The sequence below is a fragment of the Phodopus roborovskii genome, unplaced genomic scaffold, assembly GCF_943737965.1.
Source record: "Phodopus roborovskii unplaced genomic scaffold, PHOROB, whole genome shotgun sequence".
NCBI lineage: Eukaryota > Metazoa > Chordata > Mammalia > Rodentia > Cricetidae > Phodopus > Phodopus roborovskii.
The window spans coordinates 14,980,147-15,268,504 of NW_026125281.1; the positions used below are offsets into that span (position 1 = coordinate 14,980,147).

Sequence of the window (288,358 nt, forward strand, 5' to 3'; positions counted from 1 at the left end):
TTTTCTGTTCAGTGAGATTCTTGATCTGTGCTCTTATAAAATGTGAAGTGTAGGATTTATTGATTTAAAATCTGTCTTAAAACTTAACAGCTGATAAACACAAACTACTCAGTTCAGATTATATGCAGTCCTAAAATTAGTTTTAAAAAATACATATCAGATAAAATTAAATGAGGATATTCAAGCAATAGAAGTTCTGGATTGTTTAAGGTCAATGAAAATAAACAAATATATAGAGATGGCAGGGAATGTAGCTAAGGAGGTGAAATGTTTGCATAGCATTTCTGAACCTCAGGGTTGTTCCCACCACTGCCTAGTGGGGTACAATTCTAATGTCAGAATGCGAAAGGTATGAGGGTCAGAAGGCCCAGGTCATTTTCAGTCACATAGACACCAAATTGGACTATAGCAAAGGCAAGTCGCCTAATCATCAAATCAATAAATTATATGAATGGACACATCAAAGTAAAAATTACATATATATATCTTGTACACAAACACAAATACCCAATTTTTGAGGACTAGATGACCCCAGGCTTTCCCTGAGACTCTGCAGTATGGTGAAGGAATGAGTTTCTACTCTAAACCAGGAATATGCTGTCAGAGCCTGTAAGATCCCAGGGCCAAGGCCTGGGGGAGCAGTGCTTTGGATTCTGAGAATCTAGTTTTTCCCACCCTAAGGGGCTATGGCTATCAGTCCAAAAGGCTGCTGTGTGTTTGGACTGCAATGCTTTCCCCACAGCATGTGCTCCCTTTGTGCAGCATTGTTTGATGGCCGTTGCTGACACAGAGTTAGCAACTGCCACTGTCTCATTTCTCCTGAAAACTCCATGTGAGATGCTATACTTCTTCATACACTTGCTTACTCGAACCATCAGTTTTGTAAGACTGCATGGTCCTGAACTTGCCTACCTCTTTGTTATCTTCTTATACCCTACTCATCATCCCCTTCAAATACTTCTCACTGAAAAGCAACCTGCTGGTCCAAGTCTTTCAATATCATTAGCCATTATGGATAAACAAGTCATAATGAAAATGAGGTACCATTTTAATGAGGTTTGAATGGATATTTTATACACACACACTCCACACACACACACACACATAGATACACACACATACATACACACACACCACACATACACCATGTACACACACACACACACACACACACACACACTGGAGTATTATTCATCGATATAGGTAAACACTGAGGGAAAATGAGTGAAACTAGAGAACATCATGTTAAGACACAGAAAGACAAATAGTACATGTTTTTTTGTCATATAAGGAAATTGAGATTTTAAACAAGATGACTTTAAAACAGTAAAGGGATGAATACAGACTAGAAAGGATAAGGAAAGGGGAGGGGAAGGGAAAGGAAGGGAGAGAGAGAGAGAGAGAGGTTGGAAGAAATGTGGACAGAGATGATCAGAGCTTGATGTATGCATATGTGGAAATTCCATAGTCAATCTGTTTCTATACATAAAGGATATGCTAATAATTATAATAACAATAGCTAAACAGTTTTAGAAGGATGGGTCATTGATTCTTCTTTTCTTAGGTTGAGGATAAGAATAATGGCTCCTCAGGTCACTCCACGTCACACAAAAAACTGAAAGGATTTAGTATCTGTAAGTGAAACTATCTTTAAAGTTATTACAGCTCGTCATACATACAGTGTGGAAGCTAAAATCACAAAGGACAATTATAATTAGTTACTCGGAGCAATAGTCTTCTGAGCACGTACTAGTTCAGCCATATTTTCCTGTCCTCTTCATAGAAACAGTTTGCAAAGTGAATTGAAAGGCACTTGAGTACTTTTGCCCCCTCTTTTCTATTGCAACCAATGACCTTGGATGGATTGAGCACACAGGTACATGAATGGTCAGCTGGGTGAACTGAGCACACGGACAGTCTGCTGGGTGAACATATGGGTGTGGGGATGGGTACAGTCCTCCTTGCCAGGGAGGCATGGTAGCGGAAGCCTAAGGCCTGGCAGTGAGGAAGCAGAAAGATCACATTTTATCCACACACAGGGATGGATAGATAGTTAGATAGATAGATAGATAGATAGATAGATAGATAGATAGATAGATACATGGATAGATGGATGGATGGATAGATACATAGATACATAAATGGATGGATGGATGAATGGATGGATGGATGGATGGATGGATGGATGGATGGATGGATGGATGGATAGATAGACATATAAAATATCCGGTTGTAAAATCAAACTCCTAAAGGTTCCGTTAGCTCTCACACAGCACTAACTGGGGACCAAGTGTAAAAATGAGAACCTTACAGGGAGATTTCTCAGTCAAACCACTACAATGACTTGAACTTCTGATCTTCCTGGCTCTACCTCCCAAATGGTGGGATTATAGGTAAGCCTCTACATATAGTGCTGGGATTGAATCAGAGACGAATGCCTGCCAGGAAAGTCCCCTGTTAATTGAACTACATTCCCAGCCTTTCAAACCATGGAAGTATTTGGCTGCTGATTGTTAACAGAGTTGTGTAGAGGCTTGCCGAGCTTCCCAGAAATCAGTGGAGCCACATGGAGGCTAACCTTTGCAAGATAGTGCAGCGTTAAGTGGGGATGAGGATTTTAAATGTAGGCAAAATTCAGAAACTTTCATTTTATTCATTTGACCTTTTCATTTGGAAAATATTCAGAAGATATAACTATGAAATGACATTTTCGGTTGAAAACAAAACAAAACAAAACAAAACTGGTTTGGTGCATAACCTGTTGGCTGTGTTCTTGTTCTGATGAGTCTGTGTAATAAGAGCAAATGTCTCCTAGGCACTGGGGTGATCGTCACAAATGGATTACATTATTCAATTCTTGGCCAGTTTTACGGCATAGAAACCATTGTAGATAAGAACCTGAGGCTTGGGGAGGGGGTGTGTCTGGCCACACAATCCCACAATAGAAGGAGCGCTCTGCACAGGACAATGCAGTCTAGTCTTAGGCTTTTGCATCAGTGAGGCAGGCTATTTTAGACCATGAATTACCATGTTTGTGGTAAGAACAAAAAAAGTAACAAAATATACTTTTTTTTCCAAGCTAGAAGTAAGCTGATATTTTTAAATTATCATTTGAATAATTGAACTAGTTTTTCATCATTTTCTGCTTCATTTTTTGTTTTATTCCCCAACAGTGTAAAGCATATTTCTATTTAACTCTAAGGACCATATCAAAGCATCTTGTTGGTTTACCTTCTTTTTTAACAACAAATGGGTGATTCTTAGCTAAAATCTGTGGAGTGTTTAACAGTTCCAGCCTTGATTCATAAGGACATGTGGAGTTCGGCAGACATTGTACTGGCTGGTTTTATGTCAACTTGACATAAGCTAGAGTCATCAGAGAGGAAGGAGCCCTATTGAGAAAATGCCTGCATAAGATCTGGCTATCATGCATATTTTTAAATTGGTGATCAATGGAGGAGGTCCCAGCCCATGGTGCAGGAGGTAATCCCTGGGCTGGTGGTCCTGGGTTATATAGGAAAGTAGGTTGAGCAAGGTATGGGGAGCAAGCCAGCAAGCAGCATCCCTCCATGGCCTGCCTCCAGGCTCCTGCCCTCACTGTTTTTGATGATGAGCTGTTATATATGGAACTGTGTGTGAAATAAACCCTCTCCTTCCCAAGTTGCTTTTTGGTCATGGTGTTTCATCACAGCAATAGAAACCCTAAGACACAATCCTCTGGGATTTCTACCAAGGAGCCCGGTCTGCAGTGAGTTCTTGTCTCCTTAGCAACAGAATATGACGGAATAGTCTCTTGAGAACAGGCCAGTAGAGTTTTTTTTTTTTTTTTTACAGGTAAGAGTCTGTGTTTTTTACAGACTTATTAGAGTCAGCATCACTTTTCACTGACTGGAAAATACAAACTACTGTGAAGTAGGAGTCAGGGTTGGCGAAGCCAAACCTTCAGAGAACTGTGTTAGTTCCTTTTGTTTTCTCTGACCATAGTACCTGGCAGAACCTTGAGGAATGACATCACAGAGGGCCCCACAAAGCACCTAGGGCAGCCAGAGTCAGGAAACAGGTTATCCCTTCGAAAGGCCCATTCCTAGTGAACCACTTTTATTAGTTAGGCTCCACCTTCACAGCTTCCAAAAATTGCGCCACAAACAAACTGGAAAGGACATTTCAGATTCAAATCACTGGGAACAGAAAACAGCTTCCAGCAAGAAACCAGAGTCCGTTCCCTGAAACACCCAGGAAAGTGGATTCTGCCCACAACCTAAGGCAGCTTAGAAACACACATTTTAGAAGCCTCTGATGAGCACACAGCCCATCAACACTTGCATTGCATCCTGGGGACCTGGGAACACAGAACCTCAAAGGGAGATTCTCAGACTCCTGCCACCAAACTCAACCCCTTTCTTACGCTGTCATTTTTCCCCCAAGTGTGCATCACTGCCATCTGCTTAAGTAGTAGGTTTGGTGATGACTCACAAGAGATGCCCACTCCTCATGTCAGGAGCCTTGCTATCTTACTAGGAAAAAATGCCTTAGATGAGATTACACCAAGGCTTTGGAGATGGAGAAATAGCCTTGGACCTCCACAATGGGCTCCAGATGCAGATATGCGTTTCCTTGTAGGAGAGCAGTGGAGGGGTAATGGAGCCTCCAAGAAGTAGAGGCTGCGGGACTGATGGAGTGTTTGAGGCTAGTAATGTAGGCATGAGTAAAGGAACCCTGCCAGCTGCCAACCACTGGAGGAAACAAGACACCCATATTCCCTACAGTTTCTCCATGGGGACACAATGCTGATTAGAGACTTGTGGGTTCCACAACTTTTGAGAAAATAGATTTCTCTTGGTTTTGGCCACTCAGCATTTGGTAAATTTCTGCACAAGTCACACATTCACAAAGTTGCTGTCATTTCTTTCAGCATAGGAGGAATCTGTCTTAGCCTTTCTTTCTCCTAATGATCCCTCCTTAGAATAAAGTTCCCACAATAGTCCCAGGTACTTACAGGCTCCAGTGTGCATCTCTCATCCCCTGGAATCCCAAAGAGTCTGCTTCACCACACAAACTGCAGCTGGGCTGTCTAGTTCCTGGATGGCTGCTCATAGATACATCCCGTCAGTGGGAGACATAGCCCTGGTTTGGAGGCTCTTCACTGATGTCCTGTGCTGGTCCCACGCACCCCCACCACCCAAGGATAAGAGTTCCAGCTGTTTCTCTCACTCTTACTGTGGAATTTCACCTGGCTTCAAGCTTTAGTGAAGTGTGCATTCAAATCCTTCAAATTTCTGTGTATGACCCTAATCTTTCCCTTGCATTTTGACTTTGTCTATGTACCTGCTGGCTCAAACCTGTCCCCCAAGGAGCTGTCTGAAATGTCACAAATCCAGAACCAACTATGCACTTTCACCCTGAGTCTGCTCTTTAACCCAGTCAGCAACAGTGAAGGGTGGGGTCTTGGCGGTCTCCTGATGTCTTACTTCCAGGCCATCAGCCAATCCTATCACTTTTGTCTTCAGAGCACCCAAGAATCCAGTCATTTCCCACCACATTTGTCACCGGCACCTTGGGTCACACCACCTTCATTTTGTTCCATGATTACTGCTGTGACTTCTTAGATGATGTCTCTTACCCCTTTCCGACATCTTCGTTATACCATCCACAGCACAACAGACAGCATGTCCTGTTATACCCCGAGTAAGTCACTCCATGGTTCTGTGAGGGTGTCCCTAGCACATGAGCTTTTCATGACCTGGGTCACCTCTTTCTTGTCCTCTACTCTGTCTCTGTCCTATTCTCTCCACTATTGCTGCCATGATGCCCCCACGCTCCCTGACATTAATGCATTCCACTCCCCAAGCATCCTTCCAGCCTCTCAAGTTTCTTCCCCTATTGCTTCATGCTCACTCCTTCACTTCTTTACATCCTAAACGTCACATTCCTCAGCATTTGGTCTACATAACTACTTCTCCTTCCTCATAGTTGCAAAGCACCCTCCTTGCTTGGCCCTTTCCTTTGGCATTTAAAATAATTGGATAGCTTCCTTTTATGTACTCAATAGTATCCTGATTAGAATGTAAGCCTCTAAATGACAGGGAATTTTTATCAGGTAAGCACCTAATCCGGGATGGACCTCACCTGTTAAATATGAGCATATTACATGGTGCATTGTAAATAGCAGAAAGTATAAGCAACTAAATGCATTGCAAATAAATAAACAAGTAATTATTGAAAAGACTGATAAAGCTAAACCATCAGCGCCATGCATCAAGTTAAACTGGGCTCTACTTTAAAGAACTATTTTTATAACACCTTGTATAAAACCTTTGGAGCTATTATTATTTTGTGTGCTTTTAAAACATTTCTGGAGAGGCGGAACAGGACTTTTTTTTAATCTCATTTATTTAATTGTTGCAACCGCTTAGAACATTACTTATATCATTCACTTGTAGTACTGATGCTTATGTTCTAGAGTCAGGACCAGCAGATTCTGGATAAGGAAGGAAGTGCCCTCACCTGGGACCTATCTAACCCTTAGAACCCATTGAACAGAAAGAGACTCCAGTGCCATTGAGCAGAAAGAGATTCCAGTGTCCATGTTTGGGCATTTTCTGCAGCACAGGTTTGGCCTGAAATTAAATCCTTACTGATCTCCTTTCTTTGTAGCATGCCATAACGGTCCCAGAACATCTTATCATCTGCATCCAGCCCAGCTGTGCTGACTCCAGTACACAGTAATCAAAGATGATTAATGTAACTATAGAGGAAAGAGTTGCCTATAAGGCCCGGCACAGTGAAATTTTGGGCAAAGATAGCAGTAGGTTTGGTTGTCTGCAACACAGAAACTTTTGCCAGGCCAGCTGTCCCTCTGTGCTGACAGCAAATCGGTGGCATTTCTTTATCGACAGAAACTACATTCTGCTGTCATTAAACTAAGGTCAAAGTCAGAATGTGGCAGCAAAACTAATAGGATGTGTCTAATAGGATGTGTATATGGATGGATATTCTTGCACATTGACAGTATCACCTGACTTGTCAATAAAGAAAAGGTTAAGGCAATACAAAATCATGAGTGCATGTTCCTACTAGCTTCCTGTACCACGTGGCTGCAGTCAGAGAACAGGAGAGCAGCCACCACAAGGCTTCTTTAAAGTCCAGTTCAGATAAATCTAGTTTCATGCTTAATCCTACAAACCGCTATGTTTTCCCATTGCAAGAACGTAGACACTGAAGTAAAATACAGACCTTTATATGCCAAAACATTTTATAAGAAGACATATCTTCCTAGAATTACATTTCTATTTGTGATTATAAACCAGTTTATTATGCTTTTGTCTTACTTATCACTTATTTATTTTTGAGTCTGACTAATTAATATATATCATACTGTGGATATAAAAGAATATTGACAGAACTGCCCACTTCTGTTACATATATTTGCTCACATTTTTAGGGCATATAAACAAATTTTCTGTCTATTATATTAATCATCTTTATTATGCATTAGAATAAATAAACTTGGATTGGATGTTTAAGATGCAATGTTCTAGGACAATTGTGGCACGTTACAAGGAAAACAGATGAGTGAGAGCTAAAATCATACATTCCTTAAGGGCAAGAAATTAATTTAAATTTGTGTTAGTTTCTTCAAGGTCTACAGAGTACAAAGTAAACCTTAACTTTTTCTTTTCAGTAAAAACTTAAATTTGGTTCCCTGAATTGAACAGATAGAGGATAAAGCCTTGGAGGGAAACAGTGTGGGGAGGAAGCAATGTGGGGAGGTGTTACAAGTAAGGTTTTCCCGCAGGTCTGGGCCCAGAGCCGCGGCGCCAGCCCCAATTAACACACAGAGACACTGTATTAGATATAATGCTGTTGGCCAGGTACTAGTTTCTTATCGACTAGCTCTGTCTTAATTATTAACCCATTTCTATTAATCTAAGTATTTCCACGTGGTCTCATCTTACCAGAGAGAGGGCCTGGACCTCTGCTTTCTCCAGTCTCTACATGCTGACTCCTCCCTACTACTTCTGGAATCCTCCTTGTCTCCTAGTCCCACCTATCTTGCTTTCCTATTGGCCAACAGTGATTTATTCATTAACCAGTATGAAAATATATTTACAGAATGACATCTCCCATCAGGGAGGGATGCAGTGTGGGGAGGAAATACACCGGAGAAGACAAGCTCAGGTTCAGACCCATCCATCTGCACTCTGAACTTCACAAACACTTTGAAGCTTTGACTTAATGGAATTTCATTGTCACTTGAGGGCAAGGAGGACACCAGGTCCTGAGCTGTAAAGTTGGAATCATAAGATAAAGAAGTTTGAAATTCTTGTGGTTAAATTTCCATGGGTATTGACAATCTTTTTTAGTTTGATCACTATCATCATTGAACAAAAATAACCTTTTCTTTACATTATCAAGCCAACCAATATTACCTTTTATTACCTTTAAGAAAATTAACAGCTCTTGCCCTAGTATTTTAATTATAAAAGGTGCTTCTTTTTTTGGAGTTAATAAATCTTTACCTTTCAGGTGGTTTAGCAATTATATCAAGGACACTCCTAACCAAGCTACCCATTATCTTAAAGGGATGCCCATAATTTCCCAGCATGGGTTAACCCTGACTCAGTGGGATTGCCCTTGCCAAGGCACTCCTAGGTGAAGACCTCAGATGCTCCCTGTATCCTGATGCTGTATCTGAGCTGGCAAGCCTGTTCCTTTTAGCCTTTGTACAACACATTTCTCTACTGCAGAGAGCTTTAATTCTACAAGACTTTATCTTTGAGAAGAAAAGAGTAATGTCTGAACTAGAAATATTTATAAGGGTAGGCTAATTACTATACAAACAACTCCACATTTCTTTGTCTCAATGAATGAATTTTATTTCACACTCAATTTATAATCCCAGTGGGACTGGAGATATAGGCCGTTTTTTGCCAAGTCTGGACCGGAGAGGCCTCATGTTTCATCAGGCAATATCCCAGGGCTCACCTCGCTGTAGGGTGAGCCAGATGTGTGCCCAAGTTGAGTATCCAGGAAAGGGTTCAACACCGACTTAGAAGGAGATTTATATTTCCAAGCATGATGACATAGGCCTTGTACTGAAATCTATCATGTTATTAGGCAATCCTGTGATGAAACCCTCAAATGGAACATAAGTTACTGTCTTAGTGTTTCTATTGCTATAAAAAGACACCATGACCATGGCAATTCTTACAAAGAAAAAAACTTTTAACTGAGTGGCTTACATTTTTAGAGGTTCAGTCCATTACCATCATGGCAGCATGTAGGCAGACATGGCCCTATATCTTGGCTTGAGGGCAACATGAAAGGGATCTCCATGTCACACTGAGGGAAGCTTGGGCAAAGAGACCCCAAAGCCAGCCCCCACAGTGACACACTTCCTCCACAAAGTCACACCCACTCCAACAAGGCCACTTCTCCTAGGATTGCTACTCCCTTTGGGGGCCATTTTCTTTCAAAACACCACAGTTGCTTCGAGTTGAAGACAAAGGAGACTTTGTGTTGCCTTTGCCAATGGATACTAGAGAGAAGGCAGAATAGATACCTTCTGAGTGATGAGTTCAGAATCCGTCAAAGCTCCTCTCTCTGCTGTGCTTTCCCTAACAAAATGTGGCTGTCTTCCTTTCCCCCTCACTATAAGCTTACTGAGTCTGACTTCTCCATCCTAGAAAATTTCAAGGTGAGAAATGATTCTAAAGAAAATGAAAGGAAGCTTTGATCCTTATTATTTATGATTATTTTGAGATCTTCCCTATACAGTTTAAAACTGTTCTGGGGAAAAAACCTGAAAGAGTAATTGAACATTTTCTCAAGAAATATGAAGATGTTAGATTTTTTTTTAAAAAAAGGAGACTTCTAGAATTTTCATAACCACCAAATAGTTTCTTACCTGCATGCTTGTATCACAGACATGACACACTGTTATTCTGAATATTGTTGAAACAGAACAGTCAGCATATTGATTCTGCCTAAAGAATATATTTGCTTAACATATTTAAGACATAAATTTACAGCTAATTTTCTGTGCAAAGAATTACTTTGGTTTATTTAATTATTAATGTGCAGTTGAAAAAATCATTTTGTTCCCTCTAGCAACATTTCCTGTAAATACTCTCTAATTATCGGGTTACCTGACTCCTTACATTTCTGGGAGTTTAAACATGAATATTACTTCTAGGAAGATGTACAATTGGCCTATGTGTTATATGTGAAGTTCGTGTGCCAAAATTTCAAAAGCTTAATCAACAATCTGCTATTCTCTATAATCAGCAGCCACAGAAAACAGACTGTGTGCTTTGGAACTGAGCTGACTAAGGACTGTAAACCGGAGGGAATCACTTTGTCAGCATCAAATTAGCATCCTTGGAATCAGGCGCTAGATCCATGCCACAACCACAGTGCTTAACCCAGCTGCATTTTCCAGGCAGTGAATCCCTTGATACAATCTCCCTTGCCCTAAGAGGGAAGTTGAGAGAGAGCATGGCCATAGCAACACTCTCACTGTTTGCAATGATCACCACTGCATCTAAAAGCTAAGGTAAGAAACATTTCAAATAAAATAGTTCCTCTATATTGAGCTACACTATTCTGAGGTTTATTCATTAGCCATAAATATTCAAATTTAAAATCAGTAAGAATTGTGTTGCTGGAGGGGAGAAAGCAGTGTCATAGTATTTGTTGACTCTTTTGTTAAAATCTTTGTCAGCAACATTGATCAGTCAGGGAAAGGGTGACTGAGCGGATGTCTCATGCTAGGAGCACAAAGCAGTGTAAATATGACAGAAAGCTCCAAATATGAAAGGAAGCTTCTCCAGTGTGGCTTCCACCCATATCCTCTGCTTCTATTGGTTTGCTGCTCTTTGCTCTCAGCTTGGCTCCCAGTTAAGACCCGCCATGAAGCTCTGACCCAGGATGGGCATCCCGGACACCTGTGTCTTAAGGAAACCTAGGTTTGTAGGATAATGAAAATGCCCCCTCCAAGTTGTCAGAGAGGTCTGTGTTTCTCATTAGGAATCAAGCAGTACTCCGTTTTCACAGTGTTACTTGCTAAAATTCCTTTCTAAGCAAAGCACTTTTTCACAGAGCAGCTTGCAGTGTCCAGGCCTCTCAAGGATCAAAGCACTGGGTATGTCATTAAGGAAGCCTTTGCTACTGGCTATTTTCAACACTGTCATGACCCATCTGAGAGAAACAAGGGACATGAGATTATTCTGGCTCAGGGTTTCAGAGGGTTGTGGTTCGTCATGCTGGGGGAGGCTGAGCCATTCAGTTCACAGTGGTGGGGGCATGTGGCAGAGGTGGTTGAAGTATCATGCACCAGGAAATAGACAACAAGGCTGGAACCATGGTCCAGATGTAACTTTCAAAGGCCAGCCCTCAGGTACCAGTTCTCCCAGGAAGGGAGTCTCAGTTCCTGAAGTAGTTTACAGCAGCTGAGGAGAAGCATTCAAAACACGATGCTACGAGAGGCATTTCAGATCCAAACTGTAACAGCCACTAAAAGCATCATTTACATCAGCAGAAGATGAGGGGAGTCTAAAACTCAGAGGAGAAGTCACAGGTATCAGTTGACGCAGTGGCCAGAACCAGTGTACAAGCCAAGGTCGGTGCAGCTGATTGCCCTCCTTCACAGACATTCAAGATCTCCCCAATGTCCCAAGGGAGCTGCACCATCTCCAGACGCTATGAAACAGTGAGACTAGTGATGTAAGGCAGAAGCTGCAGGAGACATGGAGAGACGATGTCTGTACCACTTGGAAAGCTCCTCGGGTCCAACCCCTGCAGGGCTGTCTGAGTTGCAGAAGGGCGTTTTCTAAGGCATGCCTATCCAAGGACTGATGGAAGCAGGGATGCATTTACTGCACGGCCTCTTGGATGAGCCAAGGCTTTGCTGCGCCTGCCTGGTTATTTTGCTTCTTCTCCCCAGGTCCACTTCTTTATATCTTGTTTCCAGCCTCTGATTCTTTGAATGGCCAGCATAGCAGCCCACACAGCAGCCCACACCCTGGCCCACACCCTGGTATCTTCTGGATAACTCATCGTAGCCCAGCCCCTGAGTTCATTGGTTGTGTTGAGCCAACCCAAAGTGGCTCTGCTGGTGCGGATCCTGATGTCATCGCTTGCACCTCCACTACACACTGTAAATTCCTGTTTAATGGCTATGGATGCAGGAAAGGAGGAGAATACACAGAATGGCCAAACTCTTGCTGTGCTGGGTGGCGTCAAAGACCACAAAGCAGATGGAACGGGGTTAAATATTAGGTTGGGAGCACTAGAAGCTTTCTGCGGCTTCTTGGTAAAATATGGAAAATGCCATAGGTAGAAACAGCACTAGTAAAAGCTGATTACTGAGTGCCTGGCAGTGTTGGCTCAAATACCTTGGGGATTTAGTGAATGTTCCTAAAATCATTCACAGATGCTTTTTGTTTCCATAAAACTGAAGCTCATTTAAGGAGCTACAGATCTTTGCTTGAATACTGCTTGCAATAGGAATTTGAGCATTTTTATGTGATGTTTTCCAACATCAGATGTTTTTACAGTCCAATACGTGTAGGCAAATACCTACTAGATAATGATCTTCACTGGGCATTTTCTATCTTTTTTTACTGGACTGTAACTTAACAACATTTGTGTATGGTATTGCTCTAGGCAGGACATTTAGACTCTCAGTATCTTAATTTTCTCAGCTATAAAATAGATATGGTAATAGAGTAAGTGATATGTGCAAAGAGCTGAAGATAAAGTGTGCTCCTAAGCTGTTCCAGGTTGTACCATTGTGGCTTGTTATGCTCTTCTGCTTAATACAACAATCCAACAAAAACAATCCATACCTTAAATGTGGTTTGGAGAAAACAAGATTATTAACATTATAATATGATTAACAATAATGATATAAATAAAATCTCATTAGAGATGTTCTTGATTTTAATCACATATATTTTTTTCTTCTGAAAGGTTTGGTTTATATAACCTATAGGGTAATTTGTAAATAAAATGGAGGTTTCTAAAGAAGCTAGGATTATCCAGCAACATAGAAAAAGAAATTGGTAGTAAATGGAAGGTAGTGAGACCACTGTAGACAGCTATACAGAAAGTGAACCAATATCCTTGCAAGGGCCACTAATTATAATATTGGGTCAGGACCACACCTGAAAACCATGAGATCATCCTTTGGCTGCCACCTAGATGAACTCTAAATGACATAGGATATATGGCTTTGAATTCCTTATACACTTATTATTGATCTTCCTCTAAGCATTAGCCAAAATTAAATTCTAGTTACACCCATGGTGGGTGTCATTTCTCTAGGACAGTTTTCACTGGCCTCAGTGACAGATCCGCCATCCTCCGGTGTTCCCAGTAGATGTCCTAGTACATGAAGCATCAGATAAGGTTGAGATTTTTCAGGAATGTTCTGGCACCAAGAACTTTGAGTGCTAAGAGCCACCGGAGGGCCAGAGCCTGGCGGACCCCATTCCTAACTCTCATCAAGGCTCTCAGAGCAGCTTGATGTTTTCTGAAGAACGTACCTATTTTGTGAGATTTTTGTTTACTTTGCAATGAAATTTCACTGGATAGCCCAGCTGGGCCAGGAACCCACAGTTCTCCTACCTCAGATTTCCAAATATTATAATTACAAGCCTGCATCTATATTTTGTATATTTTGAAAATGCATGAACTCTGAACCTACTCTTTTACATTTCAGAATGTGGGGTGCCCTGTATGCAGTATGCCATGTGTGCATGTGGCTATGTGTATCTATGAAGGTGTGTGTACAGTGTGTGCCTGGGCACATGCTCAGCTAACACATGCTCAGCTGTCAGAGGACAGCACGCAGCAGTGGGTTTCTCCTTCTACCTTGTGGGTCCTGACAATCAGACTCGGATCCTCAGGGTTGGCAGTGAGCACTTTTAGCTGCCGAGCCCTTTCACTGGCTCAAACCCCATAGACGCTGAATACTCAAACTTGCTCCCAAACCCTTGTCCAAGATGACACCTACACATTTAATAATAAGACAAACTGCACGGAACATTAACATGTGTATTTCAGAAAGTCCTCTGTTTTTAGAACATGACTTTGTTTTGGTATGCTACGACTTGGAGTACTCTCTATAGCCAACTTTGCAACCATAAAACTTGGCAATCAAATTAGCTAGTAACAACCACTTGGATTTGGGTGAATGAAGTTGCCCTCTTCAGTTTTTTTCTTGAGGTCTGCTTCACGAGCTTCATGGATTCAGCTCCTCTTAATTCCCCCACAGTTTGTCACAAAGGTAGCCCCGGCCTGACAGAGGACTCCTGCAGCAGCTCCACACCAGAGGCACCAGACAGTTGGGCATGGTTACAATCTCTTTGTGATGAGGTAACATGGTCCTGCCCGGTGCCATGACAGACTGTGAGGGGCAAGAAGACCCGCATATGGGCCTTGGGCTGTATCCCTGGGCTCTGAGGAGAAACACGGACCACCTGACACATTGCGGTTCTGGTCAGATGGGCATTACTATGATGAGCAAATGTATGGTTCATGCTCTGTGGACAGAGGCAGATCTGAAGAGGCAAAAGTGGTGAGGAGTGGGCTGAGATGGCACCCAGGGCCACGGTGATGTCTGGGCCTTGGCTGCTGCAGGGGCCCATGTCTGGGTTCATGGCAGAGGTCTCTGTTGTTATCCCTGACACCTGTTACCACCAGAGGCTGAGAGGATGAGATGCAACACTTGTGCCTTGCAGTAGCGAACACCCTGTTTGCACGGGCCCAGGTGAGCTGGCACTAAGGGCGTGAGAATGAGACAGAGGTTGAGCTCCTCTAGCATGCCATGCGATGGCATGAGTGAAGGAAAGATGTCCTCCTCCTCTTCCCCCTCTCCACCTGCAGCAGGAACCTGACCCATCGCTCACCAGCTGCCGCACTCAGGAGAGCGGGCCCTACTCCTTGCTGGGCAGCACAGTACAGCTGACCCCGTTGGCAGAGGCACAAGGTAAGCTGGTGCTGATGGTGCGAGGATGGGATAGTTGGCCACACCCACCTTGTCAGCCATGTGGTGGAGAGGATAAGAGAAAGATGCCCTCTTCCCCTTGCCCCTGCCGCCTACGGTGGGCAAAGGAGCAGACCCTCCCCTTTACAGCTGCAGCACTAGGGAAAGGGGACCCTGCGCCTCACCTGGACGGCACAGTAGACCTGGCCCTGTTGACAGGTGTACAGGTGAACCAGCCAAGAATGTAAGCGTGGGAGGTCTGGCCTCGCCACTCATCTGCTATATGGTGGTGTGGGCAGGAGAGAGATGCTTCCCCTGCCTTCGACACCTGTGATGGGTGGGAGAGCTGACCCTGAGTCATAAGAGCAGGAGATGTGTTCCTGCCCCTCACCAGCTGTAGCGTTCGGGAGAGTGGTCCCTGAACCCCACTTAGGTAACCCAGTAGAGCCGACCCTGATAAACCAGGAGTGCGGCCCCTGAGGATGTGAAAGCAAGACAACTCCTTGCTCATTACTGCAAGGGGTGAACTAGTAATTCTGGAGAGCTCACCGTGGTGGTGGTAACAGAGGAGAGTAGGCAAGCTGACCAACCCTGCAACTACCCAGGCCCAGAACAAGGGTTATGAGCTGGTCCACCCCAGCATCCCCCCATCTACGATCTGCAGAAGCACACAAAGGGAAGGGTCCTACAGACCCAAAGCTGTTGGATCTCCATGACACAGTGCAGCGAGAGGATATCTAAGAGGACTCCCAGCATCAATAGTGCAGCAGAAACCAGAGGCTTCAAATCAGAACAAATGACTCTTTGCAATGAACTTTTGCAAGTAAAATTATATAGACCAAAGGGCTTACTGTCACACTCCAGCTTCCAGGATGAGATATTTTTCCTTTTCTTTTTCTTCTGAATTTTATTTTATTCCGGGGGATTGCAAGGGCAGAGGGTGGATGCAGAGGGAAATAAACAGGATCGAGATGCATGATGTGAAAGACACAAAGAATAAATAAAAAGAAAGGTTAAACAAAGAAAGGAAAAGAGCATCTCTTCATTCCCCAAACCACACCCTGTCTTGAAAGCAGGCAGGAGAAAATAATTCCAACACTGAACATTTATGCTTAGAGGCTGTTTTTACAAAGAACTGAGAACCAAATGGCGGCGAAGGACCCAGACTTCCTGCTCTGCTGTTCTGTGCAAGCAATGGAGAGGGTGCAGTTTCTTGATAACAGTGAGGAGAGATATGAGGTAGCCTTGCTACGCTGATTTAAATGCAGGCAGAGTGCTTTTCAAGATCAGAAAACACAGACCTGCAGTTTGAAAAGTGATGAAATGCCCTTGCCCAGGACAAGGCTGTCGATTAATTGACTATCCTGTCCATGCTCAGCACTTTGCTGCAGAGAGTGCAGAGAAGCAAAGGTTTCTCTTATCCGCCCTAGACAGAGTGATTCTCCTCATTCCTGGGTTGGCAACTGACTCCTTTATGTCAGGCCAGATGTAAGCTTTAGATGATTCCCCACCCATGTTAGCTCAATCCGGGGATGCAAACAGTGCTTAGGTCTCAGTAACTGTCTCTCCTCCTCCTGTCAAATGAGATACTATAATGTAGTGTCCCCTATTATATGAATGAGCCCTAAACTTCTTGGCTGGGTTGCTAATACTGGTCAAGACAGGGATTCCCTTGGTTTGGGCTGAGTGACTGCTTAGCAAGAGTTATCATCTCTTCTGCTCAACCCAGTAGAATGACTTTAGAGGTTCAGGATGCGTTTCTCTAGCTGTAGAGCAGTCAGAACCAGAAAGGACACTTTAGTTGCTGCCAACCTGCTCAGACTACTGTGGGGGACAGTGGGGCTTTCATTCTTTGCTGTAGAGCTGGCAAAAAGCTAAAGAGAAAGGATGCTTTCATCTTCAGGGGATCTGGCTTCATGCTTCCACACACAGGAGCATGAAGTATCTAGAGAGGAGACTGACATAGTTAATGTTACTAGGAGGTTTGAGGGCTCATGTCTATAAACTTGTCCCCATGCCACTGACTGAATCCTCCACTAGGGCTCTGTCCTTGTCACTGGAAAGATACAACTTGCTTTATCCGTGTCTTCTTGATCACTCAAAAGCTAATGATCATGCAGAAGGCAGTGAGGAAGCCCTTCAGTGTGCTATGCGGGTTGTAAATTCCCTAAGGTCAGAGGTGACTGGAGAGTTTGTAGTAGCAAGTTGTGTTCAGAGGATCAGAAAACGTCTCTGTCAATATTATTGTTATTATGTTCCCTTGAGACTAGTGGTATCTGTTAGGGACCAAGAGCAAGCTAGGGCAATAAATTCTTCCCTAATTTTAAATGTTGGTTCTGTAGTCCTGGACAGAGTAATTGAGTAAATGATATCAAAGGACTTAGGGAATTCATTCACTTTGAGTCCAGACTCTCCTAAAGTGTCCCTCAGCAATGTGGAAGGGGTTAATTTGCTTCCATATTAAGGGGATATAGTGATTAGATGGCAAAAACTCAAAAGTTCTCAAGGTCAAGTTCAGAAAAGCCCAGTCTCAAAGATATAGCCACATGCTGCCTGGGAACAGGGACTCATTTTTAAAGTGTGAGGTGAGTTTGCCTTGTGGGAGCAGTACAGAGTGCATTTATACAAACCTAGGTAGCATTTGTCTGTCACTCAACAGGTTCTGATCCTGTCAAAACATTGTCAACACAAGAGGGTGAGGCTGCTGCTGGCTTCGCGTGACAAACATTTTTACAGCAGCCTTCCTTGCTTTTGTAAGTATAAGGACTACATCCTAAGCTAAGTGGGATAGTGGGAAGAAATGAACCAGAGATATACAGGCTTCAGTTACAAAGAATTGTTCACTGTATGTATTGTGGGGCCTCTATTCCCATACAAATAACAGCATGGCAAGTTTTCTAACCACCCATACCCCTCACCCACCTTACCCCTGTCACCAAAAGTAGGGATTAGAATGTGTACAAAGTAAGTAGGTGGCAATTTTTCTACTGGATTATAGTCTTGTAGGACTGTTGTAATATGTGCAGATCACCACCAGTTAAAATGTTATGTGATGGAGGACTGCATACACCTAAAAGTTAAAGTGGAAGGTCACACCTCAACATCCAAATGTTGCCCTGGGTGGTAATAGCACCATCTAGCTGAGGTCTTGTGCATGCCATAATTTTATCATAAATGTAGCATCCTGTGCTGTTGATGTGAGAATTACATGGCCAAATGGAACTTGGATTGGGGAGCTCGAAATGAGAAATTAGCTGGGTCAGTTTGGAATGTGCTGCAAGTATAAAAGACACCAGATTTCAAAGACTTGGTGTGACAAGAAATAATATAGAATATCACAGTGATGTTATTTGTTATTTATGTGAAATAAATAATACTTTGGAATTATTAGTATAACTAAAACATACTGTTAAAAATTAATTTTACTTTTTTGGAATTTTGAATTGAAGATACCAGGAAAATAAAAACACACACATACCTCATATTGTATTTTCACAGAGAACTATGCTGATCTGTGTTACATTCCAAAACATCTTCAACTTTTGTAAATAAACAGACCTGAGAAATTCATTTTCCCACCTTCTTTTAAAAGCCTGTAGTTAAAAATTAAAAAAGAAAGTGACAGACGACTTTTATGAGATCACTGTTTAGAAAGCAAGAATGGAGCATGCTATTGCCAAATTCTATCATTGTTTCCCTTTGTGTTTGTTTGGGTAGCGCGTGCTTAGGAGTGAAGGGGAGTGGTACCCAAGAGCTTTCCTAATTCATCCAAAGGTTTAAAAGATACACACACAGAACTGAGGGTGGAACTCAGTGACAGATAGGTGGGCTAGACCTTGTGTGAAGACCTTGCTCATTATCTAGTACATCTAACAACAACAACAACACACACGCACACACACACACAGCAACAACCAAAACAAACACAGATGATGCACCCACACACAGACAGTGGAAGCTCCTTGTAAATGGTTGCCAAAGAGACAGCTACCACAGTTTATCAGATACTTACCTTTGCAGAATATGGTGTTCAGAATTTTATAATGTTCTTAACACATCCCACACTTGCATGTCTCCTGTAAACACCACAGGTGTAATTGGAATAGAGTTCCCGAATTAGATCACATGCTGATCCTCAAAGTTCCTCAAGTCTTTTCCCCACGATTGCCTTTACAGCAGCCAGCTGAGGTACTGTGTCTCCATCTGTACCAGTTTCAAATCAGGGAGATCAGAGAGTTCAAAAGCACAGCAGTTTTTGGAGATGAAACACCCCACTTAATTCAGTAAGATGTCACCTATGCCCTTAAGATACAGGAAAGCGGCCAGTGGGACATAATCTATTGAGTACTGAGTTGGTCATTTTGTTTTCAGAAACAGTTTCACCTCATTCTTCCAGAAGATACCTTGGGGCTGAGGCACTGACAGACTTGGCCACTAATGCCAGCCAGTGCCTTTCTCTGTAGCCAATGCCTTATCTTATTTTTGAAGTACCATTGACTGTATTACCATATTTTTCTCAATTGAATTTGTTTATAATATACTTTCTTCCTTTTCTTTTTCTACTTTTATTTAAACTAGAAACAAGCTTGCTTTACTTGTCAATCCCATTTCTCTCTCCCTCCCCTCCTTCCTTGTCCCCACTACCAAATCCCCCCCGTCCCATCTCCTTTCTGCTCCCCAGGAGGGTGAGGTCTTCCATAGAGGATCTTTAAAGTCTGTCATATCATCTGGAGTAGGGCTCAGGCCCTCCCCCATATGTCTAGGCTGATAGAATACCCATTTATGTGGAATGGGCTCCCGAAGTCCATTTTTATACTAGGAATAAATACTGATCCACACTACCAGAGGCCCCATAGACTGCCCAGGCCTCCTATCTGACACCCACATTTAGGTCAGTCCTATGCTGGTTTCCCAGCTATCAGACTTGTATAACAAGAATTTAGAGTCTTTCAAGAAAGAAATTTAAGAAGATACCAGAAAATAGAATGATCTCCCATGCTCTTGGGTAGGTAGGGTCAACTTAGTAAAAATGGCAATCTTGCCAAAAGCAATCTACAGATTCAATGCAATCCTCATCAAAATACCAGCACAGTTCTTCATAGACTGAAAGGATAATACTCAACTTTATATGGAAAAACAAAAGACCGAGGATAGTCAAAACATCCCTGTAAAATAAAGGAACTTCTGGAGATCTCACCATCCCTGACTTCAAGCTGTATTATAGAGCTAGTATCCTGAAATATTCTTGTTATTGGCACTTAAAATAGACAGGCACATAAATGGAATAAAATTGAAAACCCTGATATTAACCCACACACCTACAAACACCTGATTTTTGACATGGAAGCTAAAATGATACAATGGAAAAAAAGAAAGCATCTTCAATAAATGGTGCTTACATAACTGGATGCTGGTGTGTAGAAGACTGCAGATAGATCCACATCTATCGCCATGCACAAAGCTTAAGTCCAAATGAATCAAAGACCTCAACATAAATTCAGCCACACTGAACCTCTTAGAAGAGAAAGTGTGAGGTACCCATGAATGAATTGGTACAGGAGAAAGCTTCCTGAATGTAACACCAGTAGCACAGACACTGAGATTGACAATTAATAAATGGGGCCTTCTGAAACTGAGAAGCTTCTATAAGGCAAAGGACACAGTCAACAAGACAAAATGTCAGCCTACAGAATGGGGAAAGATCTTCACCAACCCCCACGTCTGAAAGAGGGCTGATCTCCAAAATATACAAAGAATTCAAGAAGCTAGTCACCAAAACACCAAATAATCCAACGAAAAAGTAGGGTACAGAACTGAGTAGAGAATTCTCAGTAGAGGAATCTATAATGGCTGAAAGACACTTAAGAAAGTGGGGGTGGGTTGGGGGAGAGGGTGGGGAGAGGGAGTCAGGAGAAAGAGAAGGGGAGCAAAGGAGGGGAGAGTATTAACACTTTTTAAAGGAAGGTTTCAATATAGGTTTCAGCACAGGTATCAGGAGAGGTAGACTAGTAAAAAGTATTACAGGCCTTAGAGCAAGCAGCAGCTGGCTGCTTGGATGTGAGAGCAAATGGGGTTTCTTTAATCTTATGATAGGGTTTCTCATATACTAGTTATTGTTGATCATTTCATCTTGCTCCAAATACAGTCATAGACTCTGAGTCTCACCCTTATATGACACTGAATTCTCTGTGCTCCACAATTTATATTCTGTTCTTTCCTCACACGTAATGTGGGTGAGGCATCCATGCTTGTTTCTGCAAACTAGACAAAACAGATGCATCACCATGAGTTTGTGTAAAGGACTGAATCGATAGGTGACTCTCAATATCTCCTGTAATAGTCATTTTGCTGATAATCAGGAACAGTGCACGGCAATCCGTTTAGGTAAGACTTTGCTGAGACATTGTACTTAGTACTTCCCTCCCTTACACATACCCCTTTCGTTACTGGTGTTCTACTGCTCAGAAAAGTTTTCATAAGCAAGTTGCAGTTATTATGGACCACTTGTTCTTATGTAAGCCAATTCTTCTCAAAGGGAGAATAGAGATACAATATTTTCTTGTATGTAACAAATATAACCACCCCTTTGCTGCCCACATATGCCAAGGAATACTGTTTTCTGTTTCCTTTGTCTACTAATCCAGAGGAAAGATTGTAGCTGAGCAGCCTTTTCTGTCTGAATTTGACAGGATGCCTTTACGCATCACCTAAGAAAATGTCCTTTTTATACATGGATGCTTTCAAATATTTTAATCTTTCAAACTGGCAACCTGTCTGATTTGATAGCATATTGTTTTGTTTTGTTTTTCTTTTTTCTATTTTAAGAATCAAAGCAAAATACTTCCCTGGAGTTCTCTAGTGCACACACTTCCTGGGAGGATTTGAAACACTATTACCATGAGAATATGATTATCAAAGAAATATGGCATAGTGTGTTGTAATGGTACAGGTGTGATGGAGCACCTACCTAGACAGGAGGGTTTAAAAGATGCCACGACTTACGAAAATCAGGAGCACCCTGGAGATGAAGTTGCTCACGTGAATGACTGTGGGTCTTCTCACGTTGTGGATTTAGTGCCAAGACCTACAAGTCCACACACCTTCTGCCTTTGATGAGCCCCATCTAGGGGGACTCACTGAGGAGTCTGACCTCACTAGGAAGCACCGTAAGAATGGCCATAATGTACACTCAACTGAGGGATCAGAGGATTTCCTGTGAACTAAGGAGGGCAGCTGCAGCTTCTCTTTGCTCTTTCTAGTCTCTTCATTTGGCACTGAGATAATTTGGGATGAAGATAGAGTTACGGAAATTAATTGTGTGCTATCAGCATTATAATACGAAGAACCATTGAAATTTTTCATCAAAAATGCATAAAATACCAAAGTTTATTGCAGTAAACAAGCATTAACCATAAAATCTCATGCTCTTAGTTCATAGCATGTATATACATATGCACGAGTGTGAGTATATTAAAATGATTCTGTGTGAATGCACTGGTTGTCACACTTGATTAATTTCTCCTCAAATACCAAAGTTAATGAATATATAATTTTTAACTTTAAAAGCAAAATAAGATAAAAACAATTTTTGTGACTATAAGTTCATATTTATATAACCTAGCAACTTTATTTGAAAACTGAACTATAATTTTTTTCCATAGAAATAACAACATTTTGCTATGGAAAATTAGCAGTAAAGGGACATTTTCAAGGGCATATGATTAATAGTCTAGCTCCATATTGCTGTGGCCAGACCTCCTTCTGCTGGCTTACACGCATGTAACCTTGTCATGTTTCAGCCTTCTCATTTTAAAATGATAATAGTAACAGTGATTACCTTATAAGATTGTCTTGAAGATCATCTGAATTGACATATACAAGTTCAAAAGCATATGTGGTAGATATTTGCATAGCCTTTGTGTGTGTGTGTGTGTGTTTGTGTGTGTATGTGTGTGTGTTAGTGTGTGTGTGCATGTTTGTGTGTGTGTGTATGTGTGTGTGTGTGTGTGTGTGTGTGTTTGGTGACAGTCCATCTGTTAAAATTAGATACAAATGCCACCCGGCATCACTGTCTTCTTTTATTCTATCAAAAAGTGCTAACCAAATATGCCGGCAGTAACTAAGATCCAGAGGCATACGAAGTCTACGTTGGATACAAATGTGTTTGTGTAAAAAAAAAAACAAGCCATGAGTCGGAATTAGCCTACAGTACCTTTCACTAATTCAACCTGGGTTTATAGAGATTATTCAAGCAAGAGTGACACCCTATGAGTATCCGTGATCTATGATATTTAGAAAATTATCTTTTTCCTGGAAAGTCTTCTACATTTGTATCTGGTGAGACACAGAGAGAGCAGTTTTGCCCATGATCTAACATTTGAAAGTAGAAGACAAACATGCTCGTGGATTAGTTTAGACAACAAGTAATAATCTGGAGGTAATTAAAGTAAAATTATGAAAGTTCCCCATTAAGCAATACTAGAACGAGTCTCTAAATCCCACTGTAATTTTTCCTGTTGTGTAGATTATCCCACTGCAATAAAAGAAATGTTCCTAGTCTCTGCTTTTGTGTGTAAATTATATGTTCTTCTCCGTGATTCAAATGTTATCAGTAAAATCCCCAACCAGTTAAAATGATATTTCCTGAGTAAATGCAAGGGTGTCTTAGATACAACAGAACTTGATATTTAAAATAAAGTATCCTAATGTAACAATTAACACAAGAATAATTTATCATACTTTCTTAACAAAGCTGGGTGCCTTATAAGGAAAGAAATCATCTATTATAAAAAGCTCATTGCCTGAGTGAGATAGGCATTAAGGAAAATCTTAATCATAAACAGCTAAACACCTTATAGGCAATTATTATTTGCAATAATCTCCAGGATTCAGTATGAGAAGTGTTTAGAATTGTCCTTTTGTCTATAGCAAAGGAGGATAACACAGAAATGTATTTCTAACACTGCCTGAATAATGAATGTTGTTGGGTGAGGGGATGAAAGTCTTTCCCTTCTTAGCTATCCCCCTGCAGTCCTTATCACTGGATAACCCACTGTTCATACCTACTGGTTGTCTGTGGTCTTGCAGGGCACAGCATCCCTACCTACCAAATCCCAGTTTCACAGTGATTAAACACTTCCTAGGTGACATTTCAGACAAACATTGATGAATAGTTCATTCCGCACTATTTAATATTTCTTTTACATCTCTCTATCCCAGTTCTTGATTTTCTCTGTATTTCTGTGAGACACCTGAGTGTGCCACAGGCCTCATCTTTGTTGAAATTCTTTTACTGTTTCCTGCATTCTACTGGTCTCTGTATTTCAGGAAATGCTCTTATTAGATCCCCTTTATTCCATCCTAAGTCGCCCAATGGCAAACCAAATCTTAATGTCCTAACCATACTATTGATCCTACTTTTTCTCATCTCCTTCTAGACTTTCTCAACAACCCTATCTGTAACCCTAACTCCTAACCCCTAACCCTGCAACAGCATCATCCTGTAGCCTGACCTGAGCTGGTCCCCACTGTGGGCCCTCTGTAGAGAGCATTGCATTTGTCTATTCTGGGGCAAGAAACCCTCAAGGAGAAGGAAATGTGTCAGCTGTGAGGATGTGCCATCTTCTAGAGCTTTCTAAGTCACACTCATTACCAGAGGCTCTAGAATCACCGAGTCATACCCATTCTCAGGGTCTACCTTGACCTCTTCTTTGAGGTTGTGTTTCAGAGGGTGGAGATAGCCCGAACCTGGGGCAAGCTGAGTGGATGTGGTTTAGTGGAGGTTGTGAACCACTGGGTCTGAGGCATCAAGAATCACATGAGAGGAGGCAAGGGGAGGAAGGCGCAGGCTGGTGCTCAGTGCTCCCTCAGGTGTATGTCCCAATGCAGAAATCGACTTGGCTTTCCGAGATATTTTGAAGGATTTCACATATTCCTTATCCAGATGTAGATAATGTTTAAAATATGTAAGCATGTGACATCTGGTCCTGCTGCATTCTGCAGTCTGTGGTGAGTTGTTTTCACTTTTACTTGTACTCTGTCTTTTAATTTCTTCCCTCTGCCCTTCTTTGTGCTCACTCAGGATAGCCGGATAACTACCAATGCTTCCCTTTCACATTCTTCTCTTCCGGCACTGTTCCCCTTCCATGATGCATCTGTGTTACCTGGTAAACCTGCATTGCTGAGCCAGCTAGTTCATATAACCTGACTAACGCAGGCTCGAACAAAAGGATCGCCCTTTTCACAGTCCCCCAGACTTCTGATGATTTGTCCTTCCTTCTGTTGTCCTCTGCATCCAAATCACTGATGGTCAGAATATGAAGCTAAACAATGATACCATATTATTTTTTTTATTAGGAAAGGACAACACCATAGTTGTTGGGTTTTTTATATCTTTAATTTTACATATGTCTGTGGGTCTGTGTGTAGGTTTGTGCATATGAGTGCTAGTTCCTGCAGAGGCCAGAGGTGTCAGAATCCCATAGGGCCAGAGGTACAGACAGTTGTGACCCACTCATTGTGAATGCTGGGAACTCTGATGTTCTGCAAGAGCTATATGCACTGGTAAACTCTGAGCCATCTCTTCAGGCCTGTACATAACAACTGGTTATACTGCAACCAAACATGACAACTGTTAACACTGCAACCAAACATGGCAATTGTTAACACTGCAACCAAACCTAATAACTATTAACATAGAAACCAATCATAACTGTTAACACTGCAACCAAACATAATAACTGTTGACACTGCAACTAAACATAACAACTATTAACACTGTAACTAAAGACACAGGAAGATAAACTGCTCTGTTACTGTATAAATGCTTTTCTTTTGTTTAAGATGTCTTTGCATAATTTAATTTTGTAATTTGCATTTCAATTCTTTGTCACTCCCCTTTAGTATGGGAAAAAATATATTTTAAAAACCACTCTTTACCATTACTTTCTGTAATGTAAAGAAGATTGTCTTTCACTTTCCTTGGTACAGTTATCATTGGATCCTTAATGTAGCCAGTTTTGCCTATCTTCCCAAGAATATCATGGATCCCATATATTCAAATGTGATGTGTAATTAGTTGAGGAGTATTTAAATTCTCATCAAATCATTTTTGAGTGTGCAAGTCTCCTTCTAAGATATTAACTCCAGTGCTGTTGCTTCCAATGGTACTGCTATGCCATAAGATAGAATCTTCTCTGTGCTTTGTTGACATTATGGCATCACCGGCATCATGGTAAGCAGATAATAGTACTGTTGAGTTAATAAGAAAATTACAACCCAGGCTTACAGATAAGTCCTCATTTAACAGCCCATAGTCCATTTATAGGATGCCCTCCCTCAAGATTAAGGAGAAGCCATTATCACTTCTACCTCACCTCTGATGAGGTGTTTGTCTTCAATCCTCTTTGTACCTTTTTAAAAACTATTGCTTAACCATTTATCTCAATGCCTTAGGGTTCCAGGAGTCTTTCTGTGTGCCTGACATCATCTTACTGGTGAAATGACTGACTCTCCTCAACAGACACTTGAAAAGGGACATTTGGTTCTAAAACAAGTTGTCATCAACCACCCTGGGTGAAAAGGAAAGAGAACTTTAACCATTCTAAACAAAAGTGTTAGTGTCCTCTAAAGAAATAAAACCATCAGGGTGTATGGTGTATAAACGTTTAAAAATAGATTTACTGGGGGGATTGGCTGTGGTGATTATGGTGGCTGAGAAGTGTCACTATTGGCCTTCTGCAAGGTAGAGAATCGTGGGAAACTGGTGCTTCAACTCAGACTGAATCTACAGACTTGTCCACTAGGAGAACCAATGGCTTAATTCTCCATCTAAAGTCAAAGTCCTATGACATCAGGAGTTACAGATCCTGGAATCTAAAATCACAATGCTCTGCATGGCCAGTGGACAAAAGCAGACAAAAATAGACATTCTGTCTGTAGACAACAGGGCACGTCTGCCTTCTCCTTTTCTCTGAGTCCTCAGCAGGTTATCTGGAGCCCATCTACACTGATGGAGGAACATTATTCTTACTCATTCCATAAACACAAATGTTAATCTCTTCCAGAAACACCACACAGAGGCACCTACAAATACCGTTTTATCAACTACGTCAATATCTCTTAGGCCAGGCAAGATGACACATAAGATTAGCTATCACATTGACTGAGAACAACATATATTTGGCTCAGAACATTTAAGAGAGAAGTCCAAAACTATTTTAATGTTAGTAAAATTCAAGTCCCCAGAAAGCAGCTGCACCTTCACACTGCATCTTGTGCAAGTTGATCAACTAATCCAAACGTCGGTGATGCAGAGAGGTGGTACAGGGTCAGAGCTTATCTTGAGCTGTCTCTAGCCCCTTAAGTAGCCATTCCTTGCCCTATCCTGTGTGAGGCCTAACACCTTGTGACTATCAGATTAAAACTATTTAGAGTGTATTAACAAATCTCTATATCCCACCACCAAAAGGCTAAGAATGATACCAGATAGCATCTGAGGACTGTAGCTGAGACTGTTTGTTTGTTTGTTTGCGTTGGTAGTAACCCACTTCTCTGATGTTTCCATCAATGTATTTGAACAGTATCTAGTTTATGACCTTTTCTTCTTCTTATTAATCTGTTACTATAAAGAACTTCATAAAATGACTTCCATGGTATACCATGGAATTTGGAGTCACCTAAATCTGTATTCCTGGGCCATAGTCACTCATATTTGTCTCCAGAATAAAATCTCTGTGGTAGTTTGAAAGAAAATGCCCCTCAAAGGAAGTGTCACTGATGGGATGTGTGGCCTTGTTGGAGTAGGTATGGTTTTGTTGGAGGAAGTGTGTCACTATGGAGGTAGACTTTGAGGTCTCATATATGCCCAATACATATCCAGTAAGACATTCTACTTCCTGTTTATTTCCTATCAAAATGTAGCCAGTAATATGTCTGCCTGCATGCCATTATGTTGCACTATGATGATAATGGACTAAACCTCTGAAACTGTAAAACACCCCAATTAAATGTTTTTTCCCCTTTATAAGGGTTGTGATCACAGTGTCTCTTTATGATAATATAAACCTTAACCAAGACCATCTCTTTTCCCATTTGAGTTGTTTTTGCATTGACATTTATGGCACCCAACATGGGGCTCCAAGCATAATCCATTCTTCATTGGAGGAGTCATTTGGATAGAAAAAAGATAACAGCAAGAATCCATGGAATCCAACCCATCTGGCACTATCTCCTTATCACTTTAGGTGGATTATAGTGAGTTCTTTCTGGGAATCTCTTGGACCTCTCTTGGCTTAGTTGACAGGCCATTTTTTTTTATTACTATTCTGATCTGGTTATTTAAGTATATTATTTGGTTGATACCATTTTTGGTTTTGTTTTACTTTAAAAAGTATTTGATTTAAGATTCTAGTTTTGCCTGGGCAGTGGTGGCATACGCTGCTGCAGAGCTTCTCTTTCTTGTCCCACCAGGTCCCTCCACTTCAGCCCCAAATGAACATACAGAAGCTATATTAGTTATAAAGTGGTTGGCTGTTGACTAGGGCTTCTTGTTGGCTAGCTCTGTCTTAATTATTAACCATTTCTATTAAATGGTTATTTCCATGTGGTCTTGGCTTACCGGAGGATGTTCAGACATTCTACTCCTTTGTCTACGACATGGTGACTGTGTTTGGTGGGCCCTCTTTGCCTGCCTTTCCCAGAATTCTCCTCATCCTAGTCCTGCATATCTTCCTGCCTCGTTGGCCAGACAATGATTTATTCATCAACCAATAAGTGAAGCATATATACAGAAGGGCATCCCCCATCAACACACCTTCAATTCCAGCACTTGGGAGGCAGAGGCAGGAATATTTCTGTGAGTTCAAGGCCAGCCTGATCTAAAAAGCTACAACAAACAACAACAGAAAAACAAAGCAAACAAACAAAAGATATATTTTGTCCATATGCTTTGGAAGCTATCTTAGTTACTTTTCTACTGCCATTACAAAACAAACAAACGAAAAACCATGATCAATAAAATTATAGAAGAGTTTGTTTTTAACTAATGGTTGCACACAGGGTTATAGTCCGTGATGGTGGAACAGAGGCAGCATACAGACATGGTAGCTGGAGTAGTGGCTCAGAGCTCACATCATAAACCTTAAGCAGGAGGTAGAGCAAGCTAACTTGAAATGGTGTGGCTCTTTTGAAACCCCAAAGCCTGCTCACAGTGACATACTTCCTCCAGGAAGACCATACCTGTTGATCCTCCCCAAACAGTTACCAACTGAGGACCAAGGACTGAATGCCTGGGAGTTCTCTGGGATATCTCATTCCCACATCTTAGTCTAGATGCCTGGTTTGTCTATTTGCTCAATTTTCCATCTCAGAAGACATTTAAGATTCTGACTTTGACTTATTTGCAGCTTTTCTTTAAAAAGTCTTGATATCTGTATTGCTTTGCCTTTGGAATGTTTTGCTTTGTTATCACTTGATCTGTCTCTTGACATTCCTCCTCAAATACCTAATTATGCATTTTTCTATAACTTCTCCTGCTCATTGACACCTTACAGGCCTTTAGGTTGGGAATTATATGGCCATTCAGTAATGAACACTCAAGAAGGAACAGTTCCCTCCAGCTTAACGGGGTAGGACTATGAAGCAGAACTCCCACACCTGCAATGTCTTGTATGGCAACCCAAAAAATTACTCTGTTGCTCTATCAGAAATAACTTTATTGGCTCATCCAAGATGATACATACAAGGGTTTGATCATCCTGTTTCTTGAGCATCCCATGTTGCCATAAATGGGCAGGATAACCCTAAGAACCAGCAGAAGATGGCTTCAGGGTGAAAGCTAAATAAGTTAATGACCTAAACAATACATAAATCTGATCTAAAACACACATCCATGGCTTGCATGAAGAAGCTTGCAATCTTCTAGGAGGAAGAAAAAAAAAAAAAACAGAAATCAAGGTCTCTAAACAGGAAAAAGTATTTGAAGATAAATTACCATCAGAGGCTCCAACTAGCTTTATGCATGGTAATTATGAACCTTCAATTTTTAAGTATACAGAAAAATAAGATCTATTCACCAATGACTTGGCTTTACGATTCTTTCAAATGAGAACATTTGATGTTTCAAAATTGGTATTTTTTGTGTGCAAAACTAGAAGATCTAAGCAATAAAACGAAGATAATAAGTGGGCGGCTTTTTTCAATTGAAGTGTAAGAATTATCTTAAAAGGGGAAAGAACAAGGAAATTATAAAATCACTAAAATTAAAAAACTATTATGAGCTTTTAAAAGTTCATGTGAGTTAAAATAGATGTTAAAAGGCAATAAAATTAAAGAATGTTACAGGTTCTTGAGATCAGTTGTGACAATAAGCCCCGACTCTAATTTCTTTCTTTGGCCTTACCTCTTCAGTCCTTAACTCCTAACAGAGAGTTCTATGTCAAAGGAAAACATTATGACCTGAGGACTGAAGTCCCTCAAGCTTAGGGGGACCCTGCAGGCTGGGAAGAATGACTATGTGGTGCTGAGTTTCCCCCTTGCATTGTTAGCACTTCACCAACTGAAGCATTGCTGGTGATATTTCCCTGCCTGGCCCTGAATTGATCTACCCTGATAAACATCACTGAATGTTATCTTGGGTCCTTTTACTTTTGTTTCTCTGGCCAGAGACCCATTTTGTTTTTGTTCAATACCATTGGCACCAAAACATAAATCCTCTAGGCTCATCCATATTCTGCTCCTGGGTCTAACAGACCAGTGCATGGCTTTTCTGGATGATGTCACAGGAGCTGATTCTCTGCATGTCCTAAGTGTGCCTCCTAAAGCTGCTTCTCTTCTTACCTTAACTTGGTGTTAAAGATACTCTCCACTTCCTGCCTCTCTTCTCTGCTTTCTGTAAACTGAGTAGTTTAGAAAGAGAAACTCTGCCAGCTTCCCTCCTTATGATGTTCATCAGAAGAGCCTGACTTCCATAACTTTTAAAATCAAAATAGGTAAATTTAAATTCCATATGGTCTCATTTTATGAGAGGTTAAAAAACAAACTAGCTACTCACGCATTAGCAATGAACAAGTGCTGGGTAAATGGCATGTGCAAAGGCCAGAGTGGCCAGATCTTTGAAGGAAAATGACACTGAATCTGGCTGAACTATGTTCCTAGTTGCCTTGTCCAAAAGCATACTTCTTCTCTTTCCTTTTCCTTTTAGTTCTAAAAGTAAGCATAGGATGTTTAATTTCACCTCACTATAAGTCAAGAGAAAAAAGGAGAACAAAGCAACTTTTGCCTAAAGTAACATTAAAAAAATTAAAAAAGCGTTTTCATTAGGAAAAGCATTCACCTCTCAGCTGCTTTGAGTGTATATGACAGACACCTTGTAACCTTCTAAGCTTTCTTACACCTTAAAGAGACACACACACACACACACACACACACACACACACATATATATATATATATATATATATATGTAAATTTTAAGAGACAATTCATTCCCCAGGGTAAGTTTTTTTTAAATAATAATTGTCCTTCTATAAGATGCTGAACTCTATTCCAAGCATTAAAAGGAAGGCTTACCTCTTCCTTTTATCTATGTTTTGTATGTATATGTACATATATATATATACATATATATATAAACATGTAGGGTTTTGATAATATTTTTTATCAGCACTGTGTCTTTAAAATAAACAAATAATCAAATGGGTTTTTCAAGATCCAGACTTCAACCTGCTCTGAATGCTCAAAACTGATGAAAAGTGAATGCTTTTTAAAAACAATTTCAAAGTGTCTGCTATAGTGACTTAAATCGTTAACAAATAATTTAAAATGGCTTTAAAAATAAGACTATTAATGTGCTTTGCATTTATAACTGTTAGATATTTGATACCACATATATATGTATATGTCTGCGTTGTCTGTGTTTCACGTATCTTTCTGAATTCTCACTAAAATTATCTTATCAAAAGACTTTATAAGCTACACAATAATAATAATATAATCTGACACATCAAGTATTACAAAATGAGATAAAGGCTATAGGCATGAGACAGGTTTTTGGTAAAGAAGATTAAAGAAAAGAAAATTGTTTTTGGATGAACAAGGATTTTGGTAAAATAAAGGTTGTTCCAAACTGGAAATGAGTAAAAATAATGTCAGAAGATTAAAGTATATTACAGAAAGATTGTAGAAATTGAAATTTAATAAGTTCATACTACAGTTATAACTATGTTGATTATAATATAAAGGTTATTAAAATTTTAAGGTCAAAATTCAATACCCTGATACAATTAATGATCGATTCTTTTGACAGTGGTAAAGTTTTCTTAAGTTTAGAAATGTATACAAAAATAGCTTTAAAAACCAACTTTTCAATATGACAACTAAAATTCAAAGTTACAAGAGTGTTCCTTGAGGATAAAGGAAATCAGGAGATCTCATGTGCTGAAGGGTAGAAAGGCCTCCATCACACTGTTCTGACAGGAAGAAGAGACTTCAGTTGGGTTCCTCTGACCCTTGGCTGCAGTACAGACCCCAAGAAGACAAACTGTTAGATTAACATTTCATGTCAAGCAGATGCCCACTTCACCTGAAAACACATCTGTGTAGCCCACAAAAGTGTTGGCCATGCTCATCTTCTGGTCCATTGATATTTGTTTTCCAAGAAACTGAATTCTCACACTCTGTGTTTCTTAAACACTTAAACAAACTTTTATAGTCAAATATCTTTAAATTGTTTGTTAATATTCTACTTGGTACACCTTTAAGTGATAAAATAAGGCTAATCTTGTTTTGATGATGCTACAAGAAAGAATATTATGTCCTTTCATTGATCACATTTTCCTGTTTGTTTGGTTACCCAAAATCATTTCCTTACTAAAATCTAGTCTCATGTACAAAATATTCAAGTGTTTTCATTGACTTTATAAGAAAAAACATTTTCTTACTATTCAGTATAATTTGGATTTTAGTTTAAACCTTTCAAAGTGGTTCTCAGCCTCCCTGTGGCCCTTTAACACAGTGCTCACAACATTAGGTAGGCTAAAGACCATTATGTTAAAGGGTCTCAGCTGAGGATGGCTTCCCTGTAACATGCAAAGATGCTTAATAGAAATGTTTTAATTCATTGAGTTCCAGGGCAGGCTTCACAGCAATACAGAGGAACCCTGTCTCGAAAAACCCAAATAAATAAATAAAAATGAAAATGAAAAGTAATCTTTAGTTATGCCTACAAGGACTATAAAGTTCTAATGTATGTCTTGATTTTATCACTGTTGTTAATAATTAGAATATTAAAAGGCACTATTGTTAAAAGAACATTTAAAGGAATATTACATTGTTTCCTAATTTCTTTTGTAATATGGCTTTCTCTTTACTTTTTCAACCTAAGTCTGGTATAATACCAGTGAAATAAAACAGACCAAGTGCATAGCAAAACATAAAAGCTCAGATTAACTTGAATATTGAATATTAATCTTTCCTAGCATTATAGCCAACAACCTCACACGAGGCTATAACTGCTATGCTCAAACGAGACAAAAGAAAAGGTAAAACTCAAGATGATAGATTTGTATAAATTTTCCAAATGTTCATAGTGTTCAAGTAACAATCTATATGTAGGGAGGTATATGGCCAATCCATTTTTTAAAATTTTATTTAAAGTTTGGCTGTGCAACGTGCATATTTTTATGTTTTGTCCCTTCTATTAGGCCAAACAGTATTCTTAATTATTTTAATTTTAAGTATAACGTTATCTTATTATATACCACATATGAATGATATGCCAGATGGTCAAACGCAGGTCGTGGTGGGTAACAGTTTTGAAATGACCCAGGGAGTCTTCTGGTGTCTTTACCAGCTATTCCTCTCTCCTAAAGACTGCCTTGCCTCCTCCTTAGCATCATCTATATCAGACCTGGGGATGAACCTTCTTAGCTAGGAAAGACACTACAATATTTAACAATATTAATAAGCATGTGGCATGAACAAAATGTGATACTTGGTCAGCAGGGCAAAGGTGACCAGAAGTTTCTGGAAACAGCTGCACCTTCTGCACAGCCTTCTAGAAGTCCGGTGTTCTTATGTGGAGCTCTCATGCCAGAAGTGTTTTTACCAATCAATTGGTCAGGGTTTTATTTGCTCTGACTTTTGCTATTTGCTTTGGGCAGTCACAATATCCAACTGCCTTTGACTGTTTTCAGCAAGTATCTATCTATTAGGAAAAGATGATTTGTGCTGGGGGAGTTCAGGGTCAAGTCAAACGCAGGCCCTTTCTGGTGGAAAATTCCAAGGAACTATGGTGAAGATGAGACAATTATCTAGGATTTGGGCTCGGGAGCCCCAGTAGCCCCTTTGCTATTCCAGCTCCGTCTCCTGGGTGTGACGCACCTTTTGGCTTTCCGTAGGATTTCTGGCTGTTATAGTTTTAAGAATGCTTCAGGGCTCAGCGGCAAGAGTTCTGGCAGGGAAGTTTGGAGCCACAGAGGAGCTGTTCTGGCTAAGACTTACTTGAATAAATGCTCTCCAGGTTGCTGTGAAGTTTGGTTAATTTCCAGGGTTCTGACCATGTTTGCAAGTTTTTATAGCTTCCAGAAGAAGGAACTGGGGGCGAGAGTCATCTTTACCTGGCTGTTTCCGTGCTTGTCCTCAACTCTTTCAATTCTGGTTGAAATATCATCTGATATGACCTTTCCTGGTTAGCTTATCAGGTAAAACTCTGCCTCAAGTTTCTCTGCGTCCATTTTGCCTCCTTTCAGGGGTCTTTTAAATGTCTCCCGAAAATGACCTTTTCTCCCACTCCATTTTCTCTCTGTTAGGAGGAACAGGAGCCAGGAACACTGCCCAAGGCAGGTGCCCTTCTGACACCCAATCAGCACCAGCCTCAGCTTTGCATCTACCTCCTCAGCCTCTGTCGCCCTTGGGGTTCTGGCTCAGTTCCTTGCTGGACTTGTCCATGTCTAGGCAGGAAGTCGTCTCTGACTGCATCTCTCCACAGTCCCTTTGGTCCTCACAGACTGTCTCAGCAGTACCTCTGGTCCTCTACTGGTCCTCGGAGGTTTTACGCTTTATGTCATGCCCCCTTTCCCTCATTTATATGGGTTGCTTTTCACAGACAAAGGCTTTGAGGCTGGAGCCCAGAGCACTTAGGATAGAGTGTGGGGACAGAAGCTGCAGGGGTGAAGCTACACAGCTCAGCCACTGACTAGACCTGCTGGGCGGTTATCCTTTATTGCCTCTCCCAGTAAGACGTTTTAATAAAGTGCTCCTTGATAGAAGGAGAATTTTGAAAATTATCTCTACAAAAAAGAAAAAATAAAACATGTCCTTAAAACCTCCATTGTTGCCAAAGGGAGAAAGGTAGAATAGGGAGTGTAATGAAGGAGAGGGCAGCTCCCTGTTAGACTATCACCATCCCATGCAGTCAGTTTAAAGCTGCAGGGTTCCCTGCAAGAACCCCAAGAGACAAACCTTTTATATAGCTAAGGAAACTACAACCCAGAGAACTACATATCCAATGTCAACTAATGGTATGTCTGGGATACAAGGCTGTGTTAGTGAGCACTGGAGGCCTTTCCTGTTTGAGAAAAGCACAGTTCTTGGCCATAGTAGTGCTTAATACAGCACATAGTCCATGTCTGTTGAACATTATAGTATAACAGAATAGCTTACAAGGGAAGGAGGTTTTATGTGGACTCCAGGGTTCAGCCTAAGATTAAAGGCTACACTAGATGATTTTATGTCAACACGGCACAACCTGAAGTCATCTGGCAAGAAGGAACCTTAATTAAGAAAATGCTTTCACAAAAATGGATGGAACGAGAAAAAAAATCATTGTGAGTGAGGTAACCCAGACCAAGAAAGACAAACATGGTATGTACTCACTCATAAGTGGATGTTAGATGTAAAGCAAAGGATAACCAGGCTACAATCCACAGACCCAGAGAGACTGGGTAATAAAGAGGGTTCATGGGCGGGGGGGGGGGGGGGGAGGGGACACCAGGGTCTTGCTGGGAAGGGGAAATAGAGAGACAGTGTGAGTAGATGGAGGGCAGGTGGAAATGGGAAAATGAGTAGGCTAGAGCAGGTTGGAGGAGGGAGGAGAGTAGGGAAAGAGACTACCAGGAATGGGGAGGCAGTTCAGGGTCGGGTAAAAACCTGGCACAAGGGAATCACCTAGAGATTTACAAGGAAGACCCCAGCTTAGACTCCTAGCAATTACGGACATGTAGCCTGAACTGGCCATCTCCTGTGACCACATTGGTGCCTCATCAGAGAGGCTTCATCCAGCAACGGATGGAAACAGATACAGACCCACAGCCAAACCTTAGGTGGAGCTTGAAGAATCCTGGAGAAGATAGGGAGGAAGGAATTGTGGGAGCCAAAGGAACCAGGGACACTATAAGGAAACCCGCAGAATCAAATAACCTGGGCGCATAGGGGCTCAAAGAGACTGAACCAACAAACAGAGAGCTTGCATGGGACTGACCTATGTCCTTTGCACATAAGTTATAGTTGTGTTGCTTCATCTTGTGGGCTAGTGGGAGCAGAGGGTGTCTCTGACTTTTTTTTTTAGCTGCTTTTGGGACCCTTCCCTCCTATTGGGTTGTCTTATCCAAAATTAACAGGAAAGGGGATGCTTAGTTTGATATGTATGCACGGGTGGCTGACGTACACGGGAGGCCTGCCCTTTTCTGATGAGAAAGAAGTGGAGGTTTGGGGGAGGGCCTGGAAGGACAGGAGGAAAGGGAAGCTGGGCTGGAAATTTTTAATTAATTAATTAATTAAGTTAAGAAATGTCCTTCATACAATCGGACTATAGGCAAGCATGTAGTTGTTTTCTTAATTAGTGACTGATGGGGGAAGGATCCAGCCCATCGTGGGTGGTGTCACCTCTGGGCTGGTGGTCCATAAGCTGGCCAAAACATGCTGGCATCTGTCTGGCTTGCTCATTTCCTTTCTCTTCATGTCTGAAGCCACAAAGATAACTCATTTTCCTTAAGTTGCACACACTGTGGATGTGGTGATATTTTGTTTATGATATAACAAATAAAGCTTGCCTGAAGATCAGAGTGCAAAGCTAGCCATAGCCATAGAGGCCAGGCAGTGGTGGCACACACCTTTAATCCCAGCACTAGAGAGGCACAGGCATATGGATCTCTGTTAGTTCAAGGATACCCTGGTTTACATGAAAGTGATCCAGTCTAAAAGAGGAATAGAGCGCACACAAGGTGATCTCAGCACTTGGGATCCCACACCTTTAATCCCAGCACTAGAGAGGCACAGGCATATGGATCTCTGTTAGTTCAAGGATACCCTGGTTTACATGAAACTGATCCAGTCTAAAAGAGGAATAGAGCGCACACAAGGTGATCTCAGCACTTGGGATCCCACACCTTTAATCCCAGCACTAGAGAGGAATAAAAGTGGGGAGGAGACAGGAGCTCGGTGCAGTCTGAGGAGCAGTGCTGCCAGGAGCAAGCAGTCTGAGGTTTGGTGGAGACAGACACAGTCTGGGAACAGGATCGCCCCTTTCAGTCTGAGCATTGGTAGAGGTTAGAGCACCAGTGGCTGGTTGCTCTGCTTCTCTGATCTTTAGCTTTAACCCCAATATCTGTCTCTGGGTTTTTTTTTATTAATTATGCTCCATGATAAGCAACGCCAATGATGAGGACTGCCAGGAACACACCTTTAAATCCAGCAGCCAGAAGCTAGGAGGTGGTGGTACATACCTTTAGTCCTAGGGCTGGGATTAAGAGGTAGACGGATCTCTCTGAGTTCAAGGCCACTCAGGGAACACACGAGAATAAATCAGTCTAAAAGAGTAACAGACCACACGCCTTTAATCCCAGCACTAGAGGGGTATTAAAGATAGAAGCACTAGAGGGGTATTAAAGATAGAAGCAGCGTCTTCAGTAGTCAGTAGAGGCATTCATTCTCCAGCCACATTGAGGAGAGGCAGCAGTTTGAGACTTGGTGTAGAGCTTGTGTATCAGCCCTTTCAGCCTGAGCTTGAGGTAAGAGCTAGTGCGGAGCTGCTTTGCTTCCCTGATCTTCAGTTTAAACCCCAGTAGCTGTCCCTGGATCATTTATTTATTTATTTATTTGTGTGTTACAAGCTCATGCACGCGAGATAGTCCAGGTCCTACTGCCAGGGCCTCCTCTGGTAGCCAAAGCTTCACAACTGTCTCCCACATACATAGGGCCTAGTTCGGTCCCATGGAGATTCCACAGATGTCAGTCTCGAGTTCTTGAGTTTCCATGAGCTTGGTTCAACCATCTCTGTAGATTTCTCCATCATGATCTTGACCTCCCTTTCTCGTGTATTCCCAAGAGGTTCCCGAAGCATCGAGGGTGTTGACCTTGCTCTTGGCCAGCCATCACAAATAGATGGTACAGCCCTATTACTGAAGACACCATCCATTTTTGCTGAGCACACAGATAAAACAAGTGGAATATATGCTGAAAGCCTCCACCCTGCTGGCTAGCAGTCAGCCCTCAAATGTGCTATGCAGGCTACTACTGAAAGAGAAAAAGCATCAATGCCATAGATTCATCTACCAGCTATGGACTTGGTGCATAATACTGGCCTGTTAGGCAATATGGCCTCCCTTTCTTGGAGGCAATAAACCAGTTTTGACTGGATTGAGCCCCACTCCATGGCAATAAATGTATACCTAGTAAGTAAACCAGGGGGAAAACCCTATCCCTGGATATATCTCTCAGGCCCTAAGGTTGAACGTATTAGTAATATTAAGCTTAAATATGCATGCAGCAAACTGCCTTCTAAATATTTTATTTATATCCATAGGTAAGCATTGCCATCCACCTTGGCCAGAGGAGCTTCTTTTTGCAGTGGCTATCAGTTAATACTGAGACTCATAACTGCCCAGAATGCTGATCATGACTGGCTATTGAATGTCCAGCTCTAAATAGAAGTATTAGTCAGGGTTCTCTAGAGTAAAGGGAGTTATAGAATGAATTTCTCTCTGTGTATGTGTATGTATGTATGTATGTATGTATGTATGTATGTATGTATGCATGCATGTATGTATGTTGTAAGTATCCTTTAATGCCAGTGAAGGTATGGACTTGCTAATGAGGGTGAGAGTAAGCAAGCAAAGAAAGCAACTTCCTTCTTCCTTCTTCCAGGTCCTTTATATAGGCTTCCAGAAGAAGTTGTGACCCAGATTAAAGGCAGATATTCCCACCTCAAAGATCCGGATTAGAAGTGGGCCTTCCCACTTCAATTGATCCAATTAACTAAATATCCCTCACAGGTGTGCCCAGCTCTTTTAGGGTTTTAGAAGTTGTTTAGATGTAGTTAAGTTGATAACCGACAACAGCTATCCCAAGTGTTGTTGTATTTCAGACTATTAAGTCACCTTTTAACTGGCACTTGGCCTCATAGTTCTGATTCGTGAACAATATTGCTGTTTCTATACTGTGTCAGAACAGCTGCCATAAACACAACAGGAAATGGACTACAGTTCTGTTATTATCCAACAGGAAATGAAATGTGTTTATAACTTCCCTGTGGAAATCAGATTTCTCTTGCTGTTGAGGTTGACAGGGTGATGGTATGACTTTTCTCTCTGCATTGAGGTAATGTCGAAATAATGGAAATGAAGAGTTAAATAAACAGGAACATACTTCCATATCAACCAAAGTAGAGACAAAGCTTACTTCTATTGTTGGTTGCATGAATTTCATATTAATTAGTCAAAGCATTTCATTTCTTTTCTTTGCTGCAAAATCTAAGAGTAAAGATGCTGGGCTATAATTTTAATATGTAACTCCATTGGAAGAGTTGTAGTCTTATAAATGTCCCTTTCTTTATTGTTAAAAGGTATACAAGAAAGAAGTGATATGATGCTTATATTTGTCTTAAAATGTGACCTTGAATCCGTTTAGGCAAAATCTATTCCTTCAACATAGTTCCCAGACTCAGAAACTTCTTTCTTTCATTTGCAGAGGCAGCTTTATATTAGCTGTGCTCAGAGGCATATTTTGTTGCTTTTCCATTTGGAAAATATACTCTAGATAACTAATGACCCAATCCACATTTCCCTTTGGCAACATAAACTGAACTTAACAACAGAAGGGGCCGATCTAATAACAGCATCCCCTTCAGTGGATCTTGCTGTCTCCATATGTGCTGTGTTTAAGACACTTACAGGAAGCATTTATAAAAACAGTGCCTAATGGCTGCATTTAGTACCATCTTCAATCATATCATTTTTCATAAAGAACACTAGATTATAAATACTAAACAACTGGCAAATCAATTTTTTCCTTTTGCTCTTTTGAATATTGACCATGAGCTATTTGTGAAGTTATCAGTTAAAATATTCCAATAACTGCATGAACTTCTTACTGCTGGTAGAAGAAAGAGAACATTGGCATAGTCTTTTCCAGCTCTTGCTAGAATATCAGAACCAATGAAGGCATCTTAGTGAAACCTACAGGAACAAAGAAACCCTGTAAATTTAGGGCTCAATCAGCCTATAACAATTCCTTGAGGTTGAAGGAATGTGACTAGAGCTGGCTTTGCTCTCCTGGGGCCAATGTTACCAGGGCCACTGCTATTCAGATGTGGCCCACATCCATGCATTAGAAAAACTGAATAAGAAATTTAATTCTGGCACATGTACATGTCATGGAGAAACAGCTCTGGTTGGAAACTCACCAGAGTATTGGAGAAACAAGGCTTCTCTGTAGGCATTTTTTGCTTTTGTTTGTTTTGTTTTGCTTTGTTTTGTTTTCATCAGAAAAAAAAAACTCAGCAAAATGGCAAAGCAGGAAGCTTAAGTGTAAAAATGAAATATAAGTTGTTACAAGGGCCACATTAGTCTGTGGGGCATAATTAATTTTGTAAAATACAAGTTCCCCCAAAATTGAAATGTTATTGCCCAGCATTCAGGAATAAAGAATAAACAGTGTACCTATTAAAACATAATAGTGTCTGCGCCTGCGCTAAGATTTCTTTTTCAACTCTGAATGTGTAATTGCTAAAAGGAACTTTTCTTGAGGAATATTGACTTTAAAATGCTCACATTCCCAAAGGCGAAAGCAGGGGATTAAAAACAAATGTTTTCAGTTCGGTGGATGGCCAGGCAGTTCTTTGTTTTTCACAGTGAAAACTAACATGGAACCATCACTCTCAAGATCTCATTTTTAACAAGGGGCTCCATATAAAAATTTAAGAATGTGCCTGCTACCATCATTATAAAATTTGAATATAAAGTGTGTTGCAGTTCCAATCGGAATACTCCTATCATGTGTTTAAATGCTTAGTTGTAGGCTGGTTGTGTTGTTGTGGTAGGCTTTAGAATTTTTGTGACTATGGCCTAGCCACAGAGGTGAATGAATCACTGAGAGGTGGTGCTTGCAGAGGACCATCAACTTCTGATGCTGGTTTCTTCTTTACTTCCTTCCGTGATGCAGCCATCTGCAAGCCATGTGGGCTGCAAACATCCTCCCCATGAACATGGCTGTTCTTCCTTGAAGTGAGATTGTCAGCTGTGAACCCTGAGTCAAAATAACTCTTTCTTCCCATAGCTTCTTCCTGTCAGATGTTTGCTGAGTGAGACACAATGGGAGAGTAGCCAATAGTGATAGAACTAACTAAATAAGGATAGCCACAATTTTGGTGTAAATAGTCATCATAGCCCATTTCAAACTCAACCTGAGGGGACAGATTGCTGAGAACAGCCACATGGATGCAAGTGAAGGCAAAGCACCTCTCCAGTATAGATCATGTACAGTACATAAACTACCATAGAGCTATTGGGAAATACCGAGTTTAAGAACTCACACCTTTTTATATATTACCATAATGCTATGTGATATTGTGTAATTATATCATACATAATTTTGAATAATGTCTATTTTTTTACACCTTAAAAATTCTGAAAGTTGATTAACAATTAGCAGTTGATGTTTGTGAATTTACAACGTCCAACTACAGCAGTTTGTGGTAAAGACCTTCCAAACTAATTGGCACATTCCTGAAGGAAATATTTCATTTCTTAAGCATGGAGAGTTGAAAGGCCTTTAGTTGTATAGACTGTTGTGTCTGCATACTGCTTTCTAGAAATAGCCATGATCCAATCCATTCAGCACTTCGTTTATGGGTCTTAGCACATACCTTTGGCAAATGAAAGACACGGAGGAAACATAGTGCCTTGGATACATACTTTCTTTTCCTCCTTCGTTTCTTTGCATTGGTATGCAAGACAATGAGCTTTGGTTGACATTTTCATATATTCCATTTTTTCTTTATCATAGTGACCCCGAATACCCTCTGCTGTCACCTTTTCCTTCCTCTCGTCCCCATTTCCATCCAATTGATCCCCTCTGCCTTCATGAAGCGTTCCATTGTGTTTCGTATTTGTGAATATTTAATATCCAGATTCTGTATTTCAGAGTAATGTTGTTGGTTGTTTTATTACTCTTTAATCTTGGGGGTCACGCCACCCAGTTCCCAAACAAATACATACAGAGGCTTATTCTTACTTATGAATGTCCGGCCTTACCTTGGCTTATTTCTAGCCAGCTTTTCTTAACCTAAATCATCCCATCTATCTTTTGCCTCTGGGCTTTTTCCTTTTCTTACGTTTGCAGTCTTACCTTTACTTACTCTGGGGCTGGCTCTCTCAGATCCCTCTTTTTCTCCTTCTGTTTATCCTCTCTGCCTGCCAGCCCACCAGTCCTTTCTCCTGCCTTGCTATTGGCTGTTCAGTTCTTTATTTAGTCTATATTAGACCAATCAGGTGTTTTAGACAGGCAAAGTAACACAGCTTCACAGAGTTAAACCAATGCAAGATGGAAGAAGTCAACACATCTTTGCATCATTAAACAAATAGTCCACTGCGTAAACAAATGTAACACACCTTAAAATAACATTTGACAGCAGAGAAGCTGTGATATCATTGGGAGATTATCTTATTTCAATTAACGTGATGGCCTCTAGTTCCTTTATGTTCTTGTAAATTGTGCAATTCTATCCTTTTGTTACTGCTACGCATTAGCGTAGTTCCTCCCTTATTGGTTGTGTTTGCTCTTTGCCATACACACACACTCACACACACACATACTGATGCACCAAGGTCCTCTGACTAAGGCTGCACCTACCTCCAACCTCTTAGTTGACATAAAAAGAAAATTATAGAGGCATGCTACTGCTCTATTTCTCTTTCTGCCTGGTGTGTGTGTGTGTGTGTGTGTGTGTGTGTGTGTGTGTGTGTGTGTATGTGTGCGTAAATAAGTACCAAATAAAAAGATAAAGGGGAGAATTTTTCTCTGAACTCCCAGAGCTTCTTAATCCATCTTTGAAAAGCTTCCCAGCATATACTGCAACACAGTGTCTGCTTATTGACAAATTAATGACCTGCTCTTTGGACAGTTGTGGCCATTCCTTCTCTGCTTCTTGCCCTCCTCACACTGTCTTACTAACCCACACAGTATCACTGGACTGCTAGAAAGAACAATACAAGAAAGGTCTTGTATTGCCAGCATTTAGGATGCATTTGGTATACTGTAACAGCTTGATGAATACTTTTCAGATGATAAAACATGCAATTATCCATTAGAGCGATCTTCCTAAGCCAGTTGTTGTTTATGCTAAAAGCCCATTTGAGAATATTTTAATGGTCTTTCTCTATAGGGCAAAGGTCATCTTCATTAAACTGAACTGAGTTTGGCCTAAGACACAACTGGACTTGAGTGATAAAATGTGGCTCTAAGTGGCCTCTGTTCAAACCTACTCTAATCTACCCCAAGGCTGTACCCTTGTAGCTAAGCACCTGAGCCTCAGACAAGTCCATGCCAGAGGTTAGCAAATTATGCTCAATAAAACAAATACCAGACTATACCAAGCAGTTAAACTTTGTACGCCATCCCCTATCTTCCCAACAATTGAAAGAGATAGGTCACTATTTTAAGAGGAGGTATAATCTGAACCGTCTTTGGTAACTAACCTCAGCCTTAGCAAGGATAGTTAGGTTTGACTACATTTGGTGCTTCTTTGAACATTCAGCATTCAGAAGCCTCTGCCCTGGCATCATGTCTTCCTGGACCATCAGATCTCCTGGGCATGCTCAGTGCACAGCCTCCCTACAGTGTGTCTTGTCCTCTTCAGCCTTCACACTGCTGTCTTGGCAGCACCTCGGCACTGATCCTCTTCTTCTTTCTCAGCCTCCTTACCTCACCTTCCAAGACTTCCATCAATAGACAAATGAGAAGAATGACTATTGCAGAACCATAGAAAAGGAGACAACGCTTTCACAATGCTAAATACTGATGGAAGTCATTGTTCACTCATGAGGGTTGCTAAAAAGCATGTTTTCTATTGTTTCCATATGATTCAATTGGCTTTGTAGGTAGACGGTATTTTTTTTTATTTTTGCAAATAATATACCTCCTGTTTCTAAAATAAGGTGAGGCTGAAAATATGATAGCCCAAATGTAGCTTATTAACTGAGAACAGCTCACTCTGCAGTAGCTTTTAGTCTTAAGACTGCTATGAAGCACTTAGCATTATGCATATAACTTCTCTATCTTTTAGGACTCCACTACAACCCTTCTTTCCCTAAGCTTCACAGTGGATTCTGTTTTATAAAGCCACTTCCCAAACATAAGTATTCAAGAATAAGTCTTAATAGTAAAAGACAGTAAAATACTCAGGAAGTCCTTTGGGCCCGACTTTTGAAAGAGAAGCCTACGGGAAAAGTGATGAGCAAACCTAAATTATTTTTAAAATAATGAAAAATAGTAGACGTGGAATTGTGTTTGCTTGTTTCCTTCATTCATATCTTCTCAGCATTGTTGTAGAACATAATTAACAGACTACGGGAAACACACATGATACTTGTTGCTGTTTTCCTGTTCCAGCAACAGGAACTAAAGTCTTCTGAGATAGGCAAATGCTTCACCCTAGCCAGAGTCTCACTAAACTTCCTAAGTTGGCCTGGAACTCACTTTGTAGCTCAGGCAAGCCTTGAATTTGCTGTTCTCCTGCCTCTGCCTCCGGGGTAGCTGGAATAATAGGCTTATGCCAACCAACTTTCTTAGGAAATAATTCTTATTCCAAATAATTTTCCACTGCAATTTCCTTTCTGAAAATTGGGATTTATTAATTTGTGTAGTAAGTCTAAACCTGAACTTAGAAGGGGTCAGCTGTGGTTCAGGGTTATGAAGATCAAATGAGCTTGGACTAACACATGGGCTTCTCCCATCTTTTTTGTAGAATAATACCTCACAGAAAATAGAAACAGCTGTGCAAATGAAATTTCAAATTATATACTCATAACAGCTACTAGCCCCAAAGACTCTAATCACAAATCCACCTTTCCTTCTGTTGCTGAAAGCTACCCCTGAATCTCACAAGTACTGCAAGCTAGAATACCTCCAATAATGAACAAACATCCATCTGTCAGAAAAATTCCCTGCAAGAGCTACAATATACTAGAAAAAAATAAGACTATGTAGCATGAAAAATAAAAGATTCAGAGACTGACATTGGGGTTCAAGCTGAAGATCAGAGAAGCAAAGTGGCCAAGTCAGTAGACCTCACCTCTACTCAACTGAAATGGCAATCCTGTCTCCACAACTCTTCAGAGGCAAAAGGCTCTGAATTCCTTTCTCCTCCTCCTTTTACTCCTTTCTCCACCCAGCCGTATTACTCCTGTCTTTGCTTCCCTAATGCTGGGATTAAAGGCTTGTGATCCCAAGTGTGGGATCAAAGGCATGAACTCTGTTAGTCTTCAGTCTTGTGTATAGGTCAGAGTGGCTTTGAACTCAGAGAGATGCATCTGCCTGTCTCCTGAGTCCTGCGATTAAAGGTGTGGGTCACCATTATCTAGTTTCTATAGCTAACTAGTGTGGCTGGCTTTGCAAACTGATCTCCAGTGGCTTTATTAGATCACAAACAATATATCACTACAACTGTAAACATAACATATATATGTTTACATGTATATATACTTACACACATATGTACATATATTTGTAGATGAACAGTGAAGGATGAGTGTATCACCACATAAACTGTATCTTGTGAAACATAACTTCTTGAGAACAAACACAAAAATTCTGTGTATACCAACATACTCAGGATATGTGTAGGATATGTCAATATTTATTTTGTGTTTTCATGGAGTGAGTGCAGAAGGTCAGAGAATATCACATATTCTCCTGTATTGTTATATTGTTTTCCACCTTGTTTTTGAAGGAGGATCTCTAGTTGAATGTGATTCCAACTGTCTCACCTAGGCTGTCTGTGTATGACCTCCTGGGACCCACCCTTCTCTCTCTAAACCCTGGAATTACAATCCCACGTGGTCATGTGCAGCTTTTACATACGTGCTGGAGGGTTTAAACTTTTGTCCTCTTGCTGTCACAGCAGGAGCTCCCCAAAATGACCCTAGCCTGTGTCACACTGAGAAAAGACTAGACAGTATTTTTCTATATTTACAGATAGGTACCTTATCCACTCATCATCAGAGAGGCTTCCTTTGGCAGCGGATGGGAGGAGGTGCAGAGACCCACAGCCAGATATTATGTGGAGAGAGTCTAAATGGGAGATCTCCATCAGGTCCCTCCTCTTGGAGCTCAGGGAATGCCAAGGAAGAGAGGGAGGAAAAACTGTAGGAGTCAGAGGGGATGAAGGACAGCAGGAGAACGTAGTCCACTGAATCACCTAAGCAGGTCTCCCAGCAGTGGCAAGCCTGGGACCTGCGTGGGTCTGTACTAGATCCTTTGTGTATATGTTATGGCTGATAGTGTGGTGTTTTGTATGACTCCTAACAGTGGGAGTGGGTATCTCTCTCATTCTTTTGCCTGCTCTCAAGACTTCCTCCTCTTGGATTGCCTTGTCCAGCCTTGATATGAGTGCTCTGGTCTCCTCTTATTGTATCTTATATTGTCATGTTTGGCTGTCAACTCTTGGAGGCCTACCTACTCCTTTCTGAAGGAAATTGAGGGGGAATGGATCTGGGGGAAAGAGGAGTTGAGGGAAGGCTGCATGGCAGCACATGCCACACAGATCTGCATGGCCCTGGAAGCAATATGGCTCTTGGACACCAACATGGCTACAGGTGGTGGCCCATACCCTGGGCATTCATGGTAACAATACAGGGCATGGAAATCAACACAGACCTGGTTGTGGTAGGGCCATGGACAGTAGCCTGGACCCAGATGTCAGCGTGGCCCCAGGTGGCAGAACAGGCCACCTACATCAACCTCCTCCTTTGTTTCTTCAGCTTCGTCTCTTTCTCCCATTTCTCTCCCATACAGTTGCTCATCATAGTGGTACCTGCCCACTTATCACCTGTGGGTGTTTTTACCCAGCCCGGGGCCTTGAGGCTCCAGGCAGTCCTGTGAGTGTCTTCCATCCATCCAGGATAAGCAGGGCTGTGTGGGCCTCAAGAGTTTCAGTGTGTAAATGCTTCTGTGAGGCCCTGTTCTGTGGTTGCTGGGCACTGAAGATGCCGATGCCAGTGGGAAATTGTTCTAAGATCATCTTCACTGCTTTGAGTGTTTAAGTGCAGACCTTTTCATTCACATCTCCCATTAAATCCCAAACTGATTTCTGAATATAATGGAATTTTAGGAATGTGGCTAACTTTCTTGGGTTGAAGTTTTCCTTCCAGTACTTTTTGTAGCATGGATTTGTGGATATGTATTGTTTAAATCTGGTTTTGTCGCGTAATATCTTGTTTTCTCCATCTATAATGACTGAAAGCTTTGCTCAGTATAGTACTCTTGGCTGGCATTGGTGGGCTCTTAGTGTTTGGAGAATATCCAGAACCTTCTGGCTTTCATGGTTTCCATTGAGAAGTCTGCCTTTATATGTTACTTGGCCCTTTTCCTTCGCAGCTCTTAATATTTTTTTCTTTATTCTGTATGTTTGGTATTTTGATTATTATGTGGTGATGGGGACAGATTTTTTGTGGGGGGGGAACCAGTTTATTTGATGTTTTGTAAACATCTTGTATACTTTCATAGGCATGTCCTTCTTTAGGTTGGGAAAGTTTTCTTCTATGATATTGTTGAATATGTTTTCTGCACCTTTAAGTTGAGTTTCTTCTCCTTATTCTATACCTAATATTCTTAGGTTGGGCCTTTTTATGGTGTCCCATATTTCCTGGGTATTTTGTGTTAAGGATTTGATGGACTTAACATCTTCTTTGGTCAATGAATCTAGCTCCTCTAATGTTATCTTCAACACTTGAGATCCTCTCTTCCATCTCTTGTATTCTGTTGGTTATGATTGCATCTGTAGTTTCTGATCATTTACCCAGATTTTCTATGTCCAGCATTCCCTCAGTTTGTGTTTTCTTTATTCCCTCTATTTCAGTTTCACACTCTTAAACTGTCTGAATTATCCCCTTCACCTCTTTGGTTGTTTTTTTCTTGACTTTCCTTGCTTTCTTTAAGATATTTGTTGATTTCTTGTGTTTTGTTTTGTTTTTGTTTGACATTTCCTCTATTTCTTCCATTTTTTTTTGTGTGTGTGTGTGTCTTTTCTTCCATTTCTTTAAGGGAGTTTCTAATTTCCCCATTAAGGGCCTCTATCATCTTCATAAAGTTATTTTTAAGGTAATTTTGTTTTTGCTTCATCTATGTTGGGATGTTTAGGTTTTGCTGGTGTAGAGCCCCTAGACTCTGGTGGTGACAGTTTACTCTTCATGTTGTTGGGTGTGTTCTTATACTACTATGTGCCCATCTCTTCCTCCAGTGGGTGCGGGTGCGGCCTGTGATTCAGGGAATCTCTTTTCCTCCAATTGGTGGGCCTGTGACTTAGGTGGTTGATCTTCATCTCCCAGTGGGATCAGGGCCAAAGCTCCAATGGTGGGAGATGCAGTACTGGATGGTTTGTGGATATTCCCAGGTTTCTGGTTGATTTGGTGGGTAGGACAGGACAAGATGTTCCAGTCAAGGGCCTCCAACGAGGGGGAGAAGCAGGGCAGGAGAAAGCCTGGTACTCATCTCTCCAGGTGGTGTCTGGGCCAAGGCTCCAATGGAGGCAGATGTGGCCCTGGATGGTTTAGGGCTGCCCCCAGGTATCTCTGAATATAATGGAATTTTAGTCAAAAGTTCCTTAGGGAACTTTTGGAAACGGGCAAAAATTCTCAGATCTATCCACAAATACATATGTGCAATAGATGGAGAATATTTACATAATGAAACAAAAGGTAGGATCCTAGTTGATCATATGCTAAAATATTATAATTACCAATCACTGTTTATTGAATACCTACTATGGTCACCTTGATGTTCCCATAGCAACAGTAGTTGTTATGAGTTTCAGTGAAAAGTGTGTGTGTGTGTTCATGTTACTATTAACTATCATTTAGTCTGTAGGATTCAGATTAAAAGACATAAATAAGACTAACAAACAAGGTCAAGTTTGGGATATGGCAAGGGCTTGCATGGTTTCCTTGAATTAACTGTGTGATATTTTATTTGTAAATAAAGTGATTTTATCTAAAAATTTTAGGTAAAAGAAGAATAATGACATAATTTTGACATCGTGGACAATGATGGCTAAAGCAATTAATGACAATATAAGTTGATGTTTTTGAAGTGATGAGCAGATTTTCAATTGTAAGGTTAACTGCTTTCCATGTGTGTGAAAGAGACAGATAGACAGACAGAAAGACAGATGCCTGCAGGGGGTGTGGTAAACTGTAGTAGAAACTAGTAATTTAGATCAGGTAACATCCATACATCTATGAGGATTATGTTTGTGATATTCCTTTTCTATGCCCACCTACTCAGCTTCACTTACACGAAGGCTGGATAGCTGCTGTCAGTTAAGGCACATGCACAGATCACAGGCCTTATCAGTTATGTATGAAATTTAAAGTTAGTGATGGGAACCAAATCCAGTTTCCTGATCAGCCATGTGACTGTTAAAGATGTTGCTGTAGGGTTCAATCCCATAGTCTCATTTTAGGCACTATGTTTGGCCTAGGTGCCACAATTCCCCCCACCACAGAGACACACACTCCTGTATAAGTTTGTGTGATACTACAATGCCCTATGAGTACATTTTATTCCTGCTAATTCCAACTAGAGTTAATGTCTTGTAAACTAGAACAAGAATTAATACACATGTAGGCACAATTAAAAATAATTATTAAAACTGGAAAATTAGTTTAAAAGTTCTATGCAATCCAGTTATAAGGAGTAAGGGAAGAACATTTACACAAAAAGATAAACTCACAAAAAGTCTACATCTTGTGGGACTAAGTAGTTTTATTCCTCCTCTTCTCTTTATACCATCATCTTACCTTTATTTCTTCCTTGAGTTATTCCTTCTTGTAAGAAAAGTCATTCTCTGATGTCCCTTTTATGTAAATAGAATAAAACACCTCAATCACTAGGCAAATATGAAGCAATGGGAAAGCCTCCCTGTTGGAACTTGTCGCGTTAGGGCTAGAAGACTATCAATCGTTCAAACTGTTAGGTGTGTGTCAGGTATTGTTCTAGGTATTGGCAAAAGAAGAATGAATGAAATCTTGAATTATTATGAAAAGTTAGTGAAACCAACAGAAATAGGCGTGCATTTGGCACAGTCATAGAACAGAAGACCTATGAGCCTAGAACACTGGGGTACGTGCGTAATGCACTATAAAAATGCTATCAGATGTGTACTAGAGCATTTCAGTATTATATGCTATGGCTTAAAAAATAACTAAAAATAGAATATTTGTGGCCTTTTGGACACTTCTATCTGTGGGACAGTGTTATATATGATGAACATGAAGCAGATGATGCCTGGTTTTGACCTGCATAGGAATCCTTAGGGGCTCATTAAAACATAGATGGCTGGTCCCTGAATGCAGGGTTTCCGACATAGTATTTCAGTATTTTTATTTCTACTAATTTTCCAGGAAAGATGGATGCTGAAGGTCCAGGGACCATCCTTGAGAACCATTGCTCCTGTGCAAGGCAAGTGACTGTGAGAAATGAAGGTACATTTAAAAAAAATTGACATGGTGATACGAAATGCAGCTAGTGAAAAGACCAGCATGGTTAACTCTTAAACTCAGACCTGTGCTTCCATCAAGAGACATGCTTATTTCATCCACTAAGAAGCCATGACATATAATACAATACCATCTGTATTTGTGTCACTCAAAGTGGGAAGCTGTCAGAATAAATTAATAATTTAAAAGATAGGTGACAAGGAGACATATTATTCATTAAGTGGGGTAGACTAAGTTAAGTTTCATACATTTCTAGTGATTTTTGGAAGCACCAGGTAAATTTGCTTTAATGTACAATAGTGGCATGGAGGAAAATAAGGGTCCTCTATTGTGTTATATATACATATGCATATATATATGTATACATATATACATATACATATATATATATATATATATATATATATAAAATCATGGTAGAGAGGGTGGCATAATTTGTTTCAAATTTGTTCATCATAAGGAAGAATTTTATTTGTTTAAAAAGGTGCTACCATGTTTTGTTTTCAAACTTTTTCATGATTTGTGATTTTATTAGTTAAATGGAACAAAATTTAAACATCTTATCAAAGTAGTAAAAAGGGTGCACTTTAATTTCAAACATTACTCAATTTGGTATTCAGGACAAAGCAAATAGCCTGGGATTCAGACATTTTAATAAGTTCCATGTTTTTATACCATTAGCCATCTGCCTGCAGCAGACAGATTGAAACTCCGGCAATATGTGTACATCAAATATTCATGGAAACCAAATAAAAGCCATTCCTTAGAAAAAAATACCAGTGCCTCCAGAGAAGTGGCAACATGTTTTGTTCTCAGGTTATGTCTGGTGGGGGTCCATCCATGCTGTTTACTTTGTTGTGTATACTGACTGTTTTTGATTGATGGGTTCAAAATATCACCTGCCCTCTCTCTATAGGAAGTTGCTAAGAGCAAGGGGGCACATTTACAGTTAAACCAATTTTTATCACGAACTGACTGAGTCTTTCTTATCCCTTTGCTTTAGATCTTTCTTTGTGGCAGGTACAAAGGTTCAGTTCTGATGAGCTGATGAGTGTGAAAAACCTGTGGTGTGTACTTCAACCTCTTGGATGTGTAATAGTCCACACAGAATTGTTTTGAGGATAACTTTCTTGGAAACTTGTTGGTTCCTCAAGGTCATTCTATATTGGCGATCCGATCCTGGGAACATTCTCCGTCTATTTTGTCCTTTCTGCTTTGCACTATGATAGCAAAGGGGAGATGAAGGTGTTAAACACACACCTAAATTTTCAAAGAGATTGAAAACTACGTTTGCATGCTGATTTTTAATGGCTATCTGAGGTCAAGTGATACCTGCTGCTATTTTTGATTTGAGACATTGAAGTGTTTGCATTTTGATAATTTTGGCATTAAAACCTTAATCCTTATAATTAGAAATTATACATTGGCTTGTATTGGTCTGTTTTGTTGTTGTTTGTTTGCTTGTCAAGCATTCAGCTGGGTAGTGTCAATTGCTTATTTGGTCTTCGGAATGGGATTAAGCATTGGCTGGGTACTTATTCCTGGAAAACTGGTATGATTAACTCAAGAACTATCTCTGTAGACTCTTCCAGCCATCCTCTATGTGGGGTACCATCTCTATATCTCCATAGCGCTACAGTAATTGTTCAATACATGTTTACATAACATCTAGTACTGCAGCACAGCCAGAAAATACAACTGTAACCCTTCAAATGCCACACACATCAAATTCCCAGTCTCCTGCCAGTATTTGATGGAGTGTTGACCTAGGTAAGTCTTGCTGAGCTTGATTCGGGTTTGTTCATACGCATCTCAACTTCCTTGGTGTCCAGGGTTCTTGTTACTGCATGAGCAGATGCACACAGGGCAAGCTGAGCCACGAGTTGCACTAAAGGTCTGCTCTGGAAAATCAGCTCTGCCGCTCTCATCTTATTGGACAAACAGGTTGGTCACGTGGGCCACGTTGACCATCAGTAGAATGGCTGTTCACTTTCTCCTCTTGAGGGGAAAGTCATCTGTAAATCTGTCATCTGTTTTTTTCACAAACTTGGATTTTGTAGGCTGCACTTGGATTTTGTAGGCTGCTGAGGAGACAGTGCTTCCCAGTAGATATGTCTTCAGTTTTCTCCCCCACTAAGCCACAGAGTGCACCGTGCTCACTAAAGGCAGTGTAATGATAGGTAACAGCTTTTTGAAACTGGGTAATCAATGAATCTCCTTTCCCATTTACTAACTTCATGATCTTTAAATACAGCTTTATTTTTCTTAAGCCAAGGTCCAGCCTGCTTTTGAATTAAGAGGGCACTCTCTCCTAGAAGCTATTGCAATGGTCTCCATGGGCTGCTTGCCCCTATCTACCTAGACTGTGAGTTCAAGTCTCCTCAGCTGAAGGCACATGGCCTTCACTCAAAGTGTTTTCAGGATAAATACTGAGACCCTGTCCCTCTCCTACCCTGCAGTGCTGCTATTAAACTGGCTGTGTGGAATGGGTCCTGTTTTTTGTTTTTGTTTTGCTTTGTCTTGTTTTCATTTAAAAGTCTGTTGCTGACTAACATTTTTATATATCTACTCTGTTCAATTAAGCCAACAAACTTGAATATCAACTTGGCATAAAAGTTGACATTTACTCATTGATTTGTGCTTATGTTTTGGTGTTGTTTGGTTGGTTTTGATGAGGAAAATTCCAACATCTAAGCAGGCACCATATCTGAGAGTTCCCAGGTACTTCCAGAAAAGGGGAAAGTATCATTTATTTTGTGAATGGTATTTATTTTGTGAACTGGAAACATTTGTTTCCAGTTTTCTTGCCATAACTTGGGGATTCCTGTGAGAACACAGTAGATATTCAGGTATAGGAACATCAGTCTTGAGTTGTAGCAACTTTAAAGAAATGCTGGACTCTTTGTAAGATAGTCTCTATTTCTGCCCTTGTTCTTGCTTATAGGGAATCTAATGAACCTCTACAATCAGAGTCCATTTATCCTTTATCCTACATGATCCCGGTACCACAAGAAGCTTTATTGACATCTCAGAGCATAATGTCTCCAAAATAGTTGGTATCTTAGATTTCACCACAGTGAAGTTAGCTAGAAAAGCCTTCCTTTTTAGGATCTTTACGGTAGTGCTTTGCTGTTTAGTTTATCCAATAAAGAATTAGGTTTCTAACACTGAGAGGCTTTTTATATAATGAAAGCTTTAAATAGAAATGTGACCTAGAAACTTATGGTTCAAAGAAATGATTGAAAGACTGAATGGTAGGTTTTGAGAGAGAGAGAGAGAGAGAGAGAGAGAGAGAGAGAGTGTTGCATTAGGCTGGAACAGTGCGAGTTTTACCTCACTTTCTGTTATAGCAGAAGAAGTTGTTGAATGGGCTATAATCTCACATCTCTTTGTTCTTGTCTCGGATCTTAGATATCACATTTCAGTAAAACCTCAGATTTTAATAGATATTGCTTCTCTTCACACTTTCTTAGCAACTTGTAAGCTCATACTATGGATCAATAGCAGCCAGGTGTTTGGCTTGAACCTCCCCATAGAAAGCTTGCCCTCTGCGATCATAGAACTAGCAGCAAGTTTAGAGAAATGGATCCATCTTCAATCGCTTGATGCCCGGGAACTATGGCTGTAAGCATCCCTGCTCTGTGTTCATATCTCATGCTAGTTAGGCTCCAGTCCTTTCTGGTTTATGTTTTGGCCAAGTCATCTCTAACTTTCCCAGGTCCTCACTTACAATTTAAAAAAGAGTCCCTCCTGTATCACAAGTGTCCTTTGTCACTGGGCTTGTGACAGGAGCCAAGTAAAATTTCTTCGTCTCTTGTACCTCACATTCCTGTTTCTTATAGTCTCTGTGAAGGCAAGTTTCTTTCCTTTTTGGAGCTTCTCAAGATATTCTTAACATTAGTTTGCTCCAGCACTGCTGGTGTTAGTTTTCTCTACCATGAACTTAATATGTAGTAATGCGTGTGTGCATGAGAAGGTACTGTCTGAGACTGTAACTCCTCATCAATACACTTTACTACATTGTCTAAATCTACTACAAGTGTGTTGGTAGCAAAACAGTTAATTTTTTCCTCTTTTGTTTTTAAATTTAAATTTGAAACAAGCTTGTTTTACATGTCAATCTCAGTTGCCTTTCCCTCCCCTCCTCCCCTGCCCCCCACCAATCTCCTTTCTGCTCCCCAGGGAGGGTGAGGCCTTCTTCAAAGTCTGTCACATCATTTGGAGCAGGGGCTAGCCCTCTCCCATGTGTCTAGGCTGAGAGAGTATCCCTCTATGTGGAATGGGCTCCCAAAGTCCATTCCTATACTAAGGATAACTACTGATCCACTACTAGAGGCCCTATAGACTGCCCAGTCCTCCTAACTGACATTCACATTCAGGGAATCTGGGTCGGTCCTATGCTGGTTTCCCAGCTATCAGCCTGGGGTGCATGAGCTCCACCTTGTTCAGGACAATTGTTTCTGTGGGTTTCTCCAGCCTGGTCTTGACCCCTTTGCTCATCACTCCTCCCTCTCTACAACTGGATTCCAGGAGTTCTGCTCAGTGTTTAGCTGTGTCTGCTGCTGCTTCCATCAGCTACTGGATGAGGGCTCTAGGATGGCATATAAAGTAGTCATCAATCTCATTATCGGGGAAGGGCATTTAAGGTAGCCTCTTCTCTATTGCTTAGATTGTAGTTGGGGTCATTCTTGTAGATCTCAGGACATTTCCCTAGTGCCAATTTCTCTTTAAACCTATAATGGCTCCCTCTATTGTGGTATCTTTTTTCCTGCTCTCCTCTAGTCTTTCTCGACTCAATCTTCCTGCTCCCTCAAGTCTTCCTCTCCCCTCAGCTTCCCTTTTCTTTCTCCTTACTCCCTCTCCCCTCCTGCCCCTGCTCCCAATTTGCTCGGTAGATCTTGTCCCTTTCCCCTTCTCCAGGGAACCATGTATTTTTTTTCCCTAGCTTCTCTGGGGTGTGGATTGTAGGTTGGTAATCCTTTGCTCTATGTCTAAAATCCATATATGAGGGAGTACATACCTTGTTTGTCTTTTTGTGCCTGGGTTACCTCACTCAGGAACGTCTACTTACATCCTTTTGCCTGAGAATTTCAAGATTTCATTGACTTTTTCAGCTATGTAAATGTACCACATTTTCTTTATCCTTTCTTCAGTTGAGGGGCATCTAGGTTGATTCCAGGTTTTGGCTATTACAAATAATGCTGCTATGAACATAGTTGAACAGATGTCCTTGTATGAATGTGCATCTCTTGGGTATATGCCTAAGAGTGGAATTGCTGGACCTTGAGGTAGACTGATTCCCATTTTCTGAGGAACTGCCATACTGATCTCCAAAGTGGCTGTACAAGGTCGCACTTCCACCAGCAGTGCAGTCGTGTATGCCTTTCTCCACATCCTTTCCAGAAAAAACTGTAGTTGGTGTTTTTTATTTTAGCCGTTCTGATAGGAGTAAGATGGTATCTCAGAGTTACAAAACAATTCATTTTTAACTCTGTGTTTTCTATACACTAAGTTGTCTAAATTAGACTCTGACGATATAAGTGGATGAGATAGAGGCTTTATGTCTGGTTCCATTGATCAACATATTTGTCTTTATTCCAATACCATGCTGTTTTTGTTACTATAGCTCTGTGGTGCAGCTTGAAATCTGGTATGGTGAGACCTCTAGTGGTTCTTCTATCCAGGATGGTTTTAACTATCCTGATTTTTTAGTGTTTCCATATGAAGTGAAGACTTCTGGAAAGAGGTGGTATTAGAAATGTGACGGGGATTACATTAAATAATTAGCTTGCTTCTTGTAGGATGGCTATTTTCACAATATTATTCCTATCAATCCACGAGCATGAGAGAGCTTTCCATCTTCTGATATGGTCTTCAACTTCTTTCTTCAATGTCTTATAGTTTTTAATCATACAACTCCTTCCCTTGCTTGGTTAGAGGTACCTCAAGGGATTTTCTTGTTTATTTGTTTGTTTTTGATGCTCTTATGAAAAGTATTGTTTCCGTGATTTTTTTTCTCAGTCTGTTTGCCTTTGTATATAGGAAGGCTACTGATTTTTCTGTGTTAATTTTCTATCTTGGTACATAGCAAAAAGTGTTTATCAGCTGTGGAAATTTCCTGATGTGTCTGTTAAATATATACACAATCATATCATCTACAAATAAAGATACTTTGACTTCTTCCTTTTCTAGTTATATCATTTTTATTGTCTTACTGTTCTAGTTAAGACTTCAAGAAAATTATCTTGGAGGTATTGTAGAGAGTGGACTTCCTTGTCTTGTTCCTTATTTTAGTGGAAATGCTTTGAGTTTCTCTTTGTTTAGGTTGATGTTAGCTGTGAGCTTGCTGTAAATTGTTTATTACCTTGAGGTATGTCCCTTGTATCTCCAACTACTCTAGCACTTCTATCATGAAGAGATGCTGAGTTCGTCAAAAGCCTTTTATTGCATCTAATTATATGATCATGTGGTTTTTGTTTTCAATCTGTGTATGTGGTAGATTACATTTATCAGCTTACATATATTGAACTATCCCTGCATATCTGGTATGAAGGCAGATTATCTGGTCGATAATTTTTTGATGTGTTCTTGGATTCAGTTTGCAGTTATTTTATTGAGATTTTTTTTCATCTACATTCTGTAAGGGATACTGGACTATAATTTCCTTTTTTATTGTTGCGTCTTTGTGTGGTTTTGGTGTTAGGGTAATAGTGGCCTCATAAAATGAATGTTCCTTCAGTCTCTATTTTGTGGAAAAATTTGAGGAGTACCGGCATTAACTTTTCTTTGAAGGTCTGGTAGAATTCTGTGCTGAATCCATCTGGCTCTGGGCTTTGTTCAGTTGGGACACTTTACATTTCTGCTTCTATTTCAGTAGAGGTTATGGACTATTTAAATTTCCTATTTAATCTTCATTTAACTTTGGTGGGTCATATATACCAAGTAGTTTGTCCATTTTATTTAGGTTTTCCTCTTTGGTAGAGTACAGGTTTTTGAAATGTCTTTATGATTCTCTGGATTTTCTTGATGTCTGTTACGCTGCTTTTCTTTTCATCTCTTATATTATCCACTTGGATCTTCTCTCTTTTATTAATTTTAGTTAATTATGCTAAGAGTTTGTCAATCTTACTGATTTTCTCAAAGAACCAACTCTTCGTTTCACTGATTCTTTGCTTTGCTTTTGTTTCTATTTCATTTATTCCAACCCTGCATTTAATCATTTCCTTCAACTTTGGGTGCTATTTCTTTTCGTTGTTCTAGAACTTGAAAACGTACTTCTAATGTACTAACTTGAGTTCTCTCCATTTTTTATTATTTAGTTAGGCACTTAGTGCTATGAACTTGCCTTGTAGAACTGCATTGTGTCCCTTCGTGTGCTGATGAATTTTATGACAACTTGGTACAAGCTACAGTTACCTGAACCTCTATTGAGAAGATGCCTCCTCCATAAGACACAGCTATAGGCCCAGCCCCCTGTTGCGTAGTGACATTCTTAGTTTGGGGGTCTGGGTTCTATAAGAAAGCAGGCTGAGCAAACCAGAAGGAGCAAGCCAATAAGCAGCATCCTCCATGGCCTTTGTGTCAGCTCTAGCCTCCAGGTTCCTGTCCTGTCAGTTCCTGCCCTGACTTCCCTCACTGATGGATGGCTACCTGGAAGTTCAGCTTCTTCCTTATATTTGAGGAGGTAAAACATCCTTTCTCCCTCAAGTGGCTTTGGTCATGGTGTTTCATCATGGTAATAGTAACTCTAATCAGGACACATAATTTGGGGTATGTTGTGTTTCATTTTCATTTAATTCTCAAAGGTTTTTACTTTCCTTCTTGATTAATGTATTGACCCATTTTTAATTCAGTAATGAGTTGTTCAGTTTCCATGCATTTATATATTTTGTGTTGTTCACAGGCAGCTTTAGTTCATGGTGATCAGCTAGGATGCAGGGTATTATTTCAATTTTCTTATCAGTTAATTATCATTTTAAAAGGTTGACAAATCAGCGGTGGTACATACCTGTGAGCTTTTAATTCCAGCACTTGAAAGGCAGAGGCAGGAGGATAGTTCAGATCTACATAGAGAGTTCCAGGACAGCCAGGGCTATTCACAGAAATGCTGTCTTGAAACACCAAAGAAGTTTTTTAAAAATAATAAAGACTGACAAATATAAAGACGGAAGAGCATGTGTCTTCCTTACTGCTAGCATTTATTGTTTTCTTGTGTATTTTATGAAGGGAGACCTTTGAAATTTGTAGTTTGTAGTACCTTATCACCTGTTACTGTTCAAGCAAGGGAATGGATGTATCCCAGGTATGTTCTGGCAATGCTCTTACAGACAGTAAACCTGCAAGGCAGTAACAGAAATATCCAATGTAAGCAGTACTTTACATATTCCTAAATTGAGGTGATAATGTTTTTTTTTTTTTTTTAAACTTACTAAAGTTGTATGGCTCTACCATAGGAACATATGTTTTTCAGCACACTTGCTGAGACTCATGCATTCAATGAGGCTTACCGTGGAGTAGCTCCTATGGGGGGGTAGCGCAGTCATTTCCTCCAAAGGTGTCATTTCTTAAAACAGTTGGGAGCTCTGTTTTCAGAATGGTGTCGGGATAGCAGCCTGAGAACTATCAATGCCTCACTTGCTCTATAATTGTATCTCACTCTAAAATAAACTATGCCTCAGCCATTCATATATTCTCATTCTGTTTAATCTAGTTTTCAATGTGGATCTCAAGAGGTCCAGCTTTTAAATATGAAGTGCTCTGTAGAGACTGTGATGTAGCCTCCTTGATGTGCAGACCATAACAGAGTTCAAGTTAGTCAAGTTCAATTCCCATGTAAAGGACACTCTGACATGGAGACCAGGGCTCACTGAAAGTCGATACTTTGGTAAAGATGGCTAGAAGGAAGGAGTGTCAAGCAGCTCAGAGAAGCACAGCCTCCTCACCAGGTGGATCACACGCAGTGGTTATTGAAGTGGAAAAGCCTACTAAGTCTGGGAGTTGACTCCAGAGCCAACTGCTGCTTGGAATCCCACATGAGCTTCTCTGAGGCACCATGAGATGACCTTAAGGCAGGGCACCTATAGGTTTCTGGCATCCCGAGTTCCAGGCATTATCTCTAGCTGTCAGTAGCCGCCTTTGCCTCTTGGTGCTTTGTATATTTGGTTTTTCATTGAGACTTGGGCATAGTGTGCCATTTAACTGTTCATGTATTTATTATTTTGATGTGCTATTGTTTGCGTTATTGATTGCGGTTATAAAAGCGAAGAAGACAGATCCCTGTCTGTGAGTTTAAAGGGGAATAGGAAGGGCCACTGCTCCGCCCTTCATGAGTGATGGGAATTAAGGCGAAATCCTGTTTTCAATCTCTTCTTTTTTCAGCTTTCTATAAACATTGTGCATTACTCACATACTAAAAACAAATGAATCTATGACCCGAAGTTCCCATAACTTGTATGGGGCAGTTTGCCCCTATGGAAGGAGACTCTTGAGTGGGCTGAGTGGTGGTCTGTAAGGAGTAAGGGTTTTCCTCCCGCCACCAGTCTTGTCCTGCTGCTGTGCCAGCTCCAATTAACACACCTAGACTCTGTATTGGATATAATGCTGTTGGCCCGTTACTTGTTTCTTATCAGCTAGCTCTGTCTTAAGTATTAACCGGTTTCTGTTAAATATAAGTACTTCCACGTGCTCTAATCTTACCGGGGAATGGGACAGGCGTCTGGTCTCCCCAGTCTCTCCATCTTGATTCCTCCTTACTCCTTCCTCTTTCCTCCTTGTCTCCTAGTCCTGCCTATCTTGCTTTCCTATTGGCCAACAGAGCTTTATTCAGGAACCAGTATGAGAAACATATTTACAGAATGACATCTCCCATCAGTGGTCCTTGACCGAACAGTTCTTAACCATTCTGTTGATCTTTTCCTTGGGCCCTGCTGAGCGTGCAAATGAAATTTTCATTTGAAAACAATTTCCAAAGGGAACAGGAGTCTGAGGAACTGACCCCGATCTACATAGTTATTCACTGTCTTTAAACTAGCACCTTTAAACAGCATTACATGTAGTACTGCAGTTGGAGTTCTCCATCCTGCTTGCCAGGTCCCAAATAACCTTACAGAGACTTACTATTAATTGTGAATGCTTGACTGATAGCTCAGGCTTGTTACAGCTAACTTTCACATTTTACTTAACCCATATTTCTTATCTGTGCCCTTCCATGTGGCAGTATCATCTTTTAGCACAGCACAGTTCACCCTGCTTCTTTCCTTGTCCTCTCGAACCTCCTCAGGCTCTTTCTTCCCAGCATTCCTCTGCCTCAAAACTCCTGCCTAGATATCAGCAAGTCAGCTCTTTATTAACCAACGAGAGTAATGTATGTTCATATCTTACAAAAAGATTGTTCCACAGCATAGTACCATAGGCGGCACTCTGCTAAAAGCAGTAGAACAATTGGAACTGACTGACCAAAACAGGCTAAGGCATTTGTTTGCTTGTTTGGTTGGTTTTTTTTTTGTTGTTTTTCTTTTAAAATCTCCTTAGAACTGAAAACTGGACAGGTGACCATTACTCGATCCCAGTCCTGTGTCCTGGATCAGCTTCATTCTTCTGGGAGGTCTCAGCAGGCTAATAATTACCTCCCCCACCAGAGTGCAGCCTCCCCTGGTACTGAAGAGGGGGGCGGAGACCTTCTGTGTGGTCTGGAGCACGGGACATTCTCTAAGTGGTTTGCCCTGAGTCACAGGCATACCATCAGCTGATGGGGAGCTGGATGGAATGAGAGGAAGTGGTCAGGTCACCTTAGGAACACCAGGAAATTAATGGTAATGTCTCTCTGCAGAAGAGAGGGGGACAGCTTTGCAAGGAAAACGAACAGTGTCCACAGACAAAACTTTTGAGGACACCGAGGCTTATGTGAAATGAGTCTGCTTGGAAACAAACAACTTGTGATTTCTTCATGGAAAACAGGATAGAAGCATGGAATAAGAAATGGACAATGGCACAGGGGTCGCTTTGGATCTCCCTTATGTGACAGCCCATGGACACAGAGCCCAGAGTCTTTTGCAACTGCCCTTATCTGATATGGCAGTGCCCTTTAGTGTTAGCACACTCAGAGTACTAAGTTCTAAATAGCAACATCCCTACTTGACAACATGTTTAGGCATTTGCCTTGAGAACAAGGAATAGTCCTCAGAGAGGAAGATGTTCTGAGCACCTGTGAATCAAAACAGAAACTAAATCCCGCTGTAAGTGAAGATGCATCTGGGACTCCCTGTGTTCAGATGTGTGCACACCCTTCTCTGCTCGGTCTGTTCCCCTACCCCTATCTCTAGGGAGATGGTTTGTTCACACGCCTTAGAAAAAAATCTTTCCCTTTTGGGCAGCAGTACTGACTGGTGTGTGTGTGTGTGTGTGTGTGTGTGTGTGTGTGTGTGTGTGTGTGTGTGTGGCCCAGCTCCCATTACTCTCTCACTCACCTCTAGCAAACAAACAAACTGTGTCCATTGTCATTGTTTCTTCTGCGTAACATGACCCATGACCAGGGCTGACAAAATACCTTTGTCCACAGTTCAGGGGACTATGTAAAAGAGAACCACTCCTTTGTGGAAGAAGGAAGATCACCAAACTGGTATCCAGCATTCCCTCTTGTCCTCAGTATGCTTGTGCTCTTCTGGGTTCTAGAGTAGAAAGGAGGCAGAAACTTTTTAGTGGTACACATTACATGTATGCGTATGCGCATATGTGTGTGTTCATGTGTATGCGTGTGTTCGAGGAAGCCAGGGATTGGCATTCGGTGTCTCCCTTTATTGTATTCCTTCTTATTTTTCAACCAGGGTCTTTCCCTGAACCCGGATCTCACAATTTGGTTGCACTGGCTCACTGGCTGTCCGAACGCTCTCCCCTCCCCTCCCCCATTGCACTCCACTTGTCCTTCTGTCTCCCAGTGTTGTGATTACAGGCATATGCCATCATGTCCTCCTTATGGGATGAGGGCTGGAGATCCAAACTCATGTTCTCATGCTTGGCACAGCAAGCACTTAATTGACTAAGCTATGTCCCTGGCACACCAGTATGTATACTCACTGGCTGGCCAAGCCAGACTTGGATGGAAACATTTCTTTGCTCTGTTCTCTATCTAGGGTGAATAGATGTTTATGTTTCACATGGTGGCTATGCCACATAGAGACAGGAATCTGAATAACTTACGTAGGCCATTTTGAGGACGGCAAGAGTAGGAGCAGTCCAGTGAGCTGGGGTGCCTCCCCTTAAAAAAGGTATGAAGGGTAAAAAACTTCCTGTCCTGTGAGTAATTTGTGTTCCTAGTAGGAAAGATAAGTAAAATAACAATAAAATTCCAACCAACCCAATTTACCATTTTGAAAGTATCTATGATGGAGTATAGACATACTTAAAATAGTGAGACTCATGGCCTGGTCTACACATGTTCACACTGTGGGAAGTTACAGAGCAACCAGTCTGTTAGCCCACTCTCAGTCCTGGGGATGGGCTCCTCTGTCTCTGCAGACACAGAATGAATTGGGGCGCTCTTTCCACACATTTATTCCATCCAGCTCCCATTCTGTCTTCTATGCTTTTGTTCTCACTTTTAATGAATCGATACTTTGACTATTGCTGTTCTGTACTTTCCTCAACTCTCGGTCCCAGACACAAAGAACTCAGGCACCACATCAATAAGGCCTCTGAGCCCCCTCTGATAACTGTGCTTGATGGAGAGACCAGACAGACCAGTGCCTTTTCTGGCTTATGATCAGCTTGGTGAGTAGGCAATAGACCCTCTGCAGGAGCCATAATCCTTGTGTATAATGTCCATTTTGTCTGTAAGGTGTCTGATGAAAATTTCATCAGTGTTCTTACAATGCCAGCCCAGAAGGACAAGTGAAAACTAACATAGCAGGTTACTATCTCCTCTATTTATGCTTTCAATTCCCTGAATGCTACAGCAAAGTTTCTCTTATATTACAAAAGTAGGAGCACAAGCACATATGTGCACACACATTTGTATAGATACATTCCATATCCCTACCCCCTCAACACTCCGGGTATCAATACTTTTATATTTCCCACAGGTTCACTTTCCAAGGAGCTCTAGAGTACCAGATGATATGCTTGAATGACCCTGAATCCTCTTAGTATTTTTGGGCCAGGTCATTCATTCAAATGGTAGTCATTCAAATGGCCATGGGTTTGCTTGTGGGTACAGATTTAACTCAATGTTCACTGTTATACAGAAAACTGGTTGCCATGGGCTGAATGTTTGTGTTCCCTCAGAATTCATATGTTGAAGCCTTAATGCCAGCATGATGGTATTAGAGGATTGGGGTAGGGTCTTTGGGAAGCACTAAGAGTTTGATGAAATTACCAAGGTGAGGCTCTTGTGATGGGATTTCGGAGGGAAGAAAGGGAAGTGGGAAATAATGTAATTATATTAACAATCTCAAAAAATTCATCCTTTTTTTTTTTTTAAAAAAAAAGAAGAAATAATACCAGAGACATTTCAGGATGAGGCCAAAGGCAATTGCCTCAAAGCAAAGAAGAGACTCGCAAATACCACCTTGCCAGCACCCTAATCTTGGATTTCCTGCCTACAGAACTATAGGAAAGGATGTCTGTAGTTTAGGCTGTCATGTCTGGTACTTTGTAAAGCCCACACTGCTAAGACACTGCCTTTCCTGTGTTTCAGGCTGGGTACCATAAAACAACTCTCTACTACTGTGTCCTAAATTACCATCAACAGGTATGAAATATTAGTGTCAATTACCTACTGGGTATAAACCAAAATAATGCCCATGAAAAGTTGTAATAAATACATGTTTTATTTCGTCAATACAAACTCAAAAGTATACATTTGTCCTCAGTACACATGGGAAACTGGTCATAGGATTCCATGCTGATACTAAAATTTATGGCTGCTTCTGTAAAACAGGGTACACACACACACACACACACACACACACACACACACACACACACCCATAGACTTTAAGTTACTTCTACAATACAGACTAAATGTTATGGGGAAATATATTATTACTGTTTAGGGAATAATAGAAAGACACAGAATCTGTCCATGTTCAGTATAAGCACATTAAAATACTTTCTGTCCAAGCTTCACTGTTTCTGCAGATGAGGAATCTGTGGATATAGAGGACTGTGCAGTATGCAGGGGCATTCGCCTTGTCTTCCTGCCCCCACTTCTTCAATTTTCTAACATCCTAATTCCTGTAAGAAGGAAAGGCAAGAAGCATCATGGAGACCTCATTGCTTTGTTTCTTGTCTACGGGTATCTGAAAGATGTGCAACCTAGGTCCAGGGAGGCTGCCTAAGACTTTAATTAATGACACATGTGCACGTGTTTCTACACTCCATTGCAACCAAAACACTGTTAGAGCTATAGTTAGTCTGTGTGCATTACTGACAGAACAAGTGAAGGTACTACAGAGTAGCAGAGAAGGGGATGTTCCCCAGATGAACCACGGTCCTGATGTTCGCATGGGCGGGTTTTTCACTGACTAGCCCGTGGGAAATTTAAGTAAGTAACTCTAGATTTAAACAACGATGTCTGACAGCAATGGAAGACATGCCACTCGGCTGCACACAATTATTTTGAAATGTTCTCTGCCAGGAATGACTGCTGTCTGTGTATAAAGTTCACTGTCTGTGGACTGTAGTAACAGTATATCTGGAAAGAAGGTGGTTTGATCTAGGTCTCGGCAGACTTTACCTGGAATTGGAAGAGAAGAAGGAACAAGGAGCTCTAGGTGGTCAGATGACCCTGGGATTCTGTTTTCTCCCCCTGCTACCCTGGCCTCTCATGCTTCAGAGAGCCCAGGGCACTGGCGGGAAGGAGGGATTCTTTATTTCGGTGAGTAAGGGATCCTGAGGCCATCTTTTCCTACAACTGGTGCTCCCACCATAGAGGCCACACATTGCATCCTTCTGAGCAATTGCAACGCCCCCAGGAAGAGTCTAGCAAGGAGGATGGAGAAGTAAAGCCCCTCTGTGGATGGAAGTTGAACCCTCAAGAAAGGACTAAAGGCTCCATTAACCCCCACATAAGGACAGCCCACAGCCAGAACAAATGATAGCTCTGTCTCATCCAAGACAAACGGGAGTACCAAGGAATCAGGAATCGCAGGAAAGCTTGAAGGCTCTTAGGTGCAATTGGTGGTTGAATCCTCTAGTCCCCAAATCAGCTCTTATCTTCTCAGTTGGGAGATGTGGGAAAGGGTATTAACACTTTCCAGGAGCTGAGAGGATTGAGCAGTGACCATTGGCTGTGAGCTGCTGTCCCTGGCTGGGTTGCTGAGTCTTACCTTTTCTCAGAAATTCTACAACCACAGTTGGCTCCATCAAGGTTCTGGGTTTTTACTGGCTCTAAGAGACACCACTTTGCTCTTATTTACTGATCTCCAATGCTTGTTTATTCTTATGGTGCTGCCTGCTGGTATTCTCTCCGTCTTGCCACAGAAACACTCAGCTCTGAGATTGAGTGGATTTTCCAGGGACAAGCCAGAGCACAACTGTAACCATGTTCCTGTGAGCAGCTACATGTGTGAATATGTAGTATGTGCTACATGTGGTATGTGTACTCTATTACTTTTAAAGATATGAAAATTGGGTTAATTTCAAATCATTCCTTATTATTCATTATCTTAAAACCATCCTGCATTATTCATTTCCCATTAACTCTGTGGTATTAATTAGACAAACTAAAAGATAATAAACAGTGGCAATGGCAGCCAATAACAGTAGATGAACTGGATGGTGACGTCATGGGACTCTTTAATGCTCTTCTTTCTCTTTTCTGGTACTTGAATGAGGTGAACTTCATTAGGATGGTCTTGGGACCTCGCTTATGACGGGTATTGGCCAGCACTTCCAATTCCTCCCCAGTCTCTCAACTTCTGTGGTTCTGATAGAGCTGGATTATCTAAAGAGCCTCAGGCAAAAGGAGGCAGAGACACACTAAATTCCCAAATGAAAACCCAGAGGATAGGCTTCGATGCATTTCACCTAGATTTCTGCCTTAGTGACTTTTGATGACAGAACACTGATTTGCCCTTCACATGGACATTTATTATTAAACAGCCAGTGGAGCTGAGCCCTCATCATCCTGCTGCCCCCCACCCCCGAAATTGGCCAGAGACTGAATGGCTTTTCTGGATTTTTCCTCAGGGTACTTCCTTCATTCACTTTTTTCTGGGATCCCTAAGTTCAATTCCTATTTTTTCCTGTTATCCTAAGAACTTATTGCCATCAAATACCCTGTACATCTGACTATCTTAGTTTACTTCATTTCCTCTATGTCTCTATTGGAAACTAAAGTTCCTACAAAACAAGCCACATACCTGTTAACAATTGTACAAGACTTCATGATCACCATGAACAGAATGTTTTTGATTCAGAACCAAATTATCTTCAGCTGTGTTTACTCTGCCCAGTAGCACTTTGTTGGCCTGCTCTGTGTTTGACTTGGATCTTTGGGACTGTCATGTAGAAGTTTTCAGACTATAGTAATAGACCACTGGTTAGTACAGTAATAGACCACTGGTTAGTAACAGTAATAGACCACTGGTTAATATAGTAATAAACCATTAGTATAGTAATAGGCCAGTGGTTAGTAATAATAATAGACCACCAGTTAGTATAGTAATAGACCACTAGCTGGTATAGTAAAAGACCACTGTTTTCCACCAACCCAAAGCTAACTGATATCAGGCAGCATTGGAAACAGCAGAGATTTTCCTGACTTGCTATGACCTGCCTCTGGAGGTTTCAACTAATGCAAATGAAAAATTCTCTATCTATAAAACATTGAGGTGTATTTCGTGTTAACACCATCAAGGCTCCTGTGGAGAGGGTGTCTAGTGGGCTCATTGCTATATCCATAAGCCCCCAAAGCCAGGTCTGGAACTCAGTAGCAACAACAGAAAGGGAAATGAGATGGAGAGGTGTGATTGTATGGGGCAGTGGGTGGTGGTGGGAGTGGGAACCATTGTGTGTGTTAATGGGAAGCCGTTCCACAAACATTTTCCTGTTTCTTGCCCAGCTTATGAAGTCTACAATGATCCTGGGTTCTCTTTACCCGACACTTATTCACCTCACATCTACCTCCAACACGTGACAGGTGTTTCTCTAGGATGGGATTACAGTAGTAGGGCAACAGTGCCTATCTCCATGGAGGGTCTTTGGGTGCGCACATGTGTATGTACAGAAAGGAAGTAAGGCGCAGTATTGTACTGTCTTCTCACTAGGCAACATGCTTGATGGACATGAGTTTCTTTTCTTTCTTTCCTCCAAACTTGTGTGGAAAAAAAGCAACTCACTCATCAGCAGAAAGGGTTAAGAGCAAATGCAGAGAGCTTAAGGGACTACATACTGTATGTTCATTCCCTGTTCCATTTAAAATCAACTTTCCTCTTACTGGTCAATTTTTTGGATTTTAATTTCTGAAGTGTAGTGTAATATGACCTGAAGCACATTTGTCTGAAGCAAATTCCTGAAGACTCTAACATGTGTATGCGTACGAATATTTAACCATTTAAGCAAAGAAAATACAAAAAAAAAAAACCCTTGCCAGCTATTAAACTTGCTTTAACAGGCATCAGGTGGTATGTTAAATGTGGAGATCAACTGAGAATGTGAAACACTACCCAGATCTCAATTCACAGATTCTTCACACCCAAGAATCTCAACAGATGGAAGCAGCCTATAAAACTAGAGCAAGGGTCTTCAGGGAAGCCAGCCGGTGGGCACTACAGCAGATGCCTGAGCACCGAGCTGCCCGGAGAAATCTGACACACTGGGCCTTTGTCCAGAGCAAGCAGAGCAGCAAATCCAGCCCCTCTCCCCCAGGCAGACAGGAGCCCAGGCCTCATGCAGCTGTCAGCACCCCAGGGGTGAATAAGAGCTTCCAGTGAAATAGCTACAGGCCCAGGATGTTACCAAGGAGTGTGTTTCAGCATTGTCCTCCAAAATAAAATGTGCAGCAGCTCAAGTGATGGCCTTGAACTTGCCAGCAAAGAGGGCAAGGACTAGATCATCCTCCAGCGTGGGCTGGAGATGCCCTCCGCTCACACGGAACTCCTGAACTGATGAACTCACAAGGCTGATATGATAACCAGAAAGAAGAAAACACTAGAAATAATTATTTGAATCTACCAATACTTGAAAATTTGCCTTGAGAAGGCAAACCATGCTAACCCATCTCCTGCCTCTACCAGTAGAACTTCCCAATTTTGTCAAGATTTTTATCAATTGGAAGCCACTAGTGCAGCTGTATGCCACCAAGGGAATGATTGCATTCAAACATGGCTTGCTCCTCTCTCCTCAGCCCAGCTGAGGACAGGAGGGTGAACCTATGGCTGACAGGTCTGTATGCAACCAGTGAAAGGGTGAATGGGAAGTTTCTGAGTCAGCTTCTGGGACAATCCGCTGGGAGATCTTCAGTGGTTAGCATTCCGTATCTCATTGTGGAAGTCATTCCACAAACCGTCTATCTTTCCCCCAGATTAGGAATCCCAGGCTCTCTTTATCTCACATCTGTTTACCTCACAACCTGAGGCACATACCAGGCAGTCTGCTGGGCCTGGCCCATACCATAATGAGAACCAGTGCCTTCTTCAGGGAAGGAGCTTTGGGAGAAATGAGGCCCGTCAATACCTTGGCAGCAGCTGTGGGTGAAGAGCAAAGACATGAGGATACAGTAGGCAAGAGATGCCTGGCGTCTAGCAGACAGAGAAATCAGGCCTGAAAAATGACTCCTGGACCAGTAAGCATCTGTGGATGAAGTATTTTACAGAAACAAGGGTTAATTTCCTCAGATTTCTTAGAGTGTTTTCTTTGTGAAATTTTATGACAGCAAGGGTTAAACAATAGTTAACTCATCCTAATAAAAAAATTCTGAATCAAAGTATCTGATATAGTTTTTGAGACAAGAAGCACAGATACTCCAGGCTTACTATGACTGACATTACAAGCCCAAGTGAAAATATAAGAGTATGTATCATACACCAAATTACCAACAATCGTGTCTCAGCAACCCAGAGACCTCAGAGCCTGACCCCAAAGCCTAGACTCTAGAGAGGGCACGGACGCAATCTATTGCTAGCCTTTGGAAGAATCAAAATTCAAACCATTTCTACCAGATGTTTAGGTTATTGCTGTGTCACTACTGTAAGATTGAAAAACTGGACATGAAGGATCACAAATAGGTACAGAAATAAGTTTTTAGTGTCTGAGAAAATTCCGCAATGCAACTTAACTGTTGAGGATCAAAACCGGTTTCTGCCAGACTAGACTCCCAGATTCATTTTCATACATACAAATGAGTCTTAGGATGTTTGTTATTAACCTTGGTTTGTTTCCTTTTTCCTAGCGATTGGATGTGTGCCCTTGAGAAAAAGCTTAATTCTCAGATACTCTGTCAGCCAGGTGGATTCTTATTTAATCCAGAAGTTCTTGAGAATGTGATCATGTGACTGACACTGGTCGTTATTCCACAACTGTGAGATGAACGGAGTGTTCAGCTAGTGAAAGACGCATTTTCATCCCCCAAAAGCACTGACTTAGTGAGTGCCTGGCTGCATCCCATCTGTCAGCTTCTGTCAATCAGAACAGCTAATGAGTCTGCCTGGAGGTCCCTTCCATTCAAGAAGAATCCTTTGATAGACCTTATTTCCCTTTTCACCCAACACTTGATGGCAGCTGGGGCATGAAATGGCACTCATTGCAGTGTCTGACTCCGATTGGGCCTCATCTGTCCCCTATTAACCAACACAGTATAAAACCAGGATTTTCATATGTGTTTTAATGCTTTGAGTCTTATACTGTCAAGGAACAGTCATCAGATGACCCTGTCCAATGAACGGTGAGGGAATGGAAGTCACATGTTAAGCAGATGGCTGTCAGATAGTGGAGGGAGGGGATGCAAAGACTGAGCCCATCTTCCCTGACATCCCTTCTACAGGGTTTTGGATGCAGCAATGGAGTGCATCCTTATGAAGGCAACTTATGCAGCCCCAATGCAGGGGGCCTTACAGTGTGGTGTGTGTCAGGCAGCCTTGCAGCAATGGCAGACCTCCCAGCTGTTTTCTGAGGTGATAAGTGGATGAGTTAGGTGAGATCAGTCCTTTTTAGTGAGTTCAGAACCAGTTCAGCTTTAACCGGGACATTCTTGACCTCTTTAATCATTACCCAGTGTATCTGTCTGTTGGCCAGAACAGCACCCATCCTCAAGGTTAGGAGAACAGAAGGATGCTGGCTCCTCAAACAATCCATTGTGTTTCCTGACTGTAGATTTGTGGCTATCTGTCTCTGCTGTTTAGCCTTCCAAACGTGCTTGATCCAAAAAAGACAGGATGCCACTTAAAAATGTGGCAAGGAAGAATGCCTCCCCAATGGCCTTGTCTCTCTGAACTCCGTGGCTGTGTGCTACTCATATTGGAGCAGCTGAAGTCTTTTTCTGGATTTATGAGCTCCCATTTAGGTGAGAATGGAATTGCTGGAATCTGAGGCACATTTAACATGTTTACACACCCTAGCAGATTCAATGGTCGAATGAGCTGAAGATCCCTTCTGTCTTGTCTATCTTCCCTAGTTTTGAAAAGTGCTCACAGACAAGTGGGGTTGGGATTGCTGTGTTGAGTTCAAGTCCATCCCAGCACTTGCTTTGCTGAACACCTTACTCTTCCTGGGGCTGAAGTTCTTTGCCTCTAAAGTGGGCTAAACCTTGGTGCCCCCTGGGGTTCTAATGTAGGCTGTAAGTTAAACATGATGCAAGGGGAATAGAACTAATTCAAAATCAGAAATGCTCTGGAATTAGAGAGCAACTTGATGCTCAAAGTTTCCTATTTTGGGGCATTTAAGATTGCAGGTTTTTACATTATGACCCTCAACTAGTAAAGTCTATACAAAAATCTCCAAAGCTAAAAATTCTAAGCACTCTGAGCCCAAGCATTTTTTTTTTTGATAAAGGATCCTCAAATGAAGAAAAGCACCCCATCACTGCCCACTGCTGCTGCAAAACAAACCCACCACAACCAGCAAACACATGTTAAGCATCCATTCTATTTCCTGGGTTCTGTGTTCCACACTGTGAAATCGAGGCTGTCACCCAAGATCCCTGTGTTTGTTGGGGTAGTCTTTTTCCTCTCTCATAAGGAATAGAGCTACCAGGAAGGTATACTTTATAAAGGCGTTGTTTAGGCTTGCACAGGCTGGGTTTGTGGCCATGATAAAAAAAATTACAAGCTGGTAGGGTGATTGCCTAGAGACTACTAAAATATTATTGAATGTAGTGTTGTCTTCAAAGAGCAAGTATCAAAGAGCAAGGGGAGAGGGAACATGCCTCACTAAATGACCGACTACTTAGCCTCAGTAGCACACAGTTTAAAATCATGGCCACAAATTCTTGGGCATTCTTGTTAGCATTGGTCCTTGTAGGAGATACAGCTCAGTGGTAAAGCTTTTGTTTAGCACGTACACGGCTATGTGTTCAAGTCCTGGAACCATCAAATTAAAACAAAATGAAATAAAAAAAAAATCCAAACCCAAAGCTTCATCCACAAAGCATACCCTCACTCTCCTCCTTATGTGGGCTGAGGGATCCATATCTTCTAATGCTCTGGTCGAGGCAGAGATGTAGGACTCAGGACAGGGCTATCTCTCCTTGAATCACTCTTTAGTCATTTCCATTGCAGAAGTCAGATACATCATTAAAGACTCCCAGGAAACCCTAAGGAGATGGATTGGCTATTCTTGATTGATAACTTGACAGCACGTGGGCTGGGCATACCTGTAAGGGATTTTCCCCCCTTAATTAAATTGTTTGAAATGGAAAGACCCACTTCTAATCTGGATCTTTCAGTTGGGAAGATCCACCTTTAATCCAGATCTTTTAGGGTGGGACAATGCAATTTTAATATGAGAAACACTTTTTGCTGTCAGTTTATGTACATGGAAGAAAGAAGCTTTCTCTCTTTGCCTGTTCAATTTCACTAGCAAGTCCATTCTTTCACTAGTATTAGAACCTACATTCTTGCCTTGATCCCAGTGTATAAGAAAAAGCAGCGGAGACATCCAGCCCTTGTGAACTGAACAACGAGTGGATTTTGGGGCTTTCTGTTGGTACATAGCCATTGTTGTAAGAGCTTGACCATTGCCTGCAAGGTATTCTAATAAATCCAACGTGTGCCTCTGTGTGTGGTGTGTGTGTGTGTGTGTGTGTGTGTGTGTGTGTGTACACATATTCATTCTATATGTTTTGTTCTTCTGGAGAATCCCAACTAATGCAGGAGAGCATTTTCTTGTGAGGAATGGAGACCACTTGCCATGGAAACCATATTAGATGGTACCCCTCTAGCCTGTGGATGCTGATGCAACTTCAGCCACCATTTTGGCAACGGCTTCATGAAACATCCTGTCAGGAACCATTTGGCTGAGCCAGTCCAGACAGCTCTTATTGTATTAAGTTGTTGATTTCTGGGGCAATTTATTACACTATGCATCATAAGTTCAGCAGAAAAATGTTCCTAATGACAACTAACTTGTCATCAGGAGACTGTTTGTTTCATAGAGGTGTGACAGTCCGATGGGTGGGGCTGTCTGGGAGGCTCCCATCTAGGAAGTATTAGAAACAATACTTCAGGTGAGATGGGGAAAGCCCAAACTAAGGCAACAGCACTGTGATGGATACTTTAGAACTGTCTGTAAGATTCGGGTGCAATCACCTTATATCACGAGTGCATGCCTACATAAAACTTCCAGGAGCTGGAAGAAGGCAGACTTTGTAGAAATGTCTCCTGGGATTTCATATTAAACTTCTGAAACAGTGTTTTATAGGCAGGATGCATTACAGAAAAGGAGCTCTTCCGTTTCATAGGAGCAGAAAGCCTCCCTTTGTCCTTTATAAAATGAGGCCAGGAGACTGCACTGATTTTTAGGGGTAAGTAGATACTGGAGGTTGCAAGGACAATCTACAACTAAACTAGCATTGAGAAGTGATATGCTCAACTCCCCAAGGATGGCTTCCTTAGGAAAATAAATCGCATTTATTTCCAGTATTTTAGTAGTTCTCAAAATGGATATGTAAATGGCAAGGCACCTACATCTTAAAAAGTCACATTTCTAAATAAGTTGTAAGGAAACTTTTATTTATTTATTTATTTATTTTTGCTTAGACAATTTCTTACTCTATTAATGTGAATGTGTATCTTCACCTTTCACAGCTACATTCCCAAATGTGTCTTCTGGAAAACCAGGATTCTAGTTGCAGGCCACATCAAGAGAGAAGTAGGAAGAATCAAAGAACCAAATTTGCCTTTCAGGAGGAAAATATTTGTCAAAAAATAGTTTGATAATCATTATTGTTTTTGAAAATTAAATTTTTATAACGCTTCCATAAATTTTCATTTTAAGTGTAGCCTTAACCTTAGAAGACATTTTCTCCAAATGGCTTGATTCAATAAATACTCATTGAATACTTAGCATTCAAGTAACAGGAGGAAGGGCACAGCCCCTGAGGAGTAGTACTTCTAAGTCCTCTGAGGCAGAGGCTGATGACCATGGTGGTCCACGGTTGGCCACTTTGAAAGATGAGTAAGAGGGCAAATATGTGGCCACCCAGAGTGGTATCAATGTTGAGCCTGAACAAATGAAAATAGTGCTTGTCATTTCAAAGATATGACTCTGCAGCAAGAACTCAAATATTTCACCCGAAGAGTCTTCTGGAAAATGTGAAAAGTCCTGATGTTTAAGGAAAGGCAAAAATAAAAAGTGTGACTAAGATAAAGTGAAGTGACAGCATATTTTAGGGGCCTCACGGCAATTATTTTAGCAAACTCACATCAAAGCAGCTACAATTAATACTAGTGCTGCTCAGAATCACTGAGATAGGGTGGCAGCAATTTAATGTTTCTTGTAAGACTATAAGAAATGAGCTTGTGGCCCACAGCCCAAAGTGAGCTATTTGTGAAGAAAAAAGGACAAAGCGGAATCACCACAGGTAGAGCCTACATCAGAGCTATTTATTAGCATATCTTTTCTTCTTAGATTCCAGAACAGCTGAAGTATGTACAAAGTCTTACAGCATTCACACCACTTAAAGGCTCCCAGTAGCTGATGAAGACTAAACTGAGGTGGTTCTGCCAGAGCCTGTGGGTTGCCAGAGCACTCAAGCAGACCACTGCCTTCCTCGGCTTCCATTGCCAGAGCTTTGGCAGCTGGCTCCCAGCTCCTAAAATAACCTGGAGGGAAGGTTATTGGGGAAGAGGCAACAAGAAACAACAAGGTGGAAAGCTACAGTGTTTCTACAGTTTTCTAGAGCTGTAACAATTACCCACAGCCCGAGAGAAGAGTATAAACGAGATGACAGAATCACACTGTTGAGTTTGACCCTGCTTCCACACAGACCACTGCCGGATGGGAGACTGTACTGATGGATGGTGATCTTACTTCCCTTCATGTCTTCAGTGCAAACCTGCAGAGGCACAAGCAACCCGCCCTAAATAGGACAACTACAAAGGGAGCAAGGGAGAGAAACAACATGTGGTGTGCTAAAAGTTCTTGGCCCAAAGCACAACAAAAACAAATAAGATCCCACAAAGTAACTTCATTAAGTCCAGTATCAGCTTTAATCAGCTTTAGGTGGTTCTGCCTGTCAGATTAATACTAGATATTTTTTTCTGGATTATCCTAGTTTGAACAGCATTGACTGCTTCCCCACCCTCCTCCCAATATCAACCTCCTACATTTGCTCATCATGGGTTTTATCTGATTGTCTTTCCTGGGGTCAGTACTACAAAAATACCACCAACATATACACTGAATTGGACACAGGGCAGCACTGTGGCAAGTGGATGGCACCGTGTGAATGAACACAAGGGCAAGGCCCGCCACTTGATTCCACATGAAAAACTCTAGCCTGGCCCTGTCCTGTCAGTCATTTTCTGGTAGCGAGTCCCACACATTTCCCCAGTGTTATGATCTCCCGTGTAGGCAAAGTGGCTTTTTATTTCAAAAAGATTCTGTGTTCAACTTAAAAGCCAGTTGATAAAACTTTTAATTAAGACACAACAGCGCAGGGTATAAAAACACAAGAACCACATAAATATTGAAGAAATTGAAAACTTTTTTTTTTTTTTCTCTTTTTCTTTCTCCTGTAAACAGTTTTGATTCAGAGCAAAGCCCTAGTCAGTCAGATTCTGGCTGGAAACTTTTGGCAGATGAAGTGTTCAGCAAGACTCTGCAGAGCTGTGAGAAGGAAGCCAGGCCAGGTGCCATGTTGACAGGCATGCAACTTGAGAACAGTGCACAACAAGCAACACAAAGAGTGGAGAAGGTCACAACACTTCAAGGAGACCTCACAACCTTCACAACTGTGTATGCACAGACAGACCCGCCCCTCCCGCCTTTCCAGCACCGCGCCTCTTACACGTGGGACACCTTCTGTGATTCTCTAGCCTGTTTGATGCTATATAGCCACTTGATGATTCTAGCATTTCTTTCGATGGCAGAAATGCCATATGGCACCCGGTCATTGGCACTGTCATCGTTTCTAAGGTCACTGTTACTGTCCTGAGACTGTTCACAGTCTGAGCTGATCATGCTTGCGCTGCGGAAGTTGAGGGATATGATGTCAGAATTGGCCCTTGCAAAGTTCTCCATGCCAAGGTTTTCCAGCTCTTCCGGGTCGAGTCCGCAGTAGTTGAAGAACCTCTCCACGTCTGCATCTACTCGGAAATACCTGTCACTCAAGTCTGACTTGGATCTCTGGAGGGAAGGTCTCCGGCTGACCCCACAGGCCGGTTCCACTTGGTCAGCCTCGGGGGACTTCATGGCAGTCACCTTGGGCTTGGGAGGCAGGGGAGGGGCCGAACTGCTGCAGGGGATGGCTTTAAGGGGCTTCACACTGGTCACTTTGCGGATGTCCGAGGAGCTGTGTGAGACGTGCAGGAAGGACTCCGCAGACTGCTCCAGCAGTCTCCTGCTCACATGGGAGCTACTCTCCTGGGGGCTGCCTCGCCCTGGCGTAGGGTACACCTTCAGAGACTCGGCAAAGGAGTGTCGGTGCAGGTCAGTGGTGTCCCTGTGAGGAGGCCAGTTTCGGGAGCTGTGCTTGTGGCCAGAGCCAGAGCTGGAGCCCTCGGAGCTGTTGATGATGTTCTTGAGGATCTCGAGTTTGAGGGTCTCACGCTGCACACCGCTCTCAGTCTTGGCATGGTTGCCAAACACCTTGAGAGTGGGGCTGCCCAGTGTGCGCTTGGCTCCTGGGCACACCGGGGGCTTGGCCAGCACGGCCGGCTTTACCGGCTCCTGCTTGGCATTGATCACCTCCTGGCTCTTGACATACTTGGCCTTGTCAGCCTCTAGCCTCTCCACTGCACTGAGTCTCTTGGGGTTGGGCTCAGCCTGCCTGCGGAAGTAGTCGGGTCCTTTGTTCAGGATGCGGAGGGGTACCGCCGATGTGAAGGTGCCCGCGGGGCTGACCGGCTTCACCATGCTACCTGTCTGTAGCGTCTCCGTGGGCATGGTGGGCGGTCTTTCCCCGGCAGCCGTGGTGGATGCTCTTCTGGGCGCCTCTGGCCGGCCTGAACAGACACATGTACACGAAGCACAAAGGGCAGACGAAGGATCCTGGAAGCAGTGTCAGCCGCAGCTGCTCCTCATCTCACAGCTCATTAGCCGCCGCTGTGGCTTCAGCACACTTTTCTCCCCTTCCAGGCTGCCCCTGCACAAAAGGGCCACAAGCCACAAGTTCCTTTTAATGGGCTTGGCTGCCTCCTTTCTTCTCTCTCAAGGCGGTGGGAGTCTCCTTCAGGTCTTTGTGCTCAACTGCAGGCAGAGCTGAAACACAAAACAACCAACCGCGGGTTAGGAGGGGCGGGTGACATCACGGCTCTAGCAACAGAAGAAATCCCGCAGTGCTCCCACCTCCGAGGCACCCCCGCACGCCGACAGCCCCCCCCCCCCCAGGTCAGCGAAGCCTGCAGCTGGCAATTCCCGGTTAACCGCGCAAGGAGGGCAACCGGGACCTCTCCTGGGGCCTGCGCCCTCTCAGGCAGCAGTCAAATGTGAGCGTTCGCCAGAAAGAAAGGGACTGAGGCTTCCCAAGGAACTCTTCCAGCTGCCTCCCCATTGGTGAGAACCGCCTTCTGAACACGCCTGGCTGGCATCACTTAGAGCGAGACCCAGGAAATACTCGTGAATGGAGAACGGAGAGGGTTCAGCCAAACCCTGTTCCGTTCTGTGTAGCTCGTTACTAAGTGCTAGGGGCTTCCCAGGACCTCCATCTGCTTTAGCGGCGACTTGGGCAATTTGCGCTGCTGAGTCCCTTTTGCAGTGAAGTAAAACTTGTGACTGCTTATGACCAATCTGTCAGTAAGACTGGAAGCAATTATTAATGATTCAAAAACTCGAAAGGTAGTGTGAAACGGGAATGGCAAGAAACAAACAAGCAAATGCTACAAACTGATTCAGTTTGTTTTCGGCAGGCAGTAGTTCTAAGCACTGTTCTGGAAACTAATAATGCACGTGAAGTTTACCTCATTAAAATGCATTTCTTTTTTGAGTTAAAAAAATAACTATTATAGAAATACTTGGATGGGAACCATAGGAGTGAAAAGTTAATAATGAAATGCTCCATAATGTCTCATACTTGACAAGTGTGAAACATCTTGTTTCCTTTTGCTAGTAGGAGAGCCTACTTTACCAACCATCAGCATTCCAAAACAGCCAGAGAATGACCTCATCAGCATTCTCACTATAATTAGGATTATTAAGAGTGCAATACATCTAACTGACATATTGAGTTACAAATGTGCACAATATACAGGGTGATGTTACTGAATTTTTTTTTCTCTCATGTGAGAACATGATGACAGGAAGGAAATAACTGGTATTTCTCTTGATAATCTTCCCAAACACTTCATCTCTAAATAAAATCCATCCTACTTTATTGGAGCCAATTTTGGTAATCTGCAGAGGGATTTGTTCTAATAAAAATGCGTTCCTATGCAATATTTGAGAAACCCCAAGGCGACGACTACATAATGATTTTCTTTAATTGTGCAGTTCTATTCTGATACCTCAATTTGGAGAAAAATAAAATAAAATAAAACACAATAACCAACCTCCTCCCATGAAAATTAAATGAGATTCCTTCTTTGAATGTAATTTGAATGAAATCGCTTGAAGGAACTCCTTGAGTCTCTATGTTGGCCAATCTCCTACTCAGGGTCCATCTCACTAGGCAGAAGACCCACGGACTGTCTTGGAGAAAAGACAGTATCTCATTCCTCCATTGAGTGGACCCTGGAGCAACTGCAAGACAGGGCTGGGAGGCAACCTCACAGTGACCAATATAGGACATGAGAGAGAGGGATGGATGGCCCCAGACTGCCTCAATAGGCTGTCACTGCAGGCCTTACAAATACTTTTCTCTGTAACTCCCTTCTCTCTATCGTTTACTGCTTATCTAAAGAAGCCAGACACCCACTTCTGCCCCCAACCAATGATAGAACCCACAACCCACTTCCCCGGAAGGAGTCACAAAATCTCAAAAATCTAACTCTGAGAAGGGTGGGCCATAATAAAGTTCTCTATCTACCCTGCTTGACTGTAGGTGGTAATCCTCATTCCAGAAGGGGGCGCTCACAGCCAGGAGGAAGGATATGACTAGAGGCATGCTGGACTTCCCTCAGTGTGCCCTTAGGACACACTCCTTTAGTTCCATCATACATTTTAATGACTCTCAGCACATCATCCAGTCTAAGCATCAAAAAGCTAGTTCACCTTGTCTCCGACTTTTTAATCCAAAGGTTCTCACATAATGTAAACCTATGATCAAATATCAGGCCTTCCGTTTGCCACCTATATCCATGTGTGGTGAACAAGAAAGGATTCTTCCCTTTAGTGCCACCACCATTGGTTACATTTAACACTTAAATGCCACTGTGTAGGTGACAAATGCCAGAAAGCTGGGGAAGAATGAAGAGGGCCTCAGAGCTATGCCTAAGGATCAAAGTGATGCTGCCAAGGCACCCAGAGATGCCTTTCAGGGGACTGAGTTAGCTGGATACAATTCCTACAACCCATTTCTGCTCTAAAACCACAGGATGGCAGACTATTGGCTCCTGCCTTTTCTGTACTTAGGAAATTTTTTCTCCGAGTAAGAGAAGGGGTGATCAGGTAACATTAACCCTCTTGCTGGACTATGCTTTTCTTTGCTATCATCTCTTCCAGTTTCACTCTGTTATGAATAAAGGTACACAATGTTAACATCATGGCCTAGCCTTTCTGCATACTGGACTAGCTGTGAAAGCAGACTTCCGTCTCCTCTGAAATGCCAAATAAACATGCTCTGAATTCACAAGACTAGGGAATACCAATGCATCTTCTAGGAGCTTTCCCTAGGAAAAAAAATCTCCCTGCTGCTTTTATTATTGCTTTCTTCACTCACTCCTGAGACTGACACCCGTCCTAGACACTGCTAGACATTTATAAAGTCAGCAGGAAAGGATTACGTTCAAACTTTGTAACTGCTTCGTATTCCCTTTTCTTTCCATTTCCACTTTGTCCCTTTCTCCTTGGCCATTCCCAATTTCTGTAACAGTTTTTAAATAGTAATGGGAGGAAACCAAAACAATCCAAAGGTCTTGTGGGAAGACTCCAGGCAAGGGGGAAACCAACAAAAGCTTTTGGTATTCTAGGATAATAATAGGCACACTTGATGGCTGCTACCTGTGCTAGCCAACAGCTGGAAGTAATGTGGTGGTTGCTCTCACTAAATCATTAGCATCTGCTCCCAGACTTTACGAGGGGAGTTGCTGTCAGGGGCACAGCTGTACAGCTCTGGAGAGAGAGGCTGAACTTTACAGTGTAGACCAGTCACTTGGAGATGACGCAGCAGATACCCTGGGTCTGCATCTCAGTGTCACGGGCAGAGTAACCACAGAATCCATCGGGGAACATGGTGGTGTGCAAGACCCTGCCATCTGGCATGTGGTCTCTAGTGTGCTGGGGATTAATCACAGCAGTGAAGGTAACTACTGGGCTGGGAGTGGTAAACTTCATGTTTTTTTTTTTTTTGGTGAAAGGAAAATTTGATCTCAGTCTCATAATGTTCCATAAATAAAAGTAACTATGTAGTCTTGCTTTGTTTCCCCCCTGTGGTGGTGGGGATAGAATCCCAGGCTTGTGCACGCAGAAGCACATCCTTTATCACTGGCTACAGCCCCAACCGCTGTGTCCTTCAGACTCTGGCATATGGCTGAGGGTGCAGATCCCAAACCCGACAAAGGGAGACACTTCTACGTAAGAACATGTTGTCTGCATTCTATCCCAGGGGATATGCTTTGAGCCACCTGAAGGGTAAAGAGACCAGGATAAAGAAACATGGTCGAGTTACACAGCACAAAGGCTGGCTACATCACGACAGGCGTGAGCTCCAAAGCTACTGTGGGTGGAGTATGATGGAATCTAGTCTGGGTGGGAGGCCTCTGTTGCCTCTGTGCTGGAGGAGACTGATGATGAGAAGGAATGAGATTCCTGGTTGCTGGCTCTGTACCAGTCTCGCGATAGTGCAGGAGGATGCCGGGTGTGAGTCAGGAGATGCTATTGTCGCAGAGTAGCAAGGAGGGAGCTGAGGAGGCCCACATCCAGTCCCATGCGTGTTCCAGAACTCACACGCCTCCATCACAGCAAATGGGCAAAGCCACCCTGGGTTTTCAAAGCAAGCACTCTGAATCCTTCTAATTTCACTTTGCCAGCAGCTGGCAGGGCTAGTTAGGTAAAGCCCTGGACCCTCAGCCGATGTGAAGTATCTGGGAACGTTTACAACCAGGGGGGTTAGGGCCAGAAAATAACCTCCATGCACACGGTTCATCTGAAGACACACTAAAGTCAATACGCCTGTAAGCCAGGCAAGACATGCCTCTGTTCCCGGGAGGCCAAGCTGCTGAGGTGAAAGTGCCTGGTCCTAACAAGGAGCCCCAGTTCAGGGGAACATGGCTCTCTGTTGCTTAGGAGCAAATCCAGAATTTTGCATAGCATTCTGTCCCGTGAAGCACTGTAAGCCAAGCCCGCTCAGCTCAGTGGTTTCTTCTCCTTTATTTGGTACTTCTGGTAAATAAAAGAGAAATACCCTCTAAATTGTGAGTAGGAAAGAAAGCCACCAGAGTTAAAGCACAGCCCGTGGGAACTGAACACACCCACAGAGGGTTCCAAGTGTGAAAGTGGGTCACTCCTCCTGGGCCCTATGGCAGGGGCTGGGGGGAGGGGCTTTAGAGAGTAGGCCTGGCTATTCCACTCAGAACCTGCCTAGCAGCTCAGTCTTGACTTGTCTATGTGTGGAAGCAAACATATTGCACTAGTGAGATGGAAATGTCCGGTTCAATCAAGAGAGCACATGGCAAAAGCAGCTGCCGGGCCTCTGAATTGTTGATTGTAGACCTGATACTCTCAGACTTGTCCAGTGCAGGTGTGACTGCATCCGCCAATCACACACTGTCCAGTGCATGACCTCTGGGCTGGTATCTCTGCCTTTACTTCACATGTTGATTCTGGCAAAGTTTCTTTTCCCTAAACTTTTTTGTTTAAATTTTGACTGAGTAGAAAATTCCAACATTACTAGGGGAGCACTGCCCATATCTACATCCTGGAATGTCGTCATTTGAAAACACAGCCAGCCACATCAATTTTGTGTGACAGTATGACCTTCTGAATTCTTTTCCAAAGGAAGGAATGCACTCAAAGCGTGAGTACTCACTGAAGTGTGCGCTGTGTTCAACCAAATGACTCTTGTCTGTTGACTGAGCAGTTATGTGGAAGACATCATGCAGAAAAGCCACCAAGTAGGAAGAATCAGACCCATCCTATGGAGACTAGTTATATGATGCGGTGGAAACGTCATCAGGCCCATTCACGAAGCTTGAAAGACTGATGACCTATGAGGGTAACAGGGTGACAGGGGACGGGGGAAGGGACTGCTGGTAGGAGAAATGGGAGGGCATTAGGCTTTATAGAATGAGAGGTCACTGAAAAGACGTGAAGCTGTAAAAACAGTCAGGTTTGTTTGTTTGGCCACTATGTGGACAGGTTGAGAACTTATCCGGTACAACTGCAGAAGACACAGAACTGTGGGGCTTGGAGAGTTTCCAGAGTGGCACTGGCTTGAATGCTTAGTAAGAGCTGAGTGACCTTTAGCTTTCTGGGTTTCAGCCTTCCCATCTGGAAAATGGAAAATCTCCATATCTGTTGATTTTAAACCCCGAGATCCATCTGCCTGCTGAGGGAAACATCCATTTCAACTTTCACAAAGCTCCCCAGACTACACTTGGAATGTTGTCCATGGTTAGCACCCTGCTGAAGCAATTGTGCTGAAGTAATTCAGCCTCTGTCACAAGTTGTCCTGTGTCTGCTGTCTCATGCAGGTGATTCTACCAAGGATGTGAACAAAATGTTCGGACCAGCTTTCTGGTCCTCCCCACCACCACCTCCCCACCTCCCCACCCCGGACAGAGCGTAGCTACATATACATAGTTTACCTTCTATTTGTCTGTATGCGTTCCTGTGACTGTGACAAAATACTTGACAGAAACAAATGAAGAGAGAAAAGGTGCATTTTGCCTCACAATTTCTGATTCACTGAGGGGTAGCAATGCAGAACAGCTCAATTTGGGATGGTACAAGCATATGGCAGAGGTGTTCACGTGGCAACAGCCAAAAAGCAGAAAAGATGCTAGAACCAGGGGATGGAAACAACTTTCCAAGGCCTGTCCCTAGTGTTTTACTTCTGTTAGCCAGGCCTCCCACCCTCTTCAAGGTCCCACAGCTTCCCCAAGTAGTATTACTAGCTGAAGAACACATGTTTAAAACCCAACCCTGCGTGGGGCATGTGAAATTCCAAACATAACAGAGGTATTCTGCACAAGTGAGGGATGATTTACCTCTGCCCAATCTGTGGCCAGCAAGGTGCATGTACCCAACGGTAGCTATCTATATAGCTCAATACAAAAGCATAAACTTAAAACATATTAAGTTGTTTGCGATATTTGCGTACCTTGTAGACAATAACATTGTGCCACAAAGTCAAGCTAGACATGCCTGACAGGAGGGTGAGTATAAATTTTATGCAAGCAATTCTTCCATCTTATGTCAGTGACTTGAACACCTGTACATTTTGCTATGTGAGGGGCATCCCAGAATAGCTCCCCCATAGAAGCCTAAAGAGGGGAGAAAAGGGAAGGGGAGGGAGGAAGGGAATGGCTAGATGGGTGGATGGATGACAGACAGACCAGTGGATGGATGGGTGGATAGACGGATGGATGGATAGATATCTGGGTTTTTTTTTTTTTTTAATAGGATTTATAAGAGCACACTGGCATGTTCTGTTGCAGTTAGATCGAGAATGAGAAGCTGACAGTGTTCAAAGGTGTTTGTGATGCACACTAGAAGGAACCTCAATGCAGATGAACAGGCTGTGGATTCCGGGCTGGTTTCTAAGAAACACCCACAGTACACTTTAACCCTATCTAGCTACTTGCTCTGTATAGCAGGCTTGTTTCACACCATCCTGACAGCCTATGCTTGTTCACACATTTGCTCTCCACCCCTAACAGGCTTATAACCAAGTTATCTTTGCACACATATCACAGTTAACAATGATGTGGTTATCACAACGGCAGTGAAAGCGTACTCAGAAATCTAGCTTCCTATGTGGGGGTTTAAGGAGGCAGTGACATCACTTGTGAAAAGCACTTATTTATTCATTTCATTGCATGCAATCAGCCATGTTTTTCACATCTTCCTTTTTTCTTTCCCTTCCTAGTCTAAATGTACTTTTATCTTGTGGCAGTAACTTTTAAGGAATGCAAATATAAGACGGGTGTGGTGATACATGCTTGAAATTCCAGCACTTGGAGGGTGGAGGACTTGGGACTAAAGAAGATCAGGCTTCTTTGTGCCTAGCTCCACAGTAGGTTCAAGGCTGCCTCGAGATGGGAGCACAGAAAAAAAGGATGCAAAAGGCAAAGAGCAGCAAATGGAGAAGCAAACAGGAACCAAAGGTATGTATCTATCAAAAACGACCGAATTTGTTCACTATAAAGTGGGCAGAAGGGAAACTTTTCAAACCAGGTGCAGAAGTTAAGTCAAAGGAACCTTCATGACCTGCACTTTTTCCACCAGTGAAGGATGTGTTTGCTCCTTTCTTACTACAGTGAAATCCCTGTCATCTATAGTTCCAAAAGCTTTCTTTCCTGGTGTTGCCATCAGCAATCAGCTTCAAGCTCCACATAAATTAAAACCACCTTCTTTCAATACCACCATCACTTTGTATATTCTTTGAAATTACAAACGCTTACTAATAACATTGAAACCTTTGATGGCAGCCATTTTTAGTTTATTACTATCATCATCATTACTATTATTATTGGCTGTAGTTAATCTTCCAAACAAAGTACCTCTCTGGGGAGAAAGCTCAGTCAGTGAACTGGCTGCCACATACATAGAAGGACATAAGGTTCTTTGATCTGTAGCACTTAGGTGCTATCTACAACCTAAGCATTGGAGTGGGTCAGAAGAGTCTCTAGAGCTTCTTGGTTAGCTAGCCCAGTCAAGCTGACCAGCCCTCCACAAACACGCACATACATACTCACACACATGTGTGCATATAGCCACATGGATAGATACATACTCAGCACACACCCAAAATCCCCTGACCTTAGATTTCTATTTGTTTGCTTTAGTTATATGTTTTATTTTTTTCATAACATGGACAAAACACTTTCTCACATTTCATTTTTATGCCACACCTCACATCTGGCTGTTTTCTGACACATACATTTTATACAACCAGAAGACAGAAAGCAAATGTTGAGGCTAGGGTATAGATGCTAGGGAAGCCAATACTCACCTGTCAATATTTTATAAATATGGATAAAGGAATGGAATATCTACTCTGATGTATCATATATGGTAAGTCGACAGACACAAAGATGTGCCACAAAACCTGTGGTTCTGCTCAGTGTGGGGAAATTATTTGGATGTGGGGTATTATTTGGATACAGGGAGAGTGTCGTTAGTCTAAAAACCTGAAATGCCCCAATACCTAAAGTTTCTTACACATGACATGATGGTACAAGTGGGAAATCCTACACCCGATATGTGATTAGCATAAAATTCCCTTCAGGCTGTAGGTATATAAAGTATTCACAAAACATAAACAAATCTCTAGTTTCGAGTAGATCTTATCCCCAAGCTATCTCTTCACATACAGGCAAATATTGCCCTATACCCAAAACAGAAGAAATCTTAGAGGCTTCTGGTACCAAATGGCTGAAATAAGGGATTTCTACTGTACTAACTTACTGCCATTGCTTCTGTGTGCTGTTCTAAACTGAGATTGTCTGGAGGGGGTTTGCTACCCACAAAGTTCTCCCATGACATCAGGCAGGAGGAAGGCAGGATTCCTGGGTTGGGGGCAGGGCTGGGGAAGAGTGCCTCAGGAGACCAGGAAGGGAAGTCTGATGTTCTCTGCCCAGAGCTGGGTTTGCAGCAATGAGGCCACACAAGGAGCCTGGCAGTTCCTTTGGGGCTCAGAAGCCTGGGAATTAGCTTGCAACCTTAGAATGTGGGAGGTCAAAGTGGTAGACTCTAAAACCAACACACTGCAAGAGGACACTGCCTTCCAGAAGCACCAGGGTAACTTACACTAGGGGAGAGGTGCAGCCTGGCCATCAGAGGCCTGCAGAGAGACTGCCAGAAGCTTGGAATGAGGAAACACTGAGTACCCATAAGTCACTGCAGATTCAGCTGCCTCCATCCAGGAAGCCCAAAGCTCGAACCCCTGTGACATGTGCCATGACCAGGGATGCCAGATCCCAGCAGCAGGAGCCCAGAGAAACCATGCCACTTTCCCTTAGACTTGCCTTCCCTTTTGTGTGTGTCACAAGTTACAAGTGTGTGTCACAAGGTTACAAGTGACCCCAATGATGAAGGGAGAGGAACTCACAGTTGGGAGGGGGAGAATTCTGATCATGTCTCCTTTCCTCCAAAGGTTCAAGGCCATTCAGGGTAGAGCTGGGAGGGGGGAGGGGAAGCAGCAGTGAACTACCTGGGCATGAGGGTAGAGCTTTCACTGCGACAGGAAGGTAAGACGGTAAGACCCCTCTGCCCGAAACTAGCTGAGGACTCAATTAATTAAGGACTGCAAAGGCCATGTGTCCTGTCTGAGATACTATTCAGTGGAGAAAGGAGAATTCAGAGGAGCATGGATTAAAACAAGCAAGCAAGCAAACAAACAAAACAAAACAAAAAACCACATCTTTCATTTCACCGCTGTAGGGTTCAAGTCAGAAAAGTCAGAAAACACCAGGTTTTCCCACATATTAGACCAAACTTCTGAGAACTGCCTATGGTTGCAGTCTCTGCTCTGGTCCTCACAGACTCGCAGACAGCACTGTGAGGTCTGGAATCCAGCTGCGTTCACTAGATGGCCTGGCCTGGCTATTCCTACTGTGGAAATGTGGGCAAGTACCAGTCCCCGAATTTCTTAAGGCAACAATGATAAGCATGACTGGCCCTGCTCACAGGCTGAAGATGGAATTCAGGAACAGTTCAAGTGCTCTGCATGACTGGGTACCCCATGCATTCAGCTAGTGTAAGGTTGTACCAGCGAGCCCACAACTTAGTATTTATCATCACCTTTATTCTGTTTCAAACTTTATGACCACCTAATAATATTTCTCTTCCTTCTTTCCTTCCTTCCTTCCTTCCTTCCTTCCTTCCTTCCTTCCTTCCTTCCTTCCTTCGTTTCTCTTTCTTCATCCTGCTTGCCTGCCTGTCTGCACACCAGAAGAGGGCATCGGATCTCATTATAGATGGTTGTGAGGCACCATGTGGTTGCTGGGAATTGAACTCAGGACCCCCCCCCCCCCCAGAGGAGCAGCCTGTGTGCTTAACCTCTGAGCCATTTCTCCAGCCCTTTCTTCTTTCTTAAAACAATTCCATTCCGTTGTTCTTCCAGGACAGAGTTAGCACTGCTTCTTTCAAAGTGGATTGCCTGCAGTTTCTGCCTAAGGGATTACGTGCATGCCCCCATTTTTTATTTGAGGTCCAAAGAAAATACGTGTTTTCGAATTTCAAAGCAAACAGTTATGTGAGCAAAATGGGCCAAAGCAAAAAATAGAGCCATTATTATATTATAATGCCGGCAGGTGGGAACAGCACAGGCCGGATCTCACCGCTTGATGGATTTTTATGTTTCTGCCATGTAAGGTGCTTTAGAGACCCTACACACATCTTCATTTTCCCACGGAGTGAATCATCATTAAATAGCAACATGCTTCTCTTTACACAGAAAAACAAATGAAACAGAATCACAAACAAAAGTCACATTTCTGGTTCAACATTCTTCCTTAGTTTCAGTAAGGAATAGGTGGCTCTGAGGCCACCAAACTCTATTCTGCATCTCTGCCCTTTTTCTAGGATTACAGAAGCTGTGTAGCTGGTGTCAAAAAAACAACAACAACAACAACAACAAAAAAAAACAAAAAACAAACAAACAAACAAAAAAAACCCCAGAAAGTATGGTTATCAGAATTCCGAATGAGCATCCACTTGCACAGCCATCCTAAACGAAATACACACAAAATGATGCCACTGCAGACCAGCTTTGTTCTCTCACGTGAGTGAGCTCTCTGTAGCTCTGCCTTGGCCTCTAACACTGTGTGTGAGTCCATGCATGAAAAAAGTCCAGGGCCTCTGCCCTCTGTGTCAGACCAGTCCCTTAGTTACTGTGGGCCTGAGAGTGAGCTGGCTGTCCTCATTACCTGGGCCAGGAAAGATGCCAGCAGCAGTAACCTGGCGAATGCTCCAGAAACTGGAGAAGAACGCTGGCGCCAAGGCTTTGTTCTGGGCTTCTGAAGAGGCAGGTGGGTCCCCTTTCAGGAAAAGTGTTGCTTCCTGGCACACAGAGCCCAGAGCAGTTCAGAGATGCTTGGATCTGGCAGATTTTGTCCAGTTCTCCCCCCAACATTGATCTTATGTATCTACATTTTGCATATGATTGCTTTTTCCTTTCACTGTATAGATTTGTTCCCCAAGGCTCATAACATAAGAAAGATTATTGCAGCAACAGATAAACAGAATACTGCTTCAAAATAGTTCTATTTCTAGTGCATAGGCTTTGGGCAAAAGAGAACATCTGCTCTGAAGTAAACATTAAAATCTATGTTATATGGATACGTGAAACATTTAAACTTGAAGGTCACAAAATAAGGCAGCATTTTCTTTAGGGGGGACCCAGTCCTTCATGACTACACCAGACATTTTCTGTGGAATGATCTCTAAAGATTACCTGTTAATAATGAGCTCTTCTTCTCAAACACATGTGGACTCCTATAAATGTACTGATGGCTCCCAGGCGCTTTATCCTTCATCCTTTAATACAATACTCCTCAGCTCACAATAGGATTATATCCCAATAAGCCCATCAAAACCCTGAAGGTATCTCACGGGGAAACGTACTCATCCACATGCTACACTGAGCCTTTCTTAGTTGCACAGCACCACAGAAAGCCAGCTGTGACCTTGAGACTGACTGGGAGCTCTGGCTTGTTTCTTGTTATCCAGAACCGTAGGAAAGGACGGCATGGCACTTCGCTAGTCCTTGGGAGATCAAAACTCTGTTCTGTGTTCAAGGATTTCTGCATGTATACCTCTTTTGCATCATCAAACAGGCAAAGATCAGAAAGTTATAGCACTGGCTAAGAGGGCCTGTGTTTCTGAAGCAGGTGTTACTAACTTGGAATTTAGTCTGAAGCCGCTACAGAAATGGTCTGTATTTTGTTGTCAGGAACTTGACTCACGTCAGAACAGGGATACCCTATTCTGCCTGACAATGTCATACTGTTAATACGCTCCCCAAAGCTGCCTACTAAATCCTTCAACTTACTCTAGAGTAGGTACTCACTAAAATGCTCTGAGATGATCAAAAATGATAAATATTGGGTAATTATCAAGTGGACCCTTTTATAGTTAAAGGGCCCAGTGAGGACATGGGATAGAAAATTTGGAAGATAGGGTTATTTATCAATTTGGAATGATACTTGAGATATGTCCATCTGGTCAAGGATCATAGTACACAAGTAAACAGAAACCATTCCAAACTCAGTAAACATTAGCATTGGGCTGTGCTTAAGACAGCCCAAATGGGAGGAAGGCTGTATGGCAGAGCCGCTGGGTTCAGCTAAAACAGTACTGCCTACTTTGCTTGTTTGTCAATGAACACTAGACTTATTCCCCATCTCCTGAAGGGCTTTGGACCACCCAACCCTCTCTTTGCCTTGACTGTCCTCTGGAAACAGTTGAATTTTTTTTTTCCATTTCTAAGGATTCTGCCTCAATGATGGGATAAAAATATCTTCAAAATAAGACTCAAGGCAGACACCTAGTTCTCAGAGAATACTGTTTTCATCTTTTAGCACCGAACATATCTTATATAAAATTAACCTCTGGCTTAGAATGGTGCAGAGAAAACATCCACCAGGATTTCCATTCACAGTGCTATTTTGGGGTTCAAGTAGCTAGGTGTGCAGGAATGACTATCAAGTTCATTTCAGCTTGCCCAGGCCCTTTCACTTCTGAGAGCCTTGGGATGCAGGCAGCAGGTACCAGAATGGTGGCTTCTAGGCCAATCAGCTTGATGTGTAGATAGAAGCATGGCCTTGGAGGGACTGGGAGAGGCTCTGTGTAGGGTGCTGGATGAGGTCTATGGCCCTAGGCTCTCTCCTCTCTATGGTCCCACCTGCCTCCCTCCCCATTCTGCTTCTCTCTCTAATAGCTCACCTTCTTAAGCTGACAAGCCTCCAAACCTCTGGGAATCCTTTCTAGCTGCTGTCCTCTGGTCCAGGCGATCTTTTGTACCTATTATGAAACAGTGGTCCCAACTCTTATCTCCATCAGTCACCTGACTCATAGCACCCAGCACAGCACCCAGTGCTGGTAGGAGCCGAGCCTGGAACCTTTGGGACAGATTGTTTTCTGGTGTGTTCAATGCCCTCAAGACAAATGAGTAAAAGTCTACATCATGTCTGTCTTCTGTGTCATTTCAGATGGCTTCAATTCAGTATTCTTTCCCCACTCCCCTGCAGAGAGAAGAAATAAATAACAATTGGGGGGGGGAGGGGGCAGAACCAGCAGAGCAAGCTCACTTGAGGCTCCCTGGGGATTCTGATCACCTAGAGCCCTAGAGACTAAACTAACAGCAATCTGATAAATACTTTAAAAAATAAATACAGATCTCTCCGGGAAGAGCTTGCACTAGACCTGCAAACAGAAGGCAAGTCACAATGACAAGATACCACCAGCCTCTGTCTCCTAACTTTAACGCTTCAAGAACAAAAGACTCCTGGAAATGGGGGGGGGGGGAGGGGGCTGATGTTTGCTTTGGAATAGCTACCCTCCTCCTGTAGTTTGTAGACTGACTTTTGTGTATTGAGAGGGGATCTTTGCTCAGGGCAAGAGGTCAGAGTTGATGTTTACTGAGTGCCTCTTTGCCTCTCCAGCTTTTGAGTCTGTTCACCATGGCCTCAGGATGGAAAACCCGATAGCAGCAGCCTCTCACCTACCAGTGCCATGCCAGGTAGGACTCAGGCTCTCCCTGTTCAGTCCTGGTCAGCATGCTCGCTTCCTGTGTCCACTTGGATGAGGGAGCAGAGGCCCAGAAGTCTGGGCAGCATGCTGGAAGCTTTGAAGCTGTGCACTGCTATGCTTTCTGCACACCTCAGGTCTGGCTCCCTTCAAGCCTGCACCCTGTGCTGCTACCATGGGAGCCTTGGTGGTGACATAGGCTGCAAGCAAGGAAGAGAGGACAGAGGGTGGCCAGTAGTCTTTTCACCGTCCTCCTGGTCTGGCCAAAGCAAGTAGAAAGCCCCGTGGAGCACTACTGCCCATGCCTCAGGAGAAAGCAGGGAAGGAAACGGGAGGCAGGGAAGTGCCCTGAATACTCGGTGAGCAGAGCCATTCATAAAATGTAAAAACAAGCCCAAAGGCTCCAACATGAGGCAAAGAAAATGCGATCTCTTTGTTTGATGAGACTTTCCAAGGGGCTCTCAAAATGTCACAGCATCGTCCTCTATAAACACTCTAGTGTCTTGCTAATCCCAGCATCTCTTGGTCTCCTGTGAAAAATGAACACTCCGATGTCTTGCTAAGGCAATTAAAATATGTTCTGGGCAAAGGAAACAATAAATAACAGAGTCGTGACCCAACAGATAAAATCAGAGCATTCTAAGAAGCCCATCTTCCCAAGGCTACTCCATGAGAGGCCGGGGGTTGCACGGAGCATGCTCCCTCATATTAGTCAAGATTCACAAATAGAGGAAGTAAGAAGGCAAGCAAACACCAGGAATGGGCTGTTGATTCAGAAAATATTGACTGGCCCTCTGCTACATGGCAGGCAGGATTAAAATGAATGACATACATGTATGGCACAAGTAAATATTATATGTGACATGACAGGAATGCATGTTGAATGGGAAAAGAGCAGAGGTTTGGTATGGTAGGAAGTGCTGTCAATGCCCACGGGAAGAGTTGTGATAAAAAAAAAAAAAAAAAAAAAAAAAAAAAAAAAAAGAGTAACTGAAGAGCCTTCAGAAGTCAGTGGAATAGAGAAGGCTTGTTTCTTGGGTTTGGAGACTAAGGAAGAGCTAGAGGCAGAATCAGGAGAGGGTATTTATTTCAAGATGGCCGATGTGAGGTCCTATGCGCTGATAGGAATGATACGTAGAGAGAGGAGCATACGGGCTGCAGGACAGAGGGACCTGCTCACTGAAAGTGGAGGAACAGAAAAATCAACTGCAAAGTGAGATGGAGGGTCAGCGAGTTGCAGGTGTCAGAAGATGGAATAGGGCATTAGCTAACTGTCTGCGACATCAGAGAGACTGCTCTGAAGGCATTCACAGAAAGAGCAGTGTAGGTGTGTGCCATCCCTCAGAGCACTGACGTGGCACACGGAAGGATGATGTGCAAAGCTTACAGGCTGAGCAAAAAGTTGTAGAAAGCTTCCTAGAGGCAGGCGAGTCAACAGTTACTTAGTGCAGGCTGTGAGCTACCACACAGGCAGAGCCTAGCAGGCACTGGAAGCTTTAGTACTCCATCTGCTGCAAGTCTTCTGCCAAAAGCAAATGATCTGAATGAAAATTCTACCTAAAGAATGGGGGGGGGGGTGTGTGGTTTTGCAGATGTAGAGTTTACTAATGGGAAACTCTAAACAAGAGGAGCTGAACACTCATAGACTCAGACATGTGACCCCTGGCACTGTGCCGGGTGCTAGAAACACGGTGAAAGGGGCAGATGATGTAACACCGTGTGCCCATGGCATTGTGGGGCATCCTCACACATTTTAGGGAGCAGAGTGCACAATTCAAAGTTGACAAGGTGAGCATTCCTGGCTGGATTCTCACAGAAGTGTGGCCTGTGCTAAGGAGAAGTCGTGAGGGGATGGAGGCTGTGACTTGGGCTTCCCCATGGATTGCCATGTGACCAGGACTAGCCATCAGTCTGCACTTTAGGCTCCTTACTCTGGAAGGAGGATGGGGTGGGTGTACACATATTAGCATCTGTCACTGTGGGAGGCACTGTGGTTCTTGAACTCACAGATAAGCATTGTAGGAACCAGAAATGTCAAGACACACAGGGTTGGTTGTCCATGCAAAGAGAGTGGGTGAATGTACAGCTTTCTTCCACACAGGCTTGGAGAGGGCACAATTATAGCCTGGTGAACTTTGTGCTGTTTGTGTGGCTGAGACTACACCAGGTCAGATCCTCCCCCAGATCCTGCCCCTCCTTATCATGAGCTTGTCCATCTACAGAGCCCATCTTTATGGAAGGTGTCACATGTAGTCAATCTACAGAATCCATCTTTATGGAAGGTGTAGTCAGTCTACAGAATCCATCTTTATGGGAGATGTCACATGTACGTTATTAAGAGCTATGATGTACACACATCTTAAACTTTAGTGGAGACTGAGTTTATCACCAGGGAATTTTTCACCAAATTGTGTTGTGCTTAAGTATATCAAAATTAAACTACTTGGGGTCAGACTCCCAAAGTTGAACAAACACCAGCTTCTGAGTTGTGTTGAACCAAATTACCTTCTTGCCTCCCACAGGTCATTCCTTTGCTGGCTGTGGTGGTTGCAAAGACCCCACATGTTGTTAATGAACTGTGGGAAATGCTATCAGGTAATGGCTGCTCCCAGATTAAAGGAATACAAATATTTGAACAATTAGAACAATTGAGATCCAGAATAAATCACTCTGAAACCAAATGAACTTTTCATCCCAGAGAAAGGGCAGTATAAAAGATGCTGGCTTACTGTCCATTCTGGAGAGTTGAGATGGGATTCTTATAATGAGCAGGAGGAGAAGAATGTTAAGTTTCTTTCAAGTTTGTTCTAGGACTCTGAAACTTCTTACTACCTAAGCTGAATTCACTATTTTCAGAGTGACAAAAGGAAAACTATAAGACAGAAGTTTAAGATAAATCAAACCAAATGATAAGCATGAAAGTCACAACTGTAGTGTAATGTATTAAGAAACTGGCAAGGAAATGTGAGTGATTATGTCTCTGAAGAAACAGACACTAAGCAAAGGGTACAAGGGAATAGGCTGGATGAGAGAGTCATGAAGATAGGTAAGTAGGAGGGTGGCCTGTCCTTCCCAGCTGTGTTAGCACTCCTACAGATGTGCTAGGCTGACATCTTACATCTTAAAAGGACCTAGACCCCAGGCACAGAAGCAGAATGGTTTTAGGTTTGTATACGCCTGATGATCCTGGTGGAACAGATTCTGAAACTATTTGGTAGTTCATGGCTCACCTAGGGGACCCTGAGGAAGAACTCCTTGAGAGTCTCTGCTGGGAGATAAAGCAGGTGGCTACAGCCTGGAGGTCGCTGGAGGACAGCCTTTAATAACATTAATAGCTGATGTTCTCATACTTAACAGTGTTTAAAATGATGTGTTATATTTACCTGTAACATATCAGCTTACAATGGAGCTCATACTACCCACAATGTATTAGAAAACATTTAGCCAACAAATGCAGGCCAGAAACCAAGCCACTAAAACCTTCAGGCAGGACCTAGTGCACTTAGGCAGAGGCCCCCAGGCTCAGAACTGGGCACCACATCCTCATCCCCTAGGGAATGCTCTGGGTAGCATGGTTTCCCTCTATCAGCTTTGAGGGTCAAAGTCTTCTTTCTTTATTGACTACTAGTGGGAAGGTATTGGAGTTTTCCTTTCTGGATAAATCTTTGAAGATAGGTGGTGGCTTTTATACATTTATCTGTGCGACTCGGGCACTCTGCATTACTCTGAGTGTTATGTCTAAAGAGCAAGGAGGTGGAGTCTTCCTGTGTTAACATCTGGAGAAACATTTTAGTAAGTCAAGCCAGTGCACCTATAGAGTTAATTACTCCACAACCAGTCACCAAATGGAATTTATCACAGGGAGACAAAGAAAAGAACAATATCTGTTTGTTTCAGAAAGTTTCTCGGTGAGCATATTTCCAGTCTGGGGACAAAGAACTATCAGTACACAGTTTCTCAATTTTCCATGGCAGTTTGACAGACAGCAAAAAGCGGCCTACTTCACAGCTAAGGAAGCCATGTGTCCTTCCAAAGTCCGTCTCTTCACACTCAGGGAAAAGAGACATATACTTCTCTAGTCATTCTTCTGTGACTGATGGGAAGGGCTGCTTCTTGCAAAACTTTAAAAAAATAAAGTGTGTGTGTGTATGTGTGATATTCTTTTCAGAAAAGTATTTATCAAATGTTCCTTCATGGTAGAACCAAATAGTGCCTGGCAGAGCACTAGAGAATGAAGGGATATAAAAATGCAATGATTTTTTCAGAGACTAGTTTCCCTTGGGAGAATAACTCACATAAAAGTAAGACTGGCTCTAGTGTCCTCTAGTCATGTGTGGAAGGTCATGGCACAATGAATTACAGCAGATGTTGGCCTTAACAAATCATGCCTGGGCCCCATTATTCTCAAGTGACTGCAGAAGGTCATAGAACAATGAATCACAGCAGATGTTGGCCTTACTGACCATGTCTGGGCCCCAGTATCCTCTAGTGATACGTGGAAGGTCATGGAACAATAAACCACAGCAGATGCTGGCCTTCACTGACCATATCTGGGCTTTAGTATCCTCTAGAGATTGCAAGGTCATGGAACAATGAACCACAGAAGGTAGCAGCCTTCACTGACCATGTCTGAATCCTGTTTCTTATCTTCTCTCTGTGACCTTGAACTAAGAAATTCTCTGGGTGTCTGCATTTGCCCGCTGCCACAGGAGAACAGGAGCACTTTCCTCTAAGGTAGCTGGGGAGGTGGCAGACAGGCTGGAAGCACTCAGAATGTAACCTGACACACAGAAGTTGTGCTAGGAAGTATTACAGCAGAGAAGTTATTTTTTAATGGAAAGAGATGGAAAATACCTTGTGGGAAAACAAATTCCCTGGTCAACCCAACAGCTGCAATAAACAAAACAAAACAACATATAAACTTAAGTTTTTCTTTTAAGGTGAAACACACCAAAATGAAATCCATAAATGGATCTTTCTAGGAGCTTGGGGGGTACTACATTAAATCTGTTACCTGTTTGAAGAGAATGCTCATGTATGCTACGCTGCCTTCCAGCCCCTGAGGTGATTTTTCTCTCTCAGTGTTCTTTGGCTTTCCATCATGTCTCCACATCGCCATTTAGGGAGTTTATGTTTTAAAGCATTATGAATGTAATTATACTTTTAATGTCCACCTTCCTACACTTGCTGAACCACTTGTGAGCTGAAGGGACTTACATGAAGTTTTGTAGCTCCCCCCCTCGAGTTTTCTATGTATACAATCTTATCAGACAAGCTAAACAGAGAGGAATAAGCTGTTATAAGAAAAGTAGGCTAATGATGGAAACCAGTCTAGATTTCCACCAGCAGATGAGTGGACAAAGAAAAGGTGGGTTACATACACACTGGAGTTTTAGTTAGCCACACAGAAAAACTTAGTTTCCATGCTTGCATGCCAGTACTTTACTGACTGGAGTCATCTACCCAGCAACGCTTCTGTATTACCATATCTATCTACCTCCCTACCTCCCTACCTGCCTGTTTACCTCAACTTAGAATAGGAAGGGACTCATTTGCAGGGAGGAAGGAAACCAGTGATGGAGAGTGTGGCAAGGGCAGGTACAGCGAGGTAAAGACAAAGTGCAGAGGGATATGAAGATAGCACAATGAAGCACATTTGTGTGTTGTTTAAAAATAATTAAACGGGATTTCAGAACTTCCTGCACAGACAGAGACATCCAGGCTGTGTGGGGAAGTGGAAGGACAGATACCCATATCACTGAAATGGTGTAAAGAATACAGAAATAGCCCCACACCAGTACAAGCCACTCACCAGTGTCAGAAGTGCAAAGAGAATTCACTGGAGGAAGAGACTGTTCAACAAAGTGCTGGAGTAACGGGATTCCATAGGTCAAAACATGAGCACACCTGACACCTCACACCGAAATTAACTCAGAGAAGTTACTTTTGTACAGAGTCAATTGGAAAACAGAACATGAGCGATTTTTGTTTTGTTTTGTTTTGTTGAGACTAAAAGAGAGGGGATCCAGGAGTCAGGTTGTTCGGGGCACAGAAATGACACAGAAAGTGTGATCCACATAGGAATGAAGAAAATGGAAAAATGCCCAAATCAGGAAGCTGGAACTGTGTTTTCTGAATTTCTCCAAGCTCTAAGGGGAAACTTTGTTGTTGCTGTTGAGGGGGATCGTTTCCTGTTATTATGAGCCAGGGTTTGGCATGGGGAGAAATGCATTCTTCATCTAGGACTGAAGGCAAAGGCCCCTCAAGGTGGGGCATGTGACAAGACGGGCTTTGGAATAAGGGACCTGACCATTCACTGTTCACAAATACGTATCAGTGTAGCGTGGAATTCTCGGTGTTCTTTCAATATTTCTAACAAGTATTTTCATGTAGATGACCCCATGTTACCTGAGTAAACCCAAAGGGCAGGCTGTCCTCATTGCAAACTGCCTGGCTTGCTCCATAAGAATGTGTTGTTAAGAGGTTAAACAAATCAAAGAAAGAGGAAATTACCCAGAACAAATCTCTTGTCTACCAAAACTAGAAGAACAAATCACTTTTCTGATTAAATTTCCCAGTATTTTTCTAACCCGTGTAGAAAACCCGTGTCAGTGACAGCATACTTAACATTTCCTAACTTTCTTCATTCATTCTGCACGCTTATATATATATTTACTTATTTATTTATTTATGCCATACTTTGGCTTTTTGAGACAGAGCCTCACTCTCCAGCCTAGACTTGCCCATGACTGCCTCCATAACCCAGACTGGTTTCAAGCTTATCATCCTCCTGCCTGTTTCTTAATTCCCAGGACAACATTCACTGGGTTCTATATTTTTATTAAGTTATCATTTTAATAGAAATAGATGTAAAAGTAAAGAATACCCTGAAAGATCATGCTCCATTTACACATGAAGGTCTGTTCTAGTAACAAGAACAAGTATTTTTTCTTTTGTTTAAAAGTAACAAAAGAATTCTGTTATTTCTTATACCTCCTACCCGCAATGCTCCCTGTAGGTTTAGAGCACATCTTACTATATGGACTAGAATGTGGAATTCAAGGACTATAATAAAAGTTACTGAAAATGTCCACTGACACAGTACAGCATGAATCACAGTCTGTGTCTTACTGGTCTATTTTATCTGATTGTCTTTGAGACTAAAGTGTTTCTGGTAAAGAGTGCATGCAGGCTGAGAGTAGAACCCAGAAGTCATTATAACGATGACCAATGACAGTCTCATGAACTCACAGAAACCAGATCCACGTTGACCAGCATAGCTTACTGTAGGGCGACTAAGTCCCCAAAGAATCGGGGGGTTTGGCAACATGCACAGCATCTAATTGGGAAAACTGGGGCCCAGACCAACATCTGAATGAACAGTTTAAGACCAACCTGGTCTTTCCCTTTGTTCCCTCCAATAATTTGACAAAAATAACCAGACTTTCCCTAAAATACAAATGGAAATACATGAAAAGGAAGTGACCTAAAGCAGACAGGCAGGTGCAGAAATAGAGAAGCTCCCTTCACACATCTCGGCCTCCTCTTTCTAGAATAAGAAACACGTTTTCCTCACAAATAGAACAAAACTGAGCCCCATGTCACAAACACTCTTAATTAACTTTCTGCTTTCACTCTGCGGGGTGAGAACTGTATTTCAGAGCCTACAATCACAACAGCTACGAGAATAAGTCTAGCACAACTGACAAATGTGTTCTCAGTTCCTATTTATACGGCAGAAGCTGTGATAGGTCCAATGATTTCTGATTACCTTCCGTAGAGGAAGCAGTCAGCAGATCATGCTCGCTTGAGACAGAATTCAGCATTTTCTGCACAATGGGCTCTGAAGGCTGTACACAGAATACAGTTAAGGAATTTGCCTGTCATTACTTGAATAGCATACATAAAAAGTATTTTCTATAATGATCCAAATGTTACTTTTGGTTCAAAAAATGACAGCATGGCCATTTTGGTTTACTTCTTATCCCTTAAAATGAGGGATTAGTAATGAGTGCTGAGAGAGCAGGGGAGACACCTAGCGCTGTTTCAGCCACCTGTCCTGCTCCTGTGACAAGACCTCTGACCGAAGTGACCGAAGGGGAGGAGGAGAGAAGGGTTCACTTTGGCTCACAGTTTGGGAAAGGCACCTCAGCAGGTGAGACCACCACAGGAAACAGATGAACACTTCTGTCCCCCACACCCCCCTCTCAATCAACCCCAAGGACACAAGCCATGGAACCCCCAGACCCCAAGGACACAAGCCAAGGAACCCCCAGACCCCAAGGACACAAGCCAAGGAATCCCCAGACCCCAAGGACACAAGCCAAGGAACCCCCAGACCCCAAGGACACAAGCTACGGAATCCCCAGACCCCAAGGACACAAGCCAAGGAACCCCCAGACCCCAAGGACACAAGCCAAGGAACCCCCAGACCCCAAGGACACAAGCCAAGGAATCCCCAGACCCCAAGGACACAAGCCAAGGAACCCCCATACCCAAAGGACACAAGCCAAGGAATCCCCAGACCCCAAGGACACAAGCTATGGAAAAGTGCTACCAACATTAAGGTGGCTCTTCCTACATCTCTTAACCCAACTCAGAAACTACCCCACAGACAGGATCAGAGGTTTGTTTCTAGATCATTCTAGATCCTGTCAATTTGGCAATCGATATTATCACAACGGGTGAGTGTGCTATAACTAACCTAACAAAATACAGACTAGGTGTCTGGAGGAGATCCTGGTAAAAAGTGAGAACATTTGCTTGGTATCATGTCCCCCAAATTCAGGTCTTGGAAGCAAGAAAAGAACAGGGAGGCTAGAAACAAAGCATTGGAGCTTGTGGAGCTCCAAAAGCAGCCATGCTGGGCCCTGGAAACCATCCTACCACAGCTGTAAGTGAAGGCCCTCCCACAGCACCAAAGGATTCTGGGTGAAGAACTACACTGAAGGCAGTAGGCCAAGGGCATTTACACAGCTGTGGGATTGCATTTGTTCACTGCTTAGTGTGCCTAAGGCCAAGAGCAGAACATCAGACACAAGAGGAAGAAATTTTTGTCCGCTGAGGAAACTGTCCCATCCTGGGAAGATAGTTTTAGACGGATACCTACTGAAGTTAGGGATCCCAATGGCTCAGCATATGGTCTCATTTGGTACATGCATATGACCATCAATAGCGCCCACCTTCACACACTGAGATTCCTGATTGATTCGATTCTTAGGAACCTCTTTAAAGTGTTAAGGGACTGCTGATCTGAGCCTCTGACATGAAAGCCAGAGCCCAGATAATCGCACAGAAGAAAAGAGGCCTGTGGAAGATAAGATATTCAAAGGGCATTTGAAGATAACTTCAAAAGACCTAGAAAATCAGTGGAGCTATTGAAGGCCCAAAATAAAACCAAATGGTCTTAAAAACATAAAATGTCAAAAACGGACTTTAGAAATTAAATATGCTCTTCAAATAAAAAGATTCAAAATAAGGTTTGAAGAAAAACAAGAGTGTTTTCTGGAATAACATAACTGGTCAGAATACAGGGAAGATCTGGCCATCTAGCTTGTCCAATATTCAAGGAAGAAAACTGCTTGGGGAGAAATAATACTGACCTAGAACAACCATTTCAGAGCTACTACTGAGAACTCAGAAGTGCCTGGGAATGTACAGCCAGATTATCAAAACCCCATAGCAAGGCAGGTCACTGTATAACTTCAGAATGTCAGGGGCAAAACCTTAATTTCAGGAGAAAAACATCTCCCCACCCTGGATACAGAGGAATTGAGACAGCTCCGTTTTTTAAAATCATCACTCATGTCTTCAGAATTATAGAAAATGTTTTGTTTTTTTTTTTTTTAACTGAAAATGACTACTAACTTACAGTTTTGTGCTCAGACAATCATTCAAATGTGAGGATAGAATAAAGAGTCTTGCTGGCAGAAAGATTCAAGAACAGACCACACAGGTACTTTCACCAGACGTACAGCTCAGTACAATGATAGAGCAAGCCTAGAAAGAAGAGGCTTGGTGTCCAAGCAAGAGGTACTCTCACCCAGAAGAGCAGCCACAAGCAGGTCCAGCAGGGGTGTGTGAGGCTGTAGCACAGCAGCTGCTGAGGAATGGGCCATGGGGTAGAGGTGTGGCAGGATGAGGTATAGTGCACGGAGTATTACTCAGAGGCACATGCAGAGAGGTCAGGACATGTGTTAGAGAGCTGTGTGGATGTGACTCTAGGTCAGAAAGCAAGGTGAAGGACAGACTAGGATGCATTTACTGCGAACAGGAAAGATCTGGACAGAAAGGAGCAAAGACTCCCAGAATGTACAGCTCTGTCCTATTGATACAAGCCTAACTTCAAAGCAAGCTCGGGACAAAGATCTACAGTTTGTAAGCATTTCTGCTTCCTAGCACATTCACTCCACAACTCAAGTATAAACCAACCCCAAATGAGCTGAAGCATGACTATAGGTTTGCATATAATGCAGATTAATTCATAAATGACTTACAATACACTAATATTTACAAACATTTGTGAGTATTTTCAGATGGGTGCTTTAGAGTCTGGGAAGTGAGCGTTCACTAACACTCAAGTGCATTTCCCCACTTTGATGAACTCTGCCAGGCTTCTGGACCCACATCAAAGGCTTTCTTATGCCACAATATCAATGAGTAATTTCAGATGCAGCCCTGGTTTACTTATGGACAAAGGAGATCATTGAACCGTGCTGGCTCCCTTCACCCTGGTCTCATTAAGCCTCCTTTGCAGGGCTGGCTTTTCTGTATGAACGAGACACCAATGGAATCATCTACATTTCTTGTCTGTGACCTGCCTTAGGAACGAAGAAAGCCTCACTGACGTATCAAGACACCCACTCTTGGCTCAAATATCCAAAGGACTGAATGCACAACACATCTAGAAGAAAGAGGGGCATGTCTGCTTGGCTATCCTGGAACTGATGCCTCCTGGGGCCACTCCACAGCACTATCAGGCAGAGCCTAGCCTTTGGTGCCGTCTGCCCGGGAGAGCTGGGCCTCAGTGGAATTGTGCTCTAGTTCCCCTTCTGGGCTTTGCAGTAACTGTCCTGTAGGTCTGAGATGAAGCCGTTACAGCCATCCTTTTCTTCTCATCCTAGGAATTTCAAGGATCCCAGAGGCATGCACTTAAGATGAAAGTGGTGTTAAGATACAGCACTTGGACAATAAATCACCATTTAATGATGCGAGCTGAAAGTGCCACCCTGGAACTGTCCACCTGCCTGTCTGCCCTGGAAGGGCAGTGAAATCTGAGATGGAACACAGAGGTCTGTATGTGCATGTTCCAATTAAGGAATTACAAAGAACACTTTCATTTCTCGAAATATCACAGGCATTCCTAAGCTGCCCTGCTTGGAACTGACATAAATGTCTTTCCAGCCAGTGGGGTTACTCTTATTCTCCCGGTTGAGTGTCGCCACTATGCAGTCCGCAGGACAGCTCATCAAGGAGAGAGAGACAATGCACATTAGAAAAAAGGTGACACATTGTGACCTCCCAAAGTACTCTGCAAGAAGACAGAGTTACACACAGGCCAATGTACTTATGTGCAAATGCAGTCTGGCTACTTTCTTAAGTGTGCTCAGGCCACGTGTCCTTCACCCTCCCCATCTCCCTAGAGTTCATGTACCCTTTCCGAAGCTGTCCTTGTTTCCGTACAGTCAGGGACTTGCATCTGCCACATGGGCCTTGCTCACTTGTTTGTAGTCAAGTTCAAGTCTTGCCTGAAAGAATGAGCTAGTAGTTGGTAAGATCTTTTTAACTCTGGCTCTGCTGTATACTGGCTGCATGAGCCTGGGTCCTGCCTTCTGCGATGGTAAAGGAATGGTGACTGTGACTTGCCTTGCCAGATTGCTGGGGACATAAACAGAGGTTAAGTACATAAAACTGTCAGGTAAGGACAGAAGCACCTAAGCCGGGGATGTTTGAATGAAGAAGTGGGAAGAGTTATTGCCCTCAACCTGTTATATAGTAAAGCAATTCCAACAAGACTATAGGGGTGCAAAGAGAAGACAAACTACATTCAAAGCAATTTCTAAAAAACCCTTGGTAATGATACAGGCTGCCTGTACTCACAGGAGGCTGAACAGAATGGCATCTCCACCTTCAGACAGGCTGTCTGCACTCACAGGAGGCTGAAGAGACTGTGTCCCCTCTGCTGTGTGAGGACAAAGCTATGAAGCAGAGACATCAAGAGATACGACATCTACTTGTCCCTCCATCTTGGACTTTTCAGCCTCCAGAGCTACAATAAATAAACTTTAAATTAATTTCTCAGTTTATAGACTGACTAACTCTAAGCCAGGTATGCTGGCACATGCCTGTAAACCCAGCACTTAAGAGTTAGAGGCAGGAGGACCAGAAGGTCAAGGACAGCCTTGGCTACATAGTGAGATGGAGGCCAGCCTGGGCTACAGGAGACATGGTCACAATAAAATAAAACAAAGTAAAGCAAAGCGAAATTAACTATCCAGTCAAAAATTTTTGCTATAGCAATCAGGTTGAGAATGAGGTCAAGAATGCTCATGTGAGCTCTGGATGCCCATCGTAGACTGGCTCCAGTCACCTTGAGCCAGTGGGCAGAAGGAAGAGACTTATAGTGCATTTGTTTCTTGGTTTCCAAAGGATATCATTGCTCCAGCTGCTCAGAAATATCATGAATAATGTCAATTTCTAATGTTTAAAGGAATATATAAGAATAATGTCTGTAGGCAATGTTGAAATGAGGATCTAAAAGTGAACAGGCACAATATGGTTGGGTGGACTTGTACATTTATCATCATCCTCGTTATTATTTGTTTTAGCGTAAGAAAGGGGAATGATGTTTCATAGGCTGTACCAAACCAACATCCGAAGCATAGCCACAGAAGAGAGGTGGCTCAAATACTTCTTCTATGGTTCAAAAGGGGAGTTTTGGAGTTTGCAACCCACAAATGACTTGGGTCATGTTAATGGATGTCGTTACAAATCCTGGCTGATTTAGGTAACAAGGGAATGGAGGAAAGGACAGATACACAGACACAGGCAAAGAAAAGATGGGGCTATGTGGGCAACACTCTGGTGGAGATGCAGAACCAGCAGCCTGGAAGCTCAGTGTACTCATTTCATGCACCCAGATCAAGGAGTTGGGACTACTAAAACAGCTGAACGAGAAGGCAGGTGTGTTGCATACAGCTGAATGAGGGGGCGGGTCTAATGTATACAGTTGGATGAGGGGGCCGGTCTATTGTGTACATTTGGATGAGGAGGCCAAGTTAGCTGATCCCTATAGGGCACTTTATAGTGGGGCAATCTCAGCTGTACACATCTGGGAGGTGAAGCTGTGGTAGAAACTTTCTCCACACACTATTGCCATCTGCACATGGACAGGGAAAGGCTTTCTACTTCCCTGAGCCTGATCTGGGCTTTGCTATTCCGGGGGTGGGGTGGGGGGGCAGCGTTCCGATTCTTGACATGGCCGTGCTCACATTAACACACATTCTCTCGGCACTTCATCTGTTTCCCCACATTCCTGCTCCCTGAAGTACAGCACAAAGCCCCAGCCTCGGCTTCCATGAGGAGCACCATCATGGAACTGAGCATGGACTAGAGGCATTCTGGGGGAAGCCCCACCTCACCGCTAACTCAATGAGCATGGGACCAGCAACTGATCTCTTCTTTCTCAGGCAAAACAGACAGCAGGTTCCTGAGGGAAGAGTGCTTGAAACCTGAGTGCCCTGGAATGTGGCTGGTTTTCTCTCAGGGTCTGTATACCTGCAAATGAGTGCTTGTTCATTCTCATCCCGTCTCCCTTTCCTCCCCACCCTCTCTTTCTCGGGAAACACAGGTTTTATTCAGGAGCCACTGCAATAAGGAAACCGATGTCAGAACAGCCCTGGATTCCATTCCAAATATGTCATGGTTCAGTAAGGGGGACTGACAGCAAGGGAGTGGGGCGGGGCGGGGCTGGGGCCAGTGCGTCGAAACTACTGAGTGGAAACATCGGGGATGCCGGGCCTCAGGTTCAGGGGCCCTTCTAGGAGTTTTACTGAAGTTGAGGTAAGGAGGGACACCAGATAGTGATAAAGTTGATGATGGTCACACAGAGGGTGTGGGTAATCTCTAAGCTGAAGTAGCTGAATGCTGTTGCTATCACAGTGATCCAGGGGCAAGATAAGGAAGACGAGGTCACGACTTTCAGTCTTCTGAGGCTGGCCTTCCTGATAGCAGCCACCGGTGCTTCCAGGACAGAACGTGTTTGTCTACCACATGGACGAGAACTATGTCACAGAGCCATGCTCATGGTGGAAACAGAAAGGCAGTGGAATAAATTAAGTCCTTTGGGATTATGGAAATTGTGTCATTTATCAAAAAAAAAAATTAGTGGAGAAAGGTAAATATTTTCAAAACTTAAAGTTAATGGCATGTGTAGACCCAGATCTATCTACAGGCAAAGCTCTTTATAATCTGTAAGATGTTTAGGAAGCTGAGAGAGTTATAGCGTTACAGAATTACTTATAAAGACAAAAGCCTTTTGGTATCAATGTTTAAACATGTTGTTTTACGTGTTTCTAAGTTTAAAATACATAAAATACATTGAGTCAGATTTTGGAATGGCATTAACAGACAAACTAAATCTACTAAGTTTAATGAAGAATGAAGGAAGCTGCAAAAACCTGACTTCTGGTTATAAATACAGATTATATTTTTACTAGTATGCATATTCATGAGGTTCATATTACACAACCATTACAGAAATAACTCTTGGTACAGGGTGCTTCTTGTGAATCAGAACTGTCCATGGACATTAACATAGTAACTCCTTTTATGTATGAGCTGAGGTCTATAAGGCAGGGACACTGCATTTTATCCATAAAGAAACTGAGGTCCAAGACGTCAGGATGCTCAATTATTCATCCAAAACAATGCGTTTTCTGCCTCTGCTGTAGTTCAGATGCCTCTTCTGGTCAGCAAAGAAGAAACTGAAGTACAGAGGGTGAGGGTTTCTCTCCTCTGATTGGCCACCCTTCCTTCTGGGCTGTTGGTCCCGGTCTCTGAGCTTCCACACAGCAACAGATCTAAGCATCGCTCAGCTTCCCCCTTCTCAGTTTCCTCTCATCTGTTCTTAAATATTGACTTTCACACCATCTCACTGGGGACAGCATTTGAATCAAGCCCTCTTTGTTCTGTATTTGCAGCTCACCAGAAGGCAGAATGGTACCAGTTCTCTTTGGGTAACACAGCTTGCCTTCTGCTTTATCAGACTTGGAGAAGTGATTTCTCTTGGATTTTCTAAATGGCTCACCTGCTATTGACCCCTCAACCGCACAAGCATACCACTTAAAGGGTTCTGAACACAACTGCACTAAAATGCTGTAAAATAAAACTGGCAAGAAGGAGACTCTTAGCTCTGGCCATCCCAGGAGGTCTGGAGAGATGCGCTCTTGGGCTTCTCAGCCACGCTTCCTTAGGGCTCACAGAAGCACTGGGACTTGCAATCCTGGTACCAGATCCATCCCCAGTGCTGTGAGCCTCCCAAGTCCTCCCAGTACGGAGAAGCTTGAAACTGTTCAGGGTAACAATTGTTCCTCATACTCTGTCTCATAGTGTCTTTCACCCTCTGAGCTTGAAAATGACAAACCTAAAGTGAAACATACTGGGAATAAGAAGATATGAAGCAGTTTAATTGCTGAGATCTTCTGAATTTCAGTGCCTGGGAGGCAGCAAGATGAATCACAAGACTGCTGCTTGCTGGTTTGCTCCCCATAGCTTGCACAGCTGTTCCCTCACTCCACACACAGGGCCACCTGCCCAGGACTCCTGTCCACATCAATCATTAAAAGGTGGCTCAGTGGTTGCTCTTCCAGAAGAACTGGGTTCAATTCCCACTACCTACATGGCAGCTCACAACTATCTGTAACTAAAACTCCAGTGGATCTGACTCCCTCATAGAAACACATGCAGGCCAAACACCTATGCACATTAAAAACAAAAGGGGAGGGGGAGGGGGAGGGGGAGGGGAAAGGGAGACAGAGAGAGAGGGAGGGAGTGTGCCTACAGAGAGGGAAAGGGAGGGGGGAGAGGGAGGGAGAGAGAGAGAGGAAGAGAGAGAGTACTTATAGAGAGGGAGGGGGGAAGGGGGAGAGGGAGGGGGAGGGGGAGGGAGAGGGGAAGGGAGGGGGGGGAGAGAGAGAGAGAGTGCTTATAGGCCACTTAATTGCAGCCCCTCTTCCCAGGTGGCCCTAGCTTGTGTTGAATTAACAACAACAGAACAAACAACCAACCAACACAGGTGGGGACCATGGTCATTTTCTGGAGATAAGAAATGCAGAAAATTTCATGCATTTACAGTCTCCCCTTCTTTGCACAGCTTAGTCAGTCTGTTTTGCTCTCTGCATTCCCCGAGTATATATAACAGAGTACATGGTGCGGGGTTTACAAGTATCTACCTGTTAAATAAGTAAATGAAGTGACCACAATTCAAAATGCTACCAAGTGGCTAAGCTAGCATTCCGACCTGGGCCTTCTCGACTTTAAAGGCATAGTTCATGAACACTATAGTATTTTGCCTCCTTTTACTCTGTGTGTGTGTGGGGGGGCAGGAATGAACTTTTCTCTGCTCTAAGGTATGCTGGTGAAATACATTTCTCAAGGTACTCTGCAACAACTAGTTTTGTGTGTGTGTGTGTGTGTGTGTGTGTGTGTGTGTGAGAGAGAGAGAGAGAGAGAGAGAGGTGAGTAAGTTACAACAAGATCTTAGGACTCTCCTTCTAGCTACTGTACACACTGTGTGTACACACCTGTGTACTTATGCACTGCGAGCAGTGAATGAGCAGTATCCTTTTACTGGGCAAAATGCACACAAAGGAAATCCATTTCTTTAATTCTAAGGAAAATGACAAATGAGCCAGGAAGGTCATCTTCAAGGAACCAGACAGGACTGGGCACTCCAGTGGGCTTTGGAATATTTAGAGCACAGTATTTATCAAAACGAGTAACAGATTTTTGGGCTAAGTAGATTGGTCTAGAATTTATAGGGATTCCATTACAAGTGAAAAGAGAACTGGCTTAGTTAGATTTCTATTGCTGTGATTGAACATCATGACCAAAATGCAAGCCTGGGAGGGAAGGGTCTCTTTCATCGCACAGCTCTCGGGTCACACTCGCCATTTCAGCAGTCACCCTGGTTCTCTGTAACTCAGTTTCTCTGGTCCCACCAGACAGAAACTTCCTCATCCCCTGGGATTGTGAAGTGAATGAACACATGGGAATGGTCTAGACAGCCCCTCACTTATAATGACTGGTTCACCCTAATGGACACCCCACATAAAACCACTGTGCTTTTCTCTTCTACCCTTCATCAGCTAATACAGGAATGCCCCTGATCTGCTGGAGCCAAGAAGATTAAGTTAAAAATGATAGGAATAAGCAGCCTGTAATCCTTAGATAATTTTTGGTATACTGTGTTTTCATAATTATCCTACTTTAACATATTGTTATTAAACTCTTATTTACAAATCAGATTTATCACAGGCACTTACTTATAGGTAGAAGCAGCATCATAGGATTGGAGTTATCTGTGGTTTAAGGCATCTGTTGAGTCAGACTGGTGGAGTGTGAGTGGGAGGAGACTACTTTATACCTAAATTACACAACTTGTTGGGATAAACAAGAAAAATACCTGCTTTGGTTTTGAGACAGTCTAAGTCCTGAGTCATATGCTCATATGCCCATAAGAGGGATGAGCTCAGACAGCACGGGGTTTCTGAAGCAACTGTGATGCCAGCTGTGGTGCTGGAGGCCACAGGGTCAAGGGTGAACATGTCTGAGAATGCTAACTACATTATGTGTAAACCTCGGTATTTAAAGGAAGTTCTGATTCTCATAAAAATATGCAATTTGTTCTTGTATCTTTACAATTATAGTTATTCAGTATAAATCTACTTGGCATTCAAGTAGCAGCAAGGATAGATTCTAAGAACAAAGCTTTTGGGTGAATGACATCCTTTCCTACAGATGGACTGTAGCAGGATGGCTGTGTCTGCCCCACAACATGGCTCTATGTTAGGAAAACAGTCTCTCTGTACAAGTACGGAGAGTTATTTGTGAGTTATTAGAGAGTTTTTCTCTTCTTAAATGACAGCCCATGCTCATTAAAGACCCAGAGGTCGGGACAGAGGGAACTTATTATTAAGTGTGCTGATGACACTAATGGCAGGGCAATGAGAGGCGCTCTCAAGCCCAGAATCTCAGAGTGACATGGACTACCAATGGTTCCAGGCTTCTTAAAGAGGAGGCGACACGGAAAGTCTCTTGTGCTCCCTTCATTTCAGCCCAGAAGTGAAACAACTACACCTCCCAGGGGATGAATGCAGGTTATTGCTAGTGCCGTCAACACTCTCAAGGGTCCATACTTTGTTAACTTGGACTTTGGAGGTCTCTCTTTCTATAAGATGGTAGTTTTCAAACAAAAACGAATCACAAGTTCACAGAAATAATGAAGCTGTTGACATGAAGAAACTAAGTCTAAACTTGCATATTGTAATGCTAAACTGTACTAAGAGTTATGCAAAGAAGATTCAATTTTGTTACCAATGACTTTTGCTTCAAGTGCGACCAAGGCAAACTGTAAATACTCACGGGCAAACTTACTTAACTTATATCAACTGAGTAAGATGTGGCACGTGCCTAATAGAATGTCAAACACAAGGTTACAAATAAAACATGTGAGAAAAACTTAAGTACTGATGAACATGGATCTTTTCTCATGTCTTCCCTGTAAATAGGATAGTTCAACGGCATCTTACATAGCATCTTAGGCATTCAGCATCTAGGAATGATACTCACTCTACAGAAGGATGCGCAGTAGAGTATGTCATAAAACACCTTTACATATTGGCATCTGAGGGGCTCTGGAACCAGCTCTCAGTCGATGGAGGTCGCTGAACACCTCTGCTTACTGATCATTTATACCACTGCATTATTTCAACAACAGAAGCATTTTAATGTCTGTTATTTAGACTCCTAGTGTTCTACATAAAATCTGGCTGCTAGTTATGGTCTTTACTCTTCATGTCCAGAAGTTCCCAACACCTGTCAATCACATCTGCTTCTATTATCTACTTCTATTATCTGCTTCTAATCTACTGAGTTAAAGAACCAGTAATTAAAATGTTTAAATTCACATTAAAGACACACAAATAATAACGCGCCGAATGAAAGCTTAGCAGCTCAGGGATGAAGTTCACAGTTCCATGCTGGCTCTAAGCTCAGAATGGCACATGAGAGCTGGGGCTGCCACTGCACTAATTAATATGCACACCTAGAAGATTGCTTTCTGTTTACAAGAAGGAACAGTCAGAGTGGTAAATAATACAAAACATAAAAGTAGGTTTATTAAGATGAACGCATTCACATTATTCAATAGCAATATAACATGAAGTTTAAGAACTATTATAATCATGTAGCAATGTACAATCAGTTTGAGGAGTTAGAAATGATGCTACACTGAGAACAATAACAGTCTAAACAGAGCCTGAGGTAGCTCCGTGCTGGGCTACTGTGCTTCAGACTCTGTTCTCCCTGAACGTCCCTCACGCACATCTTTTGTCTCCCTTCCCATCGCTCTAAGATATCGGGCACAATCTAACATTGCTGCTTTAATAAGTTAAGAGTTTTGTGTATAACCAGCTGTATTATTTACTTTTCTGTCAGTGTGATAAAACCCATGGCCAAATTTCAGGAAGAGACACTTTATTTGGCATCCAGTTCTAAGGGACGAGTCTACCATCCTTGCATCGGGCAGCAGGCTTGGCAGCAGGAAGCGGAGGGCTCCCATACCAGCTACAGGCTTGGAGCATCCAGGACAAACTGGATGTGGAGTAAGACGACAAACACCCAAAAGCCCACTCCAGTGACACACTTTTGTCTGTAAAGCCACACCTCCCAAATCTCCCCAAACAGTGCCACCAACTGGGGACCAAGTCAGTGTTCACACGTGAGTGCATGGGGGCAGTCTCACTCAAACTTTCACAGCATAATTCTGTGGACATTTTTCTCAAACAATGGAAAAACGAGTCCTTCCAATCTGATTTTTCTACTCTGTTAACTTGCACCTGAAAGAGCAAGGAAATCATACTATGTGACCAAAAATGAAGTTGAAGTCAAGTTTCGAATTTTCCAGACTAAGAAGCAGACCTTTCTCCAGGTTCCCAATTCTCAAGGAGAAATTTCTTTTTAAAATTGTATTCCCCAGTGTGAATATAGATAACAACATGCTATAGATTCCAAAATTACTTACTAGTAATTACTTTCAAATAGCCTAGCCCCACACATAGTTAGTTAAGCATCTGAGGCAATGGGCACATTCACTGACTCGATTTAGTTATGGCACTGTATTAGTGAATAATGCCACTTAGTACCTCAGCCACTTAGGAAATCATAAATTGTCTATATGTAATAACAAATAAATTATAAGAAAGAATACCACTAGGTAAGACAGCATTGACGAACAGATGCTTTTGCTTAAGTCTCAATGAAACACTCACTATGCATGAAGCAGAGCAAGACTTATTTTATATTTTTAACTACGATGCCAGCACTTACACATTCTGTGTGACCTACTAAGTTCAAAGTCTTAACCAGTCTCTTTTCTCTACAATTGAAAGTGTATAATGATGTCATAAAGTCTCTCTGTAAACAGACGTCCTGCCGCTTTTCTACAATCTTCCAACTATAAAACCACAGCACCTACTTCCTGCTCCCACCACAACGCCAGGGGTGATAGAGAACTATCTACCCTGGAGCGTTTCCTAAATAAATAATTCTGATCAATTAATTCATTCCTCCTCCTCCTTCTTTTTAAGATAACCAAGAGCAGAACAAATTTCCATGAGTTTCACATCATAAATTGTTCCTGTGAAGGGAAGCTTTAGGTCTTTCTGATGTTCATGTAGCCATCCTTGAGGGAATTCTGTTTCCCTGTGTTGCTCAGCAAGCAGCATTGGAAGAGAAACACAGGCACAGGAGGGCGTGGCATCTACAGTTTCCCCGAGTCGGTCCCTGGGCTTCCAAATAAGTGTCTGGAATAAATCACAGTAAGTGTTTGCTGCAGGCTACACTCACTCCCATAATGAGTTGGCTACATAAAAGGCAGGTTAATGGCAAGAAGACCGTAGGATGTTATTCAGTCTGAGAGTGAGAAACCAGGCCAGTCTGCCCTGCCGGCCTTGGCAAAGCTGCAACATTGTGTCTCTGGTGGTACAGAGAAAGCCTGATGGCCTGTCAGTGTCCTGGGCATCTTGCCACTGTCCAGGATTTCTGACCTCCTTTCTGAACAGCCCTCCTACAACTGTGGCAGTGGAGCTTGGGTGGAGAAGAGTGTGAGCCACCCCAGCCTCTAAACTGCCATCATACCCAACCATTGAGCACAGCCTCTGGGCAGGATTAACACCTTAGAAACGGAAATGTCATTTTCAGGGCCGTTGTTAGGAACAGCTACTGTGTCTTTCTTTCCGACTAGTAAGTGAATTAAGCCCCGGGGGGCTTTAATAGTTCTATTTCCACAGACTCTTGCCATGGCCAAATTTGTTCGGCAGAAGATTATTCTTGTAAATATTATGTTAAATTTGTCAAACTAGAATTCAGTCTTTCTTGGTGCCTGTACTGTTAAGTAATCGGTAACTGACTTAATCGTCCACTCCTTCATTTGGTACTTTGACAAACAGTTGTTTGTAGAGCAAGGACTGCGGGCCAAGCTTCAGACTTCATGTGAGGAGTGGTTTGGAATGCTATACAGATGCCACACAGAGGTCAAGGTCTACTAGAAAAAGATGAAGGGGAAGCATTCCGCCTAGAGGTGATATCTGCACATTTGAAAGAGGGGTGCTGTACTAAAAAGTGCTGTCTACTGTTAGCTAGGTCCCCAACAACAAAACCTCCGCCGTTAGTCTCTAATAGGAGCTGCAAGGGTTAAGTGAGCTGACATGCTGTCATGTACCCATGCCTAGTGGCCAACCTACAGACAGAAGGCATTCAGAGTGAAAACCACTCTCATTTTGGCTGCAGTTCACTAAATGGTGAAGTAAGAGGTGGATGCTACTTCAGGATCCATGGAAAGCCAGATCATGGAGGGCGGGAGAGTCAATGATGACGGATGGGGAGAGAACAGAGGGACTGGAACACCCTCACACCCTGAGGTGGGCATTTTGGGGTAAGGGCAGCAGCAATTCCAGGACAGCCGTTGTCCTCAATAGTCCAGAAATTCTACCATTCTGCAATTCAATGTTCTTTTGAGTCAAGTCTGAGGTTAAAGCTGTCTGGAAGTCACATTAGCTTTCTGAGCATTTATTAGCATTCTGGAGGCCTCTCAGATCTACACAGGCAGCTCCAGGTACCTCACTTTTCCTAGTCACCAAATTGCTCTTGGTTACAGAAGTGTGGACAAGCAGGATTTGAAAAGCAGTAGAGGGTCATCTGGTCACCATGTCTGCCTCATCCACTGTGATCAGGGGAACTTCTAGTCTATATGTCTGTCCTCCTGGACAGAATTACAGAGGGTCATCTGGTTACCATGCCTGCATCCTCTACTGTGAGCAGGGCATTTTCCAGACACCATGGACCGAGTTACAGAGGGTCATCTAGTCTCCATGTCCATGGTCCTCATAGTGTCTGAGACGATCTTCTAGTCATCATGCCTCTGTCCATCCTCCTTACTGAGCCCCCTTCCAGATCAACCCTTCCTTACAGGCATCTTCACTCCAGACTCAAGAGAACATTTTATTTTGACAGTTTTGTTTGTGTAGGAGAGGGTAAAGACGGTGAATATATATTTCACAAAACAGATAACTCTTTAAGTTTATGTTTACAAGAGAGCTGATGTGACACAAAAGGCTTTCCAATAGTACAAATCTGTTCGTGTTACAGGTTGTGCACCTCTCTCATGGTTTTGAAGGTCCTGGCCTGAGTGACAGTTAAATGTCCACCCTGGTTTCTGGCACACCCACCACATCTGGGGCTCTCTACGTGCAATAGGAAGGTGGAGATGTGCAACCCCTGGGAAGGAAAGACAGAAGAAGTTGAGAACATGGAGATACTGGCACCAGAAATATAAAGAAAGGGGATACCAGCAGGCAAAGAATGGAAGAGGAGAAGGTGATGTAGGAGGCAGACATGAGCTACACTATGAAATCTCACATGAAAATCAACTCATGTAATAAAGGGAATGAACAGTAGTCACTGCCCAATGCAATCCTTCTCACAGTTAGGAAATCTTGTCATTGAGTCTACAGTTGTTACCATACTTAAAAGCATACTCCTAATCAGTGAATCAGAATGTATTCTGAAGCAATGTCATACAGGGGGAACACGTACTACTTTTGAAAATCAAATTATATAAAAATGAGCAAAACTTGTAGCACTGCAATCAAAGTCCTTATTGATCTCATTTGTAGTTTACTTTTTATTTGAAATTTTAAGGCAACCTTGTTATCTCTCAATGTTTTTGCTCTCAAGCATAATTTTAGGTGAAGTTTTTCAAGTTCTGACAATTGGTCCAACTATGTCTTTTAAATGGTGGGGGTTGACTGGTTGAATTACACTGACACAGTGGTGGGTTCTTTTAGCAACTTCATTCTGCTTTCATGTAAATACACACTTAAAAAGTGTTGGTGAGGAAGTTACAATTAATTAAGATGCAGTTGTCTTGAAAATGAATAAAAGTAGCGTTCTCATTGGAGCTTTTAAATTTTAAATGTTGTTTGTGAACCTGGAAAACAGCAGAAATACCAGTCGGCCACTGCTGCAGCTCCAATTATGGCTCTGCTGTCTGTCTCCCATGGGACTCAGAGGAGCTTGTGTTCTGGGATTCTCACTGAGAGGGTTGTTACCACCTCCTGGCTCCAGGTGCAGCCTGCAGCCGGAAGGCAACAGGCAGCAAGAGGCACAAACAGTGCTGAGAGGCAAGACAGACATGCTCTACTATTTACAATTATGGCTGCTTGCTGGCTGGAAATATCAGTCCACCACAATCAAATTACAGTGTAGTGGGGCACTATCAAGAAATAAATTTTAACAATGTGTATACTAAATAATAATTGTCTGTCTATTAATGTGGTACTAAAAAGGCCCAGAAGGGGCAGAGATCAGAGCTGAATTATGTATTAAGGAAGAATGGAGCAGACTCAGTAAGTAAACTAGCTTTCCTAAATTTCAAAGACAAGTTTAAATTCCGCCATTCATTCTATGTTTAAATAATTTTATATCTGCATTACTATCATTTTTAAACTACATTTAAATGCTTAACTGCATCATAAGTCATTATACCATTGAGGATTTCTGCTCACCTCCTGAGATATCTCTCCCTCCTTTCAATTAGGAAATGAACTAGAGTCATGCAGTGGTGGCACACCTTTAACCCCAGCTCTGGGAGGTAGAGACAGGTGGATCTCTGTGAGTTCGAAGCCAGCCTGGTCTACAGAGCAAGTTTCAGGGCAACATAGAGAAACACTGTCTCGAAAAGCCAAAATCAAACCAAACCAAAACAAAAAAGAAGAAAGTAGTATAAAAACACTGCAAATCAAAGCTACTGTCAATGTGGAAATTGGAATTATATATGTTTTCCTGGAACTGACACAGGTATGGTAAATACAGAGTGTGTCATTAAGGCTGTTAGGATTTAAAGTACAAAATGATGCACAAACAGTACAGTTCAACTAAATAAAATTACAGCCTTCCAGATGTTCTGCCACCACGCCTAAAACAGTGGGGTGAGATGGTGGCCTTGCTCAGGCGCAATAATGGTGGGGGGGCCCACTTGGCGATAACAGGTCTGCCTTAATGCCATTAGTCACATCACATTTAATACCATCGTGATATTTGCCAGTTTATATGGATGCTTTAGAAAAAAAAAAAAAAAGAGTTTGATTGTAGATGGGAATTTTAACTTATTCTAAAACTAGTATAGAGTTCATACTCCAAGTACTAGCCAGAAGGGTTTATAAAGTACTAAGGTGTTTCCATGGCAACCAGCTGCTTTGCAGCAGTGAGATCTGTTCATGTACTTCTCATATCCCAGAGACCTCATGGGGATGGGGGTGAGAGGGGATGCCTGAATTTTGGATTTTTAGGGTCAGGACCAATGATAATTTGGGGCAGGGCTTTTAATCTTATGAGAATGTCAGTTGGGAAGCCAGCTTTGATATTTGAAAGTTACCTAATCTTAAATGTATCCTTACTTCTTGGTTTGCCTAACAGCATGAGGACATCAGCAATGTTTTCTTCAGGATATGCTGGTGCTAAAATGAGGCCCCAAATTCACTTTAAGACATGCTATGACTGAGACAATCCGACTGCAAACTTCTGTTGCTGGATCTGGGGGAAAATGGGCTGCTGGGGCAAAGACGGGACCTTGTAACCTCATGCATGCTGCAATGAGGGGCCATGGTTCCCCAGGAGGTTCCTGTGTGCTGAGGGGTGAATGATTCGTGGTTAATGTCTAGTGGTGACTTATACACCCTTCCATTCACATAAGGCAGAGCCTCTCCTCAGCTGGAAACAAAGGGAGACTATCACATGCCTCCTGAAGTGGGGTGGAGAGGGTCATCATTGGGCATAGTTCTTCAAAGAAATGTGTCCATTCTGCTGTGCTTCAAACGTAATTCCCACTGAGGGCACACACAACGGCATCCTTATGTCTCACATCACCCTTTAGAGTAACACTGACATTTGGACAGAGTATGGTGAGACGATGGACATGACTAGCAGATGGCCTCACTCAGGTTAACTAAGCTTGCAAAGCCTTCTTCTTGAGGAGAAGATAGCACTACAGGGATGGACCTGGCTCTGCTCTGGCTTTCTGATCTGTCTGGAAGGGGCAGAGTAGGGATTAATGAGATCATCTTGGGAATGTTTTACAAAGGGTACATGTCATAATTATCGCTGCTATTTGTCAGTATTACTAACATTAAAATTTAGACAGTATCCATCCCATCCTCCACTGTGTGTGTGTGTGTGTGTGTGTGTGTGTGTGTGTGTGTGTGTTGGGGGAGGATGACTCATATCCATCTTTACAAATGATGAAATGATGTCACTGAGATGGCTTAAAGGAATGTTTGAAGAGCATAGACACCTTAAGCTTTGCTTTGAATAAAACTAGCAAAAAGGTGCTACCCAACTTTGTTGATGTATGAAAAGGATAGAAACCACATCACACATGTATAAAAGGCAAACTGTTCTAAGCAGTGTCATAATGGCAAATGCTAGGTCTCTATCTCTTTGCCTCTGTTTCTCCTTGTGGAGGATCAATCTAAGCTCCTTATCCATGTTGGGCCAACTCTAGCACTGAGCTGCAGCCTGGTCTTAGAAATTCTTTCTTCCAAAAGTTACCTTATGCTCTACAGTAAATAAGAACAATTTAAATTATTCTAATAAATGACTCAGTCTCTATAATATTTTTCAAAGCCTATGTATAGACTAAGTATAATGCTTAGTTTTCCCCCAATGAATGCTGTCTTAGTTAGGGTTTCTATTGCTATGAAGTGACACCATGACCATGGCAGCTCTTATAAAGAAAACCATTAAATTGGGACTGGCTTACTGTTTCACAGGTTTAGCCCATTATCATCATAATGGGAAGAAAGGCAACATGGAGGCGGTCAGTGTGCTGGAGAGGTAGCTGAGAGTTCTACAACTTGATCCACAGGCAAAAGGAAGTAACTGTCACAGTGGGTGTGGTTTGATCATATATGAGATTGAAAAGCCTGTCTCTACAGTGACACACTTACTCCAACAAGGCCACCCCTCCTATTAGTGCCACTCCCAATGGTCAAAGCTTTCAAACAAGTGAGTCTATGAGGCCATACCTATTTGAAACACTACATTCCATTTCCTGGCCCCCATAGATTTTTAGCCATAACATAATGCAAAGTGCATTTAGTCCAACTTCAAAAGTCCCTATAATCGATCACAATCTCAGCAATGTTTAAAAGTCTAAAGTTCAAAGTCTCTTCTGAGATTCAAGCAATTAACTGTAATCCCCTATAGAAATCAAAATCAAAACACAGATCACATATTTATAACATGTAATGGCACAGGCCATGCATTACCACTCTAAAGTGGAAGAAAGGAACAATAGTGAGGAAATGCTGGACCAAAGTAAGACTGAAAAACACCCAGGCAAACTCTAAACTCTGCATCTCCATGTCTGATGTCAAAATGTTCTTCAGCTTTCCAACTCCTTTCAGGCTTGTTGACTGCAACACAATTCTTTCTCTTGGGTTGGTTCCACTCCATATTAGTAGTTTTCCTTGCTAGGTAGCCTGTGGTCCTGGAAACTTGAACATCTTGGGGTCTCCAAGGCAATCCAGGCTTCACCTTCACAGCTTCATGCAATGGCCTCTCTGGGCCTCCACACAAGAGCACCCCAGCTATTTACCTGGTCTTAGTGGTTTTCCTTAATTGTGGAGGAAGATTCTATAACCTCCTTCTTCTAGCCTTGACCATAAATCCAGAACCACATGATTGAAGCTGCCAAGTCCTGCTACTTGCTAGGGCTGGAACATGGCCTCCTCGTTCAATTATACTTTCTGTTTTCAATGACTTCCTTCAATGCCTAAGCTTGGCTGTCCTGAAACTGGGTGCATAGATCAGGCTGGCCTCAATCAAGGCCCCAGCCTTTGGAGTGCTGGGATTAAAGATATGCAGCACCACACCCAGCTTTTCTTTAGTTTCTCTTTTATAAGTTGGAACCTTATAGCTCAGTGGGATCATGCCCTGAAGCTACCAATCCTTTTAACCCATTTCTTAATCCATTTATCTCCTCGAACAAAAAGTTTTGTAACATTCCATTTCCTGGCAATTCTTTTCTCCTTAAATTGTACATTTTGTATTTTTCCTTGCTCAGCTTGATCCTTTTCATTATAAATCTTAATTAGAGTTATCACTAGTAACCACACAACAGAATCTATACTAGTCTATGTGGAGATTTCCTCTGCCAATGGAATTAACCAAATATCTTCCCTTTAGCCTCAGGCAGACTCTTCAGACAAAGGCAAAGAGCAGCCATATTCTTCACTAAAATATCACAAGAATGGTCTCAAGACAACATAGTAAAATCCTCTGAAACCTCTTGAGCCAAGTTGCTGCAGTTTAAATAACTCTGAGCACCACTGTCTTCCATGCTGCTACTGACAGAGCCCATTTAGCAGTGCTGAAAGCATTCATTCCCCTGTTTTTCTAACCAAATCAGCAAAGTCCAAATTCCTCCAAACGAAACCATAGTCAGCCCATCTCCAGTACCAGCTTCTGCTTTAGTTAGGGTTCCGATTGCTGTGAAGAGACACCATGACCATCACATATCTTATAAAGAAAAACCTTTAATTGGGTAGATTATCATCATGGCAGGGGGCAAGCAGCATGGAGGCAGACAGGGTACAGGAGAGGTAGCTGAGAGGTCTATATTTTGATCCACAGCCAACAGGAAGTGAACCGTAATACTAGGTATGGCTTGAGCATATATGAATCCTCAAAGCCTGCCTCCACAGTGACATACTTGCCTTCAACAAGGCCATACCTAAAGTGCCATTTACTATGGGCCAAGCACTCACTTACGTAAGTCTATTGGGGCCATACCTATGCAAACCACAAGTGTCTTTTCAAAGTGACATTAATTTGAGCCTTATTTTTGTTTGTGGTCTACATATCATAGGAAACTGAATCCTAAAACAAAACCATAGCCTCTAATAGGAAAAAGAGTGAAAAAGGAAAGAGACACCTTTCGGATACTCATCAGAAGTCAATGCTTGTGAGTTCAGATTCCACTACACCTTGCTGTGGGAAGGAAGTCCACCCAAGCCCTCACAAGTAAACTTAGCCATAAAACTGTGTTAGACATGAAGACACTATTTCAGAAGCACAATGGAAGAAAGCAGCCATCAGATGAAAACATCAGTCATCTACCTTTAGATCCCCAATGCAAAAGACAAAGTTGAGAAAGAACCCCAATTTCCTCAGTACTGTAGAACTAATAGCCTAGACACAGACGACCTTCAAGGGATTAAATACTTTATGAACCCTTTATACTAAAATCCACTGACTCCAGTGGGTGATGTAAGAAGATGCCTGCAATGGGCAGGATTCAGACTCCATAGTAGCTGTGAAATAAAACCACTCAGCTATGAAGGTTTTTATTTCAGCTTCTCCTGTCTTTTGTTGAACCATCTGATTGTAACCCTAAAACTTCAGAACCATACTGAGAGGTTTTACTGCTGTTAACAGAACTGGTTTCTCATGCTGTCAGAGAAAGTATTCATGCACAGGAGAGTATAAAACAGCAAAAGCACAACAGATTTATAAGGGATCTTGGTTACAGGGGAGCTGATGAACATCCAAAGGCCAGGGTTAAAAGAAAAAAACTGTGCTTGATAGTTTTCACACAAAATATTGCTTCAGAGACACCCTGATTGATGCCTTTCCTCTCGCATACTGCCACCAAACACAAAGGCCGTATTCTAAGATGATGTTTGTAAGCCAGTATTCTAAGATGATATTTAGTTTTCTTGATATTTAGTTTTCTTGTCAGTTGCACACATTCCAGCGCACAGAGATACAAACCGTCCTAAAGTTTGGGAAATGAGAGAACTATCACATGGTTTAATACATTAAGCATCCTTACAGATAGCACCCTGGAACTCCAACCCTGAACTCCAACCTCTTCCCAAAATAAAGGGATACAGATAACCTTTACAGTAAGAAAGTTGAATTCACAGTTCACAATTTCACTATGAAAGACGAACATTCTTGTCTAGAAATATCACTTTATTGGAGGCATTATAAACTAGATATATGATTTTAAACATTATTTGGAACTGAGAATTTATCATATTTGTCAAATAATGTTGACTGTTGAGGAGTACTAGGGAGAAAGAAGATTGTTTTATATAGATTGGATGTTCACATACATGCAGTAAAGTGAGATTTAATGAAGAAACTAAATTATGATCATTCCTTAAACCAATTATGAAATGGATATAATCTGAACATATTAAACGGGGTAAATTTTGATATGATCTGTACATTGACTAAAATATATAAAATTTTCTTTAATTCCATTTTATCAGCACTTATTTGACATATCTCTAAGCCACCCAAGGTTGTAGGTACTGGGGACTAAGTAGTAGGTATTAGGGAATGCTGCCACTGGACAAATCTTTTAACCTTACCAATGCTGGCAGTCTCAAACAAGTAATCTGGAAGCTAGGTGGTCCTGCTGTGGACCTTGACGACATGAGCATGACCTCTCTGAGGACATGTAGCAAACATGCCTAAAGTGGGACAACTGATTCGCTTATTGGCTTGGTGCACTATCAAAAAGTTGAGTTGATGGACATTTCCCACCCCATGGTGGACTGTGGTAGAGAGGCTCCGTTCATCTCTCCATACTGGGAAGCAAAGGAGAGGAAGGGGCTGTGTCCCATGGCCAGGGCACTGCCCTGATTGCCTAGCCCCTTCTCACTGGGCTCCCCACCCTAAAAGCTCTATCAGTACCCAGCCTATCCCAGCCTGGGTAGCAGCACACTTTTGATATGAGGGCCCCTAAAATCCAAACTAGAGCATTTGATATCCAAACCACGGCAGTAGACAAAAGGCAACAACTTCCTTGGTCCAGAAAAACCTTTCTGAAATCTAATCTTACTAAACAACATGGGTTCCAAATCAGAAGAAAATGTTCATTTCCAGGAGCCACGAAGCTGCTGACATCAGAAATCATCACTCCTTTGCTTCCGGACAAGGTGATTAAGAGGGGCAGGTCTGCAACCAAACAAGTCGTGCTGAAACCTTAAATTTTGCCTTCTGATTACACAGTACTGCTATTGTTAGAATTAAGTGAGCAAATACACATGAATAGCTCTCTACCACGTCCAGCCCCTGGGAACTGCCAATGGAGGCAAAGCAAAATAGAAACTCTGTAACTGCCCTTGCAATATATTGTAAACCACTGCCACACAAAGCTGTGTGTCCATTTGCATCCCATTCTCTATATAAAGGACACAGGAAAAGGAACCAATCTCAATCTCTCTCTCTCCCCCTCCCTCCTTCCCTCTCTTCCTCTCCTCTGCTCTCTCTTCCCACTTCTCCCCACCCTCACTAGCAAGTCCATTCCTTCACTGGCACTAGAGCCTAATTCTTTGGACTGGAGACCAGCTGAGGCGTTCGACCTCATGGACTGAATAACTGCTGGGTTCTTGGACATCATTCTAATAAAGACCCCTGTGCAGGCACGCACATGCACTCATGCGTGTGCATGTGTATGTGTGTGTGTGAGTGTGTCTGAGAGAGAGAGAAAGAGAGAGAGAAGAGAGGAAGGGAAGAAGGGAGGAGGGAGGGATTCATCTATAATTTCTGTTACTGTAGAAAACCCTGACTCATATAGTACTTCAAAGCCAGGTTTCAGCAGAATTAAAAATAAGGGTATCAATCAGATGCAAGTGTCAATCATCATAGAATACTCAGGAACACAACTGTGCATTTAAAATTAATAAGGCACACAGCAAATATGCATGTCAAGTATCATTCCAAGGGTGCAGTGGGGGAAACCCCAGTAAGCTACAAATTTGGTTTAAAATGTCTTCAAGTGATCTCTTAATTTTCCCATTTGTTAAAGCAGATTTAAAGTGGCATACTCATAATCATTTTTCTGTATTGCGCTTATCATCTCTTAATCAAATGCTTAGTAACTAAAGGCTGCTAAAAATAAGAATGCTCTCAAAGGCTCTAACTGAGGCAGGACACGTTGCCTGATATTCTTGTTGACCGCCCTTGAGAGGGCACGTGATCCCATTATGAAAAAGATGCTGTTGTCACATGAGGTAAACTAGTGTGTGCTACTGAATTTGAGTGGCCTAAGGATGGCAGGTGGGGCAAACCACTGCCAGAAAATCCAACAGCAGGTACGTCACAGAGACATCGATGCTGGAGGGGGAGAAAAGCACACAGTCTTCAAATGGTTAATAGAAAAATGTGCCAGTGATGCTCCTAGACATTTCCTCATTCCTTCTAAAAGCAGATGTGTAGCCCGTTGACAATTCCTCATTCCTTCTAAAAGCAGATGTGTAGCCCGTTGGTCCTGATCAGAACATACACATTTTTCTGAATTTCAAGATGATTGTAAAAGCCCTGTGTAAGTTTTCTAAGACTCTCAATGGTTAACTAAAAGGTGTCACTCCCTCCTCTCAAAGAAAAACACATTTTAAAATTAAACACACACACACACACACACACACACACACACACACACATATATATATATATATATATATATATATATATCACCAATTGTTGAACTAGAAGCAGGAAAAGAAGCCCTAGCTATCTTTTCTTCCCTGTTTTAATAGATTCAGAATCTCCATCTAACCCAGAGGTCCATCCAGCACTGGACCCATGAAGCATGAGTTAACATACAACTGGAAGCTGTCAGGAAGTATGAACACTGGTGGGGAGGCAATGCCTGAGCTTCGGTGTGTGTACTTTGGAGATGGACCTTGTCCAATCTATATTTAGAAGGCAGCTCTGGATTAGGCCAATCGCTAATAATCCAACACGAGTGGTCAGACCTTTGCATCGGAAGGAAACAGCCAATTGGAGCCAAAATCACAACTCTAGGGGAGCTGAATTCTGAACAAAAATAATTCTTGGATTCAGTTGAGTCTGCAGGCATCTCCCCATTTTCTCCTACTTTTCAGTACTGGAGAGCAATCCCAGAGCCCTGCAAATAGTAGACAAGTGATACCCACCCCCCAGCTTTTCAAAGAGCATCATTATTGACATTTGTGCTCTAATTGCTACTTCATATGACTTATTTACAGTTTAAGCCCAAGTCCTACAAATTGATTTTATTTGAGAGTAAATTTGGCGGTATGTATCTGGTATATACAATATGATGTCAAAAGATATATATCATTATGAAGATAGTGACTGTCCCAGACCAAATAAATGGATCTATCATCTTACAGTTACTAGTTTTTGTTTTATGCCTGTGGGAAGGGCAGCAAAAACATACTTAATTAGCGACATTATTAGATGATATTCTCTAATGAACTACAGCCTTCATAACTATACCATGACATTTGGTGGAAAGCAACCTATAGATAACACGAGGTTTCTGCTTTTTTGTTTTTTCCCTTTTCATTTCTGACTTCACTGTCCCCTTTCTTCCTCCACCCAGGGAGAGGGTGAATGGGCTGCCATCTTTCACTGACATCTCAGGGCTGGTATGTGAGCCCCAGACACTGGGTTTTATTCAAGCTGCTGCTGTCATATTGAGGAAGGCAGTTGAGAAACACTGGCCTCTCTTTTCCTGTGTTAGTTCTAATGTCCCAGACACCTGAAATCCTCTTTACTGAGCCAAGGCACATATCCAGAGCTAAAACCAACTTGATACTCATAATGTGTTTTTTAATCTTCCAGAATGCTGCAAAAGAAATGAACTGCAGTCCAATGGGTCATGATCAGGACCTGTTATGCACTCACACACTAACAGACTAGGCATGCACACTCTCCCAAAGCAAGACGCAGGATACTACTTTGAATAGGTACAAATGTAGGGCTAAGAAGCCTTCCCTCGGGGAGGGAAAGCTGAAGTGGAACTTTCCTCACAAAGAGGGCCTGACTCAGGTTCTACTTGCAGCTCTCTTTGCTGTCAGAGGTCTCGATGATTTCCAGAAGAAAGGATGTTATCACCCCCATTATCCTTTCTACATTAGGCCTATGAAGATGCCACTTTAGCATGGCCACCCAAGAACTACCGAATAAAGTTTCCATTCCAAGAACGGCTACGGAGCTGCAAGTGCAAGCTGCTTCCATCCACTTCAGGATGGTATGTTCTTAGGACTAGCTTATGCTCAGGGATTCAAAAGTTGCTAGGACTTTTAGCCAAACCTGCAGGGTTAGAAGAAAGTCATTCCTGCTTCCCCGCATTCTCTGGTGTGTTTGAGTCAATGATTGTGGTTTTAATGGCAAGTTTTGAAATGATTTTCTCATATAATTTGAAATAAGGCATAAAAATGCTTAAAGGAAGTACTAATTTCAGCAGCACTTGTACACAGATGGTGCTGAGCTTGAATAAAACCATGAGCTAAATAGACTTCTCCCTACTCTCTAAGTAGCCTGTCTCGGGTATTCTGCTATAGACAGAAAGATGGCCAATAAGCACATTTCATGTTAAGTTGTAAAGACAATTGTTATATGAATTACAGATTTGCTGCTAATGGGTAAACATTAGAGGATTCTGATAACACACACACACACACACACACACACACACAAAGAGAGAGAGAGAGAGAGAGAGAGAGAAGCCAACCCTAAACTGCAGCGAGCCAGGCATACAGTGGAAAAGTTACAGACACTGACTTGGGATAAGACTGGAGAGGTTAGATAAGTGGTAGCTCTGTAATTTAAATTAATCAACACAAAGGCGACACTGCTGAACAAGTCAGGAGCAGGGAAATGAGACAATAAAAACTTCTGATTGATAATCGGGCTGGTTTGAGAATACAGGCTAATAGCAGAAACAGGCACAGGGCTAAATCAGTAACAGAGTCTTCTAGGAAGGAAAGTTGGTCACAGCACAGGCTGCCTCAGGGGAGGGTCAGCAGGACCTGATACCTGAAGGGACACCAGGTGAAGGTCAGTCACCTAGGAGGCTTTGTCTCTAAAGGCATCCCCACTGACCACCACACAGAAAGTTGCCCGACTGGTCAGGGATGAAATGAGAAGGTAGCTTTGAATGTGTCCTATAGAGTTAAATCCACTGTCTTAGTTTCTTCTACTGTTGTTTTGAGAAAGTATCCTGACCAAAGCAACTTTGAGAGGAAGGATTCCTTCTGCCTACCCTAGTGAAGGAGTCAAGGCGCAGGGCTTGAAGAAGCATGTCACACAGAGTCTGTATCAAGAACAGCTAGTCATGAGCGCATGCTAATGCTTAGCTCCTCTTCTCTATTTCATACCCTTCAGTATCGCCTGTCTAGAGAGTGATCTAATGGTAGCGATGGATTTTTCTCTTATCAATTAGCCTCATGAAGAAAATCCCTTACAGGCATGCCCGGATGCCCACAGATTCTGGCAAGTTCACAATTAATACATTACCATTTCAAGACAGTGATTCGTGGAGAGTATAGAGACCAGACATCATAGAAGCAATTGTTTGCCCTCCATTGACAAAGAGGAAATACTTTCGGGCTTTCTGCCACACCTTCAAGAGTGGATTTATTTACTTTTAAAGAAACTTCTTTATTTTTAAAGAACTGAGTTTTTAGTACGTTTTCATCTTATGTTATTGAAGAGAAAGACCAAAGCGGGGTTGGGGGATACTGGCCAACCACATGGTCCTTTGCGTATGTATCTCCTTGCCACATCTCAGTACATAGATCATTCTTTTACTCCATGCTTAGAAATGGCAGTAGACACTCAGTGGTTTTGGGAAAAACAAGCTTTGCATTCTTTTTGGCCCACAGCAGCAACCATAGTTGCCCATTTCTTCTAATGTGCAGACTCTTAGAGTCTCACCCTCCCCACTCCCTGCCCCCAGTTCTTAGCTTTATAAACTCTCTCTTTCCTTTCTTAAATATAGGGAATCATTCCAGCATCACACCAGGTATTCCCATTTCTCTATAACCTTTCCGTTCTATTTTCTTCACTGCACAGTTCCCACAACCAATGTTTCTGTTGCATGTATCACGCCTTTACTGTAGAGAAATCAACTAGTGTCAAGGTTAGAGAGGTTTGACATTAGAGCCCAGGGTTTAATCACAAGGTTGCCCTTTGGTCTGAGGTTTAATCTCTTTGATCCCTGCTGCAAAGTGAATTGGACAATTGATGCTCTCCATAGGCCTACGTATCAAAGGCTGGATTCCCAGGGGATGATACTGCGCAGTGACATGCCGGGTAGCAGAAGTCAAGTCACCAGCGGAGTATACTTTAGGAGACTACAGCAAGTCACCCTCTCTTCTTCCTCTTTTGTTCTTAGTCCTAAAGGGGCCATATTGCTGGGTCACATGTTCCCCTTTACTACCAAATGGCACTTTCACGTAAAAATAATGGATCTGCCAATCAGACTGGAACCTCCAAACTGTGAGTCAAAGTAAACCTTTTCTCTCTACATTGTACTTCAGGCATCTTGCTATGCTGTTGAAAGGCTGGCGAACATAGTCCTACCTCCCTCATCTACACGCGAAGATTCTAAGGCTGGCTTTTAGGGCATGTATGAAGGACAGATGAGTATGAGTCACCTCCAGCACAGTGCTCATCTCCACACTGTGGACTCAGATGCAGCCTGACCTTCTTTTCCGTGTGACTACACTGACCATGATACTAATCACAATCTGTCTCTATGGAGATAACTCTGAATGATTGACAATGGCGTACACAAGGCAACAGAATCACTCTTTTACTTGATTAAAAAAAAAAAAAAGACTTGATTAGTCTTTTACTTGATTTTTTAAATGTGCCATATATCTTAACTGGTAACTCAGTAATCATAATCAATAGTTCTTTTGAACCTCACAAGAAATGTATCCTAAATCTTCGAAATGAGTGTTATAGTTCCCGTTTGGCAGGACAATTTTCTTTTAAAGCACAGGCCATCTAGCTATCTCTTACAGAAAGCTCTCTAGAATGAACATCTAAAACCTTAACTGCTTGTTCAAGAGAATGCCCTATCTGTCTCCTCCTCTTAAAAGTTCTGGCTGGCCCGAAGGCACGTGAGTCTCATTAGAGTAGCTGACTTGCCCTGGTTCCTGAGGAGATCTTGCTCAAGGTCAGCAGAGAGGGCCCAAGGGGAGCCCCACCTGACTGTGCTGGGGAACCTGAGCTCTGAGTCATTCTCTTGGCAAAGAGCTGCTCTGGGAAGAGAAAAGCCAGAGGTGCTGGTGTGAAAGGAAGCTGAGTCACTGCCGGGAACACAGGGCTCTTTATGGAGGAAACTTTGAAAAAGGGGGTTTGTGGAAAGTTAGCATGCCTTTTCAGTCGGGATCACTTAACACCAGAAAGTGTGCAAGGGCTATGCTCACTCCCAGTGATTCCTCAAGCATCTAGTAGGCAAAATAAAAAAGAATACAATCTACCGCACGCAAGTTCTTAAAAAGTTATCTTTCCAAGGAGAAATTGACTTTATCAGTTACTTCAGTTTGATTAAGATAGCAAGAAACTACAAACAAAGGGACCTTTAAGCCTGCTCCCTGAAACTGCGGCCTCATGAGGGCCTCTCAGTAACTGGCACCCTCAACTCTTTTAAAATTGACTGAGGTCGCATGCTCAGGGCTTCTCATGTTCTAGGAAAATTAAACTTAGAAAAATGAAGAAAAAGCCTGTAAGATCATTTTATATCCTATTACTCGATGACTTCACCTCTCATTCTAGTTTCTATGAACAGGGAGGAGTCATTTCAAACACCCAGTGTGTACTCTAAAACAATGTCATCCTCAATGCACTGTTGAGAACAACGGAAAATGCTAGTGATGTGATTATATATGTACTGGTCATGCCGCTAACCCAGACATAATGCTTGCACTTAGGTAAGAATGAAGGTCAATGAGGCTGAGATACAATAAGCAGTCAGTAGGTCTGCGTGCCACTTATGAGAAAACTGTAAACGGTTATAAACACAACTCTAAGTAATTTTTCCACGCTGAGCTGACCCAATCAGAATTAAGCAGAGGCAGGCTAAGAGCTGGTGCCTATAGCTCAGCTGATATGTGGCATCTTTCTAACCATACACACATAAAATCTGGCTCAGTAGCTCTGATGAAATGCCTCACAATTGCTTGGCCTGGGAAGAGAACTGACTGCTATCCGTAGACAGCAAAAAGGGCCAGGGCTGCAGTTTGCTTGACCTGCACTGTCTATCTGGTGCTCTCTCTCCTGGTCTCTGAGCTGGAATTCAGGCTCCGTTCTCACCACTCTGAGTCTCACGATGAGCATCAACAAAGTTGCCCACATCAGCTCCCAGGACCCACCTCATCATCTCCTGCCGGATCTCAGACAGTCTGCTTCTCATTCAGGAGCAAACTGTTCACTTTTTAATACTGTCTCCAAATCCAGGCACATGACTGGGAACTTTTGAATACCTGGGAGGAGAGTGACAGGTACTACGGTACATAGCAATTGTAATTCTTAGCACATATGCAGATAAGATATGAGAAATGGCAGTGGTGGGGCTTATCTGTTTACTTAGGGGCTGAGAGCAAAATACAGGAAACCCCAGGCTCTTTGTCTTAATAGAATAATGACACAGCTCAGAGACAATCAATAGTTGCTGCTTAGAATGGATTAAAGCAAAGCTGTCACTTACCGAAAAGGCAATGAGTATTTTATAGAATGCAGGCAGAGGCCAAGGAAAGCCTTCCTTGCTTAAAGTGCTCTCCGCAGCAGGAAATATCTGAAAACACAGAAAGAGAAGGCTACTAGTGTTATTTATTTGGAAAAATAGGAAGATTATTAAATGTATTTAGCATCATAAAATAGTGATTCTGTTAAAAATTAGCCAATGTATATTTAAATACTAGGTAGCAAATATGTAAGTAACACAAATGCATTCATTTTGTGTATTTTATTTATAAGGCACCTCACTCGACTCTTCAACGCCTGCTTTTATTTTGCTTTTAGGAGAGAATTTAACCACAATAACAATTTCAAGCCACAAGAACCATGTAAAGTGAGGTTAGAGAAATCACATAAACACAACCTCGGGGCTGGCTGGCTCTTCCCATCCACAGAGCAGGAGACCCAGGCCCACTCCAGGGAAAGCCTGGGTAAGACTCGATCAGCAGGCTGGAGCACAGATCCCGGTTGCCACAGGACTTCCATGTTACAAGGAATTTGTTCATTTTCTCATTCACTTACTAACTCATTCATCAGTCACCTACTGAACATTTTCCAGAAGCCAAGTACTATTCCAGGTTCTGGGGGTTTAAGGCCAAAATCGGATTTCATGGAATATACAACCCAGAGAGGAGGGATTAGGGAAGAAAAACAAAACAAAAATAGATACTATCTCAGAACATCCTTCGGAGATGTGTCCACTAATCAAAACCCAATGGGAAGATTCTAGAAGGCCTGGGGAAGCAGGTTCTAGGCAGGAGGAAAAGTCAAGGAGAAGCCATCTAGCCTAACTGTGCAAGAAATCCTAAGGGCCCCAGGTGAGGGGACATGAGGCAGGCACACATGAGTGACCAGTGTGTATGTGGCACAGACAAGAAGTCCATGAAAGGCAGAGCCTTGGAGGACATTTACTTAGAAGGTAGTCTGGGTAGGAGCCTAAGATGACAGTGGCTTCGGTGGCCATCATGCCAGAGTGCAGCTGGCTGCCCAGGCCAGTGGAGACAAGAAGCAGTCTTGTAGACTCGGACTGTTGGGCGCTATGAGAGTGGGAAGCAGAAGCTGCTACTTCCAAGGTTCCAAAGAAAGCAGAAATGCTGGTTGGGGGAGGAGCTACCGGGGGCACTAAGAGGTTCCTGGACTGAAGGCCATAGGGAAGGTAAGTATGATACCCATTTCCATGTAGAGATTTTACACATAGTAAAATGTAGCAAGAATCCTTGGCCTTTAAAGTGACCCTCCCTTACCAATTCATCAAGACTTAAAGGACATCTAAATTTAAAGTATATGGCATTTTCAGAAATTATTTTCTACGTGTGCCAGAAAAGCAGATGCCTTAGTCATGGCACGCACGGTGCAATGAGATTTACTGTTCAAGGTCCGGTTTTACAAGCTTGTCCTTACTGAGTATCTAGAAAATAAATGACAAATTAACTACTGGCACCCAAAAGCAGAAAGAGTATTTTGTGGCAATGTGAATACATCCAAAATTAATCACTGAATTACTCAGACTACAAGAGTCATAGAAGCATTTGGTGATTCTTTCTAGGTAAATTTTAAATTAGTGAATACATTCTTAAAACTTTCAAGCCTACTGTGATGCAGACATATTAACAATAACATTTTTTTTTTCTTTTTTTCAGGCAGCAAGCACATATAGGTTCTGAGACAGCTGAGGCAGAGAGTAAATGATAGTTTACATTTCTCATGTATTCTAAAATAGGACACGGTGATACTTCAAAACACACACAGCCCTGAGGCTACATGCATGCCTTGCTGGCATGATTAGCATATGTGCTGTGCAAAGTAGGAAGCATGGGGTAGAGGCATTGCTTTTGCCTTCTTCCTAAGGACCAAGTCCCTCACACTGGCATGGGCAAACAAAGTACAGGCTTGTTCCCACGCTCCCACTAGTAGTTACTTAGGGTCTGTTCTTAAGAAAACACTTCTTGCAAGAAGGACTAGGCTTTTCATCTTTTTCTTACAAAGCAGTTAACAGCCTATAGCTCGTGGTGGTAAAAAGCTGCAGAGTAAAAGAATGAAAGAGGAATAAACCTATGACAGCTTTTTTCAGATCCAGGGAACTTCGAAAGTGCCAACCCTGAAATAGTCATCAACCGCAAATGATATCTCTCCCCATTCTTTTGGAATCCCAGGTACCCAAGGGGCAGTCACAAGCTACCGACTGTCCTGCCCTGGAAGTCCTGTGTCCAGCAGCCTACACTTCCCCTTGCTCTATTTTTGACAATTATTTTTTTTCAGAACCTGTTGAGCCCTGCTGTTTTGAAGCATACCATATTCTATGCCTTCCACATTCAAACTGGTTCCTACATGTATCACCGTAGGCTTCAAGAAGGAGACAAAGTATCAAATACTGAAAATGTTTTATCTATTTTTGGTTTTGGGATAGCAGGAATTGGACCTAGGGTCCCCATGCATAATAGTCAAGCACTCTACCAACTGAGCTATGTCCCCATATGTCCCCAACCCTCTGAAAATACTTTCTCTCTCTCTCTCTCTCTCTCGTGTGTGTGTGTGTGTGTGTGTGTGTGTGTGTGTGTATGTGTGTGTGTTTCCCAGACAGGGTTTCTCTGTGTAATAATCTTGGCTGTCCTAGAACTCTCTTTGTAGACCAGGCTGGCCTCAACCTCACTGAGATCCATCTGCCTCTGCCTCTCAAGTCCTGGCTGCTTTAATTCTTAAAATATTATATTTCATATTCACACTGATAAACTTATTTTTGATGGGTCAGAATTATTACTTTTCTTTCAACGAGCTACAGAATTTGAAGTAGAATGAACAAAATTTTAATGTGTCTAAAAAGTCCATTTTTCTTTTCTTAGGGATAGATTTCAATGAATTAAGAACAAAAAAGTTAAATGATAAAGTTGAAGATAAAAGTGCATATTGGGTTACTTTGCAAAAACATGAAGTTCTTTTAGTTCTGCTATTAATATAGCCTTTATGTTAAATGGCATCATTGGCCATCAGCAGAAGACAGGTATAGCCTTGCAAGGCACGAAGCACACATTCATATTTAAGGGTGTAAGAAGTTCCTTAAGACACGGTGATTCCTGATGAGCCATCCTCAGCTCCTGAGAACAGGCACCATTTTTTAGCTTTTCCAGTAACATACAACAATTGGGTGCAGCTCTCAGACGGCATCCTGTGCAGTTTTACAGGTGGAGAAAGCTTTGGCAGTAAATAAAGAAAAGACAACAGCAATCTACTTTTAAGGCCGTCTCCTTACAAAGGTCTGGAGTATTCCAGGAGACTAAGAATTTGGAAGCAAGGGAGATATATCTCAGGGCTAGCCCACATGATCCAAACCCTGCAAATAAATAATAGTTGTGCATATACAAAGATACATAAATAAGAATATTATAGAACTTCATCAATGTTTCTTCCCCAGAGGAGTGGCCTAAGTTTTAAAAGGCAGCAAGGTTCTGTCTATGTCTGCAATAGGGGATTGTCAGATAGAAGGGGTGTCTGGACTTCTGAAGAAAAACCAAACTCTCCTGCCTAAAGCTGGCCTCTCTGAAACAGCCGGGAGTGAACCACGGTGGGCACTGTCCGCATGAGATTCATTGGCTTTGCACCAGGGGTGTCATGAAAGAAGGGCTGTGTGTTTCTTAAACCACTCAGAGTTTCTGGAGGCTGAAAACATCCCCCCTCTCCACTGCCTCAAGGCACAGAGACACAGGGTAGCACTGCTTAAAGGCCATCGAACTTCATCATCCCAGTACCATGCACCCAACTTCCACAATACTCTACTTCCCTCCTGTCACTGCTAACCTAAGTGCTGACACTGGGTAATTTGTTCTCTCTCAAACAGATCTGGGAGTGAGGGCATGTGGTGAGGTGTAGTTAGGAACCCTACGCGTTCTGCTGCCGATGACTACAGACTGACCCACTTGAAGCAGGGCACGGACCTGGGTGAGGGCATTTATTTGTACAGAGTATGAAAATTGCAACCTCAGCTTTTCGGGAGCACAAAAAAATTCCTGACAGTTGTCAGAACCTGCCTGACTCTCTGCCCATAGCAGACGCATGGTGGCAGCTGGCCAGCCCTGTGACAGGTGACTCAAGACAAGTTTCTGTAGAGTCTGTGGTCTGATATGGAAGGACATTAGCTTTCAAGTTTTTAAAGGACTCAAACAGAAGCAGGGGCTCTGGACCCATCACAGGGTGGGCTGCTTTTTGAGGATTTTTGGAGCCTTGGTCTTGCTAACTCTTTTGTCCTTCATAGTAGGTTACCTCCATTACAGAATTTAAGATTCTTTCCTGCCTTGTCTGGAAAATAAACCACACAATCCTAAGTAGAAACGAAAATGTTGGGCAGCAACCAGAGTAGTAAGAACCCATCTGCCTGCTGTGACATTTCAACTGCAAGAGTGGTGTCTTTTAAACAAAGCCGCCGAGTCAATACTTGCTCAGGCGTGGCTGATAAACACCTATATGTGCCTATCTCTCAGAATGTGATCTGCTAACCCGCTCTGCACTAAAGAAGCTTCATTCAAACTACAAAAGGTAAGACAAAGAAAGCCATCCAAAATGAAGGCTGCACACATCTGTGAAGAAACAATGGCACATTACTTCTCCAGCTAAAAGCCAGACAACAAATCAGGAGCCTACTGCCTTCTGCTAATTTAAGTATGGTTGGCTAAATTCTCCTTAATTTTGAATTATTCAGGAGTCAGGACTCAAAGTGAAGGCAACAGTCCAGACATGCACCAACAAAGACACCTGGCTGGAAGCAACAGCGGCTTCCCAAACAGAAGAGAACCAATAAGATCACTCCCAAGCACATGCATCCTTGCTTTGAGGTTAAAACAATGCTGCTTCCAGCACAGAGGGGCTGTTTACCAGGCAAGCGGTCTGCGAGACTGTGTGCGAGGATGGAACACAGGGGTTACACACAGCGTCAACAAAGCAAGAGCAAATGAGACAGATGACACTATGAGCACGCTTCATTTCATGCATGACTGTGTTTCTCATAAGAGAGAAAGACTCAAGTAATTACCGTGAACTGAGACTCCTTCACTGACCTCCCCCTGCAGCTAGCTGCAAGGTCCTTATCCACCGAGTCTTTGCAACAAAGAACACCTGCTCTGCCGGGTCGTATTCCTTCTTTAGTATAACCCACCAAGCCCCTTGCCTCTGTTCTGTGAGAACACAGCACAGTGCCTCTGTATCTACGTCTCTAATGCAGCATAAAGATTACTGTGGAAACCTATCGAACGGGTGAGCAGCAATGCCAGCCAATGAGGATAAGGCACATGCAGAGTCCGGCACATGCTCTCTGAGGCACAGGCTGTCACCAGCAGCACTGAGCAGGCTGCTAATCTAATTATAGCTAGTTTGCTAAGCACAGGAGCTACTGGAGCAAGGCACAGGAACAAATTAAATTTTAATAAATTAAACCCCACAGACACAATCATCTTGATTTTCTGTCATTTTAAGGATTAATGTAACACCTCCTAAACCATAAGTGATTTTTAAAGTACATTCTTATTTCCCCCCCCCCCCAAATCTTGAGAAACAAAGTGTTTGAATTAAAGCATAGTGCTACCTGCTGACTTATACTTAGACCCCAGCACTGAACATAGACATGTTAGCGAGAAAGCCAGAAATGCCACATCTCCCTTTATTTACCATAGTTAGTAATTTGCCACTAATAGTCAAAAGTGTCGATCAATTTCCGTCAATATATTTAAAATGCCAAGCAAATTTCCATCCATCGTAGAAAAATGTCAATCACGGTGTCAAAGGTCATCATCTTGACTATAATGATTAATAATTCACAGTTCAAAGAGAAAACGTGATCTTAAGCGACTCTAAAAGACACAAACTAGACGAATTTGCCTATCACACAATTTCCTTGGATCCAAGTCGCGTGAGAGGCAGCCTGGTACAGGGCGGAAAGTATGCCCTGTAACACAACAGCAGGTGCCCTGGGCTTAAGTTCTAGACCTTCCATTTGTAAGCTGTATGATCTCTGGCAAGTATGTAAATGTCTCCGTGTCTGAGACGTAATACAAAGAGTCAACTCAAAAGATTATTACCAGTGAGCTCAAAGCACTTAGCACATGAGGTCAAAATTAAGTAATCCTTTTATGGATCTTTTTCGTCTGCCTGCCTTCCTTTGCTTTCCTTCCCTTCCCTTCCCTTCCCTCCCCTCCCCTCTTCTCTCCTTTCCTCCCCTCCTCTTCTCTTCCTTACATCAAGCCCTTAAACTCTTCACCATTGTCTAGCAATATACTGTAATGATGCTAAGGCAGGCCTGACTGACCACACAGAGCTCTCACAGGCACTCACTGGAATTAGAAATCATTCCGCTACTCCTATGTGGATATGGAGCATTCTTGGTTGTGTATCAATGGAACTAAAAGGTAATTTTTTAGGATATTATATACATAATTGGATTTCAGTAATGATTTACAGTACAGATTATAAGATACACGTTGCAGAAGTATTTGGGTTTGTAATGAGAAATTGATTTTCAGATGACAAATTTAAATGAAGGGGAAGAGAGAACTGAGCTAGCAAATGCAATGCCAGCCCTGAGACCCACCCACCTGTGCATTCCCTTAGAAGGGTTTCCTTCTTCCCGACAGCTTCCTGACAGCTAAGCAGGTCTGCACACTTTTAATTCCTGGACAACAGTATGTTCTACAAAGTCACGTTCCACTCCAAGGATTCAGTGAAAATCTCTTGCTGCCACACATTTCATTCTTTTGATCTTTATCAAAAAATGTTACAAAAAGCCGTCTTAGAACACGCATTGCAATCTGCTCAGATATTCCTGAGAAACTATCAAGAGCAACAGTAAACACATACCGACCTAGAACACATGACTCTTCAGAAAAAACAAACCAGTGCAGCGAATGGCTTGACCCATGCACCACCGGGGAAAGCTCCGTACACACATGAGTAAGACAGACTCAGCCAGGAATGCTGATGTCCACAAGCTGGAACTATAGGATGGAGAGAAGTGTGCCAAAGAAAGTGGCTGCTGTGTGTGCTACAGAGAGGCATGCCCATGAGAAATGAGCAGAGCCCATTGCAGCCATCACTGGCGAAGGAGCCAGGCTGGTGCCCTAGACTCAAGCACAACTCCTCCCAGGATGTGGCGAACAGACTAGTAGCACTTATAAGCATCTATCTAGGAAATATCTAACAGCTTCTGCCTTCCTCTTCAGTTAACAGACTGCCCACTCAAAACAGGCACTAAAGAGCCGTTTGGTTAATTTGTTTCATGCTTATTTTGTTGAAGACTTTAAACAGTCCCAAGAAAAGGAAACAATGGTTCTTTCTTGGATCTTAACCTCCAACACATTCAGAATGTATGCTTGTGTGAATCAGACCAACACTTCATTCATCAGTATTCTTTTATACGGCCACTCTATGAGGGGAGCTGGGGTAATCTATAAATCTATAATCTACATATCTAAACACACACACACACACACACATACACACACACACACACACACACACACACACACACACACACAGGGATGGGAGCGATAAGCACTTGTCTTTGAATTTTAGTCAACTCATCCTCCATCCTGAAACGACATTCATTCCTTGGGATTATTTCCAAGCACCAATACTACAGATTCTGCTTCTAACTGAATTTCTACCTCAAAGGATAAGTTAGATAGTCACTGAGTGATGGATGAATGAATGAATGAATGAATGAACGAACACTAGGACCCAGTAAGCTGCAGTGTGGTACAGGAGTCTGAAGGAACTTGAGCAGGTGAAGAGGCCAGCCAGTACTGGGGACCACATCTCTGCTGCCATGGGGGGTGACAACTTGAGGAGCCTTGAAGGCGGTGGGAGGCTACAGAGGCTGAAGGATGTAGCGGAAAGAAAACCCTGAACAAACTGAGGGGAGAAGCTTGAGTGGCCGAAGGCCTCAGGAAGTATGGACAATAGGTGGGTTCATTCTTGTAGATCTTCCCTGCCTAAGACTCTCGTGATCCTTTTCCCGTCCTTTGTTGCTTGCTTCATCTACTTGACGCAAACTAGAGTTAACTGAAAAAAAAAGGGGGGGGGGAGAACCACAAGGGAAGAATGAAAATGCATCTGTAAGACTGGCCTGTAGGGAAGTTTGCTGAGTATTTTCTCAGTGTTTTACTGCAGGGGGCCCAGCCGACTGTAGATGGTGCCGCTCCTGGGCAGGTGGTGGCCAAGCAGGGCGAGGAAACCACGAAGAGCAAGCCAGTAAGCAGTGATTTCCACAGCTCCTGCTTCCATAGCCTGCCTTGGCTGCCCTCGATAGACTGTGGCCAAGATAAGTTAAGAAAGTAAGTAAGGCGAAATAACCTTTCCCTTCCCAAGTTGTTTTGGTCATGGTGTTTTAGCACAGCGATAGAAACCCTGACTACGGCAATCCTCTAGCACAAATCATGGTGCTGCCTGTGTGGCAGATAGTGGGAGATGGCATGACCCCCACTGTTGCCTTGGTGAGGGGCAGCAGCCAGCATGGAGTCCCAGGCTCATCGAGTTGCCCAGCTTTCCTCCAGTTCTGTTTTCGTTCTACACACTTGGAGAATGAGGACTAGAAAGCAAGTGGCTTGTCTTTTGAGATGTTCCAGACAATTCTGTTCATTTTCAACCCTTGGAAAGAAAAGTGTTAAGGCTTACACTCTAAGAACTCTTTGGTTAAAACCCAGGGTTCTCGGTACACGTTGGTTTGGAAAGCTCTTGTTTTCCCCAGCTAGGAAACGTCCCCAAATGATGCCAGATGAGTATTTTTGTTATCACTTCTATCACAGAAAGGAGAACAGGGGCTCAGGGTAGTTATGGACTGCACTGACTCCCATCCTATGTGTTCCCACATGGCCCCTCTCTTTACTAATACATGTATTCCTTAGGAGAGAGGTTTGAGGTACTAGGGATTTACTCTATGGCCTCTGTCAGTATGCTGGGCCATTGTTCCACCCACAGGCACAATAATCAGATAGTACTAGATAATCTACCACAGAATCCTAATAATTATTTGTAATAATCTAGAAATAACAAGGGATTATAGTTATTTAAAATTAGCATTTACTACATGGGTGTCATACATTGCTACTCTGTCCTTAAGGCACAGAATGCTTTGAATGTTTGCAGCATCTTCACTAACCTCTGTGTGCTAAAAAGGATCTAGGACTGGGCCACTGCTATAGTGCCCTTGAGAAATTCCTAGATGGGCAAATGGTTGAGCATTATGTGCACACTGTAATCCTAGCACTTTGGAGGCAGAGGCAAGATACTCCAAGTTTGAGGCCATCATGGACAACAAAGAGAAGTCAAGGTCAATCTCAGCTATAGAGCAAAATTGTGTATCAAAAAGGAACCAATTAAACAAACAAACAAAACACTCACAAATTCTATGTGCGTTTGTAGTGTAAGACCCATGTGTCTCAGTACCACGAAGGCTCTTCTGAAGTTAGCCCTGTGCAGCATTAGCAAAAACTCATTTTTAATGCATCTCTGAATGTCATATTTACCACTGAGGCATGAATAACGCACACTGCTGCTTTAAGACGATACTTCATGGGAGCTTTAGGGGCCTGCATACGCACATATTCATATAGGGTGTTTGAAAGATTAGACTTCAATCAAAACAAGTCTATAATGACAGAACATCATCTGTTATTCATATGAGAACGTCCCAAAAGCTTTAGGGAAGGGAAAAGCCAACAGATCACCATTGCCAAAGGGCCATATGAAGAATTTCAGAGTTACATGCTAAGTGCTTTAGGAGACATTGTCCTGCTAGACTACAACAGTGTCATTGTATATCTTCCCAGCTTCTTTTCTAGTTAATAACTTCTCAGGTTGCTTAACTTCTGATTGATGACAAAATTAAAACATCCATGGCAATTGATACACTATTGCTAGAAAAATAATCTGTCTAGAAGTATATACTATAAATATCTTTCCCCCAGGCTCTCAGCAGAACTGTTATACTCTAAAGAATTTGATGTGTCTTGGAGTTCCAGAGCACATGCTGTTTCAAGTTAAACCCCAATCCTGTTCAGGAGCACAGATGTACACCTATTCACTGGAGCCTGTTGTGGGAATTTGTTTCTGTCAGTAGTCTTAGGGCATGGCTTCGTTGTGGGGACATGATCCCTTTGATGGAGGAATGTGCTTCTGTATATATGTTTCTATCTTTTTGGTTGATGAATAAAATACTGATTGGCCAACAGCCAGGCAGGAAGTATAGGCAGGGTTACCAGACAAGGAGAATGCTGGGTAGAGAGGAAGGAAAGAGAGATGGCAAAGAGATGCCATGTAGAGGTGGGAAGATAGGACCGGACAGGCATTCTCTGGAAAGATAAGGTCATGTAGAAATGTATAAATTAGTAGTTATGGGTTAATAATTAAGAGAGAGCTAGCCAGTAAGAAGCTAGCCAAACAGTTTTATAATTAATATAGCATCTGTGTGTTTATTTGTGCCTGAAGGGTGGTGGCACCTGGACAGAAACGTCCATCTTCTTCCCTTATAAGGAAGAGGAAGGGTGTACACTCACATACTAATGGTAAAGCACCATCACAGTCTTCTTGGAGGCCCATGGTGCTGCAATGCAGTATGAGAGAGAGAGAGAGAGAGAGAGAGAGAGAGAGAGAGAGACCCCTCTTTCATATAAGGGATCATGTCTGCACACTGAAGCTACACCCTAAGACTCTGAAACTATTGGTGGAAATGAATTCCCTCTATAGGAGGCTGAACTCACCAGCGGCTACACCACTGAAGACGACGCCCACTCCCACAGCAGCTTTCAGGCTGCTAACATCTTGGGCAGGGACCAGGGACACACAACTACTTCTTCCACCCATGACTGAACACCAGAGGCCCCAGTTGTGTGTAGGCTGTGTAGGCAACGGCAGGTGCTGAGTTCATGAGTACAGTGGCTACACATTTCACGCCCCTCCCACCCACTTACATTCTTCCCATCCCCTGTTCCACTAAGACACTATTACCAACATTCTGATATGTACATGTATCTCTTTGAATGTCTCAGTGAGGGTTTTCATTACTGTGAAGAGGGTTTTCATGACCATGGCAACTCTTATAGAGAAACATTTAATTGGAAGGGGGGTTGTTTTACAGTTTCAGAGGTCCGGTCCATTATCATCATGATGAAGGGCATGATGGCCTACAGACAGATGTGGTGCTACATCTTGACTCAGAGGCAACAGGAAGTTGACTGACTCTCACACTGAGTAAAGCTTGAAAACAGAGACCTCAAAGCCAGACCCTACAGTGACACTTCCTCCAACAAGGCCACACCTGCTAATAGTGCCACTTCCTTTGGGGGCCATTTTCTTTTAAACTGAAACAATGAATGTATACACAAAGTTCTAGCAAAAACGCAGCTCTCATGTGTATGTAGCATAAATGATGGATGTGTCTGAATTGCTTCCTTTTGCACTACGTTACTAACAACATTAAGCATAAATGATTTATAAAATGGTATCCTCCCATTTAGAGTCAATAAAGCAATAAAACTAAAGAAGGCCGCTGTGAGAATGACTGAACGCAGGTCCTTCTGCATGATAAGTCTGAGCTCTAGTACTTCAGTGTGCCTCTGTCCTCCTAGGTGGCCAGTTCTGATTAGCAGCCCCTGTGCTACCTCAGGCTGGTGATGAGACTTGCCATCTCATGTCTTGTTGGTCTGATCTGGCCCACCACCAGTCTACAAGAAGTAGAGGGTGGCTCTCCTAAACAATTTGCAAGGATGGCTTTAGGAATAGGACTTGATAAGCTAACCATTCCCAGCAACTAGGCTGGGAACCAGATGCTCATCTCACAGCTGTCAGCCAGTTTGTTGGTATTATACACACCAAGGCAATGGCCTGTTGACACGGTACAGTCCTCAGTGCTACATATGCCTCAGCTCTTTCATCCCTTAGCTTCCTACATACCCTCTCCTTTTACGTAAAGACATCTGCACACACCGGGATCATAGAGCACACATGAAGCGTCCGAAGAATCCGACAAGTCTAAGTGACAGGGAAATGGAAAAGAATTTATTTGCATAGAAAGTTAGAAACATTAGCATGAGTCAAGGTGGGCAGGAACCTTGGTGAGCCTCCAGGGCTTTATGGTTTAATACTACTGACCTAGAAATTGAATGTAGAGCGATGGAAAGAAAGCCAATGGCATTGCTGTGTCAGCTTATACTGACAACATTTTCTGCTTCTACAGTTTTGAAGACTGTATGACTCAGTAACATTAGCACATAACAGTTCTTATTGTCTCAAATATCATCAAGCTATTTCATTTATGCATGTTTTAAGGTTAATTTCACTGCTCCTATGAATCTTCTTTAAGTTCTACAAAAGAAATGAGAAAATGGGATTTCCTTAAGAGAAATTTGCCTTTAATCAAATCGAGCTGTATTCCATTCCAATTATACAGCCATCTTAGCATTACCACTGCCGTGAGGAAACACTATCACCAAGAAGAACTATGGAAGGAAAGGGTTTATTTCTCTCACAGTTCCATATAACAACTCCTCACTGAAAGTCATGAGGACAAGAACTCACACAGGACAGGAACCTGGAGATAGGGGCTGATGTGGAGACCAGTGAGGGGTGCAGTTTACTGGCTTTCTCATAATGGCATGCCCAGCCTGCTTTCTTATAGAACCCAGAACCACCAGCCCAGGGATGGCACCACCCACTATGGGCTGGGCCCTCCCATATCAATCACCAATTAAGAAAATGTCCTATAGGCTTATCTACAGCTTGACCGTAAGAAGGCATTTTCTCAACAGAGTCTCTCTCCTCTCAGATGCCTCTAGTTTGTGTCAAGTTAACATATAACTAGCCAGGCTGGGCAGTGGTGGTGTACACTTTTAATCCCAGTACTTGGGAGGCAGAGGCAGGCAGATCTCTGTGAGTTCAAGACCAGTCTGGTCTACAAGAACTAGTTCCAAGACTGTCTCCAAAGCCACAAAAGGAAACGTTGCCTTGAAAAGCCAAAACCCAAAAAGCAACAAATAAACAAAACACTAGTAGGTACAGTGGCTAACTATGTAATTACCTATAAAGCCAAACTTTTTTTTTTTTCCTACTGAAAACTACCACCCACAATTTCATTTCAGAATGCTGTGTTTTTCATGAACTGCAAATAAGTCCTCAATGTTTCCTCTGTTTATACAAAATAATATAGGTCCTGTTCCAAGTTCCATTCTAGCAAGGAAATAATTGCATTGGTTATATAATCCTGTTATAAAGCAGCAGCAATAATCACAGTACCTTTTTCATTTCAGGGGTGTAAGTCTTCTAGAGCATTCATCACTCAGGAATGTGAACAAGGAAAGTATTGTGTCCTTCAAGAATGATGAAGTTATATAGAAAGAAGTAATCTTTTGAAAGTATGAACCAGAGAAGTTTCTAAATAAAGATGAAAAGCTGTGTCACGTCTTCAAGGATATCTTTTAGGTTAACAATATATACATTATGGACTGAATAAAAGGGCAATTCCTTCAAACATTGTTGGAACAATCCATGTGTGTCTGGTGACATCTTAAAGTTATCATTTGAGCTGTGGGTTGTCCCTGCATAGGTAGACGTCTTTTCTAAGCACAGAATCCCCAGCAGAATACGTCCATGGCAAAGATGAGTTTTTCTGCATTACTTTTCGTGTGTGTGTGTGTGTGTGTGTGTGTGTGTGTGTGTGTGAGAGAGAGAGAGAGAGAGAGAGAGAGAGAGAGAGAGAGAGGGAGAGAGAGGCAGAGAGAGACAGAGAGACTGAGACAGAGAGATACTAGCCTTGAAACAAGTGACTTGAAGGACACTATGTCACCTTATAAAATAAACATTCTTGGACTTCTCTTTCACTTTACATTCAAAGTCAGATTGCAAGTGAATTCAAAGTATTTGATTACAGTCCTCTCAGATGACTGTTCAAGGTCTCTGCTAGCCAGTGTGCTGTTCAGAGAGCTCTTAATTCCACCTCAGAGAGGTCCACCTAGAGAGGTCCTCTCAGAGCAGAGGCTCTCTGCTTCTCTTACGTGGAAGAGAGTATGATGAACTGTCTTAATCAAAAAAATACAAATAAATCTCACTCAAGCTCGCAAAAGCAACACTGTACTAATCACATACAGGCTTCAAATTAATGTCCCAGAAATATTCTTTAATGGGCAAATGGCCAAGCATGAAAAGAACAACAGGGGTGCAGAGGGCAATGACAAGAACTGTCCATGTCACGCTCTAATGATACCCACATGCTATCAACCAGAAATATTTCTGTGGCTTTGGACATCTTCCCCAAATGGGTAAGCAGCAACTTCAAGTTTACTTCTGATGTTACAAATAGAGTCCATGTGATGTAAGTTCATGAGTGACTCGACTGTTCATTAAAGGTACTTGTTGTCCCTTATACTGAGGACATCAGCCTGGGGACACTAGTTGTGTTAAGTTTTGGGTTTCTGTAACAAATATGGGAGATAAATCAACTTAGTAGGCGAGGGTTAACTTAGCTCACGGGTTCGGGGTTTCAATCCATGACTATTCCTATGGCTTGGGCCTTATGGCAGCTTATGACACCTTGGCAGGGTACAAAGCACTGGAGACTGTTCACCTCACAGCGAAACAGGAGAGCTGGGATCCCAGTCTTCGCTTTGCAGCATGCTACCCAAGGACCTAAGCTCCCCCTCTATGCCTCTTTCAGGCTTCAGCTACTGTCTAGTAGCATTAAGGTAAGATCTAAAGCTAATGCAGGAGTCTTTAGAAGCATTGCAGACCTAGACAGGAACATTAGTTCATTTCACTGTATCTGCAGTGGTCAGACCCATCAGAGAGGATTCCGACTGCTCCGGGAAGGTAAGCGATCTTAAGGGCCTTGTTCCTGTAGCAGAGAAGAGTGTGGTCTGGCTCCTTAGAATGGGTGCTTCCGGTTTTACACATGGATGCCTGACATCACAGAGGCTGTGTTCTCACAGGCCTATGCCTGACATCACAGAGGCTGTGTTCTCACAGGCCTATGCCTGACATCACAGAGGCTGTGTTCTCACAGGCCTATGCCTGACATCACAGAGGCTGTGTTCTCACAGGCCTATGCCTGACATCACAGAGGCTGTGTTCTCACAGGCCTATGCCTGACATCACAGAGGCTGTGTTCTCACAGGCCTATGCCTGACATCACAGAGGCTGTGTTCTCACAGGCCTATGCCTGACATCACAGAGGCTGTGTTCTCGAAAGGCCTATGCCTGACATCACAGAGGCTGTGTTCTCGAAAGGCCTATTGTGCCTGACATCTCAGAGCTTGTATCCTTGCTGGCCTATGCCTCACGCCAGAGCCTGTGTTGTCCTGGGCCTTTGCCTGACACCACAGAGCCTGTGTTCTCACAGGCCTCCTTCCTTGGTGAGGGACACAGAAGGAAATCTTGTTTTGATTTCTAATTGTCATTTTCTTTAAAATGTCCTCATTTCAGCAGTTATTACAAACAATTTCCCCTTGTTCTTTTTGTAAAATCATTTATGCTCTCCCAAAATATGTTGCACACTCCGTACCTTTTGGAAGGATGTATTTTACGGAAACAAACAAACAAACAAACAAACAAATTCTCCACGCCTAAAGAGCAACACTAAAACAATGTTGGTAATACTGGTCGGTTTCAGCATTCCTAAATTAGCAAAAATTTCCATAAATTTATCTCCTATATCTTTCTATTTGATTTCCTAGGGTGGGCTGCTCTGTAATCTGTGTTCACTCATGTCTTCACACACATTTCCTTTCAGTGTAACTCTGACATAAATCCAAGCGAAATGGAATGCACTGCACCAATTTTTTTTCATAACTGAACAAACTGAAGTCATTCAACTGCAAAACATGCATTGCACCTGCAAAAATTCAGTGTCAGAATCATGCCTTAGTGAAGGGTGCCATGTGGCAGTGTGAGCCACTAGGAGGAGCCCAGGTGGGTGGCAAAGGTGCCCACACCGATAAGAAAAGATCGTCCTATATGAGGAGGAAAGTCAAGCTGCCACATAAAGGCACAATCATTCCAACACTGCAGTGCTAAGAGGAAAAGACAAGAGTCTAGACACTCAGGAGCACACATGCAATTGATTCCAAAAGAAACATGCCGGCAACTCAGAGGCATTTTCAACACACAGCAAGAGAACAACCAGATACCCATTCGGAGTGAGAAACAGTAAACTCCGACCCCTACTTCCCACCAGAAATGGCCACCTGAGGTAGATGCCACCTGAAAACTAACTTCAGGGTTATTACTCAACAGACAAGAAAACATGTATCACACAAAGACTCATTCAGCAATATTTACAGCCACGCTCTGCAAGTGCTCAAGAGAAAACAATCAGAACAGCATTAATAGAAGCAGAGGTACACACTGGTGTAAGTGCACAGTGGGAAACTACTGTCAACAGGGCATGCCTAGGAGTCAGATATGAATGATGATGCTCAAAGACATCGTCCTGAGCTATCCCAGAGATGACTTGCTGTGTGCCTCCCTTTCTTTCTACACATGGAAAAGTAGATCCACTGACTTTTGTGGTCAGGGAAGGGGAATCATGGCTTCCTGCTCAATGTCAAGGGGCAAGAGAGAAATCGCCGAGGTGCTGCGGGGTGTCTGCTCTGCAGCAGTTTCCTTGGAGATTAAACCATTCATCTTGGATGTTTACAGGGTAAGAGAGAGAGGGGCAGCGGTCACAGAGACCAGGGCCCACACTGTGTGGCGATGACCAGCAGGGATGGGATGGAAGGAGGGCTGGGTGAGAGGGCATCCGAAATGATCACTTTGGAACAGGACCTGAGAACAGAGGATCACACCAGTTCAAAACTACAGGGGTCTAAAAACTAGGGGGGGGGGTGGAGTAGGAAAATAAGCAATCGCGATTTTAGTGAAAGCCAATCCAACAACTTTAGGACATGAACTTGTCACTTTGGACATTTCACGCAGTAGGCTTCTATGCATAAATCAAATACAACCAATGAGAACTTTAGTTTCAAATGTTATCAAGTTCTGTGAACTGAAATCAAACTTTTCTGAGGTAGTGGTTATTAAACTTAGGGCCATGCACATGACTAGGCAAGCACTGCACTATATCCCCAACCCACTTCTTATTTGAGACACGGTCCCATTAAGTTGTCTAGGCTCCCCTTGAAATCATTCTGTAGCTTAAGTTTCTCTTAACTTGCAATTCTCCCATGTCCACCTTCCCAATAGGTGAGATTACAAACCTGCTTTATCAGACCCAACAAAATATCAGTGTATCCGTAATCTGACCTGACATTTTCTTTCTTAAGGTTTTTTCCACCGTATTTAAATTTTAAAATCTTCAGAAATTTAAATTGTATTAGAAATCTAAGTAACAATGAATTATTATTTTAGAACTTATCCTTGGAGTTATAAAAGCTAAGACATAAATTATTCCAAAATTATTATTATTATTTTGGTTTTTTGAGACAGGGTATCCCTGTGTAGCTTTGGAGCCTGTCCTGGAACTAGCTCTTGTAGATCAGGCTGATCTTGAACTCACAGAGATCCACCTGCCTCTGCCTCCCAAGTGCTGGGATTAAAGGTGAGCACCACCGCCTGCCCACACCCCCCTCCCCACTATTTTATGACTAACAGTTTTAGCTTTTAAAAAGTTTTATGTTATGGGCCAAGGGTTGGAATGCTTTTCATCAACAACCACACAATAAATATTATTTCACGTCATTACTGTATGAAGACAATTCCATTCAAGGCCTAGATAAATGGTCATGTGTGGGTGTCAATACAATTTTGCCTCTGTAACAGAAGACTAGATTTGTTTCCAGGGCTATAGCCTGCCAAGCACTATTCTAGATGAGACTAAAACTTTATGTTGAACTCAGCCTTGGGTATAGATTGAAATTGAAATGTCAGGCAGGAAGTTTCTGGCAATTGTTCATCTTAGCCATACATCAAGAGATTCATAGTGTGCATCTTTTCCCATACAAAGCGTGTGAACAGGTACTAATTTGAATTACAGCTGGAGACAGCGTGCATCCCGAATGTGACTCAATAAGACTGTGGAAAGTGTTTCACTTGCAGAAGGACGTGCCTGGGATCAACTTTCAACAGGCCCCATGCACACTGAAAAGAAAGAAATTCAGGTCTATCATTTAAGAGCCCAACTCACCTAGACCACAGGAGGGCACCGAAAATACCATGCTTTGAAAACCACACAACCTAATAAGGAGAGCAGAGGAAAAACAGGGCATATCTTCCCCAAATGGAACCAAAGGAGGTATGCTCACAAGCATAAGAAACAAATAATTACAACACAATCTTTATATGAGGAACAGCCCCTGGCACACACACAGCCACCTCACTGAACTGGCTCAATTACCCAATTACAAGGGCCCGTAGGGCGTTGCCCACTACTCTCTTTAGACTGCACCCCACCGTGCACTGCAATACACACACCTATCCCGAACTAATTTTACTATCATCATTAGAAGTTCCAAACCTTTTATAGACTTTTCTTTCATACCCTGGGCTCTATCTCACTGATACAAATGGCTTATGAGGACGGAACACTTCCTCTTTCCTCTTGCCGCAAACCTGGCCTTCAGAGAGGTGCTTGACAGAGCAAGTCATCAATAAATCCGTACGGAGTTGGTGTGTATCGTCCACACAGCTTTGGGACCTAACAATTCTCTTCCTTCTGGATGGTGGGACTTCCGTCACTGAGCTTTGCTTTGTACGAAAGATGATGTTAAATGTTGGCCTTCCCAAGGGCAACAGAGCAATAGTTTTATTTTCACTTCACGTTCCACTGTGGACACAGAACATTTTAGTCAGCTGTGTGGGGAGAATTCTACACTGAGTTTTTGAAAGCCAGCACTTTACTCTTACAGAAAAACAGATGTCTCTACTCTCGGGTGCTCAGGCTTGAGGTAATTTTTGCTGTATTTTTTAATTAAAAAAAAATATTTTAACAGTAGAAAGAACAGGAAGTAAAACCCAAACCTCCTTTGAATACAAATTTGGAGAAAGCCAGGGGAATGTGATTAGGTGTGTGACTTCAACAAAGAGGCATAGGTGTCAGAAACTGTTCACAGCTCATCACCAGGGTGAAGGGCACCAGGGAGCAGCCGATCACCTCATTTAGGGCAGAGCCACCGTTTTATTTTTATTTATGTAATTTTCCCCCAATAGGTTGGGAAGAAAGTGAGGCCAGATGCCAGAGCATAAAATAAAGCTCCTTATAAAACTGACATTTGGCACCTATGGACCACACATCTCTGGATGAAAACTTCTCTGAGGTGATTTCTAAGTGTATATGACTAAAACAATACCCAGGAATGCACAAGAAGCTCCATAATGAATTCTCTGAGGGTTGTCTGACAACACACCCTGAAATCCCCTCCTGAGTTATCTCCCAAGTGACTCGAAGACTACCCATGTCAGTAGAGTCTCAAGAAAGCAGCCAGACTTCTCCTTTTATGCCATAATTATTGTCTTTTTATTAGCACTGTCATTATAATACAGTCTAAACTCTCTTGCCAGTGATGCTGGCATACTTACATTCCCAGCCAGTTTCTGCTTCTGGCCTTTCCCCAGTTCCTATCATTAGTTCCCATACCAATTACTCTTTGGCAAGTCTTTCTTGGATCATCAACTCATACTAGCTCCCTGTAACCCATCTTGTCAACAGCACTGTTCTCCCTGGGATGGGTCCTGCCTGCTGACGGTAAACCAATGCTAAACCCTTCACCTGGTTCAGTTTGGGTTCAACTGCATGACAGACTCCAAGCCTCATTGAGCCACCACTAACCCTTGGGCAATCTGCTAAAATACACAGATCAATGACTGAAAATAATAAGCTCGAGCCCCTCAGTCCTGTTAACTGACAGTGACACGTACAGTTAGGACCACTTTACCTTCCCACAGAAGCAGTGCACTTACAGAGAAGGAATGCTCATGAAAAGCTCTCTCACGTTGGTTTAAAGTATTACAGTTATGATGATTCAGTCGGCGATGATCACATAACTCAACAGGGGACCCAACACCTAGGACCCCTGGAGTCACAGTGATGTGTTAGCGCAGTGTAGTGATGTGTTTGTGGTATGCTGGCAGTCACAGGAAAGCACAATACACACACTGATGGGTTGGGCACTATTCTTGATGAGGAGTGACTGTTGCTGGCGCATGCTCTTTCCTTGCCAGGTCTGAGGGTTAAACAAAACCTAGGGGCTCCCACCAGCTAGGCAATTTCTCTAACCCAGAACCATAGTTCATACCTTTAAAATTATCTTTTATCATTTCACTTTAGAGACAAGGTCTTGTTAGCATCCCCAGGCATCTCTAAGCTGCGGTTACCTATGCTCTAGACTCAGGGGGATATTATGCTTTTTGTCATTAGGGTCTACTCCTACAGACATCTTTATCATATGCTTAACATACACTTTCAAAAAGCAAACGGCTAAACAGGCTGATGTGTTACTAGTAGTTGCCCCACACATCTGCTTTACTTGCTGTTGCAAGGCCATGTGACTATCCATTTCACCATTCCCATCTCATAAGCACACAGCAGGATGTAGACAGAATTACCCAAGGACAACCTTCTTCGAACGAGTGAAGCACGACCATGTGAGCGCTGTGGTAAACCCGGCAGTTCCCAAGCTGCTTACCTGAGCTTTCTGGGAAGTGACCCTATGACTTCCCAGTGTCATGTGGGCACCCTGTAAAAAGCCTTTTGATGGTTATTACCAGGAGTTACATTGCAAGCCAACTAGCAGAGAAGAAGCCAGACAGCCCCAGGCTAATATCACAAGCCCTTAAAAACAGTTTTCTCTGGTTGGCCACAGATAAGAAACCACAGGAATATGAGCTCTGGGCAGGAATGGACAAGGGGTCTGCGGCTGGCTGTGGTGCAAGAGAAGGCCCACTTGGCAGACCTGCAAGTAGTTTCCTGTGGAACCTGAAAGCAGGTCCCCAGACATCAGGCAGGAACTGGAGCCACAGCCCTGCCCACGACCGGAGCTTAGACAGATCCTTCACAGAGACCTTACCCGGCAACATACGCAACACTAGCAGAAAGGTGGGGGGAGTTTTGAACTAAACAGCAATAGAGAACTAATGTGCTTCCCTGTATTCACAAAGAAATAAGACCATTCCCACTGTACTGGAAACACTGCTAACTGTCGAGTATTTGGGCATTCAAGCAATGGCAGAAGGGAAAGTGGGCCTGGCCATGAAGGAGTCACTGGGGGTGATGGCTTTTGTCTACTGACTATGTTTTTATAGGGAAAGTGGACAAGCTATTTCCCTCAAGTGCTCAAACAAGAATCGGCCCTTTAGATAGATTATTAATGCTATTATCCATGACAGTGACTTACTATAGAACTTACTATGATAAAGTCAGTAGTAGAGAATGTTTTGTCCATTACTTTTCTCCAGATAAATATTAACTACTAAACTACAGATATTCTTGTTTGTGAAATCACTGTCCTGTGTGTACTTCATGGCAGACACTACACAGCACAGATAAACCAGCCCTTGAGCTTTAACAGCCACAGTCTGTTAAAAGAGAGAGAGAAAGAAGTGTGTTTGGATGGAAACAAGCAATGCCTATCAGTGCAATAGAGGTAGTTTGTGTGATATTGTATGACTCATACAAGTCATACAAGTCGCAAGACTTCATGTGATGGTTCTGAGGGATTAGTTATCACTTGTCCACCCATCCACCTGTCCTTCCATCCATACTTTTGAGTTGTCACAAACATCTGATATTTCTGACGTCCATGTGCCCAAGCATCCAAGTACATGTTCCTCAATAACTTGCTTTTGAAAAGTCCATCTCCACCTCTGGCAGCTGGAAGATGTAAAAGGCAACTGACAATTTTAAATTTATGACTTTGCCTCATGTCCACAATGCAACATTCTAAATACCATGAAATTTTGTATAACTACACAAAGACAATGCAATTTTTTTCCACTAATCTCTGAAGCTCCCCATAACAGAAAGCCATGTGAAAACTAAACCAACTCTTTACAAATGCAGCATGGTACAAGAGCATTCTGGGACTTAAAAAAATATAGCAAACTTATCATTCCTCATTCAGAAGTGAGAATACCTGTGTTCATTAGGTGAGTAATAAAACAGAAAATGTTAAGTGTTAGAGTTCTAGAAAACACACAGACACAGAAACAAACACAGACATTCACACATACACACAGAGACACACATACATGTAATATTTATCATACTGGTCTTGTTGGAAGGGAAAAAAACTTAATACCTACTTTTTTTTTAGATTTATTTTATTTTACGTTCATGAGTGTTTGCCTTTGTGTGTGTGTGGGGGGGGGGTCATGCCTGGAGCCCAAGGAGATCAGGAGAGGGTGTTGAGTAGTCTGGAACAGGAGCTGTGTGAGGTGTGACACAGAGGCTGACAATATTAACTGCTGAGAGTTATTTCCAGCGCCTAATGTCTATTGTTTTAGAAATGATCTTATTTCTAGTGAGAAATTTTCTCATTATAAATCATCTTTTTTGTTGTGTTGTTCTTTTAAATTCAAAGTTTCTATGCAATGCTGGTTGTCCCGGATCTCTCCATGTAGACCAGTCTGGCTTTGATATCATAGAGCTTGGCCTGTGTCTGTTTCCCATGTGCTGGGACGGAAGGTGTTCATGCATGATGTACTATTCAGCATCTATTTTTGAAAGGCCAAAAGAGGGCTCTCTATACAAACTGCTTTCTAATTCACTACTGAAAATTATTCTCAAAAGGAAAGTCAGTCTTGAAGTCAGTCATCAGTCACTCACCATCTATTGTGTGCCAGACAAATCAAGGGTGCAAAGCAGAGCTCCTAGGCACATCAGCCATGGTCACATCGGATGCACTGACCCAGCAGATAAAAAAAAAATGACTACACACAGTCATCAACCCCAATTCGTTTTGGTTAGAACAGAAATGTGTCCCGTGCAAAACTAAGAAGCATTGCCATGGTATAAGAGCTAGGTGTAATGGTCTGTGCCAACAGTCCCAGACAGACATAGGTAAGGAGGCAGGACTCATGTTAAACAACAGTAGAATACTACCAAGAACTATGTATTTAGAAATAAGTAAAATAATACATTACTGTTTAAGGAGGGCTGGAGTTTGAGGCTAGCTCCACCCCAGTGATAGAAACTATCTGGGGATGACGCAGATCACATCAGTGGGACCTACAATTCCGAGCACCACAATGGTGAAGACAATGACAATTCTGTTTCAATAACAGATTATTAACATCTCCAACAGCCTCACAAAACCTTCCCTTGAGGAACACTTGAGCCTTCTATTTTTATTCTCATAATATGAGCAGGTGATTTTCCTAAAACAATATCTTTACAGATGCATTTGGAGGGGTCTAATTAGAAAGAACCCCTGCAAAGCACCGTGAGTTGGACTTTTCATCACTGACAGAGTTTTTATAATGCTGAACTCTGTGTAATCAGCCTAGTGTCGGAAGCAGTAAAAGACTCCCTAGTCCCAATTTTTCTGCAGCCCACAGAAACCATGGGCTGAGAATAGTGAAGCTTTCATGCCAGCAACTATTCTAAGGAGTGGGAAGATTAAAACAAAAGTCAATTCTTTTAATTCTCAAAATGGTCACCAAGCACACCAACTCCTACAAAAGGAAGCTAGGTTTTCCAATTCCAAAATCTCATTATTCATTATGTATGTAAACAAGCTCACAAATCCCTTCATGTTCTGTAATTAGCTATTCACCAAAATAAACAAAAACGTGTGAAGATAAGATTCCTCTATTACTATGAGATAAAAAGTATGATGTGCTCTATAAAGATGGAATTGGAGAGAAAGACACCCCCACACCCCCCCCCCCCCACACACACACACTTAAGGAGAGAGACAGACATAGATAGTCAGAGTGAGATATGGAGAGAGACACACACACAGACAGAGACAGACACAATTACAGTCTGAGGAACAGAAAGCCTTTGGCCAACAGCTGTGTATTAGTGAAGCACAAGTTGTTCCCACAGCCCCCAGGAAGCTGCATGATGAACAATGGTTGAACAGGAAATTACCATAGGCCCTTACAGGAAATAAAAATGGTAGATTCTAGACACAGCTCACAAATATCTCAGTACGTGAAATTACTCAATAATCCTCAAACCCACTACCACATCCTCCCCAAACACACAGCAGGTAGCTTCAGGTGTGGAACGCAGCTTTCCCTGGGTCAGGCTGAACTCCTTCCATGGGTTTGTAAGCAACACACTGCTTTGAAAAACGAAGACATTTTCATTCCTCATCTACTGCCTCCAGTGTTTGCACAGGGAAGAGACCCCCTGCTTCCCCATAATTTGGCGTAATTAGGTTCAGTCCTAAAATACCAATTTCAATATTGTTGGGAAACTTCCTTACCATCACCAATATTTTCTGTACATAACTCTTCTATCCAATTTTCTTCTGTTTGAAAGTTTGTGAACACGATAGATGGCAACACCAGCTCTAGAAACCTGTTATATGCCCAAGTCCCTTGGCTTCTACCCTGAAGTCCTTAAAAGTCTATATACTATATGTAAAACTATCCAATGGCTGTAACACAAAACACTTGCAGCTAACCATGACAGCCACAGTAGACCATGACCTTACAATCTCTGTGCACAGTGGACAGTGGATAGTAGACTAGATGGTAGTATTTAAACCTAGCCACTAGTCGCTGCCTGACTCAACATTGACCACTCTTCCTAGGAAATTAGTGTTGCTGGGATGGCTGTGGGGAACAGCTCAACAACAGAGCAGCTGCCTAGCACAGTGCCTGCTTCCATACCCTACAGCACTACAAGAAAGAAGAAGAAAAAGAATGGAATGCTTCCTTCCTGAAGTGAGTCCTAGACAAATGTTTCCTTCTCTGGACCCCTGTAGTACAAAAAAATAAATAACCCAGAGACTGATATTGGGCTTCAAGCTTCAAGCTGGAGATCAGAGAAGCAAAGGGGCTGGCCATAGCTTCTTCCCTCTACCTCAGGCTGAGTGGGCTGGTCCTGTCTCCACGAACTCTCACCAAGCCTCAGACTGTGACCTCTCCTCCGTGTGGCTGGAGAATAAATGCTTCATCCTGGCTTCTGTCTTATATACTTCCCTAATGTTGGGATTAAAGGTGTGAGCTATAATTCTCTTTTGGACTAATTCACTCTTGTGTAGACCTGGGTGGCCTTGGACTCACAGAGATCTGTCTACCTCTTATTCCTGAAACCAAGGATTAAAAGTGAGTACCACCACCTCCTCACTTCTGGCTGCTGGGATTAAAGGTGTGTGCCTGGCTTCTATAGCTTGTGACTGACTTTGCTTTTCTGATGCCTCAGTCAAGCTTTAATAAATCATAACTAATATACCACTACAATTCCCATTTTGTCTAATAAAAAGGCTACAATTAGCATAAGAAAAAGTATATACTATGTATATATGTATGTATACATATATACATATATATGCAATAAATTTGTCACCAATGCCTAGTCCATATGCATTTGACAAGTTCTGAGAAAATATCTAGTCCTTTTTCTGTTCCCCCTGGTCCCATGGACTTTTAGTCCCCCAAATAAACACACTAAGGCTTATATTAATTACAAACTGCTTGGTTGATGGCTCAGGCTTCTTATTGGCTAGCCCTCTCTTAAAATTATTAACCCATTTCTATAAAACTATGCATTGCCACCAGGCTGTGGCTTACCTATAATGCTCTGGGATGTTGCTCCTTCGGTGGCCACACAGTATCTCCCTGGAGACTCTCTTTCCCCCTTCCCAGAATTCTCCTACTCTGGTAGCCCTGCCTATACTTCCTGCCTGGCTATTGGCCAATCCGCATTTATTCATCATCCAATAAGAGAAACATATATTCACAGCAAACAGAAGGACATTCCCCATTAGACTCCTGCTCTAAGTAAGCAAAAAAAAAAAAAAAAAAAAAAAACCTACATAGAGAGCTCACAGATGGGGTCAAAGGCTTTCTGGTCATTTCAGTTATATTCATGGGAAAGTGTACTGTAACGAGAACTCTTGATACATGTTGAACACCCAGAGAAACACACAGTGTGTGAAACCAGGACTCAAACAGTCATTTTTGATGATTAATGCCTGGATATCACTTAAAACCTCTGTATCTCATTATCCTCAGCTGTAAAATAGGTACTTTTCAGAATGACCCAAGTCATACAAGGTATTTCTGAATGAATTATGATGATTTTATATTTCTGTAGTTGGATATTAATATCTAGAAAAGAATTTGTTTTGACAACTTTAATTAAGTTACAAATACATTTAAAAGCAATAATTTACTACGTAACCCCAGGTGGCCTTGAATTTACTATCCTTATGCTACAGCTTCCTAAATACTTAGATTTTAAGTGAGAGCCATCAGTCCAGGCTTGTGTTTCTAATTTAATTGCATAAAATATAGAAATACAATTATAGCTAATGCGCTCAGTGAATATCACATTTAATTTCCTTATATTAAAATATTCATAGCTGGAAGAAGAAAATGTCTTCGCTAGTACCTGATGGTTTATGTTTCTACTAAAATACACAGTATAGAATTGTTTGCAGACACATGGAAGAGCCCTAAGTATTAAGCATGTAGAGAAAGCAGTCTGACTGTTCACCTCCTTTACTTTGTGAACATTTACTGAACTCCAATAGCTGGCATGCTCTACAGACAGAAAAGTAATGACGTAGACAAAACCCCTGGCCCCAAGAGGCTTGGTTCCCATCTCCCTCATTTTTTGTATGTTTGTTTGCTTGCTTGCTTTTGTGTCTTGTTTTCGTGGTTGGCTTTTGTCGGTTTGTTTGTTCTTTATGGTTTTTTTGAGGGAAGGTCTAGGCTCAAACTCCCTCAATAGTAAAGGATGGCCTTGAACTTCTGGTTCCTCTGCCTTTGCCTTCTAAGTGCTGAGATTATAAGCGTGTGCAATCATGCTAGGTATCTGTCAGTTAACGTTCTGGGAAGAGCTACAGTGGCAAGGAAGACTAGTGATGACGAGAGGGACAGGGCTCTCACCAAGGATCCTGATTCCCACTGGCAAATCACACAGCTTGAATGCAGGCTCGGCTGTCACATCACAGGCTACGGACTCACACATCCAGAGAGTGGGGTTCACCATTCTAACCGCACAGACTTGCACCCACCATCTTGCCAGATTAGTTAGCTTTACTCCACTAACAAAATACTTCATTAGCAAACTATTAAGCTTTGACTTTTAGCAAATTAACACTCCTTAGAGAGTTTTAGTTTTAGCCAGTTAACTCACTATTTTTTTTAAAACTAAGTAGGCTAAAGTCTACATCATCCATAAATACAGAACATGTTTAACCGATGAGAAGTTTGACGGCTCGCTTTACATCAGTGCATGAAGTCTTCTGCCAGTTCCAGGGTTTTAACCACAACCAGCATTTGGTAAAGTCTTCATGAGTCCCCAAAGTCTGATATGTCACTGGATACTGTATATCACAGCGCGAAGAGTTAAGCTGACCTTTATTCTGAGATTCGATATAGTGTGACTATTCTTAGTTACAAAGATGGTTACTTGTTAAGTATAATAACATCCAGGCTAGCTGACTAATATCCACTTAAAATACAAATCACCACTGATACTGATTTTGACTGTCCTGTTACAACCTTAACATCTTTTTATTTATGTAGTAATGGCTGTTGTGATGAAGACATGTTAGTACAGATAAATCTGCTTTGTAAAAGTATATATTTTTAACTCGAAGGTATTTTTGGTGCACTGGAGTAAGCGTGTAAAGCATGAGTCATTATTACAGATATAATATATTCATTTTCATACTTGTTCAAGAGTATTCTGAGAGACAGTCGGCTATGAAGGGCGACACACGGAGCTGTTTCAGGACACAGTACCATCGCAGGGTGTCTGCCTGTGGTAGACTGCATGAATGCCACTGTTCATGTGCACAAATGTTCTTATAGTTCCAAGTGAACTCACAATGCTGGAGGAACTAATTCTCATGAATCACAGATAAGGAGTTTCATGGAAGCTCTCACAATCATATTTAAGTCCTTGAACAACCACATACATCCCACAAAAGGGTGAATGTAGTCACTGAATCAAACCAAATGTGAAGGATTCAGGGACTCTCTAATAGCTCTCCATTAAATAAAAATTTTTAGTGACACTGTAGTATACCAGGTAAGTGAAAAGAGTTCTAGAACAATCCCATTGGACTTTACTGCCCTGTCACCACTCGTCATTTGCAGCCCGGGACAAAGGACTTCACTTCTCTATAACCTGGTTTCTCTCTATATCACATGAAGATAGAAGATCTGGACTTAGCACCCGGAGAACTAAGGAGCAAATACAGAAGAAGGCATACAGTAGCTAGAAAGGCCCCTGAAAATAGCAATGCACAGAATGAGGGTGCAGGGTTAGTATTCCTAGGTAAAGGTAACTAAGGGATATGAAGGGGAATGTGGGAAAATCAGAGAGAGCGTTAGCAGAGGAAAGGAAAGGAGGGAGACCAATACAGGAGAGAAGTTGGAGGGCAAAATAACACTAAGAATGATATTTTATTTACCTAAAATTACATGTATTACATGAATCTAGCCCACTTAGGCTGGCCATGCTGCTACAAGAACCGTTGACTCTCTAACAAAGACATCAGTATCAGGCATAAGAAACCTCCTTTTACCATGTTAGTCAGGGGCGTCCAAGAGAACCTCACAACAGTAGAGGTGGTGCTATTGGCCTTGGTTGTCTCTAAGAGGTTAAAGGTCCCCACTACAGAAGACACCACACACTCTGGGAATAGGGCTCTGAAGATTCAAGTCGGATCATAACTTAAAGCCTCCTTCCTGAGGACAAGCTTCCACAGTTCCAGTGGGTATGGAAGCTGCCAAAGGAGGGAGGCAATGAGTTGTCCTACCCACCTGTAGCATCTTCTATGAACCACGGGGACAGCCAGTGCAGCTTAAGAATCAGATCTCTTAAGACCCATTCAACAGGAGGAAATTCATGCCTGGTTCTGGAAACCTAGCCAACTCCCCAGGGCTTTAAAGAGGTCATAGGTCTTAGAGGAGCCACAGCTGCCATTTTACTAAACCAGAATGATTCCTAACTTCATTCTAAATATTGGTCCTTGTATCCACAGATAGGTGTAGCTCTCATCACTCATCAAAGAACTTCTCTTTATAACACACACACACACACACACACACACACACAGAGAGAGAGAGAGAGAGAGAGAGAGAGAGAGAGAGAGAGAGAGAGAGAGACTGAGCAGTGCCGAAAACAAAACAAAAAATGTTCAAAAAACACAAAACAAGTGATCCTGGGGTTCCATGTCAACATCACAACTCAAGCATCTAATGTTCAAAGAGCATCACAGAATTGGGGGGTGTGGGCAGGAAGGTTGTAAGTGCTGGAGGAAATGTGCTGTGAGGTTGTGTCTCCTATAAATAACAGGGAAGTGTCATCTATAACTCAACAATACTATAGCTACCTTAACAAAACCTGAACAAGGTCAGCAGCACCAATAACCAAGCTGCTGTGGAGGAGGACAATCTCACTGGGCCTCACCCCTAGACAAAAACTGCAAGCAATTACAGAATGCTGAGAGCATTATTACTCTTTTCCTCAGAGATGGGCCCTCAGCTAGTTACCCAGCACCACGTGGTCAGTCCTGAAATTGTGTGTGTGAGTGAGTGTGTGTGTTTGTATATATGAAACACTAAATGGATTCAACAGCTACTATTTATCCATCTGTATGTGTGGGGTGTATATATGTGTGGGGTGTATATATATATGTATGTATATATCACTAAATGGAACCAGAAGCTACTGTTAATACATCTGTGTGTGGTGTACAGTGCATATGTGTGTATATACACACATTGATATATATGAAACACTAAACAGATTCAGCGGGTACTTTATACATTTATGAGTGTGTGTGCACACATGCATGCATGTAATCAAAGAAAAAGAAGGCATGGATTTGAGAGACAGCAAGCAGAAGACTTGGAGGGATTGGAGGGAGGAGGGTAATGGGGAAAATGATGTGATTATGTTTTAGTTTTTTAAAAAATTAAGTCTAAAGGTCTAGGGGGAAAAGTGATTCATTTCCAAACAAGAATGAAAGCTCCTGATGTGCAAGCAAGTTTTGAGGAGGCAATAACTGTCTGGACATGACTAAACCCCTACTAGGTAGGGCATCCTTTAGAAGGCAAAGCCCATACACCACAGACTGCAACACCTGCTGGCCAGCTGAGGGCACAGCTGCTGCCAGCACCTGGGCTGGCTCTTCCTATTGCTTCCCCTCACAGGGAGAAACACACTAGTGGACAGACACCTCCAGGTTACGTAATCAGCCATAGACAGGACTCCAGTCCTAGAAGGCTGCCACTGTCCTGAGGCTCTCACATCCTGCCTGCCTAGCAGCTGCTTCCTTTTCCTTGAGTGGCAGCCAGCCCCCAGGGTACTGCATTTCTACCCTGAGCACCATTTCCTTCTCAAGAGTGTAGTCAGTTTCTGGATCCCCGGGCCCCAGTGAGCAGGAATAGTACAAGATGCAAACCTTCGCAGGCTGCAGGGATCCAGGACAGTCTGAAGTATGAGATATACAGCTACAAACTGGAGAGTCACCTGGCATATTAACGAGTTGCTCTTTATTTATTTCAGCTGATTTTGATGTAAATAGGGTTTTTCGATGCTGATCCTTGCGCGCGCGCACGCGCACACAGACACACACACACTTGTAAAAAGGAATTGAATATAGAAATACAGATGTGTAGCTCTTCCAGCATCAGGCACAGTGGAATGCACTGTTATACAAGTGCAATCCTAGGCATGGAAGGCTGGCATGTGGGTGAAGCATATGGTACAAGGATGGCTGGTCAGATTACCTAGCTAGCTCCCAACTCTTTTAAAAAAGATGTTCTGCATTACACATCTGTCTGTCTGTCTGTCTATCATCTATCTATCTATCCTCATCAATCCATCATCTATCCATCAATCATCTGTCTATTATCTATCATTCTACTTAGTATGTGTGTGGGGCAGGGTAGATTCATATGTAGATGTCAGAGGAGAAATTGGGGGAAGTTGGTTTCCTCCTTCCACCATGTGGGGATCCTGGGGGTGAGGGGGGTGAACTCAGGATGCCAAACTTAGAAGTGTCCCTAGTCACTGAGCTATGGCAGCTCTAATTCCCCACTTTTAAACAGTCTGATAAGAGGATCCCATTGGGCAACATTAAACAGTGAAGGAGTCCGGAGAAAGTAAGCGTCCGCCTATTTGCATGGGAATTAAGCAGGAACAAATGTGCCCCTGTGGATGTCCTGCTGGGTGCCCATCCTCTTTATTATTGTAGCTTCCCGAAAACGCACACACTCTGCTTCAAATTAATTAACATCTACAATTTTAGAACTTGTTCATCATAAATGCAATCAGTGCAATTCAATGAACAGAGCATGTGGAAGCGGGGAGTGAATAGGAGAGCTCAGTGCAATAGTCCTACCAGAGCTGTTCCTTCCGCTTAGCAGGGGGTGGGGGGTGGGGGGGGGCAGGAAGAAAGTAAGGCCAGGGCGGTTGGGAAGCCAAGCCACTGCAATTGCAGAAAAGACAGATGGGTGACATTCAGTTCTGAGCACTCTTCCTAGCGGATGGCAGACCAAACCCAAAGCTGAAAGTCAGAGGAGAGGGTATAGCACACTCACTGGTTTGGGCAAAGTCCTTATTTACTAGATGGCTGATGCCACAAAATGCTGTTGACCCAAAATCTTCCTCTGCCAATTAGTGTTGCACAAAACAATGTCACAAGTTGGTGACGTGGTGGCCAGTACTATGAGAGGACTTCACCCAGAAGAATGCCCTCACTGTCTTAACCTAACTGGGAACAATGTTCATCACCTGCTCTGGTGCTCTTTGATTGTGGCTGACCCCAAATAGGAGGAATACAAAACGACGACAAATCTGCCTGTGGGAGGGGGATATGAGATCGTCAGGTACCATGCTGGTAGAAAGGTCACCATCACCTACTGATCACACCCAATCATAAAAAGGTGAAGGCAGATGAAAGTGAAAAGCAGTGCATTTTAGACAAAGAGGGCGTGTCCATTCCTCGAATTCAGGCTCACTTGCTCATTCGTGTAGTTAAGTTACTATGATGTGCCTGAGCCAATAAAATAGTCCACAGGTTTTGGCATGGGGAAATACACATCATCCTTAGCCAATGAGATGGCCCAGCGGGACTGGGGTATGGTAGCACAGGTCAGCCTATGCCACAGGATGAGCTCTTTATCCCAGATGAAATCCACTTCTCAAATATGTCATTTATCAGTATAGTTTATTTTGAGAATACAGAATCACAAGGCAACTAGGTTTCCAAATCAAGGACATCAGAGAAAGGGGAAATATTCTAAAGTAGACCCTTGCAGACTTACTTCAGACTGGGGGAGGGGGGAGTCCTGAGTGGTTATGATTCATTTTCCACGCACCCTAGTATGTTCTAAATTTTCAAATTTAAAAACAATTTTAAAATTTGTAATACAAATATTAGCAAACAAGAGTTCAATCCCCAGGGCCAAGCTTTAACTCAGGTTTAATACTTAAAATTATGTGGAAACTGAGGATGGAGGTTTAGCTCATATGCTTGCCTCACACACACAAGGTCCTAGGTTCAATTCTTAGTACTGTGAGGCAAACGGTAAGTAAAACTTGGTATAAGTCCTCTGGAGATGCAGTATACTTAGTTTTGCTGCTTAGATGGCCCCAGAGAATCTGGGTTTCTTCCTCTCCTAGGACCAGTGATGGGGAGGGTAATGCATGAGTCCTGGTCTCTAAAGTGGGTGGCACAGGAGTAACAAAGACACCTTGGGAGCACTGTCCTGCACGCAGGTCACTGACATAGGCTTGTCTGATCACACGTCAAGTTCCAGTAAATGAACTCTTAGAGAACAGCCAAGAGCCTTTGCCCTCTGCTTGCTGGATGAGCAGTCATCACAGGCTGTGGGTGGGTGAGTTTGCTCTTGGGACAGAATTATTGCTGCCCACAATAATGAGCACACAAGGAGGGATCTCACCAAGCAGATCTGCCTGGGTTGTGGAAGGTAAGACCTTTGAAGACATGACCGTCAAATGAGTAGGTCAACTCCCTCTAGGCACTTAAATCATCAAAGATCATACCAGAAACAGACATAGGATTTCTGTGATCCTTCCCACTGTGCAGAGGGGTCTGGCACCCAGAACAGCCTCATCCACAGAAGTAACTTCTTAACTGGCTGTTGGATAGAACTATCAGAAAGCAGACGGTGGGATTTCAAGACCATGTCAATCTAGGAGAATTTACAACAGTACGGTCTTTTGTACGTGTTTGCCGCATGAAATCGAAAAAGGAATAGGAAACAGAACTGGAGACAGGCTTTTGTGACCCTGAGCACAGACCTAAAAGACCTCAAGCCTGCCTCTGCCAGCCAACAGTTACACTAAGACTGGTAATGTCATAATGTCATGTTCTCATGGGGGAGCTGACTCCATGGACACCACATTCCAGATGTCAGACAACTCTGTATTGTCAGCAGGACCCAACACAAGCAGCTCTGGAAGAGATGATCAAGAAATGGGATAGTCAGAGAGGGGCATGCGTGCATGTGTACCAACCATCAGCCCAGATCAGATCAACCACCACAGGAATCCTAAGCCTATGACAACATGGATGAGAACTACTCAGAAGGGACAAGGGGCCACCTCTTTCGCCACTCATGTAACTTCTCTCCGAATAACATGCAAGCATGTTGTGGGCCCACCGAATGGAAAGAGTTACAGCACAGAACAATGCTGGCAGATTAGCTATGGGCTTCTTAAAGGTAAAGGCCAAGTCTTTTCACTGAGGCTGCCAGGCACACGCCTGTAGGTAGAGCCTCAGGCCACTCAGGGACTTCTAAAAGCTAAGCAGGAAGCTTCTCCCCCTCTGATAGGTGTGGGGCAGGGAACTGGTTCTTTTAATAAGTGACTTGATGCACCTGTTATTTCATTAGGTCTACATTAGGTGAATAGTATCTATGCTAAGAATAAATGTAGAAGACAGCCCTACTACATTCTATAAACATGCTGAAGGCAGGCAACAGCAAAACAATACCAATGTTCTCAATTGGTTCTAAATATAGTACTTCTCTGCCTTAATCATTTCATAACTTCAGGGGCATAAAATGACATACTTCTCAGCAGCAATGACCCCAGAGGTAATGGCCAGAGATGATGGCAACTGTCACCAACTCCACAATCAGTACTGACCCAGATTTAGTGTTTCAGCAAGAGACATTTATGCATCACCAGTCATCTCCCAGTAAGAGAAGGCCAGCGTGCTTCTCAATGGGTACAATTATCTCCTGAGAGTACACATACATTTGATGAGCTACTGAGCAGAATAATCTAGAATTCTACATTTGATCTTGAATGGCAACCCAGTCACTCCCTGCCTGGGCTGTGCTGTAATGATGCCCATCTGTCTACTGATAGACTCAAAAAAAAAAAAAAAAAAAAAAAAAAAACCAAAAACAAAACAAAACTGGAGCGGTCTGAGATTGGAAGTATCCTGCAGTGGGCAGAGAACAGAGGGGCAATGAAGACACCCAGGCTTGGTGGCCTTGGCAACAATGAGGAGAAATGGCAGCTGTCCAACTCTAATAAACTGAAGAATCAAGTCAGGACACTGCTAGGGAACAGTGCTCACTGGAAGAGACTCCACTAAAAACATAAGCAGCTTGCAAATAACATTCCACATGAAAACAAAACTTCATTTATGACTGGCATGTGCCTATAAATAAAAGTTTTATTTTAAGTCTACATATAAACAAGAAGGAAGACAGAAGTATACACCTGAGCACAAACACCTAGGAAAAACTGAAGTGTTTTTCTTTTTGTTGTTTTGTTTGAAAGGGAATCCTATATAACAGGAAGAAGCTGAGCAACTTCTGCAGATGGCTAATCAACTGACATTACAGACCATGTTGAAAAAAAAAATGTAATGCACCATGGCTTTACTACATTGATATTTAAAAGACCAGTCAATATATCAAGGTCTCAAAAAATAAATAAATAAGTAAAGAGGCAGGAAAATAAAAATAAAAAATACACCTTCAGATTATTGTCTTTGACCAAACAAAATAAAGGCAAACCATAGTACCCCAGCCATGGCTTTATCTCCCACAATTTCAGTGGCAGGTGGTCAGCCATTGCAAAAAAAGTATTAAATGGAAAATTTCATACACATAATAGCCCCAGTGTTTTAAATCACAGGACTCTAAAGAGGGCCAGGGATTCCCACCCTGCCATTTCATCAGGAGTTGATTAGCCTTTGAATTATCTACAAGGTGTGTTCAAATCTCCTGCTAATCACTTCCTAACCAGCGTCATCTCAATCATCACCTGCCCAGGTAGTTTACTACTTATGTCCTAACAAACTTTTATTTTACTTAATAAGGGCCTCAAAGTAGAAACATGACAGAGCCATCTTCACTACCCACAGAACGGCACCTTAGTTTCTTGATTTTCAGAAACTTTTATTTTGTTCTTCTCTACATGTTGAGAAGAACTTGTACTTCCCTCACTTGCTAACTTACAGGACAAAACCACAACCTATCACACACAACCACATGTTTGCTCACTCTAGAGTTGGTGGGACCTGGGAGAATGCCGATGATAGATAAACGGGTGGACTAAAGTCTCGTGCAATAACAACCTTTATTCAGAGCCGCAGACAGTTTACACTGTTAAGAAAGGCCAGGTGAGTAAAGTTCTCATGAGTTCAAGTTGTATATAATCATAAGGATAAGCCACCTGTGCCAAAAATGTTTGCCTCTATGGAGAGGCATCTAAAGGATATTGTAAACATTTAATTGGAAAATAACAGCAAGCAATAATGAGTAATCTGAAGTAAACTCACTCCCCTCCACTACACCTGGGAGGAGCACAAAAACCATTCCAAGAACAGTTTCATGTTTTGAAGAACCTGAGGTCACAAGAGCCTTGTCTTGCTTTCTTGGCGTGTTATCACAAGCAGTCAGAATTCTCCTCACACAACTCCCTCCATTCTTGTACTACGTAAAAGTGCAAATTTACTTTTAAATGCTAATGAAAAAAGGCTGGTGTCTATTGTTGAGAAGAACTCTGTGCAAGTTCGGGTTTAGACTTCTATCACAGGAGCTAGTGATATCCCTTAAGGTTACTAAGTCTTCATTCCAACGGAACATGCAACCCCTGTCCAAACCTGGTCCTTCCTTGCAAAATGCAGAGAGATTTGCAAAAGTGCAACCATAATCCAGCTCTCTGCCAGGAAATACTGATGTGGACAGAGACAGAATGCATTTCCTCCAAAATCAGCTGAGAAAAGATGGATCTAAGGGCATCAGTGAAACCACCTCCAAGAGTAGAGGCTGAAAGGCACCACCAGGGATCCCCACAGGGGTCTGCTGGAGCAGAGGTCACAGTGGCAGAGAGGGCAGCAAAGGGAGGGGGTATGGCTGCTCAGGCTAGCTACCACTCTTGGGTACGACTCTCATCAGCTTCCCCTCCGGAGGCAAGCAGCACTGGGACAATAGGGGTCTCAGAGAAAGGTCCAGGAGGATGGAGAGCAGGCAAGGAGGAAAGAAGGGTGGGGGAAGGCAGCTGGAGAGCACAGAGGAAAGCAAGCGGACTCTGGCCATCCACACCCCAAACATCAGACAGAGCTGACATTGCTGCATTCCAGCGCACACATCCTCCCAGGGACATGAGTTTCTTTGCAGTTCTGCTTCACGGGGCTACTTGAAGCAAATCTGAAAGCCATCCTGCCCTCAGGGTTTTAGCAAATTGGTTCTTGTTCACTCATTCCCTCAAAGCATTTTCAGTCCAGTTCTCATTTGTACTGTGCATGTCCAATGCTGCCATAGAGACAAAGAAAGGTTCGGATGGACCTGCTTGCTAATGTATGAGACTCACAATGAATTATATAATTATACAATCTTTTCTTTAAAAGACTCTTGTGCGCGCGCGCGTGTGTGTGTGTGTGTGTGTGTGTGTGTGTGTGTGTGTTACTAGGGATGTAGTCTGTAGTCCTGTGCCTTGAGCATGCAGAGTACAAATTCTACTCCTGAGCTCCACCCCAGCTCTATACAATGCTTGTCTGCAGATGCTATGAAATGAATGCTTAAGAAATCTCTAATGCCATAATGTAACTATGTGTTCAGTTCAAAGGACAAGCCAAAAGCCAAAACATAAGTAAGTTGCATTCAATTTATGTACAGTGTAAGTATTGTTCAATTTCAGGTTGGTTTGCTCCTTAAAGTTTGGGGAAAGAAAATATAATAAAGTGATATTTCAGGACATTTCATATTTAATAAGAAGAAATTATCTAATAAGGGAGAACAAATACTTATGCATATTACATTGCCTTTAAACTTATGTAAATATAAATAATATGGTAAGAACAGTAGGGGTAAGGAATATATAACATAACTAACTATTCACTCTGCTTGGCAATCTGAGCCAAAGCTTTTATGGGTAAACCTTTGTGATCAAAGTGGAGGGAATTATTTAATGAACTAACAATGAGATTACTGAACGTGTAGCCCTTCTTCCCTCTTACTGTTAGACTCTCATGGCATTTGTCCTATTAGAAACACATCATGATAACACCATTGCCACTTTATCACTGTCGCTGAGGGCTTCCCTGCATGAAGGCAGTGTGTGCCTGGGACACTGTATTTTGTCTACACTAATTAATTCAGTACTTGCAGAACCCCGAGAAGTGCTACCATCTGTATCCTGCAGAAGATTGAGAAATGTGACACGTCCAGGTGTGTCTCCATGTGAAATGTGTTCTTGTTTCACACATACCTTATATGACCAGAAAGTGACTTTATAGAACGTTGGTACACCTGGATCTTTAGTGTGACATAAGACAGGAATAGAAAAAAATGTTCACCTTGAACTGTCATGTCAGGTCTCAGGTCCAGTGGAAACGTCTACATATTAATTGTTGCTGTGTTTATAGTGTGTAACTGTGAGTCTAACAGTCGTGATTGTGAAGATTAAATACAACCAGAAGGTAGGTTCAGGTAACTCAAATGCCCACTCGGCACTTAGAGGGCAGGAGGGCGTTTGTTCCAGGGCCAATGCGATGATGAGGGGAGGGGAGTGGGTATAGGAACAGCTGCAGCTTCACGGTGAGACCATCGCCAGAAGCACTGGGAAAGAGACGGGGCTGCCATTTTCAGATGTGCGTTCACCAGCCCCTCCCATGCCAGCCAGGCTTCTGTGTGTGCCCCAATACCGGCTGGCCCTGAAAGGACTCCACACATGCCTACTGAATGAATGCAGAGAAAAGAGGAAGCTAACAGAAGGGCAGGAGAGAGGAGAAAAAAGGAAAAGGAAAGTAAATGAAGTTGGAGAAATGAAGAAGGGATTCAAAGATTCTGTGAAACACACCAAAAAAATATATATTTAGCATGGTTAGATTTAATAATTCCTTTTAAAATAGGATTACCTTTTATTTCCCCTTTAGGCCATAGGGTTCTGGCAGCTTTCAATTCAAAACTCAAAAAGTAGGAATGATGTTCTCAGTGTTCAACTCCGATTTCTGAAAGGAAATGGACACAGGCTAAGCATCCTGATGGACAAGTAAAGAAGTTCAAAGAGCATTAAGATGACATCAGTCTTCATTGAATAACATATGACAATGCATTTCTGAAACTCAAGAGGAAGGATGGGTTGGAAGCCTGCACTAAGCTAGTGTAGCAGGCTTTCCATTGGCTGAAGAAAACAACAAAATCAACAACTGAGTGGGTTTGCATCATGCACCAGCCACAAGAGACCCAAGACTCGCCCCAGGTGTCACATGCCTCTAAATGCAGCATCCCTTGTAGGACTCACCAGGGCTCAGGCTCACGTATGGACCGGGTGCAGCAGGAAGGGGCGGCTGACATACCATAGCAGGACTGGGCAAGGGAAACTCTGCCCAGGGCTGGGCGCTTGTACTTTCAGAACTCAGCTCTTGTAAAAGGAAGTGTCTGTGTTACAGCTTTCTCTGTGCCTCACATGCAACACTGACCTGGACAAGAATGTTCGTTCCTACATGTCATAGAAGGTGGCCCGACCCTGGGTTAGGTCAGGCCACCTTTTGAACACACCACGCCTCATTTTCAGGAAGGGAAAATTAACTTTGGGCATGTGGCTGGCCCTAACCAGTACGGTGCATTTTAAAAGATGACGAGAAACTAAGGCTGTCTGAGGGATGTGACTCTGCACATCTCCAGTATGTGTGACTGCTTTCACTGTATTTGGGGTAACTGGATGAATCATCAAAGCGATGTTTATCCAGACATCTGGCAACTCATGAGAAGATCCAGTGCTGGAAATTTTAACTCCGTCTTCCTCCCACATCTGCTTTTGTCAGAGGCCACAATAGCAAAGAACTGACTGCATCTTTGCTTGAAGTGGGAGGCACCACTTCTTCATTGAGAAGCACATTCTGTGCAAGGAAAGAGGAATAACTGGTAACTAAGGAATTGCTTGCAGCTGCAACAGATGATAGTTAAAAACCATACCACCTGGGGTTTTTGCCAGATTCCCAAGTATCACATGCTCCTTTCTGGACTGATGTACGATAAATGACAATAAAGTTTATTAGTAAGCCTGCACATGTTGACCCAGATTTTATATGGATTTAAAAACTGGACAGAAAGCCTGAAAATGTCTACCTTGATAGCAACCAAGAGTGGTCCACCCCAACACTGTCACCTACAAGCCATTCCAAACAGTCTGCTTTGTTGGATCACTCGGGGATGCTCAGCAATGGTATGAAATAGAACTTAGCACTAGAAGGAATAAAATAAAGACAGCTTCCACATTTCTCTTGGTTCCTTTAGTGCATGAATTTTAATGATATTATTTTATATGGAATTCCAGGGATTCAAATCAATAAAGTCGTATGCTTTTAAAATTATTTTAGAGCACATTTAATCTACAAGATTTTTGAGCCCAATTTAATTGGTTGTGACTCAGAATAAAATAAATAGTTTTGTACTATGCTATTTTGCAACTAGCTATTTTTTTATTTTGGCTCAAATATTCTTTTTCAGCTTTATGATTATTCTTGCCTACTTTCATACTTTTGAAGAGAGAAAAGTAAAGAGCCAAACTCCATTATGAATCAGAGATTTCAGAGTCATAAAATTATGGCTGAGACAGAACACTACAAGTAAATAAATCCAGTATCAGTTTATCTTCAGAGTGGCCATGTGTGCTCAGAGCGGCCTTAGAGTCCTTATGGTCATGTGCACAGTTGATCCATTTTTACTAAGGAGATGAACTCTTAGAGTGGCTCTATGCCTGCTCCATAGTCACAGAGCACACCTCAGATCTCATATTTCCCACAGCCAATTCAATTCTCTATTACATCAATGTTGATGCTTAATCTCCACAAATCTCTAAAGAGCTTATAACTATGTATTTTAGTGTGAAATAAAAATAGCCTAGATATTAATATAAAACAATCAATATAAAATGGTAATACCACTTCATAAGGTAACAAACAAAACTACAAGAGCATACTCTAGATTTAGTTCTACTGTTCATACTGACATGCTGAAGACCCATGGGAAACCAAAGTAAAATGTGGGATATTCTAGACTTTGGTAATCCAAAACTACAATTTCTCTCTTGTTCCTAGTCAGATCATAATGATAGGGTTTACTAAAACACAGTTTCAAGTGATTTTATAGCCATCCATCAAGCAAACTCAAAGTGTACACAAGCAACATATAAAGTAAGAATTTGAGAACTATCCAGTAGCAGATCCACCATTAAGATTTTGTATTCTCTAAAACTCCAGAACTGCTCAGTTTGCTCAGACCAGCAGTTGCTTGTTGACTCCCACTATTTACATCAGTTGGTGCTGAGTGCATGCTATCCAAAAAGCTCGAGGTAGTGACCACCTTACTGCAGACCATGAACACAGGGCTGCAGGGTAGCCTTCTCTGTGGCCTGGAGGAGGATCCAATGGGATGAGTGTGTGTGTTGGGGTTGGGAGGCAGCTTAGTAAATCTAATTGTGCTTTCTCTAAAGAGTGTGAACTGACTACTCAAACAAGTAAAGGGTATGTGCAAGAATGAAAGAGAAGATCAACAAACCAGAGTAGCAGGGTACAGAAGCCTCCACACATGTTACAGAGAGCAAAGAGTCCAGGGAAGAGAGCATCCATTACGAGGGATTTATTTCTTAAAATTGGGAGGCAATTAAGTACAGCCAGTCCTCTGTAGTCATTGATTCTTACCTTCAGATTTAAGGAACAAGTCTTAAAAAAAAGTGTTTGGAAAAACAATTTCAACTTCACTTAACGTGTACAGAATGTTTTGTTATCACTCTTCAACAAGGTAATGTAACAACTATTTACATAGCATCTACACTGTATCTGCATTCTACGTCAGCCAGAGATGACTTAAAAGTATATGGAAGATGGCGACAAATTCTCTGAAAATATGCCATTTTATAAGAGTGACTTGAGCATCCATAGACTTTTACAAATGAGGGTTGTATGGGAACCAATCCTCTACAGAGACCAACAACATACGATGGAGGCTTCCATATATATATATATATTCATTTAAACTCACAATTGTTATAAAATCTCATTGTCAAGTAACCATAGCAAGGAAGAAGCAATGGAACCTAGAATTCAAAACTTTGTCAACAAAGAAAAGTAGCATATAAGCATACAAATAAGTTGTCATCATAATTAAAAAGAAATATAAGAAATCATTAATGAGATCCATGACATAGCTACTCAAATAGTTAAATATAAAATCTGAAAAAAGGATTATGCTACAAAATTCAGAATGTTACAAGCACTCTACAAAGTAATTTGGCAGGTTTTACTTTTTCTTTTTTTCTAAAGCAGAGAACACATTTGTTTGACTTAGTAATTCACCTTCTAGTTATCAGGAACTAAAACAACCAGCTTCCACACAAAGATTGAGTTGTAGGGGCATCCTGCCTATGAACCTGTAACAGTGGCCACACCCATTTAGTCGTGGCTTCAGGTGCTGATGGAAGTGGACAATGGAAAGCATAAGGTATGGTTTCTCTTGGGTCATGGATCAGATCAGAAGGGCAGAGACAGGCTGTGGCGGTTTTTTTTATTGTTCTGTGTAAGATGTTCCCCAATAAAACACCCACTTATCATTTATCTTGGGTGTAGTGAAATCATTACACCCATGCCTTCATTGAATGTTCACAGCAGCCTTACTCATGAGAGCCCCAAACCTGAAATAACTCAGATGTCCAAGAGCTGGTAAACAGATAAACAACTTATTATGTGGAAGATACCACTCAAGGAAAAAGAAAAAACTGTTGATACATATGACAACATAAAGGAATTGAGGAGCACTATACCACATCTGCCAGATACAGACTACTAAGGGTTTGCTCTCACTTAAAATTCTGCAGAAGGCAAAATTCCATCAATAGACATCAGATCACAGATTGCCATGACTAGAGGAGATGGGAAGGACCAAATACAAAGAGGTGGGAGACATGTCAGATGAGAGAAACATAGCTCATGGCTGGAATAGTGGCTATCTGTACATATCTGTAGAACTCCTGAACAGTATACAGGAATTCATTAAGTCTGACAATATATACATTAATTGTATATACATTGTACTTCACATACATGTTTTAAAAAAAAAAAAAAAAAAACCTGGTAGCCAGGCGTTGGAGGCCCACACCTTTAATCCTAACATTCCAGAGCCAGAGGCAGGTGAATCTCTGTGAGTTTGAGGCCAGCCTGGTCTACAGAATGAGTTCCAGGACAGGCTCCAAAGCAATACAAAGAAACCCTGTCTAGAAAAACCCAAAAATAAATAAATAAATAAATAAAAATAAAAAATAACATGATTACCACCATTAATTAGCCTAAAAATCCCTAACTTCATCTGTAAGACTTAAAACCCTTCACGGGATGGTTCTCCAGATCCTCAAAGACCTAAGAAGGATCATAGCAATCAGCAGTGGCTAGATGCCTGGAGACCATTAACACTGAAATAATTTTTCTACAATTTCTGCTGAGCTACAGCCTTGCTAATGTTTAGTAATGTGTACTCTATAACAAATCTTTTCATTGTAAAAGGATAGACTTCTACAATTTGATAGTTCATGGATGGTAAACTATGGGAGACATGTTGAGATATGTTCTATCACACTGTGAACCCCAAGTTAACATTTAAGTTAATTAAGTAAAAGTAAAACTTGGCTCAGGAGGCTTAGTTAGCAACTAGTTGACAGAAAGTGACTATTGAGCATCAGGGGGCATCTGGAAGATACACAGGAAGTAATGGGGGGAATTTTGAGTGCTGAGGCCTTTTCTGTTTGGGGGGAACAGAAGGACAGGCTTTTAGGAGACACCAACAAGGAGAGAAGATTAGCTGGTTGCTACTCAACCTTTCTGAGCTAGCAGGTTGATGGGAGATGTCATTCTGTAAATATGTTTCTCTTATTTGTTAATGAATAAAGCACTCTTGGCCAATAGGAAAGCAAGATAGGTGGGACTAGGAGACCAGGAAGAGAAGAAGTAGTAAGGAGGAGCCAAGATGGATGATGAAGAGAGCAAAACACCGGCGGCCTCTCTCTCTGGTAAGATAAGAACACGTGAAAGTACTTAGATTAATAGAAATGGGTTAATAATTAAGACAGAGCTAGCCAATGAGAAACTAGTACCTGGCCAACAGCATTATATCTAATACAGAGTCTCAGCGTGTTAATTGGGGCTGGTGCAGCAGCAGGATAAGACTAGCTGCACGCAGAAAAACCTTACTCCTTACAGCAGGTTTTCACCCCAGCCTTTGAATCTTGAGTCTTGTATATGAATAGAACAATAGAGATTTAGTTAAAGCTACCTTTAGTGGCAGCAACAGGACCAGTGCCTTTGAGAATAGAATTCTCAACAGCCTGCAACCTAAGCCAGTGAAGCAGGCTGGTAGCGGGAGACTCTTAATTGCTGGCTGAAAAATCAGTAGATTAAGGTACAACCACTGTGCCAAATATAAAAATACTTATACAAATATTTCCCAGGGGGCTTCCATGTATTGGTTGATATCTAGATAGAAACAGACATTGAGATTTTAGGCAAGAAAAGTTCTTGATCACACAAAGTCCACTGTGCCAAAAATGCAGTGTTTTCTATGGTAGAAGTTACATATTTATGTATGTGTATTTATGTATGTGAGATAATCACTCAACTGTAACTACATCATAAAGTAGAGTATTCAGTACAAAATGAGTTCTACTGCACCATGTGAACTGGTCAGCCCAAATGGGGTACTTATATACCTAGGAAGCACTCAGAACAAAGTGAATTCTACTGTGTGGTGTGAACTTGTCAACCCAAATAGAGTTCTACTCTACCATATGAAATGGTCAGCCCAAATAGGGTTCTGGTATGCCTAGGGTATACTCACATGCTACCTTCTAAAGCCCATCTTAGATCTCTTGACCTTTTACCATGATAATGACCCTTCACTACTAAAGTCTAAAAACAGGCATGAAACAAAAATGACCCAGTACCTACTAAGACAGTAATAGTACTGGGGACTATCAGATCTTGACAAAGGGAGACATGGGCAAGATAGAAAGGTATAGTGGCTTTAATGAGAATGGCCCCCATAGGCTTATATAATGAATACTTGGTGGAATTGTTTCAGGGAAGGATTGGGAGGTGTGGCCTGTTGGAGGAAGTGCATCACCGGAAGTGGGCTTTAAGGTTTCAGAAGGCACTCCAGGCCCAGTCTCCTTCACTCTTTACTCCAACTTGAAGATAAGACGTAATCTCTTAACTTCTGCTCCAGTACCTCCCGGCTGCCATGATCCCCACATCATGGTCATGGACTAACCCTCTGAAATTGCACATGGCCCCTCAAATTAAAGCCTTCCTTTTAAAAGTTGCCTTGATTGTGTCTCTTCATAGGGATGGAAATGTAACTAAGACAAAAGAGGATCTAGAAATATTCAAATCAGCTGCCAAATATCATGAGTGTGGAAATGGAGCAATGCACTAAGCATGGGGAGATGGCCAGCATTCTGAGTTGCAGAATTGATAAAGAAGTCATATGACTCATAACAAGCACATTCTAGTAACCAAACAGCCACCTAATGTTTGAACAGGCTATTCTGTGAAGCAAGGAGATCTGGAAGCAGCAATTAACTTAGTAAGGCTCTTTTCTAATATTTAATAGCTATGCCTCCTGGAGCAGTATCACTACCTTGAAACCTGTTTCCCAAAACTCCGGTTTTCAACCTGATCAACAAAACTAATCATTCCCAAGTCCCGCTGTACTCACATCCCCTTTGTCCCGGACTCACCTGCTGTGGACACCAGTCTCCTCTACATAAACTCCTTCACAGCTCCTCAAGCTTCCGATGAGAGCAGACAAGGCCTTTTATGGATGAGCCTTACCAGCCACTGTCCCTCATGTGGCTGGGTCCCAGACACTCAGAGCCATGAGCAGAAGACACCAACTGCCCATGCTTTTTTCTTTATCTTGTGTCACCCTGTCTGCTGTCTGAATATGTCTCCTATGTCCTGGAATGCCTGGAAACTTCAACCCTTTTAACCTTAGCTCAGATCACCCTGCTTTTCAGTGCATTTCTTTGACCTCTCCAAATTTTATCTCTAAGCTCCTTGCCATGCCCTGGCACCTTGCTAGTTTCCATGAAGACACTGAGTCTAGGTAAAATCAGCTGTGATTTTTAAGCTCCCACTAGGCTCCCACTAAGCCATAAACCCTTCCTAGTTATCACAGCCCCTAGGATAGAACCCGGGAAGTGAAGTGAGACCACACTTTTTGTGAATGACAGAACAGTTAGCTACTTATGTGACATGTATCATTGTATCCATTCAGTGCTGAACCAGCGGGGGTCATGCGACAGCTTGAGAAAGCCCAAGCAAATATTATTTTAAAGTTCTTAAAGGTGTTAGAGGTGGTAGGTTGGCAACTCTCAAAAGAATAAAATAAAATACCTCCTTTAATTGGGACAGGGGGAAATGGCTAAAAGTGATGACCCAAAGAACATTTCTGACATTCTGGTCACTTGGATTTAAACCTTGCTTCTATAGCATGGTGACTCATTTCCCTCTAGGGTCCACAGCCTTATCTAAAAGGGTCATAACAGGGATTAAATATCTGTGAGTCAGCAAATGATCCACAGGGCTCTGTCTACTCAGTGCTGGCTGGTTGTGCAGCAGTGGCGGCCCTGACAGAGCAGAATCAGGTCACATCCTGGTGACTGCCGTGACTGATGGGCTAAGAGTCTCCTTGAGCAGTTGGCTTCTTCATCAACAAATGGAAGCCATTGCTATTCTAGTTGCATATAGGAGGCATGTAACAAAAGGGGTTTTGGTGGTGGTGGTTTTTTGTTTTTGCTTTTTTTTGTTGTTTGTTGGTTTTTTCTTTTTTTTCTAATTCTCTTCTCCCTGGGTTATGAACCATTGATTTCTGGGTAACCTGGAAATTTCCCATCATGTTCCAAAAAGGACTATACAGATTAACAACAGTTTGAAAGTCAAACTAAAGAGATGGTGAGATGGTGGTGAACACCTTTAATCCCACACTTGGGAAGCAAAGGCAGGCAGATCTCTGTAAGTTCAAGGGCAGCCTGGCCTACAGAGCAAGTTTCAGGACAGCCAGAAATACACAGAGAAATGCTGTCTTGAAAAAAACAAACAAACAAACAAAAAAAAACAACAACAACAACAACAGAAGACTGTGAGCATCTCCCATCGATGTTTTTCTCATGGGAAAGAAAGAAGATGCCCTTTGTTTTCTGAGGATTGATTTATTTGGACTAAGCTGCAAGTGTGTGCTATAAATATAGAATGCTAAAAGTTTCATTAAATATACTCAAATTCATCCAGCCCATCATTTATATTCGTGGATTCTGTATAAACAGCACTTAGCAAACCACACAGTTGAAGAAATGCTGTGTCCTTGTTAACATGTGTAAGGAGCAACTTGATGGAAAAATTTATGAAACTTGCCACAATCCCAACATCACACATCTTTTGAGGGTAATTATGTACCCAGTTGCAAATTAAGAATAGATGCATGCACTGTATAGAACACACCTTTATCAAAAGAGTACTATATATCTCAAATGTTCTCTTCTTATAAACGGAGCAGAGTCACACAGCTTATCACACTAACACAAGGTCTTAGGCCTAGCACAATATTAGCTGCGTATTATTCAATTAATAATCATATTGTTCTCCAGCCAGAACCTAGGAGTAACATAGTCAAAATAGATTACAGAAATTATGAACCAAATGGTCAGAAGTGGCTGGGAGAGTCTATTATTTACTCTAGATGCCTGGATATAAACAAGAGCCTGTAAAACAGTCTTAGGCCAAGTGGCTGGAAAGAAAGTGGTGAAGACTCCTTACTTTAAATGTTCTCACTTGTGAAACTCTTACACTTTCTAAATCCAAACTACATTCAGAGGTATTTTTGTCATGGTCAGACTAATCCTTCCAGTCTCTACACTTAGCTGTGCAGTAGACACTGTGCTTTGCAGTTGTTAAATTCTCATGTTTAAAATCCCTTATTAACTTATGGAAACTATTTCCATGAACCCCCAACCACCTAAGGCTGAAAGAATTGATCTTACCTTGAGGGTGACTTTAAAGTATTATTTATAAAAGACTACCTATTAAATTAGTCACTGTGTTGCTTGAAAAATAAAAATTACATAATATTATTTAAGTCACCCTGGGATATAATGCCAAGAAATTGTATCAACAAGTTTCTGCTTCCTATTATCATACTCTGGCAAATTTCCATCCATTGCAAGCATCTCTAAACACCAAAGAGGTAATTTGAATAAAATGTAAGTCTTTCTTTTTTCCTTAAACAGTCCAGGCTAAGCTATTCTAGTCAAGTCAGCAAGCATCAGGTAAGGGAATCTGTCTCAAAAGATAACACAGACAGCAAGCACGTACAAGCATTTGCACAGGCACACACACGCATGCACATACACAAACAATTTTGAATGGAGACACAGCTCAGTGGCAGAGTGCTGGTCTAGGGTGTGTAAGGCCCTTTGTTCTATCCCAATACTACAAAAAAAAAAAAAAAAAAAAAAAAAAAAAAAAAAAAAAAACCTCTATATTTATCATGGAGTTCAGGACACAATGTCTTAGCTCACTAAAAGACAACAGGCTCTGATGTGCATCATTTCCAAGGACACGGCTTTCCCACATATTTCTGTTCCCTGAGAGATATCACTAACAACCCTCCAGCTTGGCTCTCTCCTCTTTGCTAGATATATAATTGGAGCCCTCCTCAAGTGCTTTTCTGAGCAGGTAGCACTAAATCCAAGCCAAAAAAAAACCTACTCTTGTCTTTCAAGAAGATCCTAAGATCCATTCATCTCTTTCACAAGCAAGTATAAAAAGATGCCAATATCAACACCAGTATGTTCTGCTATCCTACAAAATTAGGTATAGCATTAGCAAAATGTAACATAATCTATTGGAGACAACTTTTCTCTTAAGGCTTCAGCAGGTTTTATTGAAACATGTGTTTATATTATACAATTTTTAAAATTGGATAAAATATGCATGACATGAAATTTATCATCTTAACCATTTTAATCATAAGACTGGGTGGTGAAATTCACTGGCTGTGCTATGTGCCATTAGAGCATCCATGTCCAGAGCTATCTTCCTCTTACAAACCTAAATGCTCTGCTCATTACGCAATTATGCATTCTTTCCTGCCCAGCCTGGAGCACATCTGTTTCCCTTCTCGACTGACTACACTTGATACCTGATACAGATAGGATCATTAATACTGCAGTTTCATAGCTAGCTACTTTTAGGTTACATAATTGCCCCCCACAGTTCAGCCATGCTGCAGTGGGTTTCACAGGACATTTCTCACTTCTTGTACTGAAACATTCCGCCTTCATAACCAAAACAGAAGGCCAGCTTCAGTAAACACTCAGCAGTAACCTTTGTTAATAGACAGCAGAAGTACCAACTATTATGTGAACCAAAGCAAGGGCCTGCCTGCAGGGCCAGGAGACATCCTTCCAGACTCAGAGTGCTATTCACTGGCACATGCCACAACCTTGCAATGAGGTCTGAAAGAGGAGTGTGTTAGCTCAGCCACATGTCATGTCTATAAAAACAAGAGCAAAAAAGGAGGTTTCACTCTGGTTCAAATTTTGATACCTAATATTTGCTTCATTCTGTCCTCAGGGCTCTAAAGAAATTAATGTCAGGTAAAATGACTAGGCAGGAAAATTGAGACTATCCAAATTAATGTCTCCACAATATATACTTAAAACCCATGCCCCCCCATCATATTAATGGCCACTTTGCTATCTTAATAGTAAAACCAGTTAAGAACCTCATACCCAAAATGACTGAAACCAGAAATGATTCAGATTTCAGCTTTTCATATAGATAAGGAGTTTTAGAGACAGAATCCAAGTTCAGACACCAAATCCACTCTGTATCTTACGTAAAATGTTCCACAAAGGTAGCCTTTGAGTTAGTTCTCTCCTGTCCATCATGCTGTACTCCCAAATCAACACAGGTCTTAGGAAAAATACTGCCAATTACCCAATAAATAACTGGTTGGTAAAAGTTAGTGCTTATAGCACGGTGTTTGAAAATACTTATTTGCCATCAAACAACCCAAAAATGGAATTTTACTTCTTTTCAGAATTTCCTTCATATCAAGTAACAATATACTTACCATCACCAACAGAATTTGTAAAATAGTAACAATTACATTTTTTAGTTCCTAGTGGTAGCAATGCTATATATTATTAGTTCTATACAAAGATCTTCAAATTCAAGGCTTTCTTATTCCCTGGGTACCACAGGAAAGCCACTTTTTCTGTTCCTTGCTTCTTCCCTGATTAACACTATAAAATTGAACTGCTCATGATCTCAGGTGCTAAGCTGTTTAAGACCTTGGTCCTTGGGTTTGATCTGTCTTGTCTGCTCAACTAGCTGTCAATCAACCTGCTTTAACAAGTAACTGATCTGGACTCTGGTCTGATCTCTAAGAAAGCCCTCCTAAACACATCAGAGGCCTCCTGGAGCACTTCCTGGCACAAGGAAGCCCCTTAGGAGAGGCTTGATGAATAGCCAGAGTCCAGTAGTTTAACCATTCTGGGACAGAATGAATGACACACCTACAGGTTCATCCCTGATCAAGAGTTTGACCTATAATGCAGACAGATCAAACCGTGCCAGGAATGGGGGAAGGGCCTGAGCTCATCTCTCACCACTGCCATCAGCACTCTAGCCACCTTTCTGGACCACTCTACCTGTAGAGCATGCCAACCACCTCAGGAACACTTGATTGAGGCCTGAGACAAAGAGTCTGAATCCCAAAGCAGAGTTCCAGAGTCCCCACAGACACAAAAAGGGGAAGTAATCCAGGCCAGCTTTGAGGACATCGTTATGCAACAAGAGATAATAAAGCATTTACTTCAACCTCTAGCTTTCTTTCTTCCCAGTAAAATCTTTTACCTGAAAGTATCTATTTCACAGATTACAAAAATAAGCAAACCTCATCAAAACGGCACTGGGACTGATCCGCTTCCTTCCAGCCAGTCACCAAAGAGAAGTCAGCCTTCTCAAATGGCAGCACTGATTAAAAGATACTCTACTTGGTTTTGTTGAGTGGGACAGTCAGATTAAATGGGTCAACTACATAATTAAACCATAAAAATAGAATAAATTTAATGGTGTAATAATAAATAGTTCAATATTGTGGGGGTTAAATTGGTTTCCAAATAAAACTAATTTTCATTGTAGAATACACATTCCATTAGAGTTCTACTTGAAATCCTCATCATTTTGCAAAAACTTTCATTTGGTTTACTGAGGACTTTTTGACTTAAGGAACTGAGACAAAGTCCAGAAATGGTTACAAATTTCCACAAATTTAATTAAGTTAATAGTATCTAAATCAACTTTTGCTGGACTAAGAAAAAATATTTCAAGTATGTAAATTTAACATATCTATCTTAAAATAAAAGCACCGAAGCATTTTGAAAATAAAAATATCAACCTGCAAACCAAAAACATATTAAAATTCTAAGAAAAAGACTATATTTTTAGTGTAATGTCTTGATTTTTTTTATGTTACATTTAAAAATGTTATTGAAGTAGCACGCACTACAAGATACATTTTCTTTTCTGGGTACCTAACATGCTCAGCAAATGATGCTGCAAAAGGAAGTCATAAATGACCCAGTGTTTTGGCTGTGAGAATCCGCACAGACTAAAGGCAAGTAGAAAGTACTTCAGCAAAATCATGTGGCTTATTAAGAAGAATGACTCTGTTATAGGTGAGTAACACTGGTACCCAATGTGATGGGACAGACTGTCACCCCAGCACTAGGGAAGCAGAGGTGAGAGAATCTTGGGTTAAACAGAACATTTCATTCAAGCCTTGGCTATTGAACTAGGCTCTGTCTCAAAAACGTGCATACATGCACACATACACACACATAAGCATGCATGCCTACTGAAGAACATGGGTTGCGTCAGAGGCTCTTGATGAAAAGTCTGAAGTCATCATGAGGCTTTCACTAGCCCACGGGTCCTCTGTAATATTTTCAACCAGGCAACCACCTTCAGACCCCTCCTTGCAGCCTGAGATCCCCAACTGAATTATACTCGCTGTCCCAGCTTTCACAATGACACCTCACACGTAAGATTTCACTAGAAGTTTAGAATCGCAAGCAAAGAAAGGTCTGGGAGATCCCAAGAGTCAGAAACCAGGACAGATTGGCAAGTCTGTGCTTGAAGAGCCCTGCAGGTGATGATGCTAACTACAGTGCAAAGCACTTGCTGGCTCAAGGCTTCCTAGAGCGACCTGTATATATGTGTATCGTGGAGGATCCCAGCAGCCCTACTCCAGAAAGGAAGTCATTGGACAGTTGGGACCACAAAGCAGGTGACCTTGAACAGCCTCTGCACAGAGCACTGGTATCTGTCCTGCCACTTTAGCTCTGACAGCTCTCCAGTTTTGCTTCCAAGCTGGAGAACAGAAGGCAAAGCTGTAAGACTTCCCAGCAGGCACCGGGCCCTTGATGCACAGTCAATCAGCCCCCCTCACAGGAGTCACAGAACAGGAAGGGGTGTCCTGGGACTGAAGGTAACAGCTTCATCCCTCCTGCACTTTGCTTCCAAGTGTCCATCAGTTTTTACAGTGGCGCTAAAGGGACAAATGACCTTATTTCACAACAAGGAGCCCGGGAGTGCACTGAATAGACTCCTTGCTAATTCTACCACGGAACGGGCACAGGACATCAAGGGCCTGATAAAATCACCCACCCACACATGAGAAGCAGAAAAGATGTGTTAGAAACAAAGCAGCCACTCTAAGGAAAGGGCAAAGCCAGCAGGTCCCAGGATGATGCAGTGTCAGCCTAGGACTATGAGACACAGAGATGACTACACTGGATCTCAAGCTTTCACACAGCTACCCAGTCCCCTTTGCACATCAGTTCAGTCTTCACTGAGGCCCCTCTGACCTCATAGAAGGCTGATACCGCCTTCCCAGTGTTCTCCTGCAGGGGTTCTGCTTCAGTCATTTAGAGAACATACATTTCACCAATTCCTAAAAGGGTCTTTCTGATATAGCAAACTGCTCTTGACTCAGCCTAGGAAATGCCAGGCTGGGGCAGTTCCTAATTCTTTACCTACACAGGGTGAAGACACTATTACAGCCTCATACCCAGAGGCAGCATACTGATTCCATACTGCAAACAGGCAAACAGGTCCTGTGAAGACACCAGTGTGAGGGCCTTCGCCATAGAGGTTGGCATAAGTAGGACCAAAGAACGGGGCAGTTCAAGTATCCAGAATCAGGGCCTTCGAGAGCTACTCCTTCATGACGAGCTCAATAGCACAAGCCCTCAGACACCAGAAAAGATAAGACTGTCCAGCACATGGCCTCTCCCAAACAACCTGAAGGCTGTCTTATCTCTGCACCAATGCCTGTGTTACCAGAAGAGGATGGGCTGAATACCCTTGACTGGACATTCTTGAGACCTCGCTTTCCCAATACCTAGAAGCCCTTCAGATGTTGGGAAGTGATATTTTCCTTTTCAGATTTTGGAATGTTTCTCACAACTTGACAGAGAGCATCTCAGAGGGTAGGATGCTTCAAACTCTCAAACTGTTTGGAAGGATAGATTTCTGAAATGTTCAGAGTTCATTATATGAGGATTGTGGAGGGGATCAGGGAAAGATGAATGTGTGATAACAACTCCAGAAACATCCAGTGAAGTACAGAAACGCTACGGAGCCCTGCTTAACTTCTAGTCCAGCAGCCTTATGAAAGAGAAGAGGCAGGAAGCCAGCTTAGCGCAATTTGTGCTACGGGAACCCATTCTTGCTTTCGGTTACTACAACTTTCCCTTCTACTAGTACACGGCCATCTGCTTAGCAGAGTGCTGCCAAGAACATGGAGTCAAGGAACTGCGGAGTCTTGCATGGCAGCACTCGGGGGAAAGAGCGAGCCACAGCCATGGAGCACTGTATTGGATTGGGTTTTCTGACAGCCATAAGAAACAGTAGAACAGAAACAAATAATGGGCACTATTATGACTTTAGTCTAGGAAATCTAGAAAAAAAAATTATCATTCCAGCTAGTAATTAGTATGAAAAGTGGCAGAGTTACTATTTTGCATTCTTTTTTTTTTTTTTTTTTCAAATTAAATCTTCAAACCTGAGTGTAGTTTCACACAAGCAGGATGCCTTGGTTCAGGGTGGCCACATTTTCAGTGAGTAGGTAGGGCCAGTGGTCCTCTTATAGCAGCCAGCACATGTGTGGGCTGCAAGCGCTTCCCCAAAAGATCAAGGCATTCACCTCCACGGCAACATGTCTTCCATGCTCCATAACCTCCCAGGATGCAGTTCCGCATTCCCACTATAAAGCCTTTCAGCATGTGGGTGATTACAACACGCTTCCATGCTCCATAATCTCTCAGGATGCAGTTCCGCATTCCCGTTGCAAACTCCTTCAGCACGTGAGTGATTATAACACGTCTTCCATGCTCCATAATCTCTCAGGATGCAGTTCCGCATTCCCACTGCAAACTCCTTAGCACGTGAAGGACTGATAACTCACCTTGACCTAAAGATAAGCCCCCCCCCCCACACAACAGCAGATAGTTAAGTCTGAACCAGATGGCCAGCAGACTCAGCTGGCTCCATTATGACTGACATCCTCTGTTTATTGCTGGGCAAAATGTACTTTATGCCTCTGCATTCGGGCTGCTCAGGCATCATGAAGATATGATTGCTTCCTTTGTTCTTTTTGTTTAGAACACAGAAGGTCAAAGAAAATTAGAGAGAAGACATCATAACAAAAGCCTTTTAGAATGGCCAAGAAACGCAGGGTAGGAATGAAGCAAAAAGAGCTTCAGGCCAAGGAAAGGGCCGGTGTGGAGGTTGAGATGGTCAGGAAGAAGACTGCAGATGCTGAGGCCAAGTCAGGGAAGACCCAGGGAAGACTCTCTCTCAAAAAATAGAGAGAGAGAAAGTAAACAGAGATAAATTCTGTGATGATCTGAGAATCCTTTCCCACCAGGCTAAAGTCTAGGTGTCCTAATTTGTTCTAAGCATGGCAGCCAGGGCTTTGAGCAGCCTGGGAATGTGACCAGCTCGTTTCTCAGCTGACTCACAAGTGAATTCAGCAGAGGCAGGAAAATGAGAAAAGGAAATATTTGCAAGGGTACCCCAAGATGGAGCACCCCAAGAACACAGAAAAGGCCTGGGCAGGGAAGAAATGTCAGAGTTGGGGCATGCGCTCAGTTTTCAATAAGCTACCAAACATGACAAAAAACTATCTGTGGAGTCCATCCTATCCTCAGCCTATAGACTGGAGGCCCTGGCTAATGGGTGCATGCTTGCTGGGTCATGGGAAAGAATTCACCCCTTTCTAGGCAAAGTGTCTTGGGTTTTTTTTTTGTTTTTGTTTTTGTTGCTATGATAAACACTATCATCAAATGCAACTTGGAATACAAAGGGGTTTGTTTGTCTTACAAGTCCCAATTCATTCTCAACAGAAGCCAAGACAGAACCTGAAACAGAGTTCCAGGCTTGCTCACATAGGTTTCAAAGGCAGGCCTGGACCACCTGCCTAGGGGTGACACTACCTACAGTGGGGTGTGCTCTCCCATGTCACTTAGTAGTCAAGATAATGTCCCACAGACATCCCCACAGGCCAACTTAGTGGAGGCAATTCCTCAAATGAGACCCCATCTTCCAAGGTGTATGGAGGGTTGCTTCAAGTTGAGAAAAGCCAGCCAGCACTGTGAGTTTGTTTCCCTGATCTCCCCAGAGATGTAGCTGACCCACTGAAAACTCCCTGGGCACAAAGTGCTGTTGCCATATGTGGTTTCAGAGACATCTCTCTCGTCTGCAGGACAAAGTCTCTCCCAAGCTTTCTTTGCACATCCAAATGCAGTGGAAACGCACTCTAACACGCTGTTCCATGTGAAGTACTTTGTCTTGAAGGAAGCTTAAACCGCTTAGGCTGCTATTACAGTGGATAGTATTTCATAGAATACCCTAAACAGAGTGGCATATAAACATAAATTTATTTCTCAAAGTCTGTAGATAAGAAGTACAGGCTAAGGGTCTACAGATGTGCTGTCTGGTAAGGGTCAACTTACTGGTTCATATACTGTAGCTTACCACTATACCCTTGAGATCAGGAAGATACAGGATGGCTCTCTGGCTCTTTAAAACAGCACTAACCCCATCTGAGGAGTTCTCCTCCTTCCTGACTTAGTCATGTTCCAGAGCATTCCAATACTAGCAGTTTGGAGATTAAAAGTGAAACTTTAGCAAGTGCATCAACTATAGTAACATGATGCTCTGTGCTAAAAAACAGTGCCAGGAACATAGGCACAATTTTAAAGGCCTGACATATTTTAGTATGTATTATGATTTTTTAAGGAATGAATCACTCATAAATAATCAAATGCTTTTAACTAGCAATATTGAAAAAAAATACTACAGCACCCCCTTCTTTGTGTAAGTTCCCACATTAGATTAAAAAAATGTTCCGTGCTATCAGATCAAATCTATTTGATGTGGAAATCAGATAGTGTATATTTACAACTTTCAGAAGACTGCCCTCCCTGTTTTAAGCCTCAAAAACAAATGAGAATGAAAAAGACAAATCAAGTACAATTATGAGAAACTGCTTCTATACCTTAAACTTGAATGGAAGCAATAACAGGCATTAACCATAAAGTGGACAGACATCTGGTCTATATGGAACCAACACCAATTTATGAACATGATCATCAACACACCCTCTGTAGAGTACAGAGAGGGCTACCAATGACACACTCTTTTCTTTTGCCAGGCAAGCTATCCCAGACGAAAACGTGTACCCCGACAGATAAACCAGAGCAGCGCTGTGAGACCCAGCTGACAGCAGCTCTGTGAGAGGCAGCCCTCACCTGAGTTCATGGCAGCTGTGCTGGAGGAAGGATAGCGATACAGGAAGACAGCCCAGAAGGTTCTATAGAGACCCAAGACTTAGGAGACCTAGTCGGATCATTTCACAGACTGGCAAAACCGTATCTTCCTGGGGATGATTTAAAAACATTCACCTAATTAGTGAGGCACACTGATTATACCACAGGTACGTGAGAGCTATGGTTACAAACTAATCTGATTGACCTACAGCGTACACAGCTATTTCAACTCCGTGTTATTACCAGTTGTACCGGTGTTTTCAGAAGAGGCTACCACTGAACTGGGGGACTAGGTACAGCAGCTGACCCACCACAAGCGGGTGGGTACTCCATGACCACATGGGACAAAAAGGTGCAAAAGCATAGAATTTACCCACACTCTTCTCCAGCTCCCTCTGCCTGGCTGCATGAGCTCAGCCATCTGTTGGCCTGAACTCGGTCTGGAAACTACACTACTGGTTGCCCTTGATTTCCCAGCTTGTAGACAGCAGCATGGGACATGTCAGCCTCCCTACTCATAGGAGTCACTTCCGTACAGTGTATTTGCCATTGGCTCAGCTTTCCTGGAGAGCCTTGACTACTGCAAGGCACCTGCATTAACGCTGTCAGAGAAAATGCAAAACTGGAAGTAAGATGAAGATACTGGAGTATCTGAGACACAAAATGGTGAAGATTCATTGCAGTGTCAGAGTGCTTAATTAAAGGTTCCGGTGATGGGGCGTCTTTGTCGCTGACTCTCAGTTCCTAAGAATCAGAATGCTTCATGGGAGAAATGGCTCCAGGAAACCCTGGGGGGGGGAGGGGAGAAACTGGGGATTAACAGGGAAAGCAGACCAGTTCTGTGCTAGTGACTGCTGAAAGGAGAAAAACCTGCAGGAGAACTCAGATAAGCAAGGAAGGAAAAGTCACAGGGGCTGAAACAGAACAGGCTTCACAATGATGGGAGGGCAGAGCTACTTCTACTAGGAAAAAAATAAATGCAGCAAGGATGTTCATACTGCACAGGGAGCATGCACTCTCTCTCCCTCTCCCTCTCCCTCTCTTACCTCCCCCCTCTCTTTCTGTGTGTGTGTGTGTGTGTGTGTGTGTGTGTGTGTGTCTCCTCCCCCCCTCCCTCACCCCCAATCAGGCACCTATGGGACTCTCATCACCTCTAAGGAATTGTCCTTTCTTTTTTCTTTTTTTTTTTTGGAAAAATTCAAGCAATTCTGATAGACCACAACCTTTCCCAGCATGACTTAAGAATATTTCAAGTACCTGAAAATATATATATATTTATACAGCAATAATATTCTCCTCCAGTATGAGCTACAAATATATATTTACAGCCAAGAACTACTATAAAATCTTTAATATATCAAAGAGCTAAGTTTCTACACAATCGGCCTGTCCTCTCAAAGCTGAAAGCCACCTCGGCCAAACATAATGGATTGGGCTGCAACCCACAGACCTGTGAGCCAGGTACAAAACAGTACCAGAGTCACGGCTAGTCAGCGAGGAACCAGTGGCTGCTTCTCTCAGTCACCCGTGGTCACCAAGCAAGAACCAAGTTTGATTAGGAAGCAAAACATGGCATTCCAATTCATGATCACTTGAAAGCACACAGTGCAATGAGAGGTTACAAGGGTTTTAAATGTGCATGACACTGGCAAACCCACAAAGAGCCTCGGGTTCAGCAATGTTCCTTTTACACAGTGAGAATACACATGCTATCATCATTTGTCACCAGTCCCCACTTACCAAGGGCCCAATTTCCAAAAGTATATCATTCATGATTTTTTTTATTTGAAACAAGCTTGTTTTACATGTCAATCCCAGTTCCCTCACCCTCCCATCCTCCCCTGTTCCTCCTCCCAACCCCCATTCCATCTCCTTTCACTTACCAGGGAGGGTGAGGCCTCCCATGGGGAGTCTTCAAAGTTTTTCGTATCATTTGGAGCAGGGCCTATGCCCTCCCCCATGTGTCTAGGCTGAGAGAGTATGCCTCTATGTGGAATGGGCTCCCAAATTCCATTCGTATACTAGGGATAAAAATTGATCCACTACCAGAGGCTGCATAGACTGCCCAGTCCTCACTCCTAATTTTGCAGTAGTTTTGCAGTGCTGAGTGTGGGTAGCTTCCAGGTCCTCTGCATGCTAACCAAGTGTCTCCAACTCAAGCTATTTCCAACAAGAATGGGAATGGTGACCTTTGCAAGCCAAAGAAAAAAAGACAATTGGTATGGCTGCATGTGTGGTGACTAAATGTGTATACTTTGGCATCAGTGATTATGGGGAGTTTGCATAGGGTCTGAACTTTGTGTCTTCTTTACCAAACTGCACAGAAAAAGTACGCAGCAAGCAATAAGTGAGCCCTTCGAAAGACTACACAAACATCGGTACTTCTAAAATCAGCATGGTTTTCTTTCGAAAGCTCCTGATAGCATTTAAAACAAAGCACCAACAGGTAACATGAACAGGAAACAACAACTACGCAGGAACTGGGGAAATAATCCATCGTCCAGAGTATCAGCTGACAGCATCTGCCACGCAACACCAGGGTGGGGAGAATGTGATGCTCAGTGTCTTGGGCAATGGGAGTAGTTTAATGAGCACTGGCCACTTTTGCACAGGGGACACTTACCTACTACATTTGTTCCCATTGCTTTGTAAAGATTTTATTGATGGGAGATGCAATTCTGTAAATACGTTTCTCATACTGGTTTAATGAATAAAGCACTGTTGGCCAATAGGAAAGCAAGATAGGCGGGACTAGGAGATGAGGAGGAAAGAGGAAGTAGTAAGTAAGGGTCAGCAGGGAGAGAAGGGGAGACCAGACGCCTGCCGCACTCCCCCGTAAGGAGACCACGTGGAAATACATAGAAATGGGTTAATACTTAAGACAGAGCTAGCCGATAAGAAACTAGTACCTGGCCAATAGAATTATATCAAATACAGAGTCTCTGTGTGTTAATTGGGGCTGGCACGGCGGCGGGACAAGACCAGGTGGCGGGCGGAAAAACCGTAATCCTTACATTTTATTGTTTTTATCTATGGGTATATGTGTCTGTGTGGATGCATGTCATGTGTGTGCATGCCCGTGGACGTCAGATCTGGAGAGGGAATTGTAGGCCACCTGACATGTGTGCTAGGGACCCAGCTCAGGTGCCCTGGAAGAACATGTGTGACCTCAGGGAATCACCCTCCACTCCTTCAGCCCCACTCCCATGATTTTATTATGTGACAATCATGTATCTATCTGTAAGCAGTACCTCAGGCCTTAGGTGACATGTGGTGACATTCAGCTCAAAGAACAAATGAGCCTTAGTCTCCCGCAAGCTACTGCAATTCCACTGCCCCCAAGAAACCCGTGTGTCTAAGTATAATCTCTGCTTCCCTCCAACCTCTCCTCCCCCAGACTGAGAAGAACAGGTATGCTCAGCTCAAGTGAAAAGTCAGCCACTTCACAGCATATGCTGTGACAAAGGACAAGATCACTACTTGCCATCAGGCCTTTGGGCTGTGTCGCCAAGATCCCAGGGGAAAAGGGCCTTTTACCCCAGCAGGGCAGTGCAGCCAGCACCATGGACCAACCTGCAGGCACTGCACAACCTGCAGCTCAACTGTGAGCACGGTTTCACCTTAAGGAAAAGGTGCACTCAACACACAGACAAAATACACGTGAAGTTTCGTTAGGGATGAGTGCTGTGAGTGAAATCCACCAGTGCAGCTCGTAACAGGGCTACGATGGTAGCTTCGGCGGTCATGACAACCTTTACAGTCGGTCACTTTTGTCCTGCGAGCCATATGCTGAAATCACATGACTGGGAACGAATAAGGCATGGGACCCATAAGAGAGAAAGACAAGAGTTCTGCACTTCGGAAGTAGGAATGGTAGCCATTCCCATTTTGAAGACCAGGAATTGATGTCCTCCAGCCTCGGGGACTAGAGGAAATTCACAGAACCAGCCTGCACCCCCACACTGAATGGACCGGGAGACCCTCCCTCTTCTCTAGGAACCTACTTGCTGTTCACTGGCTGCAAGTACACATTTGGCCTGGGATCCTCAGGGCTTCAGCCAGCCCAGTGACTTAATAGAGGAACCCGTGTGGATCTCACAGGTCTGTCCCCATTCAGCGCAGTCACAGGCAATGCCCAGAACCCAAACACAGACAGAGGGTCAGAGACTCCCTGAAGCGTGGCGAATCTGGCATTCCCACATTCCTGATCTCTGTGACAGCAGCCATGTAGTTATAAACACACTGCACATCTCTCTCCCTCACATGTCTGTGAAACACGTAAGAGTATTCACAGCTGGTGTAGTTTTCGGCATCAGTTTCTGAATGGCTGGCATGTAGTCCCTCCCATGGTCCTCCCAAACCCAGCTTCACTCACATCAGTCAGTGACAAGTGGTTGCATACAAAGCCAGCGAATCCGCCCAGCTTGATCTGCAGACCGGGCTGCATGCCACTGATCACAGCACACACCTATGTCCCTGGTGTTGTGTCGCCGTCCAGAGAGTGTAGTTCTATCCCAGTGGCATGGAGAGTGTTATGTCCCAAAGTCAGAGGTGTGTCAGTGAGGAGATTTCAGAGCCCCACAGACACCAGGCACTCCAGCTTCTCTGCTTTCTTCTGCTCTAACGAGCGCTGCTCCTACCCACCTCAGAACCTTGGTAATGGCTTTTGGCTTCCACTTTTCTCCAAAGATCCACTGTCTGTCCCCCTCCCTACAACTGAGGTTCCAAATCTGCAAACTAAAGCCAGGTCATCTTGGGATCAATCCACCATACACAGAATAAATGGAACACCGATGGGGGATGTCCTTGCTTATATATGTTTATCTTATTGGTTGATGAATAAAAACACTAACTGGCCAGTAGCCAGGCAGGAAGTATAGGTGGACTATCAGGTAAGGAGAATTCTGGGGAGAGGAGGCAGAGGGGAGCCACCAGAGATGCCATGTAGCTACCGGGAAGATAGGGCACCCTGGGCATTCTCTGGTAAGATAATGCCAGGTAGAAATATATAAATTAGTAGTTATGGGTTAGTAATTAAGAGAGAGCTAGCCAGTAAGATGCCTGAGCCATCAGTCTCTGTATGTTTCTTTGGGATTAAACGGCTGCAGGACCAGGCAGAACAGAAACCCCATCTACACACACACACACACACACACACACACACGCACGCACGCACGCACGCACGCACGCACGCACGCTCGTTCACTCACTCACTCTGGTCTTCAAGGCCATCAGTTGACCTGTTTCCTTTGTCTCTTGTTACAAAGGTTGTTCTGTCTGACACAGAGCCTTTGCATAAGGCATCCCTATGATCAAACATTCTTTAAATGTTGCCTTGTTTGCGATTTTTTTTGTTTTCCTAGCTCTCAGCACTCACTAAAGTTCTCAATGAGGCTCCCTAAAACCACACAGTCCAAGTGGGAAATCTTCCCCATTCTCAACTGAAGTTGTTATTCCTTTAAGTTGGAGTTTTGCATATTCATTTTGTTCAGTGGTTTTCTATTTGTGGATTGTGACCTCTGTGGGGTCACATATCAGATAGCCTGCACATCAGATTTTACACTGCCATTCATAACTGTGGCAAAATTACTGTTATGAAGTAGCAACAAAAACTAATTTTGTGGTTGGAGGTCGCCACAACATGAGGAACTGTATTAAAGGGTCAATTGTTAGAAGGTTGAGAAGCACTGACTTAATTTATTATCTGGTTGCCCACTCTGCCCTCTAAAGCCTCACGAGGCTAGTTTTGATTGACAGGGTCTGGAATCACCTAGGCAACATGCTTCAATCACACCAATAAGGGCACATTTAGCATAGCTTAGCTGTGTACATGACTGCAGAGGATGTGCTTGACTTCCTGTTAGAGGCGTTGGGAAGACCTACCCTATACGTGAGCAGCAGCACTGTGGCCTTCCATCCTGGGTGCATAGATGGAGCAGCACCACCCTGGGCTTCCATCCTGGGCTGCACAGACTGAGACAGCCAACTGTGCAGAAGGCCCACCCCCCCTGCTTCCTGACTGCAGCTGCTGCATGTCACCTGCTGCCTCATGCTTCTGCCTCTGTGACTGCCCTGGACCTGGGAATAAATCTTCTCCCTTAAACTGCTGTTGTCAGATACTGAATCATAGCTGCAGGACTCACAGTAAAAGGAAGAGTAATTAATAACACAAGGCAGGTAGAGGCCACATCTTTCCTGGGAAGTTTTTATTAAAAAAAAAAAAAAAAAAAAAAAAAAAAAAAAAAAACTTTCTGACACACAACAAATCCTCTGCAAACAATTTTTAATATATTTACCATAATAGGACCAATTATTAACTATACTCTTTTTGCATAATTCTTTTCATTACTAAGTTTACAGGACCAAAGCACTGCTGGTAACAATGGTCATTTTGAAGTACTACCCATGGGTCTCCTTTAAGAAAACAACAAAAACGATGGGAAAAAAAATAAAACTTCTAATGTCAGTAAAAAGGAAAAAAAATGATTTTCATTACAACACAAGTACCCAAAAGTCCCATACACTTTGGATTGTGTTTTTAAAGGCCTTATCTGGAACTGGACAATTTCAAACCACATTAATCTTGGCCTGGTGCACAAACCACACCAAGGAACTCTTACAGTTCTTCCAGAAACCAGTCTGCTAAATGACAGTTTCCTCGAGCTGAGGTGTTCTTTCTTTGGATTTGCATCCAAAACCTTTACCATTTTACACCCCCCACTCTAGCGCCCATTGAAAATTGTGTTATGGGGCACATCCTTCCCCTGCTTTTTTATTTCTATTTATTTATTTATTTATTTTGTTCATTGACAAGGCTGGGGGGGGGGAGCAATTCGTTTGACTACTAAGCTTTAAAAGAACGGAGGAGGGGAGGCCAAGGCTCACAAGCAGAGGTCCTTAAGCAGTCTCCTCAAGAGATACACTGCATCACATGAAAAAGATTAAGGACCTACTCATCCAGTTCTCATACATAGGAAGAAACTGAAGGTGTCAAAATAGGCACATGCATTGCATACGTTTACTAATTTTATAGCCCAAAAGCATCGCTAACAAACCTGTCCAAGTTGTCTACAAGCAAGATGGAAAGGTACTGAGGCAGAGTAGAAAAGGTTGGGCCATATCAAAGCTGTCATCATCAGTATGGACAATGAGAAAATACATCCCCACAGCTATCCTTCAGTTCCTCCATGTTCATGTTCATCATCCCACATCGGACCTTTCATTGCCCAGAATCACAGTTTCATCAAGCTTTGGGGACAGCCGGCCCAAGTCACCTCCTCTTTTTAGAGGTTCCCGAGTACTACTTATTTACATTACTGTTTGTTTTCCTGTTGGGTGGTCCACTCAGATACATCATTCATCTTTTTTTTTTTAATTAAGTTAGACTCTGCCTCAACTGTCTAACAAAACAGTGACTGGAAAACAGAGAAGGAATTTGCTTCAGCCCTTACAGTCCTATTTAGCAGTGAGAGTGATCTCTGTAAACAAACTCAGAGGGAAAAAGCATCCTAATGTTAAATGAGGAGCTAAAGCTGCCATGAGCAAACGCCCAAACAGACCCAATGTCTAAGCTGTCTTTATTAGCCTTTTAATAGCTAATTCAAAGACATTCAACTGCCACCCTCCTCAAAACCTAAAATAAGTCACCTTGGCCACGCATTATGGGACTCCTCCCAGGTTAAAGAAAGTAAAAGCTGAAGTCCTCCTAGTTTGGAACTATTTGATGATCAAGCACTACCCAGAAAATCCAAATCCCATCACTGACTAATGACATTTTTTGATATCAAAACCCCAGAGAAAGGAGCAGTCGACTCCAACAGCTGAAGAAGGTTTTCCTCACTGGGCTCTGGTAGTCACACACATCTCAGTATTTACTAGCTATGAGTCAGACAAGTCAATGAATTCACTCACAGAAAGCAGATAACAGCAAAACTATTGGCTATTAGAGGCAGAAGAGCAAGTCTGGAGATATGCTACTAGGAGGACTGGCCTTCAGAGATAACTGATGAGGAGCCAGAAACCCTTGCCTGAGTGTACTTATTCACCTCTTAGCCTGGGTGCTCACATGGCCGGCCAGGGCCCCAGGCCACACAGTAAAAATTCAGAGTCTTTACCTTGAATATCAACAGCTCATTGGAAAATGATAAGCAGCTGGAGTAAAAGCAGAGGGGAGGGACCCTAACTCAGGCTTCTCTAAATAAGCTCAAAATGCTAATAGGATTCTTACCATTCATTTTCCTACATTGAAAGTGCATACTGAAAACAGAAAAAGTCAGGGGTAGCTGAAGTGGCTCTTGGCTTAGGTTATCCCACTTAACTCTAGCATAGAGTAACAAAAGGGAAGAGTACAGCTGATAATTTTCATAAGCAACGAACATTTAACATCTAGAACAATGGAGGGCTCTCAAAGAGAACACGTTCTCTAGGTAAATGCCCGCAAGATTTAAAAACACAAAAGGAAACGTAAGAAGCTGTGTCATTCCTAACGCTAATGCAGGCCAGTTTCTGTACTGTGGGTTTTGTTCCTGGTTGAGGCAAACACTGCTGCAGATGAATCCATCCTGATTTTCCTTAAGCATACCTGTGCAGTGACTGGGCTACCAGTCCCCCACAGCACCACCTGCTGGTCCTGGGCTGTATTTACAACAACTCCATTTCTGGAGGACCCCGAGACTTCAAAACATTGAAAAAAAGAAAAAAATTGTCACTTCAAAGTCAAGGGTGGAGACAGAGGGTGAACTGATAAGCAACGAATAATCACATAAAATATCTAAGTTTCAAGCACCATCTTTTGGTTGCCGAAAATGGCAAGTGGGTAGTTTAAACCCCCCCCCCCCCACTATTTAGCCTACAGATCTTGATCCCAAGGCTTTAAAGGTAGAGTAATGACGTGCTCTGAGGGGTGCTCACTCAGCGAATACATTCATCTTTCATTAATGACAAGCATTAACTAGCTACTAAGACCGCTTAAGAAGAGGTGATAGGAAGATGAGGTTCACAGCAGGGTTTTCCCTCATGTTAGCCCTTCATAGACAACCATGCCCCCTAGGGACAACCAGCTCCTATTATGAAACCCACTACCCCATGGATGCAGTCAGACTCATAGATGGACAAGTAACAAAACCTCCCTTCCCAGCCAGCTTGTCAGTCTCTTGCAAACAGCCCAATCTCAACTCTGATCTAAAATGAAATCACAGACTCAAAATAGACCACGATTTAAAAGATCTGGGACGGAAACAAACAAAAGAAACATTTTTTTTTTCTGAACAGCAAAACCATGAATTGAAAATAAACCAAAGATAAATATAGTTCATACTTCTCTAGTTCTGCTTCCGGGCCCTATGTTAAGGCCTTTGCAGATTTTCGGGTTGGAGAAGTAATGCCATCCTCAAGTTCAATTCACGATTTTAAGAATTGTCACAGTTTAAATGTGATGGGTAAATCAACGGCATCTACCTACCCTTATCTTTAAATAGCTATGCTTTATAACTAGCTCATTTGAATGACCAGGTCTCAATACCACAAAATGAATACAAATACAAATAACAACACAGTACAGTCACATGACTGAGAATGGTGGATGCTAAATAAATAACTCTTTAACGCCGACAGAGGAAATGAAAATGGAAGTCATATTATTCATACAGAAAAAAAAATGCTGATTCTGCTATCATACTCCTCTCTGTAAAAATAGACTCGGCAATCCTCACAGCCAGCCAGATGTGCGCCAGATTTACACAGGACAGAACTTGGCTGTGGGGGGAAACCCGGAGTTTGCCTCAGTCTTAGGCAGGAAAGAATGCCTGTTCTTTCTTGGAGAGGGTGACTGTCAATAAATTCCAACAGCATCTTGAAAGGGTTAAAAAGCTGGGCGTCAGGTGGTTTTATTCCCACTCTGGGGAGTAATAAAGCAAAGTTATCTCCTCTTCCTTCTCCACTAGCCAGGATGGAGAGACTTGTCACTGCCATTTACACCATCAGGCTCGACTCCTGCTCTAACAAAAGGAGGGCAGCTCAGACACTCAGCTTCCCACAGCCTGGCATTGTCGCCAAGTTCTGAGCGCCGCTAGGTGACAGGGGCACGAGCGAGCCAGGACCAAATTTATCTATTTCCAAGCTGCATGCTTTCAAAGAAAGAGGGGACAACCGAGCTGTGGGAGGACTGGAGGATGTATGTGTGTTGGGGGGTGGGGGAAAGACAAACAAACTTTCAGAGCCCCGGGATCTGCATTCCCGCACGAACTGGCAGCACAGTGGCGCGCCCACGGGATGACCTGGGTGGGTGGGGACGCAGCACGGAGAGGGGCCGGGGACGGCCGCGTCCTCGCCCACCCTCTCCACGGCAGCTATCGAGCCTGGGCCTCGCCGCCGGGCCGGGGCGCGCAGCCGTGCGCAGGGCGAACGGACATCGGGGGCCGGGTTCCCGGCGCCCTAGCCCGGTCAGAGCAGGACCCTGCGCCGCATCCCCACCCGCCAGCGCCCCAGCTTACCTGGGCCGTTCTCGGGCCCCTGCAAGGCGGCCAGGCCGGACACCAGGCTCCGGAGACCGCGAGGAGAAGCTTGGGCCCTGCGGGGCACTGCAGGCCGAGATGAAGCAGCAGCCGGGTCCTCAGCGCCCGCTCCGAGCCGACCGCGCTGGCCGAACCGGCCCAGATCGCGCGGCAACGGAGGGTTGGGCTGATCGCCGCCGCGTTTGCACCTCCGCACCGAAGGGGCGGGCTCAGGCAGGCTCCGCGGGAGAGCGAGGGAGGGAACTTGGAGCCAGTGGCAGCTGCCGGAGCTCGTGTCCCCGCGCAGCCGGCACTCCCCCAGGGCGCCCCGCCCCCAGCCCACCTTCCCGCTCCACCCCCTCGGCACCCTCACTCCTCCAGGCTCACCTCCGCCCCGCCCACCTGTGCCCAGGCTCTGCTCCCGTCAACCGCAAGCCCACCCTGCGCCCCACTTCCCCACTGCTCCACCCCTGAGAGGCAGCCAGGGCATGAGACTCTCCCACCCCAGGACAGTGCAGACCAGGCTGTGCTGGTACCCAGAATCTGTGTGCAGATGTGATGAGCCCACCTGGTAGCCCCTTGTGGAAGATATTGGCGCCCATTTCCTAACTACACATGGTCAGTAAGCTTTTCTCTGTGGCCAGGAAGCATTCAGGAAGACTAAGCCCATTCTGAGTCTGAGTTTTGCTAGTAGGAAATCTTAACGTTAAAATCCGTGCTTATCAAAAGGAGATTGAGGCCACAATATATTTCTGGCAAGAATATTAAGCATTTTTTTTTCTGTTTTTAACCCTTAATACTTTGAAATGTAATGATGTTGTATGGTTTTCTCCAAAGGACATTTATACATATTTAAATTAATTTCCTTCTAGTTCAGAAATTATAAAAGTCAGATTTCTATAATAAATTTCTGGCTATTTGCAGGAGTATTGTGTTAGTAAGTGGCATAATGCTAGGCTTTGAGCAGAACTTTGGCATGCAAATGAGTTCCTTGTCAGCAAATTACATTGTAGCTTCCATTTCTACTCCAAACCCAGTGACAGTGGAATGAAGCTATTTTTCATCATTTACCATAGCAAATGCAGGCACTTTCCAGCCAGTGCAGAAGTTCCCACCCATGCCTCCCCAATACACACACACACACACACACACACACACACACACACACACACACACTTTTACTTATTTTCTCCTAGCCTCTGTATGGCTGAGATACAAACCTTAATTTGCATTGCCCAGGGTAGCCAAATAAAATATATCTTGTCCCCTGGATATAGAGATGGGAGGCAGGAGACCATGATCTACTTAGGGAAAATCAAGGTCCTTTCTCCTAAATGTGTTATATTTAGAAGCCTGCACAGCCTGCAGCCTGCACAGCCTGCAGCACCTGTGTGTACCCCATCAAAGAACAAGACCAAGCCAGAAGAAATGTGAACAAGGGAGAGTCAGGAAAACCCACGTATCAACCACCTTTGCCAAGCCCTCTCTGAAGCATCGGGACAAGGGGTCTGAGGATGTCGGCAGTGACTTGTCTTTCTTGCTCAGAAGTATTGCCATAGGCTCCCTTTCAAAATCTTGACTTATAAAATCATAAAAGATTACCCTGTGCTTTGGATATCAGAAACATAACCGGTGAGTTCCAGCTTTTGTGTTGCCCAAATCAAATTATTTCTTGATAATGAAGTATGGGCCAAGAAGTCACTTCAAGTCCTGGGTTTTAATAGGATTAAGGTTCTCATTGAGGGTAATCTTACTTTTCACCGTAGAATTGGTGCACCCATACTGTTCTTACCATAACTGAAGCCAAAGAGATGTGGTCAGAGAATGAGAGGCAAGCAATCATGTCTAAACCAGAACCTCCTAGTGAATTTCCTGTCATAGCAGTACAATAAAATGTACTTGTCTTTTCAAGACAGATTGCAAAGGGCTACTATGTCTTCTGGGGGATTTGAAGCCTGATTTTTGAACTATGAATGTTCCTGTACTTGAGTATGGTTCCAAAGAAGTGGGCCATTGGTCTATGTGTGGAATTCATTTGTTTCACGTCGGTTTTTGTCTCTGAAAGTACCCAAACAAGCATCTACAGATGCAGTCAGGGTTACCCACAGCCTCATAGCTGGATTTACTTTGTGTGGGAGAATAATATGACATCCAAAGGATGGGGGATCAGGACCCTCATTGTTTCTTTGCATGAGTAAGAACCTAGTCTTCCAATCATTCGTGAAGTTTCAAAAATATAAAGGCCTGTGAGCTGAATAGCAATGAACTGTAAACATATGTGCCTCCCACAGGAAAGACAAGGGAGAAATCATGACTCAGCAGTTTAGAAGCAACCAGGAGGAAAAGGGCCCAGTATCCATGCCAGCCCCCAGGAGCATCTGGGCAAATGGCAAATGTTTCTAATTCTCCAAGGAGAAACTCAATCAAACGAGTTCCCCAACACCGTAGAGAGGGTCCCCATAAGGTCTATGCTGTTTCCTTTTCTTTTTTAGTTAGGTCGGGCTCACAGAGCTTCATTGTTCAGAACTCTCCCTACAAGCACAGCATGACAGAATGGTTTCTGGCAGGATACAGAACTAACTGGAGAGCTCCTGACCACACCAGGAGAAGGGAGAAGACAAGCATGAAGCAAACGCTTATTTTTAACTTCTCCCAAGAGTGCATGGTGGTTATTTGAGGTTAACTTGTGTACTTCATTCTATAGAGAAGCCTTGAGAAATCCTCAGCCCTCTGACCAGATTCCTACAACTTTGAATTGTATGTAAACTTAAAGTTATTGGTTGGACAAACTCCATTTGTCTTTTCCTCCAATGGTTGCTTTAAAGTTATAGAAAAAGCAGGGAAGAGAGGAGTATCTATCAGAAGTGGGAGGGTGGGTTAGAACCTATGACCCTGAGGGAGATAGGAAGCTGAGATAGGAAGAACTTGAGGGAGCTTGCCTCACTCACTGTGTGTCTGTTCGCCATCGGCAACAGCCCAGCCTTATCTAGTGTTTCTGGCCTCACAGTTTACTTTGCATTCCTGCACATGCTCAGGATTGTGATGGGTGTTTGTAGACAACATCCAGGACCTGGTTTAACTCCAATAGCTACCCTTTCCTAAATACTTAGTCTGTTAGGCAATTTATCGCTTCATTTTTAGTTGACAGGGACCACTAAACATAAATATTCTGTTGTCCATTTCGTGAAGACATTCAGGCCAAGGAAAGATGAATGACATATCTAAGGTTAGAATTAGCAATTAGACGATTTACGAGCTGACCCATGTGACCTGTAGCCCATCTATCGTTTACTCTAAACCAAACTTGCTCATGGACACCAGAAATCATCTCTCCAGCGAGGCAGTCTAACCACAAGAGGCCATTTGACTATATTGAATTAAAGTTTCAACACATCTAAATCGCTTGAGTTTAATTTTGACTCGCTGAACTAAAATTTTTGATTTTAAATGCCAATGACTTGAAATTTTCTTAGCCACAGGAGTTACTTTTTTCAAGTGTTCTGTAACCACATGTGGCTGATGAGTGAGTGCCCTGTTGGCTGGCCCAAATTAAGTAAAAGGCATTTCCATTGTCAAAGAAAGTTTTGCTGGATAGGATGGCCCTTCTGACTTTTGTCTGTGCCATGGGGTAAGGCAGATTGCTTTGGGATTCAATTCCTGAGTATGTTTTTCAGGCCCACACATGTCACTGTTGTTAAGGAATTGTGTGTGTCCTAAAGGTGTAATCTCTTTCTGTGATCACTCTTCATTGGCAGGGTGTGCTGTCCTGAGGACCACAGGTAAGCATAGAGGGTGAGAAGTCATTCACCAGGGATACACACGGCACACCATAGGGCCCTGTGCTTCTAGATCTACTTTCTGGCATCTCCACGTTGCATCTTCTTGCAAATACCTGCCTGACATTGGAAACACCATGGTCCTTGTTAGTCTTTGCCCCCAAATCTGATTCTATGCATTCATGTGCTCTTCCTATGACTTTTCCTTTTCTAATTCCATGTCTCGAAACATCTTGGTATCCACTGGATCCATGACCTCTACAGATACAAAATGCATTGTTAGGTGATTATGTTTATTATACATTACATAGTGTAGTACTTGCATATGACCTATGCATAGCCCCCTGTAAATGGGAACTCATCTCTGAGCTATTTGTAATACATAGTGCTGTGTGAGTAATTGTTATCCTCTCTGGTTTAAGTCCTGTTTTCCATGTCATTTGTAGCCCACTGTTAATGGCTGTGATGATGCATTGTTTAAGGAGTGGTAGAAAGGAGAAGGCATGTACAGGTGCAGATAGACTGTTCTCTGGATATTTGTGATTTGTGGTTGGTTTATTCCCAGAATGCAGAACCCATGGGTGTGTGGGCAAAGTGTACCACTGCCTAGGCAATTTAGTGATGCCCTATTTCAAAATAAAAACTAAAAAGAGGGTGGAGTGCTGTGGAGTAACCCTTCTGTACACTGTGAGTGTGTATGATTCTCATTGGTTAATAAAGAACTGATTGGTCAGTAGCCAGATAGGAAGTGTAAGTGGGAGCCAAACTAAACATGCTGGGATGACAAAGGACAGAGTCAGGGGAGTCATCAGAGGCACAAGGAAGGAAGGAAGGATTTAAAAGGCTCTCGTTCTCTCTCAGTCTCTGTCTGTCTCTCTCCCCCCCACACACACACGGGGGGGCATTAACATTGATCAACAGAGATCCGAATGATCAAGGGAGTCACTGAAGACTAGACATGTAGGTAAGCAGGTAGATAGACAGATAGACAGATTGACATGTAGGTAAGTAGGTAGATAGATAGGCAGACAGATTGGTAGGTATGTCCATAAGTAGAATTTAGTAAGATTTGATCTGATGCAGCTATGAGTAACCAAGGCTACCATGTTGGTATTTAATGCTGGAGACAGAAAACCACAGTCTAGCTAATCACATAGACAAGATGAGCGGAAGTGGAGAAGAGCAAAGTTTAACCCTAACCCAGAGGAACAAGCTGGTATCTCTTTGTGTCAGATTCCTGAACCCCATAAGGACCTGACAGATGTCTGCCATTTCTCATGGTCTTCGCTTACGCAATGCATGCTCAGCATCCACCTAGCTCAAAGTGAAAGCTGAACGAGGATTTAAAGGGAAGAGGAACAGTTACAGAGTAAGGTGTTGCACAAGCCAATGAGGCGAGCAAGTTAATGAGCAACAGGAGGGAGCTACTGACAATGGCTTAGTCTAGCCTTCTCACCATGCACACTAATAGGCAGAATCTTATCTTCTGCATGAAAACGTCTCTTAAGGACTATGTTATGTACACATAGATACGGAACTAGCCAAGGAAATAAACAGCTCATTCTGAACAGATTTTCATGTTATAAAACCCATCAGTACCTTCCTTGTCAGCTTGTGATCAATGCACATCACTCTAAAGCATGTCCTGCTTCCAAGTTAAGATAATAAAATCATGTTTCCACATAATGTGAAGCAAACAACAAAAAGATATTTGATATCCTTTATTAATACAGAAGCACAAAGTTACTAGTAAATCTTACATTAATAGGAGAGATTGGGAAAGAGAACAAAATAAAATTTTTGTTAACATATAAACACAAACATTTCTATAAAAATAAGGAATAAATTCTCAAAATGATAATATGCTGTTTTGCACCTAATCACAATGGTCAGAGCCTTCATACTTTTAATTATAATCTATTCATCTCACTGTCTATTTTGTATTCCCTTGTATTATAACTTTTGCCTGAACTGAGTTTTTGTAGTTTCCATTGAGTTTTATTTCAGAATTTTCGCTGAGAGACTGCCTGCATTCCAGACATATTGATCCTTATTCCCAAGGTACAGTAGACACCTAATTGTCCCCTAAGGATCCAGACCCTCCATGCAGTCAAAGCAGTAAATGTCATCCTTTGCCCACTGACTTACTGCCTAAGACCCCAGAGTGGCCATGTGACAGTCTGTGTGTCCAGTTCAGGAATTCATTGTCATAGACCCAGTAGAAATTCTACTCCTTCAGAAATTAAGACTTCTGGAAAAGCAGGTTCCTGCATTGCAGCAATCCGAGACACAGCTTTATTCTCATGCCTCACTAAAATTAGTAAAATGGTTCCAAATCCTGATTTCCCTGGACTTGAACCCAGGGTGAGAGAAATGTATGTAATAGCAAATTTAGAATTAAAGGTAATCAGAACTAAATCATCAATCATTATTAGTAGAACTGGGTGTGGGAAAGAATAAATTAGAGCAGTTAAATGAATTTTTCTCCTTTTAGGAATGTTTACTATATGCTAGCCCAGCCCCATTGTGTTGCTGGAGCCTTAGGACACACAATGATGTGTACTTGTACCTTTCTTGAACACTCCATCTTACACAGCTCCATCATCCTATCTATCTACCTCATACAGCTCCATTACCTTATCTGTGTATTTCCATATCATTATATCATTGCTCTAGGTTTTTGTTTCATGGACTTACATTTGTCTCTGTTTCCTGGACTTGTCCCTTTGATGGCATTAACCGATACCAGCCTGTTCACATCTGGACTTCCTTGGCATAGCATGTGGAGTGCGTGCTCCACACTCAACCCTTCCCTCCTTTCAGGGAATTACAGCCTCTAAGCTTTTTCTCCAAGCCAGAAAAAGAACAAATAAGCAGGCCATTGTATTTTGTCTGGAGATGCAGGCTGGTCCTTCCTGTTCTAGTTGGCAGCATGGGAAGGGGGAAGTGTTGCATTCTAACTTTTAATTTGCTCTCCGCTTTGTTCCATTCATCTGATAAAATAGCTCCAGGCTAGCAACTATACTTCTAATTTGAGTCAACTGATTTTCAAATACTTCCTGGAAAATTATCTCTAAGGGCTGTCTCATTTTTGAAGTAAGTTGATTGACACTCCTGATTTTTCATTCTAGTTTTCAGGATATTTATAGCTGTTTTAGAGAAAGGTTAATGAAGTCACCGAGAGCTCCTATATTAACCATGTCAGCCGCCCTGCTCACATTTCTTGCTTGTTTTGGAGACACTTTGTCTACTTATGACTACTTTATTCATTTTTCCAGAATGACCTTGGGGTTTAACTTTTCAATTTTCATACTACAGATTTCACTTATCTTTAAAACCTGTTGAAATTTCCTTAGTATTTATTTATTTTGTTTTTTAGGTTAACTATATGCAATTTTGTAGTTCTTGATGTGTAATAGAGTACAGTGTTAATAATTAGAAATTTTGAAGTGAGGTGGTTTAACTCCCTGCTTTGTGTATTAGAAGTAAATTCTTAACTGAAAGATAACATACGCATATACCTTATATTTGCATCTGCCTAGTTGACATGTAACTTATTGATTTAGATTATTGCATTATGTGTTCTGTTTAGGTCTCACTTAATGTACAATTCTCAAACATAAGCTTACTGAATGATCACAGAACAAGCTGTCTATAGTCACTCCCCATTGGTAGAACCTCTCTGGTCCACCTTGCACTGTCTCCTAATTACTAATACCACTGTATTCTCCAAAAGCAACTCATGTCCTCACTTCTTAAATCATAAACTAAATATCCTTGTTGTTACACATTATTCTTTTCTATCTGGCTTCCTTTAATGATAGGTTTATGGGCTTCATTTCTGAGGTTGCATACCCCACTTACTAATTTATTTTCACTCCCTTTTGTATTGCACAAATGAATAGGCCACAATTGCTTTTGCCACCCAACTGTTAGGAGACATCAGCTTGTTGCCAGCGTTGGGCTTCTGTAAGCAGTCTTGGTTCACATATGGACCTACATCTCTAGCACGTGGAAACCGAGGTTGCTTGGCTTTTGCACACATTGGCAAAGCATGTGTACACATCTGTATTCTTCCTCTGGGTGTTAGGATTGGAGATGTTTTACAACCAGTCCCTTTTCCTTCACATGTATATTACAGTCATGCCCTACCACACCCAGTTCATGCAGTGCCCAGGTGTGAACCAGGAGCTTTGTACATGATAGACAACTCAGCCATGTCGTCAACCTCTTCATCACCTCTGTGTAATAACACCTTTCTCTTTCTGTTAACTAGATTAGAATCCTGGTTAGACCCTAAATGGAGTGAACAGCATTCCTGGTGTACTTTGGCCTATACTCAGTCACAGCTGGCATTAGGGAGAGCTTTACATCCACTCAATGGAATACAAGCCTGCTTTAGCACTGGGGAATCCTGTGGTTCTTTGCATTTGATAGATGGCCTTAATTACCTGGAACTCATTGTTTTTCTGACAGTCTTAGAGGGCGGCAAAATCCACAGGAATACTGAAGCATTTTACTTCTCAGATCTACTGTGTTCTTCTTTGTGAGCAAAACAGAATGCTTTTGATTTCTAATTGATGTCATTTTATGCCTGAACCTTTATGGAAATAGAGAATAACATGTCAGGGGTCTGCTTGTTCCAGCTCCAAACCCTCAAAAACTTGGGGCATTTTCTCTGTGAATGCTCCAGAGACCCATCTCTACTTTAAGTTTGCTACCTTTACCAAGTCATAAACACCAACGAAACCAAAACAGATAAGCTCTTTGTCAGACGGAAATAAATACATACTCCGAATGAATATGTATTTCATTATCGTATTGATCCAGCTCTTGGTTACCTAGATGAGACTGCCTGTTACTGAGGAGGGGCACTTAGCAAAGGTGCTCTCCTCGTAGAAGAGGGATTGCCGTAGCTGCCAGATCATTTACTTAATGGCGCAGGCACTGTACATATGAGATTACCCAGGACATCCTCTACCATAAGCCCAATATTACAGAGAAGAGTTTCTTACCAGCACATTCAACCTGCATTTATTTTGAAATTTCTATTGATAGTTTATTTATCTTTAGGGGCCATTGTTTTTCTTTGCTGTACATTCTTCCATATCTAACATGCAATTACAAGTTTTAGTTTGATTAGCTCTACTCTAAATGTAGAACCTAGAACTGGAGAGGTACTTGATGGGTACAAGGATGGCTGTGTAAGCGTGAGAGCCAGAGTTCAGAGTTCCAGCAACTACATAAAAAAAACTAAGCATGGAGGCATGTACCCCTGTGATGCCAGCTCTGGGTGGTGGAGACTCAAGGGTACCCATGGGCATGTTGGTAAGCCAGTTTACACACTTGGTCAGCTCCAGCCTCAGTGAAAAACCCTGTCTCAAAACACAAGGTGGAGAAGCATGGAAGAACCTCGACGTCAACTGTTCAGGTTCACATATGTATATGCATAGGTACACACATCTCCACTGCAACATACATAGATACACACGCGCGTGCGCGCACACACACACACACACAGAGAGAGAGAGAGAGAGTAAAAAGTACAATTACAACCAAAATTCATTAAATGTGCATTTTTGTTGTTTTCTCTGTTTCCCTATACTACTGTGTATGAATTTTCTAAACTGCCTGGTTTCCCAGCTCCCATTGTCATGCAGTCCTAAACTAATTGTTTGTGGCACCAGGAAAGCTGCTTTATAGGAACATAAAGCAGGTTACACAGCACAGGAGGTCTCTCACTTCATAGAGGATAAAATGCAGACTCTTCTGTGGCCTCTTTTCCTCAAGCCTCACATGGTGCAACTCTTTGACTCTAAGTTCCAAATGCATTGACCTTTTTCTCTGCACATCCAGTCAGCCCTACCCAAGGGCTTCTATGATAGCTCTCCTCTCTATCTGGTATGTAGTTGGTTCTCATCTTTACTTGGCTAGTTTTTCTACTTCCCGAGGCCTCAGCTCAAATTGCATCTCACAGTGAACACTACTGACTATGTAAACCTAACTGAATCCCTTGCCTCAGAATCATTTGTTTCCTATAACACCATCTTACTTCAAACAAACTTATTTTAAATTATATAATATGTTATATAGATTATATACATTTATATAATATATAATAAATATATATATATTCATAAAAATATATGTAGGCTTTTTTTGTGCCAGGGTCTCACTATGTAACCCTGGCTGTCCTAGAACTCACTCTGTAGGCCAGGTTGGACTTGAACTCACAGAGATCTTCCTGCCTCTGCCTCCTGAGTGCTGGGATTCTATTTTCCCACCATGAGAGTAGGAAGTTCTATGAGCATAAGAACCTTACTTCTGTATGCCTAGAGCAGTAGTTCTCAACCTTAATGCTTTAATATAGTTCCAGCCATAATATTACTTTTTTTGCTACATTGTAACTATAATTTTGCTACCATTATGAATCAAAATGTAAATATTTGATATGCAGATGGTTTTAGGCAACCTCTGTAAAAGGGTCATCCAACCCCAAAGGGATCATGACCCACAGGTTGAGAACTGGGCTAGAGCTTTTAGCAGAGTCCAGATTAAGAAGCTTTGCAATAAATGCCAGAAGGGTGAATAAGTGAATTAACGAATGGACCATAAACTCTCTTGTGGTAAACCTATTCATTCTGACTTGCTATTGCAAAAATAGTTTAAAGATTATCAGGTGTATGACTATAAGGTCTCATCTTCCTTTGTGAATTTAGCTTCTATACAATAGTGCAAACTTTCTCCCTAGAAAATAAATGCTTTCCATTCTTCCATCTTTAATCATTTACACAGTTGCTCATCATTTAATAAAACATCAAAGGTATTTCCTGTTTTTGCGACCATTCAAGAGGTTTCATAAATTTACTGGGATCTCTCTAATCCAAAATACTTTTAAGTTCTTTGCTAAGATTCTTAGAGCTTTACCTATCTCTGCAGAGGGCAGAAATACACATAAGTCTAAAGGAGCAGAGGCTGGAAATACACAGTTGTTTTGTTACTGGAATTACTCCATTGTTTGTCTGTTGCGTGGTGGACCTTAGCATATGGGCATAGTAAGCCCTTCACTGTATAGTATATAGACACAGTATCATAGAACATATGGCTATGTTTTGAAATATTTTACAATGAACACACAATGTGCTGAGGCCTTTTCTAATAATATGTTTACCATTGAAAAGTAAATTTGGCCATCTCACTACAACCAAAATAGTTCTAATCCCACAAATATGGAAAATGTTTTTACTTGTATTAAATTTTCTCTTTTGCTATTTTTGTATATAGATTCATAATTTATATAATATATAATTGCCCTCTTTCATCCCCTCCCTCTTCTGCTGACGCCCTCAATCTCAACAAGTCACCTCTGACCTCCATGCCTTCTTTTGCATGTGGCCACTGAGTTTACTTAGAGCCTCTTGGGTAGGCATGACTAAGGGGCTATATGTATCAGTGGCTACACCTCTGAAAAACCTGATATCTGCTCCTCTAATGACATTAATCACCAGTAGTCCCTCAAGGACATCATGGGCTCTTCCCTCCTCTATGACGAAATGTTGCGGGGGGGGGGCACACTGCTGTGTAGATAAACATAGCTGCTACCACTTCTTGAGTTCAGAGTATCTAACATTCAGAACACATGTTTTTGCTGCTCATCTCCTATCTTCTAGTTCTTACTTTCTGGCTCCTCAATGTTCCCATAAACTTGCAGGTAAGATACAGATTCCTATTTAGGGACCAGTATTACACCATCACTTATTCTTGACATTTTGGCCAGTAACAGGCTTCTACAGTAAGCACTACCTGAAAAACTTCTGTGATAAAGCCTGGACATGGCACCAGTCTATGGGTGTACAATGTATGGGATATTTAGAAGATAGTTGGAAAACATATCCAGTCTATAAAACAGTAGCAATAAGTTCAGTCCCCAGGACCCATGGCTTCCCCAGCCATGGGCTCTTAATCAGATTTACAGAAGAAGGCTTGAGTTTCCTCTTGCCAAGTGTGCTCAAACCCAACCGTAAAACAGTTTATTTCCCCTACAGTCAGGTCTGCACCACACTGGAAGACAGTGACTTTTCTGTCTCAGAAACTTATGTAGCACCTCTGTCACTATGAAGGCTAGCCATTAAGGAAGCAACTTTAAACTAGTTCTTGCTTGATTTCTTGATGTCCTATGACCAAAGGATTTGGTGTCCTTACAAATAAGGTATTGCCACTAAGTTCTCATGGTTAACAAAGTAGTGATGGCTTACATTATTTTGGTGCCTTCTAGGCACTTCCTGGCAAACACAAGGAACTGTGTTATATTCAGCACCAAGACTTTCCTTTAATAGGCCATGGCTTCTGGGAGGAGGACTGTCTATCCATGAGTAAAGTTGAAGAACATGAAATGAGTTACATTTGTTCATCAGGAAAAGACAAAAAGGAGGAATTGTGAATTATTATTGTAGCACACTCGATGGGAGATGTCATTCTGTAAATATATTTCTCTTATTGGTTAATGAATGCAGCACTATTGGCAAATAGGAAGGCAAGATAGCTGGGACTAGGAGACAAGGAGGATTCTGGGAGATGTAGTAGAGAGGAGAGTTCAAAATGTAGGACCAAGTGGAGTAAGAGGTCAGGATCCCCTCTCTAATAAGATAAAACCACTTGGAAACACTTAGATTGATAGAAATGGGTTAATATGTAAGACAGAGCCAGCCAATAAGAAATGCTAGTAACAGGCCAACAGCTTTATATCTAATACAGTGTCTCTGTGTGTTATTTGGGGCAGATGCACCTATGGGACCAGGCTGTCAGGAAAACTGCTTGAAACACAGACTTGCTTGCAACAATGAATTTATATTATTTCTCTTCTATATAATGTAATTCTCTACTACTATTAGACTTACATTGTCTAGCATACTTAAAATTTAAACCCTATGTAATATATTATACAATATGAAATATTTTTTTAAAAAAATAGTTACCAGACTCCATAAAGTTATTTAATTCAGTTTCTGACAGTTTCCAGAAATTTATAAGATATATTATCTGGAATCATGGCCACTCTTTATACTGTCTCAGTGGATGATGCCTACAGTTTGGTTCATGAACTACAACAATGCAGATTATTTAGGGTATTGATCAGCCTTGCAGAAAGCATTGTGACATTGAGAAGAGTTTTTAAAAATCTTGTGGTTGCACAGTCAATCTGATAAGTTTCATGATGTCAAAATTATAATACTTCTTATAAGTCATTTTATTTTCAAAAAGCAAAAGCCAAACTATAGCGTTTGAACTTCAAATACAACATAAAAATTGTAAGGATGTGAATAAAATGGGGGAAACCAAAGCATAAATTTATAGCCAGTGCCTAAATATTAAATGCTTTTCATAGACTAAATTATCTATAAATGTATCATGATCACTAAGATTTTGCATTATTTCATATGAGACTACATCTAAAAAAATTAGTAAAGTCATTTCAGTTTCCAACTAAGACCATCATTTAGAAAAGTTAAATTAATTATTTTATGCTAAATCAATGACAGGTTTTGAACTTTCATATTCCTAATGTATTTTGTGTTATTTATCACATATATAACAATATCTTTTGGACAGCCATATAAAGTATACTAAATACCCAAGTTACTTTCATGTTACCAGAAAAATATAGTTTCTTTTTTAATTAAAAATAGATTCTTCTCTCACACAGGACATAGCTCTCCCTCCACCTCAACTCTCCCCCAGATGCATTGCCCCTTGGTTTCCTCTTCAGAAAAGAGCAGGTGTCCAAACAGGACAGCCAGACTGGGGGGAAAAAAGTAGACAAGTCAAAAGCCCTCACATCAATGGTGGACAGATGATAGGGAATGTCCTTCTGTATATATGTTTCTCTTATTGGTTGATGAATAAAACACTGTTTGACCAATAGCCAATAGAGGCAGGAAGATAGGCTGGATGAAGAGATGAGGAGAATTCTGGAAAAAGTAGGCGGAGAGAGCCTGCCAGAGAGACACCATGGAGGAACAGAGAGGATAGATTCACCAGGCATTCTCCAGTAAAATAAGGCAATGTAGAAATAAACAGATTAGTAGTTATGGATTAATAATTAAGACAGTAAGAAGCCCTAACCATCAGCTAACAGTTTTATAATTAATGTAAGTCTCTGTGTGCTCATTTGGGGCTGAAGTGGCCACTGGACATGCAGAAAAGAAAACCAGCAATTAACAAGGCAACCAACCCAATAGGAGAAAAATAGACTCAAGAGCAGGCAAGGAGTCAGGGATACACCCACTTCCATAGTTAGGAGTCCCACAAGAACACTTAATTTAAATCCATTTTAGATTAAGGCTTTGGGGTAGGTTGGTTGTTCCTAGATATGTGTATATCTAAAACATCACTATTTATACCCTGCATATACTTGGGCTTGCTGCTACTGTTTTACAAAACTGTCACAGTGTCAAACTGTCTCCTAAATATTCAGACACCCACAGATTGTTACTGTGCCCAGACTTCATCATGGGAACTTCTTAGGCAGTGCTTATGCAGAAGCCTGTTACTGGCCAAATGTCAAGAATAATGAATAGTATATGAATAGTACAACTAAACATACGGCAAATGTGGAGATGTGTACCTGGAAAATGCAGTATTTTAGGCAGTTTCCAGATTGATAGAAATGGTGGTATGTGCAGAGTTAACAACATAAACTGTGCATTGTAAACATAACCATCTAAAGCTGTTTTAGGTAACTCAGGCTACACAGAAAAAACATCTTCCAGGATGTTGATTTTGTCTCTACTCTGATACTTCAGGCCAGCATCTCCTTTTGTCTTGGTACCATGACAATTTAAGAAAGTATTAGAAATGATCCATGATCTAAAGGATGTAGGGGACAGTAGGAAGCAGAGTTATTGTAATACATCCAATGGGCATCTGTGTTCTTTTCCTATAGTTCTTTACTATGACCTGCCTAGTGATTCCTTTTTTTTTTTTTTTTTTTTTTTTTGATTTGGTTTATGAACCTTCATCTTAGTTCTAGCTTCTTAAATATAGTAATAACATTTAGATAAACATAATACCTCTTTATCGCAGACCTACAAGAACAATTCAGATAGTTCAATGTGTAGTTTCATGAAACTTTCCCCAACCAAGGGATGATCAGATCTATCAGTAAAGCAAATTCCCATTCTCTTGTGAATTGTAATGTATGTCCTTGGAGGGAAGGTGAGTTGGAGGCCATCAGCAGTTACATTTGGATTAGGGACTTCAGGATGGTGGCATATCCTTGCTCAGGACTTGGCTGTATAGTAGATACTGCAAGGACTCCATAGCAGTCCCTGTGCATCCACTATGACATGATGATTATGTCATTGTCAGATATGTATTATGTCAAGGAATGTTTGAGGTACCTTTGTCTTTGCTTAATACTGTGAACATATCAAAAGAGGGTTTGCTGGCATTTCCTGCTGCCTTGCAGCTTACAGTGTGGAAAGGTTAATAAGGAGCCACCAAGGCCATATTTATTATGAAAACATTTGTTTGCACTGGGTCACTTATTAGTGCATAGTGCAGTCTGAGCTATGAGACACAATCTATGAAGTCCAACATGACCCACTAAGATTCTTTAAGAAGCACACAATTATGACACGTTCTTTTGAGTTTGGGAATCCAGCTAATTTACAATTTGTGAGGTTATGATTTATACTTATAAGAAAACTTTACTAATATTTAAACCATTTACTTACTACTTAGCATAAAACGATTACATAGACATGGAGGTTATTTGAGGAAGACGTGTGTATAAGGAACATCATAGTTACTTCTCTAATGTATGATGTTTTGCATATCCATATTTTTCTCTAATGTATGATGTTTTGCATATCCATATTTTTATTCAAACACTAAATTGCCAACATATGCTATTTTTTCCCCAAATATCTCAACATACCATGACTAGTCGTCTATTTCTTTTATCCCCTACAGTTGATTGAACACAAAATTTCACATATGCCAGACAAGCAATCTCCCACTCAGCTCAATCTGAAGAATTTGGGGTTGGTGGAGGGTTAAGCTAAGCCATGCAATCTCCCTTCCCCATCCTGTCTTTTCTGAACTTCTCCCTCTGTTTGTTCTTCTGACCCATTCCCCTTCTTTAACAACTTGCATGGGAAATTTCAAAATTTGAAGATCTAAAATCTTATCTACTTCAAAGTTTAGGTGCCCCAGCCAGTGGAAAATTAAGGGTGTGTGTGAATAAATAAAATGAGTCAGTGTTCAAAAGAATATTTTAACCAGTTTTGAAAATAGAAGAATAATCAAAGGAGAGGTAAGACACAATATACAAGTCTGCTTTATGATTAATTATTACATCTATGGTAAGTAAGATTTGAACTATAAAATGCAGGAGTAAAATTAAGAGATGAGGTGAAAATTAGGAATGAGCGCGTGAATACAGTCAAGTTCACGCCTGTTCCTCAAACACTCTAGTATTTTAAGATTCTTTGATAATTTGCAGGTGATTTCCACAAAATCAGAAACGTTTAGATACCAGATGAAATAAACTGTCTACATGAAACTTTGAATATATCCTCACCAAACATTTAGAAATTATCACACACACACGCACACAAACACATGCACACACACACGAATGCACATGCACACACGCAACACGCATGCACATACACACACATGCATGCAGGTGTGCGCGCACACGCGCGTGCACACACACACACACACACACACACACACATTAAAGCTGTTTAGAAGAAGATGCACAGCAAGCACCTAGTCTGCCAAGTGTGTGCTCCAGGTTAAAGGTATTTTAAAGAGAAGAAACTGGTTAGCAAGTGTTGGTACCATCTGTGCCTCGTGCTCCCCCTTGTCCCCCTTTGCTGCCCAATACCAGTTTCACCCATGAGCTTCTTTTGTACAACAGAAAGGAGGAAACCGATTAAAATTAGTTCATTTTTTTTTCCTGTCCGCCGAAGAACCACTCACTAGAATTTGAGTAGGAAGGGGTTTGGATGACATTAGGAGCTTCTGCTATTCATCTCACCCAATTTCCTACTCCAGGAAAATGTAGGAGACATGGATTCTATTTCTGTTTACCACATAACTTAATGTTCCGAGTTCTTTTCACTCAATACACATGGTATCATGTTTCATATTATTTATGAACTAAAGGGCATTTTTTAAACTAATGTTCCTAGTAGCAAATTCTGGAAGCATAATCTTTTCAAACTATTTTAAATCTGGAAGTTGTGGAAGCCTCGTGCCCACTGATAATGAGAACTCACTTCAGGTATTGCTCGGGCATCCTAGTTCTCACACTTAGGTCAGTTTGTGGATCCACAGCTAATTCAGGTCAGGTCATCTCTGTCAGGAGGAAGTACCTGTGCATTGTCATGGCTGGCCTGCAGAAGCATGCTTCCTTCAGGGAGCACGTATTCTGCCTCCCACGCAGCAGTGGGACCACCAGCCTCGCATGTCCTCCCAGGGAAACAGCATCCTGCCCTTGCCAAATGCCAGGCTCAGGCTGACCCGCCTTTGGTGTCCCTTTTACCTCTCTCTTACTTTTAGAATTAGTTTTCTGCATTAAGTTTCTCATATTTTATTTTATCTTATCTGATGAACTACAGGGGATGACAATATCAGTCACTGAAGGAAGTAGAGGTGAGTACTGTGGCCTAGGAAGAGATGCCCTGGCAGATAATTTGTTTGGTGTGTGTGTGTGTGTGTGTGCACGCATGCACGTGCACGCATGTGTGTGTGACTCCACACATTGCTGGTGGGATACAATATGAACTGGTTAGCAACCCAGATACATTTGGGAACTATTTAGAAGTATCTTTTTTAGATGTATTTTTTTATTAATTATATATATATATATATATATATATATATATATATATCTTCTTATTTTACATATCGATCCCAGTTCTCTCGCCCTCCCTCATCAATGCCCCGAACCCACCCTCCTGTCCCACCCCCCCCACAAGGAGGGCGATGACTTCCAGGAAGATCATCAAAATCTGTCAAGTCATATGGAGTAGGGTATAGGCCCTCCCTCCTGCCTCTAGGCTAAGGGAGTCTGCCTCCATGGGGAATGTGCTCCCAAAGTCCTTTCATTCACCAGGGATACATCCTGGTTCCACTGTCAGAAGTTCCTTAGCCTGCCCAGGCCTTCTAACGAAGACCCATGTTCTGGGGGTCCGAGTCCATCTAATGCTGGTTTCGCAGCTATCAGTCTGGGAGTCCACGAGCTCCCTTTTGTTCAGGTCAGCTGTCTCTGTGGGTTTCTGTAGCCTGGCCTTGACCCCTTTTCTTATCACTCCTCCCTCTCTACATCTGGATTCCAGGAGTTCAGCTCAGTGTTTAGCTGTGGGTGTCTGCTTCTGTTTCCATCAGCTACTAGATGAGGGCTCTAGGATGGCATATAAGTTAGTTATCAATCTCATTATCAGGGAAGGGCATTTAAGGTAGCCTTTCCACTGTTGCTCAGTGTTAGGATAATCCTTGTAGATCTCTGGACATTTCTCTCGAGTCAGTTTTCTCTTCAAACCTATAATGGCTCTCTCCATTATGGCATCTCTTTTTTTTCCTCTGATCTATTCATCCCTACTCAATCTTCCTGGTCCCACATGTTCAGTTTTCAGGTCTTGAACTGTTTGAATCATTGCCTTCATCTCTTTGATTGTTTTTTAATTGGCTTTCCTTAGTTTCTGTAAGAGATTTGTTCATTTCTTGCATTTTTTGCTTGGTCTTTTCCTCTATTTCTTCCAATTTTTTGTTTGTTTTTTTCTTCAATTTCTTTAGGGGATTTTCTCATGTAATCTTTGAGAGCCTCTATCATTTTTATTAAGTTATTTTTCAAGTCGTTCTCTTCTGCTTCTTCTGCTGTGGTGTGTTCAGGTCTAGTTGGTGTAGAGTCCCTAGATTCTGGTGGTGTCATGCTTGTCTTTCTATTGTTGGGTGTTTTCTTGTATTGCCATCTTCCCATCACTTCTTCCAGTGGGTACGGATGGAGTCTCTCTCTCTCTCTACCCTGCTCTCCTGGTGTGTGTGGGTGGGTGGGGAGTTGGATATCTGTAACTCTGGATGATCCGAGCTCTCTTGGAGGTCTCTCTGACAGAAGGCAGGTGATGGGGCCCAAAGAGCAGGTGAGTGTGGCTTCAAGGTGGTCCAGTATGGATAGGCGGGTCTGTGTACTCAGAGCAGACCCAGGAAGTTCCAAGGAGGTGGTGGTAGGGGACTGCACTCTGACCTAATGCTCACCTCTAGCGGTGGGTCCAGCAGGAGCAAGAGTGAGGGGCAGGCAGGCTCTGGGTGGTATATGGACCAGAGTACCAGGACTATACCCCCCAGGGCAAGGTTATGGGGGTAGAGAGATGTGAAGCTATCCCAGGGAATTCCCAGGGAAGGATGGGGGGGGGATTCAGCCCTAACTGATCCCAGACTCACCTCAGGCAGAGGGCAGGTGATGGGGCCCAAAGATCCGGTGAGTGTGGCATCAAAGTGGTCCTGGGTGGATAGGTAGGTCCAGTGTGCTCAGAACAGAACCAGGAAGTTTCAAGGAGGTGGAGGGCATGTTGGACCTACACTCTGGCCCAGTGCTCACCCTGAGCAGCAGGCCCAGAAGGACAAAGGGTGAGGGGAAGGCAGGCTCTGGGTGGTGTGTGGACCAGAGTACCAGGACTGTTGGGCTGGAGGAATGGCTTAGCAGTTAAAGGCTAGGCTCACAACCAAAAATATAGAAGTGTCTTAAATAGTCATATACTTCCCAAGCAATGCAGCTGGTCTGCTTTCAGGTAAGTATCTAAGCACAGCAAAGGTAAATGTCTACACAAACCCTTGTGCATAAACACTCATAGTGATTTCAGTTCTAAGAACACCAAACTGGAAACAAGCATACTGGTCTGGAGTTGAGAAGACAAACAAGTTACTATGTATGGGTACAACAGAATACAACCCAGGGAAGAAAAGAAATGAGCTACTGATGTAGGCTGAGACGTTGATAATTCCCAAAGTCATTATGAGGGCAAGAACTGTGTGCAAAAGGTTCTGTTTATACCGTGTTCTAGAACACGTGGCCAAGTTTTCATGGTTGGTAAACAGACCCAAATAATGGGTACAGGGAGAATAAACACTTCATGGATCAGTGTCTTGATTATTGTGCTGACTCTGGTGAGGATTTCAAGGCTGCATACATTTATCAGAAGTCATCAAAATAAATATTTGAAACACAGGAAACATATTGCATTTTTATTACGCTATTGGTACAGTTGGAAAATATAACAAAGTTGCAAAACAACAAAAATACTTATGTCTTGTTTCAACCTGGAATGTCACTGAAAGGCCTGTTTGTTACAAGTGTTCACCCTACTTCACACTACTCCTGTCTACTAGAAGGTCTTTGGACGACTGACATGTACCGTCAGAGGCATGGAGAACCTAAAAGTTTTCCCCTTCTCCGTTACCTCCTTCTTCCCCTTTCTCTCCATGCCTCTCTCCCTCATCATCTCTCCCGGATCCTGCAGTAAGTTTTGCTCTGTTGCAGACTTCTGACCCAATATCGACTTCCTACAAGCCCCAAAGCAATGCAACCATGTGATCATGGACTGTAATCTATAAACTGAGCCAAAACCTTTCCTCGCTATAAGTTGATTATCTCTGGTCTTGTTATAATACTGGACAGCTGACAGAAACTTTAAAAATCAGTACAGCTTCTGACTGTTTTGCAGTGGAATATTATTTTACATACCTTTTCCCTTTTCCTTTGTAGGCGTGCATGAGTGTGTGTGTGTGTGGGGGGGCTTTCTACACAAGCTCGCAGGCCAGATCTGGCCCCTATGATTGGGCAGCGAGCCCTTCACCCATCCAGCCACCTCTGGTCCTTCACTCTTTTTTTATTCTAACAGCACATCTTCCTTTCTGTGGTCAGTACTACACAGTTGAGTGACCATTCTCTCTGGGTCACAGTAGGACTGTAACTGAGACCCTTGCTCTGCTTTATCGCCCGAATGGAGCTGAGTGAGACACTGCCCCTTTCTGTAATTTTAGTGTGAGTCCAGGACTGCCTGAAGGTTCCTCTGTTCCCACAAAGAACAGAACGGGCATATAGAAAGGATGGGTTGGAAGAAAGAATACAAGGAAGAAGCGGCAGAAGGGACACAAGCAGAAAGAGTTAGGAAAAATGAAGGAAAGGAGATGGAATGAAGAGGCAGGCAAGGTCCTTGAGTATAATCTCCACCCTGCAAGGTCTGCCTCTTTGCATATAGATAAACAAATATCCCTGTTTGGCATCATAAGATAATTGAGGTTTCTATCACTTCCAGCGGGAAGTCTGGCTTATGTATTATTTATTCAGTATCCTTTTCTGAGATGGACTTTAGAGATGTAAGATTTACATTTCTTTCTCGTGCTCAGAAAGTGGCCCTTTGTGGTCTGGATTCAGTACATAAAATGTGAGATTCCTTATAGTGTGCATTTATCTCAGAAAATTTCTCTTTCCTGGTTCCTGCATGGTGAGTTGTTCTTTTTGCCCTTAAAGTTTCTTTGCCTTAAACTCTATGGATTGTAGGATGTGGACTGTAATTTTCTAGACAGCCAGTCTCTGGTGAATAGCAGAAATGGACTTTTTAAAATGAATGAGACAGGAAAATGTTCTAATTCCTGTCCCTGGCCATTCTGTATGATTCTGTTCCTCAGTTGAGTTCTATTAATGTAGGAAGTAAAATGATTGCTCTAGACTGGGTTGTGTTATTTGTCAAACTCTTTCAATGAGGATATAAAAAAAACCAAAACAAAACAAAACAAAAAACAAACAAACAAACAAAAAACACTTCTGTTTCAATGTGGATACAAACTTTGGTAATTGTTTATATATTGCCTGGGGATATTAGTGACAATTTGGGGAAAAGTGGGTCAACTAGTACTCACCTTTCCTTGTTATTAGGGAAGCTAGTAACTCAGCCTTTTAAAGTAAGAACTTCTCTCTGTTTCCATGGAATCTGTAATTCTGGAAACATCATTCATAGCAGTCTATTAGTGTTTTGAAGTTCTAGAAATTCCAGAAAGCGAGTTTCTGGATCAAACAAGCCCCAACACACACACACACACACACACACACACACACACACACACACACAGAGAGAGAGAGAGAGAGAGAGAGAGAGAGAGAGAGAGAGCAAGTGAGCCAGAAAGAGAGAGCATAGACCTAGTCTGCCAGCCTGACACATCTATGAAGCCAATCCTACTTCTCAGAGACAGAGTGTCAAGAGGTAAGGACTATTTATTCATTCCTTTCCCAAGGAGCCTCTAGGTGAAAACTCCCATAGACCATCCTCTAAATTAAGTTGGAAGTTTTTCCTTGTGGTTTCTCCTCCCTTGCGGGCTCATGACAGCAGCTAAGTGAGGAGGCATGCAATGATAGTCAAAGGCCAATGGAGTGTGTGCACTCAGTAATAGTGCGAGGGTCTGGGAGGAGTTGGAGTGGAAACCACAATCGAACTATGTTTTATAAAAAAAAATTAAAAAATAATAAAAAGAAAATCAAGTTGAAAGAAAGGAAGCATGTTCCTTCTAGGTTATTTGTAGTTGGAGATGTTTGCATGATTTTTGTTCCAGATTCATAATTTAGTTCTGTCTATAAGAGCATATCCTACCTGAACTTGGAATTCAGGACATTATCTAATATTTCTTTTTTCATTTCTGTGCCTCTCATGTTGTTGTATTTTCTAAATGGGGGAATGGACTCAGAGACAGAAGAATTCACAGAATATGCTTCCAGAGTTTGGCTGGGCACAGCCCTCCATGGAGAAGCCTGAGCATGATCACCTACTTTCTCACAGTTCAGCTATGGGGCCGTAGACTTTGCACTAGCATCTCACCCATAAAAAAGAAAGTCATACAAAAGTAATAGTCAACATAGTTGTTACAAATATTGAAATAGATCTTTTATTAATTTTATAATAAATCCATTTTATAATAAACAGTTAATTACCATGTCTCTGAATGCTAGCTTGGTATTTATAACATTATGAATCTCCTGTAGTTATGCTCAGAGAGAACCTATCCTTGAAGAATAGATTTCTAAACAAAAACTATTCATTCACTGTTGGATTCATATCATGAAAGGACACGCAGCAAAAATTTACTCCTTCATAATGTCATTTCCCTGTGCCTTGAATCAAATGTGAATATGGCATATAATTAATGATCTATGTAAATCATTTTTATTTTAAAGAAGTATGCATAAATATATTAGGTAATAATTAAAATCAGGTCAACAAGATGGAGAGTTTCCTCACCAACCCTAAAATAATTATAAGTAAATTTACTAAAAAAAATGAATATAAATTTTAATTGGTTTATAATATTTCTTCTAGTCACCATTTATTATGTAGCTTAAAATTACACTCTAGCTTGCCGATGCTTATAAAACTATTGTTAATATGATTTATTTATAAAGAAAAATGAGAAAGCCATATTGCTAATCCCTGTGACTCAGTCATAAATCTTGAGTGTTTTTTAATAACACACATTTCCAATAACACTGACTAAATTTCCACTGTATTTAATTCTCTTGAGTTTTAGCCACTTCACATTCTTGAGATTATACACATGCTTGCAAACTAACCATATACTCTTTAGACTATGAAACGAAAGGACCTATTAAAAAACGTGTGTGTGTGGAGTTGGTGGGGGGGGGTGTACATGCTGCGCTGTCTTTTGAAGGGTTTATTTTTTTCAAAGATTAAAGACACTAAGAATTTTCAAGTATTTATTTGCTTATTTATTTAATCAAAGCAAAGCTCTATGGGAGGTAGTACTGGATAAAATGATGAGGACAGCATTCTGCTGGTAGTGTCAGGGAACTATGCCAGCAGTGACATCTGAATGGTACTTTCTTTCAGTCTTACCTTCGTTGTTTTTGCATGCTTTCAACATTTGACCAAATCTACTGTGGACCCCAGACTGTATTTGCTTGAAATTTAAAAAAATAATGTTCTCTGCAGTAACAGTAAACTGAGTCACACAGAAAAATAAACACATGAGAAACAAACCAACGCGACCAGTTCAAAGAAAGTATATACTGACCACAGGGTTTTATGAGGTGGTTTTTATCTACAGTAACTCTTTTAAAGATTTATTTGATTTTTGTTTTTGTGTATGTATGAGTGCCTGCATGTATGTGTATGTACCACGTGTGAATCTGGTGGTGAGTGCTTGCATGTATGTGTATATACTACCTGTGAATCTGGTGTCCAGGAAGACCCTGCAGACCCAAGTCACATCACATTATGGGTGCTGGGAATTGAACCCTAGTCATCTGCAAGAATACAGCCACCTCTGTACCACAGAGCTGTCTCTTCAGCTGCCTGAAGTTATTTTTATGTAGAATACCTTTTAGCATTCCAGCCTTATTTACTTTGCTAGCTTCTTAAAGGCATTTGATGCATGTTCAGATATTTATAGAAATCAACCATAGGCTAGGATCAAAACATCTTTGTACATACTTATTTCTACCATAGAATGCATACCAATTAAGTGATAGAGGTTAGAGGTGTAAGACAAGCAGGTAAGAAGAGTAAGACCTAAGCAAGCATCACCCAGGAAGGCTACAGGAAGCCTTGGCTATTGTTCTAGGTGAGGTAGGGCAGCTGGGGCATTTTCTGGGAGCATGATTCTTAGCACAGTTTCACCTGCATCTTAATAGAGTCAGCTAACAGTTTCCTTCCTTCTCTACCTCACTCGGGGCCACCAAAACCAGAAACATCATAGGCTGAGAGTTACAAACACCAGATTCTTACAGTGGATGAGGCAAGAGGACTAAGGCCAGAGTGAGCTGGATCGGTTTCTGCAAGAAACCTCTTCCAGGATGCCTATTTGAGGAAGAGTAGGAGCAAGAGGAAGAAAAATACACATACATGCATACATACATATGTGTGTGTGCGTGCATGCGTGTGTGCCTGTGTGTGTGTGTTGTGAGTGTCAGTTTCAATTTGTTACTTTTAGGGGAGCAGAAACATGTTGTTCATAGTACTTCCTGTGAACATTAGAGGCTAACACTATTTTGAATTAATGCTCTGCTATTGGTATGAAAACACTTAGGATTATGAATTTATTTAATATGAAGGCTTTTATCAGTAATTATCTTAATTTCTCTATGGTTCTGGTACATCCAATTAAAAGACCCATTTTTGAAATATTCTATTAGGGTTGTTGACTTTAAAAGTCAGGCAAAGCACACGTGAACCTTGGTTCAGTGCATTCAACTTTCCTGACAATTGGTGAGTGTTCAGCGAAAAAAGAATGGCCGTTTCTGTCCACTCACAAGCTCCTTTTAACAGAAATTGGAGCACACGTGAGGTCTCACTGAATCTGTCGCCATACGTTGGGCTCCAAAAGAAGTGAATAATGGGTCTTCCTGGTGGGAATTAGAAGACAGGAAACTGAATATTAGAAACGGAACAGGGGTAAGTGATGAACAAAGGTTTTCAAAATAGAAAAGGGTGGACAGTGGGGGGGGGGTGTCAAGGATGGCCCAAGGGTGGTTAGTTCTCCTTCAAGGCTCTCTCCTCTCTCGTGTTTCTGTTTCTTTGATTCTTGAAATTACTCTGGCTCATAATTTTTTATATTGGAGTTTTCAGAAGACTTTACTTGGTATGTTTGATAGTGTGAAACATGTTTATGACATTCATGGTCCAATTGGCATTTTAATATTTGTCACCTTAGATACTGATCATGGTCATCGTGTTGGGAGCATTAAAAATTCTTTCTGCTAGCTAGTTTAAAAGATAAAACTATTGCTAGCTGCAGTCACTCCTCTGTTCAATAGAACATTGGAATTTAATGCTTTGACTTAACTATATTTTCTTATGTGCTACTCAATCCCCATGTTTCTCCCTTGTCTTTCCCATCCTACTACCTTCTACCTCCATGAAATTAATTTATTTTAATTTCAACATTTGAGACAATAGTTTGTCTTGGATTTTTGTGTCTGGTTTATTTCATTTAGCACAACACTGTTCCATGCAATTTATTTTGCTTCACATGACAGGATTCCATTGTTTTTATGGCTGACTGATATTTTGCTGTGTATATATGCCATATTTTATTCTATTTGGTTTGAATGTCAAGTGTCCCCTGGAAGCTCCTGAATGCTTGATCTTTAACTGGTGGTGCTGCCAGTGGCTGTGGGGGCAGAGGCACAGCAGTACCTGCCACCTATTGTTGTCTGGCCAGTTCTGATGTCCTCTGGGGACTTCTACTTCAGTAAGGCTGAAACCCTGACTTCACCATAGGAAAGGGTTTCAGAACAGCTTATATGACATTGTAAGTCAGAAGACAGTTTAAACAGATGTAAGCATGGTCTAACGAGGGGGAGGCTCAGTGAAGGAGAAAAAAACTCACCTGAGAGCATGGTGCGGGCATCTCAGGAGAGTCACGCTCCATTTTCTTTAGGCTAGTCATTATTGGGATTTGGGTAGGTGTAATCGTTACTATCTGGAGAGGGTTGTTATGGAATTAAATGATATAACACAGTGGTTTCTGAGTGTAAGCAGGTTACAACTGGTAGAGTAAAAGTGGGTCACAGGGCTGTAGAAACTTGGGGTGTCTTCACTAGAAAGCATGACAGCATACGATTCCCAGAATATGTGGTGAGGGATTAAGGTCCTAGACAAATACAGAACTTCAGCCAGGGTTTTTACTGCTTTAATATTTGGCAGTATTTCTATATAAAATATTCAGGCTGGTAAGAGGGCTTAGAGGGTAAAGGCACTTATTGTCAAGCTGATGACCCGAGTTCAATTCCTGGAGCCCCCCATGGCAGAAAAAGAACCAACTTCTGAAAGCTGTCCTCTGACACACATGTATACACACCACACACACACACTACACACATCACACACACACAAACACACATACCACACTCATCACACACCACACACAAACACCACACACACAAACACGCACACATACTACACACACACATCACATACACACAAACACACACACACCACACACACACCAAACACCACACATACACCAAACACCACACACATACCAAACACCACACACACACAAACACACACACACACACCACACACATCTCTCTCACACACACACACACACACAAACACACACACACACCACATACACACACGTACATACTCACGCACATTTGGCAATGATTCACACACACAGAGATGTTAATTGTGCTGTAGTTCTTGACTGTCAACAAAACTCCAGGGTAAGACCCTTTCTTTTCCTTGTCCTCAGATTTTCATGTCTTTCTGTCCAGCTTTGGTGTTGCTTTGAGGAAGTTGTGGAAAGTTCAGTAGGTGTGTCTTAGCTAAGGAAATTAGGTCACTGTAAGCAGATTCTTGAGTGTTGTATCCTGTTCCTTGCCCTTTCCAATCGGTTACCCTTTTCTTGTCTTCCATGAGGTGAATAGCTCTTTTCTGCCCCATTTACAGGGCCATAGTCAACAGAGCCAAAGGTGATTCAGAGAAATCCTGGAACCAAAATAAATATTTCCTTCTGTAAGTTAGTTATATCAGTATTTGGTCATAGTGGGGAGAAGAGTAACTCACACTGTTGCGGTATGTGTTCTGTCTCATCCATGGACATATGGCTTGGTCATCTGACAGTCGTTTCAGCAAACAGAATGATAAAGAGATGCAAGAGAGGTGCTTTCAAGCCCTCAGCCAGGTTTGCTGGTATCTGAACACTATCATTTGAAAATATGTCTATATAAAATATTCATGCTGCCAAGATGGCTCAGAGAGATGTTCATAGTTCTGGTAGAAGGAGTTGGAGTGCTACAGGACACTCACGTGGGATTCCCACCTCTATACCCTCCTGCTCACCCCTCCCCCAGCTGCAAATAATCTCATGAGAAGCCAGAACATAGGAAGTGGCAAATTAACTGAAGGGTAGGTACTGTTATAAGCACTTTCCCACCAGCCTGGTCCCACAGCCACTTCAGCCCCAAATGAACACTCAGAGATTTGTATTAATTATAATGCTGTTGGCTGATGACTAGGGATTCTCATTGGCTAGATTTTTAATTATTAACCCATTTCCATTAATCTTTGTATTTCACATGGTCTTATCAGAGAAGGGTCCAGACCTCTTACTCCTTCCTCCTCTACATGGTGACTGACTTCTGCCTCCACTTCCCAGAATTCTCCTTGTCTCCTAGCCCCACCTATCTTCCTTCCTGGCCAATCAGTGTTTTATTCATCAACCAGTAAGAGAAATATATATAGAATAACATCTCCCATCAGGGTACTTCATGCCTCAGCATCTATATGAGGTGGGACATTGTGGTGGCACAGCTGTTTTCAGGTCGCTCACATTCCTGTAAGGAACCCTTCATACATGAGCCTGTATGGCAGCTCAGTGAATCACTGGTTCACTAAGTTGTGCTTGGATACAATCTTTACTTTGTTCTGTCATCATCTTCCCAGGGAAGTAAACCCCGCAACCCTGATCACTAAACTAAGTGCTAAATGTGACCATTGATGCAATAAACATGAGTGTGCAGGCATCTCTGTGGCTTATCGATACTTTTCCTTTTGGATGCACATTCACTATTAGAACTCATTGATGATACTCTACTTCTCTTCTTAGCTTTCACTTTCTATGTTGTGCTATGCTATACTAATGTACATTCTTGTACTAATATGCGAGTGTCCTGCCTCCTCTGTCAGCGTATGTTGCTCTCTGTCTTTTAGACGATAACTATACCTCCTCTTGTTTGCTTTTTGTCTTTGCATTTATTTTGGTGCAGTCCTCCTTGAAGAATTGTGTTTTTCTCACCACTTTTGAGGTCTTGTTATAGATATTTTTTCATACCAATGTCCCAAAGTGTCCCTCATATGCTTTTTCTGTCAGTGTTAGCGTTTAAATCTTCTATTTTAATCTCCAGTCTACCTGGAGGTGACTTCCCCTTTACTAAGAGCTGGATATAAAAGGTGTATCATAATATTTTATACAACTTGTTCGCTGAAGATGTATAGTTGAGTTGCTTTTACTATCGTTTCAGTTTTGGAGATTCCTGAAGTTGAGATGGCATCTGCTTGGCCCTAGGGAAGGCATGGGGCAGATGGTATCACAGTGTGAGAGAGATCACACAGTAGGAGAGGAAGCATGGCATGCCAGTGAGCTGTCAGTCTCTTGTTCTCCAAAGACCTTGAGAGAAAGAATGAACTGCAAGAAAGATTTACTCCTTCAAGACCAAATTGCCCTGGAGTCTCGTAAAGTTTCCAGCAGCTTTTAGTATACCACGCTAGGATCACCCCCAGCAAATGGCTTCCAAAGTCATTGTCTCCAGCCAAGGATAATAGGTAAACACAGATAATCAGTATGCAGAGAGAACATAGAGTCACTAGGGAAATGAGATAAAGTAACTCCTGGGAATGGGAGGAGATCTCAGGGAGAAATTCTGCTGTGCTGTCCTGTTCAATGGGCTTTTTCAATTCTTATAGTAGGAGTAAGAGGCGACTCAGGTAATATTTGAACTGGTCATTTTGTAGCAGATCGTTGGTTGGCTGATGCAATAAGGAACCCAAACCTCTTAAGCTTGCTTCCTTGCCCAAACAGAGAATTATTTGTCCATCGTGTAGTAACAGGCTGCATGCTTGCAGAGGCTGTGACGGCTGCTCATGTCTCTTGGCATGCACAGCAGATAAAGGATTTCCTCCAGTGTGCCACAAGTATCCTGAACCTGGTGAGCCACGCTGAGTGGCAGGCACATCAGCAACCCTGACCCTGGCATTCTGGGGTATTACAGTCCCTTAATTCTGTAAATCATCGGGTCAGTGTGAGTCTACAGATACGCTCTGACAGGAACTCTGTGCTACAGTTCAGGAGGCTGTGGTTTGCATCTCATCAGGCACAAGTGCATGAGGGCTATGCTAGGCACGGCAGCTGTGGAAGTCTGTTGTTCAGTGGCCCATGCAGGGTTGGGCTGTGATACTGGAAAGTATTGCCTCGTTCTGATAATTATAATTTCATCGTGAACTGAAGTGTTCACTGTAAGTTCAACATGGAGTCTCTTTTGTTTCTTTTTGGCTATAAATAGGGTTTGAGTTTATTGTAATAGTTCCCTCTGGACCTCTTTAAAACATCACTCACATTTACCCTCTTAATTTATTAACAGATTGAATAGTTTTTCTAATGTCAGATCAACCTTGAGTTCCTACAGGAATCTTCATTTTTTTTAAAGATGAGACTCAAGATTTATAAATCAATGCAAGAAAAACAGTCCACTTCAAGATAGCTGGATGGCCCCGTTGTCAATGATGTGGTTTTCCTTATTTAATTTCAAAGCGTCTTGTTAAATCATATTTGCTTCAAAGATACATCTATACAAAGATATAGCTATAGTGAAGATTGTTGAAAGATAATAGCAACCGAAGGAACCACTATAGTAGAGTTTCTTTCTCACTTTGACATTCTTGACAATACTGTGTGCGATCTGCTTGGATTCTCTTAGCTACATACTTTTGAGTCTATGGACATGAGTCAGCCAGCTTATGTTGAATTTTCATTTGCTGTTCTTTCATATTTTTGCCACAAAGGTAATTCTAGTATTAAAACACGAAAGCTCCTGGATGCTCCCTATTTCAGACTTCTCTGCAAGATTAAAACGAATGTAACCCATGCATGAACTGGGCTTGACATTTCTTTTGCATGGGGATTGTTAAATACCAGTTCTTTCTTGGAACATTATGCACTGCTTAGACTTTTGCATTTCCCCTTCAGGCAGTCTTAACGATATCTTCATAATCTATTTTATCTGTTTTAAATAGAGTAGCTACACTGCCACCCATATTGTCCTCTTGCTTTTTTGATCTCTAATGTTTGTTGCCACATCCCTCTTCTATGGTTACAGTGTGTAAGCTGCGTGTGTGTGTGTGTGTGCGTGTGTGTGTGTGTATGTGTGCAGACTTTTTCTTTTGATCAGTTTTGTACTTTATTCGGCTTTGCAAATTGTCAGTGTCCAGCAGTGCGGACTCATCATGGCTTACTTCTTTTTTCTTTCTGCTCTTACTTTGCCATTTTCATTTAACTATTTTATTTTAGTTTTTCTCCAACATTTTCACCTTGCAAATTTGCTTATTGAATTTCAGTCCTTTTTCTTTTCTAAAATTAAGAATAGTCTCAGCCTTATTTCCTCTTAAGTGCTAGCCAACCTATATCTGAGAAGTGTTGATATATAGTATTTTCTTTAAAGTCGAAGTATTTGCTATGATTTCCTTAATGAGTTTGTTAAAGTGTAATGTGACGTTTCTAAGCATGTAACTGTGTTTTGGGGATGCTCCCTTTGTTTTGTAATGATATACACTGCCATGTTTATATACTGGTTATGCTCCAATAGTAAACATTATCATGTACATGAAGCCTCACCAACATGACCGCCTAAACATGAGCTAATCAAGAACAACAATGATAGGCATGCTAAAAGGGATGCAGGAAGTGCCCAGTGGCCTCAGCCCTACACAAAGAACTACAGGCAACTTAGGAAAGTTGCAAGCAGAAGACAGAGTCTTCTCCAGGGATGAGTTAGCCACACCCTGAAAAGCACACATGCAATTAACATTACACAGACTGAACAGATTATATTTATATATGTAGGTGTATGTATGTATATATGTATGTACATATATGTATGCAAGAACAATTCACAAATGAAGTTATTAATTTGAAAGGAGAGGTATGTGGGAGGGTTTGGAGGGAGGAAAAGAAAGGAAATGATGTAAAGTCTCAAAAATAAAAGAAACAATAAATAAAAAAATTAAAATAAAAGACCAATGTAACAGGTAAAACAGACACAGAGACATATGTACACACATCCTTTAATCAAGCTAAGCATATCTGGTGAGCGAAGCCTCTGCCTAGCTTCTGGGCTATGTGTGAGTGTGGAGTCCTCTTAGGAGCTGAAGGCCTGCCTCTGTCCATGTCATCATTTCTTGGAGAAATGCTTCTACTTGCTCTCCGGAAAGTAATGGCATCAGAATCTCTGAGATGTCTGCTAAATGTTCAGAAGAGTCAAGCTGTTCTGGGAGCTTTGGATTCAGAAAGGCCAGAATTTGCATTTTAGAGGTGAGTTTTAAGGTTTGAAAAAGAATGCAATAAAACCAGGTCACTGGCATTGCTTCTGTGAACCACTTAAATACTGGTATTTTTTCCTTGCTTAATAAGAAAACCTCTTACTGAATCCGTGACACTTCCATCCTCAAAGCATATTTATTAAATATAGTAAAAATTTTAAGATTAAAAAACAAAAGAAACCTACAGCGACAAGGCTAACTTCCTATATGAAGCAAGCAACGTGGTCGGAATCTTAATGCCTTTAGCCTCTCTGTGTGTGTGTCTCCCCATTCTTTGTGTGTGGGTATACACATGTGTATACGCATGCTGATGCTAGCGATCCATGCCACTGCTTTTCTCTGTGACTCTCCTTTTTTGAGGTCAAGTCCTTCACGGAACTTCAGAGAACAGCTAGACTTCCTGACCAGTGAATTCCCAGAATCCTCCTATCTCTAACTGCCAGTGCTGGATTATGTATTTTCCTACCAAGATTTTTTTTTTTTAATGTGGTTGCTGGAAATCTGAACTTAGGTTCCCCTGTTTGCCGCATTCTGGAAGCAGTTTGTAGACTGAGTCGTCCATCGCCCCAGCTCTGTTTCTCACAGCCCAACAGACCTCTTCTTTCTTACTGAGGAACTCTTGTTTTACAATGGAACCAAGGAGCCAACAGATCCTTAGGTAATTTAGTTTTGCTATCGTGTGTGTGCACGTGCGTGCATGTGCGTGTGTGTGGGTGTGTTTGTGTACATGCACGCGCGAGTGCATGAATGCTAATGTGAGCACATTCAGGCATGAATGTATGCCAGAGTACACATTACACATGTAGAGATCAAAGGAACGCTTTTGGGAGTTAGTTATTTCTTGTATTCTATTTTGTTTGAGGCAAATGTTCTATTTTTTTCTGCCATTTCACCATTCACTCCAGGGAAGCTGTCCTGCAAACCTAAGGGTGATTCTTCTGTCTTCATTTTTTCTTTCATTTTTCATCTTGACATAGGAATTCTGGGATTATAGATGTGCTTCACTGTGTCCCACCTTTTAAGTGATTCTGGAGATCCAAACTCAGACCATCAGGCTTGCATGGCACGTACTTTTACATATTGAGCCATCGTTGTGAGCAGGAGTGCTATTCTGTATTGACATCAGCACATTTGCACTTATATGATTTCACTCTGGATTATGACATTAGCTATTACTGCATTATCTAACTATTTTGGTCTTTTTCTCCTTGTATGAAATGTGTATTTTCTGAGGTTAGAACAACTAATATTTACAAATACTATTTAGTTTACCAAATATTTCTTAATATTTTATTCTTTGGTCCTAACAAAAATCTCCTGACTGCCTTTATAATCTCACAGTGGTTTGGGAAGATTTAAGAACCTGTCTTAGGGTCGAAGAGCTGGCTCAGTGCTTAAAAGTGTTTGCGGTTTCTACAAAGGGCCTGAGTTTGGTTCCCAGAACCCACCTAGACCCTCACAATGTCCACTCTTTGCTCCAGGGCATTCAATGTCCTCTCTTGGCTTCCATAAGTGCCAGGCATTCACATAGTGCATATACAGATACAGTCAAACGCTCATAAGCATAAGGTAAAAATATAAAAAGAATTGTAAGAGCAAGCATGTATTGTTAAGATGGCTTTCCACCTCAAGTTTCTCATCTATGTGATGAGTACAAGAGCCTCAAACTCTGACCTGAAAAAATACTCCATAGAACAAACACTAAGAAGGGCTTCAATACGAGTAGGAGACAAAACCAGGTTTATCATACATGCTGAGCTAGAAAGGTTTGTATCTAAAAACACAGCATTGCAATGTGTATGTAGAAATAGAAAGGAGCACTCTAGAAAGAAAGGAGCTTTATTCTGCATCCTATTTCCAGAGGGTCAAAGCGGAGAATCTTCACCTGCAATAACCTTCTTGCTGTAACGGTGAGTATAAGATGTACATCGGGTCACACGACAAGAGAAAAAGGGAGTCTATATGTTTGTGGACCTCTGACCATGAAGCCAGCAAGCTGCATCCATGGGCACTCAATTTCAGTGGCTTTAATTCTAACCACTTGCCAAAGGCCACCTCCAAACACCACAGGAGGACTGTATTTCATCCTTTGTGGAGCTAAACTGTTCATGAGTTAGGAAAATACAACAAATTGAAACCATAGCACAGTTTCTCCAGACAAGATGTGAGTTAATCTCACTCATATCATGGGTGTTGAAGAGACAGTGCTTTGATTGGCTCTGATGTGAATGGAGGGTTATGAGCAGCTCTATCAAAAAGAGGAACCCATGAGTCCTAGGCTGGTAGGGCTGCGCTGTGCTGAGTGCCCTTTCCCATTCAAGTACACATCTCATGTCTTCACTGAGAAGGTCTTCAACGCAAATCCTCAAGGCCAGTGGCTTTAACAACCAAGTGCTTTGATACTGTGTCACTGATGCCGATGGGACTGATTAAAACAAAGCTTCGTAGTGCACTAACATTGTTAGGCAGAACAGCTTGTACTGATCGGCTCTGCATATGTGTGTTCACAGCATCTTGTCATTAGCTGCAGTAACTTAATCAGCCTATCAGGCAACCCCTGTGTATGTTAATACAGAATGTATCACAAACAATGGCATACAGAATATCAGTATTTGGTCACATGTGTATGCTCATGCCTACCGAGATCTTGGCTTTAAGCTAGCAGCATTGTACCTTGATGATGGCAGAGCTAAACATTTCTTAGAGAATGCCTTGTGGCTGTGTCTGAATTTGGAATATGATGGAACTAATTTCCAGTTAGCCACTTGGCCACCATTACCATGCTCCTGTTTCACGGACACAGTTCTGAAATGCAGTGTTTCTAAAGAACCTTTTGCAAACCAAACTTATGCCATAGCTCAGGGGAACTAAAAAGCTTCATACCCTAAAGTAAGATACACAAAACTGCCTAGTGCTTCTACATATAGAATAGACTACCCATAGTCTATTCATAACAACCCACTTCCACAGGGTGAATCATAAGAAAAGAGGGGGACTGTTTTTGTGGGGCAAGGAAGAGCAGCAATTCTAATCAAAGGTTGGGGGCCACATTTAGTGATTGCCTTCTTTTTGAAAATATTTTAAATTCTTCTAAATTTTAATTAAAATTTACGTGTGCAGGTATTTTGCCTCCATGTATGTCTGTGGCCATGTGTGTAGTCAGAGGCTGAGGAGGCCAGAAGATGCCCCTGAACTGAATTGTGCATTCTGGGTCCTCTGGAAGAGTAGCCAGTACTTTTAAGAGCTGAACCATCTCTCCAGCCTGTGATTGCTTCCGTGGTGACAGATATGTGGTATAGAATGTTACAAACCAATAAATAGAAGGAGGGACTAAGAAGACCCACTAGCATTAAGAGCTTTTTGATGCTTTTCCAGAGGACATGAGTTCGGTTCCCAGCACTCGTGTCTGGAAGCTTACAACTGTAGTGCTAGGGAATCTGAAACCCTGTTTCGCAGGGGCACCTGTACTCACATAGCATACACGTGCGCGTGCGCGTGTGCGCGCGCACACACACACACACACACACACACACACACACACAGAAACCTGGGTGCAGGAGAGGGGTCTGCCTCAGGGAAGAGTACACCATTTGGCTGTCTAGTGCCACACGGACATCCCTGAAAACATAAATATAAATAACACTATGCGGACTGAGAAAATTATATTTAGGAATATGTATGTATGCATATATACATATACATATATGCATAAAATAAAAATTAGTGAAAAGAGATGCCATGAATTCGAAAGAGTACAGGGGTATGGGGACACTTGGAGGGCAGAAAGGGAAAAACATTGTAATTACATTAGAATCTCATAAACCAAATTGAAAAGAAGAAAGGAAAAGTGCATTTGTGCCTTTGCGTATGTGTGCAATCCTTTAGGCTCTCTGATTCTTTTAAAACCACTGTGATTAGACCTCTGACAGTGGAAGCAGTGTTTATCCCTAGTGAACAAATGGACTTTGGGAGCCCATTCCCCATGGAGGGATACTCTCTCAGCCCAGATACAGCCTAGACACAAATGATGTGACTGACTTCGATGATCCTGCAGGGAAGGCCTCACCCTCTCTGGGGAGTGGATGGGGGGTGTAATGGAGGGTATGGGAGGGTTGGAGGGAGAGGGAACTAGGATTGATATGTAAAATAAGATTGTTCCTAAATTAAATAAAAAATTCAGAGTTCAGTAAATAAATAAATAAATAAAACAGCATGATTCAATCTAGCCACCACATTCAGCTCTGCAAAGCCTTGTCTCTAAGCACTGGACTTGGAGAAGGTTTGTCTCCATTGTCTTCTTCTTCCTCTTCTTTTGGCTCCTTTCCCTCCCCCTCTCCTCCCCCTCCCCCTCTTCCATCCCTTTCTCTTTTTCTCCCCTCTTCTTCTCCTCTTCCTTCTTCTTCTAGATTAATTTTCAATTCCAGAAATCTTGGGGATGTTCACACCATTGTACCTGAAGAGGCCTCTTATCAGTTCCTACTCACATGTACAAACCATGTGAGTAATTATCCTGGCTATCACACACAACTCAAGATACATCCCTACATTTGATGCCAAAATTCTCATTAAATAAATTCTCATTAAAAATGAAATCTGGGGCCAGGTGTGGTACCATAGTCCTAACATCCTGAAGGTTGAGGTCGAGGCAGGGGGATCTCTGTGAGTTAAAGGTCTATATAATGACTATAACTTACTTTTAAAACTAAATTATCTTTAATCATCTAACATTTAGAGTAAAAATGAAACATTTTCTTATTTATTGTGTGTATCTTTCTCTGCGCATGTATACATGGTGTGTGACTGCATATGTGTGGGCGTGTGGGCGTGTGTGCATACATCTGTGTGAGTGTGTGTGCGCGTGTGTGCATGTGTGCATGCATCTGTGTGTGTGTGTGTGAGTGTGTGTGTGTATGTGTGTGAGAGAGACAGAGTGTATGTGTGTGTGTGAGTGTGTGTGGTGTGTGTGTGTATGTGTGTGAGAGACAGAGTGTATGTGTGTGTGTGTGTGTGAGTGTGTGTGTGTGTGTGTGTGTGTTTGTCATGATGCCCATGAGGCAGTCAGAGGACAGCTTGTTGCTGTTGGTGTTCTCCTACCAAATTCCAGAGCCCCAGTCTTGGAGACCAGAGTCTTTACCTGCCAGCCCATCTCCCCCATGCTTATTGCATGACTCAAAATCAGGACTTGAGAGAAGGAACTCGATGAAGAGCTGAGACTTTAACCGTACACTGTCATAGTGACACACTCCTGAGCTCACAGTCATCTTGTTTTGGCGGGTTTGGAACGGACAGCAGATATGGAAATGCAAACACAACCCCATGGCAGCTTATTTTTTCTGTGTATATAATTTTAAAACTGTGTAAGAACAGCCATACAAGTGAAGTTATACACATGTATCAGTTTTACCCAAGAGCGCCCTTCTAAGTTAATGATGCTTCATAGACCACTAAAATATTTTCACAAGAGGATTCTTCTCAACTAAGAAGCAGCACATCAATATTTCTAGTAAAAAAAAAATTCTTGAAAATACTTTTCCTGTTATTTGAGTGTAATTCAAGAACTCTCAACTGATTCTTTTCTCCCAAACTATCGCAATGAAGACAGAAGAGGAGCATTTGAGCGTTTGTTCAGTCTGCTGCCAGATTTTTTTTTCTTTTTGCGAGTGGCACTTACTAGCACAGCTAAGGAACTCATAAATCAATGATGTATTTTATCCAATTAGGAAATTCAAATATTTTTGTAAGGTGCAATTTCAGACAAGAAAACTTACCATCTTTATTAACTGAAAAGTCATGAATTTAATTCAAATGAATTTGTAGAGATGAGCATGTCAGATCTGATTTGAAATTTTTCCCGGGTTCCACTGTACCTGGCTTTTTGCCTGAGAAGGACATTGTGACTGATCGAAATCCCTAGAGTGTGTGGCAGCTCTAATTGCCTCCAACTCTCCCAGGTCCTAAAAGTCAAGCTGAGGCAGGGGGTTTGGCCAGGAATGTGCACACATGTACAAATGTGTGTGCATCCATGGATGCTTACACAAACATTCCCGAATACAAAGGAAGTTTCTCAGATGGGACCAGCTTTACTTGGTGACAAAATTGAGTTTGTATCTGTCCCACTGGGCTGAGAGTAAGTTCCCATGCCTTTGACAGGAGACACTTCAGCAGCGCCCTGTCTCCAGGAGTGGGGTTGAGGGGTGGTGAGTGGGAACAATTGTGTTCCAGTCCCTGTAGCAGAAGAGCAAGGAAGAGAAAGCAGCCCTTCTGACAAAGCTGGGGACCAATATTCTTCCCTGCTGGCCCAGCTAGGAAAAGTGCAATGGGGCCCTTCACCAAGAAAACTGTGAACCTTGAGGAAAAAGCAGAATAACTAAACGACTTAGAAGCTAAAGAACTGTGACTTTCGGTGAGTTTGTAAAGAGGAAAGCAAAGGGAAAGAAAAAAGGAAAAGAGAAGAGAGGGAGATGACGGAAATCATGGGCAATGTTCTTGAAAACTTAAATTCAACTTTAAGTGAACATTACACTCTAAGGAAGAAAATGTGAGAGGAAAGAATTGGAGAGTGTGGGGGAGGGAGCTTGAAGCAAGTTTCATATTTATGTGCCTTCTCAGACCCCACTATTTACCTTCGGTTGGAATAGCTAGCTATAAACACTGCTTTGTCTCCAAATATCTAGTACTTAAAAAGTTAGCCTGAAGGACATTGGCTAAGGTCTTGGCTCCATCAGCTGAAGGGCTAAGAAAAACAGGTTTTGTTTTGTTTTCCTTTATCTTTAGATTTCACTGGCCACTCTCTTCATTTTAAAGTCGGAATTATCTACACTAGAGTAAGAGTTCTTCTAGTACTTTACTGCTCAGGGAAAAATGGGATATTTTAGAACTCCTGAGGGGAAAGTGCAGACTTGAGCTCACTGCTACTGGAGGACTGCTTTCTTAGTGGAGTGCTGAGGTAGTGTTTGGGCAAAGCATGGACTGGTCCAGGAGTTTTACACTGTTTCCAAATAGGCAGGGACTATGGATACAAAGTGTTTGACTGTGTTCCCCATGATTAAAAAGACAGCATAAACTGAAGGATAAAAGAAGAATAAGGCTCCTGAGACACAGGCAGCAACTATCTTCAAACTCTAGGTTGTAGGACTGTGTTTGTAGGAGTCGGAGCAGAATCTGTGCTGTCCTGTGGCCACTGTGGGGATCAGAGAAGCAAAGATTGTAATCGGGTAAGGCAGAGACTCCCTTATTTATTACTTAGGCATATGTTGTGGTAATGACAAGACTCTCAGACCAGTACAAGGTAAAGAATGAGGGTTTGGTTTTGCATCCTAGTTGGAGGTACAGCCAGATGAGGCAATATGTGAGGAGGCTGACTCCACAGCTGCAGGGATGCACCGCAGCTGGTTACATGGCATTGGCAATAAGGAGGCAGTGACTAGAGAGGCAGAGATGTGGGGTTGCACAGAATGCCTCCTACCCCACCCACTAACCTGCCTTCTCCAACTAGGCTCCATCTCCTGAAGGTTTCCACAGCCTCCCAAAGCAGTGCCATCAGTTGGGGACCAGTAGGCCTTCAAATGTGTGCCTGTGGAAGACATTTCAATATTTAAACCATGGTAACCTTCAAGATGTTATACCACAAAAATTGACCCCATGAGCCTCCTGTAACTAAGGGTGTCATCTTTGACATGCTACAAGACAAGAAAAAATGGTCCTGATGCAACAATGTTGTCAAGGATGTTTTAAGAAAGCATACTTTTGCCATACACTGATTTACCCCATTTTCTGAGATAAAAGTGTGGAAAGTAGAGTTCTCTCCTTTATGAGACTCAGGTCTTTGCCAAAATCAATGTATAAGCAGTTTTTTTTTTAAAATTTCCATACAGTAAGTAGTGGCTAGCCATTCCTACAGGCTAGGTGCCACTATCGGTGCTGGGGGGGTGGGGACTGCAGTTCTGTGAGAGAGGAGACAGCGCTCAGGCTTAATGGCATGATTGTGTGAGCAGAACACAGGTGTGGAAGCCTTGCTTTGACCCTTACTTGGCAAGAAATACGTTGAGGAGTAAGATAAAAAGGATTTGCTAGGAAGAACTGGAGTGGACATTATGAAGTTTCCCCTCGTTCCTTGGATAGTTTCTGGCTTCGTGGAGACCTTCCCAGGGCTCCAAAGGGAGTTACAGAAATGCTCAGTTGTCACCTTCCCATGCCTACTTTTGACACAGATCCTCCGGACCACAGACGGTGCATATGGCCTCAATAGCCCTGCCAACCAACCCTCTGGTAAGGCAGCAGGAAGCCGGATTCATCATGAAAATTGGAGTTTCTGCTTTCCTGAGATTATACTATTAAAAGAGAAGCCAACAGCCCCCCCCCCCAGATTAAGGAGGGGTTAGTGTGTGAAATTGTATGGATGGCAGCTTATGAGTGTGTCATTAAAACGTTCTTTCCCTTGGGTTGTGGTACAATGCACTTTGGAAAGAGAGTCTGAGGCTGTTAGCTCAGTCCAGCCCATTTGGGATGAGTTGCCTATCCTAAAGGATCATTCCCCAAGACTGTCTTTTAGGGACAGGATTTGTGACGGGGAAGGATAAGCAGGCATTACCCTGGAGTTGGTTCCACGATGCTCTGGATGGACTCTGAAGTAGCTGTTATAGTTTCCATCTGTAATGTCCCACATAGCTCTACACACCTGGTCCCCGGCTTTTGGCACTTGTTTGAAGGTTGTGGAGTCTTGAGCCACCAGAAAGGGGACATTGAAGATTATACCTGAACCTGTTTCTAGCTATAGGCTCTCTTTTCTGGTTTGCCAAGATGTGAGGACCCTCCTCCATACTCTGTCACCATTGACCTGTAACACACAGTCACCCCATGGCTCCCTCATGCCATTCCCACTTAGATGGGTCCTTCCCTCCCTGTTGGTCTTTGTCAGGCGTTTTTATCACCTCAATGACAAAAGTTATACATGGGGGGGTGCTTAGTCTTACTGAAACTTGATTTGCTGCCATGTTTTGTTAATACTAATGGGAGACTTGCCCTTTCCAAAACAGAAAGGGAGGAGTGGATTGGGAGGGTGGGAACTGAGTGGGGTGGAGTGAAGGACTGGGAGGAGGGGAAACTGTGCTCAGGATATAAAGCAAGTAAATAAATTGGTTAATTAAAAAAAAATACCCTGCGGGTGGAAAAATCTTTGTGAGAATACATTTTTTACATTTTTTCCATCCACTTTAACACAGATAAAAATAACACAAAGTTATCTGGGACATATTGAGACTGTCAGAAATCAGACACGTGCTGGTGAGCTTGTTGACTCCTCTGTGTCTGGCTTCCCTTAGGACACACACACACACGTGTGTGTGTGTGTGTGTGTGTGTGTGTGTGTGTGTGTGTGTGTACATATATGTATAACTACATTGGTTATTTGAGAATTCCATATACATATATATTTTAGTTACTTTCATCCCCATCCTTTCTTGTCTCCCTCACACTTCTATCAATCCTTTCTTCTCCCTAGAAACCCCTTCCCAGACTCATGTTTTTATTTTATCTTGTGACTCACAGAGTTTAATTAAGATTTTCTGTGTAATCTTGCATTTGGAAGTATCCATGGGAGCTTATTGGGCTCACCTGTTGGTACACAACTAAAGATAACTATGCTTGCTCCTTGACCCTCAAACTATAAGTAGTCAGTAGTTCAGGAGGGAGGAGTAGGGTCCCAAGAGCCCATCCTTCATGCATGGTTGCATAGGCTAGTGCAAGGAACTGAAGCAATGATTTCCTAGGCCCTTGCAAAGAACTGAAGCTGTGTTGAGTTCATGATTGTAGTGACTGCATCACATCCAGAAGAAGGCATCTCAAAGCCCTTCCCCTCCTCTCAGGTGTTTTAGAGAACATTCCCAAGCCTTAGAGGAGTGCTGTGACTGTTTGGTTTGGGGCTGAGCATGCAGTGTTCAGTTATGCTCAGCGTTTCAAGTCTGAATTCACTGCCATCCATGGTAAAGCAGGCAGAGTAGCATTTACCAAGGGATATAAAACTAGATATTTAATGTACGTAAGCAGACTACTTGAAGATCTGTCAATTCAACTGAATAGTAGTAAGTTCTCCCCTAGGGGCACTGACTTCTTTAGCCATGTGTTTTTGGTCACGTTACAGTACCATGTATGGGTTCCTTCCTGTCTCATAGCACTTAAATCTAATCAGAGAGCACTCCTATAACGCCTATAAAAAGTCATGCCACAATTGCACAAATTAAACTCATCTTCTCTTGGAGGTTTCTATTGGAGTTCATAGGGTTCACAGCTGGAAAAGATATCTTTCAGCAGCCCTAGTAGCATCGTCTAGAAGAATGAAAGCTGGCCATCACAGGGGAAGTGTCCAGCTTCAGTACAGTTTTATTTCTCTCTTTGCATAATCAAAATGTGTGTTGTCTTCAGCAGTGGAGTCCTGTCCTCTAGGCCCAATGAGCAACAACATGGAGTGGCAAAGCCTGTGGGTACTTGTGATACCCCACACTTGGAACTGTGATTCTTGGCTAGCAATTCACTGTTTCTTCTAGCGGCACTATCCAGCCATAAAGGACCTCTCCCTTCCAATTCTTTTTTTAAGAAGTATTTTTTTTTCTGTTTTCCTTTTATTAAAAATAGGTGATTTTTTTTCATACAATATATTCCAGAACTCCTCCAACTCCTCTGAGACCCTCCCCACTTCCCAACCCATCCGAAGCCACGCCTTTCTGTCTCTCCTAGAATGAAACAGGCATCTAAAGAATGGTAATAAAATTAAAATAAACAAAAGCAAACATACCAGAATAGGACAAAACAAACAGACGGACTAAACAGAGCCAAAGACAAAGCACAAGACTTGCATACAGATGAGAAGATACAACTCTTCACAGGAAGGAATCCCATAAAGACACAACCCTGAAAAGCATCATATATACACAAAGGACCTGTAAGGGGAAAATGCCTAACAAAACATTATGAGACCATAACTGCCAAAGATGCCATTGAGTTTATTTTGTGTTGGACATCTACTACTTACTGGGCATGGGGTCTGCCTTAAGAGTGGTTTGTATCCACAGTAAGACTCCATCAGGGAAAACTAAGTTTTCATTTGTGAGTGGTTTTCAACTGGAGGTAGCTTCTGCACATTAGGGATGGCGACGTGTCCACATCTCCTTTCAGTGCTGGGGCCTCATCTATCCCAGATCCATGCAGGCCCTGTGTATGCCATCCCACCACAGTCTCTGTGAGCTCCTATGTGTGAGGGTCTGCATCACTTAGAAAGCCTTGTTACCCTGGTGTCCAGCATCTCCTGGAACACTTACAATTGTCCCACCTCCTTTTCCACAGGGTTCTCAGGTAAGTGTCTATGGAGAAAACAAAACAAAACAAAACAACAAGAAAACACATACTTCTGTTTGCCAAAAGCTGGAAAATGAGTAACGTCCGTTTGCCAGAGGGTATTGAGCGTGGGCCTCTGGGGTTAACTACTGGCAGCTGTAGAGGGGGAACTCTTAAATAGGCTGACATGATTTGCAGGTGTGAGCTATCTCTTTTAGTTCTTTAGGAATCATTGGGAATCTATTATGTAGTCCCCTCCAATTGACATGGGTCATATCATGCAATTGAGTGGCTTCCTATAGGGTTAGTGCCTCTGGGGCTGTCATCAGTCTATCTGCCCATACATTGCCCTTTGTCAGGAACCCTGGGAGGCTGGAGTGCCCCCTGAAAGTGTATCCCCTAAAGGCAACATAGGCAGAGCCTGCTCACCCCCATCAGTGAAGATGCAAATGGCTTCTGGTATGGGCTTGGACAGAAACAAGGAAGGCATCTTAAGGGGTTAGTCTCTGTAAAAGAGGAGCCCATTTGGACAGCCCATAGTAGCAATCAATACTCCCCATAAATCCTTCTAAGGTGAGAGCAGGTTGGGCATTAGCTGGAAGAAACCATTTAATATCTGCCACCCGGAAGGGGAAGACAATGGGATGAAGGTCTACTGCATAGTGTCCCTGGGCCTGGGTCCTGACCTTTATGATGGCAACATTTGACCCAGCGTGCCCTGTCCCAGCAAACTGGCAGTAAGGTCTTTGACTACTAAGTGGCATGTCTTTCCTTGGTCCCTATCTGGGTTGGTCCAGCACACTCTCCTGTCTGCCCCTGTGTCTATCAAACAGGGAAACTTCTTACCACCTATCAAAATGGTCATTTTTGGATGAAGTCCTTCAATCAAGGGGACAGTCCAGTGGGCTTGTGTTGTCAAGGTATGAGACCTTCCAATCCTACCTTTAGAGAGGCTTCCTCCATTTTTCAATGGGCCTGGAGGCTCCTCCTCTAGTTTAAAGGCTTCCCCTCCAGGTCAAATTTTGATCTACAGTCCTTCTTCCAATGGTATCCCTTCCTGCACTTAGGGCATGGGACAGAGGAGGGCTTAGCCTGTTAGCAGGGAGGAGATGCTGAGGATAGTCTCTTTTGAAATGTCTCTCCTGCCCACATCTAAAGCATGTCCCTTTTTCCAGCAGCCTTGAGGACCCTTGACTCTGGATTGCCAGGGCTTGGGCGATGGCCTCCATCATGGTGGTTTTCTATGCCTGTAAGGCCAGGTCCTGAAACTGGAATTGGTGTTGTTGGGTACCTACATCTTGGTAGGTTACCACCCATCTGCTCAGGGAATTATCTTTTAATCTCACTCAGGCCTTTCTATGGTCCCCTGGTCCCCATTCATCCCTTCTCATACCAACAGTTTGATAAATTATTCTCCGAGGTCTCCTGGTGGCAGCTTGTGCCAAAAGCTCTGTTGGACCAAGTCTATAAACTCTGGAAAAGGCTCTCAATAGGCCCATCATCTAGTTTAGCCTAGGCGTTTAACCCAGCATGCCTCACCTGGTCCAGATATGACCCAGGGATCCCTGCTTGCTGAATCCCAGGGGAGTAAGCATCTCCCATTCCCAACAGCAAGGCATAGGTAATAGGGATGGAGGGGTTAGCTTGTCTAATTGCCTCAGCTCGCACCCTAAATTCCTCCTTATAAAAGGCATACCATTTGATAAACTGAGACCTATGGAGGACTGCGTTAGCCACATCCAGCCAGTCCTTGGGGACACATGGATGACAGACTATGTCCTGTAACAGGGTCTTTGCCCAAGGGGAATTAGGTCCATCTTCCGCCACAGCCTTGCAGAGCTCTTTAAGATCATTGTAGTGATGTAAAGGCATCAGAAATGTGAAGCAGTCAGGATCAGAAAATAAGTACATGCATTCTTGCACTTGACTCACATTCTCCACTCTTACACGGTTCAGGATCCAAACTTGGGAGTGGCATGCCCCGCTCTCATGTTTGGTCTTCCCACATCAATTAATATAAAGACAATCCATCCCTCACAACTCTTGTTCCAAAGGGAAGAGGACACAGTTTATTGTGAGCCAAATATGAGCGTCCATAGGCCAGAATCAGGGTTCACTATGGGAGACAAAGGAAAGTCATGAGGTAGTCACTTTGCCAAATCCATCGTTAGGGGATTCAGGATGGGCAGTCTACAGTGGAGCATGGACCTCTCTGCTGCAGGTTTCTGAAGTTTCCACTCTCAGGTTCAGAGCTGCTGGAAGCTTGTGGCCTGTTAAGTGTAGTAATCTATCCCAAACATTCACACGATGGTTATATGCAGACCTTAGTGGCAAGTGCTGTTAAGGGGACTAACGGTAGCTCAGTGTGATTTGGGCAAAGATCTGCAACATGAATCTCTTCCCAGTTGTGAAGATCTAGTCGGTCAAGCAGTGTTCAGGGGTTTCGTCATAGATGTGGCTTCTTCAGAGAGGTTCAGACCTTTACAGCAAGAGCAGAGGAGCAGAGGTGAGCACTGTCTAGATGTGGACAGACAAGCTCCACCAGGAACCTGTTTGTCTCACTGTTGTACTCCGGTTGCTGCAACTATTCTCGTTTTCTCATTGAAGGGCTGCCCTAACTTCATTCCTTCCCTAGAACCCACAATTAAGGAGAGGGAGGCCATGCACATCAACTCCAAAACTTTGCAACCGTGGCCTGAGCACTATAAAGGTGTTAGAGTTTCTGAAAGCCATTGAAAACATCAGGAATCACCCTGACTCAAACCAATAATGTCAGTGAACACATGACAGTGTGAGATACACAGATACCTTATTTTATCTTAAGAACCAAAGGTTTCAGAATTAGAAGAACTTTGCTTTCATGAACACAGCTAGTCTTTTCAAGAACACAGTTATCCAGAGCTTTTGTTTGCAGAAATTCTCATGATATTTCATGTGATATATTTTAATCCATTAGAGCGAAGGTGGCTTATAATGGTCTATGTTGTGAACTTGACAGAATTTAGAATCACCTGGGACATAGTCCCTAGGCATGACTGAAAGGGATTTTCTAGACTGGGTTAGATTCTGGGCCTGTGTGTGTGTGTGTGTGTGTGTGTGTGTGTGTGTGTGTGTGTGTGTGTGTGTCCCAAACAAAATATGTTAAAACAATCCTTTCTGTTAAGTTGAATTACATTGATCAAAATGTTCAAGGGCACTATCACTGGCGGTTACCAATTAATTAATTAATTAATTGCCTTACCCAGATTGCCTGACAGTAAAACTCATAATTGATGTCTCACTCCTCTTTAGAATTTCCAAACACCTTTTTGGTATTAAACAAACATGAAAGATGCCCAATAAGGAGGGGAGAGAGAGAGACAGAGAGAGAGACAGAGAGACAGAGAGATGAATGTTTAAGATATTTAAGAAATTTATATTTAATCTGATATGAACATTACATAATGCTTTCATGCACCAAAACATTACATGATATAACCATAACAGTTAAAAATAAATGCAGGGAAAGTGAAGAATGCAGTATTCCTTAGAGCAAACCAGGCCAAGCTCCTAGTAGCCTTTACAGAAGTTTTTCCTTTATACTTGGTATCTTTCTGTGTACTTGTGATAGTTTTTCTTCTTCTCTGAAAAAAAAAGTTACAGTATCTCAGTAGGTACAAAGTGGTTAAAATTTTCTCCTGTACACAAAAGTATAAATTCAGAAATAAGCACAGTATTATGATGATGGGATGAGAAAGATTAGCAGGTTGCAAGAAATGAAGGATACAAAGGGGACTAAACAGAAGAAGAGCATCATAAGGTACCCAGAAGTCTTTAAATCTAAATAGGAGACACGGGCAGGAAAAAGTAGGCAATGGAGAAGGAAACACTGAGGAAAGAATTTCTGTGGCTCAGAACAGAAAGTCTCAAGTTTTCAGACCAAAGGTGCTCAAAGCACAGTTGAGTTGTAGATGAGAATGGCTATAGATTTAACAGAGGCATCATTGTTAAATTTCACAGTACTCATGGAGATCACAGTATTTTTTCAGAGATAAAAATATAAGTGTGGTGATATCTTGGACCTTGCTACTAGCTAACTGTATATAAAAGGACTGCATGATACCATCAACAATCTGGGAAAAAAAATGGTTCCTGATAGGTACATATAAAAGACATCATTAACTGAGAAGGCAAAATAAAGACAGTTGGAACATTTAAAATTTTAGAGGATTTTCCATGTGCTGGTTTACAGTGAGCTATAAAGGAATGAGTTCCAAGTAAATGTAGAAATTAATCAGAACAGGAAAAAGGGTGTAGGATCTAGGAAACCAAGAGGTAGGAAAAGAGAAGAGACAGAGGACGGTCAAGGTGGCTTGGTGGAAGCGACCAGGTTTGATCTGCAGCAGATGTTCTAAGGCATGGCACCCACACACTAAACTTTTAAGAGTTAGTATTTATGTTTTATTTATGTATATGTGCACACATGTAAGAGGGCACTGGACTTCTAGACTTGGAGTTATATGTGGTGATCGAGATTGAACTCTGGTCCTCTCGAAGACCAGCAAGTGCTTTAATTTCAGAGCCATCTCTACAAACTTCTATAATTTTTAACCAACACATAAGAATTGTGTGTGTAATGTGGTACATCAATGTGTGATGAAGTCGGAGTGATTGATGTATTTATCACGGCGACAGCATTTTTAAAGAATATATAGTAATTTTTATTTTTACGTGTATAGGTGTTTTTCCAGCTTGGCTGCCTGTGTGCCATGTTTTGCAGTGCCCACAGAGGCTGGAATGCATCAGATCCCCTCGAACCAGAACCACTGTGGCTTTCAGCCTCCATGTGGGTGCTGAAAAGCTAATCCAGGTCTTCTGGAGGAGCATCCAGAGCTCTTTAACCCCCCGAGCGAGCCATCGCTTTATCCTCCACTTACTGTTGCTTCATGGCGTATTTCAAAATGTACACTTTATTATCACCAAGGGTAGTTATTCTACTCCACTACAGAACATTAGAAGTGATTTCTCCCATTCAGCTGCCTCAGAGCCATTAGCCATCTTACAGTTGTAGAAGGTGGATTCCGTGGTTGCTAAGGCCCCTTTTAACTTTAAATTCCTCCTCTCTGACCTCTTCAGGTGTTGGCAGTGACCTTTAAGACATGCTAGCATGATGTGCATAGAGGGACCATTATCCACAGAGTTCATGAACAGCTGTTTCCAATTTCCATTGTTAGACTAGGAGGAAATGGTCTTTGGTTGAAGTGGTGGAAATGTCAGAGGTGAGGGAACACAGACAATGAGAATCTGACACAGTACAGTAATTCCTGGGGGTTTAAGAATTTGTCTACTCCTAAAGACCTAGACACATGCACCACTCAGCTTGTAGAAGCTATATGCAGTCACTAAACAATAAGAAAAATATTGGATGCTGATTCTACTCTGCTCAACACAGTCCCGTATCCCTAAGTAGTAAGGATGATTATTTGGATGGAAATGGCCATCATTTACAAGCCCCACTTCTGTATACACTGAGGAGGTGGCACTTTATCCTGCTTTGATTTTCATGCCTCGGGAAAGGTACTTTGCCTATCTCCAACAAACTGTCCAAGTATCTCTCTCGTGCTTTTAATAAAGTCTTACAACAAACCTTGTTCAAATTGTCTAAAAACAGTCCTCCAGGAGAAACTATGTTGGATGAAACTACAAGAACTTAGAATGAAAATTATTTTACGTCATCACAGGCTATGAAGCTGGGAGGGACCTTAGTGTCTAATTATGTATCATGGGTGAGAAGACGAAGACTAATTTTTAGATAGTTTTATTAGATCATTTCATTAAGTATTTCATAGAGTAAATTCTACTACCACTATGTCTCCTTCATTCACTTATGTGTTCTATACTGAATACTACTTAGTGTTCTATACAGTAAATATGCTGGTGTGAGTGTATGTTTGATTTTTCTTCACAACACAGATAATTTTCAAATCTGCATAGTTCATCAGCACAATGTGACTCTGACAAAGTATATGTCTTATTTATTTCATTGTATTCCACCTGTCTTCCTGTCTCTACATGTTTATCTTAGAAGCATTTTAGCCATAATGTTGAAATTATTTTATTAAGTGTTATCATTGATAATCAAAGAAAAAGTCAGCAAAACTAATGCATAGGGAGTTACATAAATTCTCTTATTTCTATCTAAAAGGTAACATTTAGGAATATGGTGTTACCCATAGTTGTCACATTATCTGTCACATACACAACATATCTATCTATCTATCTATCTATCTATCTATCTATCTATCTATCTGTATGTGTGTGTGTTTATATATGAGTGTATATATATATAAATGTAAAACAATTATTCTCTGTGAATAATTGAACACAAACATGCAAATGCCATTATATACAATACGATAAAAATATTCACATATTTCAGCTCCTTCAATTCAGTATGTTTACAAATTATAAAGGTATATAAAATTATATAAAATAATACACTTATTGATCAAAAATATTTTTATCTGAACTTTAACTGAATTTTATCTGAATTTAACTCCCAGTTCGAATGTATTTGTTATTAATAGGTAATGTGTGGAAAGTACAGACCTATAATAATGAAAATCCAATACAAAAATTAACTTCTGGCTAAGAAAAAACCCTGGAGTTTATCTTTAATGTGTGTGGCTAGCAGAAATTTCTAAGATGCCTCCTAGAATTCCCTTCTTCTGATTATCCCACCCAAAGCTCATCTAGATTGTGCTCTGAAGGGGCTTCAGATCGGATTAAGGTACCTAGTCTTTACTTTAACATTGGGAGATTTTGCAGCCAGCGTTATTTGGATAGATCCATTGGGTTCCTATGAGCGCCTAAATGTTGAAATGGAGAGAGATATCCCAGTACTTCAAGTAGAGCTCAAAGACAGTTCAAGAATGAAAGCTCCTAATCCCGTTGATGACTTTCTGATAGAGTATCAGACTGTGCGTTGAGACTAAAGGCATCTGCAAGCCGAGAAGAAGGCTGCCCCCACCCCTCACCACACTAGCCAGAGGGAAGCCTGTCTTAAATGATCCGAATCCAGTCAGCAATTGACTGAAACAAGCTCCTTCCCAGAGCCTACCAAAAGTAACAGCGGCAGACACCTGATTCAAGCTGTGCAAAGCCCTGATGTCACTAAGTTTGTGTTGATTTGTTCTGCCTGCAATAGAATGCGAATGCCAACGCATGGACACAACCATTTTGTTGCCGAGCGAAAAGAACCAATATTCTGAAATGGAAAGAAAGAAAAATAAGGGTGGAAAAAGGTTACTTTTTCCCTTGAGAGTCCATACATAAAACTAGAGAGGAGACTTTTCTGTCTCACAAGTAGAACAAGCTATGCTCTTAGTGATGCACAGTTAGGGTCACTAGACACTGCCAGGTGGCCCAACTTCTGTCACAGGCTCACCCCCACTGTGCCAGAATGTCACCAGTCTGGCATTGTCTAAACACTGAGGCCCGCTTTGTGTTGTTAAGACTTCTGTCTCTCACACATGCACACACATAATATTTTCTACAAGATTACTATTCAGGCTAAGAGGCCATTAGCAAATTCTTCATGCTGATGTTGGCAGTCAGTCAAATAGAAAATCTAGACAGGTTGATGAATGTGATTGTCTGGGGTGCAGAGGATAGGTAGTAGTTTAGCATGTCCCAGCCCTTTGACCTGGGGCAGGGTTCCTGGTCTTACTATGTTTCTGTTTCCTTGTTTGCAAAATGGTAAAAAGGCATTGCCCATCTTAGTGATGTGGGAAGATTCAAGGTCATACATACACAGGATCCAGATAAGAGTTGGCACATGCTCTTCCGGATCCCTCATGTTCTTCTCCCCCCCCCCCTTCTCCCCTTCTCTGTTTCCTACCTCCTTCCTCCTTCTCCCGCGCTCCCAATAGGTTTAAAGAGAAATCTGACACTAGGGAAATGCCCAGAGATCCACAAGGATGACCCTAATTAAGAATCTAAGCAATAGTGGAGTGGCTATCTTACGTAAATGCCCTTTCCTATAATGAAAATGATGACTACCTTAAATGCCACCCTAGAGGCTTCATCCAGTAGCTGATTGAAGTAGAAGCAGACACCCAAAGCTAAGCACTAAGCCCTACTTCTGGAATCCACTTGTAGAGAAGAAGGAGGGATTAGCAAAGGCATCAAGACTGGGCTGGAGAAACCCACAGAAACAGCTGACCTGATCAAGTGAGAGCACAGGGACCCCAGTTATAAAGCCGGGAAACCAGCATTGAACCTAACCAAGCCCCCTGAATGTGGGTGTTAGGAGGCCTGGGCAGTCTATGGGACCTCTGACAATGGAAGCAGTATTTATTTATCCCTAGTGCTCAAATGGACTTCAGGAGCCCATTCCCCATGGAAGGATACTCTCTCAGCCCAGATACAGGGAGGAGGGCCCAGGCCCTGTCCCCAATGATGTGACAGACTTTGATGATCCCTCATGGAAGGCCTTACCCTCCCTGGGAGTAGATAGCGAATGGGGGGCTGGTGGTGACCATGGAGGATGGAAAGGAGAGGGAACTAGGATTGATATAAAATAAGATTGTTTCTAAATTAAAAAAAAGAGCTGGCACATGGTCATCAGGGTATTCAGGTATTCACTGGACTTTTAAACTTACTAAAGTTATGTCAGAATTTTTAAAAACTGAAGATTGAGTTTTTCTTTTGGTGGGAAAAGGCTGTCGGAATGGATTCCAAGTACTACAGGATGGGGGAGGGACAGACCAGTCTAGGGAATTGCTTACACCTGTGCAAAGATGGATTTGCTTGTGGCTTTACTAAACTCACTGAATTCTAAATCAAAATTTTTAATTCTTCTATTTTAAGAAGGAAACAAACATTTTGTTTTTGCATTCTCTGCTACTAGAAGCTGTCATGGCACATGGAGGGAAGTCTGTGAATGCCTGAAGATGTACACATGACCCTCGCTGCTCTAGCACACTCCTCCTGCTGTTCTAGTCCCAGGATTCTGTGCTTTGGATGTCACTGTGAAAGCTGCAATTTGTTCGGGGTTCTCCATAAGCCCTTCAGCCCTCTTCACACCTTGGATGCATTATTGTTTCTATTTTCTGTAACCCTTTACCTCTTTAGACACCCGAATTTACACTGAAGTGTGCATGGCTGAGAATGTCTTGACGATTGAAGATTACAGTTCAATTTCTAATCTTCATCTTCATAGGCTATTAATTAGTGATCAAGACCAATAAAAATATAATGATGGACTTTAGGAAAAGCTAATATTTTACACACACACAAATACACTCATACACATATATGAAAAACATAGGAGAACACCAGTGCCTATGTGGTGGACCTTTCATGGGACTGATTGAATGGCCCTATTTCTTTACAGGTCTAAGAGTACAAAGAAAAGCCACTTTTTAGTGTCAAGGGAGGAATAAAGCTAACAGATTATTTTATTGGTGACCAAAATTCAAAGCTTCAAAGTAATTTTTAGATCAAATGTTATTATCAAAGAACAAACATACTGTGCTAAGCATAGACTGCAGCAGGACTCTTTGTGTAGATGAAGTTGACCCTGAACTCGAAGAGCTCCACCTTTTCTCTGCCTCCTGAGTGCTGGGATTAAAGAAGTACACCACCACACCCAGCTTTATTGATGTATTTTCCTAAGACTCGTCAAAGAATGGTTTCTTTGGTGATTTTAGAAATTCCTCTGAAGTCTGTGTATTAATATCTTCTGTTGTGCTAAAACACCAAGACTGAAAGCAAGTATTTTAGTTTATACTTCCAGAAGGGTAGGATCCATCATGGCAAGGGAAGCTTGGCCACAGTCAGGGAAGGCATGAGACAGGAACAGGAAGTTGGTTGGTCACAGTTCATCTACATACAGGGAAGTACAGCAGAGATAGATGGGAAGTGGGACCTGGCTGTAAAGCCAGAAGGAGTGCCCCTAGTGAGGCATTTCCTCCAGCAAGGCCCCACCTTCTCAAAGTTCCACATCTTTCCCAAATAGTCAGAGCAACTGGGAACTGGGTGTTCAAATGTGTGAGCCTGTGGGGCCATTTCCCACTCACCATAGTTCATACAAATGGTTAAATTTGGTCTACTACTGAAAGGGCCTAGATTTGTAATTCTAAGTTTATTTCTGGTCAGAATAAAACCTTTGACTCTCTCTCTTGTGTTTGGGTCGCTGTGACACAGTCCACATATCTTAAAGGATGTGGGTTCTACCCCCTACTGTTGTTGGGCTGAACAAAGCTGGGGCTTAACGTCCAAAAAAACATACAAAACCCTTCCTTCTTTACATCTTCCCTCCTTTCCTTTCTCCTTGCCTACATTCCTTATGTCCCTCCCTCGTTTCCTCCCTCCCTCCCCATCTCCCTTTCCTTCCTTCTCCCCTTCTCCCATCCCTCTGTTACATTCTTCCGTTCTTTCTTCTCAACTGTTTTTATTCTTCAACTCATGATAAAGAGGAAATGGTTAAATCATTTACTCACATTCTAAAATATTTTCAGCACAATAGCTGGTTTTCCCTACACAACTTTGCTTTGCTCCTGCCACTAGTGAAATCACCTTTATTTAGAAAATGCAGACTCCTAACTAGTAACCCTAGCATTCTAGGAGATATTGCTTATCTCTAGTTCTTAGGAACAAAATGGTCTTTGCTATTCCAAATGGTCCTGTTATCAGAGCCTCACTCACTATCAGTTATTCGTAACCAGCCTGGGTGGACGGGGCCCCTTGTTCTACCCTGGAGGAAGTCTAGTTCAGCCTCAAAGCCTTGCTCAACTGCAGCTGTCAAGGGTGCTGATCTCCTCTGGCAGGTGCAACTCCAGTGAGAGCCTCAGACTCTTAGCCACAGATCACACACACAGTGGCTGCACTGTGCTCAGTAGTAACATAGTATTCCTGGGGGATGGAGCTGTTTGGCTGGATCCAGCAGGGCAATTGAAGCAGTTGCCAAGCTGGAAGCTGTTCAGCTATGACTTCCATGAAGCCAGCAATCTAAATGCTTTCGTGTGACTTTGCCAAGGAGAAGAAAGGCCTGCAGGTGGGTGAATGAACACTGCAGGAGTCTCCACTCCCTGAGAAAGTCTAATTTACTTCCCCGTGGGGAATTCAGCCCATGGCCTGGAGAAGTTCAGTTTCCTGTGGGGAAAATGACAAAGAGATGGTTAGGAAGGTATTAGCATGGGAAAGTGCCCCCATTTCAATCCCCCAAAACAGCTGGGGGCCAAAGAGATTTTCCTGTCTCTTCCAGGACTGGCTCTAAATGCATAGGACTTAGCTGCTAATAGAAGAAGCAAAAGTCTCTCCCAGGAGCCACAGCATTCACCCCTTCACAAGGCTGACACTTTTGCAGCAGATCTGTGTGAGTGAATGTATGCTAATGTAGCTTGCTTTATGCTTGTCCAGTGACACCTAACAGACAGAATTTTAAAACTTTACTGTCTTCTGGCAGAAAAGGAAGAGAGGAAGGAAGGGAGGGAGGAAGGAGGGAGGGAGGGAGGGAGGAAGGAAGGAAGGAAAGAAGGAAAAAAACATTGTTCCAGAGGCATTTTTAGGAGAAGGTCTGCCAAATTACTTTTTAAGGCATAACATCCTGGCCTGCAGCCTGGCTGATGTCATGCTGAAGTCGGAGCAAATTCCCTTACACTGACTGATCCTCCCATTTAGGGACTGAGTTAGGCTCCTAGTTTTCTTTTCTTCCTTTCCCTTCCCCTTCCTTCGTTCCTTCCTTCCTTCCTTCCTTTCTTTTTTTAAACATGGCAGAATTGAGTGGTTGGCAGATAAGGTCAAGTTTGCAAGACACAGTCAGGTGAGTTGCCCTATCACCTACGGTGTATAGAATCTACTTTAAACACTCCACAGTGTATATTGTGAGCCTAAGTACTTCTGCCAGTTAAAGGATGGGTCAAAGCCTGGCCTTTCCCAGGCAGCCCTCACCAGCAGCAAGTTTTACTCAGGGGCCAAAGCACTGGTTACAAACCATTTCCATTTGCAACAAGTTCATTTTAAAAACAAGATTTTTCTCTTGTCCTTTTTCAAGTTTTTGATCAGAGTAAGCTGAGTTGTCCTTTATTTCCAGTTAGGAGATAATGGGAACTATCCAAAATAATAAAATATTGAATTTTGTGGGCTCAGACACACAGACATAGAAAGCAAACCATTTCTAATTTTCGGCTTGATGTGAACAACATAAAGAGAATTGCAGTACATTTACTTTATAGTTCAGAGAAGAAATTGAATTGTTATCCAGTAAACTAAACATCTTAAAAATTATTTCATAGCTGGGTAGTGGTGGCTCATGCTATTAATCCTAGCACTCTGGGGGCAGAGGAAGGCAGATGCCCGAGTACAAGGCCAGCCTGGTCTACACAGTGAGTTCCAAGACAGCCAGGGCTACAGAGAAACCCTATCTAAAAAACAAACAAAGTATTTCAGATATTAAAGTCATCAAATCACTACATTGAACAAAATGTGTTTGCAAAATTAAAATGAGTCAGTCATAAGGGTGTTAGGAAAACCATGGGCCTCAGGCTTTACCTCTTACACTTTAGATACTGTCTGAAGCAAATTAGTGGAACTCTGGAAAATGAAATAACCAACACAGGACCCACCAACTTTACAAATGCCAAAGCTTTTGGAGACTGAAAAGCACAGAATGAAGGTTGTTTTTGTGTGTTTGCTTTTTATTTTCCAAGACAGAGTTTCTCTTTGTAATAGTCCTGGCTGTCCTGGAACTCACTTGGTAGACAAGGTTGGCCTTGAACTCAGCTAGATCCACCAGCTTCTGCCTCCCAAGTGCTGGGATTAAAAGCAGGTGTCACCTCCACCTGTTCGAATGTAGGTTTTGAAGAGAGTTCCCTATGAGACTGGTTGATATCAGGCAAACATACTTACTTATGATCTATTACTGTTAGACAAACTTTTATCAACATTAGCGTTATATGGAATACTTTATTCAGAAAAACTGACATTCATATGATTTTACTTTTGGTTTTAGTATTTGTTATCTCTATACCTTTTGGGTGAAGCTTTATTTATTTATTTAGAACAACCACTAAAAATATACTATTTCCTTAGGGAGAAATATTAATTATTATATATATATATATACATATATATGTATATATATCCTTGATCAATATATATTTGCATTGGTCAAGGAATTTTGTGATATAATGCATTATTGAGGATTGAATTGGTTGCCATGTGTTAATTTTCTTAAGTTTGGTAGTGGGGGAAATTAATGAACACTAGATTGGTTTGAAAGACTATTTGGACAATTGGTGCAGATATTGGGACAGATAGTGCAGGAAGGATAGGACTTCCAAACTCAGACTATGGCTCCAATAGCCACTGAGATTGGGAAGAACTTGGATCACTGGAATGGAATCATTCATGTGGAAAGGATGGCAATTAAGGAAGACTGGACAGGGGTGGTGGTGGCTAGGACTCAGTGAGGCAATGCAGGCTGCCCTACCATGGCATTGCAGGGCCATTGGCTTAGCTGAAGGGTGATTAGCAGAAAGGTGAGGACAACCAAGGCTAGCAGGAGGCACTGATCAACAAACTGGGCTCAGGTGGCTGTGGTGGAAACAAGGAAACTTTAGAGGAAGAACAACCAGGATTTGGCAAGTGATTGACTACAGAGAATTAAATAGCAGTGATAATTACTACTTACTAGCATTGCTATGTGGGAGGTATTATATAAAAGAATTAGTCTTTATGTAAGAATCTGGCAAAAGGGGAGCATGTGCTCCTCATCCAATGTGCTTTTCTTAAAAATTGCAGGAACCACCTCTGTGGTGCACAGTATGAGCTTCACAATTCAATAGATTTGGGTGGGGCTTTTAGTAGAAAACTGACTTTGAGTAATTATTAAACACATTCATGTACTCTGTATGAATATCAAACATAATTAACCATTAGCAACTCATACTAGACACTAAGAAGTAGTATTTAGTCAGTTGTAAAATTAAAGACATAGTAGAAGTAAGCATTCCTGAGAGAAAAAGGACAGCCCTGCGTAGTAGAAACGTTCACCACATGCTGGCCATCACATCGGATAGAGCTTTGGGAGATCCACCCTTCTCTGTCCGCTCAACGTCTGTAAAGTAATGGCTAGAAATCCTAACACTTTCTTCTTAGCAGACTCTCAGCTGAGTCCTTCCCTTAAACAGGCATGTTGTTCGGTGGCAGCTGGCTGGTGAAGTCTCAGCCTGTCTTATGAACTCTGCAGCTTGTGGAAAACGAGGCACAATTTCCAAGATCTCCTCTTTAGTTTTCAAAAGAACTGGTTGTGCCCCCCCCCCCGTGCCCACCTTAATTTTGTATGTTGAAGCTCAATGACCAAGGTGGTGTTGGGATGTGGGACCTTTGGGGGTTGCCGCCTGGTCTGGTCCTGCTGCTGTGCCAGCCCCCAATAACACACAGAGACTCTGTATATGATATAATTCTGTTAGCAAGGTACTAGTTTCTTATCGGCTAGCTCTATCTTAATTATTAACCCATTTCTATGTATTTTCACGTGGTCTTACCGAGAGCGGAGGAATGGCGGTTTTGTTCTCTCCAGACTCTCCATCTTGACTCCTCCTTACTACTTCCTCTTTCCTCCTTGTCTCCTAGTCCCTCCTATCTAGCTTTCTTATTGGCCAACAGTGCTTTATTCATTAACCAGTATGAGAAACATATACAGAATGACATCTCCCATCAGGGGGTGGTTAGGTTTAGAGGAGGCTGTGAGGCCCCATGTCAACATTGTTTCCCCAGAAGACACACAAGAGTGTTCTTCCTTGTTTCTCTCCTTCCTTCTTCCTGTCTGTCCTCTCCTGCCATGTCAGAACACAGAAAGGATACCATCCCAAGCCTACAGCAGAGCTGGCATTGTGTTCTTTGATGCCCAGACTCTAGAACTGTGAGAAAGTAAATGTGGTTGTTTTTATGACCCTTGGCCATATTTTATCATAGCAGAGCAAGTTGTGAGATGTGGGACTTAAGTCACATTGAACCCTTGACAGGCATCTGGTCCTATGCTGGATTTCTTTGTGCACTAGCTCATTAACCCTCAAAATAAGAGTAAAAACCACCTTTTAACCTCAAACTTCAGGGATTAAAAAAAGAAAAAAACATCACTTGTTCGAACGCAGACAACCAATAAAGGATGGTGGCAGGATCTTACATTGGTCTCACTGTGTAGCCCAGTCTCTTCATGAACTCATGACCTTCCTGCTTCTATTTCACCAGTGCTAGGCTCGCAGGCACCTCCACCTTGGCAGTTACTATATTTCCTCTTAAAGGTTAACATAAACTTGGTGATGACTCCATCTAAGAACAGGAATATGGACATCATCGCCAGCAAGAGGTGAGCTAAGGAGAACTTGTTTGAGATAAATCAGGGAAGAAGGGAGTTGGCAAATTTAATTAGACCGTGATGGGTTTGTACATAAAAATTTACCAGAATGTTCAGTTCCTCAAGCCAATTTTTGAGTGACAGATATCTAGTCAAAGGGAATCTTCATCGACAGTAACTACCAAGTGTTGTTACAAAACCTTGTGTTATGATGCTGGAAATACATATCAGAGAGGAAACATCCTTTTCTTCTCATACAAACTTTGTTTGCAATTAGACCACAGAGAAGCACTGTCTCCTCACTCCTCATTTCGTTTTGTGCAGTGGCTCCTTCTGCTTTGCTTCTTTTACCCATATTCAGGTAGCTGTGACTTCACCCTGTGGGAAGGTTTAATTTAAATCCAAGCACGATGTAGAACTGATTAGACGAGTTACTCCTATCTGAAAAGAATAGGTCTTCAGAGACAGAAGAGAGATTTGGTTCCATGCTTAATATAAAGAAATAAGCCAGCTAGAAGAGTTCTCAGATTAAAGCAACCCAACAGGACTGTGAAGAGCTCCTCCGGGAACATCATTTATTGGAAAGGCTCAGACTAGGATACCTTGCTATGCCAAATGACTTCTAGGCACACCAGCACCTTGGAAAGAAGGAATAGCTGCCCGGGCTCAGTGTGACAGTTGCACAGGGCAACCCCCGCCTGGACTTAAACAGCCCTACTCTCTGCCTTTAGACTGGATTTGTGACATTTTTTTTTTTCTGTAAGAAGAAGCTTCTGTAGAAAGACGCAGCTTAATTTTTAAAGACTCAAGGTGAACAAATAGAGAATGGGGATCTAGGAAAATCCCACTGAGAGTAGTGAGATGGGATATCCTAACAGCTCATAGAGCTTATGTAGAATTACTATGGATTATGAATTTAAAACCAAGCCCTACTTCAAACTTTCTGTTTGCCCCCCTTAGGAGCCTTGTGGCAGTGAGCAGTCCACCTAAACTCTCAACAAAGGATCTCATTTGTACAAGGATAAACAAAGTTATCTATTTTCCCAATTCTCCGGGTTGTACCAGTAAAATAAGAAACAACAAAGTCACAGAACACGGACAGTGTTAGATCTATTGCTCCATGATCTAAAATGTGCTCTCAGCAAAGTGTATGCCAGACAGATATGAAGAGAGAACAATTACTAGTATATGAGAATAACTGGAACAGTTGGGTATAGCACAGAAAACTTGGTTTCAAAACATGAGTGTCTCCATGGCTCCCAGAAACACTAATAGGTCCTTGAAAATTTACTAATGTTGGGTCTAAGGTATACCCTGAAACTGTGAACTAAAATAGCGCTTAAGTACTTTTTCAACATTAAATTAACTCAATATTACTTTAAAATGTTTATTTCATATAAAATAAGTTTGATTTCATAATTTCCAATATCCCATACAGCTTATTAACATAATTTAGTTTATGTTTAAATCACAAACAATTTTATTGGTTTTTTTTTTTAATTGTATTCATGGGTGTTTTGTTGTGAGTATATCACACACTTGATTAGTTCTTGTGGAATTCAGAAGAAGACATTGGATCCTCTGGAGGTGGGGTTACAGACAGTTTTGCTGGAAATCAAAACTTTACCCTCTGAAAGAGCAGCAAATGCTATTAACCACTGAGCTGTCTCTCCATGCTCAAGTTTTTATATTTTTAAAATTTATGAACTTGTTTTTATTTTCTTTTCAAATTTGAAACAAATTTATGCTTGTAGAAGAGCTGTAAAAATAATTCAAATTTTCTGTATAGCCTTCAGCCAGTTTCCTGTTATAAATATGAAACATTTACCATAGCTAAAAATGATCTTTTCTGCCATCCTACTAGCTAAGAACAGAAGTTATCCATATCACCAATTTTTCCCTAGTGTCCCTTATCTGAACTGATTGGGATTCAACATTGTCATCAGCTGCACAGCCTTTATAATTCTTTCCTTCTGTGACTTTAGTTTTCCTTGCATTGTAATGATTGTCAGACACTTGAACAGAAATGATCGTTTGTCATTCTGCTTTTGTTTGTTTGTTTGTCAACTTGATACAAGCTTGAAAAGAGAGAACCACAATCGAGAAGGCTGGCATGTTGGCAAGACGTGGAACATTTTCGGAATTAGTGATTAATGGGAGGTCCAGTTCACTGTGGGTGGCGTTACCCCTGGGCAGGTAGCCCTGCTATGTATAAGACAACAGTCTGAGAGGCCACTGAGAGCAATCATGAGTTCCTGGCTTCTGCTTCAGGTTCTGCCTCTAGGCTCCTGCCTTTAGTGCCTTGCTGTGACATTGAACTAATCTATTCTTTCTCCAAGTCTCATTTGGTCCTGATGTTTTATTATAACAATAGAAACTTTAACTAAGCTAGAAATTGGTACCAGGAGTAGAGCATTGAGTGATAAACATCACCACATATTTTTGAGATTGTGGTAACTTTTAAACCTTGGGCTGGGAAAACTGTTGAGTGCTCAGAGCACAGTAGGCTGTTTGGTGGCAGATTGGAAGGTACTAGTACAACTTTGCATCATTAAAACAATTGTCCCACATCTTAGAATGAAGTACATCTTAGAATAATATTCCACAGTAGTTATAAATGCTTAGCCTTGTCTTATACTTATCTCACTAGCTCATATAACTCATACTAACCTGTTTCTCTTCATCTACGTTTTGCCTTGGGGATTTCACCTTGCTTTCATTCTGTGTGTCCTACCTTCCTGCTTCTTCCATGTTTGACAGTCTGACTGGCCCAAGGCGTCTCCCTCTTTCTATCCCTCATTCTCTCTTGTCTTCTCTTGAGCCTAGATTACTCCTCCTACTTAATTCTTTCTGACTGCCAGCCCAACCTGTCCTTCTAATGTCTAGCTACTAGCCATTCAGCTTTTCATTAGACCAATCGGGAGCCTTAGGCAGGCCAGGAAAAATAAATATAGCACATCTTTATATAGTTAAATAACGACAGCCTAAACAATTGTAACACATCTTTGCATAGTTAAAGCAATATTCCAAACCAAAATGGAGCTCTTTGGAGGAGCCCAGAAGATTGTGAGTGATTTCCAGATGTTTGACACTGAACTTCTTAAACGATTTTTCTTCGATCTGGTTTTAACTGCTCCCTGGCTCTTCCATTTTGAAGAGAACATATGACTTATTTTTTGATTTTAAAGAAACCCACAGTTATGAGACTTTGGAATTTTACAGAGACTGAAAATTTTAGAGAAATGTTGAACTTTGAAAGAAATTTTAGATGTGCATGGATATGGAGTGTCCATTAGAACAAGAAAGGACACCAGTGGTTACACACTCAAACAAGAAATGGCCCTTCTCCACACAGATATCCTCTTCCAATAGCTCCTTAGTACAGGAGGGAGCCTGAGATCATCTATCCTGTCTGTCTTAGAGTCTCTATTGCTGCAACAAAATGCAATGACCAAAAGGTATGTTGAGGAAGAAGGGTTGATTAGGCTTACACTTCCACATTGGTGCTCGTCACTGAAGGTAATCAGGGCAGGCAGGATCCTAGAGGAAGGAAATGATGTAGAGGCAACAAAGGCATGCTGCTTACTGGCTTGCTTCCCATGCTTGCTCAGTCTACTGTCCCATAGAACCTGGGGCCACCAGCCCTGGGATGGCCCGGCTCCCCTTGGGCTGGAACCTCCCATATTGATTGCTAATTGAGAAAATGCCGTACAGCTGGATCTGATGGAGTTGTTTCCTCAGCGAGTCTCCTTTCTCTAGGATGATTCTAGCTTGTGTCAGTTGACTCAAAACCAGCCAGTTTGCTGTCTATGCAATATTTTGACTGTGTTGTTTGTGTGTATCTATTGGCCTGGGCTGCCCTCAACCTTGGTCAGAGAAGCTTCTTTTCGTAGTGAACAGCAGTCAGTGAAGATATGCATAACTAGTCAACATCCTGCGAACGAGAGACCTCAGCTCTCAACTGCACATGTCTGTTAACCGTACTACCTTCAAAGCTCAGGGAAGACGGGGGTGGGGTGGTGGAGTGGTGGTGGTGATGAGAACAGAAGAGTTTGTCGGATGGGGAGGATGCTGGGAAGTATTGCCTCCTAGACATGACTTGGCTATTGCAACCATGAACTCACAGCAGCTCTAGCTGTCTGCACAGACTTACATAGTAGTGCTGTTTTAAGATTGGCGGTCTCCTTTGGTATTCACTCAGTCTTCATGAGCTGCTTACTTAATCCCTTTGCTCTTACCTTCACATACCTTATCTTTTATCATCTGGCTCATTTTAATTGAGTTTCTAAGCCTTGCAAGTTATATACTTTGTAAATCATACTGAAACCAATTATTCAAAGAGCCTGTAAGATCAATTAGCATGGTTACTGGACCCTCAGAAATAATCAGCCAAGGCTGAGAGCAGCTTTGCTTTGTGATTAGGAACAATCTTTCTTTGCCAGTACTTTTTTTTTTTATCATAAAAAGAATTGTGGGGAGAAATAATCTGTGCTTCCAAGGGGGACTGTGCACTCTTACAACAAACCTTCAGGGCTTTCTGATTTCATTTTTTCCACTTGATGTCTGCTAATTTACAGTGCTATAAGTATAGACAACTGAGAGAAACGACAGATGATCTTTGTCTAAAGACTTATTTACCGCTTAGTAGCAGTTCAACTGACTTCCCTCCTTCTCTGTTGGAAAATGGGTTTCCCCTATTTGCAGGAGCTTTCAAACAACTGCTCTATAAAAGTCCTTGCATGCCACATTCTCTTCCAACAATCTGTAATATTTCCTTGGCTCCTTCATTGATTAATTAATGGGATCAAATCTTGACTCCATGCCCATTGTTCTATCTACAAGGAGAGTTTGAGTTTACCAGGTCAGTGAAGCTGTCTCTTAAGGGACTGCCTTTGTGGCTGACTAAGGCTTTTGCTACATTCTGAGTTTTGCATTGATCACTTCCTAATTATCATCTATATTATGCTTTCTTCTTTGTTCCCTGTGTTGCTTCCAAACACACACACACACACACACACACACACACACACAAACAAACAAAAAAAACAGGTAAGCATATTTTTCTCCTGTTTTATTTTGTTATTGATGTAACTTATTTGTATGGCTATCTGAGAACACTCTGTATTGGAGTATCCTTTGGGGGTTTACTTTGTAATTCTTTTAAAAGTATAATTGGCTTTAGTTAGTATTTGCATTAACAAAATTAACTGTGGCATTTTAACATTTATATAATTATTCTTTGTTTTGCAGGTCACCTTCCTCTTCCCAAATAGTTCTTCCTTCTGCTTTTGTCACATAATCCCTTATTTTCTCTGTTCCCCCTTCCCCCAACATCATACTTCTTTATCTCCTCTAGTATTCACATCTCAACCTTCATGTTTCAATACATATGTATTCACATACAAGCACACATGAATTTAAATCTAGATTTTGTATATGAAAGAGGATGCTAAATTTGTCTAAGCCTGTCTTATTTTATTTAACATAAGGACCTTCAGTTCCATCTTCCCAAAATATCACACTTTCATTCTTCTTAGTAGCTGAAAAAAAATTATTATTAAGTGAGGAGTGCTGTACCATGTCTAAAATTTTAACACTCTAGAGGACAAGGTAGGAAAATTTCCATTTAATCAAGGCTAGCCCAGACTGCATAGTCAATTCCAGACCATCCTGAGCAATAGAACTAGACTGTTATGTGTCTGTACAGGTTTTCTTTATCCGTCCGCTGATGAACTTTTAGGATAATTCAGGGTCATCTCTTATGATTATTGCAGGAGTGAGCATGCTAGTGTAGAATCCACCAGCTGTGGTGTAGCAGACCTGGATCGCATACTAACTCTGGTTTTAGGTTTGTGAGGAATCTGCATACTGATTTCCATTCTGACTGTACTAGGTCATTCCTCCCACCAGGAAATAAGTGTTTCTCCGGCTCCACACTCCTGCCAGCACTTGCTGTCATTTGTTGTCTGGGTCATAGTCATTAGGGGTAGAGTAAGATGTAACTTCAAAACAATTTGTGTTGCATTTCTCATAAAGCTATGGATGTTGAACATCTTTGCACATATTCAATCTATTGGCCAATTTATGGATTAATTAATTTTATTGATGTTTAATTTTGAAGTTCTTCATAGGTTTTAGATATTAGTCGACTTTGGGAAGTATAGCTGGCCTAGATTTTATTTTTTAGGCTGTTTGTGATTCTGCTAATGGACTCAATTCCTATCCAGAAACTATTTTTAAGATTTAAATTAGAAACAATCTTGTTTTACATATCAATCACAATTCCCTCTTCTTCCCATCCTCCCAAGCCCCCCACAAACTCCTGTTCCCCCCTCCCCACAGGTCCCACTCCCCATCCATTCTCCAGGGAGGATGAGGCCTTCCATGGGGGGATGATCAAAGTCTGTCACATCATTTCAGGCCGGGCCTAGGCCTTTTGTCTTGTATCTAGGCTGAGAGAGTATCCATCCATGAGGGAATGGGCTCCCAAAGTCCATTTCTGTACTAGGAATAAATACTGGTTCCACTGCAAGAGACCCCATAGATTGCCCAGACCTCCTCACTGTCACCCAAGTTCAGAAGGCCTGCTTCTGGTCTTATGCTTATTCCCCCAGCTGTCTGGCTGGGGTCCATGAGCTCCCACTTGCTCAGGTCAGCTGTAACTGTGGTTTTACCCAGCATGGTGTTGACCCCATCTCCTCCATCTCCACAACTGGATTCCAGGAGTTCAGCTCAGTGCTTAGCTGTGGATCTCTGCTTCTGTTTCCATCAGCTACTGGATGAAAGCTGTAGGATAGCATTTAAAGAAAATCTTAAGTCCAACAAATCCTTAACGCAAAATATCCAGGAAATCTTAAGTCCAACAAATCCTTAACGCAAAATATCCAGGAAATACAGAACATTGTGAAAAGCCCCAACCTAAGAAGGCAAAGAAGCCCAGTGCAAAGGTGCAGAAAACATACTTAACAAAATCACAGAAGAAAACCTTCCCAACCTGTCCAGAAACTTTTTAACTTAATGTAATAATTTGCACTTCTTTGGATTGTTTGCTGAATTATTGGACCCTTTTCAGAAAGGTTTTGTGTGCCTATATCTTGAGGTATTTTTTAAAAGTTTGTTTTGTATTTGTGTGTGCTTATATGTGGTGCATGCCTGTGTTGTTGCCATTTTTTTTTTATTGTTGTTGTTTGCATTAGTATTCTTTGATTTGAAGACAGTGTATCTAGATGGTCTTGACATTCCAGAAATTATAGACTGATGGTATCTGTCAATAATTTTGATAAAGCCTCACCAAGTTTTCTTCAAATATGTTCTTCTTGAGGTTTCTAGTACTTGCTTCTGGGACTCTAACTAGAATATAAAAGACATTTCTATTTCATTCCCTATATCCTTTAATCTATTTGATACTCGTTTGTTTTTCTTTGTCCTGTATGAAGGTAGTATATATTCTGATCTTTTTCAATGTCATTACATGCTTTTTCATCTTTTTCCCAGTCTGTATTTTAGTCAGTCTGTTGAATGCTTTTTAATTCCCACAGTCTCATGCATTAGAGTGAATCCCATTGTGGGTAACCTGATACTTTGGGGAGAAAGAAATAGACTGGTCAACTTCTCTGTTGTCTGCAGCTTTAGGTGACAGCAGCGTTCCACAGGAGTCTGTTCTTGACTGTCTTCCTTTACCCACATGGTGTATTCTGTTCTGTATAGAGGGAGGTGGAAGTCTATTGTCTTGGGCTATAGCTAGTATCTTCCTAATGACCAATGCAAGAATTTCTTCTTCTTTTTTAGGTTACTTCTAAATCATGGAAAGCATAATATGCCTGATCTCTGACCTATGCTTGTTTTCCACCTGTCCGGTGGACCAATGTGTTTGTTCAACTTTCTCCTAAGAGTGACAGTCAGATTCAAAGTCAATGTTTGATTCTTCTCTGCAACTGCTGGAAGGGCTTGGACAAATGAGTTTACAGATCTGCCCTGGGACCAGAGGAAGATTTGACAGCACTCATGAGTAGGCTACAGAATCTTCAGGAAAGCCATTGTTTTAGGCTATACCCTGGCCCCAACACCATACACACTTTCCTTTGTGGATGTTTTTATATCTGTGGGTTTAAAAAAAAATCATTATAAAATTATATTTAAAAAATGTAAAGGCAATTTGTATTTAATTTTTCCACTTCTCCAAAGCAACCACCATCTACACACCTTTAAGTATGCTTTGTTTGGTCTACATAGGCTATGAGAGTTTAGACTGCCAAGGCCAGTAAGAACTGTTTTGTGGTCCTAAATTCTCAAGATAATTATTCTACTTCCTTCTCCATAACAAAATCAAAAGAAGGAAATGTCTTGACTAGCCCATTCTGAGAGGTGTTATTCGTTACTGCTCATTCTAACATCGATGACACAGTACACTGGGTTTCCAGTTTTATATGGATAGATACCTTGGATTTGTTACACAATGAAGCCTTATTTTTACATCATAATAGGCCTGTGTATAACCTTCAAAGCTTTCCAGGACTAAGAAGGCATCTTCAGATCATGAGCAGCTTTGATGTTTATTTGGCTCCCCCATGCCTGATTCTGTATTCTAGTTGTTTGTTTTGTCCTACAGACCACCCACCACTGACCAGTGTCAGTTTTCAATGAACCTAAAAATGTGGTTTACATTTTACAAAACATATTGGTGTTTTAATCAGGAGGATTAAATCAGGAGAGTTGCTATAATAGCAACTTTCAAACTTTGTAGTCTCAGGATTGCTTTAACAGTTAAAATTTGCCGAAAGACTCAGGTTTCTTGTTTATGTGCATTATATCTACTGACATACATATTTAATGATGGTTATGAATTATGAGAAATGCCTCATTGACAGGTTTTGTTGTATGAACATTATAAACTTACTAACAGAAACTTACATGTACATTGTGTAGCCTGCTGAACTCCTCAGCTATGTGGTGTCTATCTTCATATGTTCAGTCTGTCTTTGACACAAATGCCATCATACAGAACCTGCTGTGTTAATAATTGCCATTCCACAAATTAAAACAAATAACTTAAGAATGTTTCTTTATTAAAAATTAAGAAACTCAGTATATTGTTTTGGCATATATTTTTTTCACAAATAAAAATTTTATAGGCAGTAATTATATTTGAATGAGAAAAACGTAATGAGAAGATTGCTTCATTTTGCATTTTGGCAAAACTTTTTAATGGCTATCTAGAGAGGCTAGCTTTATATTCTCTTATCTTATTTGGTACATCAGTTTGTTATGTTACATATTATTTGGTCACAGCATGTTCAAAGGATAATAAGAGTGAAATGTCAAATGACATAGAATGATTATGAAAATAGTTTTGACCTGTGACCTCTTCATAGTGGCTTGAAGATCTCAGGAGCATCTAGATATTGGTAACCTGTAGACTGAGGGACTTACATTACTCTGTTTGAACTTTAGATAACAGTCTCTGGGTACTGGGATGCTCTAAGAGGAACCTGAAGTAAGAGAAAGAGAACCCAAACCTCAACTTCATGCTTTCCACTACTACTCCTGGAATTGTTACTAAATTTTTTAAAATCCTTTGAGAGTACCATACAATGTAGTTTGATCATAGTCACTCTCCACTCTTTCACCTAACTTCTCCAAGGCCCACCTCACTATACCATGACAACTTCATGTTCTCTCCCTTTCTGCCTTTCTTTCTCTCCCATTGACTCCAATTTGGGGTTTGGGGGTTCCCATTTATTTCTGGTATGAGGCCATTCACTGGAGTATGGTCTACCTACCAGTAGTCATACCCTTAAATTCCTTGGCACACAGGAATCAGCTGGTGTCCATAGCTATTAGTTAGGGGTGGGGTTCATGACCCCCTTTCTACTCAATGCTAGAATGTTGGCTGGCTTGATCTTGTGTAGGTCTTGTACAGACAACTACAACTCTTGTGAGTTCATGAGTACAGCAATCATGCTGCAGTGACACAGTTTTACATCAGTCCTCTATGGATGCTTGCTCTTACAATCTTTCCAGCCATCTCAACAGTCCTTGAGTCTTGGGGAGGAAGTGTGATACAAATGTCCTCTGTGTATCTGAGCACTCCACTGACAATTATTCTCTATACTTTGACCGGTAGCGAATTTCTGCATTAGCCACGATCGATCACTGCATAAAAGAGATAGCTCATAGAGTGAGATATCAGAGCTGTCCTAATTTCTGGGTAGAGAGATACCAGTTGGCAAAACAATGCTAGTAGTTCCACCCCCCACTCCCCAGGACCTGCGAGCTTCCCAACCATTTTTGGCCAGAAATCTAGTACCAGAGATGTGTTTCTTCCTGTGGAATGGACCCTATGCTAACCAATAATTTGTTATACTAAAGTAGTTGGTTATCTCTATAATCTTGTGACACTATTGCACCCATGGAGTATTCTGCCACACTGTTTATTATTGCCCTCCACAGAGTTCACAGATAGGTAAGATTGTTGATGACATTTTTGCCCCCAGTAACCTACATTAGGACCTTCTAGTTCAAGCCATCATGGAGAAAATATCCAGGTCAATACCAATTTAATTTCTCCAAGCCTTGTGAAGAAAAGTGTACGATGTCTAAGTATGGTATGTGATGTCTTCAGCAAAGGGATCTCACCATCAAGTCATGACTGGCAATCAAGCACAAAGGCAATAGCTGATACTGTTTGGGGGTTCTCGGGGCACTTTACACTAACAACCAGAAGGTGTCCCACACCAGCACTGAGTTTTAATTGAAAACCCATGAGCTTCTGGAAGGAACACAGTTTCTTATGTAGGATGACCCCGGTTGTCTTTTATAATGGTATGTATATATGAAGCCTATAAAATATGAGTTTTGCACATACCTTTATCAAACATCCTCAGTGTTAGCTACTTTTCCCCAAGCCAAATCCCCTCATCTACCCTACCCTCAGTCCATCTCCTCACTTAGCCCTCCCTCCCCATCTTTCCTTTCATATCATATGTTCTACTCTTCCCCTTTCTCAGAATCTTTCTTCCTTCGTGTCTCCGACAGTCTCTTTCTAGTTTCCTAGCTTCTGTAGATATTCCGAATTAAACACACCAATCTAAAGATTGAAAACTAACATCTGTGTGTGAGACTCTTGTCTTTCTGGGTCTGTGTTACTTTAGTAATGTTTCTGGTCCCATCTTGAGCTTGTATATTCATTTTTCTTTACAGCTTAATAAAATTCTATTACGTAGGTGCAACATTGACATATGTTATCTGCTTCTCTTTATTCCAGCCCCCTACCTTTTTAACCCTCATTTTTCTTTCTGCTTTGTTGATGAATATGGAACCCAGGTCTTTGTATAGTCTAGGCAAATGTGTTACTACTGAATATATCTTCAGCTCACATCCCCCTTATTTTGTCTTATCTTCAAAACTTCTTTGCCTGGCCCTTTAGATCTTCATAAAGTTTCATCTCATGATCCCAGATAGTCTGTCTTAAAAAATAAAAGCACATCAAATTCTGTTTATTTAAGAAAAATTGTCTCAGATCATGCAACACTAGTAAGTATGAGCTTTCTTCTTTGCCGTCTTAAAAATTCTGTTTATATAAATCTCAGCTTCACACTATGCAAAAGTAATGACGAATTTCGGCTTCTATCAAAAAAATTCAATTTGTTATTAACAAAATGATTCTGTAATTGCCAAAGCTGATCTGAAATCTTGAACGTGCCCTAAACTATTTTTTTTTTTTTAAATTTTAAAACCATGGGCAAATGATCGCCAAAATATCAGCATATTACATATTTATGTAGAAGAAAAGTACTGGGCTGAAGTCCTTAGACAAACATATAACCTAGCTAAAGTGCATGGCTTTCTCACAGTAAGTCTTACTCTTCAAAATTACAGTGTGTGATTATCTCTTAAAAAATGATAAAGCCTTGATTTTTATGGTTGATTAACTAGGTTATTGTAAATCACATCAGATTTAAGTTTGGCATGTCTCCCAGAAAGCAAACTTCCCAGGCTAAGCTCAAAGTTTCTTTTTCCATAACAAAGATTTGAATCCACAAATCCCTTGAGATTTCTTGCATCCAAAGCAGAAATTTCCCAGGGTTTCATATGGTTTTCTGGAAAGCGCTTGACCTAGCAAGTAGTTCCATATGGAGGTACCAGAGCTAATGAAAGTTCATTTCCTGTGCGTTCATCTTACTTGAGTCATTCTATTATTTTTTCCTCAATAATCACTGCTCTCTTGTTCCCCCCTCTCAGTCTATGCCATGTTGAGGGAAGCCATAGTTATCACAGTGAGAAAGCTTAAAAAACAAAAAAACAAAACAAAAACCCCCACAACAACAACAACAACCAAAAAAACAAGGTACCTAATTTTGTAAGCTATCAAGTTACAAGAGCATTTACATTTGTCCTTTGAGATTTTCTGGGCCACTTTGGGTGGCTTTGGGGACTGTATGTATGCACAGAGTGAATAGCAGCTAGGTCTCAAGCTACAGTTAGTAGACTACAGGAATGTAGTAAGAAAGCAGGGTTTCTAGACCATAGAAGTTTCAACACTATAATGATATTTTAAGTGTAAAGACACATGATCAATTGTAGATTTGCCTGAGACACTTAAAATTTTTGTAGTAAATGCTGTCAATGTTCCATCCAAAATCTTGGGAATTCCTTCATTGTTTCTTGTATTCATCTCCTAAGCTTGTGTTCAGTTGCTTGTGATAGTTGTCACCTGTGGAGATCTCTTTGGTGAACTGTCCTCATGCTCTTAAAGTTAATTGACCTATGTGAGAGACCCTAAAATGCCAGGGAGGGTGAGCTCTTCATTCTTCCCAAATGCCACCTACTAGGGATAGGCATTTTAGGTTGAAATGAGTATATAGACATGCTCCCTGTTAGGGCTCTCTGCACATGACAGGCTAATGCTGAGGCTTTCCTTAACATCTTTCCATTGCTAAATTTGGAAATAATTCCTACCACAAAGGATTACTGCACACATGAGTGGCATGGAATTTATGGTAATGTCATGAGTAGTAAAATGTCCCAACATAAACTGATTTCTTTTGCCCACAAAACAGGGATGTCATATAGATAAATCAATGTAAGCCACTAAGCTGATAATGTGCTCTTCAGTTTGGACCTGACAGATTTAAATAAGAATGAGAGCAAGTTAACATATAGATTACTTAGTAGTTAGCAATTCTGTCTCTTTTTGGAAGAAATTTAAAAATATATCGTTTGTTTAAAGTTGGTTGAAGGGCAAAGAAAGATCTTAGAGTATATATAGAAGGAAACTTACCTGAAAACTAAATTTAACAAATCTATTTTAGGGCTGTGGGATTCACTTTTTTTGGCTATATACATACTGTTTGTTCTAGAAGCCTTGGTATTTAAAACATATATATTATAAAATTTGCTCCTATTTCACTGAGCCCTAAAACACGGCTTTTGCTTAAACATGCAGGAGTTAGTTTCATTCTCTCCAATAGTGTCCCTTTCTCAAAGATGACATTTGAAATCCACAGTGTGAACTTTTCTACAAAACAACCGTACTGAGATGCATTTGTAGTCACAGATCATGTGGGTGGTCTGCAGTGGCCAAGCTCCAGTTCTGCCTATCTACTCTTAATGCTCCTCACATTAAGTCATGGTCTCTACTCAGGACTGCCATGATGCTGATGGGTAGCACCATGGACAAGCTTTGGGGAGCCTCAAAATGCCCAAGCTAGAGCACCCAAGTCTCTTTATAGGACCTGCTTGAGAAACTGCAAATGGCTGTAAGTGGGTTTATATCCCAAGTATGGGGTAAATATTAAAGTGAAGAAACCGCTTAGTTGCTTAGTTTCTTTAAAACATTAACAGTTTTGATGGGGATACTCTTGAGAATGCCTCCATGGTTCCTGATGATTAATGACTGTCATTATTTGCATCAGATAATGCATGCAGCTAACTTTTTGTGGGAAGGGAGGGAATTGTGGAGCCTGGGATAAGAGGATGGATATGCTACCAGGAGCATACCCAGATGAGATTTATTGAAGAAAGGTCTGAGTTGATACCGTTAAAGGGAATAGAGCTGTGGTTTCAGTTTGCAAGGACCAAAAGGCCAGCTGAGTGTTTGGGTCAGTGCCTTTGGTTACCATTTTGGAGGAAAAAAGAAAATGACTACAGATAAATGGGTTGTTGATTTAGTTCCAAGCAACAGATTAAGTGCTAGCACCAGGGCAGAAGCAACTGCAAAGCAAGGTGAGCTAGAAGTGGAGAGAGTTTTCACAGAGAATTGGCAAATTTTGTGATTAACTTGATGTGAAAGGCCGAAACCGGGAATCAAGGAGGTGTCAGCCAGCACTTCAGATGGCTCAATGACCAGATGACTGCTGGCACAAATTATTTGGGGATTGCAAGCCTGTATATGTTCATGGTACTTGATGTGTTTGGTGCTCTTTGAGCTCCCTGGATCTGCCCTGTGGCTTGGAGTGAGTCATTAACTTTACAATGTTCTTCACCATTGCAACTGAAATACCTATTCTGTTCCACTCCATCTCTCTTCCCCTCCCAGTGTGATGCTAACATGAGTGTGGTACCTCTTAACTTGGTCATATTAAATGTTCTGCTCTGTTTTCCCCTATTCTTAGTTTTAATTTTTAAAATTAGTTTACTTCCATGTATGTGGGGGTTTTGTCTGCGTGCACACCTGTATATAACATGTTAGCTGGGTGCCCACAAAAGCCAGGACATTACACACCCTGGAAACAGAATTATAGATGAGTGTGAACTGCAACATGGGTCCTGGTAATTGAATTCAGGTCCTCTGGAAGGACATCCAGTGCTCTTAACCGTTCAGAGTCATCTCTCTGAGCCCCAATTTTAATTATTAAAAGACTATTGTCATATGTATTTTGTATGCTGGTGATGCATGTGCCACTGTATGTATGATGAGGTCAGAGAACAAAATGCAGGAATTTCCAGCTCACACCATGTGGGTTCTGGGGATTGAACCCCAGGCTTAGTGGCAAGCACTTTTACCCAAATAAGCTATCTCACTGACATATTCTTTTCCAAATATGCATTTCATTTTGAGAAATGTGTATGAACCTATCTCAAAATTCATTACTCTTTCCTTGGTCATGTCTGGTCTATCTAAGGCATTGTCTCTGCTAATCTGTTTTTGATTTCTAGTATTTAGTTTTGATTTTGATTTTTTTCTTAATGTTTTGTGTATGTTTATATTACCATTTGTCTATACATGGCACATGCTTTTTCCATTAGGACTCTTACCATATTTATCATTGTTACTTTAAATCCCTTTCTGGGAATTCTAACATCTGTCATATTTGCATTTGGTTCTGATGAATTTCTTTGTCTCTTTGGACAGGATATAAACATATATAACTTCTAGTATATCTTGCAATTTATTGCTAGAATCCATATTATATTGGTTGGGTAAGTACTGGGGTAAGTGGGAATTTAGTCTAAGGACTTGCGTATTTATGTGTCTCTGATTAGACGCTGGGATGTGTTTAATGTTTCTTGTGACTAGAGACATGCCCCCGCCATTCTCCATCAAATTCCTCTTAGCACCCTAATTTTCATCTTGGACTTACCTAAGTAATCTCTTCCAAGTCTGGGTTTTGTCTCCTGGTTGATTCAACTGAAAATGGCTGTTATAATTGAGCTTTGTTTTTTCAAATTAAAAGTATGCAACAAGGAGTTAGTTGCCTCTCTTTCTCTGTCTCTCTCTCTTTCTCTCTCTCTCTCTCTCTCTCTCTCTCTCTCTGTGTGTGTGTGTGTGTGTGTGTGTGTGTGTGTGCAGGTGAGTGTGGGTACCTTAGAAGCCAGGAGAAGGTGTCAGATCTCCTGCAGTTGGAGTTACAGGGGCTTGTGAGCTACCAGACATGGGTGCCAGGACTTGAACTCAGGTCCTCTGCAAGAGCAATAATTGTCTTAGTGGCTAATTAGTGGCTAAGCCATTCTGTAGCCCCCTTTAATCTCATGTCTTTTGTAGGTCTCACATCAGTGAACTATTTTAAGTATTTGTTCAGTGTTTGGTGTTTATTTTCTCCTACTTCATATTTGGGTCCTTGATTGTATCATTCTCAATGTATTTCTTTGAAGTCCTAAATTTTCATTTGTGTGTGTGTGTGTGTGTGTGTGTGTGTGTGTGTGTGTGTGTGTGTTATTTTAGGTGAATTAATAAAGCTAAGAACTGAGATCAGGTTTCAGAATGTCTATCTGGAGCCTTTCCTTTACTTGAACAGTAGGCCTTTGTTAAGGAGGAGGCTCTGAGCATTCTTGACAGTGGTTAATATCTCTGTCCCCTTGACAGAGTGACAAGCAAATGTAAGAACTTGGAGGAGTTCCTGAGAAGGAAACTCAGCATGAGTGTCTTACCCGAATGCTGCAGACGTTATGCTGTTTTCGCACGGAAAACATTCCTAAGGAGCTGTTCTAACAGCTCGGGGAGATAGTGGTTTCTGGCAGGTCTGTTTCTGCACCTCTCTAACTGCGCTCTGCTCTCTGTGTTGTGAGGTGATCGTCTGCCTAGACACATCAGATCTTTTATATGCTCAGGGAAAGCCACTGACTTTTCAGTTTGCTCAGTTTTTTCTTATGATATAGTTGGGATTGAAAGCTCATATTCTTCCTGTAGCGTGTTGATATTGAAACCGAGAGTGGACTGATGCTTTAGAAAAATGGAGTCAGATGGTCTCACGAAGCATCAGTCCTTGGATTAGTCCCACCAATGGAAACCCTGGATACTCCTGTGGTCCTGTCACCCTCAGAGTGTCTACACAGTCTATGGTTTTACCTAAGACTCAAAATTCTCTTTCCTCCCTTCCTCGGTCCTCTTCTCTCAAACGCTGTTGACGAGCTTCCTTAAATGTCCTGCTTAGATGAGAAAATCATTTTGTGATGTGAGAGATATAGCTAACATATCCAAATTGACATTTTGGTGCAAGTCTGTGGTCCGACTAGCAGTGTGGGGGACATGTTTGATCTTTCATATCTTCATCATGCTGGGTACTTCATTAACAAATTACATTTGTGCCTGTTGCAGAGGCTCAACTATTTTATTTGCACTTTTAAATGATCCACAAGCATTCTTACAGTTTTATTGCTAATTCTTTATCACATGCATCTGCTCTTTGACTTCCAAGGTGCTGTCTGCCTCATATGTGTGGGGTAGGCCTCTTCGGTGTCCTGTTTCTGACTAGTGTCCCCTATCCTTGGCAACCTCTTCCACCTTTTTGTGTTGTTCACTTCTGCCGTTGATGGTGGCATTTACCATTTTATTTCTCCTGCTGATTATTTCCTTTGGTGTTCAAAGAATGGACTGGGCCTTGACATCTTGCCTTTTGATTTTCAATGTGCAGGGTGACATACTCTTTGAATGGGGGAGGCTGCCAAATGCTGAGATGTTCTGAGGCTTGAGTGTTAGCCTAGAGGAGAGGAGGAAGCAGGCACATGTCAATGTTCTCTCGGGAAGACGGATAATTCAGTGATCTCACAGCACATTGATTTTGTGGACAACTCCCTCTTGAGCCCTACCTACAGTGCCTGCCTCATTAATGATAGATTTCAGACTGTACATAGCATACACATACTTGAATTGCAGAACTCTCCAGTTATAAAACTATGCCAAGGAACTCCCTTTATGGTCCTGTCCTATGAGGAATAATGCCTGTTGGTCCATTAATTAAAACATTTAGAGCATGATTAACTTAGCTGCCTTTCTCTAAGTCATTTGGTAAGTTTGGTTAACTAGTAGGAGAGACAGAAGAGGGTCCTGCTTAAAAGCAGACATTCAGCAATATGTTTAACTCTTCCAGTTATCCCAGAGCTGCAGCTCTCTGAGATTCAGGAGTTTAATTGTTCAAACTAGGACAACCAACCGGGATAGTTAGTGAGGTGTGCTTTGTAAACTCACTGGTATACCCTACTACTCTGGCATCAGACTGCTGCAAACATCTTCTGGGTGGGGGGTGGGGGTGTCTCAGTTGATTCTCCTCAACCAGTAATTACCAAGCTTGGGTTCCGCAGAATCATCTGGAAGGCTTGTAGAAACACAGAACTTTGGGATCTCCAGAGTTTGACTCAAACATTCAATGGCAAGAGCCCATGAGTTTTGCATCTCTGCTCAAGTTTCTAACCACTGTTGCTGCCCTCTGGGAATGAGGGTCTCATCAATCTAAGTGTCTATGAGAGACAGTGGCTGCCTCTTTCATACTGCAGCTCAGAGCCTTGGTGGCCCTGCTCTCACACACGCCAGATCCTCATTGACTCCCTGGTGCCAGGCATTACCAGTCAATCCCAGCACTGTCCTTCCCACACTCACAGTATCGGAACCCTTTCAACTTGGATTGTGAGCAGCATCCAGCCTTTACTTACACGAGCTATGTTTATGGACAAAGCAGATAAACTAGATTTACCACTTTTGTTGTGTCACCTTATCTATAAAATAATCTGTTGTCTCAAAAAAAAAAAAAAAAAAAAAAAAAAAAAAAAAAATCGGCCAGGTCAAGTGTGTGATGACAGGCAGCTAAAAGCTGTTCGCTTTCCTTTGCTCCTTCTGCATAAAGGAAGGGAGGAAGATGGATTTGAAGACTGAGAGGATGAAGGCAGATTTCCTTTTGGAGAGTCAGTTCTCCCTCTTCCAAACAACTTCCAAGTGAGAATCCCCCGTTCAAACCTTCCAAATAGTCTAACTGGAATAATCCAAGAGAGCTGCCTTGATCACAGAACTTCCAGCAAGGAAGCAAAGGTCTATTTCAAAACTTGGATTTTCTCGCTACTGTTCACTTCAACTTGCAACTAAGACAGCAACACACTTTATGTAATACATTTAGTCAATTCACTTACTCATAATGTCAAATATATTCATCTACATAAATAGCTAATTTATTTAACATTTCAAGAAACAGCCTTTTCCAGGCATTAGATACCATATAGTTAAAAAAGAAGAAGAAGAAGAAGAAGAAGAAGAAGAAGAAGAAGAAGAAGAAGAAGAAGAAGAAGAAGAAGAAGAAGAAGAAGAGGAAATTGATTTAGGAAAACCACTCCCTAAGTTAAAGATGTAAACCTGAACCAGGTGTCCAGTAACCAAAGAAATATGAAGAACTTTTAGTTCTCAGTAGTGAGATCTTATTTTCTAATCAATATTGCTCATACATTTTTAGCATAGCTCAAGAGTTGAATTTACAAACAGGGTATTTCCTTGAAATTTCAAGCTCTTACTTTACAATAATTGCTGCTACCTAAAAGCAAGTTAAATGTTTGTTCGGATATGTAGCTGCCTTGAATGCAAAAGACAAATTACACAAGACTTGCTATTAGTCCTTCCTGGCTTCAGGTTTCTAGAAAAACACCTCCACCATCAGGGATTGCTTTTGTTTGTGTAGCTGGGCTGCTGACACCAAGTGACAGCAGAGAATTGAGCTTCAATAAAATCAATATCTTCAGCACCAGCTCCAAACTACTCTTTGAAGTACAAGAAGCTATTGCCTTCTAGACCTTGCATTCCTTTCTCTGGAGGGGAATTTTCTACAGGGATTATTAGACATGTGAGCTGAGTTCCTGATTCTTGCTTTATCTTTCTCATTTGTAAGTAAAACAACAAAGGGTTATGGTTTACCAGTGCATTACCCCTGGCTTCCTTTTCATCTAAAAAGTAAAGCTGGTGGTGTATGCGTGTGTGTAGAGGTGTACTGACCTAGGTAACTTTAGAAGTAAGTGAAGTCCAGAGGAGGCACATTATTCAGTTGATAAAAGGATACAGGTTACACCTCCAAAATGGCTATGGATTTATATTGGAATTGAATAAGAAAGTACATATTTGACAGGATGGAATCCAGGTTTCTCACTGTGGAGAGGAAAATTGCAGTATATAAGAAGATACACATATGACTCATGGAGTAAAGGGTACATATTGGAGAAAGTGTGAACTCATGCTCATGAAACATACATGCAGATGGTTAGGTGTAGAAATTCTGGTTGAAACAGCTTTGTTCACAGAATAATGTGCACATACATGTCTTTGTCTTGACAGCTTGAAAGCAGTGACAAGCCTCAGAGGGCATCACAAGTTTTGGCTTCTAATTGTGTTCTTGAAATTTGAACTTCATGGAGAAGAAGCTGACTTGAATGGAAGTCCAAGATGATCCTAGCATCTTCTGTCCTTAGAAAAGCCAGAAGATCTAAAGTAGAACACAACACATCCCCGCAGAATGATGGACATGGCAAGGAGACAAGGGTCTGGGGGAAAGTTCTCTGGTGGAGAGCTGAAACAATCTGAGCAGTATAGCTACAGAATGTCAGATTGTGACTAAAAGTCTGAAGCCAAGAGTTTTTAGTGATGCAGGTAAATTGCATGGATGAGAAAGAACAAGGAAATGTCCTGTTGAAGTCAAAACATTTGGCATAATAGACACTTCATACCCACAACTGACCCCCACTTAACATGTGAGCTGTGTCTAATGATTTCCTCCTGAAGAATATAGCATGGAAAGAGAAATAGGAGGTCTCTGAAAGGTGGAAACCTGACTAACACCCACTCAGTGTTCAATATCTTCACTAAGAGATCATGTTGGTAGGAAAAAAAATCCAAATTCCTAACCACTGTCTCAAAACTGTTATGGTAACATAAACCTGGTGTAGTAGCTCATGACTCATCTTAGCACTCGGGAGGCTGAGTCAAGATGACTCCAAGGACTTGAGGCTAGCCTGGCTACTGAGTGAGCTATCATCTCAGTAAACAAACACAAACAAAACTGCCCCAGACTCCCAAACAACAAACAAACAAAAAGCAAGGTGGGGAAGTTTCTGTGACACTCTTTAAGAAGAAATAGAAATTGAGAAAGTGTCAAAGCCACAGGACATCTAAGAAAAGGAGCCAGATAAATGCAGAGTGGGGGCCTGGAGGTGAGTGTAGGTTTTAGTCAACAATAATGTATCAGCATTTACTTATTAAAAGAATCACATTAATATGTTGTTAAACGTGGGAACTGGGTCTGAGCTATATGACAACTGTGTAACATCTCGGCTATTTTTCTGTTACTTAAAAATTATATAAAACAAAAAGATTATTTTAAAAATGAATACAATTCAAATTTGCAAAACTAATTCATACATTTTACTAGGCTTAGATATTCTTCCTGATTTATGTGGTTTGTTGACTTAATTGGTAAACTACAAGAACTGAAATAAAACAGAGCCCTTGGTGTCCTACTGAAGGCTGTGTCTGACTGTGTTCTCTGTCTTCTGTCAAGCAGACAGTACGTTTTAAACTGAAGGTTAGCCCCAAAAGTATTCTGCAGGAAACAAAAGACAAAAGGACCAGGTGGTCCATGCTCCTGTTGCTGAATATATTCCTGCATACAAAGCTACAATACTGCAAAGTGAGAATTCTAAGTATGTAGAGAATACTCTGTAAGCAGATGTATATTATTTGGGGTTATCCCCCTATAGCTATTGGATTAAACCTAGCAAAGTACATCCTTAAAAATAACAGAGCTACATCAGTGCAAATGGTAAACTCACCGAAGCAATGCAGGAAAACTCATCCTGGTGGTGAGGATCAGGGAGCGCTGGCAGGCTGACCAACTCCGCACCTACCCAGCCCCAGGGTTATGGGTCTGCCCATCTCAATACCCACCCCCTCTGTGATCTGCAGAAGCATGAGAAGGGACTGGTCCTAGAGACACAAAGCTGCAGGTTCTTCACGACACAGGGTTACAACAGGATAACCGAATGGAGTTCCAGTGAGGGCCCAGCCTTGATAGTACAGCAGAAACCAGAAACCTGGAACAAGACCGATGGCTCTTGGCAATGGAACGCTTTCAAGTAAAGACATATGATCAAAAAGGTTCACTGTGTGATTCATTGTCACACACGGCTTCCATGATGAATCCCCCCCCCTTTTTTTTCTTTTCTTTTACATTTTTTCTCTTAATTTTTTGGTGGGGAAGGGGCTGCACAGGGATGGGAAATGAATGGGACCAAGCTGCATGATGTGAAAGACACAAAGAATAAATAAAGGGAAAATTAAAAGAATAAAGTTGAACTTTAAAAGAAATATATCAGAGCTAATCTAACATGTTGCAGTATTTAATGGTGGTTAAAAGAGCTTTTGGCACACATGAGATTTGTGAAAATCATGGAGAGAGCATATGTAAGCAGTGTCAGAAGGCTGACTGACTTTTGAGAGATTGTGCAACAAACACAGTATTTACCTTAAGTGCAGCCTCAATAATTTTATTATCAACTGCATAAACCAGGCTTCAATGTTCTCTTTTTCTATACCTATTAATTTTGCAGCATTTTGTAAGATTATGTCCATTGCACGCAGAAAGGTACAGGGTTGCAATTTAAGACCTACTGCAGTTTTGCTAAGTAGATTTTCACAAGGTCGTTCCATCAATAGTTTACTGAGGGTAAAATTAGAGCACAAGTGCATTTTATTTATTCTCTCCAGAGCCCATTAACCTATTGCTGTGCTCCAAGGAAAGTCCTGACCTGTGCAGAATACAGCTTTCTAAAACCTTTGAGGGAAACCTCCATGCCACCTGTCCACTTTGTATTTATGCTTTCATAAAAGCCTGCTAGTCAGTCTCCAACTTGTGATACTTAGGAGCAGAGCTCAGTGAATAATGGACCCCTTCACTGCACTCTATTTTGACCTCAGCTGAACGCAGATGATGTTTGACATCTGGATGACCAGGAGAAATGAAGGTCATTTGCAGGATGCAACTCCGTGTGGCACTTCCACGTAAACACCTTATATATCATGTCTGAAGTTTGGTGGAGCCCTAGCTAGGACAGCCCAGCTATGTCATGATGGTCAGGTTTTTCCCATGTAAAAGCTGTCATTTGTTAAATTCATACACTGGCTTTGGAATTATGTTTTTCTATCCAAAAGAAGATTTTTTTCCTACTCTTAATTATTTGTTTTCCTCCTCAAGAGCAAATGTTCTCAAAATATAAATCTAGGTTGAAGAACCAGTAGCTTTCCTTCCTTTGGAAGCAACTAGGAAGGAATTATGAACACAACTGATAGCAAGTAAATAGATAAATACGGTTAACGGTTTTAGTAGTGCTTTTATTAAATGTTCATGCAAAGGTTTTTCCTGTCACATCCTTATGTACACTGTACCATATACATATAACACAAATAAAAACCTACATAAGAAATAGCCAAATTATTTGTTCCTGGGTTATGAAAGAAATCGAATACAATTTTATTTCTGGGGACCAGCCTCAAATCTGCTATGTAGAGGATGACTTGAGTTTTGAATCTTCATGCTTCTACTTCTGGAGTGGAGCAATAGGGTTATAGGAGTGTGGTAAAGGATCAAACCCAAGGCTTTATGCATTTTTGGCAAGCTGTCTGCCAACATAACTAGATCTCTTTACCTAATGTAACCTGATACCCTAATATAGAATCTTAGCCCTAAACTGTGGCTACATAGTATCCTCCTGGCAAGACATTGCCTCTAAGGGAAAGGAGACAGCTGAACACTAATTACTAGTAGCATCTAATGGCACACCTGAAATTTTTTTCAGTTGATACCTGTCAGAACACAGTCCAGGTATAGAGGCCTATGAGGAGAATTCAGAGTGCTTTTGCAAGAATACTCCAAGGAAACAAGACAAGAGTCTGTGACATCAGTTTCTTCAAAACACAGATTTGTTCTTGGAGTGTGTTCCATGCTCATCCCAGGTGTTACTTCAGATTACTCATCACTGCTTGCTGTTGGTATTCAGTTACATCTTTAAAATAATATCTATATTATTCTATGGAGAAACATGTTTTGCCATGTGTGGCATGTCCTTGTGATTGTATACAGCATGAATTCATGAGAACCTAACTCATGTGACCATTCTTAACTATCAGTGTATAAATTGTCCGAGGCTCTGAATAAAGTTGGCTATTATTGCATGAGACTTTAGTTTGTCTCACTAATTGGCTGCACTCTTGAAGGTACCACTGTCTCTACAGCAGTGGCAGATACCCAGTGTGCTGGATGGTTTTGTGTAAACTTGATGGACGTTAAAGTCATCTGAGAGATGGGAACTGTGGTGATATATTACTTATGATTATTAAACTCGTCTGGGGATTCAGAAAGCAAAGTCAGTCACAAGCCACAGAGGCCAGACACACACCTTTAATCCCAGCAGTCAGATGCTAGGAGGTGGTGGTATACACCGTTAATCAGGATTAAGAGACAGATGGATCTCTGTGAGTTCAAGGTCACCCAGGGATTCATGAGATTGAATCAGTACAAAAGAGTAACAGATCACATGCCTTTAATCCCAATATGAGAGGGGTATAAAAGATAGAAGTAGGGTCTTCAGTATTCAGTTTGAGGCATCCATTCTCCAGCTATGCTGAGGAAAGGTTATAGTCTGAGGCTTGATGAGAGCTGGTGGAGACATGATTAGCTGATTCAGCCTGAGGTAGAGGTAAGAAGCTAGTGGCCAGCCGCTTTGCTTTTCTGTTACTCAACTTGAAGTTAGAACTCAAATATCAGTCTCTGGATCTTTTATTTATTATGTTACAGGGAACCTTAAATGAGAAAATGTATCCATAAGATCAGGCTGTAGGCAAGCTTGCCAGATACTTTCTCAATTAGTGATCAATAGGGAAGGGCCCAGCCCTTTGTGGGTGGTGGTCCTGGGTTCTATAATAAAGCAGAGTGAGAAAGCCATGAGGAGCAAGCCAGTAAGCAGCAGCACCCTTACATAGTTTCTGCATCAGTGTCTACCTTCAGGTTCCTGCCCTGTTTGAGTTCCTGCCTGATTTCGTTCGATGATAACCAGTGATATGGAAGTGTAAGCTAAAAATCCCTTTCCTCCCCAAGTTGCATGGTGTTTCATGACAGCAATAGTAACCTAAACTAAGACACCTACTATCAATATAACAAGAGAAATAATTTTCTAGTGAAAAAAGATGAGGTCACCAACATTTTAGATTCTATATCTATATATCCTTTAAAGAACAAAACAGTTTCTCTAAGATGAGCCTTACAGTTTTAATCTTTCAGTCTGATTCCAGTTATTGTGTGGTCATACAGCTATGCACTGCTTATTATTATGAAAGGGGATATTATAAATTTAGATGCTATTGACGACAATTCCCTTCTCTTAGAAGTCTGCTCTTGTCCTGCCTGTGCTAGAGCAATTTTCTTATGTCAGTGTTACTCATTCCCTTGTGTTCATTTATTATTTTAGCAATGTAGTATACACCCTTTTTATTGGTTTCTCTGTTTCAATTCATGTAAATGAGATTTTTATCATTAGATTCCTTTTATGTCCACTTGAATTAAACATTCATTCAGTTGATGTATATGGCTTTGGTCTACTCTTTTTCTCAAGAATATGGTAACCCATTTCATCACTCTGCCCAGGAAGCCCTAAGCTGATATTAGGGTGTAATATTTTTGTTGTTACAAGCACTGCTGCTATTAAATCCATCTTGCAAGATTAGCTCTAGGAAATATACATACACACATTTCTTTACACATATATAAAGGATTGAGGAAAACATGCAACCTTTCAGTTTGCTAGGTCATTGTCCTGGTTAGTTTTCTGCTGTTGTGACAACTATCAAGGCTAAAAGCACCTTGGGCAGGAGGGGATTTAATAGCAGACACACGTCACACATCACTATCCATTATTGAGGGAAACCAAGGCAGGAACCTGGAGCAAGAAACGGAAGCAGAGACCACAGGGGAATGGTCCCCACTGGGTTGCTCTGTATCTTGCTCAGCCTGTTCTTTTATACACCCCGCACCCATATGCTCAGGTGGTGCAACTCTTACTAGGTTGGCCTCTCATGTCACTCAGCAATCAAGAAAATACCGGGCTTTCCTACATCAATCATTAATCAAGAAAATTCCCTACAGAGATGCCCAGAGGCCAATCTGATGGTGACAATGCCTCAGTTAAAATCCTTCTTCTGAGGTAACTATTTGTCTCAAGTTCACAGTAACTAACCCACAGGTCATCTTTCCTACACTCCTGATTTCTGTCCTTGGTGTTGAGAATCCTTATTTACTCTCCAAAGCATTGGCTCTCAGACTGCTCCTTTTCTTTTTCTTTTTTTTCCATCTGCTTGGTTTATGATAAATACCTCCATAGCTGTGTTAATTTCCTATCGCTCCTAGAACAAACAACTGCAAACGTAGTGGCTTACAGTAACACAAAATTGTCATCTCAGAATTCTGAAGGCATGCTGCTTAGTGTGACAGTCTTGTGCAGGTGTGGTAGGACAGTCCTCCTGGAAACTGAGGAGCACTTGCTCCTTGTCTGGTCTAGCCTCTAGTCACACCTGGTACTGGTGACCTCCCATGTGCCACAGATTAAGATGGTGTTCTCATACCTCAAACTGAAAAAAATCTGTCAGATTCAGTAAGGGAGATATGTGATTGACAGTATTTAAATGGTTCTACAGTTATTTTTACAGCTAGCCTTGATTTATCACATCTTACGCCGAGTTCTATAGAGATTTGATTCTTACATCCACTACGATCTGAGTAATCCGTGAAAGTAAAAATTTTTTATTAGTTTATAATATGGGTGAAACAGATTGTACTCTTGGAGGATAAAATTGTTAGCACTAGGTAATCTGGAAATTCCCAGGGCTAATGCACTTGCCTTCATTTTCCATTTTGTATTTGGTTTGTGTCTGAGATCAAGTTTGAACAAAGGCCATTGGAAAGCAGGTCAGCATCAATGAGACATGAGAATAGTTTTGATTATAGTAATTTCTGTGAAAGATAAAGATAATTTATCTTTCACTGATTATAGGTCTCCCTGCCTCTTGGGGCAAGCTGTAAAATCACTTCCAACCTCAGCAGTCATGTTAAATGAAACTGTGCTTGCTTTTACTCCTCCTGATTAAAAACTGAGTGAAGAAGAGTAAGTTTAAAAAAAATAAAACAAACAAACAAAACCAAGCATGCTTGCAAAGGAAGAGAGAGCATGGGAAATGAGGTCCTTGCCCCAAACTAGCCTTGTTGCTTGCTGACATCATTTAGGTGAGTTACTTGTTCTCTGAATATCAGGTTCCCATCTGTAGATCAGAGTTAATGGGAACCATTGCACCAAGTTTGGAGGGTTAAGAATGCAGTGTTTGCTAATCTGGCTGGTTAGAGACCTCAGTGTGCTGTGCTAGTTTCCTGATGATACTAGGACAAATAATCACCCACTTGGTGGCTTAAAGCAATATAGGCGTGTCAGTGCAACACAGAGTAAAAGTTTGTGCTAAGAAACCAATTTTAATTTTTATCAACATGTTTACTATTACTTCTATCTCTTATTACTGCTACAACTTTTCCTATGGATTTCCAAAAAAAAGTGTGCTAGCAATATTTTGTTTATTGAAATTTATATGCAGAGTAGCTTTTCCCCACTCCATATTCTTTATTTACATGTGTGGACAAAGGGAAGTGGCTGTACATGTGGCACCATGGGGCCAGAACCATACATGAGTTTACTGACCCAGATTTATGCATGTATCTTTCCTGTTCACCACTGAGGCATTGGCTAGGGTTTCTGGTACAGTGTATGTTAGTTGCTTGAATAAATACAAAATTTATTCTGATGGTTGGAAGCCAGATTTTAAGCTACCAGAGGTATGGTTTCCTCCAAGAAATCTCTTTGGCTGGCTGATAACTATTTTCTCCAAATGACCTTGCATGTTTTCTCTTTGTGTTTGTTTGTGTCTCAGTGTCCTTCCTGTAAGCCATGTTGGGTAAAGCTTGGGTGTAATTACTTTATTTTACTCTAACCTCCTCTCTCTCTGTGAGGCTCCAACCTCAAAATACAGTAGAAAGCCAAGGCATTAGGTTGGAGGGCTCTTTACGGCTTTAGTATATGATTTTTTTTCTTGGTTCTGATGTGGAGAAGCAAACCTGTGGCTTGTGCATTTAGGTAAGTATTCTACCACTGAACCACACCTACAACAAGCCTCACTATAAAGTTTGAGGGAGTAGAATTCAGGCCATATCAGCTTCCAAGGACTGAATGTGTATAAGAACTGAGAAGACTTATAATGCCAACCCCAAAATCTATCAGATGAAGTTGGTCTCAGGCAGAATTTGAGTTTTGATGTGGCCAGGAGTGAGAAGGGTGAGATTGGGAACATTTCCAGGATAGATTTGGCTGTAGATACCAATGAGGAATAGCTCTCCAGGGTTCCTGAGCAGCTTAGGAGAGAATTTGTGGTTTGTCTTAAGTTGTTATTTTTCCTATCAATTAGTTAATGCTTTATTGCAAACTACCCCAAATTATCATCTTCAAATTTGATATGAATTTGTTATAAGCATCTTTCTTTGATTGACTAGATGTTCTTTCTAGTGAGAGTTGGTTTGGCTACTCTTTTTTGAGTGCTCTGTGTTAAGGTGGATACTGTTTGACATGAGATGACTTCACTCACTTGTTTGATGGGTAGCCAGATGATGAATTGGCTCTTCCCTATGTGGACTTTCTCCCTCTGGCAGGTGAGTTCTGGCTTCCTCCCATGATAATTATAGTGTCTCATCACAGCAGGAAAGAAGCTTCCTCAGGGAACAACTCCACCCTCAAATGTGGCAAGCTTTGTGACATAAACAATCTCCTGAAAACATGCGGGAAACTGTTACCAATGTAAAGGAAATTACAACTTAGCAAACTGATGTGGTACAGACAGAAAGTGTAAATGGGTTAGCACCACCGAACAAATGGAGAAATCAAGAACTCTCCCCTCTGCTCAGTTGCCCAGAGGGCTTCAGGGGACAACTATACAAATGGTAACAATTTCCTAATTTACCTAAATGGGGATATTAAAAAGCATGAAAACTTCTCAGCTTTTTCTCTACTATACTCATAATAGTGTTCCCCAAATTAAAACGATAAAACATAAAAAGAAATCACAGATGGGTTTTACTTAGTCTTTGAATAGTATCTTATGATATCAGCCAATAAAATTCAGTACTTCATTATCTTTGAAAAAGTATGCCCAGGGTCAAGCATTGTGGTTGTCTTAGGGTTACTGTTGCTGTGAAGACACACCATGACCACAGCAATTCTTATAAAAGAAAACATTTAATTGGGGCCACTTACAGTTCAGAGGTTCAGTCCATTATCATCATGGTGGGGAGCATTCTGGAATGCTGGCAGACATGGTAGGGGGTAGTAGATGAGAGTTCTATAACCAGATGGACAGGCAGCAGTGACAGGGAGTAACATTAGGCATTTGAAACCTCTAAGCATATCCCCAGTGACACATTTTCTCCAACAAAGCCACTCTTAGTTGTGCTACTCCCTGGCAGCCAAGCATTCAAATATTAGTCTAGGGGGCCATTCTTATTCAAACCACCATGGTTGATATTCATCTTTAGTTCTAGCACTTTGGAGGCAGAGTCATGCAGATTTCTGTCATCTTGATGGCAGCCTGGTCTGTATATCAAGTTCCAGGGCAGCCAGGGCTAAAGAGTAATACCCTGTCTTAAAAAAATATGATCATGTTCAGATAAAGGTACTCAAAAATAAATAAAGCTTCATTGCTATGGAACTCATTTGCACAAGACATAGTATTTTTATTATTTATGAGAAAAACATTAGAATTATCCCCATAGATCCAGAAGATGTATTAGACAAAATTTTATAACCATTCATGTTAAAAAATAATGGTACTATTAGAGTCAATCTACCTCAAGACCCAGTTATGTCACTTTTGGGCATATACCCAAAGGATGCTTTGTTCTACTATAAAGAAATTTGGTCAACTATGTTTGTTATGGCTCTATTCATAATAGCCAGAATTGGAGACAGCCTAGATGCCCCTTAACAAAAGAATGGATAAAGAAAATGGGGTATATTTACAAAAGGAGAAACAAAATAGATGGTTATGGATAGATGCGGGGGTGGTCACTGGAATAGGAGAATCAAAAGGGGAAGGGAGAGAAAAATGGAGAGAGGCTCAAGGAAGGGAATCCAGGGAGACAGCTAAATTTAAGGTCCATTAGAGAGGTTGTGTGGAAGCCTAATGTAGTAGAAGCTTCCTAAAATAATACATATATGAAGGCGATCTAAATAAAGTTACCATATAATGGGGAGACAGAGCCCCAACTGGCCATCTCTTGTCACCAAAAGAAGCTTCCAGTACCAGGATTGGATTACATCTAATTGAGTTGTTGGCTAAAGGGGGTCTCATGGGAACCTCCATGCAACCCAGGATGTTGCTCTCCACAAACTGATGGTAGGACCCTAACGCTGAGGACAACACCTGCACAGCTCACTGAGCACAGAGAAGTCAAGCTGTTGCCTACCTAGATCCTTTCATCTTTGTGAACTAGTGTTCATGGTACTGGAAGATACTCTGCATGGTACCAAAAAGAAATGTAAATACTAATCCAGCCACAAAACCTTTGATCTACAATAAAGTCCTGCCTGCAATGTATGACAGTGCCAAAGCTTGTGGGAAAAATCAACCAAAATCTATTTTAATTTAATAAGTTGGACCCCATATCTGACACCGAGTAACCAAGAACTTGTGATTAGATAGCCCAGGTATCTAGAGTAAAATCAAATACTATTGTTATGAACAACAACAAAAACATGGAATAAAATTACTCCTAATGATATTCTGCTATATTCATTCAGTGTCTTAGCCATCAATCAAGAAAGCAAGGCCCCCTATATCAACATGATCTCACATATGAAAACAGAGACTATGGCAGCATGCACAGGGCCTGTACAAGTCAGAACCAGACTGTGCCCTAGAACTGAAAGGACAAGTGGACATTAGGTCCATCCTAACCTAGAAGCTATCTCAATTGACAATGACTTAAGATGAAATCTTAGTTTCCTCCCAGGGAGTCTCACTGGGGAAGGCTGCATAACTAGGAGTAGATAGTCAACAGGAAACAGTCAATGGCATCATTGGATGTGTCAGGGCTTTAAGTAATTGTAAAGAAAAACTTGTAAATTTGCCAAAGCTTCATGCATTCATATTTGGCAAATGAAAATCAGTTTGGAAATGCAACTGACAGAAAACTGTGCAGAGGACATGAAACAGGACGTCATTGACTAAGCAATCACGAGGTGGCATACACGGAAAATCACCAAGCCCTGGGAAGCCTGCTTATGACTAGAAAGGCTCATGGTCGTGGAGTTATCAGTTATTAGTAAAAATGCCATACAGAACCATTGTGATCTGTATTGAATACTTTGTCATCCTTCATTTACCGGAAAATGAAAAAGAACAGCTCGGCTCTACTCAACCTATGAGAAGAGAGTGTAAAGCATGCTACTGGCTAGTGTAGGTGGAGAAAAGAAACAAAAATGGAAACACTAGGGACAAATTCCTGTACATAACTCAGGCAACATGTTAAGTAAATAATACTAGACTTCCAGCATCTGATGTTGGAATTTCTAAAAAGCAATTTCTACAAAAAGGTCTGCTTCTTATATTGATGTCTAGATAAATTAGATATAAATCAGATATTCACATGTGAAACCCTGGTATCAGTAAATTCCAGGCAATGTTGGAAAACTCTCCAAAGCATGACCCCAACTTCAGAAATAGGAAGAGAAAACTTAGATGAAGGTTTAGATTATAAAGCTAGTTTTATGATAATTGTTCCTTTGTGATGGTGATGCTAATGACTATTCCTACTAATGATAATGGGGTAAGGTATGAACACTCCATTAGAGAAAACTGTGTGCAAATATTTTAGTACAATTGATGGTGTGACCTCAGGAATTTGAAGTGTAACAAGACAATAACTTGACTACAGATCTGTAGAAGGACATATACAAGTGAGTTTCCCACATAAGAATTTAGAAGAAGCCTGGTATAGAGTCTTTAATCCCAGCACTTGGGAAGTAGAGGCAGGCTGATCTCAGTGAGTTCAAAGCCAGCCTGATCTACATAGGAAGTTACCAGCCAGTTTGGGTTACAAAGTGAGAGTCTGTCAAAACAAACAAAAATGGAGGAAAAAAAAAAAATCTTCATGGCAGATGTCAGAGCCCAGGTCTGGGAAGAAACCAGCACAAACAAATACTTCGAGTAATAATTTTAAATCTCACATTCATACGCACAAAATGGGGTTGAACAGTTTTTTTTTTTTTTTTTTATCCCAGAGAAGAATTGGGGCCTGAGATCACAATGACATGGGTGATTCTAACACGGCCTTGGGCTGGACTCAGCAACGTTTCCTGAGTGTGCAAACCCATGGCTGACCGTCCTATGCACGCAGTTAGAGGAGCACCAGTTGCTTGGTGGACAAACCACCATAGCTTCCTTCTTTGTTTTATTTAATTTTCTCTTTGTGCTTTCAGACTAACCTTTAATTCACAGAGCAGCCAAAGATGACTTCAAACTCGAAATCTTCCTCGCCTCCCCTCTAGGGGCCAGCTCTGTTTTATTTTTTATTTTGTCATGCTCTCTCTCTCTCTTTTTTAGATTTATTTACTTTTATTTTGTGCATCTGGGTAGCTTTGCTTGCGTTATGTCTGTACACTAAGTACATGCAGAGCCTGTGGAGGTCGGAAGAGGGCTCCAGATCCTCTAGAACTGAAGTTATATAACAGTTGCTAGCCACCATATGGGTACTGGGAATTGAACTCTTTCCAACTCAATGCTCTTTGTTTGGTAATCTATAGAGACTCAGGCCACTCAGTCACTATTTGAGAGAATTTAGCATGAATTCTCCTCTGGGAAGTCTTTTTTTTTTTTTTTTTTTTTTTTTTTTGGCTATTTTTGTTTTCCCTTTCCTCAGCCTACATTTTTGTTAAGATCGTGA

At 42.0% G+C, this 288,358-nt stretch overlaps 1 protein-coding gene across 3 annotated transcripts; it reads right to left on the reverse strand.

Annotated features, from left to right (window-relative positions):
- Positions 1–76,027: 76,027 nt before the first annotated feature.
- Fam110b (family with sequence similarity 110 member B) lies at positions 76,028–197,342 on the reverse strand. 3 transcript variants are annotated; one of them, XM_051197428.1, is made up of 4 exons: positions 197,032–197,342; positions 168,510–168,602; positions 129,977–130,063; positions 76,028–77,829 (listed from the first exon to the last, which is right to left on the reverse strand). In XM_051197428.1, exon 4 carries the CDS (start codon positions 77,512–77,514, stop codon positions 76,414–76,416), a length of 1,101 nt encoding a protein of 366 aa, XP_051053385.1. In that variant the 5' UTR covers positions 77,515–77,829; positions 129,977–130,063; positions 168,510–168,602; positions 197,032–197,342; the 3' UTR covers positions 76,028–76,413. The 3 variants fall into 3 exon arrangements, with proteins under 3 accessions (XP_051053385.1, XP_051053394.1, XP_051053376.1); XM_051197437.1 differs by lacking the exon at positions 168,510–168,602; XM_051197419.1 differs by lacking the exons at positions 168,510–168,602; positions 197,032–197,342 and adding an exon at positions 135,026–135,203.
- Positions 197,343–288,358: the final 91,016 nt, after the last annotated feature.

Bases quoted from the DNA above. Each gene is read 5' to 3' on its own strand.
- Fam110b (XM_051197437.1), bottom strand. From the start codon at position 77,514: ATGCCCACGGAGACGCTACAGACAGGTAGCATGGTGAAGCCGGTCAGC.